This window comes from Homo sapiens, chromosome 4 (genome assembly GCF_000001405.40).
Source record: "Homo sapiens chromosome 4, GRCh38.p14 Primary Assembly".
Lineage (NCBI taxonomy): Eukaryota > Metazoa > Chordata > Mammalia > Primates > Hominidae > Homo > Homo sapiens.
The window spans coordinates 71,952,495-72,240,852 of NC_000004.12; the positions used below are offsets into that span (position 1 = coordinate 71,952,495).

The 288,358-nt window shown below is 36.5% G+C and overlaps 1 protein-coding gene across 5 annotated transcripts, besides 7 other annotated features; it reads left to right on the forward strand.

Moving 5' to 3' along the window:
• Nucleotides 18,158–18,323: a silencer, noted in NCBI's record as "fragment chr4:72836369-72836534 (GRCh37/hg19 assembly coordinates)". NCBI's record gives its function as "represses an EF-1alpha promoter that drives an FKBP-Casp9 reporter gene in an ReSE screen in K562 erythroleukemia cells {active_cell/tissue: K562}" and the evidence as "EXISTENCE:reporter gene assay evidence [ECO:0000049][PMID:32094911]".
• Nucleotides 79,115–79,717: an enhancer, noted in NCBI's record as "OCT4-NANOG-H3K27ac-H3K4me1 hESC enhancer chr4:72897326-72897928 (GRCh37/hg19 assembly coordinates)". NCBI's record gives its function as "activates a minimal SCP1, AML or CMV promoter by ChIP-STARR-seq in naive H9 embryonic stem cells {active_cell/tissue: H9 hESC(naive)}" and the evidence as "EXISTENCE:reporter gene assay evidence [ECO:0000049][PMID:30033119]".
• Nucleotides 79,506–195,811, forward strand: NPFFR2 (neuropeptide FF receptor 2). 5 transcript variants are annotated; one of them, NM_001144756.2, is made up of 5 exons: nt 86,638–86,919; nt 116,419–116,529; nt 176,091–176,425; nt 185,546–185,645; nt 194,484–195,811. In NM_001144756.2, coding segments are annotated over exons 2-5 (1,272 nt in total). In that variant the 5' UTR covers nt 86,638–86,919; nt 116,419–116,527; the 3' UTR covers nt 195,319–195,811. The 5 variants fall into 5 exon arrangements, with proteins under 5 accessions (NP_004876.3, XP_011529856.2, NP_001138228.1 ...); NM_004885.3 differs by lacking the exons at nt 86,638–86,919; nt 116,419–116,529 and adding an exon at nt 79,506–79,706; NM_053036.3 differs by lacking the exon at nt 116,419–116,529.
• Nucleotides 141,980–142,479: an enhancer, noted in NCBI's record as "H3K27ac hESC enhancer chr4:72960191-72960690 (GRCh37/hg19 assembly coordinates)". NCBI's record gives its function as "activates a minimal SCP1, AML or CMV promoter by ChIP-STARR-seq in primed H9 embryonic stem cells {active_cell/tissue: H9 hESC(primed)}" and the evidence as "EXISTENCE:reporter gene assay evidence [ECO:0000049][PMID:30033119]".
• Nucleotides 159,708–160,907: an enhancer, noted in NCBI's record as "P300/CBP strongly-dependent group 1 enhancer chr4:72977919-72979118 (GRCh37/hg19 assembly coordinates)". NCBI's record gives its function as "activates an origin of replication core promoter dependent on BRD2, BRD4, P300/CBP, MED14 and CDK7 cofactors, with strong dependence on P300/CBP, by STARR-seq in HCT116 cells {active_cell/tissue: HCT116}" and the evidence as "EXISTENCE:reporter gene assay evidence [ECO:0000049][PMID:35650434]".
• Nucleotides 160,058–160,352: an enhancer, noted in NCBI's record as "tiled region #3382; HepG2 Activating DNase matched - State 9:DNaseU, and K562 Activating DNase unmatched - State 9:DNaseU". NCBI's record gives its function as "activates a minimal TATA promoter and a strong SV40 promoter by Sharpr-MPRA in HepG2 and K562 cells {active_cell/tissue: HepG2 | K562}" and the evidence as "EXISTENCE:reporter gene assay evidence [ECO:0000049][PMID:27701403]".
• Nucleotides 160,086–160,375: an enhancer, noted in NCBI's record as "active region_21607". NCBI's record gives its function as "activates an Ori minimal core promoter by ATAC-STARR-seq in GM12878 lymphoblastoid cells {active_cell/tissue: GM12878}" and the evidence as "EXISTENCE:reporter gene assay evidence [ECO:0000049][PMID:35858748]".
• Nucleotides 200,845–201,631: an enhancer, noted in NCBI's record as "OCT4-NANOG hESC enhancer chr4:73019056-73019842 (GRCh37/hg19 assembly coordinates)". NCBI's record gives its function as "activates a minimal SCP1, AML or CMV promoter by ChIP-STARR-seq in primed H9 embryonic stem cells {active_cell/tissue: H9 hESC(primed)}" and the evidence as "EXISTENCE:reporter gene assay evidence [ECO:0000049][PMID:30033119]".

Consider the following 288,358-nt stretch of genomic DNA (forward strand, 5'->3'; position numbering starts at 1 on the left):
CCATATGCAGAAAGCTGAAACTGGATCCCTTCCTTACACCTTATACAAAAATTAATTCAAGATGGATTAAAGAGTTAAATGTTAGACCTAAAACCATAAAAACCCTAGAAGAAAACCTAGGCAATACCATTCAGGACATAGGCATGGAAAAAAACTTCATGATAAAACACCAAAAGCAATGGCAACAAAAGCCAAAATTGACAAATGGGATCTAATTAAACTAAAGAGCTTCTGCACAGTAATAGAAACTACCATCAGTGTGAACAGTCAACCTACAGAATGGGAGAAAATTTTTACAATCTACCCATCTGAAAAAGGGCTAATATCTAGAATCTACAAAGAACTTAAACAAATTTACAAGAAAAAAATCAAACAACCCCATTAAAAAGTGGGCAAAGGATATGAACAGACACTTCTCAAAAGAAGACATTTATGCAGCCAACAGACACATGAAAAAATGCTGATCATCACTGGCCATCAGAGAAATGCAAGTCAAAACCACAGTGAGATACCATCTCACACCAGTTAGAATGGCGATCATTAAAAAGTCAGGAAACAACAGGCGCTGGAGAGGATGTGGAGAAATAGGAACACTTTTACACTGTTGGTGGGAGTGTAAACTAGTTCAACCATTGTGGAATACAATGTGGCAATTTCTCAAGGATCTAGAACTAGAAATATCATTTGACCCAGCAATTCCATTACTGGGTGTATACCCAAAGGATTATAAGTCATGCTGCTATAAAGACACATGCAAACGTACATTTATTGTGGCGCTATTCACAATAGCAAAGACTTGGAACCAACCCAAATGTCCATCAATGATAGACTGGATGAAGAAAATGTGGCACATATACACCATGGAATACTATGCAGCCATAAAAAAGGATGAGTTCATGTCCTTTGTAGTGACATGGATGAAGCTGGAAACCATCATTCTCAGCAAACTATCACAAGGACAGAAAACCAAACACCACATGTTCTCACTCATAGGTGGGAACTGAACACTTGGACACAGAGTGGGGAACATCACACACTGGGGCCTGTAATGGGGTTGGGGGAGGTGGAAGGGATAGCATTAGGGCATATACCTAATGTAAATGACAAGTTAATGGGTGCAGCTTACCAACATGGCACATGTATATGTAACAAACCGCACATTGTGCACATGTACCCTAGAACTTAAAGTATTTTAAAAAAAAAGGAATGCTCATTATTATTATAACATCTGCTGTCAGTCCCCATCTTTTACAGTCTGCAGGCCCATTTTTGATCCATCTTCTCATATATTTCTGACAATTATCTGTACATATAATTATTGATACATTGCATGGATAGTAAGACTTGGTTCAAAGAGAAGAAATACCTGACTACTGAAAACCATCAGAGTCAACTTACTCTTCCTACTCAATCCCCACCGCAGTCTGAGATCACCTACACTTTAATAGCTCCCTCATCTCCCACCCTCAGCATATACACATAATTTAAATTCATTCAAGCAAAAACAGATTCTAGTAATTAACCAAAGGTGGAAGGTGATAGGTTTTCAACTCCATAACAACACCTGTCTAGATACCACGTACCTACTTCAGAAGCACTTGGCCTCTGCAGCTACTCATTCTTTGTTAGTGGCTTCTACTTGGGCCTTGCTTCCAGGATCCTCTAGACGGAGTTAGCACAGCAGCCCCATGGAATTTCAGCTCTCCACCCCAGATGGGCTTGATGGTAGATACATGGGAAGGTAAGGTACAGACTGACAAGGTCTTGAATTTTTTTGTTTGTTTGTTTTTTGAGATGCAGTCTCACTCTGTCGCCCAGGCTGGAATGCAGTGGCATGATCCTGGGTTCAAGCGATTCTCTTGCCTCAGCCTTCTGAGTAGCTGGGGTTACAGGTGCCCGCCACCATGCCCAGCTAATTTTTGTATTTTTAGTAGAGATGTGGTTTCACCTTGTTGGACAGACTGGTCTCGAACTCCTGACCTCAGGTGATCCACCCACCTTGGCCTCCCAAAGTGCTGGGATTACAGGCATGAGCCACTGTGCCTGGCCAAGGGTCTTGAAAGTTTTGAAGGCTAGAAACATGTCTCTCTTCTTCCAGCTTTGTAATTAAAAGCCTATCCTAATGGCTTTCAAATAATATCTTTTTAATTTACATGAACAGGACACATTTATTAAGTACCTCTTATTTTTAAAGTATCAGCTGGGAGTTTGAGGGATATTCAGACAAGGTGGATGACATCTCTTCTGTCTTCAAAGATCAGTTTATATATAGTGTGACTAGAGTTAAGAGAAAAGAGTAAAGAACAGTAAAGAATGGGTAGGTACCATAGATGAGCTATCAGGCTCCTAAAGGAGTCCTGTTAAATTATAATAATATTTTAGGAAAATAGTGTGTGATCTAATACTTCAAATACTTTATTGATAGAAAAAATTATTCCAGACTGAAAGAAGTGTTGCTAGTAAAGGCACAGAACTCTAAAAATTTTGGTGTGTTGGGGCAGTAGTGTACCACGAGAGAGATCTTGGAAAATAAGATGTTGAATAAAATAAGATGATGTGGCAAGTTTTGAGTGCCAATCTAATTAGTTTGACCTCTATTATTCAGTTAAGGGAATACAATAGGGTCCTAGCAAAAAAGAAATGACATGCTTAAACTAGGTAATTGAGGAGAATTTAATGGAAGGATTACTGTGCTTATAAACATGATAGCAAGGTTAAGGAAATCCTACAAGAGCCAGTGAAGTCAGAATTATCTTGGTGTACCAATGTGGGAATCTGTTGTCACTTCTAAGTCTGAAGGAGCAAAGGAAGTGAGTAGTTGTTCAAATCCTAAGAGAAGTGTAGCAGTAGCATTAGGTGTAGGGAGGGTCACCCAAAAAACTGTACTTTTACTAGAGGAATGTAGCCACTGAAAACTCACAATCCAGTAGGAGGGAAGCCAGGGAATAAATACCCCAGTCTTAATCCTCTTCTGCCCTCGGGTCCCTTGCCGGTGCCTCTGTGTACTAATCTCAACAGGGTATCCATTGTGTACAGTTCATTCTCAGTTAAAGCTGGACAAGAGATCTTCACAGTCAAAGAGAGAATGTCTAGAACAATGACCAATGGAAGGCTCTTGAGAAGGTTATCAATATGTTCTTACCTGTAATACAAGAAAGTGAATGTCAGGAAACTAAAACCAGAGAACAGGTAGGAAGCTTTGGACAAAGGCAGGTAAGAAAAATTAGGAACTTTTCTGTGGCAACTTCTTGATAGAACTTGGACAACTGCCATCTTATTAGCAAAATAATTGGGCCCAAATTAAAATTTCTGCAATGATCTTATCCAATTTTCTATGCCTCATGCTTCAGATATCACAATTATAAGAGCATTCTCTCATAGCCTCCTTCTGTTACAATAAATTCTTGCTAAAATTTGAACATTAAATGAGTAAATACCTTATGGAATATATATAATAATAAGCCTCTGAATCTCTAGAAATGGATATAGAGATTTTAGATTAGATTTCCTATATGAAGCAGAAAGATTATAGAATTATGCCTCAGAAACCAGTTTACTTAGCAAGGAGGTCAAATCCCCCCAGATATACATTTGGAAGTGAAATGGAGTTATTCCAACAGACAGATCCCATTAGCTGATGATCCAAGTCCAGCAATTACCTGTTTAAATACAAAAATTCACATAATGGAACAGGAGTAGATTGGCTATACTTGCCAACAAGTTTCACATTTTTTATATTTGGTTATTAGTTGACTCAGGAAGCCAAGTGAATTCCTCTGAGATACTCTCATTGAAACTCCTTGTTGTGATGAGACGTCCTAATTAAAGACTCTCATTGGTCTTTTCTAGATTGGGGCTGTGGCTATCCTTGCTCAAGATTCACTTTCCCTACTACCAGGGCTGCTGAAGTTGTGATTGGTCCTATTTACTTACAGACACGCTGTCATCTATAAAGAATAATAGGACTGGAATGAGACCAATAGTTAATTTTGAGGAATGGAAGGGCAACTCTCAGCAGCTACTTACTAGTGTTCTGTTTAAATAGGTTTTTTTGGTCTTTTTCATCCAGTCCATGACAATCCGTTTCTTCCAGTTGGTTGAGCCAATTTGACTCTAGTCTTTTCCTCATATGACAAGTCCAATCTCCTAGTAAATCTTTTAGGCTCAACTGCCAAAATATACAGAATCTGGCCATTCCTCATCACTTCCACTGCTACCACCCTGGTTCAAACCATGATTATATCTCACCTGTGTCACTGCAACAGCCCCTTAGGTGGTGGCTGACCCTTCAGCCTATTTCTGACCCAGCCTCCCGAGTGTAAAATTTGAGTCAGATAATGCCTTGCTTTAAATCCTTTAATGGCTTATAAGGTCCTATAGATTCTGGCCTCCTCCCTGAATTGATCTCCTATTGAGCTCCTTGTTCATTCAACTGATCTCCTTGTTCATTGTATTAAAGCTGCATTGGCCTAGGTGTTCCTTCTCTGAGATATTTATACATGCCTGGAGTATTTTTCCACACCTACCCACCTGGCTGCTCCTGCAACTCTTGTAATTCTTTATTCATATGTAGTCTTCTTAGTCTTCTCAGCAAGGCTTTCTTTGACCTTTCAGAATTGCAACTCCTTCTCCAGTATTCCCTTTCCTTGTGATATGCTTTGGGTGTGTCCACACCCAAATCTCATCTTGAATTCCCATGTATTGTGGGAGGGACCCAGTGGGAGGTAACTGAATCATAGGGGCAGGTCTTTCCTGTGCTGTTCTCATGATAGTGAATAAGTTTCACAAGATCCGATGGTTCTAAAAAGGGAAGTTTCCCTGCACAAGCTCTCTTCTCTTGTCTGCTACCATGTGAGATGTGCCTTTGACATTCTGACATAATTGTGAGGCCTCCCCAGCCATGTGGAACTGTAATTCCATTAAACCTCTTTCTTTTGTAAATTGCCCAGTCTCTGATATGTCTTTATCAGCAGCATGAAAACAGACTAATACACCTTGCTTTTACTTTCTCACAGAAATTATCCTCATCTGATATACTCTCTATATATGTATATTCTAATCTATTGATTTATCGTCTGTTTTCCTAATAAGAGGGTAAACCATGAAAACCAGGATATTTTTCAGTTTACTCTTTAACTCCAGGACTTAAAACAGTGCTTGTAAGAAAGTGGACACTCAAAGCGAATTAAAAAAGACAAAAATGTTATTGAAGATGAGAATGTAAAAATATATACTTATTTTGTGGCATTCTGGGACATTTTAAGTAAATGAAAAAATATTAAAAGCAAACACTTGTATAAGAATGATATGCATTAAATTGATTAATCCCCGCTCCACCCCCCAACCCAACACACATCTCTTTCTCTCTCTCATCTATCTGCCAACATACCTTCATAATACACATGGATCACTGGAAGTGTAGGGGATGAAGATATGCACCAGCTTTTGGGTAATGCATAGTCCCTGTGCTCCTCTGACACTCTAGGTCACCAGGTCACACACAATGATGACAATTCAGCTTGGCAGAGTATTGACTGTTTTTAAAATGTGCCCTGCCCTTAACTCTGACTTTGAAGAGGACACATATTGTCTCTCTTTGGGTTGAGACCTGCTAGACCTCTTATGAAAGTCAATACCACTGAAGATAAATCAAATTCTTAACCTTTGATCTGATGAACTCACTATATATTACAGCCTTTATTTATGTTTTATACTCTATTAAACTTTGTATATATAATCTTTGCCACCGTTTTCCTTGAATATTTAAAGTATACTAACAATATGATTTCCCATAACAGAGACTGCCCACACATAAATTATTTGGAATTCTTCTGCAAGGGATATTTACTTCTTTTCCCCCATTTATTTATTTATGTAATCATTTATGTCAGTATGGACTCATGGATATATATTTTACACCTTGTTTTATAATCCAATCAGTATTCATTTGTTTTGTTCCTTAAATTTTCCAGCTGGCCATTGGAAACTCTTTCACTTGGCTTCTGTGTCCTTTTGACATATTCCCATCATTGTGTGTGCGTGTGTGTGTGTGTGCGCGTGCACTCGCATGTTTTAGTAATTTCCTGCTTTCTCTGCTTTCTGGTACCATTAGATACTCCAGACTCATCTTACATATTTCCTGCCTCAGTATTAGAGTCAGTCATTCCTACAAAAGCCCTGAGTTTTGTTTTGCTTTGTTGTGTTCATTGCCCCTAGGCCCTCTCAGCCAACAGAGCAAGAAAATACATGTATGATAATATACATATTTATTCACCTATATCAATATCAAGCTAATAATGAGTTCAAACTGATGCTTCAACATTAATCCTATATTTCTTTTCACTGGTTTATATTCCGTGACTTGCATAAGGCCTCTGCACAAGGCACAAAACAAGTATAAGTAAATAAGTGAATAAGAATATCCTCTTCATTTTCTTCCTACTTCTGAGCTCCTGTGTTGATTCCTCTTCTTGCGTATTACATTTAGGTGTTCTCTAAAACTACTTTTTGTGTAGACAAAATTGATGTACGGTGCTTACTTGTATGGATATACTTTGTGGTCTAAGGTTATATATATATATATATAACCATATATATATAACCATATACATATATATAACCATATATATATATATATACAGTTACCTCCCATGAAACTCACAGCAACTTCCTGCCACAAACACTTTCGTTTTTATATGTGAGGCCCTTTTAGCCTGGCTTCACTTGTCTACTTTTGTAATTTATTGTCCATCTTTTTCCCCTTCCCTCAGCCTACAGCAATCTATCCTAAACATGAATGTGGTGGTAGCTTGGACTTCACTCCTCAAAACCTCAAATAGTTTGCCTAAATCTCAGTGTCCTCTTTATTCCACCATGAGTATAGGCTTTTGACAAAATTCAGAAAGATTTGAATAGGATTTTCACTCTGATAAGTCCATGCTCAAAAGCAGTAGACCCAGAATAGTCTAATAATAGAATGGCCAAAAAGGCAAAGTGGGGAAATAGTAATGAAAACGCATTGGCCTTCTGTACAATTTGTTTCTATACCATAAATTCCAATATTCTGTATCTCTTTCTGTCCATCCCTGACTTTCATGTCCCACAGACACTTTCCAGTTTGCACACAGAAGGAGAGATCTTTGATAAAATAATCTTTCTTCTTGTCTCTCCCTGCTGCAAATCATCTTTCCTGCTACTGCCAGTTACATCTTTATTCCTATACTCATAAAGTCTTTTGTGCTTTTCCTTGTTTCCAAAAGAGGATCTTGGCATTTGGGGTCATTGCAATATGGTCCAATTGCCTTTACAATATTTCCCCACTGCTTACTTTATGTAAACTATGCAATAATACATGAAATGCTTAATATTCTGAAAGCTAGCCCTAGATGTTCCTTACTCTGCGCATCTGCTTTTACATTTCCTTTGACCTGCTGTTAGTTTAACAGTCATTTCTTTGAACATAAACTCTCTTTTCTTTTTGCTAGTTTTAAATATTTTATAATTGATATACTGCATTTCCCTGTAAGTCAAAAGTATTATTTTTATTTGTTTGGCACTTGATGTAACCTCTAATTTGAGGACTCTCTTAAGGTCTATTAAGGGGTCCCAATAAGTAGTTGATCTCTACCTTTCATGGGTTTTGAAAAAGTTGCTAAAATAACAAAAAGCAAAAATGAAGGCCAAAATGTGATCTTTATTATAGGTATAGGTCAGATTAGAGAACTTAATTTTAGCTCTGCTAGTCTAGTGTGCGAGCTAATTATTGAAATCTGGAACTGGGCATATTTATTCATTTGGACTTAGGGAGGTGGACTTCCCACATGAAGAGTCTGCAATGAAGAGGAGAGTTGCTGACCTGAACATGCTTAATGATTTTTCTCAAATAACACCCAGTAGATAAGTCACTCTGCTTCTTTGAGATAGAGTGTGTAAAGGGACAGAAAGAGGACAGAAATGCTTTTCCAATAAGTTCCTTTCATGTGGAAGAGTGAAGAACATTCTTACTCCTCTTCCTCTTAAAAAAAAATTAGACTGATGTCTTTATTTCTGGAAAAACCTCAATCCACTAGACTAGACTATTTTTAAATTGGAGTCTCTCAATTTAAAAATACTTGTGTCTCAATCTTTATGTTATTCTATATTATCTCTCTGGAATACATTTGGGTGAATTCCTAATAATGTTTTCCCACAAATTTTCTGACTTATTACATTTTGAATAAAAGTTATCCCATTATGGTAGACACTTACAATTAAGTGTGTCTTCTTCCTCCTCAGTAAAAATCCTATTTTTGGTTAAGGAGTAGGAAGCATCTGTCCAACCCAGAAGAAATATTCATTTTCCTGCCTTTCTTTGTAGCCAGTGATGGTAAAAATTCTGAACAAAGTCTAATGGACGCTTTGGGAAACTTTTGAAATTGTTAATAGTGTGATCTTGGACCTAAATTCATGGAGTTACTGCTGTTGACTGAATGTTTTAATGTCCCCCTCTCCCCCCAAATTAATATGCTGAAATCCTAACCCCAATGTGATGATTAGGAGGTGGGGCCTTTGGGAGCCAATTAGATCATTTGGTCCAAGCATTCATGAATGGTACTAGTGCTGTTATAAAAGGGACCCCAGAGAGCTTCCTCATCCCTTCTACTGTGTGAGGCCACAGCAAGAAGACTTCTATCTGTGAACCAGGAAGTGGGCTCTTACCAGATGCTGAATCTGCTGTCACCTTGATCTTAGATTTTCCAGTCTCCAGAACTGTGAGAAATAATACATTTCTGTTGTTTGTAAGCCACCCAGTCCATGGTATTTTCTTATAGCCTCCCATTTAAACTAAGACAGTTATTGATTCAATTTTAAGAAAAACCTGTCTTCAGATGAAAACACATAAACAAATATGGTTTTTCAATTGGCCAATGATCTTTCCTACTTTGTGTATTGTCTCTTAATATCCCTTGCCAAATTTTCTGTTTTAAATTTATTTTCTGTCTTTTTCTTATTGATTAGCGAGTATTTTGTATGTGATCTGGATATCAACCTTTTGTTAGCTTTATGCATTGCCAATAATCTCCCATTCTGCAGCTTTGTATTTCTACTTTCTGTATAAATTTCAAATTTAATGTGGTTTAATATATAAATATTTTAATTTAGGACGTATATATATATTTTTTATGACTTGTCTAAGAACTCTTTGCTGTTGTGATTTACAGACTTGAAGCTATATTCACATTTTCTTCCAAATTTTAAAGTTTTCTTTTTCCCAATAGATCATTAAGCAACATAAAATCAATATTTGTGCTTGGCATGAGCCTATTTCTTGGCTCTCTGTTTTGTTCTAATGATCTTTTTCTCTGTCCTTATGAGAACACAAAATAGCTTAAATATAAACCTTGACTTTCTTCAAAGTAGTCTTGTCTCTATTGGACCTTTTATTTCCATATAAATGTTTAACATTATGAACTTTACATGAATCATTCATTATATGTCCATGTAAAGTCTTACTGGTATTTTAATTGAAATTACATTGATTTCAGAGTTTGATTTGGAGAAAATTCAGTGTTATGTGACATTGAGTCTTTCAGTCCATGAGCATTGCATATCTCTCCATTTATTAAGTTTTTTCTTCCTCAAAAATTTTGGTAATATTTCTGCCGGTTTCACACATCTTTTAAAAACTTTATTCCAATATAATGAATAATTTTTATGTGAATGACAGTGGATAATTTTTATATTAAATAGGTTTTACTTGAATATGAGAATGCTATTTAGTTTTCTATGTTGATCCTGTATTCAGACATCTTAGCAGATTCTCTTACTAATTCTGATATTTGGTCCCTTGAATGTCTTTGTCTTTGATTTTATATGTAGACAATTGTATAAAGCAATTTAGGTTCTACTACATGCTAAGGAAATTATGCTACAGGGTCTAAGAAAACTAAAGGATGAATTTGCAGTAAGGAGTTTGGAGGAAGGAAGTTTCAAGATGGTATAGTGGCTCAGTGGTTTCACTGAGGACCAGACTTCTAATTTCATGCTCACTCATTTTGGCAGTATTAGTTTCATCCTCATTATTACAAGATGGCCACTGTACTGTCAGGCATAAAGTCACCATTTCATTCAGGAAGAAAATGGAAGGCCTCTTGGACCCCTCCCTCACCCCATTCTTCCACCTGGAGGGGTTGCACACTGTATAAGACCTTTCCTTCCCCTGTAGTAACTTTCACTGATGTCACTTCCTTTGCTGTGATGCACTTTCTTGTTCAGTTGCAGGCAACACATTTTCCCAGGCAACACCTAATAATAGCTCTACCCAATTCCAAACTGCCTGCTGTGTAAATGGTCCAATTATCCTTCCAAGGGTACGGATATTCTTATTTTTGTCCTTTGCTCAGTGGAAAAGGAAACAGAGGCAGATAGACTCACAGTACAAATTTAGCAAGTAAAGATGTCAGATACCTGTCTTCTCTTCTTTTACTAAAGCATTTACTACAATTTTTCCCTTTCCCCAATAAAGCTTATTCCTTAATCCAACTGCACATTTGTAACATTGTGCAATTTGTCCCAAGCTCTATTGTACAAGAGGTGATGACCATGTTGGTATAGCTCTTATGTAACACTTTCTAATTCCTGTAGCTGTTATTTACTTTTTGTTTTCCGTCTGGTTGCATTGGCTATCTATTGTATATCCCCAATAGATATACGATACATTTTACAATGTGTATTCTTGATTTTTCTGAACTGAAGCAAAATGAGCCTGTTTTCGAAATATAATATTTACCTAGTGTTTTCATTATATATTTAACAAAGTTTTCTTTTTTCTTAATTTTTAATATTTTCTTTTGCATAGATGTCAAACTTTATGAAAATTCCTTTCTACATTGAGAAAATATTTTTTTCTATTAGACTATTAATGTGGAGAGTTATAATAATAAACATTTTTCCTGATATTCAACCAAGAATTATTTTCAATAATAACACTATCGATCATAATTATTTTTAATATTCTATAGTATCATATAAATAGTATTTATTTAGATTCTATCTATATATGTGTGTGAAATGATCCTTTTTGTGTGTGAATTGTTCTGATGTGAGCTCAATATCAACAGTTTCCTAGCCTTATTAAATGAACTGAATAACTTTTATTTACCTTTTATATCATGTAGTACAACTTATAAAGGATCGGAACTAACTTTTGTTATTATAAATGCAATCTTTTCTGAATTACGTTTCAAAGTACACTTAGATTTTAGAGTAAACAGTTTGGATTATAGTAACTCTCTATTGTAATTAATTTTATACACAATAACATTGCTAAACTCTATTAATTCTAATACTTTCTCCATAGAAGTTATTATTTGATTTTCTTTATAGAATCTACAAATTATATTTTTCTTACGTCATTGTGATTTTTGTTCATCGTAACTTATTTTTGTAATCTTTTTTTTTTTTTTTTTTTTTTTTGAGACGGAGTCTCGCTCTGTCGCCCAGGTCGGACTGCGGACTGCAGTGGCGCAATCTCGGCTCACTGCAAGCTCCGCCTCCCGGGTTCACGCCATTCTCCCGCCTCAGCCTCCCGAGTAGCTGGGACCACAGGCGCCCGCCACCGCGCCCGGCTAACTTTTTTTTGTATTTTTAGTAGAGACGGGGTTTCACCTTGTTAGCCAGGATGGTCTCGATCTCCTGACCTCATGATCCACCCGCCTCGGCCTCCCAAAGTGCTGGGATTACAGGCGTGAGCCACCGCGCCTGGCCTTATTTTTGTAATCTTATTACATTGATTAGAACCTCTGTACAATAGTAGAGATAAAAACTGAATCTCTGTGTTGTGACTGATTTTAAACAATGTATTTTTAACTTTTACTATTGACTATATGTAATATGTGTTTTCATTTTTGGTAGATACCCTTAGACATTATAAGAAAGTTTTCTTCTTGTGTAAATTTGCAAAGTTTTTAAAATAAAAAAGTACTGAATTTTACTGAATACTGTTTGCACTTTTAACTCACCTTTAACATGGCTTTTCTTACTTTTGTATGTTAACCTAAATTTATATTCCTTGTAAAAGTTTTCTAATTTTTTTTAGATGATTGTTTATGATTATACATGGGACTGACTGTGAGTTTGATTTTCTTGTATTGTTTATATTTTGCTTTGATATTATGGTTATATGAGTCTAATTTAAGAAACGTATATTGTTTCTTCTTTTCCTATTCCCTGAAAGAGTGTTACATTTGGAAATAAGATTTCCTTGAATTTTTAGTCAAATTTTCCTGTAAAACAGTATGAGCTAATATTTTCTTAGTTATTAACAGAATTTCCTTAGTAGTCAAGCATCTATACAAGTACTGATATGCTTTTGATTCAATTTTATTTATTTTCATAGGAAGTTTTACTTCATTTTCAAAATTATTTGAATATTATTCTCAAAATCATATGAATACTATTTACTTTATTAAAAAAAAGTTTTGTTAAGTAATACATGTCTAAAAAGTACCTGAGACTTAAATGTACCAAACAATAATTATACCAGTATCACTCATGTTGCCACCACTTATGTCAAGAAATAGGATATTGACTGAGTTCTTTGTAGATTCTGGATATTAGCCCTTTGTCAGATGAGTAGATTGCAAAAATTTTCTCCCATTCTGTAGGCTGTCTGTTCACTCTGATGGTAGTTTCTTTTGCTGTGCAGAAGCTCTTTAGTTTAATTAGATCCCATTTGTCAATTTTGGCTTTTGTTGCCATTGCTTTTGGTGTTTTAGACATGAAGTCCTTGCCCATGCCTATGTCCTAAATGGTATTGCCTAGGTTTTCTTCTAGGGTTTTTATGGTTTTAGGTCTAACATTTAACTCTTTAATCCATCTTGAATTAATTTTTGTATAAGGTGTAAGGAAGGGATCCAGTTTCAGCTTTCTACATATGGCTAGCCAGTTTTCCCAACACCATTTATTAAATAGGGAATCCTTTCCCCATTGCTTGTTTTTCTCAGGTTTGTCAAAGATCAGATAGTTGTAGATATGTGGCGTTATTTCTGAGGGCTCTGTTCTGTTCCATTGATCTGTATCTCTGTTTTGGTACCAGTACCATGCTGTTTTGGTTACTGTAGCCTTTTAGTATAGTTTGAAGTCAGGTAGCATGATGCCTCCAGCTTTGTTCTTTTGGCTTAGGATTGACTTGGCAATGTGGGCTTTTTTTTGGTGCCATATGAACTTTAAAGTAGTTTTTTCCAATTCTGTGAAGAAAGTCATTGGTAGCTTGATGGGGATGGCATTGAATCTATAAATTATCTTGGGCAGTATGGTCATTTTCATGATATTGATTCTTCCTATCCATGAGCATGGAATGTTCTTCCATTTTTTCATGTCCTCTTTTATTTCATTGAGCAGTGGTTTGTAGTTCTCCTTGAAGAGGTCCTTCACATCCCTTGTAAGTTGGATTCCTAGGTATTTTATTCTCTTTGAAGCAATTGTGAATGGGAGTTCACTCATGATTTGGCTCTCTGTCTATTATTGGTGTATAAGAATGTTTGTGGTTTTTGCACATTGATTTTGTATCCTGAGACTTTGCTGAAGTTGCTTATCAGCTTAAGGAGACTTTGGGCTGAGACGATGGAGTTTTCCAAATACACAACCATGTCATGTGCAAACAGGGACAATTTGACTTCCTCTTTTCCTAATTGAATACCCTTTATTTCTTTCTCCTGCCTGATTGCCCTGGCCAGAACTTCCAACACTATGTTGAATAGGAGTGGTGAGAGAGGGCATCCCTGTCTTGTGCCAGTTTTCAAAGGGAATGCTTCCAGTTTTTGCCCATTCAGTATGATATGGCTGTGGGTTTGTCATAAATAGCTCTTATTATTTTGAGATACGTCCTATTAATACATATGTAACAAACCTGCACGTTGTGCACATTTACCCTAGAACTTAAAGTATAATAAAAAAAGAAAAAAAGAAATAGGATATTGAGAGTATCTTAGAAATTCTCCTACACAGTCCTTCCAGATAGCATCCTTCTCCCACTTAAATGCAACCAACATTTTGATTTTTATGGTAATTATATCCCTACAGTTTTTATTTTTACCTCCTATGCGAGCATCACTATGCAATAGAGTTCAGTTTGGCTTATTTTTGAACCTTCAAAATAGAATCATACTATACATATCTTCATACTTGATACTATACATACTTGATATCTTCTTACATATCAAGTCTTTTGCTCAACATTAGGTGTGTAAGACTCGTCCATGTTGACACAGTGCAGGTTCATTTTGGTATATAACGTTTTCTTTAAATTTCAATCAAAAAAATTTTTTATATTTCCATTATGATTATTCTTTGACTAGGGATTATTAGGTATATACTTCCTTAGTCCAAAAATATGGAAATTTTCTAGTTATCTTTGTATTACTGAATTTAGCAAAATTTTATAATGATCAGAGAGCATGCATTGAAAGACTTCAACCTTTTACATTTGTTACTTTGCTTTATCTCTAGTTAATGGTCAATTTCATAGAAGTTTATTTTATGGCCAGCTACGCGGGAGGCTGAGGCAGGAGAATGGCGTGAACCCGGGAGGCGGAGCTTGCAGTGAGCGGAGATCGCCTCACTGCACTCCAGCCTGGGCGACAGAGTGAGACTCCGTCTCAAAAAAAAAAAAGTTTATTTTATGGTTGAAAGTAATATATATTCTGCAATCTTTGTTAATTTATCTATCATATTGTTTAAATTAAACTTATACTTTAAAAAGCCTATTCTATTAATAGGCTAGTTAAAAATATTCCTAATTTACAGATTTATCCGTTTTTCCTTTATTTTTGTCAATTTTGGTTTTTGTCATTTTTGCACCATTTAAAAGAAATTTGATGAGGTGCATATAAATTCAAAATAGTTAATTTTTCCTGGTTCGTAGACCTGTTTATCTTTCTCAATTGACATTTCTTATCTTCAAAGAAGTCTTCTTTATCAATCGGATTCTTTATTTTTAAGTTTTTGCCTTAAAGACTATTTTGTCTGTAATCAATAGAGAAATACTAGGATTCTTCCGGACAGTGCTTGCTTGGTTAATCTTTTTCTTTTCAAAATTTCTGTACTATTCTATTTTACAAGTGTCTATCATTGACATCACATAGTTTAAAAAATGTAATCTGACAATAATTTACTTTTTGTTGGAGCACACACCACTAACATTCAATGCAATTAATGATGATATATTTTAAGATATATATTAACATATATTATTTCAATGTATTTTATAAAATTCCAAATATATCACTATTATTATTTACAGTAAATATAAATAATGTTTATTAGGAATCGTTGGGGTTCTAGAATCCTGTTTTGATGTCTTTCAATTCTGAAAAATCCTCAATTCATATATGCACACACATATATATTCATAGTACTTATTGGCAAAAAGATTTTTCAAAGTAGTCATTTAGTTGTACCAATATTATGCTTTTTGGTACGCAAATTGTCTCATCTTGGCCAATAAAAACCACTCTCTTGAAGCATCTGCATGCACGCACATGACATTTTAAGAACAACATAGTGATGTTATTTTTAAAGCAATATAATATTGAACATAGTTTACAATTATTGAAGACTTCCTTGTCCACAAGGTATATTCCACTCTACAGACACAGTTTTAAACTAATTTGAAATATTTTTCTCTGAGATTATACTATTATCTAGATACATAGCTAGATCCATTTATTGTATTTTATTTTCAAATTTAACCATCACTTTTTACATTTTCATTTAACTTTATTTTAAATTTTATAATATTTTTAAAATTTGTCAACTTTTGACTTTTTTTTTTCTTTTTGAGACGGAGTCTCGCTCTGTCAACCAGCCTGGAGTGCAGTGGCACGATCTCGGCTCACTGCAAGCTCTGCCTCCTGGGTTCACGCCATTCTGCTGCCTCAGCCTCCGGAGTAGCTGGGACTACAGGCGCCAGCCACCACACCCGGCTAATTTTCTATATTTTTAGTAGAGACAGGGTTTCACTGTGTTAGCCAGGATGGTAAACTTTTGACTTTTACAGTGGCCATTTAGAAAACATTTCCTGTGTTTTTTAAGGTACCACAAATATTATCTGATTCTGTGGAGTAGTGTTTTACAAACGTCCATTAGATCAAGCCCATTCATGGTATTATTCAAATTTTCTGTTTTTTCCAAGAGGTAAATGTTACTTTTCCAAGACTGATGTTCTTCAACTTGTCTTCTAGAGAGGGATTATGCCTCCTGTGAAGCTCCTTATAAACCAGCCAAATCCAACCACTTAAGGCAATAATTTCTAGCCAACCACAAAAATTGAATCCCAGTTCCCTGATAGTGCCAAGGAAGCAAGCAGCAGGATTTACCACACCAATGTTTATCTAGCCATGAACGTTGGTGTGGTAATCCTGCTGCTTGCTTCCATACCAAATAGCAGCATCCTCATGGCTGGGATTCCTAGTCACACCAGGGATGGGCTGGTTATCTTCCAACAGCAAACACAAATGTAGAGATGTCAGGAAGACAGGCTGGATCCACATTCTGTTACATTATATTGCTATTATATCATAACCCATGATAACACCAGGGGAATGGTTAGAGCTGTTTAAAAAAGGAGGCTCCTCGAAGCCCTGTTGCCCAAGTATGAAGATCTCTGCTGAAGTTTTACGTCTGGCACTGCTAAATTGCTCTAGGCTGCCAATCTTGTGATAAGCAAGGAAGGATATACAAGTCTGCTACGGATCCTGTTTTCCTGAGTTTTTCTCCAATGAATGCTGATCCAGCAGACCTTGTGCAGGTGCCATCTAATCATTTGCTTTTGTTTGCATGACATTTACTAATTTATTGCCACTTGATCAAACAGTTACCTAAAAATATCAGGTAAATTATCCTTCTATGATATTGATTGGTAGTTTGTTTTTTTTTTTTTTTTTAGTGCAGAACTGGGCCAAATAAGCATGTCTCAGAGTTACTGCCTCTGTGGGGATTTGGGATTTTGACAGATGCAGTCATTGTTACATGAGGTGGTTTTGCTCAGTCCCTAGAAGTAATTAGTGAGACTAACCTGCCTGCCTAGCTCCAGTTAGTAGGAATAGAGATTTTCAGTGATTTTTCAGCTTTCTTTAACACGTTGTAGGGCTTGCCTACCTTCTAGCTTCAAACATTGATCCTGTCTCTGGCCCACCATTTCCTGCAATACCACTTTGGTTTCCTTTAACCTCTAGATGCCAAATTCCTTACTGCCTACTTCTGTGCAAACACACTAGTAAACCCGCAGATTAACTCCTGCCAAGCTATGTTATTGTGGCTTTTCTTTTTTATTTTATTTATCCGACATTTTTCTTTTTTGGTTTGGAATAGAGGAAGTTTTTAAACCCAAACCCCAATAATCCATATTGACCTTTTTGCAAATATGCATAATTGACTTTACGCAAATTCTAGGCATAAAATTTTTTTAAATAACTTTTTATTACCTGAATGTTGTCAGCTTTAAATTTTTGATTTCGTTGCCTTATCAGATTTCTTTATGTGATTTGGAATTTTAGTTTTGTCTTGAGAAGGAGGCTGTCCACTTACCCATTTGTTTTACTTTCTTTATGTTTACCCTTCCCTGTCTGTTAGGTTTGTGACTGTCTTCACCAGTCTTCTGAGGCCCTGCTCCAGACGCAGGTCTTACATTAGTGGCTCAGGGCATTCATGCCTCAGTTATTTTCTAGATCCAGCAACTGAGTGAGTTGGTATTTAGGCCTAGCATTCACTGAAGTTATCTTTTGTCCTCCTAACAGAGTATATAAACTTCAACCCTGAGTAGACATCAAGAATCTTCCACTTATTATTTGGGGGAAAGAATTCTGTCACAGTCTTTGCATGCATGCAGTGACACCAATCTGACCCTCAGAGTGGTCTCTATTATAATATAGGGGACAAACTGACATCTGTTTCTACTTATTTCATTACTAAAACTTTGCCATAATCGTCAATTTATTGCTGTGTACCTGATTCCAAAGAGGTGTTTATCTTGATTTGAATGCTATGATTGTTAAACAAGTGAACACACTTATCATTGCTATACATTTGGAATATCTTGTGTCATAAAGCAAAGGAGTGCTCAAACATGATGAGAACTTATCAATAGACTAGAGGAGACAGCTCAAAGTGATTTACACTGGCCAACATTGGGTCAATTTAATATCGAAATAAATAATAATAAAAATAGATTAAAAATAGTCAGCCGGGCATGGTGGCTCACGCCTGTAATCCCAGCACTTTGGGAGGCCAAGAAGGGTGGATCACTTGAGGTCAGGAGTTCAAGACCAGCCTGGCCAACATGGTGAAAACTCGTCTCTACTAAAAATACAAAATTTAGCCAGGTGTGGTGGCAGGTGCCTGTAATCCTAGCTACTTGGGAGGCTGAGGCAGGAGAATCACTTGAACCTGGGAGGTGGAGGTTGTAGTGAGCCAAGATCACGCCATTGCACTCCAGCTTGGGTAACACAGTGAGACTCCTTCTCAAAAAAAAAAAAAAAATGAATAAAATAAAAATCCATGAGTTTTTAGAGATATCAACAAATAAATTAACAAGGAAATAATAGAATGCCAACTACTAACTGTAAAAGGGATGATGAAATTTTAAAATCACCATTGGAAAGAGAGAAAGATAAAATAAATACAATAAAATGTTAATTGTGGAATTTGGGTAAAGGATATTCAGATGTTATTTGTATTACTCTTGTGACATTTGTGTCAGTTTGAAATTATTTCAATATAATAGTATAGAAAAGAGTAACATATTAAAACTGTCTCAAATTGTGTTGCTTTAAGAAAGCCAAAAGAATTCAAAATTAGGAAATATATGTACATGAATATAAATCAAATAAATATGTTTAAGGAGGAAATATATACAAACATCTGAATTTTAATAAAAATGTTAGGTAAAATTTCTTGTCCATTTCGTTATAAGTACCTTAATTAGGCCGGGCGCAGTGGCTCATTCCTGTAATCCCAGCACTTTGGGAGGCCGAGGCGGGTGGATCACAAGGTCAGGAGTTCAAGACCAGCCTGGCCAACACAGTGAAACACTGTCTCTACTAAAAATACAAAAATTTGCCAGTCCTGGTGGGGCATGCCTGTAGTCCCAGCTAGTGAGGAGGCTAGGGCAGGAGAATCGCTTGAACCCAGGAGGTGGAGGTTGCAGTGAACCAAGATCTTGCCACTGTACTCCAGCTTGGGCAACAGAGTGAGACTTGTCAAACAACAACAACAACAAACCAAAAAAAAACCTTAATTAAGTGGAAATAGAAGCTATATACTGATAAAAGTGTCATCTCAAAGAAAAATTCAGCCTTATGAATATAATAAAAGATGATAGATTTTCATTAAATTTGATTTTAAAAACTTGAGTATCTGCTTTCATCATAGGTTTTATACTATATTTGTAAATATTGTTTCTTCAGTATTATAAGATAAATATTGAATAGATTTTGAAAAACATTATTTTCATAAGATATTATCTAGAGAAGCAAAGATAGGCAATAAGAAAACTATCAGGAGTGTTCAGGTAGTCATTTATTAAACAAAAATTAGTGCCATTCTATATCTACCCAGGTAATTGCTTTGAAAATATATTGAAAAATAAACCCATGGTAAAAATAGGATGTGGCCTTTGAGATATTGAGGAATTTTAAATTTTTGGAAGATGGAGAGCAGATAAAAATTTATTTTACAGACAAAATAGATGAGTTGAGGAAAACACAGATGTGAATACATATAGAAGTGCTGTAGTGAAGTTTGGTTTCAATTGGCCTGAAAGAGCTGTTTGAGCCAGCTCTGAATGAGTAGGGAGGTAGGGAGAAAGATTGCTAAAATTGCAGGTATTAGAAGAAGATTTTACAGTGACCCCTTTCTCTACCCTCCACAACTCCAGCACCTGAAGCTGTGGGCAGTCTGATGTTGATCTCCAGAAAGTCTATGGATGCATCAGAGAGAATTAGAGTCAAAGGTACATTTTTTTAGAAAAATTTTCTGAAAGCCTAAGCTGCTGTGAGACTTTTTTTCCTCCTTCTGTAATATGGAGTGATTCAACTCTATATTTCTGTGGGAAGGTCACCCTCTAAATCCCGTAAAACAACAGCAGAGCTTATATATCATATGACATCTGAAGAAAGCAGGTCTGGTTAAATTTGGGAAGCAGAAAGCTTTGGCTCTTCAATGTAGAGGAGAGGGACATCAGTGCTTCTCTTGGTTTACTTGTTTGTTTTGTTGTTGTTTGAGACTGGGTCTCACTCTGTTGCCATGGCTGGAGTGCAGTGGCATAATCATGGCTCACTGTAGCCTCAATTTTCTGAGCTCAAGGGATCCTCCTGGCTCAGCCTCCAGAATAGCTTGGACCACAGGTGCGTGCCACCATGCCTGTTTAATATTTTTATTTTTATAGAGACAGGGTCCTCCTATGTTGCCCAGTCTGGTCTCAAACTCCTGGGCTCAAGTGATCCTTCCACCTCAACTTCCCAAAATGCTGGGATTGCAGATGTGAGCCACCACACCCAGCCTCATGCTCCTCTTTGGATTCTTAGAAAAGACTATGGCTCACAGGCCATACATGAGAGAATGCATGTTTACGATGACTATTTTACATTAGTATGGTAGATTTGTTATAATTTGTTAACCAATTTTAATACATTATTAACTACAGTTCATAATTTATTTTCTTAATTGTTATCTAATGTCCTTCTTCTCTTCTAGGATCCCATACAAGATACCACAATATAGTCAGTTGTCATGTGTCTTTAGGCTCCTCTTGGCCGTAACAGTTGCTCTGACATTCCTGGTTTTTGGTGACCTTGACAATTTTGAGGAATACTGGTCAGGTACATGGTAGAATATCTCTCTATTGAAATTTGTCTGATGTTTTACTTGCTATTAGATTGAGGTTATTGATTTTTGAAAGGAAGACCATCGAGGTTAAGTGCCACTTTTATAATATTTAATTAAAGGTACATAAAGAAATGGCATGCTCACTCTCTCTACAGCTACAAAATGGAGATATATATATATATCTATATATATATCTCCAAGCTATCCACATATCCAAGCTAACATAAAAAGCACGTTAAGTTATTTTGTGAATATTAAAGCTTATTTAAAATCTATTTTTGACAGATTTTTTTGATCTTTGTAACAAATTGCTTGATATTTGTTTTTCCCAAAACAACAATGGTTTAAAAACCATAATAAGGTTACCTATTGCCTATTTGTTAATGATCAGGTAGAAAAATGGGGTCATAGCGTTGATTAAATGCAGACAGGTTTAATATTAAATCCAAGAAACTTATACACTGACTTTACAAACTTTGTTGCATAAACATATCACATCATCACTAGATCAATACATTGGCCATCTTAGCTAATTTTTAACCTAGAATGGCTCAAGCATAATTTCAATAGACTTTAAGGAAATAGATTGAATAAATGAGCCATAGTGAACTGAGCTTTCTCTTTTGATACTATTGACAGATTTCATTATGGTTAAATGTAAGAATGTTTAAATATTAACTACAATTTAATTCTAAATGAATATTATTTTAGTTTAAGCTGGAAAGTTCTAATGCCAAATAAAAACATATAATAATTATTATTTATGTAAATTCTCAAGGCCCTTTGGTTGCATATGTTTTATTTACATTTCTTTCACCTGTATTTTATAATAGTAAGGTTAACCCTAAGTAATACTGTGATAGAAATGTATCTTTATTCTCATCTTTCACGTTCTTTCCCCAGAATTCAAGTACATTACTTTTGCCATCTTATAAACCTGTCACTTAGTAAATCTCATTCTTTGGAGATAATACTTGGGTATAAGAGAAAAGAGTGAGTTCAATGTTTTATCACTTCTGCTCAAATAGTATTTGCTTTGAAACAGGCATGAGAAACATATCCTAAGATATAACCCCAGTGGGAGCCTGAAACCACAGACAGTACTGAACCCAATTGCTGTTAATCGATACATGTTTCTGTTCATGTCTTCCACCCACAAATATAATGCCTTTTCCTTAAGCACTCATCATGCACTCTGGCCATAACTTCTGCAGTTTGAAGTGTGACAGCAAAACTTGCATACAATTTTTTTTCCTTTTTCACAATTTTGTGGATAGAAGATTTGTTCTGACAGATCTTAGCAACCCCAGCATATTACTTATTAAATTGAGAACTTTCACCTTAACACTTTAAGGAAGGACTTTAAGGGTTCTCTTTGGCGTATCTGAATTGCCAGCATCACTATTTTTTCTGCTTTGTGGCCATTATTAAGTCAAATAAAGGTTACTTGAGCACAAGCACTGCGGTACCTTGAAAGCTGATCTGATAATAGAGCCAGCGAGTAAGTGGCTAAGAGGCAGAGAGCATTGACAGAGTGGAGATGCTGGTCAAAGGGATGATTCACGTCCCTGGAATGGAACAGAATGGTGTGAGATTTCATCACACTACTCAGAATAGCATGTAATTTAAAATTTATCTTCTTTCTTGGATAGAAATAAGCCACAAATAATAAACTAAATAACAAAAAAAGGAAAAAAAAGCCTATGAATTGTTTATTTCTGGAATTTTTCATTTAATATTTTTAGACTAGGGTTGACCATGGCTAACTGAAACCTTGGAGAGAAAAACCATGGATAAGGGGGAAGTATTGTATTAGTTTCAAGAATCTAAAAGAAAGGAAGGGGAAGCAAAAAGTTAATATTTATGATATTACTTGTTCTGGAATGACCAATGAAAAAAGGTAAAATCAACTGGCAGATTGGTTGCTTAGTGGTCCTTCCAGGGTAGAAGATTTCTAGAATGCATTAACATGTGGTACCAAACTTTTGATACTTGTGCACATTACCATGTTTCCACCACTAGGCTCTCCCCCACAACTCTTTGTCTCCAATCTTTCCGGCTTTTCCTTCCAGGTTTCTGACCAGCTGGCCAGGACTCTTGTCACTGTCCAGGAATCCATTTACATTTTCACCTCTGGATACTTTTCTTTCCACACAAAGTGGGTACCAGGTGCACCCCTAACAGATCCTCATCATATGACAAAATGTCCTTGACAGCTATTAAATGAATTCACGCAGGCCTCACTTTAGAATGTAGCAAACATTAAAAAAAATTATTGAATGAAATAATGAATACATGAATGATTGGGCCCATAAGAATAAGAAAATTTCAACTAATTTTGAATTAACTCTTAACAAATATAGCCAGATTTCAGGAGTAAAATGAGCTTTTAGAAGATACAGATTTAATATTTCCTGGATACTATTATTATACTTTTCCATAATAATACTTACTAAATGATGGGAAAATACACAATTTGGAAAATTTAAGTATTCATTAGCTTTATTTCTTTCATCTAGACTTTTACCTGAATTTACAAGATACACATAAATTTCCCAAATTCATTTGTTTTCCATCACAATGTTACTCGGCTCAAGTGTACTTTCATGCTTTGGTTTACTTTCCTAGAATTCTCTCTTTTCTAGTTATATTCATTAAAGATTGAGGATACTCTTCGTTAATATAACCCCTGCCATGAAGCTCTGTCCACTAAAAAACCCAATGAGTTTCACTTCTATTTGTATTCTTAGAGCATTTTACCATTTAACTGTGTGTTATCTTGAAATTTATTTTTTACATAATTTAGAAGGCTTTGTCCATCCCAAGCTGTAAGCTCTTCGAAAGCAGGAATTATGATTTCTTCTCATTATATATACTTCCTGAGTCTGGAAAAGTGCCCGGGAGAGTAAATGCTCAATAAACACTCATCACAAAACAAACACTCATTTTCTGTATGTTTCTCTTTTCTGGAATAATTTTTTTACCTGAATATCTTAGAAATTAAAGATGCTACTTCTGTTGCTGTAATATAAGCCCATTTATCACTGTAGAAGATGAAAATAATTATTTTCCTTTTATAAAGCCATATGAATTGGTAATGTGTGGTAATGTCCTTTCAGAATAACAATTTCAGCAGAGTATTATTAAATTTAATTAATGTAAAAATAATTCTCTGGTCTCAGAAGCATACTTGCAATAATCATCATTCTAAGCTTTAAAAATTCTACTTTATTCTAAGATGACAATGTTAATATGTTTTATTACAATCTAGTGATTCCCTTGGGCCCAGAACATGTTGAATATTTTATAACACTTTAGCTTTCTAACCTGTAAACAAATAAAATATGTTCAATTCCCTAGGGAGACATTTTATTTCTGAAGTTTATGAACCTCTCTCTGTCTTTTCCTCAGGGCTGACAGCATTTAAGTGGCTGGTCTTATATAATTTATAATGTGGAAGAATTTACTGGATAAGGGGATTCAAAGTGATTATTTGTTTGTTCAAGAAATATATATATTTTAAGTTGCAACACTCTGCTGGGTGTTGAAAGTAAATACATGGACCTTGCTTTCTGGGAGCTTACAATTTATAAGGGATGAGATATGTCTAAATAAGATCAAAACTGGTGATTTAAATCACATGTGACTGATGTAAAAAATTTCATAGTCATACAGAAGCAGGAAGATTATTTCTAGTTTTATTGATCACTGAAGATTTCATGGAAGTGGTGGCTGCTCATTGGGAATTGAGTAAAATGTACATAACTGTAGAGAAAAAGAAAACTCCTGCCCAGGGATTGAACTGTGACAACAGATGCATGGCATTGTAAAGGAGATACTTTAATGAGGTTTAACTGGCAACAAATTGAAGACTGTGGCAGGATGCAGTAGCTCACGCCTGTAATCCCAGCATTTTGGGAGGCCGAGGGGGTGGATCACCTGAGGTCAGGAGTTCAAGACCAGCCTGACCAACATGGAGAATCCCGTCTCTACTAAGAATACAAAATTAGCTGGGCGTGGTGGCGCATGCCTGTAATCCCAGCTACTCGGGAGGTGAGGCAGGAGAATCGCTTGAACCCAGGAGGCACAAGTTGTAGTGAGCCGAGATCCGCCATTGCACTCCAGCCTGGGCAATAAGAATAAAACTCCATCTCAAAAAAAAAAAAGACTGTATCAGTAAAGGTGGTTTGTAAATACAACTATTATGTTAAATAAGGAGGAAGCAGCAGGAATAGAAGTGATGGACTGAGCCTCTACACTAGAATTAGAATTCACCATTGAATGGACATAGTTGTTGACAGAGAAGGTGGAGTTAAAGCAGCAAATTCAATCCCAAGTATCTGGGAGTGTGATTATATGATAAACAGAAATAAATAATCAAGAAAGACCTATATGGGTCTTTATGGGAAAGAAGATGAGCCCAAATACACCAAACTTCTACAGGAAGAACATCTTGAAAACAGGAGTAAGGAAGTAAAGATTCTGAGAGTTCTGAGATGAAGAAGAAGAAATGGGATAGCGTTTATAGCAGATGAATTCAGTCTTGTTGGTAAGGCTGTGGCAAGAGCATTTGAGAGTGGGTGGAGACAAAAAGGTTAACCCTGGATCGGTATTACTGATTGTTCCTTTGGCCTCAGGTTCCAGTATAACTGAACATGCCACTTTTAATGATTCTGTCTTTATTTAAATTTTGATATTCTGTCTGCCATGGATTTTTGCATTAATTTTGATGCACTAAAAATCTTTCATTAAAATGTTTATCTTCATTGTTGTGTTTTTGGCACCTCCTTAAATGTCTGACCTGATAAAAAGCAGGATTTCATAATTGGGGAAACAACTGTTGGCATTTCATTTGTAATAGATCAGCATGTTGTGATGAATACAAGTTCTCAGTGAACTGAAGGTATAACTGAGAGGTTTCTTTTTCTTTTTAATTGCTCTAAAATGTATAATGTAAAATGCACCATCTTAACTATTTCTAGTGTACAGTTCAATAATGCGAAGTATATTCACATTGTTGTGCAATGGATTGCCAGAATTTTCTCATCTTGCAAAACTGAAACTCTATATCCATTAAACAACAACTTCCCATTTTCTCCTGCACCCAGCTCTTGGCAAATACCATTCTACTTTCTGTTTCTATGAATTTTACTACTTTAAATAACTCATGTATGTGGAATAAAACAGTATTTGTCTTTTTGTGAGTGACTTATTTCACTTAGCATAATATCCTCAAGGTTTATTTATGCTGTAGCCTGTGACAGGATTTCCTTCCATTGTAAGGTTGAGTAATATTCAATTGTATGTGTATATCAGATTTTGTTTTTCATTCAACTGTTGATGGACATTTGGGTTGCTTCAACCTCTTGGCTACTGCTACTAATGCTGCTATGAACATAGTATACAAATGTCCTTTGAGAGCCTGCTTTTAATTCTTTGGGTATATATCCATATATAGGATTGCTGGATCACATGGTAGTTCTATTTTTAATTTTTTAAGTAACTGCTGTACTGTTTTCCATAGCAGTTGCACCATATTATAATCCCAGCAACAGTGCACAAGGTTCCAATTTCTCCACATCCTCACCAACACATGTTAGTTTTTCTCTCTTTTTGATAGTAGCCATCTGAGTGGGTGTTAGGTCTCATTGCAGTTTTGATTTGCATTTATTCAATGATTAGTGATGTTGAACATTATCTCATATGCTTGTTGGTTATTTATAGATCATCTTTGGAAAAATTTGTATTCAAGTCCTTTGTCCATTTTTAATGGGATAATTTTTTATTGTTGTTGGGTTGTAGGAATTCTTTTTATATTCTGGATATTAATCCCTTAGCAGATAAATGACTTGCAATTATAATCTCCTATTCTGTAAGTTGCTTTTCACTCTGTTGATTGTGTCCTTTAATGCACAGAAGTTTTAATTGTTGAAGTAATCCCATTTGTCTATTTTTGCTTTTGTTGCCCGTGCTTTGGTGTCATATCCAAGAAACCATTGCCAATCAAATATATAGCTTTCCCCCTATGCTATCTTTTATAGATTTTATAGTTTTGGGTCTTATGTTTATGTATGTAATCCATTTTTAGTCATTTTTTGTATACATTAGCCTAATTTCATTCTTTGCCTGTGGCTATCCAGTTTTCCCAGCACTATTTGTTGAAGAGACTTTCCTTTTCACCCTTGTTAAAGACCAATTGACTATATACATAAGGGTTTATTTCTGGGCTCTCTATTCTATTTCATTGATCTACATGTCTGCCTTTATGCCAGCACCACGCTATTTGGTTACTGTAGCTTTGTAATAAGTTTTGAACGTAGAAAGGGTGAGTCTTTCAGCTTTTTAAATTTTTTTATGATTGTTTCAGCTATTTGAGCTTCGTGAAATTCCATATGAATTTTAAGATGGGTTTTTCTAGTTATACAAAAATTGCCATTTGGATTTTGCTAGGGAACGTATTGAATCTGTACAACACGGGTAGTGTCGACATCCTAAATATATTGTCTTCCAATACATCAACATGGATGTCTTTTCATTTATTTGTCTTCAATTTCTTTCAAAAATGTTTTATAGTTTTCAGTGTACAAGTTTTTCACAACCTTGATTATGTTATTCCTAAATATTTTATTATTTTTGGTGCTATTATAAATAGAATTGCTTTCTTAATTTCCTTTTTGGATTGTTCATTGCTAGAATATAGAAGCTCAACTGATTTTTGTATGTTGACTTTGTATCCTGTGACTTTGCTGCATTCACTTATTATTGCAACTGAGGATTATTAAAAGTGCATATTTGATAAGCAGTATTCTGGACATGAAATGATGAGAATCATCTTACTAAACTCTAACTTGGTCAGAGTACATATGGAGGATTACATTTATTTACAATTGCAACTTAAGAGAAATTCTGGAAAAATAAACAATCCTAGAAACTACAGGATTATATTTGCTTTTATTAAAGGCAATCTGTCTTGTGATATAAGAAGCAGATTTAACATTTGCTACCATAGATAACAGGGGACAGATTACTATATGTTTATATACAGAAGTAATTTCTACTTAAAGAATTATTTTGTTATTAGAATTTAATGGTCCAAGAATTTAATGGCTTGACTTGAAAAACTAACAAGACTCATTCCTATAAGCTTCTAAGTACAGTTTATATAATCATATAATGTTGGAATATCATCAAGATATTGAAGTATTTTATCAATAATTTGTCAATAATAATAGATATAAATACATCAGGGAAACTTAAATTAAGTGTATCTATATTTTATGTTAGCATGCATTAGATAAATTTATGTTTTACTTTGGACGTCAAAGTAATGCTCTAAAAGGTTAATTCCTCAAAATTGTGACTACAAATTTATTATGCATATAAAATAGAATATTGATAAAACAGCTATCTGCAAATTCATATTTAAATTTTAAAAAATGAAGTTTCCTAGTTTCTTAATAACCAAAGCTTATGTTTTCTTCAGATTAGCTAGAAAAAATGAGTTTTTTAATTTTACCATTATATAGGGTTTCAAAAACTCCTAAAATTATCAAGTAAAATTTATATATCATTTAGATATGAATCATGTTTTAAGAATGGCAAAACTAAATGTATGAAAGAAAAAGGCAAAGAGAAAATTAGCCAACATCACAACTGTTATAAGATATCACTGTGAACAACTGACTATTGATTCATCATAGTCACAATTTGGGATTATTTAGCTTGCAAACTGCAATGTTCACTTCTGTATTCCAGATGAATGGAGATGTATAATGAAATCCTGAGTCCCTATGATGCCTATTAATCTTCCACTATTTGTGGTTGAAGTAATGTAAGTTATGGCTGGGTGATTTTGTCCTGAATTATTCACAGAAACATTCCCCTGAACTCACTCTTCCTTCCCTGGTACCGTGAAAACAACTATATTGAATTTACAATTGGTGATTTTAAGTATGTGCTCGGGAGAAGAACATGGGAAGAAGTGAGAAAATCTGCCCTGCTCAGCTATGGTGTTTATCAAAGTCCATGCCTATGGACTTAAATTCAATATAGGGAAATCTCTCATCAAAAGTCTAATTTAGTATTTAATAGATTTAGAGAATAAAACCATTGGCACATTATCTTTTCTTTCAAAGTATAGTATCTGCTTTATTGATTTTTAGATATTTCAGTGGTGGCAGCCCCAGGTACCAGATCTTATTTGAGATGCCTTTTTTTCTCTATTTCAATTGAGTTCCATGCTTCTGGCATCCTGTTATGACAGGAGCTCTACTGGTAAGAAAGTCTAATTATTGCTTATAAATAATAAATCATTTTTTAATTGTTTTTTCTTTTTTCTTGTCTTTTATGTATATTTCAAGTCACAAATTCAATGTCTCTATGAGTTAAATGGCTAGTAATATTTCTAATGATTCCTAGATCAGATTTAGTAATATACTTCTTTCAATGGATATGTCCATTTTGTCCTTGCTAAATTCGCTAGCATATAATTGTTTATAATATTGCCCCAAATTTCTTTTAATACCTGTAGGATATTAATATCCTCTCTTTCATTTCTAATGTTTGTAATATTTGTGTTTTCTCTTTTTTTCATGATCGGTCTAGCTAAAGGCTGTTAATTTTATTGAACTTTTCAGAGACAGTTTTGTGGTGGGCAAAATAATGGCACCCAAAGATGCCCATCTCCAAATCCCTTGGAGCTATTAACATTACCTATGTAGCAAAAGGGACTTTGCAGATGTGATTGAGGCTAAAGGTCTTGAGATAGGAGATTATTCTGGATTATTCAAGTGGGCCCAATGTAATCACATAAATCATTAAAAGTGGAGAACCTTTGCAGCCTGGTTCAGAGACAACGTGTGACTACTTAAGAAGAGTCAGAAAGGGGCAACATAAGAACGACTTAACAATCCACTTCTGGCTTTGAAGATGGAGGAAGAGGCCTAACGGAAACGGTGTCTCTTAGGAGTTAGAAGCAGGTCTCATCTGAGAGCTAGTAAGAAAACCAGGCCACTACCCTGTATTTGCAAGAAACTGCATTCTGCCAACAATCTGAGCAGAAAACAGATTTTCACCCAGAACCTCCAGAAAAGGACACAGCCTGCTAACACCTTGATTTTATTCTGGTGAGACCTGTAGTAGACTTCTGATCTTTAGAACTGTAAATTAATAAATTTGTTTTGTCTTAAGCCACTAAATTTGTGTGGTCTGAAGCTGCTAATTTGTGGTAATTTGCTACTGGCAGCAGTAGAAAACTAATACATGATTTAATTGAATTTCTCCATTGCCCATTTTCTATCACATTGATTTTGGGTGTTATATGTTATTTCTTTCCTTCTCCCTCTTTGGGTATATTTGGCTCTTCTTTTTCTACCATTTTATGGTGGAAAGTTAAATAATTGATTTTAAACTTTCTTTTCTAATATAAAGCTTAGAGCTATATTTTTAACTCTAGGCAATACAGTTTACGGCTTTATCCTGCAACTATATTTACGTTCTCATTATTTATTTACAAATATTTTCTAATTCCAGTTGTGATTTTCTTTTTTAACAATGTGTTGTTTAATTTCCAAATATTTGGGAATGTTGTGGATACTGTTCACTTATTAATTCTGAATAAAATTCAGTTCTAGCCAAAGAACATACTCTATATGACTTCTGTTGTTCTCAATGTATTAAGGCTTGTTTTATGGGCCAGCATATTTTCTGTCTCACTGAATTTTCCAGGTGTACCTCCAATTTTTCTATGTACAGCATAAGGTGTGTATTCTGCTATTGTATGGATTTTTTAATGGGAAATAGGTCAAGTTGGTTGATAGTATTGTTTGTGTTGTTTATATTCTCATTGATTTTCTTCTTCTGTAATTACTGATAGAAGAATAGTTCTCCAACTGTAGATTTGTATCTCTCTTTTGTTTTGTCAATTTCTGCTTCATGTCTATTGAAGTTTTGTCATAGGACACCTATACATATAACACTGTTATGTCTTGTTTCAAAATAAGTAAACAATTTACTTTTATAAAATGCTCATCTACCTTTGGTACAGTTTTTGTTCTGAAGTCTATGTTGTCTGACATTGATATAGCTCCTCTAGTTTCTTACGATTAGTTTGTTTTTGGTTTCTCTTCTTCCATCTTTTAATTTCTGCTTTATGTCTTTATATTTGAAGTACATTTATTGTTGTCAGCATTTCGTTGGGTCTTGATAGTATATTCAGCCTAATGTTTTCTTCCTTTTAATAGGAGCATTTAGATCTGTGCCATACAGTGTGGTACTAACTAACCAAATGTGACTACTCAGTACTTGAAAACTGGCTAGTCCAAACTAAGGTGTGCTATAAATGTAAAATGCACATAGGATTTTGAAAACTTGATATGAAAAAAGAATGCAAACTATCTCAATAATTTTTAATGGATTATACATTAAAGTGGTATTTTTGGTTGCGTTAAATAAAATGTATTATCGAAATGAATTTACCTGATTTAATTTTTAAAAATATGGCTATCATAAAATTTTAAATTGCTAATATGCTTCTTCTTTTATTTCAGTTGGAATGTTTATACATTATAATTACACTATAACATAATTTTAGTTATGGTTGGGTTGAAATTTTGCAATTTGTTTGCTTTTTTCTTTTCAATTCTTCTTCTTTTAGATTGAGCATTTTAGGATTTAGTTTTATCATCATTATTAACTTTTTTTTTTTTACTTTAAGTTCTGGGATACATGTGCAGAATGTGCAGGTTTTTTACATAAGTATACATGTGTCATGGTGGTTTGCTGCACCCATCAACCCATCATCTAGTATTTAAGCCCCGCATGCATTAGGTATTTGTCCTAATGCTCTCCCTCCCCTTGCCCCCAACCCCTCAATAGGCCCCAGTGTGTGATGTTCCCCTCCCTGTGTCCATGTGTTCTCATTGTTCAATTCTGACTTATGAGTGAGAAAGTGCAGTGTTTGGTTTTCTGTTCCTGTGTTTGCTGAGGATGATGACTTCCATCTTCACCCATGTCCCTGCAAAGGACATGAACTCATTCTTTTTTATGGCTGCATAGTATTCTGTGGTGTATATGTGCCAAATTTTCTTTACCCAGTCTATCATTGATGGGCATTTGTGTTCTAGGATTTGCAATTGCATCTACAACATATCAAAATCTCCATTCAAATAAAATTTTATCATTTTATACATAAAAACCTTCCATTCCCCCTTCCTGTTCTTTGTCTTACTGTTGTCCTATTTTGACCTATACAAGTTGAGCATCCCTCATCCAAAATGTTTGGAACCAGAAGTGTTTCAGATTTCAGATTTTTTTCAAATATTGGAATATTTGCATATACATAGTGAGATTTCTTTGAGATGACACTAAAGTCTAAACAAGAAATTTATGTATACCTTATACACACAGCCTAAAGGTAATTTTATGTAATATTTTTAATAATTTTGTGCACCCATCACATGAGATTGGAGATTTGGAATTTGCCACTAGCAGAGTCATGTTGGTGCTCAAAAACTTTTGGATTTTGGAACATTTCAAATTTTAGATTTTTGGATTAGGGATGGTCAACCCGCATTATAAACCTCAAAATACATTAATATACATTTACTTTAGACAGTTTTATTTTCATATGAGTTTAAAAATAAGAAAAACTTAAAATTCTGCCATTTTCCAGTGCTCTTAATTTTTCGTGTAGACCCATGTATGTCTTGGATCATTTCCCTTAAGACTGAGAAACTAACTTCCTTTAGCATTTTGTTTAATTCAGGTCTTCTCTTGATAAATTTTCTTATAATTTTAAATTTCTTTAATTAAAATTTTTTTTTATTTAAATCAATTTCTTTAATTTTAGATACATTTTAATTTTTAATTAAATTTTTTTTTTAGATAAATAATTCTAGGTTGATGTTTTTGTCCCCCTAGCATGGTAAAGATGCTGAAACTTTGCATTGTCTTCTCAATTACATTGTTTCTTACAAGAAGTCTATGATCATTCTTACTATTTTCCTTGTATCTACTCAAGATTGTTCTTTTTGTCACCAGCTTCCAGCAATTTGGTAGTAACATCTCAATATAAATGCCATGCTTTGCTTGGAGTAAGTGCATTTCCCTATACTGTGGTACCAAAAGTGCATTTAGGTAGACAGCTAGGGAAATCACAGGACTCGTGTCATTTGTACTTTTTCTCCTCTCAGAGATCATAGACCCATACTGCCTATTGTTCTGTGTCTGAAAACAATTGTTTCATATGCTGAACATAGTTTTTAAGTTGTTTATGTTGGTCACATAATTTTTGAGTCTGTTTTTCCATCATAGCCCAATGCAGAAGTCTATACTGTGTTTTTAACCTATGTCTAAAAAAGAATAAGGCCAACTCATTGAATTTATGCAATGTGATTATGTTGAATTACAAATAATAAAAATAATAATGTAGTTACTTTGTAGTGCCCAATTTTTTTTTTTTTTTTTGAGACAGAGTTTCACTTCTGTCACCAAGGCTGGAGTGCAATGGCGCGATCTCAGCTCACTGCAACCTCTGCCTCCTGTGTTCAAATGATTCTCCTGCCTCAGTCTCCTGAGTAGCTGGGATTACAGGCATGTGCCATCATGCTCAGCTAATTTTTGTAGTTTTAGTAGAGATGGGGTTTCACCATGTTGGCCAGGCTGGTATTGAACTCCTGACCTCAGGTGATCCACCCACCTTGGCCTCCCAAAGTGCTGGCATTACAGGCGTGAGCCACCGCACCCGGCCCATAGTACAATTTTTAATAAGTTATGTATCTCTGATTTAAGTAGGATAGAATAGTATTTCTTCTGCTTCTTACTCTTCTACTCTCTGAGCCTCATAACCTTTAAAGTCAGGATCACATATTATATCTTCCATGGTGAATTCTCTTATGTTTCCTTAAGAATAAGAAATCTTTTTATCCTGTCTTCTCAGAGCATTTATGCATATCTTTGTTAGGTCACTTTCAACCTGAAGGCAGGCATGTTTCTTATTGTTACAGCTTGCCAGCAAATTCCCTAAGCACAAGAAGCAAATCATATTCAACTCTAAAACAGCCATGATAGCCCACACCTTTCCAGTAGTAAATGATAAAGAAATGTTTTTAAATGAATGAAATTTAACTCTTTTGACTGCCTTTGTATTCACTTACCAATATTCCTATGTATTGTACATAAGCAAAAGAGAACTATACTTTCAAAGTCTCAGTAATATATATTTTAAGCAATGTTTTAGAGTTAAATTTTGGAAATAACTGACTCATGCTTTTTTAAGTTTAGAGTGAAATGACCTATAGGTACAATGAAATTCCCAGTAGTTTATTTCTCCCTGCCAAAGAGTAGTACAAATATATGATAGAAACCCAGAGGCACATTCTCTACAGGACTCTTTTTTTTTTTTTGGTACTTCTGTCAATCATAGGCATAATTAAACCAAAAATTGTTCTGCTTTAGTTGTCATATGTATTGAGCAAACTTAAAATGAAATTAAGACTATTGTTCTGTCTTTGAAATAAAATGCAAATAAATTAAAATAACTTTTAAAGAAAAAAGGATATACTATATAGACTTGGAAACATAAAAATTTATTTTTAATGGATGAAGCTGGAAACCATCATTCTCAGCAAACTATCGCAAAGACAAAAAACCAAACATCGCATGTTCTCGCTCATAGGTGGGAATTGAACAATGAGAACACTTGGACACAGGAAGGGGGACACCACACACCAGGGCCTCTTGTGGGGTGGGTGGAGGGGGGAGGGATAGCATTAGGAGATATACCCAACGTAAATGACGAGTTAATGGGTGCAGCAAACCAACATGGCACATGTATACATATGTAACAAACCTGCATGTTGTGCACATGTACCCTAGAACTTAAAGTATAATAATAATAAAAAAGAAAACTTATTGCTGCTTATTTTTTTTGTTAGATTTAAAAATCTACAGATAAATTGAAAGACCAGTACAAGGAATGTCTACACAGTCTTCACCTGGATTTACTCACAGTTGATTAATTTTGCCATATTTTACTACTCTCCCTCAACACACATTTGAACTTTTGTTGCTGACATCATGACACTTCACCTACAGCATTCATCTGCAAAAAGTATGGCAGTCTTCTAAATTAACCTAAGAAAAGTTTCACTAATTCAAAAATATCACAATATATACAACACATATTTAAAAATGTCTCAATTACACAAGATATATATTTTAATAGTTAGTTGTTCATTTACTTGCCTTTTATTCATTTGTCTTAGGTAATAAGATTCATAAGCTGTAGTCAAAGTTCACACACAGCCTTGAGGTGTTATGTATCTTTTATCTCTTTAGATACATAACAGTAGAAGAGCCCTGAACCTTTTTGTTTTGTTTTGCTTTTTATGATATTGAGTGTTTTAAAGGATCCAGTCCAGTTCCCTTATAAAGGGTGCTATTTTCTGGACTGATCTGATAGCTCCTCATGATTACATTGTCTAGACATTTTCAGCAAGAATACCATATTATTGATATTGTGGATTTCTTATTGCAATACATCAGGAGGTTTAAAATGTCAGATCTTCATGCTACTAGTAATGCTAGGATTGCTCATTGTGTTTAAGTGGAAGAAAGTAAAATATACACATTTAAAATTACTTACTTTGTATTGTTTAATCATACCAAATAAAGGCATTTTTTAAATGAATGCTAAATATAGCACTGTTGTTTCCCCATTTCATTGAGTAGCATATAAATTTAGCACTAATACACATTTTTAATCTTAATGTTAGCATTATAGCTTTGCTATATTAAACCAATGATACATTTCTTTTTAATGTGTAAGTTATTGTACTAAAGAGTGTAGAAAGGTGACTTTCAATGAAAAAATATAGGCATATATAATCAAGACAAATTTGATTGGAAAAATAATACAATTTTAATGAAGAAGTAAAATTACAAATTAATTTCAGAAGCATGAGTAGGACAGCATGCTTATCATTTACAGCTATTTGATGAAACTAATTTTTATACAATTTTATGTATCACATTTTTAAATGCGCTTAAGTCACCAACTATCTTAATTATTTGATAAACAGGAAGAAATGTCTATGCTAAATAGCTTTTGGCGGTTTATCATAACTATATTTGGAAGCAATATAATATGCTAGAAGTTTTGATAAGTTGTCATAGAAAATTTTTGTCAGTAATAGACTAGTAAAATAAAATGCTGTTATGACCTTTGTTTGCAAACCTACCTCTTATCTACTTTTATTGAATTTGCCAGAAATATAAGCATTTGTAATTACATAAAACACCCTACTGAAATGCAATTTTATGATCAGAAAATATAGACTTGCAGAATAGTTTGGCATTAGAATTAGCCTAGGGGTAAGGAGAGCTGATTTATAATTATGGACTATTCTCTGAGTCATGGTTTGAAAACAATATTTTTTTCTCAGTTCTTCCTTCTGGGATTGTTAATATAAAAAATATTTGTTGTCTGTCTACCTCTGAAGTAGATACAAGAATGAGTTTCTATATATTTCTCACTTTCATTTACACAGTGAAGAAAATACTTTGAAATTTTTAAAATTATTTTAACCACCAATTTATTCAACCATTACTTACTTATTATTACAATTACTTACTTATAAATAAGATACCAGGTTCTGGGTTATTGTTGGGTAGGCATGAAGAAGGTCACATGTTCTATGGAGCTGACATATTTAGAAAGCCAAATAATAAAAAGATATTTAAATAATAAAATATCAAATAGGAACAATTACCTAAATAGAATAAAGCAGGATAAAGGGAGAATGATTAAAAATGAAAGGTATTTTATACAGGGGAGACTTTTCTGTCTCCATGGCATTTTAACAGAGACCAGTGAAATGAGAGAGTAAACTATGAGCTGATTTGGGGGAAAGTCACTTAAGGCAGATGAAGGAACAAGCACAAGGCCAGGAAAAGGGAAATATCTCTGGTTCCCAGAAAAATAAGGAGGCCAGTGTCCTAAAGCAGACCGAACACTGGAAGAATGATGGGAGATGTGATAGGGTCATATTAAAGCTTGCAGGTTCAAAAAGAACTGGGATTTTATCAGAATGTGAAGGAAAACCTTTAGTAGTTGTTCTCATCTTGGAGTGATTTTGCCCCCAGGGGACATTTAGCAATGTCTAGGGAAATTATGGTTGTCACAAGTTGGAACTTGTCACTGGCATCTAGTGGGTAGAGGCCAGGGATGCCACCAAATATACTACAATGTGGGCACAGCCTCCACCTCCAACAAAGGACTGTCCAGTCTAGAATGTCAACAGTGCTGAAGTAGAGAAACCCTGAGGAGCAAAGCATCTCTTGGACTTCTCTGTGGAAGGCAGAGGCAGAGGTGGATATACAGGAGGCTGATTAGGAGGTTACTGCAGAAAAGTGGCTTGGACTATAGGCACTAAGAGTGGATGTGGTGAAAAGATATCTGATTTGAGATGTATGTTAGAGTTCATGTCTGTGGGCTTTGCAAATCAATTATATGTAAGCATGAGAAGAAGAGAAGAATCAGGGTTGATTCTTGGGTCTTCCCACTGTGCAGCTGTGAGTTGGATGGTACCATTTGCTGACATGAGGAAGAAAGACTGAGAGAGAAGCTGACTGGGGTGCATGAAAAGAAGCATGAGAAGCGGAGATAGTGTGTTTGATCTAGGACATAGATAGTTATGATGGTTAATACTGAGTGTCAACTTGACTGGATTGAAGGATGCAAAGTATTGTTCCTGGGTATGTCTATGAGGATGTTGCCAAAGGAGATTAACATTTGAGTCAGTGGACTGGGAGAGGCAGACCCACCCTCAATGTGGGTGGGCACGATCTAATCAGCTGCCAGCATGGCTAGGATAAAAGCAGGCAGAAGAGAAAGATGGAAAGACTACACTAAGTCTTTCAGCCTCCATCTTTCTCCTGTGCTGGATGCTTCCTGACCTGGAGCATTGGACTCCAAGTTCTTCAGCTTTTGGACTCTTGGACTAATATTAGTGGTTTGCCAGGAGCTCTCGGGCCTTTGGCTACAGACCTAAGGCTGCACTGTCGCCTTCCCTGCTTTTGAGGTTTTGGGACTTGGACTGCCTTCCTGGCTCCTCAGCTTGCAGACGGCCTATTGCAGGACTTCACCTTGTGATAGTGTGAGTCAATACTCCTTAATAAACTCCCCTTCATATATACATCTATCCTATCAGTTCTGTCCCTCTAGAGAACCCTAACTAATACAATAGTTTAGGATTCCTATAAAATGTTCAAGTAGGGCCATCAGGTACATCCTTCTCTGGAGCTCAGAGGAGATGTGGTGAAGATAAATATTTGGGAATCATCAGAACGTAGACAGTATTTTGTACCATAAGGCCAAATGAAGTCAGTAGTGAGGGATTATAGATGAAGAGGAGATGACGAAGGACCAAGCTCTTGGATACTCCAACATTTAGAGGCCAGAGAGAATAGAAGGAAGCTCTGAAAGAGACTGAAAAAGAGCACTCAGTGAGGTAGGATTCCAAATGCCAATGCAAAAAAAAAAAAAAGATTTCAAGGAAAAATACAGGATTAGTTGTGTCAAATGCAAAATATAAATGAAGAATTTACAAAGGAATATATGCAAATAATTAGGTATGTGGACAAATAATCATACTAGCAATCAAATGAACCAAAACTTTAATAATGAGATATTATTTTTCATTGATAATATTGGGAGTTAAGGGTTAATTTGTGCTTTATGAATCCCTGCAAGCTGGCTTTCCAGAAAGTCAGTCTTCACCCACCCTAGCAAAGCTCCCCAAAAAACTGGCATGGCCCAGTACTCAAGGAAGTCAGTCCTGATCAACCCTAGGAACTGTACTTCATGGGAAGGCTTGGTACTCACAGCCAACAGAGGCTGATGTGAATCCTGTCACCAGGTTGCTCTGATAACTATCTGCAATGAAAAACTTTGACCCCAGACACATGAGTATACCAGGAAGAGGCCAGGAGGAGATGGAGCTAAGGTTCTCACACATCATATGGCTACTATAGCCCAGTCCCTGATCCTACTAGGGGAGAGCTAGATGCATCCCTAATCACAGACTTAAAGGCCACACAGTCCATGGGTCAAGGACTCTCTCACTGAGCTGATATTTTTTCCTGCCAGATCACTGCCCAGTGCTTCAGATCGTGATAAGGCAAGGAGGCAAGGGTGGTAGGGGTACTATGACTGCTATTGCTCCTGTCTCAGGGAGTTTTCCCTATGAATCAGTTCCAGGAGATGCTGATGTATCTGCTGAAGAGCTGTTTGGTTTCATTTGCACGTAAATAGTCACAAAAATAAAATAGTGACTAATGTCAAATATTAGTGAGTACATGAAGAAATAAGCATTTGTTTACATGTTTTACTGTATATTTTAGGAACTTCCTTGGGTAAAATCTGACAGTGGTAAGTACCAAAATATAAAAGATGGAAATGCTTGGTTCCAGCAATGTAACATCTAAAAAAAAAACCAGATTAATATGCAAAGCATTATTTTAATAGTGAGAAATTAGCCAAAAGGCCTAATTTAATCTAAACAATAAGGAATTGGGTCAACAATCTATATCAACAAAATAGAATTTCATTGCATGTGCTATATTTATGTGTGAAATGCTTTATAGCTGTATAGATAATGTGATTTCTTTTTATATTTATAGATATAAATATATACATATGTGCTTTATACATTCAATAGAATGTTAATTAATAGTGATTTTTCTCAGATGGAAATAAGGTATTTTTCATATTCTAAATTGTAATGTTTTATAATTACAGTAGTCTGAATTTCTTAAAATAAGAGTATTTTACTTTTACAAAAGATCATACATACTACATTTGAAACATAGGAAATCATATATTTTCATATATTCTATATTTTATTTTACTTTAGTAGACTCTACAAAGAAACAAGAAAGTAAGATAATTTTATCTTCCAGTTGCTACATTATAATAAATTTTTTAAAACTAATTTTCACAAACAATTGCCTCTTTCATTTCAAAACAGTATCTTAAAGTTGGAAACTAAAATGAACATTGATAACAAATATATCTTTGAGTGGCACTGTATTTTAAATAACAAATTTGTATTTTTTTTAAGAAAAGTTCTATTATTGACAATACAACACCATGGGGGTATATACTAAATTCGTCACTATTACCTGAAATTAAGAAATAAAATGAATCTATGCCAAGATTAAGGAGAAAGCACATGCACATGGAGAAATCACTTATTTGTATCAATGCTACAAAGAAAAACTACTTCTAACATCCAGCAACTGGCTTGGCACTCATAGCTAAGTCATAGTATTCTCATGTTGGTCATGTGCTATTTCCCAGAACACTGACATCAAACAAGGCTGTAGCCACGAAGGATCAAGACAAAAACAAAATCACTGTGTAATCATATCTGAACACAGACAAAAGCATGAATATTGTCCAGACCACAAAAATGTTCAGACATCTCCATATCCTGGCTAATATGCATGACTGCTGCTTCTGCACCAGTCAGGCTTTAGCTTCATTTCAGTTTGCTCATCTTCTAGATTAGATTTATCATGATAAACAATCTTAGAATTATCCTCCTTTTTCTGACAGCATCCATGCCAGAGCAAAGTTCAGCTTTTTAAAATCCTCTGTCAAGCCACTTAACACAAAGTCAAAATCCTAAAATAAGTCTTTCTCACACCCTCTTGCTAAGTTACCCCAGCATTTGCCATGGTGTAGATTCTCCTTCATTGCAACAACAATAAAACCAACTCTTCAACTATGGGTGTGTCCCTGGTAGTGTTTGAATGGCAGGCATTGACGATGCATTGGTTCTTTGAATGGACAAATTTGTCTTTATGAATACTTTCAGCTCTAAGCCCTTTTGTTCATTGTGAAAGTTGTCAGAATCAAAATGAAGTAACTTGTGTTAAAAACAAAATAAAATTCTGATAAACAAAGCCAGGAAAGACAATAAAAAGTGGGTTCTCACACTTATATGTCTAATTTAACTACCACAAAAGACTGCAAAAACCACCACTTTGCAACTTTACACAAAAAAAATACTTCTGCAAGGACATCTGCCCAGCAAGTGCCTGTCTAATCTTGGACTGGCACCATCCTTGTTAATGATCCTTGTAGCCAAGGATAGTTATCTCAAAAGAATTATGTAATCTTCCTCATTTTTTTCTTAAAAATTTTTTTGTCTTCTTTTACCTTTTTGAATACACACATAGTTTACTATGACGCGTGTAGTCCCATTGCAGCCCTATTGCCAAATAAATATCTTTTTCTTTTAGAAAGCCTCTCTCTTATTTGTTATTTAAGTTGACATAAATAGTGTCCAGAAGTGAGACCTGGAACAAGATCACTTTAGAAAGGAAATGGCAACTCTTGGAAATGAACTGCAGAATTCATTTGAGCTCTTTCAGCTCTCCACTTCCTCAACTCACCTTTTCTGCCCTGGTGAGTCTTCTCTTAGGCTGAGCCTCCCTCCTTTCTGTTTGGTAGAAGCTCTAGACATTATTTGGAATCTGATTTGGATAAAGGCAGTTAAATAAAGGACCTTACATTCCTCCTGAGATAATAAAAACCTTTTGTGTTTTTGGAAGGTACTTTATGGTCTAAGGACAAGTGTTCTCCTGGTTTGAGTACTCTGATTTCTGTAAAATTTACATTCTGTCTATGAGGCATGTCTTTTCTGCATGCCTAATTTAATACTTTATTTTATCTGCATGCCTGGATTAAAACATTAAGGTCTGCCAAGTTTTCTGGTACTTTAGCCACCTGCATATCGTGGCCTGTTCTCATGCATATATTTTAACTGATGGGCAAATTACATCAAGAAAAATTCAGAGCTCAATGGTCATTATCCAAACTCTCTTTAAAAAACTCTTACAATGACAAACTTAACTTGTAGATCCTCCTAAGTTATCTGTCCATTTTTTTCTGCGTACTTTGAATCTGCTGACTTTTATGTTGGTGTTGACATAAAGCTCACTGCTTTTGGCAGCCAAGATAAAAAAATGTCTTAAAGAGCTTTCAAATTAATGGGCTTACAAATTACAACAGTTCCATGGCAACCATCAACCTAGATACATTTTGAAGATGTAACTTTAGGTTTGCTTGACTAACAATTGCTTAGGGTGATAGAACAGTTAATGAAAGGATTAATAGTACAAAAACAAAAAAAAAAAAAGAAAGAAAGAAAAGGAAATGCCAGAGAAATGTGTATAAAAGTTAAGCTCTCAGATTATACAGGTCAAAATCTTGAAATCAGAGCAAAAATATAATGTGTCTCTGTCCAGAATAAAAATTGCTGTGTCTGCCATGCAAGGGCCAGAAAACATTGAAAAACTGCTGAAATGGTTTCATGCCTGCATTGACTAGTCAAGCAAACCAGACCAGCAAACATAAGATAGACTCGTTACTGAAAATTCAAAGGTACTTGAAGTTTTGATTTTTCTTATGCAATTCACCCAGTCCCAGCTAAAATGCAAGCATTAAAAATTTAACCAGACCTCATTTGAAACTGAAAAAAGAAAAAAAAAAGAGATTAAAAAAAAAAACCTCCTTTATCCAAATTTTGCTCCACAGCCTTTGTTAGATTACCTAACAGGTCAAATAAACTTTAGCCATGTAAACAGGTCCCATTTTGTCAGAAATGTAATTTGGATCAGATTGTCTTTTTTTAAAGTGATGAGTTTGTATCACTATTTCATGACTAAAATTTTATATTTAAAGCATAAAATCTTTACTTGTGTATATGTAGAAGTGTTTAGGTGTGTTCTTGCATGTGTACCTGTATTGTTATATGTTTTATCTACAAAATAAAATCTGGTGTCACTGGACAGAAATCTCTGAAAAAAATTATATTCAGATCAGCTTAACTAAATGAACACATATAAGAGATGTATTAATTAAGCCAAATGTCTTTTAGTTTTTGTGACTTAAGTAAATTTTTAATAAATAAGCTGTTTTTAAAATTATTGGTAAAATAAAAATACAATTGTCTTTAAAATTGTCAGCATACATTTTTGCCTAGATTGACTGGTCAGACAGTTTTATCTTTGTCTTTGTCTCTACCAGATGTTCTAAATTCATAAAACTATACACTTAGCCTAAAAACAGAATGATCGTTGTCTTTGTAACTCTTTGATAAATATGGCTAATTTAATGTCATTGGTTTAATAAAAACAGCTGTATCTTCTGAATTATTGGCAAATTACTCAATATTGAAAGTTCTTAGGTGAACACTTGATAGTTAAAAACTATAAAAATGATCACAGAGAAATGACTTCCAATAATGACTAGCTATGTCTAATATGTCAGTTTCCATAAGTAATCTAGGTAAATTGTTGGAAGTAAATAGATTAGGTAAAGGTAAATGAGATTAACATCAATAAATAAGTTTTTCATGTAATTTGAAATCTTAAAGTTATGTTAAATTATGTCTGGGTCATTTTTAAATAAGATTTTAAAAACTAAAACAAATTGTTGAGCATAAATATAAGTTTGTTCTTGGCTTCTTCTATTCTATACCATTGTAGGATTACTGTAGTTAACAATAACATATAGTTTTAAATAGCTGGAAGGAGATTATTGATTGTTCCCAACAACAAAAAAAATGATAAGTGTTTGAGATGATGGGTATGCTAACTACCCTGAATGGATTACTATACATTACATGTAAAAAAAATCACTGTCTACCCCATAAATATATATAATTATTATTAGTCAATTTAAAAAACAAATAAAAATAAAAAAGAACTAGAGATCTAGTTTGAGAGGCCCCTGGCATGTATACATCCACTGCATCACCCTCAGACCAGTTTCCTCATGCTATAAATCAATAAATAAGGTAAATTCAATAAGCAGTTATAGAAGGACTAACTATATTTGGGTCTATTAATACACATAAAATTATGGGGAAAATGTTTCTAAAAATTATAAACTAATTCTTATCCCTTAGCTTTTCCAGTGGTCTTAGCAAATGGCACACCAGGAGATTATATCCTGCACATGGCTCAGCTGGTCCCATGCCCACAGATCCTTGCTCACTGCTATTCTGAGATCAAACTGTGAGGCAGCAAACCTGGCTGGGGAGGGGCATCCGCCATTGCTGAGGCTTGAGTAGGTAAACAAAGTGGCTGGAAAGCTCAAACTGGGTGGAGCCCACTGCAGCTCAACTAGGCCCGCCTGCTTCTGTAGACTCCAACTCTGTGGGCAGGGCATAGCTGAACAAAAGGCAGCAGAAACTTCTGCAGACTTAAATATCCCTGTCTGACAGCTCTGAAGAGAGCAGCGGTTCTCCCAGCATGGTGTTTGCACTCTGAGAATGGACAGACTGCCTCCTCAAGTGGGTCCCTGACCTGTGTGTAGCCTAACTAGGAGTCACCTCCCAGTAGGGGCCGACTGACACCTCATACAGCCGGGTGCCCCTCTGAGATGAAGCTTGCAGAGGAAGGATCAGGCAGCAATATTTGCTGTTCTGCCACATTTGCTGTACTGCAGCCTCCGCTGGTGATACCCAGGCAAACAGGGTCTGGAGTGGAACTCCAGCAAACTCCCACAGACCTGCAGCTGTGGGACCTGACTGTTAGAAGGAAAACAAACAAACGGAAAGGAATAGCATCAACATCAACAAAAAGGACATCCACACCAAAACCCCATTTGTAGGTCACCATCATCAAAGACCAAAGGTAGATAAAAACCACAAAGATGGGGAGAAACCAGAGCAGAAAAGCTGAAAATTCTAAAAACCAGAGCACTCCTTCTCCTCCAAAGGATTGCAGCTCTCCGCCAGCAATGAAACAAAGCAGGACAGAGAATGACTTTGACAAGTTGACAGAAGTAGGCTTCAGAAAGTCGGTAATAACAAACTTCTCCGAGCTAAAGGAGGATGTTTGAACCCATCTCAAGGAAACTAAAAACCTTGAAAAAAGATTAGACAATGGCTAATTAGAATAAACAGTGTAGAGAACACCTTAAATGACCTGATGGAGCTGAAAACCACGGCATGAGAACTCCATGACACTTGCACAAGCTTCAATAGCTGATTCGATCAAGTTAAAGAAAGGATATCAATGATTAAAGATCAAATTAATGAAAAGCAGTGAGAAGAAAAGCTTAGAGAATAAAGAGTAAAAAGAAAGGAACAAAGCCTCCAAGAAATATGGAACTATGTGAAAAGACAAAATTTATGTTTGATTGGTGTATCTGAAAGTGATGGGGAGAATGGAACCAAGCTGGAAATCACTCTTCAGGATATTATCCAGGAGAACTTCCCCAACCTAGGAAGGAAGACCAATATGCAAATTCAGGAAATACAGAGAACGCCACAAAGATACTCCTCAAGAAGAACAACCAAAAGACACATAATTTTCAGATTCACCAAGGTTGAAATAAAGGAAAAAATGTTAAGAGCAGCCAGAGAGAAAGGTCGGGTTACCCACAAAGGGAAGCCCATCAGACTAACAGCAGATCTCTCGGCAGAAACCCTACAAGCTAGAACAGAGTGGGGGCCAATATTCAACATTCTTAAAGAAAAGAATTTTCAACCCAGAATTTCATATCCAGCCAAACTAAGCTTCATAAGTGAAGGAGAAATAAAATCCTTTACAGACAAGCAAATGCTGAGAGATTTTGTCACCACCAGGCCTGCCTTACAAGAGCTCCTGAAGGAAGCACTAAACATGGAAAGAAGAACCAGCACCAGCCACTGCAAAAACATGCCAAATTGTAAAGACCATCGAAGCTAGGAAGAAACTGCATCAAATAACGGGCAAAATAACCAGCTGATATCATAATGACAGGATCAAACTCACATATAACATTATTAACTTTAAATGTAAATGGGTAAATGCTCCAATTAAAAGACACAGACTGGCAAATTGGATAAAGAGTCAAGAGTCAACAGTGTGCTGTATTCAGGAGACTGATCTCACATGCAGAGACACACATAGGCTCAAAATAAAGGGATGGAGGAAGATCTACCAAGCAAATGGAAAGCAAAAAAAGCATGGGTTGCAATCCTAGTCTCTGATACAACAGACTTTAAACCAACAAAGATCAAAAGAGACAAAGAAGGCCATTACATAATGGTAAAGAGATCAATTCAAAAAGAAGAGCTAACTATCCTAAATTTATATGCACCCAATACAGGAGCACCCAGATTCATAAAGCAAGACCTTAGAGACCTACAAAGAGACTTAGACTCCCACACAATAATAATGGGAGACTTTAACACCCCACGGTCAATATTAGGTAGATCAACAAGACAGAAGGTTAACAACGATATCAAGGAGTTGAACTCAGCTCTGCACCAAGCGGACCTAATAGACATCTACAGAACTCTCCATCCCAAATCAACAGAATATACACTCTTCTCAGCAAGGTATCGCACTGATTACAAAATTGACCACATAGTTGGAAGTAAAGTGCTCCTCAGCAAATGGAAAAGAACAGAAATCACAACAAACTGTCTCTCAGACCACAGTGCAATCAAATTAGAACTCAGGATTAAGAAACTCACCCAAAACCTCTCAACTACATGGAAACTGAACAACCTGCTCCTGAATGACTACTGGGTATATAATGAAATGAAGGCAGAAATAAAGATGTTCTTTGAAACCAGTGAGAACAAAGACACAACATACCAGAATCTCTGGGACACATTTAAAGCAGTGTGTACAGGGAAATTTATGGCACTAAATGCCCACAAGAGAAAGCAGGAAAGATCTAAAATCAACACCCTACCATCACAATTAAAAGAACTAGAGAAGCAGGAGCAAACAAATTCAAAAGCTAGCAGAAGGCAAGAAATAACTAAGATAAGAGCAGAACTGAAGGAGATAGAGACACAAAAAACTCTGCAAAAAATCAATGAATCCAGGAGCAGGTTGTTTGAAAAGATCAATAAAATTGATAGACCGCTAGCAAGACTAATAAAGAAGAGAGAAAAATCAAATAGATGCAATAAAGAATGATAAAGGGGATATCAACACGGATCCCATAGAAATACAAACTACCATCAGAGAATACTATAAACACCTCTATGCAAATAAACTAGAATATCTAGAAGAAATGGATAAATTCCTGGACACATACACCCTCCCAAGACTAAACCAGGAAGAAGTTAAATTGCTGAATAAACCAATAACAGGCTCTGAAATTGAGGCAATAATTAATAGCTTATCAACCAAAAAAAGTCCAGGACCAGATGGATTCACAGCTGAATTCTACCAGTGGTACAAAAAGGAGATGGTACCATTCCTTCTGAAACTATTCCAATCAATAGAAAAAGAGGGAATCCTCCCTAACTCATTTTATGAGGCCAGCATCATTCTGATACCAAAGCCTGGCAGAAACACAACGAAAAAAGAGAATTTTAGACCAATATCCCTGATGAACATCAGTGCAAAAATCCTCAATAAAATACTGGCTAACCGAATCCAGCCACACATCATAAAGCTTATCCACCAAGATCAAGTTGGCTTCATTCCACGGATGCAAAGTTGGTTCGACATATGCAAATCGATAAACGTAATCAATCACATAAACAGAACCAAAGACAAAAACCACATGATTATCTCAATAGATGCAGAAAAGGCCTTCAACAAAATTCAACAGCGCTTCATGCTAAAAACTCTCAATAAACTAGGTATTGATGGGACGTATCTCAAAATAATAAGAGCTATTTATGACAAACCCACAGCCAGTATCATACTGAATGGGCAAAAACTGGGAGCATTCCCTTTGAAAACTGGCACAAATCAGGGATGACCTCTCTCACCACTCCTATTCAACATAGTGTTGGAAGTTCTGGCCAAGTCAATCAGGCAAGATAAAGAAATAAAGGGTATTCAATCAGGAAAAGAGGAAGTCAGATGGTCCCTGTTTGCAGATGACACGACTGCATATTTAGAAAACCCCGTCATCTACTAAAAATACAAAAAATTAGCCTGGCGCGGTGGCGGGCTCTTGTAATCCCAGCGACTCAGGAGGCTGAGGCAGTAGAATGGCATGAACCCAGGAGGTGGAGCTTGCAGTGAGCTGAGACAGCACCACTGCAGTCTGGCCTAGGCAAAAGAATGAGACTCCATCTCAAAAAAAAAAAAAAAAAAAAAAAGAAAACCCCATCGTCTCAACCCAAAATCTCCTTAAGCTGATAAGCAACTTCAGTAAAGTCTCAGGATACAAAATCAGTGTGCAAAAATCACAAGCATTCTTATACACCAATAATAGACAGAGAGCCAAATCATGAGTGAATTCCCATTCACAATTGCTACAAAGAGAATAAAATACCTAGGAATCAACTTACAAGGGATGTGAAGGACCCCTTCAAGTAGAACTACAAACCACTGCTCAACGAAATAAAGAGGACACAAACAAATGGAAGAACATTCCATGCTCATGGATAGGAAGAATCAATATCATGAAAACGGCCATACTGCCCAAGGTAATTTATAGATTCAATGCCATCCCCATCAAGCTACCAATAACTTTTCTCTTGGAATTGGAAAAAACTACTTCAAAGTTCATATGGAACCAAAAAAGAGCCCACATTGCCAAGACAATCCTAAGCCAAAAGAACAAAGCTGGAGGCATCACACTACCTGACTTCAAACTATACTACAAGGCTACAGTAACCAAAACACCATGGTACTGGTACCAAAACAGAGATATAGACCAGTGGAACAGAACAAAACCCTCAAAAATAAAACCACACATCTACAACAATCTGATCTTTGACAAATCTGACAAAAACCAGAAATAGGGAAAGGATTCCCTAGTTAATAAATGGTGCTGGGAAAACTGGCTAGCCATATGTAGAAAGCTGAAACTGGATCCCTTCCTTACACCTTATACAAAAATTAACTGAAGATGGATTAAAGACTTAAATGCTTGACCTAAAACCATAAAAACCCTAGAAGAAAACCTAGGCAATACCATTCAGGACGTAGGCATGGGCAAGGATTTCATGTCTAAAACACCAAATGCAATGGCAACAAAAGCCAAAAAAGACAAATCGATCTAATTAAACTAAAGAGCTTCTGCACAGCAAAAGAAACTACCATCAGAGTGAACAGGCAACCTACAAAATGGGAGAAAATTTTTGCAATCTACTCATCTGACAAAGAGCTAATATCCAGAATCTACAAAAAACTTAAACAAATTTACAAGAAAAAGTCAAGCAATCCCATCAAAAATTGGGCAAAAGATATGAACAGACACTTTCCAAACGAAGACATTTATGTAGCCAACAGACATATGAAAAAATGCTCATCATCACTGGTCATCAGATAAATGCAAATCAAAACCACAATGCGATACCATCTCACACCAGTTAGAATGGCCATCATTAAAAAGTCAGGAAACAACAGGTGCTGGAGAGGATGTGGAGAAATAGGAATGCTTTTACACTGTTGGTGGGACTGTAAACTAGTTCAACCATTGTGGAAGACAGTGTGGCAATTCCTCAAGGATCTAGAACTAGAAATACCATTTGACCCAGAGATCCCGTTACTGGGTATATACCCAAAGGATTATAAATCATGCTATTATAAAGACACATGCACATGTATGTTTATTGTGGCACTATTCACAATAGCAAAGACTTGGAAGCAACCCAAATGTCCATCAATGACATACTGCATTAAGAAAATGTGGCACATATACACCATGGAATACTATGCAGCTATAAAAAAGGATGAGTTCATGTCCTTTGTAGGGACACGGATGAAGCTGGAAACCGTCATTCTCAGCAAACTATTGCAAGGACAGGAAACCAAACACTGCATGTTCTCACTCATAGGTGGGAACTGAACAATGAGAACACATGGACACAGGGCGGGAAACATCACACACACAGGCCTGTCGTGGGATGGGGGGATGGGGGTGGTATAGCATTAGGAAATACCTAATGTAAATGATGAATTGATGGGTGCAGCAAACCAACACAGCACATGTATATATAGGTAACAAACCTGCACATTGTGCACATGTACCCTAGAACTTAAAGTATAATAAAAAGAATAAAATAAAATAAAATAAAATAAAATAAAATAAAATTTAATGCATTAAAAAAGATCTAAATTGTGTTAAAGTTTGTGAAAGATGAATATGACAGAAATTTGTGAGTGATCAAATTGGCTATAATTAGAAGGGAATTATTAATAAGTTTCCTAAAGATTGAGCTTTGATATTAAAGGTACACTATTACAAAATTAAAAATTTGGTTCTTTATGTTAGAACAACAAAATTTTCCTGAATATTGATCTCCTTAATAAAATTGCAGGAGGTTTTGTTGTATAATTCTGAAATGTTTCATTAACGGTCATCTTCTAAACTGCAAACAATTTGTATTCCTGCCATATTTCTTTCTGAGAGCTATTTAATTTCCATAGTTTCAGACTGGAAATGCCATTTTCTTCATTCATAATGGTAATTTCGTTTCTGTGTGTAAAGTTTTTTTCTTAGTTTCTCAAGTTAAAATCTCAGAAGTTTAACTGTTGCTGTTTCTCACTGCTTGTGATTTGCAAGGCATACATCGTTACCTTCTGCTCTTCCTCTTTCTTCCCTTGAGAAAGTTTGAGATAATAAATCTCCCCTTCAGAAGGTCTAGGATGAAACCTGTTATTGGCTCCTGTAACTTTTCTCTCTAACTCTGCTGGTATGGCCTGGTGCTAAAATGTTTATCTTAAAGGCCCAGAAAAAACAATGTTTTCCTCCAGTATAACGTAATTCTATGCTCTTGGCTTTTCTGGCTGTGTTTGAATTGTTCCATGTAACCAGAAAACTTCCCATGCTGTTACTAAGTGCCAGGTATTACTCTGATTAAGGTACTAGTTTCTTATTTACATTGTTCTATAACATGGTGTACACTCATAACCTTAGACACGTTCTTCTTGTGTCCAATTACATTCAAGTATACTTTTCATCAGGTTCAACTTCTAGGTTATCAAAATAGGCTTTCAATAAAGAGAAGGAATCACACTGCAGGAAGTTTTTCTTTACCTTTTTGGTAACTGGCCTAAGAAATAAGGCTTTTATATTTTATCAAGATAACTTCCTGTGTTATTTTTGTTATTTTTTAATTACTTAGGAAAATGAAAACTGAGCATTGAAATGGTTAAAGTTTTTCATTGATGTAACATTCTGTATTGCTTTTGATGTCCTTTGATTATCACTTTGGTTAAATTAATGACTATTATTTCACAGTGATCCTATTTTGGTCAAGTGTTTTTGAAAGTTTTAACATCTTTGGCCAACTTCCCCAGGACCAAAATTTTAAATTAAGACTTTTTAACCTAGGATTAATTCTGAGATTTTTTTTAAGTGGGCCCTGGAGAGCCTCAAAGAATGTGTTTTTCATCTTATAAAAATATTAAATACTTAGGATTATTTGTATGGGAAGTACTATCAAAAGCTAAGTGATGGGAGGTCTTCAGTTCCATTTAAGGGTATGTTATTCATATTAGTGTTCCAAAATTACATAAAAATCTTACAAATTAATTTGTCAGGTATAATTCTGGTTGTTATATTGCATGCTACAAAAATAACCAAATTTCATTGTCAATTTCTGGTTATGGTGAACTTTAATCAGATCTTTAGCCATGGTTATTCTAAGTCTCTGTCATCCACAATTTAATTTTTCTCCAAAGTCTTCTGCAATCAGACTCATAAAAAGACTCTAGCAAGTACTGTTAAATACAGGGCTCTAAGTTAAGATCAACAGACATTTTTTCAGAATTTTAACAAGGAAATTGATTGGCTCATGAAATTTGAACATAATGTTTTTTATGACTTATTTGATATAGTATTAATTATTAACTTAAATGTTTTATTTTCCAGATTTGAGGAATTTTTTTCCTTAAGCTATCTATAGTTTAAAACAATTTGGTAAAGTATGCTTTTGTAAACAAAGGCGAAAGCATTTGATTTTTCTCTATACTTAATCCCTCAAAAATTTGGAAACTAATCATGACTATTCCTGTTTTTTATTGTAATATTATTATTTGCATAAGTTCAATAAAAATTTGGTCTCTATAGCAAGATGTCATTCTAACAATTGATTATATTACCAAGGCTTTGACTGAAATATCATTTTTGAGAATATGCATAAAATGCCTGACATGAAGGGTCTCTAACTTCACAATAAATGAGTAAAAATCATAATTTCCTCACAGGTCTAGGAACCCTAAGACTCTAAATAAAACCTAAAGTCTTCACTGGTTTGTCTCCCTAGCTTCAAGAGGCAAATGTGAAATTGTTATGTGATCATTGTAGAGAGAAATAGACATGTTTCTTTAAAAAAGCTGTAATATGACTGTTGTTAGATAATAGTTCTGTGCATTATTGTTGAGCTCTTGTCTTCTCCTAGGATTAGACTATATCCTGAATTTTCCTAGATCTCTCCAGTCCAATTTTATTCCAGGGAATTACCAAAAATAGAAATTGCTTTTTTCCTAAAGCCTTATATGGTTGAAACTAAATAAACTTTAAGGAAAAATCCCATGTCTGATGTATAGAGCACACAAATACTCACCAAACTGTTTAATGCCATAAACAGAGATATTCCAAGGGCAAACCAGAATAAGAAGTTGTCATTTTCACACTGTAGACTGCATTTCCAAAGACACTGGAACAAGAAGTGATATAAAAATGAGACTTACTCCTCTTAATGCCTATCTTCTTTACTTGGCAAGTAATAACCACTTAATTTATTTTATTGGCTGCATTTAAGCCTAGGTTCATATTATTATATTACTATTAATTTTACTTTGTATTTTCCCTTTAAAATTTTGTATGTTTCTTGTTAAATTTTTGCAGAAATGTAACTTCTAGCAGAATAATGCTGGCCCAGCTCTTAGAGATAATAACAAGACTGTGGAAGAGATAAAATTGAAGTTAATAATGAAATCCTGGTAGATTTAGTCTAAGGGTCACTCCCTTCAAGATTCCTTGTTGCTCAAATGTGGCTAAAAGGGTTTTGACACAGACCTCTAGTTGTCAATCACTTCTGCCAATGTAGGATCAGACCAGCAACCTGGGACAGGGTCATCCAGCATGAAGGAACTATGAAAACTTAACTAATAGATAATTGATCATTGATGCTTTTAGAGAAATATCGTAAGCAATAGGGGGAAATGTGAAAGTTGTACAAATCCAAATGGAGTCACTTGAGTTAAAAAAAATAATAATAACCCTGAAAAACAGAGCTGGAGAAGGTCATAAAAGGAGAGTTCTCAAGCATGTGTGCCTAATAATGAAACTATCATAAAAGACTGCAAAAACAACTACCTTGCACAAAGAGCATCAAAACCTAACACAAAAAATACTTCTTCAAGGTCATCTGCCCAATAACTGCCTGTCTAATCTCAAACTAGTTCCACCCTTGTTAATTGGTCCTTGTAGCAAAGAATAATTTATCTCAAAACATTTATGTAATCCTCCTCATTTTCCTTTAAAAATCTTTGTCTTTCTTTACCTCTCTGAATATGCACATAGTTTACTACAGCACACGTAATCCAGTTGTAATGCCCTATTTCTGAATAAATATAATTTTCTATTTAAAAGCCTCTCTGTATTATTTAGGTTGACATCATCTAGTCATACCAAGTTGTCAAGTTAAACCATTCTTAAATAGCTGGTTGATGGTATTTTCTGGAGATTAAGACCTCCATGTCTTGACATTAAATAATTATGTTATCCTGAACAAATTGTTTAATCTCTTCAGTTTTAATTACTTTAACTGTGAAGGCTAAAAAATAATACCTCTCTGAGAGGATTTGTTAAGGATCAAACAAGATAATATATTGACGGTATTTAGCAGTATTCCCATAATATAGTAATTACTGGATACCTGGTACTTGAATTGACTATTATTGTTGTGGTTATCTTTTTTATTATTGCAATTACATTCAGTTGTTTTGCAAAACATTTTTTGATAAATTCTCTTTCTAGATATATTTACACTATATGTCTAAATTGAATACTTTTGCTGTATCAGTCAATATCTTTTAAAAAATGAACATCTACTTCAATGTGCCATAAGTTAGCATGCATTGTCTATTATTGTTACCCTTTAGCTATATTACTATTTTAAATTATCCTCATTTCTTTAATAACTTTCATAAATATTATATGTATGATTTTCACTTTCTATATTTTCCTTTAATATTTCATAATAAAACAATGAACAGAATATTCTACAAAAGAGTGAAAAATCCAAACCTAAGGAGCGTTACTTTGAGGTTGGCCTCTGTTCTATACAGTTTACTTATACTTTGCTTGTAGTTCACTGTGATTTCTTTTTTCTTCATTCATTCCTTCACTGGCTTAGGCTATAAACCTACCAGTCATCCCTAGTTCTTTTCTTCCTGTAACTACTAATCATTTCCCTCTTCGTTCCCCTGAGCTGAATCATCACTCCAGCCACTTCCAATTTAACAGTACATTCTTTAAAACATACAGTGATCTCATAGTTTGTCTTCATCTCTGTGGAATCACATCTATATCTAACCTGGATTATCACAATAGCCTCCAAACTGACTTTGCTGTTTCCAAGACATTTGCCTCCCTGCTGTATATTTTCTGCCCAGGAGCTGTAATAACATTTTAAAAATATAAATCATATCAGGTCACTTCCCTGCTTAAAACTTTGCAATGGTCTCAGTAAACTTAAAAAATATCCAAAGTTCTTAAAACGGCTTACATTATTTAGATTTTTCTTTTCCAACTCATTTCCCAATCTTTTTCTTTTGACACTATTGCCTTCTCTTTACATCCTTGTAACTATCCATCTAAAAGCATCTCTCCCACTAATCACTTTCAAACTATTCTATTTTTCAATATAATCTACCACTACCAGATACTGCTTTGTTTACTTGTCTATTCCCACTTTTTTTTTTTTTTACTAGAATGTAAGCTACAGGGGGGCAAGAATAGTACCTAGAACAGTGGCTGATGATAGCTGGTGCTCAGTAAGAGCGTTATAAGTGAGCCAGATATTTTTCATATTTAAGGTTTTTGTTCCGATTATACTGTTTTTCTTGTGCAAAATACACTTTACTCAGTTTGTTTCGAACATTTTGTCCATTTTCTGATATTACTTATTTAGAGCCAGTTATATAGCATGTCCAAGCCCCAAAGGAAAATTTTAAATAATCCTAAATTTAATATAAACTCACACAATTTCCTACCTATTCTCAATGCAGTCACACTATTAGAATATATAAATCAATATTTATAGTGGATCCAAATCATATATATATAAATATATTAACAGCATTAATTACTGTACTTTTAAATAAATAAACAGCTCTAAAAGGAAAAAATTTTGATGTCAAGTTAGAAATATAATAAGAGCATAGTAACATAATAACAAGTAAAATATAAAACTTTTATTCCCCAATTTATCAATCTGCTTATTATTAGAGAAAATTATATGAGTATAATGAAATTTCTTAGCATCTAGTTACGTTACATTTAATTTTTATTCTCTTGTAGATAGTTGAAAGAAAAAAAAACAGTTGTAAAACATGTAGAGATGCTCAAAAGTGCTAAGAGCAGGTTTACAATCCCAATCAAACTCCTTCTCTTCTCCAACGCATCAAATGCCACAGAATGATGGAAACAAGGGGAAAATCCTTGTCATGGAGGTAGCTAGGGTTATTAACATTAAACCTAAAAAACAATTCCCAATAATGCAAAAACTTTGGGGCAATTTGATCAGATAGAGCACAATTTATAAGAAACGTAAAGAAAGCAGTGAGAACCAACACCTACTGCCCTTCCCAAGAGGCCAATCTCTGTTGAAGAAAGTGAAGGTGGTTCTAACAAAGGGTCATCAGTATCCTTTCATGTCAAGAGACAACGAGAGGCATGAGGAATGACCAAGGAAGATTGTTTCAACAATGCGGGATGTCTCCCCTCTCTTTGCCATACCCAAATTAACAAAAGTTATTTATTTTGTAAGATGGTGTATAGAACAATTTAGAATTGGTACTTTTTTTTTTTGCCAAATCCCTTTAGTTTCTATCTGATAAATAATGCTTAGATATTATCTGCACTATTTATTTCTGGTGAGATTTCTCTCTTTAATGGCAGCACTATTTCAGTTCTCTCAGAAATTTGAAATCACCTTCAAACTACTCATCCCCAACCCTAGTCACAGGAGAAGCAGAGAAAAAGATGTCACTCTACAGAAAGTCTCCTGGTCTGGCCTGGTCATTGCTTCTTCCTCTGAAGTTATCAGAAGGTGATTGATTATGATGGAATCAAAATTTAGCTTGTCATTTCTCATTTTTAGTATGAGGAGGTTGGCTTCATCTATTCTCAAATAGAGCTCTTATAAAATGACAAGTATGAAAAAGAATGCTCATGATATAAGCTATAAAACTAGGAAACACACTGCTTTTATTCCATTCCCTTGTCAAAACTTATACAAATTAATCTAGAGGGAATGGCAAAATATGACCTTGCTGATTAATGCTGTCCATCTTGCAGTTCACTGGATCCATATGTTCACAAGAAGGAAGGATTATCACATAGAAACAGGCCAAAAAGCTCTTTAAGCCTGCTAAGGAAGGATTGTTCAGTGTTCTCTGGAGAAGTAAGTATTGGAAGAGAAGAAAATTGCTACACGCATCAAGTCCCTTTCCCAGAACAATATGTGGTCTTGAAAAGAAAATGTTAGTTTTCCATTTTTACCAATAAATCTGTTTATAGTTGAATAGAATCACTTCAGTGAAAGGGAATCATCTCAATATTCAGGGAGAAGCCTGGAGACCATCAAAGCCTAAGAAAAAGATGGGGATTGATGTACCTGTGAGCAACTCTGCAGCTATTGACCCACAGTCAAAAGGCGAGTGACTGTGTGTATCACAGATAATTGCTCTAAAATTTATATATACATATATATTTATGTATACATATATATATGTATATTTTATATATATATATATATAACATTTGAAACAGAGTCTCACTCTGTTGCCCAGGCTGGAGTACAGAAGTATGATCCCAGCTCACTGCAACCTCTGCTCCTGGGTTCAAGCAATTCTCCTGCCTTAGCCTCCTGAGAGTGCCTGCCTGGATAATGTTTATATTTTTGGTAGAGACAGGGTTTCACCATGTTGGCCAGGCTGGCCTCGAACTGCTGACCTCAAGTGATCTGCCCGACTCAGCCTCCCAAAGTGCTGGGATTACAGGCGTGAGCCGCTGAGCCTGGTCAAAAAAAATATATTTTTATTCTGTCTCTTTTTTTACATTTAAAAATGGGAAATTTTTAATGCACATATAAGATGTAAAGCTTTTATCTATTTGTACCTTGAAAATAAAACCATGTATACATTTTCTTAAAATTCTTCTTGCAAACAACAGGATTTTAGTAGTGTTCTTGACTATGGTTATTGTGATATGACTTAAACAGTTATCTCTTGACACAGGTGACAGCTCTGGGTTCATGTCATGATACTTCATTGAGCTAGATATTTATGATTCATGGATTTTTCTATGCAGATGTTATCATTTTATGGGCATATTTGTTCTAAAAGAGCTTGTGTAGTTTTTTTTGTATGGATTGTTTGATGTAAATTACTGGGTCTTTTTGGCTTTATTTTTTTGCTCTGATATGAAAATTTGTGTAATTTTGGACAAGCAGCTAGGCACAGCAGGAACCTGGGGAGCCATGGCAATAAACGAAAGCAAGCCCTGCTTCACCTTGTTATTGGGAAACCAGATAATGGCAAATCATTACTGAGCATCAACAATACACACTTATTAGGCTCTGTGTGAACTCTGAAGATCCCAATCTAAATTCAGATCTATCCTTAGAGAAAACTAAAAAGGGATCACCCTCAGGGAAAATCTGCTTCCAAAAGCTAATAAACTAAAATGAATTGACATTTTTCTCTGGATAATAACTTTGTCGAGGAATATAAGAATAATATGCTTTGTTGTTGTTGTCTTTAGAATGATCACAAATAACTAATATCATCTATTAAAAATCACTGGTTATAAAAGCTTATTTTAAAGGAAAAATACATGGAATGAAGTAAATCAAAAGTTTCCACGTACATTCAAAGATTCTCTTGGATTTGATGAAGAGAAATTAATTCAGTGATTCACATAGCCAGTTAAGTTACTTAATAAATAGATTTGAAATTAAAATTAGATTAGTGTAATTCATTTAACTATTACCTATTTTTATTCCAACTGAAGCTGGACCTCATTGCTTAGATGTTTATCATAAATATCAACAGTAAAAATTCTAGGACACTGGGTAATACAGCAATTTTCATCTTTTGGATTTTGTTGTCTATTCCTTAGTTATAAACAGGACTATTTATTATTAAAGTAGGAAATCTGACAGGGTGATCAAATAGAAGACTTTTCTCCAAGTACTGTTTACATTTTATAATCTAAATGTATCTGTTACAACCTCAGTTTTTCAATTACTTCTGTTCTTCTGAATCTGACTCAGTATGAATTCACAAACTTTACAACTCTTACTATTTTATTTTTACTTCTAGGCTGATTTTCTAAATTCTAGCCATAGATTTGTATGCAACAGTAAAAGACAAATTATTCATAAAAAGCAGCTTTAAGTTATTTTAGTAGGCCGTGTAGTATTTTTAACTAAAACATTTTTTAAAATTTTAATATATACCCTTTTCTTCAGGCAGTTTAAATGTTGTTTGAGACAACATAGGTAGAAAAAGTCATAAAGAGGGAAGAGCTTTTTTTTTTTTTTTTTTTGAGATGGAGCGAGACTCCTAGGCTGGAGTGCAGTGGCTCAGTCTCGGCTCACTGCCAGCTCCGCCTCCTGGGTTCACGCCATCCTCCTGCCTCAGCCTCCCAAGTAACTGGGACCACCGGTGCCCGCTACCACACCCGGCTAATTTTTTTTTTTTTTATTTTTAGAAAAGATGGGGTTTCACCGTGTTAGCCAGGATGGCCTTGATCTCCTGACCTCGTGATCCGCCTGCCTTGGCCTCCCAAAGTGCTGGGATTACAGGCGTGAGCCACTGCGCCCGGCCAGGAAGAGCTTTTAGGTTACATATCAATCTTGTAGATGGCTAATGTGGAAGATACAAAGCTGTTATCACCAGCAAGCAGTTTTAAGGCATTTGTTCTGCTTTACCTTTCATGGCTTTGATGCAGATCATATAATTTTGTATGGCATGGGCCCTTCTTACTCTTACCCATGTGAGTTTGGTCATTGCTGTCATGGAAATGATAGTGAAGTATGTTTATTTTCTTTTAATTTTCAGATGCACAATCTTTCTCTTTAAGTCATGTTGTTAAAATTGCCATGGCGTATTTCCAAGTAAGGATGATATCCCTGCTTTATTCTGAAATTAGTTCTGAAAGTGGGGTGTGGTAGTCAGCAGCTTGTTCTCACTGTCATAATTATAGCCTGCTTGGGAAAAAAAATCATACTGTAAAACTTTTAGCATATGGATACTTAACACAACAATCTCTGAATAAAAGAATGTATGCATACCTAATATACATGGCATCATTCAATTCCTTGTTGGATAGAGAAACTTTGCCTATTTTTGTATTTTTAAATCTTTAATTTGGCATAAAAGTTGATTTTAACTGTGGTCCCTTAGAATTAACTTTCTCTTTCATTTTCTTGGGCATAAAAAATTCTATTGTTAAGAGAACTACAACTAAGGGCTTCTAAAAAAATTTGGAAATTCAACAACATCATCAAATACCACAGGAAGTACTGTTTTGGTTTTGATACAGTGGATCACAACTGTCTTAGTCAAGCTGCTCTAACAAAATACCATAGGCTGGGAGGATTAAATAGCAAATTTTTATTTCTTTCAATTCTGGAGGCTGAGGAGTCTAAAATCAAGGTGCTGGCATATTCAGGGTCTGGTAAGGCCCCTGTTCCTCATTTGCAGACTTTCTCCTTGCTGTATTCTTTTATGGTGGAGTGAGAGGGAGCTCTCATGTCTCTTTCTCTTTTTATAAGAGCATTGATTCCATCATGAGGGTTCCAACCTCATTACCTAATCTAAAACTGATGACCTCCCAAAAGCCTCACCTGAAAATACCATCACACTGGGGATTAGGGATTCATCATATGAATTTTTGTAGTGATACAAACGTTCAGTCCATATCAACAACATAATCAGTCTCAGTTGAAAGCTTGGGTTAGCGAATTAACATATGGTAGTGACATTTCCTAAATTTTAATGAAAGTTAAAAACTCAGCAAAACCGAAACATCTGGTGACTTTAACTTACACAATTCTCACAAAAAAAAACCTTCATGAATCTTTTTCCTCCTTAAGTGTCTGCCCATCAACATCACTGAAACACTCTCTCCTTTTTGAAATGCTGCTTAATGCCAGACACTCAATATGTTTGGTCATACTGGAAAACTAATATTTGACTTGTCCTTGGTCACTAAGAGTTTCTCTCATTTTCCTTATTTCAAAGAAATAGCATAAGAGCAAAGTTTTTGACATTTGTCTTCCACAATGAGATGACAAGGCTCTTTTGAGTAAAAACAATTCAAGATAATTTTACAGTTCATTCAAAAAGTTAAAACATATGAAAAACTGCCTATGAAGGTAAATCTTAATCTTGACAATAAAAGAGTGAAAACTATTATTTTTTTTAAATGAGTGTAAGAAATAAGAAGGGAGGGAATAAAAGTGAAAGGAATTACTAAACACCAATTAAAGTACACCAGAAGCAAATAATTATATTCTTCTTCTGTGTCCCATATAAAGCAAAAGAAACAAAGACTATAGCTTCCTTAAATAGGCAGTGTTCCTGTTTGCAGTATAATACATAAAGATTTAATTAAAGAAAAGATTAGAGCATTTGTTATATGCCTTTTTCTTCTCAGATCCATTCTTGCCGTTCTCTTCCTTTAATCTCTATCTCACGTAACTATGTTTTCCAGGCTTCCATGCTGTATTAGTCCATTCTCACACTGCTGTGAAGAAATATCCAAGACTGGGTAATATATAAAGGAAAAAGGTTTAATTGACTCATCAGTTCCACATTGCTGGAGAGGCGTCAGGAAACTTACAATCATGGCAGAAGGCAAAGGCGAGACAGGCACCTTCTTCACAGGGCGGCAGGACAGAGTGAGTGCAAACGGGGAAATGCCAGATGCTTATCAAACCATCAAACCTCGTGAGACTTACCACTATCACGAGAAAAGTATGGGGGGAAACGACTCCACCGTGATCCAATTACCTCCACCTGGCCCTGCCCTTGACACATAGGGGTTTGTGGAGATTACACTTCAAGATGATATTTTGGGTGGGGACACAGCCAAACCATATCACATGCCAACTTGACTTCTAGTTGGTTTAGTCAGTGGAAGGCACAGGAAGACTAGAGGGTAGAAGGACCCAGAATATTTCTTCTCTTTTCTTTCTGCCACTCTAGGCATTTCCTGAACCGTCTGCTTCCCCTTCATTGCTCCAGTTCCTCCATGAGATTGCCCCTACCTCTGTGGTCTCAGCTCTCACTGAACAGGCTTATTATAGTTCTAGTTTTTGTTGGGTGACCAGCTCCTGAACCCTGCTAATATGAACTCCTCTCTTTGATTCTCTAGCCCTAGGGGTGGTAGTGACTTCCAGCTCATCTCTGGTTTCTTAGCTCTTCTATCACTTGTGTAACTGATTCATGATATTAAATTCTTTCTGACTGAAATATCTCAAGTGGTTTGAATCCTGGCTTATACAATGGGTAGTAAATCTCTACTGATTTTGAAAATAAATTTTATTGTTTAGAACAGCTATAGACTTACAGAAATATTGTGAAGATAGTACAGTTACCATACACCCTGAATCCTGTTTCCCCTATTATTAACAATTTTATTTTAGTATGTTACATTTGTAATAACAATCAACCAACATTAATATATTATTATTGACTAAAATAATTTCACTCTATTCAAATTTCCTTAGTTTTTATCCGATATCCTTTGGGAAAGTTGTAACAGTCAATATGGAGTCACTAGTTTTTTTTTTTTTTAACCCTGACAAATAGCACTGGGGAAGGCCATGAAGAGAGGGTTCTCATGCTTGTATACCTGATAACAAAAACTATCACAAAATACTGAAAAATTCACAACCTTGCACAAAGGCCCTTACACAAAAAAATGCAAGGACATCTGCCCAACAACTGCTTGTCCATCCTCTAACTGGCGTCACTCTTATTATTGATTTGTAGCCAAATCATTTGTAGATAATTATTTCAAAACAATTAAGTAATCCTCCTCATTTTTTCCTTCTTTACCTCCCTGAATACACACAGTTTACTAGAGTTTGCACATTCCCATTTCAGTGTCCTATTCCCAAATAAACATCGTTTTCTTTCACAGAGCTTCTCTCTGTTTGTTATTTAAGTTGACACTTTTTTTTTATGTTCCAGGACACTACATTACATTGAGTTGTTTCTTTTGACTCTCAGTGTGGACAGTTTCTTAAACTTTACTTCTTTTGAATAAACTATGTAGTTTTGAGAAGTACTGGTCAGGTCTTTTATAGAATGTCCCCCTAGTGGAATTTATCTGATGATGATTAGACTGAGTTTTGGGGAAGAAGACTGCAAAGGTAAAAATGTCATTTTCATCATATTTCAAGGTCCATACTATCAACCCGACTGAGCATCATTGATGTTGACCTTGGTCACCTGTCTAAGGTAATGTTTGTCAGGTTTTTCTGTCATAAAACTGCCCCCCTCCTCTTTGCATACTGTACTCTTTGGAAAGAAATCACTATGTGCAGCTCACACTTAAGAAGTGCGGGTCTCTGCTAATTTTTTTTTTTCTGAGACAGAGTCTCGCTCTGTTGCCAGGCTGAATTGCAGTGGTGGGATCTCGGCTCACTGCAACCTCCACCTCCCAGGTTCAAACGATTCTCCTGCCTCTGCCTCCCAAGTAGCTGGGACTACAGGCGCCTGCCACCACACCCAGCTAATTTTTTTGTATTTTTAGTAGAGACGAGGTTTCACTATGTTGGCCAGGATGGTCTTGAACTCTTGACCTTGTGATCTGCCCACCTTGGCCTCCCAAAGTGCTGGGATTACAGGTGTGAGTCACTGAGCCCAGCCTCTCTGCTGATTTTTAATCCTGTACCTTGTCCTTAGGATTAAACATAATGCTGCTTAATGACACAGCAGCAGGGAGAGCCTCAGTCTATTCTAGAGAATTGTTTGTGCCCATCTTGGCTGTGAGCTGCTTCCCTTATGTAATGTAATTGAACTACAATATGTCTGTGGCTTATACCACACTAGCTTTGTACTAAAAGGAATTACCACTTTTCCTAATAAAAATTAAATAATTCGATGTCAGTCAAAAGCTCCCTCATCCTTTAAAGTAGAAAGGATGGGATATAAGAGCCTTGTAACGTTTAAAACCTGAAAATTCCCTTTCCCTGGTAAGGACAATTAGATATTCATATGGTAGAATTGCCCCATTATCCTCACATGCCTAGTGATAAAAACCTGAATAGCACAAGAGGTTCCAATGAAACAAATATGTCAGATCCATTGATCATGTAATTAGCAATACAGACCAAGTTCTCAGCTGCTTTCCTGTAAAAATAGTAGAACTATAGTCCAAAAAAAGTTGCATAATTTAGTCTCCTATAATTGGGGACAGTGGTGGGATGGTCTTCAGCTTCTTAGCTTTTAGTAAGACCGTTATAGCAAGCAGATTGCAATTCTGCCTTGGTGAGCATGCTGTCATTAGTTTTGGGAATAAATAGCTTTCGGTGAGCCAAATTACTCATAATCATTTGAATGCAACATTTTTTTTGAGGATTTTTTCCAAATTATTCCTTTCAAAAAGTGCTAACAACCTTAGTTGCCAGGCATAATGAAATGATAACATAAAGTAAAACTACCTCCTGTTAAATTTTACATGTTACTACACTGGGCACTGAGTCAAATTTTCCATCCAACAAATATTTTCTGAACAGGTTTAATGTGCCAGAAGCTGTTCTAAGTGCTAATGGTGTCTAGGGAAGTGCTCCTTAAAGTGCCGGTCCTCAATGGCCATTAAAATACAGACTAGAATTGGCAAAGGCTCTGAAGATGTCTGTGGCTTCAGCTGTGGTTTTTGACCATCTTCATTTTTGATCCCAGCGACGTTTCCCTATTCTTTTGAATGCACAAATATGTATTTCATATAATAGTTATTATATTCTCATCATTAATAATCTTTTTTTAAAGAGACAGAGCGTTGCTCTGTCACCCATGCTACAATGCAGTGGCATGATTATAGCTCACTGCAGCCTCAAACTTCTGGGCTCAGCCTCCCTCCTGGGTAGCCGGGACTACAGGCATGCACTACCATGCCCAACTAAGTTTTTATATATTTTTTTAGAGAAAGGGTCTCACTATGTTGCCCAGGCTGGTCTCCAACTCCTGGGTTCAATCGATCCTCCTGCCTCAGCCTCTCAAGTACCTGGGATTCCAGGCATGAGCCACTGCACTTGGCTCAATAATCTTTTAAAATGAGAGGGTGTTTGGACTATGTAATTCACAAAACTCCATTCTGGGAGTTTTGTGAATGGAAAAAAGCATTCCTACCTATGCTTTTCTATTCTGCTTTTCCTCTTTTACTTCTTAAAGATTATGAAAAAGACATGTCACTGCTTTAAATCATACTCTTTCTAATTGTATAGATGTTGACTCTCACTAATTTTCAAACTCTTGCTTAATAATAAAGAGATGATTTCATAGAATATAATAATACCTAAAAGCATTAGTAAAAGTTCAAAATCATGAGTGCGTCCATTAGGAAACTGGGCCAAATAGGTTATGCCCAGCTTTTTTTTTCCAGCTCTCTTATATTCCATTTTTTCTGAGATCATTATTTTATCAAAATTACCTTTTCATTTTTCCAGAATCAGTACTCAAAACGGATTTTTGCTCTTTACACCAATTATTGTTTTTTGCTCAAATAAATTACACTTCACTTTGTGCCCATTGACACTCTGATTGTTGGATATTAATTATGCATTAAAAAGTCACTAATTTATTTTCATTCTCATTGACAAACTTGAGGCCACAAAATTATTCTGAAGGTATTCTTTTTTTGAGAGGAAATACCTTTACCTGAGCAGTGTCTTTTGATGTAGCTCTCTAAATTTTAAATACTATAGCAAATAAATTAATAAGACAAATGATCATGTGATGACAATTTCATAATCAATACTAATTTGAATATATATAGATTGTTTCATTGATTTAAGTGAAATTGCTATAATAGTTCATACAATCCAATAATAATATGTAGCTTACTGTCTGGCATGGCAAAGTCTTTTGCTGTTCCCCAAAGAAAGTAATTTTATATTTTTCCTAAAAGGTAGGCTTCAAAAGCTGTACAACCACCTTTTTTTGCAATGCTAATGTAATCATCTAATATTGAAAACATCCATCCGAAAAGTCTATCTTTACGATATGCTCAATAGATATCTTATTTAGACAGAAATATTTAAACCAACTTCGTTTCTTCTTCAAATTGAGAATATTTACATTTATCTAATTCTTTAGAACTTTTGATAATTCTTTTGTTATCAAGAATAAACCACCTTAGAGTATAAATAAGTTGACAAACTAATCTTTTAGTTTCCTATTTCATGTAATTAAAATGGAACAATATGTCATTTTTAAATAATTTTAGTACATGTTTCACTTTAAAATGTCTCAAATGCAACCAGTAAGCAACAAAGCCTCCAAAATTATATATAAATAAAAGATTTTTTTATTTATAAAGCATTAATTAATAATTTGGAGTGGGGCTAGTATTTGAATAGAACATCTTGATTTATCACTGGATCAGACAGAAGGATATTACTAAATGATAACTAGTAATTGTTGTCAGAGGGGCCCTCTACAGAATTATATGTAAGTTGGTTATGAATAAATCACTTCTCTAAAAATATGTTAAAATAATCTAATTAAAATTACATTAAAATTTCTTAACTTTCTATTTTTATCACCTAACATTTATTGTTGGAAATGTACAAAAGGGGAAAAATATTAGATAATTGTTTTCTTAAATCACTTAAAATGTTAGATGTCTGCATTTGCGTATTGTTGGGAACTCTTCGTGGGCATAGTAAGTAATTCTAAACAAAAATAAATTCCCCTATCTTCTTTAAGTATAATAAGTCAAATAATAACATAGTACATGTAATGAATATCTTTTTAAAATGATATAAACCTTATTCAAGTCTGCTAGGAAAACTGATCTTCAGTGATTCGTAACAAAATACTTTAAGGAAGCAAGGATTAAGAAGTAGAACACTTCCTTTGTAATAAACCCAGATATGTTACCTATCTTGCTTTGTGATTTTTTTTTTTTTGAAATGGAGTCTCGCTCTGTCGCCTAGGCTGGAGTGCAGTGGTGTGATTTTGGTTTACTGCAACCTCCACCTCCTGGGTTCAAGTGATTTTCCTGTCTAAGCCTCCCGAGTAGCTGGGACTACAGGCATGTGCCACCATGCCCAGTTAATTTTTGTATTTTTCGTAGAGGCGGGTTTTCACCATATTGGTCAGGCTGACCTCAGGTGATCCACCCACCTCAGCCTCCCAAGGTGCTGGGATTACAGGTGAGAGCCACTGCAAATAATTCTTTCTACAATATATTTTAAAAGAAGAAAATAGGTATATAATAATATTTATCCGCCAGCTATCTGGTAGACTATTATGAAGACTAATGGGATACTTTTTACGCTGTAATGACAACCATTTCATCTAAATTAAAGTAGCCTGCATTCTACTTCCTTCAGAGATGAGTGGTGAAGAGCATTATTCATTGTTAAGTATATAAGTGATTTTCCTTCAGATTCTAAGACAGGTAGACATAATCTTAGAAGAGAGAGAGAAAGACAGGGACACTTGTAATTATTACTTACCATATGGCTAAAATCCATCAATAACAAATGATAAAATTTATAGCTAAGGTTTGAGTTCACTAATGTACCAGATGCCGTACACATTATATGCACTAACTTACTTAATGGTCACAAAAACCTTATAAATAGATATTGCTATTATCCCCATTTAACAGATAAGGAGACCAAATCACGAAGAGGTTAAGTAACATGTCCAACATCACAAAGCTAATAATTATGGAACTAGAATTCAAATCCAAGTAGTCCTGCCCCAGAATCTTGGCCTTAACTATGATGCTTAATTGCTTTTATAACAAATATTACTTTTGTCAGAGTAACTATATACTGAAGACTCCACATCTATCTCTCTACTCCTGACTTCCTAAAATATGCTAAGCACCCATTATATGCCAATAATAATTGTAAGTGCTGGGTATTCAAAAGTGACTAAATCAGAACCTGTGGAGCCTGTATTGAATGAAGGAGGAAGGTAAATACAAAATAGTGATGAGATGTGATAAATTCCGTTAGAAGTATGGGTGACATGCTAAAGGGGCACAAGAGAGCTGTACTCTCATTAGGGAAAGTTCAAGACCATAGAGCAGCATATGCAAATAGCCAGTCCTGAGAGTGTGAATCCCTTACAGAAGCGTGAGTATGAGCTCACAATGACTGGAGCATAAAGCTCAAAGATGACTGATGAAAGAAGAGGATGGAAAAGAGGCAGGGGATAAATCAGAAAGTATGCTGTATCTAGTCTTTTTTTTTTTCTCAGAAAATATTTAAAATAGGGAATTTTCTTGTGGCAAACGTGATCCTCCTCTAGCATTTCTCCTTTTGGTTAATAGCACCCTAACCTACCTGCTTGACCAAGACAGAAACATTTGAGGCATCTTCACATCCTCTTATTCTTTCATATTTTATATCTAATGAGTCTCCAAGTTCTGTTGATTCCACATCCTCCATGTCTATACAGTTTTTCATCCATCTATACTACTCTCAGTATAGGCTGCTACTTTCTTATTTTCTTATTGTTTTTAAAGCATCTTTTGAGGCAATTCCCTATGCTTGCTCCTCCTCCAGTACACTGTATGTTTAATAGGAAGCAATCAGTTTAAAATAACAATCCAATCACATCATTACTCTGCCTAAATATTCCATGGCTCCCTGTTGCCCTCAAGAAAAAATCTTGAAATTCTTGGCATAGATGGCTATTTACCATCTGGCCAAATATGTCCTTCCAGCCTTTGCTTCTGTACTACCTAATTCACACACACTGAATCCAGATATGCTGAACTACTTGCAGTTATTCTAATGGAGTTGTAGAATAGTTCAGTGGTTAAGCAGTTTTAACTTTTTTTTTTAGTGTTTAAGCATTTCTCTCATCTCTGTACCTGTAAATATACTGTTCTGTCTTCTTAGAATACTCTTTTTCTACCCAACTGTTTGCCTGATAATTTCTTACTCACACTTCAATATTATTTGATGTGCTAAGCACTCTGATAATAAACAGTAGTCAAAATGTCACCTCTTCTGGGGGGGTCTTTGCTCCTGAAGGAGTAAAAGAATCTTGTTAAATCCTTCCATAGTGCCTTTATTATACTAGCTACTAGGGGGATGCAATTTTTCATTTACTTGCTTCTGAGCCCTGAAGGAGAAAAATTCTTTGTGCTTACTGTGCTCTGGAAATACAGTAAATGCTCAACAAATACTTGTTGAATAAATAATATTGACCAGCTTAAGAAAATGGTTTATTGGCTTAACTATTACCACCTGAACAATTACCGCTAACTTCTGAAGATATTTTAAGACTAGCAAAAATTAGCTATCCTTGCACATTTACTCATTCATTTACCAAATATTTACTGAGATTCTGCTATGGCTTGACACATTGCTAGGTTTCAGAGATAAAGGCAACAACAACAACAACAAAACATTTAGTTCATACTACTGATGTTTAAAATCAGGATTTGATGTGCTAGCAATCCCTGATTTTCAAATAATGATATAATCATTTGTTAAAATAGCAAGACATCCAGTTAAGAACTAATGTATTAATATTTTTTTAAAAATCTATTAATCTGCCACCCCATGTACATATGCTTAAAATACGCATGGTATTACAAAAATAGAGACTGAGTTTATTAAAATAGCACAGCGAAGCCTTTGCATGTTTTTGTATAATAGGAAGGACCAAACTTAGCTAATTCCTGAAGCTAGAAATATTTGACAAGAATAAGCCAACACAGATACACACAAGTGTGCAGACACACAAACACATGTGCTGGATTAAAAACCAGAATGGAGGCCAGGTGCAGTGGCTCACGCCTGCAATCCCAGCACTTTGGGAGGCTGAGGCAGGTGGATCATGAGGTCAAGAGATAGAGACCATCCTGACCAACATGGTGAAACCCTATCTCTACTAAAAATATAAAAATTAGCTGGGTGTGGTGGTGCGTGCCTGTAGTCCCAGCTACTAGGGAGGCTGAGGCAGGAGAATCGCTTGAACCCAGGAGGCAAAGGTTGCAGTGAGTGGAGATTGTGCCACTGCACTCCAGCCTGGGGACAGAGCGAGAGTCCGTCTCAAAAAACAAACAAACAAACAAAAGAGAATGGAGCACAGAAAGAACAGACAGAAGTAAATGATGTCTTGATATCTCTGTACTTATTGTTGGTTTACCTGAGAGCTCAAAAGCAGATATTGGAATAGGAGCCTATCAGGTGTAGTTGTATATATACATACTTGAAGAACACAGGTGAGATTCTTAGGCCTATGCCCTAGGATATTGATTTCCAGTAATTTAATCTTTTCTTTTTTATTCTTCTCACCTGGGAAAAGAGGAAACTGAAATATTTGATCATTTACATTTCTTTATGACTCTCCATAGTCTACATTTGCCTAGCTTTGATCCACACTTGATAACCCTTCAATGGCCTTGTCTCAATGCTCTTTCTCTTTGACTTCTCTAGGCACCTGATGTTAGGATGCCCTTTTTAAAATGCTTTCTTTGATTTCCATGAAATTGAACACATTATTTAAACACCTCTCCAAAGTATCCTCATTTTTTTCCCAGGAGTATCTTCCTTCTCCTACCATCTGGGCATCCATCAAAGCTGTTTACAGAAACTTCTCTTTTCAGTTTTCCCCTTGATTCGTTGACTCAACCCTGTAGCTTCAACTAATACCTCTATGTGAATAACTACCAAAATCTAAATTGGAAATACAATCTCTCTGGCACTCTCCAATTCTATATATCAGCTGCTTACTCAGTATCACTATCTGTCTCTCCTGAATTCACCTTAAATTCAACCTGTCTAAAACTGAATAAGCGTCTTCTCCAGGGTGTATGTCTTCCTCTTCACTTTCTTTTTTATGTTGATGGTATTGGCATCCTCTAGTTACTAAAACTCTAAATCAAGTACAGGAGTCACCTTAACCTCAATTGCCAATTTCTGCAGCATGTACCTCCATCAAATATCCTGTCTCCACCTCCTCATTTCCATTTTCACTTCCTCTTTTTTAAATAAAGTTCTCTCACCAAAACTGTACAAAATCCATTGCCTGTACCCACTACCACATTTAACTGATTTTGGTTACTGCTCTTCTTAACTTTGTTCTCTCTCTAGGATTTGCTGTGTAACATGTTTAGGTAAAGCTCCTTCATAGCTAGTCTCAGCTATAGGGACCCACACAGCTGGTCTCAGCTATGGGAACTTCTCACTTCAGGTCCCAAGCCATAGTCTTCATACTATGGGAGGAAAGAACACACAAATCATCTCAAGTTATGGGTAACCCAATGAGCATAACACACTATAGAGATGCAGGGAATAACGCATAAGTTCTTCAAGGCATAGTTATTTTAGAGAAGTTAAAATTTCTCATTCTATGACTTCAAGAAATGAATCTCAAATAAATCCATTGTAAACAAATCCAATACATACAAATAACAACAATATTTTGATTACTGATTACACTGTTAACTAATTCTTTTTTCACATCCCTATCCCTTAAGTTTCTACATTAGGGTATTTGTCAAAAGTATAGCTTAGTTTATGCAGCTTAAAATGTTAGAAGGAAAAGCATTAGATCTGGAATCAGAAAATATCATCATTTTTCTTTCTGAATCATGGTCAGCTGTGTGAACTTCCTCAACTTTCTGAGCATCTCTGAGGACACACACACACACACAAACACACACACAAATATATAATAATACAGAAATAATGCCTGTCCTGATTATTTCTCAGAGTTGTTGGCAGGATCTAATTGGACAGATGTAAAAAGATATTCAAAGTATCCCAAACCAGACTAATCCGAATAAATCACCTGAGAGACTTCTGAGGCTCCCTGGCCCTCATCCTCATTTTTAAAGGCACTCTAGGTGATCTACCATTTGGAAACCATATTATATAAATTGTAAATGCAGGTGAAAATTATTATTGTATTGCCAGCTACTACAATCTATAACATTTTCCTTTGCAGGTCATCAGTCATCATAGTTTCTGAGTTCAATAGCATTGTAGACCATCTTTGGATTGCTTTTAGTTATAGAGTTTATATAAGCTGCCATCCTAAATAAAATTTTAGAAGCTTTTGATAACAAATTTTAGCCTTTATTCTAAGGGAACCTTTCCTTCTGGAAGAGGGCTAATAGATTTAGTCATATTAGATTATTAGAGCATTCTGTAGTCTAAATTAATAACACAAATCCACTCTTAACTTATTCACAGTGGATTAAGCTAAATTATGTCAGAAAACCCAGAAACATATTTTAGAGTTTATAAAATGTATTGAGTGACAAAATACTTCTCACTCTAATACGTCTTGGTACTTCTGAATATTACCTTTCCAAGAACTGTAAGGTTTTTTTCCCTATGCATTCACTGTAACTGGATAATATATATTTCCAGAGGTAGCTGCTTTAATTTTATCTGTTACATAATCATTATTGCAATTTGGTGAACCATGATGTTTTTAAGACAGTGGCTTAAATATAAGAATGAGCTACTGAAACAAAAACCAAGCATGGAACTAGAACTTACTTCCTTGCATTACATACAACTAGAAAGTTCTACCCTGTAATGTAGAAATTTCTACCAGTAACATATAAATTACTACTTAGAAAGGTAGAACCAATGATTAGGTAAAACATAAAAGAGAGGTTAACCAGAAAAGAAGTCTAAAGATAGCTTTTTAAAAATTTATTAACATCATTTTGTAGTATTCAGCAAAGGATTAATCACTCATGGTGACACATAAAACAAGGTCAAACCATTTTCTTTGGAACAACAATAAAAAGAAACTAGAGTATTTAGAAATGAATTTCTTCCAGGTGCTTAAGCTCCTCATTGCTTTGACAGGGTCCCAAGTCAGCACACCAGGCACTCATGATCAGGCCTTGATTCGCTTCCACACCATTCATCAAAGGCCCTCCCTGTATTCTACGTGAATTAATTTCAATATTCCTTGAGCGGAGTTAGCAAGGCATAATGGATAATCACAAAGGCTTGCAGCTCAGACAGATTTTGGGTCCAATACTGTACCTGTCACTTACTAGCTGTGTGACTTGGGTACATACTAGCTTCAGTAATACTTTGCTGCACAAAGTGTCCTCTGTAGAGCAGCAGCATTGTCACTACCTGGGAGTTTGTTAGAAATGCAGACTCGTAGTATAGTTTGAAGTCAGGTACCATCTCACACCAGTTAGAATGGCAATCATTAAAAAGTCAGGAAACAACAGGTGCTGGAGAGGATGTGGAGAAATAGGAACACTTTTACACTGTTGGTGGGACTGTAAACTAGTTCAACCATTGTGGAAGTCAGTGTGGTGATTCCTCAGGGATCTAGAACTGGAAATACCATTTGACCCAGCCATCCCATTGCTGGGTATATACCCAAAGGACTATAAATCAGGCTGCTATAAAGACACATGCACACGTACGTTTATTGCAGCATTATTCACAATAGCAAAGACTTGGAACCAACCCAAATGTCCAACAATGATAGACTGGATTAAGAAAATGTGTCACATATACACCATGGAATACTATGCAGCCATAAAAAATGATGAGTTCATGTCCTTTGTAGTGACATGGATGAAATTGGAAATCATCATTCTCAGTAAACTATCGCAAGAACAAAAAACCAAACACTGCATATTCTCACTCATAGGTGGGAATTGAACAATGAGATCACATGGACACAGGAAGGGGAATATCACACTCTGGGGACTGTTGTGGGGTGGGGGGACGGGGGAGGGATAGCATCGGGAGATATACCTAATGCTAGATGACGAGTTAGTGGGTGCAGCGCACCAGCATGGCACATGTATACATATGTAACTAACCTGCACAATGTGCACATGTACCCTAAAACTTAAAGTATAATAAAAAAAAAAAAAAAAGAAAGAAATGCAGACTCTCAGACCCACCTCTGGACCACTGAGTTGGAATCTGCATTTAAAAACAAAATCTTCCCTAAAATTGGCATTACAATTTAAGGATCATTGCTGTAAGCCACAGTTTTCTCATCTTTAAAAATAAGGTAAAACAGGGTTTAAAAATCCTTTATAAAGGTGCTTTATGGGATTAAATGGGAGTAACAATTAACAACGGCTTAGCATGATACAGAAATATGAGCCTAGAGTTAATATTATCAATAATTTTCAAAGGCACTTTTTGAAAATTGCCCATTTTAAGGGATATTTTTCCATTTTAAGGAAAATAGTTTAAGGAATTTTAATAACATCATTTGATCATATACCAGTAAATAAAGCCACCAGGACTTAAATCTCCATAGTATGGCCACACATTTATATATTATATTCAGATGTACAGCAAAAATATACTTTCCTCATTTTTCTGTAACTGATGATATTCTTCGTAGTGGGAGGGGGTGGAAAGACAAAACTTTGAAAGTTGTGTACTTATAATATTACAATCTCTTCTTATTTGGATGAAGTAACACCTTTTGTTCAATGCATTGTTCTTTTTTCCCTGCTTCCTGCTAAGGTGGTATTTTGTCCTTTGGAGATTCAAATAAGAAAGAGTCTTTCTGCCAGGAAATGATAGGTGAAAACTGGTCCCTTCATCTAAAACCAGTACCTTCTGGCCTCTCAGAGAAGTGTGCTGTATTCTACTGCTAGGTGCTGATTCTGATTGCCTAATTCCTGTGCACAGTGGCTTTTTATCCTGACTCAGACTCTCTCAGGACATCTATATTTCCTCAGAGGAGAATATGGATTGGTTTGGTTCAGCTGCATTTCATAGCCAGCTTGTGGAGAATGAGGAACAAGACTTCAGACTCACCGATTTGGCCACTTCACTCCACCATTGCAGCTCTGTCCCTCCCATGTTAAGTTGGCTGTGTTGCTGAGCTCCGACCACGGGGCGCTTCTCAGTGTTCATGACAAGCAACTGCAAAAACCCCCTCCCATTGCTTCTGAGAGTAGTTGTGCAGATGGTTACAATTCACCTACAATTCACGATAGTCCCGGTCTCAGAAAGGTATTCAAGTACTTGCTCTGCTTATTTCATACAGCCTATGCTTTTACCAAACCAAGCTAAGAACTGTTTTTGTGCAATCCTCAGGGTTCCCTAGCTTCATAGTTTGCCACAGTGTTTCCTTTGCCTGAAGTATCCACCCTCATCCCCATCTGACGTGTCCAAATGGTACTTATTCTGTGAGACCCAGCTCAAATGTCATATCCTCGATGCCTCTATCTGTGATAATATTTTCTTTTTGACTCCAGAGTTCTTTCTTTGGTCATGTAGTTCCTATCTTACATGTCTTGCGTTTTCATAACAGACATAAATAAAAGTTTTCTAAGTTCAGGAACAGTGTTTCATATGTTTATCTAAGTTCTACCTACTCCGCATCAAAAAACTAGCACGACTTTACTCAATGGTGGAGAGTCAATGAATATTATTGAGTGACCAAAGCCAACTTTCAGAAAGACTAGAAAACAGCTAATGTAGAAAAGGAGAAAGACAGTTTTCTAGATTGAGAGTTAGAATCATAGGCTCTTACAGCTTGAAAAATACTAGTTGAATCTTTTCATAGCATATTATTTGAAAAAACGGACGCCTATGTAAATAAGGATCCCAAATGAAAAGACTGGGCCAGATTCTAGGGCTCCCATTTTCCATTCTGGCATCCTTTTCAATTTAAATAACCTAATATTTTTTAATTATACAAACCCTATTATAGATAAAAATTTTGAAAAAATGTATTTATCCAAGATCATGACTCCAGAATAAATGAATTGCTATTATTCAGATGCTCATTTCAGCATTATCCATAAAAATGTATAGTTTTGCATAGATAATCCTGATTTACCTAAAATATCGTGTTTGCTTTATTTTCACTTAATATTATTCTACATTCCTTTTTCTTTGTTATTATTGTCACTATAATTGAAACTTTTTATGGCCACATGAATTTCATTGAGTTAGCATACCAGGGTGCTCCTGGTTTCCCACTATTTAGTTAAAGCTAATACATAATTTTCTGCTTGTAGCTTTTATGTTTAATTGTTTCCAATTGGTATATTTCCAAAAATGAGTTTTCTAAATCAAAAATCTATAAATATCTTTATTGATTTTTCATCAACACTATTAAACTGTTTTCCAAAGGTGTTGTTTTTAAAGGGATTATGCTACTTTTATAACCATCTGACAAGCATGTGTTATTGTTAATTTAAATGGGAAAAAGGTACTTGAATGTCACTTTAATCTGCATTTTCCTGATTATTAGCAATGTCTACTTCTTTACTCTTTGTAATTCTACTAATTGAGAATGTATGATTTATCTATGTCTTTTGCCTTTTGGCTATTCTTAACATTAAGTCTTTTTTATCTTTGATGCAATTTTTAAAATTAATCTGCTTTTTGCCCGTCAAGAAAAAAATAAAACCAACAGCAACACTGAGTTTAAAACAACAGAAAAACTGGATCAGAAATGACCACAATTAAGGTTATAGTCTTCTCTGCCCTTCTTTTCTATTGCCCTCCCACTAGTCACTTGGTTAATTTCTGTTCCTTTCTTGGGTCCAGGTTTGCTTTCTTCTCCCTGTTGTGCTTTCTTGAACTGTCTTCCCAAAGCTTCCATGTAGTTTGCAATATTCTGCTCTTTTGCAAGGCAACATAACAGTTTATCCTCATATTCCTTAATGTAATATTCCCCAAGGTGGGGTACAAGGTGGCACATACTATTAATGGAATATAAGATAATTTAAAATGCTCTATAGACAAACTTTGTAAAAATTAATAACATTTTATTTAATCTATATTATTATCTACCTCCTGTTTATGTCAAGCTACACTGATTTTCCACTTCTGTGAAGAATTTATATAAAAAGATACTTAATAACATATATCTTTTTTGTCAGATGGACTTTTATTCCTCTCTCATGGAAAAGGAATGCAGAGGTAGGCTAGTCCAAACTGGAGACGAAGCTTTCTAGGGCTGTCAAAAACTCAGATTCCTTTCATCCTGTTTCTCTGCCACCCTCAGCATGTGGTATACACCCCATGGTTCAAGGTGGTAGCCTGAGTGCCACCATATTTAAGCTAGCAGTGAGAAGGATGTATGGCAATGTCATCAACTGAGCTAGTGTATGTTTTGGGAAGAAGACCATGATTCTAGTTTTAGATATGCTGAGTTTGAGGAAATGTTGAGACAGCCATTAACACTGTCAAGTAAGAGTCTGGTACTTATAACAGAAATCTCGACTGGAGATGTAAATGTAGGGATTGCCGTCATATGCATGCTAATTAAGGCCACTGGTGTGGATAAGAATGCATAGAAATCAGTCTAGCATAAGAAGAGAAGTGAATCTAGCACTGAGCCTTAAAGAAATACCTATGTTAGGCCGGGTGACATGGTTCATGCCTATAATCCTAGCACTTTGGGAGTCCAAGGGGGGTGGATTGCCTGAGCTCAGGAGTTTGAGACAAGCCTGGGCAGCGTGGTGAAACCCCAGCTCTACTAAAATACAAAAATTATCCATGTGTGGTGGTGTGTGCCTCTAGTTCTGACTAGTTGGGAGGCTGAGGCAAGAGAATTGCTTGAACCTGGGAGGCAGAGGTTGTAGTGACCCGAGGTCAAGCCACTGCACTCCAGCCTTGGTGATAAGAGACTCTGTCTCACAAAAAAAAAAAAAAAAAAAGCTGGGTATGGTGGCTCATGCCTGTAATCTCAGCACTTTGGGAGGCCAAGGGATCACGAGGTCAGGAGATCAAGACCATCGTGGATAACATGGTGAAACCCTGTCTCTACTAAAAATACAAAAAATTAGCTGGGTGTGGTGGCACATGCCTGTAATCTCAGCTACTAGGGAGGCTGAGGCAGGAGAATCACTTGAACCTGGGAGGCGGAGGTTGCAGTGAGCCAAGATCGTGCCACTGCACTCCAGCCTGAGCAACAGAGCGAGACTCCATCTCAAAACAAACAAACAAACAAAAAACAAACAAAAAACAAAGAAATATCTATGTTAAATGGCAGTGTAGGAAAATAAAAATTTAAAAACAGCCTGTAAAGGATACAAAAAATGAGTAGCCAGAGATGCAGGGTAAAGAAACAAAAAATAGGGGATTATGATGAAATATATGCCAAGAGGAGGAACTGTTGCAGATAGAAATCAAGCTGTTCTAAGGCCAAATAAGATGCAGTCTGAAAAATATCCATTGTATTTCATTGTATTTCTCAACATGGAAGTACTGATGATTTTTGCAAGATTGTCTGGTGAGAAGGTCTAACTGGAGTGGGTTGCTAAGTGGATGGGAAGTGAGGAAGTGCAAATGACAGATTGGGCAGCAGAACAGTGCAGTTGTTCCTGAGAAGGAACGATGTAGGTATTACACTTAGACCTTGCAGGAAAACAGTGGGATTTTTATTTTGTTTTGTTTTAAATGGAAGATCTTGACATATATAAAAGCCAGGAATAATTCATTTCACAAGGAGAGAAGAAATATATAAGAGAGTGTGAGAATCCTGAAAGTACGGGAGAGGGTGGGAAGAAAAGCTCACCATGGTAGACATGGGCTTTAGCTAGGAGAAAGAAAGACAAGCTCCTCTATTAAAACCAGTTATAGCAAAGAATGATGAATGAATGCATGGAAGTTAAAGCAGGGTGTGTAGGTGTTTACAGGAGAAGTACTCAGGGAAAGGTGCATATCAGGTCCTTCCCTAGTTTTATATAATTTTCTCCTGCTTATGGATATAGTCTACTGTTTTTAGTGGTGGTGGAATGGTAGGGGTGGGGAGCAGGAGAATAGTTCTTGCAGTGTGTTGTTTCATGATACAGAAATGGAATCATAGTTTAAATGATTGTTACATAAGTTTCATATTTCTTTTAATTTGTAATAGAATCCTAGCAAGCTGGACATTACCTCACTGTCTCATCAAAAGCGTTGCTATTGCTTTCATTCTTTTTAATGACTTATTTTTCCAGTGGTATGAGGTACTGTGTAGAGCAATGAATCACAATTATTTTTGCACTTTGATTTGAGAATTTCAGGTTGAATACAAAATGCTTTTCTCTTCTTAGTTTTATTTTACCCAACTAACTTATTATTCTATCCTATGACTCCTGTGTTATCTCTTTAACGTCTTTTTCTTTTCTATGACTTTCTGTGCCTTGAGTATCCTGATAAACTTTAGAGAAGTGGGACCAGTATCCTTACCTTGAACTTGGTAAAGTCTTGGGAGAAATACGCCTCAATTTAGTCATTAAACACACACACCACACACACACACTTGTCAAAATCTGCAACTTTAATCCAAGACCAAGGAATCCTACTTTAAAAGGTCTGTCTCACCATAGGCTTTTTTTCTGTATTCCACGTGTACCAGTGATATAGGCAGAGAAATGTAGCAGATAAAGAAATGAATTTGGCTTCTGGAGCTTTTCTTTCATTTAAATACCACCTCTGTAATCTTAGACAAGTCACTAAACCTTGGTGCCTCTGTGTGAATTGGAAATAATTATATATCAACTCTTCACAAACCTAGAGTGCTATCGTGAGGATTAGGTCTAAAAGGCTCCTCACAGGTTTCTCATGCTTAAAGCACCTTTAATTATCCCTTTCTTAGTAATTGTATAAATCTCTAAGTTAATCCATTAAAGTCTAGTCATCATCTCTCTATTAGCAAGACCCAACTGGGCAGATAGTGTTGTTAGGATCATTGTGAGTCTCCCCAGGGTTCTTCCCCTTCCATTTCTGATTATGCTGTGAATATATTTCCAGAATTTCAGAGGGGTTTGCTTGCAAGCTAAAAGATCTTTGCAAAGGCTCAAAAAATACGGTCTGCTTCAGACAGAGAGAGGGTTTGCAATATGCGATGAATCTCTCAGTCCCATTAGAACCTTAAAGATGATGATAGCTCACATTTAATGTAATGATTAATGTGTACCAGGACCATTCCAGGCACTTTTGCATGTAGACAAATAATTCTCAGATTACTTACTGATTAATATCATCATCATCTCTATTTTACAAACGAGGAAACTGAGGCACAGAGAGGCTAAATCACTTGCCCAGGATCTGGAGCCAAGTAATGGTGATACTGATGCTTCCTTTTCTTTGCCGCGCTCGGATTCTGAGTTTCACAAGAATGTACCTGGGTGCCCCTTAGCGGGATATGAATAGCTTCTTCGGAACCCCAGCGGCCAGCTGGTGCCTCCTGGAAAGTGACGTCTCATCTGCACCGGACAAGGAGGCGGGGAGGGAGCGCAGAGCACTCAGCGTCCAGCAGCGCGGCGGGCCAGCCTGGAGCGGAAGCCTGGAGTGGAGCAGGCAGTCCGCGGGGGACAGACGTCGGCTGGGATTGAGCCGGCAGACTGCGAAAAGTAGCTGGAGCCGGAGCAGGGACAGAACCTGTTGCTGCAGACGGGCTTGGTGGATTCTGGTTCCTGCCGCCGACAGGGCTCGCCGGGAGAGGTAACAGCATGGGCCAGTTTGTCTGGGGGCCCCCGCTTGGGGGCGCGACCCCTCTCTAATGCCCAACGCTTGCCTTGATGACACATATTAGCGATTGTGGACCGACACCTTGGATTTTTCAAATCCCTTCCTAATTACACAGGCACCCGCTTGGTCACTGGCCCAACACTGGGGGGCTTCTCTGCCCTGGATGTCTGCACCACAGATGGCTGTGGCCCCAGGCTTGCAGAGCAGGGACCTGGTCAAGGGATGTGGGGCGCTTTCTTCACCTTAAAGTTCCCCCCAAGCCCTCTCCGGGGCTGTATTGTGTTGTAACTTTGTTGAATTTCCTTAGCGGGTCTGAAGCTAGCGAGTTTCTAAACTGTTTTTATCCGTGATGCTTCTAAGCAATGATCTTTGTGTATCTGAGGCTTCATCTTGTGCATTTCCACTTGCTAGAAAAGCTGAAATCAGGTTTCTGAGCTGCGTACAGGACACCAGAGTCCTTATTGAAGGCGTTTGGAGAGGTTTTATCCCCTTCTGGGAGTGAGATAGGGTTTCCAGACAATACCATTTTAGTTCTTCTGTCAAACCATCAGGCATTTTCCAACAGTGCCGCCCTAGGTCAAATTTAGGGTCTGGAGGAGAGGAAAATGATCTTCTTCAAGCTGTCGTTCTAGTTAAAGACAGAACTACTAACTAAAAACCAAAAATACATTTGTTCATCTCCCATTTCCCCTCAGCTATAGTGTAGATATTTGAAATATTTATTTCTTTTTAAAAAATCTTAATGATAACATGAATTATACAAAGATGCTGGTTTCCTTTTTTTAATCCAAATATTCAAAGTTGTTTTAAACATATGTCTAAATTTCTAATTCCATTCACATCCAAATAACTTTCAAGTGGGAACTACTAATGAGAGGAAGGATGGAAAAATCAATGGTTTGTAAACTGTGAAGGACATATTTTTGTTTCCATCTGGATTTCTAATTAAACCATAATAAATTGAGTAAAATTATCATAATAATGATGAATCTAAGTTATGGATGAATTTGCAAAATGGCTATAATGTGCTCAAAAATAGTGCCATTATCATCAACAGAATGGCAATTGTATGCAGAGTTCAATTAGAGTCTTTCATCTGTTAAAAACTTCTATAGATCGATCATTTAATAAAACAGTGATGCAATATAGTGCAGTAACAGTACCTACTGCACTATATTTAAAGGCACATATTAACATTACAGACTGGCTATTGTAATAATAAAAAAATGTGCTTTCTTTATTGCTTGAAAATAACATGTTACTCATATATCATTATCCTATTCTTTTTCTCAATATGTGTTTTTCCAAAATCCATACACCCCAATAAGATCTTTCTACTAGCCATGATTTCTTCATGTCTATAGAAAACTTCAGAGCATTTGAGGCTTAAGCTTATTTTTGCTTCATCTATCTGTTTGTCTGTTTCATCTGGCAGTTTTATTCTTGGTGCATTTTGTGAACACATTACAAAGTATCTAAAATTATATATTAGAAATTCATTGTTTTATTTGTATGATTATTTTATCCCATAGTTCCTATAAATCATACTGCTCACCAATACTCTCTTTTACAGATGTCAAAGACTATAGGTTGAATAAATATGAATTCACTATAAACCAATGAATGATTTCTTCCAGAAATATCAGTTTATTTATTGTAGTTGTTCTTCGGCTCTGTGTGTGTGTGTGTGCATGTGTGTGAGTGAGTGTGATTTTTTATGAGAATTCCATGCAAATGCCTCTGTGATAAATATTTATAAACCTTTTCACTGTATTGCATTAAAATGGATTTCCAGCTGTAACATGGAACACAAAATAAGGACAACTTCATGCCTTGAAGCTTCAGATACTTAAAAATAATAATTTTGTAAAATACTGCCCTCCTTATTATGGAAAAAAGGACATTGGTTTTAGCTAAAGACTTCAAAACTGTCAAGCACATTCAAAGAAAATGGAATAAATATAATCTCACATTCCTAAAACACATCTGGATTAGTCTATTCTCATGCTGCTATAAAGGACTGCCTGAGACTGGGTAATTTATAAAGGAAAAAGATTTAATTGACTCAAAGTTCTGCAGGGCTGAGGAGGCCTCAGGAGACTTACAATCATGGCAGAAGGGGAAGCAAACACGTTCTCTTTCACGTGATGGCACGAAGGAGAAACGCCAAGCCAAAGGGGGAAAAGCCCCCTATAAAACCATCAGATCTCATGAGAACTCACTCACTATCATGAGAATAACATGGTGGTAGCTGTCCTCATGATTCAATTACCTCCCACCAAGTCCCTCCCAAGGACACATGGGGATTACAAGAACTACAATTCAAGATGAGATTTGGATGGGGACACGGCCAAACTATATCAATATTTATATAGTATTTTAATAATCTTAACAAATTGTTCTCTTAAACATATGAATTTTATGCTTACCATTAACCTGATGTTAACAGCTGATTTTCTTTTCCTCTCTGTTTCCCTTTGATTTTAAGTTCCAGCTTTTTGGATAAGTTGGTTCTTAAATGAATTTTCCAATTGCCTTGAAACTGAACATTAAGGGTCCAGGGAGACCTTCACTCCATTAAACTAGAAGGAAATGGAAATATACTGCCCATACAAAAAGATGCAATGGTCCCTATAGCAGACAGCTGTTTAGAATGGGTCTTGTGTCCTTGCTTTGCGGAGTTTTCAAATACAAGACTTCTAAAAGTAAAGAAATTAGGTTTCTTCCCAGTCAGACTTCTAACTGGCTCTGTGCCTCAGGCAAATCATTTAACTTCTCTATGTCTAAGATTCCTCAAACGTAAAAGGATGAATTATAATTTGATTTCTAAAATTATTTTACCCCTCTAGATTTCTCTGTTTCTATGGTAGAAGGCAGAGGATACAGAGTGAGAAAGCTCAGATGTCCTTGCTTTGCCATTTGAGAGCTTCTGCCCTTAGGCAAGGCCCTGAAATTCTGTGACATCAACACCTCATCTATAAAATGGCCTAATAGAAGAAATTAATAGAATGATCTATTATGCTGGATACAGTGTCTAGTACATAGAAGACGCACAAGAATGTTTTTAAGGCACCCATCTCTGAAAAATCTAAAGGGATTTCTGCCTGTGGCAGGGGAGGAAATGACCTAAAAGCAGAGGAGTCTATCCTGCATCTGCAGGTAGGCATTTCGCAGTATAGTTTCTATAGTATTCACCAGAGACCAGGAAAAGAGAGGGCCAGAGCCTCAAGCATAGTATGAATGCCTCCTTGGTATCTTTCCATAGTTTAGCCCCCCCTAAAAAAGTCAAAGTGAGTCAGGACAGCATAAATATTAAACTTAATGCCACACATGACTGACAAGACATGTCCTGTTCTGGTTTCCATGTCAAACTAGGCTTGATTCTGTTACAGCTAAGCATACCAGCTAGGCTGTATAATGACCATCAGAATAATTGCACAATCCAAATCACACCACACCAGTAATTAGAAAAAGGAAAGAAAAAACAAATAAAATAACTCCTGAAATGCCAAAAAATTGGTTCTCTTTCAGCTGTATTTCCATTTAAAATTTAAAGTTTTCAAATGTTATGAAAGTATATTTCTTACTTTTTTTCTTCTTGGGCTATTGTAAGAGTCTCATTTAGGTGTCTGCATGGAGTCTGGGTTCCATGTGGCAGTTGCAGAATAAAGCACCTGCCATTAGAACTGATGTGCCTTTTTCTAGTCCTTCAAACAAGTCTCAGTTGATCCATATTTTCAGAACTCTGGAGGGTTTACCAAACAGAATATTACAGTTCTGGTTGCATTCCCACAAAATTTAGAAAGCATCAATAAATCTTTCCCAAAGCCAAACGAGATCAAAATATCTAAACTTAAGTGAGCTGCAACCATACGCATTATCTCATTTAATCTTCATGATTTTAGAAATTGAGTATGCTTACAATCCCTTTTCGGTGGATAAAGAAACTGAGGCTCAGAAATAATTTGCCAAAGTAAACATGTTTACTAGGTTGAGGAACCAGGATAATGAACTCATGTAGTCTCCCAGTCTACATGCTTAAATTCTACACTGCAGGACTCCCAAGTATGTAGCAACAACAGCTTATAATCAAAGTACCAATTTCTGTATATACTGATCCTTTCCACATGAAAGCTATATACCTAGGAAGAGATAAATATTACAGTCCTCATGAAGATTTTTCTAAGTGGAAGTAAGAAGCATCAGAGTTATTTGTGAAACTTTCAAATGTCTCACCACAGATTAGTGGGCTGGAGTTGGGTTCGGGTGGTGTGTGTGTGTGTGTATATATATAATGTATATATACATTTAAATATATAGTATATATAATGTATATATACATTTAAATATATAGTATATATAATGTATATATACATTTAAATATATAGTATATATATGAGATTCTGAGTCAAAATTATTTTCATGATTTCCCATAATGAAAAAAATTTGTCCCAATCCACAATGCCATTTTGCAGCCATAGACAGACTAATCTTAAGAATCTTAAGTGTTGTCTTGGACAGGAGGTATTTAGAAAAATTATAATGAGAGGATAAACATTTCTTTAATTTAGCCTCACCAGAATGTGAGTTAAATCAAATAGATGTATATATTAGAATTTACCAGCTGCAAACATGCAAGGAAATAAGGACAAATTTCGATTAAGTGCTTGCACATGACCTTATGATTCTCATATCTTGGGAGAGTTTGCGACTTATAAAAACTGCTTTATCTTACCAAGAGTGACATCTCAAACACCCTGTCTCCTTGCTAAATGTAAACATTTAAAGAGGTGATACTTGCAGCGTTCAGGATTTCTCTCAAATTCCCTACTTTTCCTTAAAGTATGGAGTCTCATTTAAAATCTTTAAAGTACCTCATTTAGGCCAGGTGTGGTAACTCATGCCTGTAATTCCAGCACTTTGGGAGGCAGAGGCAGGAGGATCGCTTGAGCTCAGTTTGAGATCAGCCTAGGCAACATAGTGAGATCCTGTGCCTACAAATTAAAAAAAAAAACAAAAAACTAGCTGGTCATAGTGGTACATACCTGTAGTTCTAGCAACTCGGGAAGTTAAGGTTAAGGTGGGAGGATTGCTTGACCCCTGGAGGTTGAGGTTGCAGTGAGCCATGATTATGCCACTGCACTCCAGCTTCGGCAACAGAGCAAGATCTTGTTTGAAAAAAAAAAAAAAAAAAGGACCTCATTTAAAGTCTCTAAATTTTCCTTCTCATTTTACTTTCTGTCCTTGCATTCTTGGCACACTGATAATAAACTGAATGTGGGGTCTTTCTAGGATCACATCTTCCAGTCTTTGTAAGGATGCTGTATCTCATTTATAATAGACAACTCTCTCAGCAGAGTTCGTAGTCTTGTGTTTCCCTTTCTACTTACTCATGATCTCCTCTTCTGTCTGGAATTCCTCATCCTCCACAGGTGTGCAAACTGTTTTGTTTGTTTTTGTCCTTGGGTAGCCGTTTATATCATTTATATCAGTGTTACTTAAGGCTTCAAAGCCTTTGGCTAAAATCTTCCCTGTTTGAGGGAGTTTCCTTTGTTCCTGCTCTTTTTTCAGCTGGAAAAACTACATTAAGTAATTTCTGTGATATATGCTTCTTTCAAAACTAGTGGCCCTATGCTTCCCTTAACACAGAAGTATCAAAGACCAGCATGAGCTTGACCAATATCCTGAGCTTGCTTTTGATATTTTGATTATCTAGGTTTTAGTAACTTTTTCTAATTCATGTTTACCTACAGAATTAGTGCCCGCTTGAAGATTCTACAGTATCCAAAGCCTTACAGTTTCTCACTGTCTCTATCCTCAGCTCTCATCTTTTTTCCTCCTTTGACACCCTCGAGTCTTGAACATGCCAAGCTCATTCTCAATTACAACTTTTGCACGTGATGCTCTCCCTGCCTGGGAATCGTGAGTCTCAGAGCTGCAGGGAAGGGGTTCTTTAAGTCATTTCATCTCGGGTCTGGAATGCTTCTCCACACTACTAGTCCTCACAGTATTGTCTGATTTGTGTCAAAGCCCACTTGCTAGTTGAGACTTTCTCATTTATGTGTTCACTTATTAATGATTTTATTCCCCAAAATGAAATATAAGCTCCATGAGAGATGTACAGTATGCTTTCATATTTATTGCTGGCCTTAGTGCCTAGAACAGAGTCTAGTGCATAGTAGATACTCAGAAAATATTTGTTCTGTGAAAATTTTACTTCCATTTCCCTATTAGATTATCCTGCATCTTTTTACAGGTCCAGACAAGTTGCCGAAACTTCAACCTTATCATTCCTGTTTTTTAATTCCTTTCTGTTGATCCTACCTTAGCTAAAATACCAATCAGTATATTTTTTTTCCTGTAATATGGAAAAAAATTTGAAAAAGCTATCATTGCACCATTTTAATATACATTCAGGTTGCATAGTATCTGTATATGTTGATTTCAAAGAATAATCTGGATCTGAGTACTAGGAAAAACGAAAATAAAAAGTAGCACAACGTTTACTTTTTATTAAAGTTACATTAGCCATTCCACTGTTTTCACTGGCATGATTTTTCATGTTTAAAATATATTTTGAAAATATATACATATATAGAGATATAATTTTGCATAAGTGCCTAAACTAAATTATATCATAATGTTGTTTTTTAATTCTTGATTTTTAAATTTCCTTTCTTTTTTTTTTTTTTTTTTTTTGAGATGGAGTCTCTGTCGCCCAGGCTAGAGTGCAGTGGCGCAATCTCGGCTCACTGCAAGCTCCGCCTCCCGGGTTCGCGCCATTCTCCTGCGTCAGCCTCCCGAGTAGCTGGGACTGGCGCCTGGGTTTTTTGTTTTTTTTTGTTTTTTGAGACGGAGTCTCGCTCTGTCGCCCAGGCTGGAATGCAGTGGCGCGATCTCGGCTCACTGCAAGCTCCACCTCCTGGGTTCACGCTATTCTCCTGCCTCAGCCTCCTGAGTAGCTGGGACTACAGGCGCCCGCCACCACGCCTGGCTAATTTTTTTGTATTTTTAGTAGGGACGGCGTTTCACTGTGTTAGCCAGATGGTCTCCATCTCCCGACCTCGTGATCCACCCACCTCGGCCTCCCAAAGTGCTGGGATTACAGGCGTGAGCCACCGCGCCCGGCCAATTTCCTTTCTTAGTTGCCTCTGCCCACCTCTTCTCTTCTGCTTCCATATTACAGGTAACCAATCTTAATTGGGTTCTATTATGTTAGATTTTTCTCTACTCTTATACCCATTCACATATATACACTCTCAAATCAATCTTTTTGTCATCATTTAAAAAATATATGCATCTTGTTTTCTAACTCATGATGACCTTGTGGAAAGCCCTCCATGTTGATTGTTATGGATAAAATTCAATTCTAAATGGCTGTATATAATATACCGTGATATGGATAATAAGAAACAAATTCAACCATTCCCTTCTTGATAAACATTCACTTTGTTTCCAGAGGTTTCTATCTTGTTGGGTTTTGTCACAAAACAAGGCTACAATAAAAGTAGTTATTTAAAAACTACTTTATCTCCAGGTTTAAAGAGCAAAGCTATTTTTCAATTTTAATGTATGTTGCCTTATTGCTTTCTAAGTACTACAAATAATTACATTTTTACCAGAAGACTATGACACTGTTCTTTACTCATGTCCTTACAGCAATAGGTGTTGTAACTGTTTATGTTATTAGTTGTTAAATTAATTTGAATTTCTTAACTACTTGTGAAATTAAATATATTTTTATCTTCTTCAGATGTTTGGACTTCTTGTGTAAATCATTTATTAATATTCTTGCTCATTTTACTGAGATATTAGTCTTTTTCTCAATTTATACATTCTTTGAATATTGTAATTATTAATGCTTATCATAGTAGGTGTTTTCCATATTGTCGGCTGCCTTTGTTCATAACTTTATCATGCACATTTAAAATATTTGTATAGACAATATATTTATTATTGTATACATTTTGGATTCCAGTGTTGATTAATATGATTTTTTCTTATTGCTGCATTAGACATGTAGTCTTCTAGATTTTACTGAAGGATTTTTATTTTTAAAAATTTTAGCATGGGTTTTTAATTCAAGTGGAGTTTTAAAACACATGCCATAAATAGTGAGCCAACTTTCACTTCTTCCAAACAGCTTACTAAATATTTTATTCTTCCCCTTCGAATTGAAAACACACTTTTGTCATATTTTAAAATCTCATATATAATGGGATCTATATTTGTATCCTTGATTCTGTTTCACTGACCAATTTGTCCATTTCTATGGCAACACCAAATTGCTTTGATTATATTTGCCATAGATTATTTTTCTGATATCCTAAAAAGCATATCTCCTTACTGTTTTTCTTCACAAATGTTCTTAGCTTTTCTTGGGCACATTTTCTTCCCTCTGAACTTTTAAAAATCATATTCCAAAACAAATCCTGTCACTGCTTTGCAAATATTTTTACCAAACGAACTGTTTGTCTATACATATTTTAAATGATATTATATTAAATTGATATGTTAATTTGGGGAGATGACCTATAAAGTATTAAAATTTATCTTCCAAAAATCAGGCATGTTGTTCAATTTTAAAGAAATTTTAAAATCTTTCAGTAGGGTTTTATTTTTTATGTCATCATTTTATATTCCATCTTTTGCCTGTTAAATTTATTTTTATATATGCTACATTTTAGTCACTGCTGTAAAATATATATATATATATTCATTTTAATTTCTAGGTGCTATTGCTAATATTAAGAATGGCTACTTTTAAAAAATTTTTAACTTATTTTATATTCAGGGGGTACATGTGCTGGTTTGTTACAAAGGTATATTGTGTGATGCTGAGGTTTGGGTACAGTTGAACCCATTACCCAGGTAGTGAGCGAACTACCCAATACGTAATTTTTCAACCCTTAATCCCTTCCTCCCTTCCCCTTCTTGTATTCCTTAGTGTCTATTGTGCCCATCTTTATATCTATGCGTTTCCAATGATTAGCTCCCTCTTATAAGTGAGAACATATGGTATTTAGTTTTCTGTTTCTGCATTTATTTGCTTAGGATAATGGCCTCCAGCCGTATCCATGTTGCTGCAAAGTACATGATGCTGTTCTTTTTTATAACTGCATAGTATTACATGGTGTATATGTATCATATTTTTTAAATCCAAACCACTGTTGATGAACGCCTGGGTTGATTTCATGTCTTTATTATTGTGAATAGTGCTGCAATGAATATATGAATGCAAGTGTCTTCTTGGTAGAATGATTTATTTTCCTTTGGATATATACCAAGTAATGGGATTGCTGGTTTGAATGGTAGTTCTATTTTTAGTTCTTTAAGAGATCTGCAAACTGTTTTCCACAGTGGCTGAACTAATTTACTCTCCCACCAACAGTATATAAGCATTCCTTTTTCTCCACAACCTCGTCAGCATCTGTTCTTTTTAGACTTTTTAGTAATAGCCATTCTAATTGGTGTGAGATGATATCTCACTGTGGTTTGATTTGCATTTCTCTGATGTTTAGTGGTGTTGAGCATTTTTCCATGTTTGTTGACTGCTCGTATGTCTTCTCTTGACAAGCATCTACTCATGTCCTATGTTCACTTTTTAATGGAGTTTATTTTTTCTTGATTTAAGCTCCTTATAGATTGTGGATATTAGACCTTTGTTGGATGCATAGTTTGCAAATATTTTCTCCCACTCTGTAGGTTGTCTGTTTACTTCGTTGAGAGTTTCCTTTGCTGTGCAGAAGCTCTTTAGTTTAACTAGAGTCTCACTTGTCAATTTTTGTTTTTGTTGCAATTGCTTTTGAGGTTTATAAATTCTTTGCCATGGCCAATAATATGGCTTGGCTGTGTCCCCCACCCAAATCTCATTTTGAATTATAGTTCTCATAATCCCCATGTGTCCCTGCTGTTCTTGTGATAGTGAGTTCTCATGAGATCTGATGGCTTTATAAGGGGCTTTTCCCCCTTTTGCTTGGCACTTCTTGCTGCCACCATGTGAAGAAGGAAATGTTTGCTTCCCTTTCTGCCATAATTGTAAGTTTTCTGAGGCCTCCCCAGCCCTGCAGAACTGTGAGTCAATTAAACCTGTTTCCTTTATAAATTACCCAGTCTTGGCTATATTCGTATAGCGGCGTGAGAATGGACTAGTAGAGTATATTAATATCCAGAATGGGGTGCTGCTATAAGGATAGCCAAAAATGTGGAAGCAACTTTGGAACTAAGTAATTGGCAGAGGTTGGAACAGTTTGGAGGGCTCAGTAGAAGATAAGAAATGTGGGAAAGTTTGGAACTTCCTAGAGACTTGTTGAATGGCTTTGACCAAAATGCTGATAGTGATATGGACAATAATGTCCAGGCTGAGGTAATCTGAGATTGAGATGAGGAACTTGTTGGGAACTGGAGCAAAGGTAACTCTTGTATGCTTTAGCAAAGAGTCTGGAGGCATTTTGCCCCTTTCCTAGAGATCTGTGGAACACTCAACTTGAGAGAGATGATTTAGGGCATCTGGCAGAAGAAATTTCTATGTGGCAAAGCATTCAAGAGAAAGCAGAGCATAAAAGTTTAAAAAATGTGCAGGCTGATTATGAAGTGGAAAAGAAAAATCCATTTTCTGAAAAGAAATTTAAGCCAGCAGCAGAAATTTTCATAAGTAACGAGGAGCAGAATTTAATCACCAAAACAATGAGAAAAATGTCTCCAGGGCACATCAGAGACCTTCATGGCAGCCCTCCCATCACAGGCCCAGAGGCCTAGGAGGGAAAAATGGTTTCTTAGGCCAAGTCCAGGCCCCCTTGCTGTGTTCAGCCTTGGGACTTGGTGCCCTGTGTCCCAGCCACTCCAACCGTGGGTAAAAGGGGTCAATGTACATTTCGGGCCATTGCAATTCCCAATCCTTGGTAGCTGCCATGTAGTGTTGGTCCTGCAGGTGCACAGAAGACAAGAATTGAGGATTGGGAACCTCCACCTAGATTTCAAAGAATGTATGGAAGTGCCTGGATGTCCAGGCAGAGGTATGCTGCAGGGGCTGATCGCTTGTGGAGAACCTGCTAGGGTAGTGCAGAAGGGAAATGTGGGGTTGGAGCCCTGAGAGAGTCCTCACTGGGGCACTGCCTAGTAGGCCTGTGAGAAGAGGCTACTGTCTTCTAGACCTCAAAATGGTAAATCCACTGACAGCTTGCACCATGCACCTGGAAAAGGTGCAGACACTCAAAGTCATCCCATGAAGGCAGTCAGTAAGGGGGCTGTGCCCTGCGAAGCCACAGGGGTGGAGCTTGCCAAGGCCATGGGAGCCTACATCTTGCATCAGTGTGACCTGGATGTGAGACATGGAACCAAAAGAGATCATTTTGGTAATTTAATGTTTAATAATTGCCCTATTGGATTTTGTGCTTGCATGGGGCCTGTAGCCCCTTTGTTTTCACTAATTTATCCCATGTGAAATGGTGTATCTACCCAATGCCTGTACCCCATTGTATCTAGGAAGTAACCAACTTGCTTTTCATTTTATAGGCTCATAGGTGGAAGGGACTTGCCTTGTCTCAGATGAGACTTTGGACTTGGACTTTTGAGTTAATGCTGGAATGAGTCAAGACTTTAGGGGACTGTTGGAAGGGCATGATTGTGTTATGAATTGTGAGGACATGAGATTTGGGAGGGTCCAGGACCAGAATGACATGGTTTGGCTGTGTCCCCACCCAAATCTCATCTTGAATTGTAGTTCCCAAAATCCCCACGTGTAATGAAGGAGATGTGGTGGGAAGTAATTGAATCACGGGGGCACTTACTTCCATGCTGTTCACATGATAGTGAGTGAGTCCTCACAAGATCTGATGGTTTTATAAGGGGCTTTTCCCTGTTTTGCTTGGCATTTCTTCTTGCTGCCACCATGTGAAAAAGGACATGTTTGCTTCCCCTTCCACCATGATTGTAAGTTTCCTGAGGCCTCCCCACTCATGCAGAATTGTGAATCAATCAAACCTCTTTCCTTTATAAATTACCCAGTCTTGAGTATGTCCTTATAGCAGCATGAGAATGAACTAATACAGCCAATGTCAAGAAATGTATTCCCTGGGTTGTCTTCCAGGATTTTTATAGTTTTAGGTCTTACATTTAAGTCTTTAATCCATCTTGAGTTACTTTTTGTATATTGTGAGCAGTAAGGGTCTAATTTCATTCTTCTGTATGTGGTTTGCCAGTTATCCCAGCACTACTTTAACAATATAGATTCTTTGAATCTATGAACATGGAACGTTTTTCTACTTGATTATGTCATCTGTGATTTCTTTCAACAGTGTTCCCTTTTATCCACATTCTCACCAGTGTCAGTTATTTTTTGTCTTTTTAATAGTAGCCATTCAAACTAGGGTAAGATGATATCTCATTGTGGTTTTGATTTGCATTTTCCTGATAATCAGTGATGTTGAGAATTTTTTTTCATGTAGCCATTGGCCATGTTTATGTCTTCTTTTAAGAAATCTCTATTTGTGTTCTTTGTCCACTTTTTACTGGGATTATTATTTTTTTTTCTGTGGAGTTGTTTCATTCCTTGTATATTCTGGATATTAGTGCCTTTTTGGATGAATAGTTTACAATTATTTTCTCCCATTCAGCAGAGTCTCTATACTGTGTTCATTTTTTTCCTTTGCTGTGCAGAAGCTTTTCAGCTTCTACTAATCCCATTTGTCTATTTTTGTTTTTGTTGCCTGTGTTGAGGTCTTAGCCATAAAATCTCTGCCTAGACAAATATTCTGAATTGTTTCCCTATTTTTTTCTAGTAATTTTATAGTTTTAAATCTTAGATTTAAGTCTTTATTTCATGTTGAGTTGATATTTGTGTATGAAGGATATGGGTCCAGTTTCTTTCTTCCACATATGGATATCCAATTTTCCCAGTACCATTTATTGAAGAGGGTGTTCTTTCCTCAATGTATGTTCTAGTCCCTTTGTCAAAAATCAGTTCACTATAAGTATCTGATATACTGATTTTGTTTCCTTCGGATAAATACACAGTAGTGAGATTGCAGGATTGAATGATATTCTATTTATAGTTGTTTTTGAGAAATCTCCACATTGTTTTCCATCATGGCTGTACTAATTTACATTCCCACACCAGGGAGTATTTCCACGTTCTCTATTCTGTTCCATTGATCTATGTGTCTATTTTTATACCAATACCATTTCCTCTTTTGGTTACTATAGCCTTATAATATATTTTTTAATCAAATAGTGTGATACTTTTGCCTTTGCTCTGTTTGCTCAGGATATCTGAGCAACCAAGTACAGATGCTCCTCAGCTTATGATGTATAATAAACCCATGGTTAAGTTGAAAATATTGCAATTCCCAAATGCATTTAGTACATCTAACCTTCTGAACATCGTAGCTTAGCCTAGCCTACCAGAAACATGCTCAGAAAACTTACATTAGCCTACAGTTGGGCAAAAATCATCTAATACAATACATATTTTGTAATAAAGTTTGAATATCTCATGTACTTTATTGAATGCTGTACTGAAAAGAGAAAAAATAATGGTTGTGTGGGTACTCAAAGTATGGTTTCTGTTAAATGCATATGGCTTTCACATGATCATAAAGTAGAAAAATCCTAAGTTGACCCTTTGAATGTTGGAAACTGTGTGTATTGATGGTGCGGAGTAATGAAGATTTTTACTTGCTTTGATCAATTTAGAAAGCAATCTGATTTCATACAATTAAAAATGTATATGCCCTATATATGCATAAGGAGATATATATAAAGATGTTTATTGCAGTATTATTTATAATAAAATAATGAAAAATTAAACCATTAATTAAAGAATGGGTAAGTAATAGGTAATATAATCATGTGGTAAATACCACAGGTAGGCAAAAAAATAGCTGCCATGACTTGGTTAAATGAAAAGACTGGATAGATTTGAGTCCTGGCCCTGTCATAACTTTGGATAGTTACTTATACTTTTCCTGCTTCAGCACTGTAAAATATAGATAATGCTATGGTTTGGAAGCTCTCTCCAAAACTCATGTTGAAATTTAATTGCCAATATAATATTATTGCAAACTGGGGACTTTAACAGATGATTAGGTCATGGGAGTTTCACCCTCATGAGTGGATTAATGCCATCATTGCAGAAGTGGGCTAGTTATTACAGGAGTGGGCTCCTGATAAAAAGATAAGCCCAGCCGCCTTTTGTTCTCTCTGTCTCACATGCTTGCTTACCCTTCCACAGTGGGATATCCCTCACCAGACGCTGGCACCATCCTCTTGGACTTCCCATTATCCAGACCCATGAGCCAAATAAATTTCTGTTCTTTATAAGTTACTCAGTGTGTGGTACTCTATTATAACAGCAGAAAAAAAGACATACTATTCATACTGAAAAGTGAGGCTGTCATTATAGCAAAGTGCTGAAAAGGTGGAAGCAGCTTTGGAACTAGATAATGGGTAGAGGCTGGAAGAATTTGGAGGAGCAGGCTAGAAAAAGCCTAGATTGCTGTGAATGTAGCATTAAAGGCAACTCTGGTAAGGGGTCCAAACAAGAGGAGAGCTGTAGGGAAACATGAAACTTTTTAGAGATTACATAAGGGGTGGTGACCAAAAGGCTGATTGAAATATTAAAGGTAAAGGCCATTTTGATGAGGTTTCAGAGGGAAATGAAGAACAATGTTTTAGACACTGGGGTAAAGTCCATCCTTGTTTTACAGTTGTAAAGACCTTGAGTGAATTGTACCCAAAGCCTGAGGGCTTTGCAGAATGCAGAGCTTTAAAGTGATGAACTAGGATATCTGGTGGAAGACATACCCAAGCAGCAAAGCATTCAGGCTGCTGCATGGCTGCTTTTAACCATATACAGTGAGACGTGAGGGATGACTTCAATAAAGATTGTATAATAAAATAAGAAACAGAGTGAAAGGATTTGGAAAATTCACAGCCTGGTTATGTAAAGAATTAAAAAAAAAAAAGAAAATTTCAGAAGAGAGCACTAAGGATGTGGCCAAGTGACAATTGCCAAAGAGATTAATATGGATAAAAGCCAGGTGCTATATATCAAGACCATGGAAGAAAGACCCTGAAGGCATTTCACTTATCACTGAGGTTGCCCCTTCCATTATAGGCCCAGAGCTGTAGGAGGGCAGAATGGTTTCTGGTGATGGTCTTGAAGCATCCTCCATGGGCTCACTGCCCAGGGTTAACTTGGGTCTCCACTCATTGTGATTCTAGCAATGTGCCCCTAGTCTGCACTGGGAGCATCTCATATCTAACATTTTGATTTAACCCTTTTCCAAGTGGGCATGCCCAGTCAGGGATCTGGTTTAGCTCTCCCTGATCTACTTTGCCCCACTGCCCAGGTTTCCCAAATCACAGAACTCATAATCCTTGTGATTACTTGCTCAATGCTTTGTCTTTTATATAGGATTGTTAGCTTAATGAAAACTGTTAAGCCCGAATATTGTGTTTAATTCACAGCAGAAGATCCTAAATGAGTAATGAATGAATAAAAATTATAGAAATATATGCGTATATGTTAATAATAGTTGGGTCTTACAGAGTATTTCAAATAGTAGCCTTCTTTCCACTCATCTGAATTTGGAGCTATTTAGAGATAGACACACAAGCATATATGCTTCCATTTAGGATAGATGCAAACATATAGACATCAAAATATCAGCTTTATTTCTGTTGAAACTATTTGAGAATGTGTCTAGGGACTGTGGGCAAGGAGTAAAGTTATTCCTAAATTTGACAGATTTCCCCCACTCAATCTCTCATTACAGGGAGATGGCTAACTTCGTATATATTACAGTTCATATCATATTATGTGTGTATGTATTACACACACGTATATTACACACACACACATATATGTTTATGTATAGGTCATCTCCCTGCCATATATATATACACACGTACGTAAATGCACAGAGAGCATATGCACTTTATTGGCAGCAAGATTCAATGGGGAGCAACGAAAAGGCCAGAGACACTCAAGTTCAGTTTCTTCTTCCCAAGTTCTGGATTCTTGGAGAAGTGAGGGAGGAGTCAGGCAACTTACCCAAGAGAAGATTTCAGGAATAGAGAATAAGTTATCTCTAGAAGGGGGTAATTTGGGTTTTTGGTTTTTGGTTTATATTTTCTATGTTTTCCAATGATCATGCACTATTTTTAATCAGATAAAAATTCCTAAAACATAAATTGCAATCTTAATTTTTCTTGGCCTCTTATTTTCTCACAAGTGTTAATTTGGCCAATTCACAATATACATATATGCCTGTGTAAAATTGTAGATCTCCTGTGTGGGAATGAAAGAAGTATCTGATGGAGAAAATGAACAAATAGCTTAAAAATATATAAAAGAGAAACATCTATATTAACTATTCACAATTACTTGGGGATAGCTTCTTGTGTGAGAAAATTATATTTTAAATGAAGTGGCTGGTGCCAAGTGATATGAGTACTAATTTTTTTTTAATGATACTTTGGTAATGTGGTCAAAATGTGAAATAACTTATCTTTTTTTTTCAATATTTTTCTACTACTTCTCAGTAAGCATGAGTTTTGTTGGAATTATTGTGAAGTTTTAGAGTTAGAATGTAATCTTTTTCGTAATTTCACAGATCATATTAAAATTTACAAATAGTTATATTGCTTATAGAGCCACAGTGAGGGGTCAGGTTTCTTATTCTGCCAGTTAATGTAGTGTCTGCTTTAGAATACTGTCATCTACCCTAGTTCACAATTTTTGAAGATCTTGTGAAAGAAGATATGTAGGGAAGTCAATAACAATGAATCTTCCAATAAAGAAAAGGAAGAAAGTTCTCATTCCCTTATTTTTTGAACCTACCTTTTAACAGATGGTTTTACTGCTCTATTACACAGCATAATTGGATTGTTTTATCTGAAAGTGAATAATAAAGACAAAACTTTAAAAATAGAACTGTTTGAACTGAGAGCTCACTTTTATTAAGAGAACTTGTCCTATGAAAATTATTATTTGGAAACAGAAACCAAAGTACATATATTAAATAGCATCTTTTGCAATCAATGTCAAGGCTGTGTTGTGTCTTTGGTTGTCTTTTGGTAAATCTACAAAGGAGCATCAACTTAGTGTCCTCATAAAAGACATATATGTGTTCCACTACATTCAGTGTGAACAATATTTTAATTTAGCTTGCCAAGATATAGTGAAATAGAATTTTTGCAGGGTGATTGTTCTGTTAAAAATATATAAAAGGGCCTAGAAAATGATCTTTTGGCTAAAGCTGTAGAAAACAGACTGCCATTGATTTGCAGAATATGCTGTTTGATGTTTAGACAGCTGGAAAAAGTTTGGTAGGAGAACTTTAAAAACCTGTTATAATTGTAGCCTTGAGTATGATATGATTTGGCAACTAAGAGATCACCTCACAAAGCTATGATCCACAGGCAATGCAGTCTTAGGTATTATAAATTCATATTTATATCAAAAATTCCAAATATCTATTGAGATATTGTGATAGAATAAGAATACACATTTTGGTCTTCTTTCCCAGCTCCTGGCCAGACCTCCTGAAACTCTTGTAAGTGCTAGTGATAAGAGCTATAGGAGCACCTTTTATTATAATGTAATTGGTTTTTGTTCCTAGCTCTTGAAATGCTTCTAAAAATGTGAAAGAATAACCTTTTGCTAGTCATAACAAGCCCCATTCAACTACACTTGAATTTATGTCAACGAAGTGACTTGTGGAAAGCCCCTAAGGGTGGGGGTCACTGGTTGTGAAGGAAATCAACACCATGATTAGAGGGTTGGAATTTTTAGCACTCCCATCCAAACCTCCAAGGATGGGAGAGGGGCTTGAGGTTGAGTTAATCATTAGTGGCCAATGATTTAACAAATCATGCCTATGTAATGAATATCCTAATCCTTCATGAATGTCCTAATCAAAGGAGTTTGGAGATTTTCCATGTTAGTGAACACATGGAGGGCTGTAAGTCTCAATCTCCAAACTATACAAACCAAGAACAAATAATTTCACACAAATCCTTTGCCATTGACATTAACCAGAAGACAGGGTACTATATAAACCCAAACTAATATTTTAAGCCCCCCTAACCAACTGAATGGAACCCTCTTCTTTGCCAAGGGCATTCAAAAGTTAAACTGAAAAACTAGTTCAGTCTGTGATGGGAAGGGGGGTTGTACGTGCTTCATTATACACTCCTCCCTTTACAATTCGGGCACAACTGAACAGCATTAACATTAAAACTGACACCTTAAGAATGACAAAACAGACTCTTTGCAGCAATAAAATACCAAATTCCAACCCGACTCTATTATAACATGACATGGCAAATAGCAGGCCCTGAAGGAAAGCAACATGTTTTACCTCAAAATACATTTCTTTGATGTATTTTTTTAAATTATACTTTAAGTTTTAGGGTACATGTGCACAATGTGCAGGTTAGTTACACATGTATACATGTGACATGCTGGTGCACTGCACCCACTAACTTGTCATCTAGCATTAGGTATATCTCCCAATGCTATCCCTCCCACCTCCCCCCACCCCACAACAGTCCCCAGAGTGTGATGTTCCCCTTCCTGTGTCCATGTGTTCTCATTGTTCAATTCCCACCTATGAGTGAGAATATGCGGTGTTTGGTTTTTGTTCTTGCGATAGTTTACTGAGAATGATGATTTCCAATTTCATCCATGTCCCTACAAAGGACATGAACTCATCATTTTTTATGGCTGCATAGTATTCCATGGTGTATATGTGCTACATTTTCTTAATCCAGTCTATCATTGTTGTACATTTGGGTTGGTTCCAAGTCTTTGCTATTGTGAATAGTGCCGCAATAAACATACGTGTGCATATGTCTTTATAGCAGCATGATTTATAGTCCTCTGGGTATATACCCAGTAATGGGATGGCTGGGTCAAATGGTATTTCTAGTTCTAGATCCCTGAGGAGTTGCCACACTGACTTCCACAATGGTTGAACTCGTTTACAGTCCCACCAACAGTGTAAATGGAAGTAAAGCTCTCCTCAGCAAATGTAAAAGAACAGAAATTATAACAAACTATCTCTCAGACCACAGTGCAATCAAACTAGAACTCAGGATTAAGAAACTCACTCAAAACAGCTCAACTACATGGAAACTGAACGACCTGCTCCTGAATGACTACTGGGTACATAACGAAATGGAGGCAGAAATAAAGATGTTCTTTGAAACCAATGAGAGCAAAGACACAACATACCAGAATCTCTGGGACACATTCAAAGCAGTGTGTAGAGGGAAATTTATAGCACTAAATGCCCACAAGAGAAAGCAGGGAAGATCCAAAATTGACACCCTAACGTCACAATTGAAAGAACTAGAGAAGCAAGAGCAAACACATTCAAAAGCTAGCAGAAGGCAAGAAATAACTAAAATCAGAGCAGAACTGAAGGAAATAGAGACACAAAAAACCCTTCAAAAAATTGGTGAATCCAGGATCTGGTTCTTTGAAAGGATCAACAAAATTGATAGACTGCTAGCAAGACTAATAAAGAAAAAAAGAGAGAAGAATCAAATAGATGCAATAAAAAATGATAAAGGGGATATCACCACCGATCCCACAGAAGTACAAACTACCATCAAAGAATACTACAAACACCTCTATGCAAATAAACTAGAAAATCTAGAAGAAATGGATAAATTCCTCGACACATACACTCTCCCAAGACTAAACCAGGAAGAAGTTGAATCTCTGAATAGACCAATAACAGGATCTGAAATTGTGGCGATAATCAATAGCTTACCAACCAAAAAAAGTCCAGGACCAGATGGATTCACAGCCGAATTCTACCAGAGGTAAAAGGAGGAACTGGTACCATTCCTTCTGAAACTATTCCAATCAATAGAAAAAGAGAGAATCCTCCCTAACTCATTTTATGAGGCCAGCATCATTCTGATACCAAAGCCGGGCAGAGACACAACCAAAAAAGAGAATTTTAGACCAATATCCTTGATGAACATTGATGCAGAAATCCTCAATAAAATACTGGTAAACTGAATCCAGCAGCACATCAAAAAGCTTGTCCACTATGATCAAGTGGGCTTCATCCCTGGGATGCAAGGCTGGTTCAATATATGCAAATCAATAAATGTAATCCAGCATATAAACAGAACCAAAGACAAAAACCACATGATTATCTCAATAGATGCAGAAAAGGCCTTTGACAAAATTCAACAACCCTTCATGCTAAAAACTCTCAATAAATTAGGTATTGATGGGAAGTATCTCAAAATAATAAGAGCTATCTATGACAAACCCACAGCCAATATCATACTGAATGAGCAAAAACTGGAAGCATTCCCTTTGAAAACTGGCACAAGACAGGGATGCCTTCTCACACCACTCCTATTCTTTGAGATATTTTGAAAAGGCCCTGCAAAACTGTCTCTTGTGGGAAAAATCTACATTCTGTAGAGAATCCCTTTCCCTTTCCAGGTCTTTTCCCTGATTTAGGAGAGATTAACTAAGAGTCTGGCACCTTTTTAAGCCTAATAAGAAACATTTACAATCTATTCTCTTTGAAGCCTGCTACCTGGAGGCTTCATCTTCATGATAAAAATCTTGCTCTTTACAATCGCTTATCTTAAGCAGACACTCCTTTCTATTAATTTCAGGTCTTACATAATAACTTAACTCTTTCAACCAATTGACAATCAGAAAATCTTTGAATCTACCTATGACCTAGAACACCCCTACCCCTTGCTTCAAGTTGTCCTGCCTTTCTGGACCAGCCAGTGTACATCTTACATGTATTGATTGATATCGTGTGCCTCCCTAAAATATATAAAACCAAGCTGTAGCTCGACCACCTTGGGCACATGTTCTCAAGACTTCCTGGGGCTGTGTCGTTGGCAATGGTCCTCAGGTTTGGCTCAGAATAAGTCTCTTCATATATTTTACAGAATTTGACTCATTTTGTCAACAACTTCAAACCAAGTTATCTGTAAATAGAAAACAATAATAATGACAACAACAATACCAATTTCAAGCAGAGATGTTTCTCAAGCTCCCAGATCTCCAGGCTATGTGGAGAACAAAGTGAATCTGGGGGAAAGAAAACAGCATGGAAGAGATAATGAGAGAACAGAGAGCCTATGAGTGAACTAAAATTGTCCCCAGAAAGAGAAAGTTTACCCTAGGAACAAAAATACTATAAATAGTACTGGAAATTCTATAAGAAAGTTATTTTTTTAATATCCACCAGCAATGTTTTGTAGTTTTAAGCATATGCATTTTATACATCTTTTCTTAAATTTATTACCATGTATTTTGTTTTTTTATTTATGATAAATCAAGTACTTTAAAAAAATTTCTTCCAGGTTATCCATTGCCAATATATAGAAATACAATTATTATTTGTAAATTGACTTTATATCTTGAGAACTTACTAAATTATTATTTATGATGACTTTCATATAGATTCAGGATTTTCTATGTACACAATCATGCATTATGCCAATAAAGACAGTTTTAGTTCCTTCTTTCTGATCTGTATGTCTTTTATATTTTTTTCTAATGCACTAGCTATATCTCCAGTACAGTGTTAAAACAGAAAGAACAGACATCTTTGCCTATTCCTTATCTAAGAGCACAGTATTCAATCATTTTACCATTGATGACTATAGTAACTGTATGTTTTGTATAGGTCTCCTTTCTCAAATTCCCTTTTCTCCTAGTTTTAAAAATCATAAACAGTATTGAATAGCATGTTCATATTTTGAGTCTACATTTATGAGAAACTCAATATTATTAAGATTTTGATTCTCAAAATTGATCTATAGATTCAGTTGATCTATAGACACTATTGATCTCCATTCAATCTATAGATTCAATCCAACAAAATCTCAGCATGCTTTTTTTGAAGAAAATAATAAGCTATTAATGTATATGGAAAAGCAAACAACCTAGAAGAAACAACAATTTTTTTTAAATGAACAAGTTTAATTAGACTACTTGGTTTACAGATTTGCTGTAAACTACAGTAATTGAGACAGTGTTGTTGGTGTAAGCACGGCCATGTAGACAAACAGAACACAATCACCAGTACAGAAATAGACCCACACTTATGTGGCCAATTTATTTTAGACAATGGATCCAAGATAATTCAATTAGAAAAGGTTAATCTTTTCAATAAATAGTACTGGAACTACCAAATATTCCTATAAAAAATTAACCTTAACTCTTACATTACACCATACACAAAAATTAAATTGAAATGGAACATAAATGTAAACATATAAGCTAAAACTATAAACCTTCTATAAAAATCATAAGAGAAAATTTTTGCAAACTTTTACAGGAAAGATTTCTTAAATATAACACAAGAATCACAAACCATGAAAGAAATAAACTGACACAATTAACTTTATCAAAACTTAAAGAAACAATTTTTTTGCTCTCTGAAAGACACAGTTGAGAAAACAAAGAGACAAACCACAGAATGGGAGAAAATGTTTTGAAAATATATATTTTACAAAGTACTTTATCCAGAAGATATAAACAATTCTTATAACTCAATGAGAATACAAAGAACCTTCACAAATGGAGATATTAATAGCTAATAAACTCATGAAAAACTGTTCAGAGTTCTGTCTTCATGAAAAAGAAAACTAAAAAACAATGAGACATCTCTACACCATCATCCTCAACAAGGGTGATATCATCCCCAAGGTAGCAAAAATTAGTTCTTAGGTACAGAGGAAAATTTTCTATATTGTATAATATACAGATTTTATATGTACATATAATACATATACACACAGTATAAAACAGATACTATTAAACTACTAATATATGCAAAACATCAATGAATCTTAAAAAGCATTAGACTAAGTAGAAGAAAATCTTAATATCCACATACAGGTATACCTCATTTGATTGCACTTTGCTTTATTGTGCTTCACAGTATTGTGTTTGCAAATTGAAAGTTTGTGGTAACCTTGTATTGAACAAGGCTATCAGTGCCATGTTCCCATGTTCCCCAAGCGCATAGGCTCACTTCGTGTCTTTGTCACATTTCGGTAATTCTTGTGATAATAAAAAAGTTTGAAATATTGCATCTGTGAACATGATCTGTAATGCTATTATTGTAATTGTTTTGGGGTACCACAAACTGTGACTGCATAAAATGGCAAAGGTAATAGATAAGTGTTGTGTGTATTCTGACTGCTCTACCATAGCACATAGTAGAGCAGATATTCTCCCCTCTCCCTCTCCTTGAGGCTTCCTATTATATGAGACAAAACGATATCAAAATTAGGCCAATTAATAACCCTACAATGGCCTCTAAGTGTTTAGGTTAAAGGAAAAGTTGCACATCTTTCACTTTAAATCAAAAGCTAGAAATAATTAAGCTTAGTGAGGAAGGCATGTCCAATGCCAAGACAGGCCAAACCCTAGGCCTCTTGAGCCAAACAGCTAGCCAAGTTGTGAATGCAAAGGAAAAGTTATCAGAGGAAATTTAAAGTGCTGCTCCAGTGAATACATGAATGATAAGAAAGCAAAATAGCTTTATGGCTGATATGGAGAAAGTCTGAGTCATCTGGATAGAAAATCTAACAAGCCACAACATTCCCTTAAGTTGGAGTCTAATCCAGAGCAAGGCCCTAACTCTATTCAATTCTATGAAAGCTAAAAGAGGTGAGGAAGCTGCAGGAGAAAAGTGTGAAGCTAGCAGAGGTTGGTTCATGAGATTCAAGGAAAAAAATTCTCTCCGTGCCATAAAAGTCAAAGGTGAAGCAACAAGTGCTGACACAGAAACTGCCTCAGGTTATCCAGAAGTTCTCACTAAGATGATTGATGAAAGTGGCTACACTAAGTAATAGATTTTCAATGTGCATGAAAACACCTTCTATTGGAAGAAGATGCCATTGAGGACTTTCATAGCTAGAGAGAAGAAGAAAATGCCTGGCTTCAGAACCTCAAAGGACAGCCTGATAAGGCAGCTGGTGACTTTAAGTTGAAGCCAATGCTCATTGATTATTCCAAAACCCCTAAGTTCCTTAAGAATTATGCTAAATATACTCTGTCCATGCTCTATAAATGAAACATCAAAGCTTTGATGACAGCACTTCTGTTTACAGCATGGTGTACTCTATACTTTCAGCCCACTATGGAGACCTACTGCTCAGCAAAGAAGATTCCTTTCAAAACATTACTTCTCATTTACAATGCACCTGGTCACTCAAGAACTCTGATAGAGATATACAAATAGATTAATGTAGTTTTCATGCCTGCTAATACAACATACATTCTTTAGTCCATAGATCAATGAGTAATTTTGACTTTCCAGTCTTATTTAAGAAATACATTTTTTAAGGCTATAAATGGCACAAATAGTGCTTCTTCTGATGGACATGGGCAAAGTAAGCTAAAAACCTTCTGGAAAGGATTCACCATTTTAGATGCCATGAATATTTGTGATTTATGGGAGGTAGTCAAAATGTTAACATTAACAGCAGTTTGGAAGAAGTTGGTTCAGATCTTCAGGGATGATTTTGAGAAGTTGAAGACTTCAGTGGAGGAAGTAACTGTGGATCTGATGGAAATAACAAGAGAACTAGAATTAGAAGTGGAACCTGAAGATGTGTCTCAATTGCTGCAATGTCATAATCAAACTTAAACAGATGAGGAGTTGCTTCTTATGGATAAGCAAAGAGAGTGGTTTTTTGTCTGTTTTTTAGAGGGAATCTACTACAGGTGAAGATGCTGTGGACATTGTTGAAATGGCAACAAAGGATTTGTATATAAATGACATGAGTAAAACCACAATAAAGTGATATATTGAAGCCTATTGAATAATAAAAGAATATATTGGTTCATACTGAAATAAACAAATAGAAGAAAGCTCTTCCTTATATTGGATTGCCAACTAACAAATACAAAAGAAATAATAGAATTTAAAAATTACCACTTGGCAATCATCATCATCATCATCATTGACTCAGGTGGGAAACATCAATTAAGGCTAAAACTGGTGGGTGCAGGTTTGCTGACCATGTGAGTTTCCTAGGGCTGCTATAACGTATCATCATAAATGTGGTGGCTTAAAACAATAGAAATTTATTTTCTCACAGTTCCAGAGGCCAGAAATCTGAAATCAAGGGGTAGGAAGGACCAAGTTGCCTTGAAAGATCTCCGAGAAAATTCTTCCTTGCTTCTTCCAGCTTGTGGTGGCTCCAGGAACACCTTCGCTTAAGGCAGCATAACTCCAACCTTTGCCTTTGTCTTCACATAACCTTCTTTGTTGCTATGTCTGAATTTTCCTCTGCCTTTCTCTTACAAGGATATCTTTCACTGGATTTAGGGCTCACCCTAAATTTCGGGTGATATCATTTTCAGATCCCTAATTATGTTTGCAAAGACCCTTTTTCCAAGTAAGGTCACATACATAGATTCCAGGTGGACAAATCTTTGGAGGAGTCACAAACCAATGCACAACAGTGAAAATAGGATATTTACAGAGTATCTCCCACAATATACTTATTAAGTGCCAAGGGAAAAGTAGATACTCCATAATGGAGAGACCTGGCAAATCAAGGTCAATGTCATCAATAGTAGTACAAATGTATATTGCATCCCTCCATGCGTGATGCACTATGAAGAGTACCGTGTCACTTCTACCACATTTCTGCCAAAAATGCATAATGTGAATCTAATTCTGAGAAAACCTGCACAAATCCAAATGGAGTGGCATTCTGATACTTCCAGAAACCTCAAAGTTATGAAAGACAGGAAGAGAGGATGGAGAGGCTTGGCTAGTTAAAAATTGTACTAGAAAAACATTTCTTCAGCTCTAAAAGACATTGCCAGGAGGTAATAATATTTGAGTAAGGTCTTTGGGTAGAGACAGCGTTTTATCAGTGATAATTTCCTGATTTTGATTATCGTGTTGTGTAGGAGAATGTGTTTATTTTATGGGGAGTACACACTAAAGTATTTATGGGCACAGGGACATTATTTCAATAACTTACTCCTAGAGAGTTTAGAAAATACTATGTATATACAGAAAGAAAATTTAGTAAATATGGCAAAGTGTGAATATTTGGGGATTCTGAAAAGTATGTGGCAGTTCTTTGTATAACTGCTGTAACTTTTCTCTAGTTCTGAAATTATTTCAAAATAAAAAGTAAAAAAAAAAAGACTTTTGAAGAAAATATCTACTTACCCCAGAGGAGTCTGGTTCCCAAAATTCATTGTGGCTGGAACACTGATGTGATATATGTTTTAATGCATATAAGCTGGTCCCTGGCAACTAAGCCAGTGACCTGACTGGTTTTCTGAAGCAGCAGTGAATATTTAGAGGATTGTATGATTGTTCTTCCTTATCAGTCTTTGAATGGGCTTATGGAAAATAAGACAACTTCTGGATTGTTTATAATTTAATGTGAATTATTTGACTGAGTTTTCTACTTAGGGTTTCATCTAACATGGATTTTTTTGTAAAACCCATGGGATTGGCTGTTTTTCCTCATTCTAGGGTCACCAGGACTTTTTCAGTATCATGTCTGTCACAAACCTTTCAAGTACAATTGGATCTTCATGATTTTAAGGCCCAAGAGGCACAGCAGCTCACACCACAGCATGTACCTGCTGCAAAACTATCTCCTGCTCTGGGCCTTACTCAAACTTCATAGCTCTAGCAAATACACCAGTAAATCCGTTACAAAATATTGTTCACATAAGCCAAATAAGCCTATCAAGTGCAGTACTTCTTTGTTGTTGAGGATGTACAAATTAATGGAACTCTCTTTCCCTTTGGAGGGAATAGCTATTCTGGCCGTAGACCATTGTTCTCCTAGAAACTTTATTCAGGTGGCAATTTACTATTTTGGGGTGTGTGAGAATTATCTCCTATCCTCTAGTACTCATGTGTCTTATCAAGGCATCTCATGAATTAGCTAATTTCTGCTTACCAGGTCTGATTAATATGATTTCATTGATTTAGTAGGGCAGTGTAATGACAAGATGGGCAAGGTCTGCAAGATAGATTATGACAGAGTTAAAGAAAAGATATAGTTTCACATAGCGCTGAGAGAAAATGTATACTACTATCTCTGCACACTGAAAACAAAAAACTGGTTTTTTGACTAGTTTGATAATTTGCATAGAGAAAACATATTTGTCAGACTAAGAGCTGCACACCAGATTCTAGGGTCTTCTATACTATGGGATTTAAATTTGCAGTAAGTCCCTGTCATTTTCCAAGACTTATCTGTCTTCTTAAATAGGCAATTTAACAGGGATGTAAGAGGAATCAACAACTCTGTGTCTTTGAAGTCTTTGATGATGGCACTAATCTCTGTAATGCCCCAGTGATATAGTAATTGCTTTTGGTTTACTATCTTTGGGGAGGAGAAAATTACAGGGTCTTTAACTTGGCCCTTCGTATTCTTATAGTATTAACTCTATGGTGCTGTGAACCAAAGTGGGGTTTCTTCTAATTGCTGAGTATGGATATTCCAACTTATATTAATATTTAGTCACTAAAGGAAGAAAAGAGCATAGCATGTTTGCAGACCTACTGGGTCTACTGTGAGACAGACTCAGGCTAATGTTCTATTATTATCTGACCTCCGTAAGTCTCCGCTATAACTTGTGGCCCAGAATTAACTTGGGAACCTGCACATTAACAATGACCACAAATCCTGGAAGACCTGGTTATTTTTCCCCCCAGATAATTATCACTTTAATAATTAGCTGCAGTTTCCTTTATTAAAACATCTATGGAAATATTTGAGGCAGTGATATATGATGCTTTCTCAAGTAGATCCAGCTTCCCATTTATTAAAGAGATTTTATGTCTATGAACTGGTTCAGGTCTAAAAATTGGGTGAGAGACTATAGTTTTCCATTGTAGTGACTTGAGACAGATGTCCAATCTTTATTCCTAAAGTATAACTTTAGTGGAAAGTACACCTACTTCAATTCTTGAGTCAATGGCATTTTGTAATAATCTCTGTGTGTCAGACGTTCTTACTACCTTATTCAACCTACCTCCCATTAGAATAAGCACACCCATCTTTGTCTGGCAGTTAAGTGTCTGTCTGTCCAGGATTCCATAATAGCTATTGTAATCAAGGAACCTCTTTCAATGACACCATCTCCAGCTATTATGTATCTACTGATTTCAGAATATAACCATACCCAAGGATGCTGGCATTTCACTGACCAATGCATTTCCCAGTGCTTTGGTAAAATAGAAAGTTCTCTGGGCCCTCCTAGTGATACAATGAAGAGGTAGATTCCCTCCTCAATATTATAACAAAAGTGTTCAAGAATATAATTTTATTTAATGTAGATTAATGTTGAATTTAATGAACCAAGAAAACAGATTTATTCCAGTTGCGTAAAACAGTATATTAAATTCTGAACCTTTGGGGGAAAACAACATATGTAAGTATAGACGTTGAGCTGAGAATTTAGAACCCCGAGCTTGTCATTCTTATTATTATTTGGGGATTTTTCCGATGAGGTCAGAAGCCAACCCACCTGAGTCCCCTTCATCATCACTTTTCTACTAAAGTCCCCATTTAGTAGCTGCTGAGTTGTTCATTCTAAACCTTGCCTTTAATGGACATTTCATTCTATTAAAAAACCTGTGATAATTTAAGTAACTTTTTTGCCACTGCATGTTAGAGATTACAAATATCACATTTTTCACTGCAAGCCATTTATGTACCTTATACAATATCAGTCAACAGTCTCTTAAAGGAGAGTTTCGACAGCAGAAAGACATTTAAGTCAGAGAATATATGCTCACAAAAGCATTAGAAATATTGGAGGATCAAAGATCAGGGAAAGCTGCTGCTGGCTGTAGGTTTTAGAAATCTCTATCAAGTTTTAGAAAAAAATCAGGAAGGTGTGGAACCAGTGTCTTCACTGCAGCACTGACAGTCATGATTTGCAAAGCACCTGGAGGCTAGTGAAACACTTTCTATCTGCTGAAGCTCATAGAGCTGACTGTCACTGCTGGAGGAGCAAAGTAGAGCTTTCTGCCTGTCTTTCACCTTCCAAATCTCATAACTGCTTTTTGCTGTTGCACCTAACCCAGAACTAAAGAAGTTACTTGTTTCCAGCCCTGCGATACAGGAATATTAGAGAAAAGCTGAGACTGTGCTAATCTATCACTAGACAAACTGACATAGTGGTTAAGAGAATGGGCTTTGAAGCTCCGGAGCCAGATCACCTGGGTTCAGAGCCAGGTTCCTCCACCTACTATTTCTATGACCTTGGCAGGGTGCCCAATTTCTTTGTGCCTCAGTTGTGACAGTTTTGAACTGTAGCTAATCTCCCTACCTCAAAGATTTTTAAGAGTTAGTTCAATATACTATATGATAATGCCTGACATATGTATTTCTTTGCAGGAACATGGGTAAAGCTGGAAACCATCATTATCAGCAAACTAACACAGGAACAGAAAACCAAACACCTCATGTTCTCACTCATAAGTAGGAGTTGAACAATGAGAACACATGGACAGAAGGAAGGAAACATCACACACTGGGGCCTGTTGCGGGGTGGGAGGCAAGGGGAGGGAGAGCATTAGGACAAATAACATAATGCATGCAGAGCTTAACACCTAGATAATGGGTTGATAGGTGCAGCGACCACCATGACACATGTATACCTATGTAACAAACCTACATGTTCTGCACATGTATCCCAGAACTTAAAGTAAAATAATAAATACATAAGGACAGAAAGAAAGAAATTATTACTAAAATATATGAATGTAGAAAATGGTTTTGCAAAAATGCAAATAAAGTGATTAGGCATTGCATAATCTGTTTGGAACTCTTTGGTACTCAATTTTTTTTTTTATTTGAGGTATTTCTTTCCACGGGAACCATAACTATTTAACTATTTTAGGTTTACGTTATGTTTGAGGCTAAATATACTAGCAGCTAGCTTATGTTTAATCAGCATTGCTTTTACATAAAGGACACTCATCTGAAAGCTCAAGGTAGTATACTTAAGTCATTATATTTTACTTTTTCATGAAGGCCAAGGAAAAATGCCACAGGTCTTTTTACTCTTCTTGGTAGGATCATAATTTTGTTAAATGTCCATAAATAATTAAGATGCCTCTAAAGGTTTGCTCCATAACTATAAAGTAATAAAACAAAATCTTCCAATTTGAATTTCTCTGGAAGCATTGATTGCAACTTAATCAATTAAACTTTTCACAAATTGACTTTATAATTTCATAATGTTTTAAATTCATTCAAGACTAGGTATACTGTAATAGATTGTAAAAAAAAAAAAAAAGAAGTCGTGAGTCTTCATTCTTTCCCGTATCTATGTCCTTTCCAATGTGAAATTGTAGCTTCTTGCATAAAGACGTGAAATCTTCCCGATCCCTTTAATATGGGCTGCACATGTGACTTTTTTTTCCCAACAAAATGTAATGGTACTCCAGGTTGAGGCTTTGTGATTCTTTCTTGCTCCTCTGCCTTTATCATGAGAAGATGCTCAAGCTGGCCTGTTAGAGGATGAGACTTGTGGAACCATATGGAGCAGAGCTGATTCAGCCCAGTTGTCTCAGTTAAAGCCCCAGATGTGTGAGAGAGGCCAGTTGAAATTAGCAAAGCCAGCCTATAGCTGACCAATGATACACAGATGAGCCAAACCAAGCCCACTTCATATTAGTTGAATTTCTAGGAGACTTTTGAGAAAACAAAACAAAACAAAAAACACTGTACGTCTTGAAGGTTGTGTAGTTGGTTGTAATTATTGCAGCAACAGGTAACTGTACATACACAGTGACATGATTACAAACTGAGCAGTAAGTATATTTAAATTCAAAAAGTATTTTTGTTTAGCAATGTTATAATAGTAGCAGTTTCATCTTTTTGATGCTTTTTCTAAATATACAATATAATGCTTTCAAAAACATTAATTTAGGGAAAATTTAGAGCATCTGCATTCATAACCAAAAGTATGTTTATATTTGTTATTCTACCAAGGGTCTATAAAACAAGTCTAAAGAATTTATTCATTGGCAAAATGAATTTTGCATGGCAAAATTTTATGGCAAAACATACAAATCAGAAGCAATTATTCATTCCTTGCATTTTGCATTCTACACTAACTTGCTGCCTACGTCGAAGCAAACAAGGTAATTTGAATAAATAAATGGTTTCTCTTTAATAATGTTGTGCAGCAGGGAAGTCAGCTTCTAAAGAAATGGTTTTGAAGTGATTAAGAAGAAAAAGCTTTATAAGTATTTTAAGGCTATTGAGTTACTCTGAGGATAAGTAGGATAAATGTTATGAGTAGAAAGCAGAGCAAGGTTTCAAGCATTCAGCAGGCAAGGTTTCAAAACATAATATTAGTTGGCATAAATAAAAATAAAAGTTCTTTTCAGTATTGCTTGAGAAAGGCAAAAGTGGTTATTTCCAGTCAGCCCACTTTAATTCAGTACCTGGTGAAGTTTTCCAGCTGGGGCATATGGCGCATAGAAATGACTTATCAAAAGAGGGGCTTCAAGATAGTTCAAGAAAAGTTAATCTTTTACCTATAATGTGTTAGCCATTCTGCTAGGTACTGAGAACAGAGCTGGCCAAAGACAATGATTTTAAATCTGTGTGAAATGCAGAATAATAGTATATGCAAGACATGAGAAACAAAATTTGTCTATGTGGCTAGAGAATGATTCACAGAGGAGAAAACCAATGACTGGGTCTCGATTTACGTTTATAGTTTACCATTTAGGAAAAAAGGATGACAGTAATAAAAAGGAACAGTATAAACAAAGGCATAGGGATGTGAATGAGTGAGTCACAATGGAAAATTCCACCCACCAGGAACATGGATAACCCAGGACAGAAGAGGATGGAGGTAAAATATGATAGTACTGATGGTATATTAGTTATTTATTTCTGCAAATGAATTAGTGCAAAACTTACTGGCTTAAAAACAACAATATTAATCTCACAGTTTCTGTGGGTCAGGAGCTCAGCATGGCTCACCTGGGCCCTCTGGCTCAGGATCTCTCAGGCTGCCATCAAGGCTGCTGTCAGCCTCATCTGGAGGGACAGTGCAGGGAGGATCCACTTCCATGCTCACTGGTCATCAGCAGGATCCAGTTTTTGTTGGCTATTGGCCTGAGGCCACCCTCAGTTCCCTGCCACCCTCCGTAGGCAGTTCTCAACTTCTCAGCTTGTAAGCAAGCATGGAGAGCCAGAGAGAGTGTGAGCAAGATGGATGTCAATCTTTTGTTACCTAATCTCAGACGTGACTTCTGTCACTTTTGCCATATTATATCCATTAAAAGCAAGTTACTAGATCCAACCCACTCTTAAGGAAGTGGGAAGGAATATAAAGCAAGGACATAGATAGTAGGAGGGAGGGATCATTGGGAGCCTTTTAGAAGCAGTCCCCAAAAGATGGTAAAAGTAATTCCATCCATCATGAGTGACAGTACTAGGAAAAGAGGTCGGTGATAAGGATACATGAAATTGATGAGACAGACAGTTGGTAAATGATAGGGAACATTTTAGTGTTCTACTGAAATGACTAGAGAGCCTGCATAGGTAGGATACATTGATCCCTGTGAGTAGGGCTAAACAATGCTAACAATGATCACCTGAGACATCTAGGAAAAGAAGAGCTTCGAATGCCCACGTGGTGGAGACTTGTTTCTTACTTCTTCTACACAGGCAAGATGCTGCTGGAGGGATGCTTGCAGCCTAACCTGACTGCCAAATATGAAAAGAGAAAAGAGGAGGTGAAGGACAGAGCACAATATCAATGCATCCAAGTTGTCCAGTGGCCAGAGACAGAAATCTGAAATAAAACAACCAGCACTGGTTGCTCAGAGAAAAAAAAAAAAACAAAGCTTATGACAAAGGCAATTTTCACAAAAATAATATCAAGAATATTTTAAAAGATAATTTAGAGGATTAAAAAACTTCATTAAAAATTATTTTTGAATGAAATAATTCCATAGGCAAGTGGAAAGAAATGACATTAACATTGAGAACTGAATCAGAAACTGAAATATCAAGTTAAAGAATCAGGTCTCTGAAAAAAATCAGAGACCAAAAGGAATGCGATGGAAATAATGAATGCAAATATGTAAATAATCTTAATTCTTAAAGAAGAAAAACATATCAAGAAATGACAGGCAATCACTAAATATATGAGAGAAATAAGCTCTTGGTCTCAAAAAGACTTTCTTCTCCAAAAGATTGAAAGGAAAATGAAATTCCATTATTAATGTTTTAAAAGAAACTCCTGATCATATGTTAGTATAATTACTGAATTCTGAGAATAAAACAATTTATCCTATTGTAAATTATACAAATTGACCCAAGGAGATACACATTTTCTTCTAAGACACTCTCTTTCAGCCAAAGTGGTTTATTTGCTATTCATTAAATGCAGGGCACCATCATTCCTAGTCCCATTTTCTTCTAGTAGGAGCAGCCTTTCCCCAACTACACAGTTGGAATTGGAGAGCCAAAGAGAGTGCTGTAATAATTACATTAAGACTAGCAGCAGGGTACAGGAACTATCCCAGGCAAATCTGGTCCTGTGGTTCTCCCTACCCAGATCTTCAGAAGGCTCATCCTTGCGATGCCCTTAGGACTTTGCTTAAGTGTCAGCTTATCCACTTCCCTGACCATCCCCTAGTGAATTAATGAACTACTACTCATGCAAGCCCCCTTACCCTACTTGATATTTTGCCTCATATATTATGCATTTATTTGTTATATCTCTCCACCTGTCTTAGTTAATTTGTGCTACTACAACAAAATACCAGAGACAATTGTAAAGAACAGAAATTTGTTTTCCCATAGTTCCGGAGCTTTGGAAGTCCAAGATCAAGGAACTGTCAGGTTTGATTGTCTGGAGAGGGCTGCTGTCTGCCTCCAAGATGGCACCTTGTTGCTGCATCCTCTGGAGAGGAGGAGTGCTGTGTCCTTACAAGGTGGAAGGCATAAGGGCAAGAGGGCCAAACACCTAGTGAAGGCTCTTTCATAAGGGTTTTAATTCCACTAATGAAGAAGGATCCCTCATGACCTAATCACCTCTTAAGAGCCCCACCTCTTAATACCATCTCGTTGGTCATTAAGTTTTAACACCTGAATTTTTGAAGCAATACATCCAAATTTATGTCCCTCTTAGATGAAAAATATATTCAGTCCATTCCCATAGCCCCTAAAGTATTAACTATTTCTAGTATCAACTTAAAAGTCTAAAGTCCAAAGTCTCATTTAAATATTTCTCAATCAGATATGGGTTAGATGCAAAGGTGTATATCATCTGTAGGCAAGTGTCCCTTTAGCTGTGAATCTGTGGAATTAAAAAAGTTATGTGCTTCCAAAATAGGTGGTGGGATGGGCACAAGTTAGATGTTTCTGTTCCAAAAGGGAGAAACAGGAAAGAAGAATGAGGTAACTGGTGTTAAGTAAGTCTAAAATCCAACAGGGCAAACAACACTCTATCTTAAGCCTTGAGAATAATCTTTGACTCCATGTCTCACATTCCAGGAACAATGGGGCAAGGGTTAGGTCCCCAAGGCTCCAGGGGACTACAACCCCATGGCTTTACTGAGTGTACCCCAAGCAGCTGCCCTCACAGATTGAAATTGGGTGCCTACAGCTCTCCCAGACTGGCATTCCGCATTGGTGACAGATCTAGGCTCTCTGAGGTGGCTCTGCTCCCATGGCTCCATTAAGAATTGCTCTACTGGGGGCTCTCTGCAGTGGCCCCAACCCCTCGGCTCTGCTGGGCTTTTCCCAGGTTGGGGCCTTATTCAACACATGAGCAACAGTCCTCTCCCTGGGCCCCGATCCTCTCTGAGGGGCGTCCTTTGAAATCTTGGTGGAGGTGAAATCATGCCACCACAGGTCAAGGACTCTGTGAGCCTGTTGAATTAGCATCGTGTGGATGGATTCTCCTGTTTATAGCATTGTGGCTTACAGATCATGCCTTGCAGAGCAGTGGCCCGAGTTCTACCTGGCCCACTTTAGCCACCGCTGAAGTGGCCAGTGAGCACTGTACCAGAATATGGAAAGAAAGGACTTACAGTAACGTTGGGTGGAAAGCCCTGAGGCCCCACAGCCACCCTGGGCTCCTCTCTTCCAGCTTTTCTGTTCTCAAGGCCTAGCACTCTGGGTGTTTGATGGGTACTGCAGCTTCTAAAATGCCTTCAGTGTCGTGCTCCCATTATCTTAATGAATAATACCTGGCTTCCTTCTATTCATAATAATCTTATCAAATGGTCTCTTGGGTATACCGTTGGTTTTCTCTCCTAAACAAGCTTTTAAAATTCTGTACATGGCCAGGCTGAGCATTTTTTCAAATCTTTATATTTTACTTTTGTTTTAACTATAAATTCCTTCTTCAGTTTTTTTTCTCTCTTCTCACATTTTACTATAAACAGGAGAATCCATGTAGCACCCTGAATACTTTGCTTATAGAGATTTCTTCCACCAAATTTCCTAGTTCATTGCTTTTAAGTTCTGCCTCCTACAAAGTCCTAGGACATAGACACTGTTCAGACAAATTATTTTTCACTTTATAATGAGGACAGCCTTTTCTACAGTTTCCAATACCTTGTTTCTTATTTCCATCTGAGACTTCATTAGAATAGTCTTCGCTAACCATGTTTCTACCAGCATTCTGTTCACAACCACTTTAAGTAATCTTTGGGAAGAATGAACCTTTCCCTGTAGCTCTGCTCTTCTTCTGAGCCCTCATCAGAATCACCCTTAACACTCCATTCATGGCAATACAGGCTTTTTTCAACATTTACTTCAAAAGTTTTCCAGTCTGTAGCCATTACCCAATTCCAAATCTACTTCCCTATATTTTGGTATCTGTTATAGCAACACCCACTTCTTTGGTACTGATTTCTCTCTTAGTCCATTTTTATGACTATAACAAAATATCACAGACTGAGTAATTTTTAAAGAACATAAATTTATTTCCTCACACTTCTGAAGGCTGAGAACTCCAAGATCAAGATGTGGGCAGGTTAGTTGTCTGGTGAGGGCTGTTCTCTGGTTCCAAGATGGCACCTTGTTGCTGCATCCTCTGGAAAGGAGTGCTGTGTCCTAAGATGGCAGAAGGCATATGGGCAAGAGGGCCAAACACTGAGTAAAGCTATTTTTATAAAAGGCTTAGTCCCATTTATTAGAAAAGAGCCCTCATGCTCTAATCACTTCTTAAAGGCCCTACAATAGTACTTAATAATATCATGTTGCCCATTAAGTTTCAACACCTGAATTTTGGAGGAGACATGCTCAAGCCATAGCACCACTTCTATGAGAGCAGGGCCCTCTCTGTTTAGTTTACTGCTGTATCTATCCTTGTGCCTAGAACAGACAGTGGCATGTCATAGGCATTCAGTAAATACGGTTGAATGAACCAATTTTTGAATTAATGAATGAATAAATGAACAAAGCAGAAAAATTATATAGATCAATTTCCATAGAAAAAAATTGGAAGGGGATTAGCAGATGGATTCAGGTGAGACCGCATAGAATAACGGTTCTATGCTAGAGAATAGAACTTAATAATGCTTAAGTTCTAGAATATGAATGCCTGAGGTTCTTAGTTTTTTTTTTTTTTTATCTTATCTTTTTTCCTGCATGGCTCTAGACACATATGGTTTGATTTCTTTATTTCCAGGTCTCCTCAGTTGCGAAATTAGGATGTTAATTATAGCTTTTGACATACAAGAAACATCAAAAAGATTGAATGTCTTAATAAGAGTGAAGCATGTAGATCAGTGACTGCTATGTAAGTATTCTAATATTATTTTGATCTTTTGAAAAAGAGATAATACCAACACTACTTAAGCTATTCTGATGAGGAAAAGATAAGAATAGCATAACAGTAATGCTAAGCCTTATAAAGACTGACTAAATCTCACTTTTAACTAGAGAAATATCATTTATGACTACAGATTTTTAAAAGGCAAACTATTAGCAATCTGGAAATTAGCTGTGTGTCAAAAGAACACTGGATTATGACCTATGAAAAAATATGAATGCAAAGGTAGTCAATAGTAAATTATCAAATTATATCATTATGTAAACACAACATAGCATTTTAAAAACTATAATTGTACAATCACGTTCTAAAAAGGCATTTCAAATAATTCAGCAGTCTTTCCTGATTAAAGTGCTAAATAAAATATAAATTTAAAAAACTTTTAAGTATAAAACAGGGTCTTCACCAAAGTCCAACCGGAAAAATTCTAAAAAGTGAACTTTTAAAGCCATTTTTATTAAAATAGGAATCAGACAGGTATGCCTATGATCACTGCAGATGTTGTTATTACTATTAGTCAACATGAAAGTTTTAAAACGTTTGCGATAAGACAAGACAATAAACAACACTGACAAAAGATATAATAAAGTCAAAAGCTTTTCCATAGATTAGAAAAATATTTAATGTACAGAATATTTCTGCAAATTAATAAATGACAATTAGTAACAGAATTATTGGAAATATGAATAGGAAATTCACAGTAAAGTAAATTTAAATGGCAAATAAACATGAAAATATGTTCAACCTAGTAATAAGGAAATGTAAATTGTTTTAAAAGTTACAGAATACCTTTTCTATATCAGATTGGTAAATATAAAAAAATTGATCATACAAACTGTTAATAATAGCCGACATTTATAATCAAGTACTGATTTATGCTAGGGACTTTTTCATGTTCTATGTATATCAAGTCATATATTCTTTGTAACAAGCATATGACTAAAACTAATATTAGTCTAATATATCAATACTGGTATTATTATTCCTATTTTACACCCAATTAAACCAAGGAATATAGCAATTTAGTAATTTACTCAAGGTCTCACAGGTGAAAAGTTGAAGAGCTATAATTGATCCCTAGCAGATTGACCCTAGAGATTGCTCCTTTAACCACTACACTAAATTTTCTCATTGCTATCAGCAACATAAGTAAAGTGTCCTTCTCATATATAGCTCATTGAAATAAGAATTATTATAGTTTTTATAGAGTAACCCACACTATTTATTGAAATTAGAACTATGGCCTTTGGCCCCTCACTTCACTTCTAGGTTTGACAATATTTATTTGTGAATAAGCATTCCAATAGGAATAACCATAAGCAAATTCAGGGAGGTAGAGGAACACACAGTTTTTAAAGGAAAAATGAGGAGGGTCACATACATTTTTTTAAGAAAATTATCCTTGGCTACAAGTATCAATAATACGGGTGGCATCAGTCCAAAGTTGGACAGGCAGTTGCTGGGCAGATATCCTCATGGAAGTATCGTGTGTGTGTGTGTGTGTGGGGGGGGGGGGTGGGGCTCTGGTGGCCTTTGTGCAAGATTGTGTTTTTATGCAGAGTGTTTTGTGATAGTTATTTTATCAGACACAAATGCCTGAGGACCCTCCCCTCATGGCCTTCCGCAGCTCCATTTGTCAGGGAAGTGGCTCCATTTTGATTCTGACAACTTTCACACACTTTATAGGAAAAAAAAGTACATGAATGTAAAGATGTGTACAAGATTGTTTATTGCAGCATGTAGTACTAAGGGGTGGATGCATAGCAATAGGTTTAATGATTGAAAACGTATTGTATACTTGTAATGAACTTTGTGGTTGTTTTTATAATATCCATTCCCATTTTCTTAGGATCAAATTTATTTCGACAATGTTTCAGCCTTCACCCTCTTGCCAATAGTTCATGTTCTTTGAGAGGGAGAGTAACAGTTGACTGCATTTCTAGTTTTAAAAGTGGTACATGTGACTGAGGCTTTATCACTGTTAGCAAATTATCAAAAGCAAATAATGTTGAACATTGACTGAGAAAAAAACATAATTCTGGACATCATCTTCAGAAAGTATGATTCAATAGCTCTAGAGTTACTCCTCCAAGAATCTATGTTTTCCTTTTTTGTTAACCAAGCTCTCCAGGTGTTTCTCATGCACAGACATGTTTAAAAACAAGCATGAATATCGTAAATGTCAATGCTGTATGGTAAATATCACCTAGCTGAGACTATGAATTCATGGAGGAAAGTGTAATTAATTACTAAGGTCAGAGGTACAGGCAAGATTTGACACTTTATTGATTTTTGAGTATTAAGTGAGATTTTGTTTTTGTGAGGAGCGTGTATGACCCCCCAAATAGAAGATAGTACAGAGTGGATTCTTGGAAGATGGTGCAGCATAAAGCATGTGAAATCTTTCTCCCTAACTAGACAATAATTGCACTGGCACAATCTGTCTGATGTAACTATTTTGGAGCTCTACAGTGTATTGAAGGCTTGCAGTTGAAGACTTGGATGATAACTTGCAGTTAATTTCAGTAAATTTCAACTCTTGGCACAAAACCATCCATCCCCTACCTCTCAGCCACATGACAGGTAGATCTGCACATGTACCTGGAATAGCTTGAACATAGCTTGAAGAAGCCTGGGTGCACAAAAAGGACCCTTTCCTTTATATACTGGGGATCTATGCCCTGATTGTTACTTCTGATTGCAGATGCACAAAGAGGCTAAAGCCATTGTTGTTTTACCTCCTCCCATTGCTGCAAGCCCTTCCCCTTCTGACTGAAGTGACTGCCAGGGCCAATGACTTCCCCTTCACCTTCATTTTTCTCTTTTTCCACTTTGTGAGCCAGACATTGAAGACTAGCTCATTGAAAAGAAACCACATACACGAGAAAATTAGAAAGTCACCACTCATGCCCAGGGGAAGGCACTGGCTCAGAAAAGGCCAGAGAATACATTAAGTTTGCCCCTGTGGTTTATTCTTGGCACAGAGATAGATAGCCTACAACAATCAAGAAACAACAACAAAAAAAGCAGCAAATCCTGGTGAAGAGGAAGGATTCAGTTTCCAGCATTGCTGTACCATTAGATTAACATGTCTAGTTTTCACCAGAAATCATAAAGCATATTTACAAACCAGGAAAATATGGCTAATTCAAAGGAAAACCGCACAAACTTCCCCTGACAAAGAACTGATAGTGGAGCTATGAGACACAGACTTTGAACAACTGTCTCAAAGATGCTGACAGAACCAAAGCAAGACATGAAGAATGCCAAGAAGTCAATGTATGAAAAAAATAGAAACATAAATGAAGAGACAGAAAACCTAAAAAGAAAGAAAAAAAGAGAATTTGGAGCTGACAAAAAAAATAACTGAAATGAATAGTCACTAGAGGGATTCAAGAGCAAATTTGATCAAGCAGAAAAATCAGCTAACTTGAAGATAGGACCATAGAAATTATTGTCTGAGAAACAGAAAGAAAAAAGATTGAAATAAAGTGGACAGAGACTATGAGTCCTGTGGGACACCATCAAACAGATCAACATATACATTATGAAAATCTCAGGGGGGAAGAGAAGGAGGAAGAGGAAGAGAGAATATTTGAAGAAATCATGGCTGAAAACTTTTCAAATATAATGAAAGATATGGAAATAAACATCCGAGAAGTTCAATAGATTCTGAGTAGAATAAACTCAAAGATACTCAAAGTGAGATACATTATGATCAAAGTATCATAATCCCAAAACAGATAATGTTGAAAGTAGCTTTAGAGGAGTGACTTACCACATAAAAAGGATCTCAATACTATTATCAGCAAATTTCTCATCAGAAACCTTGGAGCATTTCCCCTATGGATAAGAGGAACTAAGGTGTAGAAAAAAATAGCAAAATGGCAGCAGTAGGTCCCTATTTATCAGTAATTGCTTTTAATGTAAATGAATTAAATTCTCCAACCAAAAGGTAGAGATCAGCAAAATAGAGTTTTTAAAATGATTCAACTATATGCCATCTACAAGAGACTCATTTTAGATCCAGAAGGCAGTGGACTGATATATTCAAACTTCTAAAAGAGCAAACAAAGAAACAACATGTCAACCAAGAACTGTGTAACTGATTTAATTGTATATTTTGAAATAACTAAAAAAGTATAATTAGATGGTTTGTAACACCAAGAATAAGTGCTTTAGGGAATGGATACCCCATTTTTCATGATGTAATTATTACATATTGCATGCCTGTATCAAAATATCTCCTGTACCCCATAAACATATACAACTACAATGTACCAACAAAAATTAAAAATGTTCTATAGCTGGCAAAACTATCTTTCAAAAGCTTACCACTAGAACTGCCCTGCAAGAAATGCTTAAGGGAGCCCTGCAGGTTGAAATTAAAGAACACTAAATAATAAGACATAAAGATCTCAATAAAGGTGAATACATATGCAATTATAAAAGCTAATGGTGTGGTAACTTTGATGTATGATTCTACTTTTTGTTCTCTACTCTATTTAAGAGACTTACACATTTAAAAAAATTATTAGTGTCAAAGTTAGTATTATAACTTTAGTTTGTAAATTAACATTTTTTTCTACATAATGGTAGAGATGAATATATTAAAATTTATTAGTTTATGTTTCTTAAAACACAATGTGTAAAGATATAATTTTATAACATCGACAACTAAAAAAGGTAGTGCTGAAGCTGTTAAAGGTGCAGAATTTTTATGTTATTAAAATGAAATGGTATAAATTCAAATTGGTGTAACAACTTTAGGATGTTACATGTAATCCCCATGGTAACTACAGAAAAATAACTAAAGAGTATACTCTAAAGGAAATGAGAAAGGAATAGAAATATTTCACTACAAAAAAATTAGCTAAACAGAAAAAAAGATGGTAATGCAGAATATGAGGAAGAAAAAAGCTATAAGGCATAGAGTGGTTTCACTTTCCATGGGTTTCACTTTCCAGGGTTTCACTTTCCATGGTTTCAGTTTCCCATAGTGAACTGCAGTTCAAAAATATTAATCAATACTCTTGTGCTTTTGAACCAGAATTAAGTAAAATAAGGGTTACTTGAACCTAAGTACTGCAATACTGTGACAAATAAGCTGCTAACCAAGATGGTTATTAGGTGACTAATGACAATCCAGGTAAAGATTTCATCCTGCTCTTCAGAATGACATGCAATTTAAAACTTATGAATTGTTTATTTTTGGACTTTTCAATTATGTCACGATGCCTACATAATTCACCTCATAAATCTCATCACATAGGGATTTTGTCATCTCACTTCATCACAAGAAGAAGAAGGGTGAGGACAGTGCAATAAATATTTTGAGGAAGAAACACCACATTCACATAATTTTTATTACAGTAGATAGCTATAATTGCTCCATTTTATTACTACTGTATTTTTGTTAATCTCTTTCTGTGCCTAATTTATAAATTAAACTTTATCTTAGGTGGTTATGTGTAGGAAAAACCATAATGTATATAGGGTTTAGTACTATCCATGATTTTAGGCATCCACTTTGGGTCTGGGAGCGTATCCCCTATGGGTAAAGGGGGACTACTATATAGAAAAAAAATCAAAATGACAGAAATAAGACCCTACTACTTATCAGTAATTACTTTTAATGTAAATGAATTAAACCTTCCCATCAAAAGACAGAGATTGGCAAAATAGATGGAAAAAAACATGATCCAACTATATGCTGTCTACAACAGACTCACTTTAGAGACCAAGATACAAATAAGTTGAAAGGTTGAAAATGGATATTCTATGCAAACGGTAATAAAAATTCAGAAGAATGGCTAAACTAATGTCAGACAACATAGACTTTAACTTTAAAAGATTATGAGATGAACAAGGACATTACATATTAATAAAAGATTCAATATGGCAAAGAGACAATATAAATATGTTTATTTTTTGTGATGGTTAATACTGAGTGTCAATTTGATTGGATTGACGAATACGAAGTATTGATCCTGGGTGTGTCTGTGAGGGTGTTGCCAACGAAGATTACCATTTGAGTCAGTGGGCTGAGGAAGGCAGACCCACACTTAATCTAGTGGGTGCAATCTAATTAGCTGCCAGTGAATATAAAGCAGGTAGAAAAACATGAAAAGGTGAGACTGGCCTGGCCTACATCTTTCTACCATGCTGGATGCTTCCTGCCATTGAACAACGGACTCCAAGTTCTTCAGTTTTGGAAGTCAAACTGGCTCTCCTTGCTGTTCAGCCTGGAGACAGCCCATTGTGGGACCTTGTGATTGTGTGAGTTAATACTTAATAAACTCCATTCCATTAGTTCTGTCCCTCTAGAGAAACTTGACTAATACATTTAATAACAGACTACCAAAATACATGAGGTAAGAAATGACTAAAGAACTAAAGGGAGAAATACACAGTTTTACAATAATATTCAGAGACTTCTATGCCCTACTCTCAATAATGGAGAGAACCACCAGACAGAATTATAACTAAGGAAACAGTGGACTTGAACCCATAATAAACCAACTATATCTAACATACATATGTGGAACATTCTACCCAATAACAATAGGATACACATTCTTCTCAGGTACATGTAGGACATAAGCCAATCACAAAATAACAAATACTGTATGATTCCACTTATATGAGGTACATTGAGTAGTCAAAATCATGGGGACTGAAAGCATAATGGAAATTGCCACAGGCTGGGAGGAGAAAGGAATGGGGAGTAATTGTTTAATGAATATAGAATTTCAGCTTTGCAAAACAAAAATAGTTTTAGAGATGAATGGTGGTGATGGTTGCACAACAATATGAATGTACTTAATATCCCCAAACTTTACACCTAAAATAGTTGTTACTCAAAATAATAAAAAGTAAATCAATCTCTCTCTCTCTCTGTCACACACACACACACACATACACACACACACACACACACACACACACACAGAGAGAGAGAGAGGGCAGACAGCACAAGCCAAAGCAGGAAGGAACAAAGCACTTTCTATACTTGGGAAATAACAAAGGACCGGTAAGGCTAGACGGCATAGATAGTGGAGATAAGTCTAGAAAGTTGGGTAAATGTCAAATCTAGAAAAATAATTGATGCTATGTTATGGAGTTTTTTTTTCCATTATAATTTAAAGCAAATACATTTTTGGATTAAAAAAATAAAATGACCTTATTTGCTCTATGTCTTGGGAAAAAATAATATGGAAATATAGATGGGAGAGGAAAGAGAATTGAGTAAGATACTTTGTATTTTTGGTATTTTGAGAAAAACTATTTCATCTATATTATATATAAATTGTTATATTCTAACAAAAGTTGATTTTTATGTACTCATTTATATCTCCTTTTAATAATATTGAGTACAAACCATTTCCCTAATAAGCATGTACCCCCAACCAGAATATTAAGAGAATACAGGGCTTTGGAGTGCCCAAGAAAGACATCATGATTTGATATGAAAATAAGCCATTGTTTTGACCATCAGCAAATGATCTTAGCAAGTACAGATTCAGTGGAAAATAGAGGCAGAAGCCAAACTGCTGTGTGTGGAAGAATAAATGGTGGTTGAAGGGGTAAAGACAGCATCATTTTTCTTCAGGATGATTAAGAGTGACTGCTAGAGCAGGAGGCCAGCTTGAGGGTAACCAGATCATTTTAGCACAAATACAACCTAATGTAGCCAAGTCCTGAGAGAGCAAGCAAATTCATTCAACAGTCATCCAGCAAGAATGTCCCTCATCACTCCTTTGGTGCTGCACTTTCACACAGTATATCTGTAATGTGATCATGAAAAGTAATTAAAGAAACAGTCTGCACTGTCAGTAAAGCATTACATCTAAGTGCTTATTCAATGTTACTGCCTTTAGTCATCAGTATTTTCAAGAAAGAGTAAAATATTGTTCTTTTTTCTAAAAAGTAGTAAATCATCTAAATTAATTTTATCTTATTCTTATTTTCCTCCAAATGAGAACATGTGCTACTCCCCTTATCAGTTAATGATTTGCTGAGGTACATAGGATAAAATAGTCTTTAAAAAATCTTTTGTTTATGTTCATTGGTTTCCATTTTCTACCTCTATCTTCATCCTCATATTCAGCCTATTTTAAAATACTTCTTTCCTGAGTTCCATTCTTCCAGGCTTTCACTAATGTAACCCTGTACATTACACTGGATATATTGGGGATTTTTGTTGGCTGGCATAAACTTACCACAAGAAAATTTTGTTTCTACATAATATTTTATGAAAGTACTAAAAGCTACCACTATCATCTCTTCTAGGGCCTGTCATGGGCCAGGAAAATGACAAATTAGCTGCCAAATCTAATGAAAGGTTGATTAAATATAAAGGGAAGAAAAATTCAACCATCCTCATACACTGACAACTGAGGTTTCTTGCTTTTTTCTTTCCAAATGCCCTTCCAATGAGGGGAAGACAAAATTAATATCTCATCCACGATTTCAGTCTGGCAGAAAATGAACCTCTTTTACAAACAGGTTGATTATTAATTAGCATTCCTAAAAGGTTGTTCATTTTGCTAATCTTAAACACTGAAATTGAAATTGCTGCAGATCTTGACAGGCACCCACTGAAAGTCCTCACTCCTTAAATAAGAGCTTCATCAGAAACTATCAAATCTTTTAGCACAGATTTGTCCCGATTTTTAAGGCATACTTTTCTTGGGGCTTTAATTTTCACTTGATTCTATTTTACTATTTTTTTGTATTAATTCCCTCACACATTTTAGCTATTAGAAAGCCAGCATGAAGCGACGTGTTTTTGTAAAAAATAGATTTGCCTCAACAAATTTTTACTCAGATAAAGAAAGTGAAAATTAGATTTAGTTTGCAATTTTGAAGTAGAGATTTTAAAGGTCATTTATGTTGTGTGCATGTGTGTAGTGGTTGTGTGGTGGTGTCATTTCCTTTTTTTGTTTGCCAGAACCATTCTGAAATAAAAAATGAGTGCAATATATTAGAAATAAAAGGTATCTGCTCTCTCATAATCTATAATTGGTGTGCTATTTCTTAATGTTTGTTCCATAGTAGATGCCATGGGTAATCAGCCATAATTATGGATTAAGATTCATATTTTGCATATAGGTACCCTATTGTTCCAGCAGTATTTGTTGAAAATATTGGATTAGAAGTTTTAATGTAGCAACAAAATTGCTGCTGTGACATGATAAAGTAAATGAACTGAATATATAAGAATGTCTTCTAAAATCAAGCTTTCAAAGATGGTGTCTTTGAAAGAAATCAAGAGAAAGGGTTGAAGAAAGAGAGTGACATATGTACTAAAGCTATCAATGAATGAGTGAGAGCAGATAGCAACAAAAAACGATTAGCATGAAGCTTTGTCTTGTGGCATGAGTTTCAAAAGATCTGGTGCTTTTTGAAAGAGGACAGAAGACTCCCCAAATGGATCTGTAGAATATTGTAATTTCTATCAAAATGCACACAAGGATTTTTGTGGACATAGGCAAGTTCCTCCTAAACTTTATGTAGAAAAGCACAGGACTAGAATAGCTAAAACAACCTTGAAAAATAAGAATAAAGTAGAAGGAATTACTCTACCTGCTATTAATGCTTACTATATGGCTACATTGATAAAAAAGCAATGTGGTATTGGTGAAGAAATTGACACATACATCAGTGAAAGAGAATAGAAAAAGCAGAACTTGACCCCTACAAACATACCCAAATTTTTGACAAAAATGTAAAAGCAATTCAGTGGAATTATGCTGAGTGGAAAAGGCCAATCCCAAATTTTCCATAATATATTATTCCATTTATATAACATTTTAAAATGACAAAATTATAGGATGAAGAATAGATTAGTGGTTGCCAGGTTTATGGAAGTTGGAGGGTGGGAGGTGGCTGTTGCTATAGAAGGGTAGCACAAGGAATACTTATGATAAAACTGTTATTTTGACTGTAGTCATGGTCAAAGAATCTACATGTGTTATAAAATGCATAGAACTAAACACACACACACACACACACACACACACACACACATCTGTTGAAATCTGAATAAGCTCAGTGGATTGTATCAGTGTCAAACTCCTGCTTGTGGTATTGTACTGTAGTTACGCAGGATGTTACCTTTGAGTGAATGGCACATAGGCTCTTCATTGTATGATTTCTTACAACTATGTGTGAGTCTATAGTTATCTCAAAATAAAATGTTAAAAAAAAGCAGGAGACAGACTATAAATGGTTTGATCTTCGTCTTCTATTTTTTTTAGTTCCTATTGAAAAAAACATTGTAAGCTTTCAAATACTACATTTGGATGATAGCCTTATGAAAGATTTTGTGGTTTGATGCATGCAAATTATTGCTTTAAAAACATATGACCAGTTAGTCAACATAATCAACTTATGTTACCAATCAGCACTATAATTAAGAAATAAGAACATGATACCAAAATAAACTCAAAATAGATCAGAGACCTAAATGTAAAACTTTAAGCAATAAAATATCTAGAATAAAATAGGAGGAAATCTTTGTGACCTTGTTTAGGAAAAGATAAAATTCATAGATCAGACCTCATAAAAATTAAGAAATTCAAAAACCAGTACTGAGGGAATGAAAAGACAAACCATAGATAGGGGGACAGTATGTTCAAACTACACATCTGATAAACAACTTGTATTCAGAATGTATCAAAACATCTCAAAACTCAGTGTACAAACAACCCAGAAAAGTACTTACAGCCAGATTAGCTTTGCAGCATATGTCCCCTGGGCCCTGCAACCCTGTAGATTGATGCAGTGAGAGCCAAATGGAGACATCTCTTACATGATTGTCAGATTTTACTTGTTGAATGAGGAAAACAGAAAAAAATACATTTTTGTGCTTTTAAAGGGAAAAGAAACCAACTTCCCCTCTTCCCTTCTGAGAGAGGCTCCTTGGATATGTAATGGAAGAAATGCACACTCTAGCTCTTTGATATATAAATAATTCTCTCTAGGAACCAAATAAGTTCAGTATCTCCAGGTTTCACAACATAGAGATGTCTCTAAAGTTCTGGGACCAATTTCTTTTGAAATATAAATACCTGTTTTTTGTTGTTGTTGTTGTTGTTTTTTTGTTTTGTTTTTCTTTTTTTGAGATGGAGTCTTGCTCTGTCACCCAGGCCGGAGTGCAGTGGTGCAATCTCCGCTCACTGCAACCTCCACCTCCCGGGTTCAAGAAATTCTCCTGCCTCAGTCTCCTGAGTACCTGGGATTAGAGGTGCTCACCACTGCTCCTGGCTAATTTTTGTATTTTTAGTAGAGACAGGGTTTCACCATGTTGGCCATGCTGGTCTCTAACTCCTGACCTCGTGATCTGCCTGCCTCGGCCTCCCAAAGTGCTGGATTACAGGTGTCAGCCACCACGCCTGGCCTAATCTAAATATTTCTAAGAGAAGTGAAACAAACATTATTTATCTTATACTATACATATTTCCATGTTTCATGGACCTGCAGCTTTGAAACATGGGAATAAATCCAGGTTTATTTTCTCACAGTGACATTATGCTAAAATTAGAATATTTGTTCCTCAATTTCAGCTGAGATCCAAAGATAGAACATACCAATTTGTTCTAGTGTCAACTGTATTGAACTAGGAGCTATGTTCTCCATAATCTCCTTAATCTGTATACTTCCAGCTTAGAGTTGGATAAGAGAGGAAATCCCATATTAGGAGGTTAAAGGGAATCAGGGGCCTTTACTCTCAGAAAGATCTAAGTTTGAGAGTCACTGACAACTACAGAGGCGCTCGGCTTTTCCTCACTTTCCTCTACTCCACCAGCTCTTCTTCCCAACTGTTGACCTTGAGGACCAACAGCGGTTCCAAGCCTGCCCCCAGTTGCAGATAACAGAGGCCACACTGAGACATCTTCCCCATAGATCCCTCCACAACCTCCCTTATACAGTCCCTCTAAGGAAGCTCAACTTGCTTGTCTACTCAGATGTCACTGCCAACTCCTAGTGGTCCTCTGCTCCAGTGCTTCAAGATGACTGTTTAATGACTTTATCTGCAATACTCCAAAACTTCCCTCTGAAAATTCACCTCCCCAGCAATTCCTACTCTTGTCTAAGACAGGAACGGGCAAAGTATCTACAGTCCCATTGCTTATTTTTTAAAAGAAAATTTTATTAAAACGATTATTCCCATTTGTTTCTGTATCATCTGTGGCTGCTTTCTGCTATACAACAGAATTGAGTAGTTGTGACAGAAGCCTTCGGGCCTGCAAACCCAAAATATTTACTGCTGGCTCTTTACAGAAAAGGTGTTGATGTCTGCTGTAATGTATAATTCCTATAAAAATTCCATATTCCATTATGTTTCTCCCTTCCTGACTGAACCTTCACTGATGTTCTCACTTAAATAGGACATGTAAAGAAGATGGCTAATAATTGATTTAAGAATTGTTTTTTTTTTTTTTGAGACTGAGGTCTTGCTCTGTCACCCAGGCTGGAATGCAGTGGCATGGTCAAGCTCACTGCAGCCTCAATTGCCCAGGCTCAAGCGATTCTCCCACCTCAGCCTCCTAAGTAGCTAGGACTACAGATGCATGCCACCACACCTGGCTAATTTTTTCTATTTTTTTGTGGAGATGGGGATCTTGCTATGTTGCCTAAGCTTGTCTTGAGCCTCTGGGCTCAAGCAGTCCTCCCGCCTTGGCCTCCAGAAATGCTAGGATTACAGGCATGAGCCACCACACTCAGCCTGATTTAATAACTGTTAGTTCATCTCCAAATAGGCACCCCTAAAAAGTTTTACAGAGGTTTAGAGTCCAGTGAACAATTGGAGAGGGAATTTCCTTGAAAAACATTTTGTTGAACAGCTGTGGCATTCTCCCTTGCCCACAGTTTTTCCATCCCACTACCATATTCTTACACATTTTATAGGCAAGACACAGGGATATTCTAAGATCAAGCCTTGTCAGGGAGTGGGATGAGGGTTGGAGTAGCTTTAAGTAGACCACATAAGTTTGATACTAGAGACTTGTAACTGCAGACTTAACTGGCAAGAGACTGGCTATGGTGCCTATGGCAGCAAAGTACATAATTGTGTTTGGAAAGTAACTGTATTCCCATCACAACTTCAAAAAGGATGCATGTCTCCCAGATAATACATATGGAACCTGATGTAGAGACATCAGCATAAGACTAATTTAGAAAGAACCACTTTCAAGACAACTTCCTTCAAGGAATAGGAGGAGCTCAGCAAAAAGACTGGAATTGTTCCATTCAATGAAGAAGCCAAGGGGCTAGGTATATCCTCTCTGAGTCTCTCTTTAATTCATTCCAATCAGGCTGTCTGCCTACCTGCTCTAGCAAAGATAATCTTTTCTAGTTCATCTGGAATATCTATTTTGCCAAATTCAATGACTACTCTTTGGTCCTCATTTTACTCAACTTGTTTTTCTTAAACTGACATTTTATTTTATTTATACACTATATAATTTGTTATAGATTTTTATTGTTTATATTTATGGTGTACATTGATGGTTTGATATATATGTATTGTGGAATGATTACATCAGGCTGATTAATATATCTATCACCTCATATAAATCTGCATCTTTTTTTGTGATGAGAACATTTAGAATCTACTATCTTAGCATTCTTAAGTATACGCTACATTATTATTAACTGTAATTACCTCGATGTACAATAGATATCCAGGCTTAATCTCCTAACTAACTGAAACCTTGTATCCTTTGATCAACATCTCCCCATTCCACCTGCCCACCCCAGCCCCCACTCCCTGGTAGCCCCTATTTTCCAATCTACCTCTCTAAGTTAGACTTCTTTATATTCCACATATAATTGCTATCATGCAGCACATTTCTTTCTGTACCCAGCTTATTTAACTTAACATAATGTCCTTTAGGTTCATCTGCGTTGTTGCAAATAACAGGATTTTCTTTAAAAAAACAAAACCTGAATAGTATTCCACTGTTTGTATGTGTATACATTCATATGTATATGTGTGTGTGTGTATAAACAACAGATAAATTGATAAAAAGTGACATATGTATCACACTTGAATAATGGCTACTGTGAATAATGCTCCAATGAACACAGAAGTCCAGTTATCTCTTCGAGATACTGATTTAATTTCCTTTGACTCTATACCCATAAGTGGAATTTCTGAATCATATGGTCATTCTATTTTTCATTTTTTGAGAACTCTCCATACTGTTTTCTATAATGGTTGTATTAATTTATATTTCTACCAACAGCATACAAGGGTTCTCTTTTGTCCACATCCTTCCAACACTTGTTATATTTTGTCTTTTTGATAATAGCCCTTCTGATAGATGTGAAGTAGTATTTCATTGTAGTTTTAATTTGAATTTCCCTGATGATTACTGGTGTTTGGCAGTTTTTCAGTACCTTAGCAGCATTTGAGTATTTGCCATCAGTGACAACTGTCTCCTTTTTGAAATAACTTTATTGGCTTTAGGAACACCATGTTCTCCTGGTTTTGTTGTACCTCACTTTCTGTTCTCAATTTCTTTTGCTGGATTCACTTCCTCTGCCTAAACTCTAAATATTGCAGGACTCTGAGCTTGACTCTGGGCCCCTCTCTTCTCATCGACCTTCTTTTCATAGGTGATGTTTTCTGATTCCACAGTTTAAAATACCATCAATATGCTAATAATTCCCAAATTGATCTCATTATCTTCTATCTCTCCTCTAAGCTCTCAGCTCATAAAACCAAGCACTTTAAGTCTCCACTAGGCTCTCTAAAAGGCATCTTATATTTAGTACGGCCAAAACATAACAGGCTTTCCAACATAGGTAAATGTTACTGCATTCCATTCAGTTCTCAAGTCAAAGCTAGAGCGTGTTTGCTTGCTCTCTTCCTTTCTACTCAAGTCAGATCCAATACATTGTCAAAGTCAACACTACCACCACCAAAGATCACCCATCCATCCTTTTCTCTATATTTATAATGCTATCACCTAACCTAAGACAGCAACATCTTCCATGTAAACTACTAGAATCACTTCTTAACGACTTTCCTGCTTCTATTCTTGCTCCTCTCCTCTGCCCAAACCATTCTATATAACAATCAGAAACATCTTTTAAAAATGTAAAGCAGGTAATTTTCTCCCCAGTTTGAAACACTTCATATTAGGAAAAAATTCATTTCCTTTACCATGGCTTGTAAAAATTTACTTAAAACTGATTTGATATTTGCAGTCTCTTATCTCAACTCCACAAAAGAATAGAAAACAGTATGTTGTAGCTGGGAAACTGCAAAACATTAATATGGCTGAGGATAAAGGTAGATATGTGAAACTTTGGAAGGTGATGAGACTGAAAATATAGAAAGGATGAAATTGAAAAAGACTTAGGAACTTAGAAGTTGAGACTTTCCTCAAGGAATTTGAACAATAAAATGACTATATCAAAAATTACACATTTTTAAGACCAACTGGCAATAAACTAACTTTGGTTTATCAATGATAAACAGTGCCTCAGATTAATCATTTTAGCAGATGTTTTAGGTGACCCACTCATTCTTTCAGCCCACGTCTGATTTCAGCAACAGCTGTGGTGAACAATTTCTGCAAACAATGTCAACTTTTCATCTCAAAAGAGGCCCACTCTCAGCGTTTGTGCTTCAGTGCTTTCCTGAAAGCAGCAGGTCTCTCAACCTGGAATGAGGGACACTGAATGCCTTAAGGGTGTCTGGAGTCAGTAGATAAATGCCCTGGCCACAGGTCATGATTTCCACATATTTACTCAGAGAGCTCTTTTCGCCCACAGCACTAGGCAGCTGGAAAACTGGACTTTATTGAGTTTTCTTCTTTCACTTTCTCATTTACCCTGTTCACTCACTCTTGCTTCCTGTAATTGCCTCCCAAATATGGCATCCAAGTCCTTGTTTTAGACTCTGCATTAGGTGGAATCCAAAAATTACAGACAATCATGCTGTTCTTTATTCGAGAACTATTAGTTGAGAATAATGTGCTTAAAAAAAAAGTCATTAAGACATTTCATAAAATAATGGTAAATCTTCTAAGAGTAAAACTAGAAATGTATGGGATGAAAAGACAGATACCAACAAATGTTAATACTAGTTAGTACTATTTTCCACATTCTTCAGCCCATATTAGTTTTTTTGGTAGCTATTTCAACTGACATGAGGTGGCTCTCAGCTGAACATGGAGTTATTGTTTGCTCTCAGTTTCGTATCTTATATAATAGCAGTGTCAAAATCCTGTGAAATCTGAGCAATCTTCAGCTGTGAAGGACAAGGGAAGAAAGTCTTTTGAGACAAAGGGCTCGTAACTTGGATTCTTGTTTTTTATATGTATATTTTGCATTTCAAGCTTCAGCCACAAGCTTTTTTTTCCCCAGCATATATTTTATGTTTTTTCTCTTTCTCTTACATGCCTTAATCTACTTCTTCTTTTGTTCAACTAAATGTATGCCATGTTGAGATCCTCATAGCATAAAACCTTTCATTTCAGAGTTGTTTCTGCATAATTGCCTAGGCAAATGGTATTCTACCATTAAATTGTTTCACTTTTTATTGACATCATTACTGATTAAGGAGGACAACTAAATTATGTTAGGTTCAATTAAGTAGGCTGATGGGACAATCCAGATGTAAAGAAATGCTAGTTATGTAATTTTTAAAAAAGCCTCTGAACCCTCCTACACTGACTACATTTCCATCCCACTCTTCAGCACATGATTTTTTTACAGCAAACTAAAGTTTTTAAATGAAACTAATGGTTAAAAATTAAATTATCTTTTTGGTAAGTCCTAAAAGTACAAGTTTAGTGTATATACATATTGTCACAGCAAGCCAAAATCTAAGAAGAAACAATGGAGGGAAAACATGGATTTCTTTGTCTTATAAACTGGAAGAGAGCAGGTGCTTTGTCTGATTTGCTTGATACATACCAAGAAGATGCTCAATAATGATCACTCGTTATCAATGTGCCATTGGTTATCACATCACAAGGTTATTATGAGCATTCTTTATATTAAATAATGGATAGAAGATTACTAAATACCAAGCACATTGTAAGTGTAAAATAAATGTGTTTTCCTTGGTATGCCCTATTCTCATTTGTTGATTAATGCAGCAATCATTGCTTTATATTGAAGGTTGAAAATAAATTTAAATAAATAGTCTGTGAACTAGCGAAGTCCATAAAAAAAGGTTTAGATCCTTGTTGTTTTGCAGTGTGGTAATGGTTTCAGCTTTCTTAAGCTCTCCTAAGTAGGTAGCAGTCATCTTACGTAGATAGCAGTCTGATGGACCAGAACATGGATATCACTAATAACTCTGTATTTCTGTCTCACTGTAAGCAGGCTACGTTATTTTCAGCTATTTTTGCCACCTATAGTGCTCTATTTAGAACCTCTTAGAATGTAAGCTAGCAAACTGACAATTAAAAATTAGGTCTTAATTAAGTAAGGGTCTTGTGAAAATTTAGTTATTAAATATGTAATTTATATGTTTATTCTGATTTTCTTGATGATTATAAGGAAATAACTATATGTCTATTCACTTCAGTATTTTTAACTAGTTAACAGAGAAAAAAGTTGAAATTAATGATTTACATTAGTTAGTTCTGTTTAGTATCCAGAATACTTTAAAATCTCATTAACCATATTGTATGCTATCCTTCAATAATGGATCCCCTTAAATAAAAAATATTTTGGAACAGTTGATTGCTAATGCAGAATAAATAGTAAAACAATTGTTGGTAGAGATTGAGCTCCATATAAATGTAAGATGACACCATGTTTAATAAAGAGTTATGCATCCCATGGGAACACAAAAATATATTTCCTAGATTACTGAACTGTTGATAAACTATGATATGCACATTTAATAATAATAAAGTTAGTAAGTATTTTGTCAAGTCTGTAATATCTGCATAAACATTCTGACAGAGAAATTGGGAGAGAAAAAGAAAATAAAGCCTTTATTTTCACATTTAGCATTAGAAGAGTGGTAGACTCCACCAGAAATACCAACTTGGGTTGAAAGAGACCATTTTGCGCTAAGCTTATATTGATGATGTACGTATTTTGGTGTGAGGATTTTGCCTTGAAGGTACATGCCAGCTCGTAGGAGTTCGATTTAACATTCACCTCTAAGCACTGAAAAATCTGGGTTATGGTCAACGCAGCAGCTTGCTACAAATAAAATTAAGACTCACCTGAGATTCTATGAATTGCTTTACTAAAAGCCTGGTTGTTTAACATTGTTGCTAAAGTTCTGGGAAGAAAATCCAAACACAACATATAAAAATAAATTTCCATGGCTCCTACTGTTTCCTTTGGAAAGGCAGATAATACAATTCTTATTGCCTTTTATTTACAGATATTGTTACAGGAAAGATAGATTTGACTAAAAATGTCATCTAGGAAAATTTTAACCAAAATTAGAAATTTTGCTAGTGATCTGGGTTGCTAAGAATCTAAGCATTAATACATGATGGTCTTGTGTAGGTAATCTTCTTCAGTTGTGATGGATGAGAGCCCCTGTATAGGATGGGGAAGGAAAGAATTCAGAGAAATAAGCTAATATCTGAGTAATAAATTTAACAGAAATTTGAGAATGTCCCTAGATAAGGCTGAAGATAAAGGAGAACTTTGCTGCTTTTTAGAAAGGAGTGGTCAGGACTGATGGAAGAAGGGAGAAAATGGAAGGGACTGGAGAGTGTGAGAACGGTTCCCACAGGCTGAGATTAAGGAAATTAACTTTTCCCTTGAAGAAAACATTTTTTTCATGGTAGCAATGACAGAAGAACTTTGTGAAAAATGTTATCTAAAGTCCAATTTAAGGCTGTTTCATTTCTGGTTCTGCTGCATTTTTCTGGCATCATCCCCCCAAAAATAGCCATGCAAAAGTGTACCTTGAAAATTAAATGGGAGGTCAAGAAAGCCAAAGAGGGGAGAATTTAGTGAGAGCCAGAACCTGGGACCAGAAGAGAGACCAAATACCTCTTTTCACTACTTAATTTCCTCAAATTCCGAGAGAGAGAGAACTGGATTTATCACAGTCCACTGGGTAGGATAATAGCGACTTAAAATAGACATTAACAAAAAGGCTTATCTCAGAAGTATAGATAAAAGTAAAGTACACATTTTTTTGTATGATTATTAGTTAGGTAATGAATGGGTGAATTTCTTGGGCTGCCTCACTAATTTGTGAACTATGTTGCGTATTTATTTAACTCTATATTTCTACCACATTCTTCTTTTCTTTCCTGAGTGTCTCTAACATATTGATGAAAATGTGTAGGTTTTGACCTTTAAGGGAAGATGAATTTTAAGGAGCAGATTTTAAAAAAATTATTCAAAGTAAGTAATATAGCTTACATTTTAAAGATAGTTTATAGAATATACATATATATATAGACATATGTAGAGAGACTATATGAAGGCATACATACTTCTATGTGTATGTTTGCTTTTGTAGATTTGAAGAATTGTATTTCTTTTATTTTTTAATTTATAAAGAAAGGAGGCTTAACTGACTCACAGCTCCACATAGCTAGGGAGGCTTCAGGAAACTTACCAATAGTGGCAGAAGGCAAAGGGGAAGCAACACGTCTTACATGGCAGCAGGAGAGAGAGAGAGTAAAGGAGGGAGTGCCACTTTTAAAACCATCAGATTTCCCAAGAATACACTCATTATCACAAGAACAGCTTGGGGGAAACTACCCCCATGATCCAATCACCTTCCACCAGGCCCCTCCCTTGACATGTGGGGAAAACAATTCTTTTTTTTTTCAATAGGTTTTGGGGGAACACGTGGTATTTGGTTACATGAATAAGTTCTTCAGTGGTAATTTCTGAGATTTTGGTGCACTCATCACTTGAGCAGCCTACATTGTACCCAGCGTGTAGTCTTTTATCCCTCAACCCTCTCCCACCCTTTCCACTGAGTCCTCAAAATCCATTGTATCATTCTTATGCCGTTATGTCCTCATAGCTTAGCTCCCACTTATGAGTGAGAACATAACGATGTTTGGTTTTCCATTTCTGAGTTACTTCACTTAAAATAATGGTTTTCAATCTTATCCAGGTTGCTGCAAATATCATTATGTTGTTCCTTTTTATGGTGAGTAGTATTCTATGGTATATATGTACCACATTTTCTTTATCCAATTGTTGATTGATGGGCATTTGGCTGGTTCCATATTTTTGCAATTGCGAGTTGTACTGCTATAAACGTCTGTGTGTATCTTTTCCATATAATGGCTTATTTTCCTCTGGGAAGATACCCAGTAGTGGGATTGCTGGATCAAATGGTATATCTACTTTTAGTTCTTAAAGGAATCTTCACACTCTTTTCCATAGTGGTTGTACTAGGTTACATTCCCACCAACAGTGTTAAAGTGTTCCCTTTTCATCACATTCTTGCCCACATCTATTATTTTTTGATATTTTGATTATGGCCATTTTGGCAGGAGTAAGATGGTATCATATTGTGGTTTTGATTTGCATTTCTCTGATAATTAGTGATGTTGAGCATTTTTTCATTTGTTTGTTGGCCATTTGTATATCTTCTTTTGAGAGTTGTCTATTCATGTCCTTAGCCCACTTTATGATGGGATTTTTTTCTTACTGATTTGTTTGAGTTCCTTGTAGATTCTGGATATTAGTCCCTTGTCAGATGCATAGATTACAAATATTTTCTCCCACTCTTTGTGTTACCTGTCTACTCTGCTGATTATTTCTTTGGCTGTGCAGAAGTTTTTTTACTTTAATTAAGTCCTATCTATTTATCTTTGTTTTTGTTGCATTTGCTTTTGGGTTCTTGGCCATGAAGTCTTTGAATAAGCCAAGGTCTAGAAGGGTTTTTTTCTAATGTTATCTTCTAGAATTTTTATGGTTTCAGGTTTCAGATTTAAGTCTTTGATCTATCTTGATTTGATTTTTGTATAAGGTGAGAGATGAGGATCCAGTTTCATTCTTCTACATGTGGCTTGCCAATTATCCCAGCACCATTTGTTGAATAGGGTGTCCTTTCTCCACTCTTATGTTTTTGTTTGCTTTGTCGAAGACCAGTTGGCTTTAAGTATGTGGCTTTATTTCAGAGTCCACTATTCTGTTCCATTGGTCTATTGCCTGTCTTTATACAAGTACCATGCTGTTGTGGTGACTATGGCCTTATAGCATAGTTTGAAGTCAGGTAATGTGATGCCTCCAGATTTATTCTTTTTGCTTCATCTTGCTTTGGCTATGCAGGGTCTTTTTTGGTTCCATATGAGTTTTAGGATGGTGTTTTCTAGTTCTGTGAAGATTGATGATGGTATTTTGATGTGAATTGCATTGAATTTATAGATTGCTTTTGGTAGTATTGTCATTTTTACAGTACTGATTCTACCCATCCATGAGCGTGAGATGTGTTTTTATTAGTTTGTGTCATCTATTATTTCTTTCAGCAGTGTTTTATAGTTTTCCTTGTAGAGATCTCTCACCCCTCTGGTTATGTATATTCCTAAGTATTTTATTTCCTTTCTCTGCAGCAATTGTAAAAGTGATTGAATTCTTGATTTGATTCTCAGCTTGGTCACTGTTGGTGTTTAGCAGTGCTACTGATTTGAGTACATTGATTTTGTATTCTGAAACTTTACTGAATTCATTTATGAGATTTAGAAGCTTTATGGATGAATCTTTACGGTTTTTTAGGTACACGATCATATCATCAGTGAACAGCAGCAGTTTTACTTTCTCTTTACCAATTTGGATGCCTTTTATTTCTTTCTGATTGCTCTGGCTAGGACTTCCAGTACTATGTGAAATAGAAGTGGTGAAAGTGGGCATCCTTGTCTTGTTTCAGTTCTCAGAGGAAATGCTTTCAACTTTTCCCCATTCAGCATAATGTTGGCTGTGGGTTTGTCATAGATAGCTTTTATTACCTTAATTATCTGCCAGTTTTGCTGGGGGTTTTAATCATAAACGTTAATCTATTTTAATCATAACGGGATGCTGGATTTTGTCAAATGTTCTTCTGCATCTATTGAGATGATCATATAATTTTTGTTTTTACTTCTCTTGATGTGGTGTATTACATTTATGGACTTGTGTATGTTCAACCAGCTCTGCATCCCTGGTCTGAAACCCACTTGATCAAGGCGTATTATCTTTTTGATATGCTGTTGAATTTAGTTAGCTAGTATTTCGTTGAGGATTTTTGCATGTGTGTTCATCAGGGACATTAGTGTGTAGTTTTCTTTTTGTATTATTCTTTCCTGGTTTTGGTATTAGGGTGAACTGCTTCATAGAACGATTTAGGGAGGATTCCCTCTTTCTCTATCTCTTGGAATAGTGTCAATAGGATTGGTACTAATTCTTCTTTTAATGTCTGATAGAATTCAGCTGTGAATCCATCTGGTCCTGCACTTTTTATTTGTTGGCAATTTTTAAATCACCAATTTACCACTGCTCACTGCTTGTTATTAGTCTGTTCAGTGTTTCTACTTCTTCTGGTTTAATCTAGGAGGGTTGTACATATCCAAGAATTTATCCATCTCCTCTAGGTTTTCTAGTGTATGTGTGAAAAGGCATTCATCGTAGCCTTGAGTAAACTTTTGTATTTCTGTAGTGTCGGTTGTAATATATCCTGTTTTGTTTTTAATTGAGTTTATTTGGACTTTCTGTCTTCTTTTCTTGGTTAGTCTCACTAATGTTCTATCAATTTTATTTACCTTTTCAAAGAATCAGCTGTTTGTTTCATTTATGTTTTGTATTTTTTGTTGTTGTTTCTATTTCATTTAGTTTTGCTCTGATCATGTTTGTTTCTTTTCTTCTGCTGGGTTTGGTTTTGGTTTGTTTTTGTTTCTCTAGCTCCTTGAGGTGTGACCTTAGATTGTCTATTTGTGCTCTTTCTGACTTTTTGATGGAGGCATTTAATGGTATGAACTTTCCTTTTAACACTGTTTTTGCTATATCCCAGATATTCTGATAGTTTATATCACTATTATCATTCAATTCAAATAATTTTTAAATTTCCCTCTTGATTTTATTGCTGACTCAGTGACCATTCAGGAGCAGGTCATTTAATTTTCATGTATTTGCGTGGTTTTGTGGGTTCCTTTTGGAGTGGATTTCCAATTGTATTCCACTATGGTCTGCGAGAGTACTTGATATAATCTCAATTTTCTTAAAATTGTTGATACTTATTTTGTGGCCTATCATATGGTCTATCATGGAGAAGGTTCCATTTGCTGATGAATAGAATGTATATTCTGTGGTTCTTGGGTAGAAGGTTCTGTAAATATCTATTAAGTCCATTTGTTCTTGGGTACCATTTAAGTCCATTGTTTCTTTGTTGACTTTCTGTCTTGATGACCTGTCTAGTCCTGTCAGTGGCATATTGAAGTCTCCCACTATTACTGTGTTGCTGTCTATCTCATTTCTTAGGTTTAATAGTAATTGTTTTATAAATTTGGGAGCTCCAGTGTTAGATGCATATGTATTTTGGATTGTGATATTTTCCTGTTAGACTAGTCCTCTTATCATCGTATATTGTCCTTCTTTGTCTTTTTAAACTGCCGTTGCTTTAAAGTTTGTTTTGTCTGGTATAGGAATAGTTACTCCTGCTCATTTTGGTGTTCATTTACATGGAATATCTTTTTATACCCCTTTACCTTAAGTTTATATGGGTCCTTATGTGCCAGGTGAGTCTCTTGAAGATAGCAGATACTTGGTTGGTGAATTCTTATTCATTTTGCCATTTTTTGTCTTTCAAGTGGAATATTTAGGCCATTTACATTCAACATTAGTATTGAAATGTGAGACTCTAGTCAATTCATTGTGCCATTTGTTGCTTGAATACCTTCTTTTCATCATATTGTTTTACAGTTCCTGTGAGTTTTATGCTTCAAGGAGGTTCTATTTTGGTATATTTTGAGGATTGTTTCAAGATGGAGAGCTCCTTTTAACATTTTTTATAGTTCTTGTTTGGTAGTGGTAAATTCTCTCAGCATTGTTTATCTGAAAAAGAATGTATCATTTCCTCATTTATGAAGCTCAGTTTAATGGATACAAAATTCTTGGCTGAAAATTGTTTTGTTTAAGGGGGCTAAAAATAGGACCCCAACCCTTTTAGCTTGCAGGGTTTCTGCTGAGAAGTCTGCTGTTAATCAGATAGGTTTTCCTTTATAGTTTACCTTATGCTTTTGCCTCACAGCTCTTAAGATTCTTTATTTCATTCTGACTTTAGATAACCTGATGACTAGGTGGTGAAGCAATGACCTTTTTGCAATGAATTTGGCAGGTGTTCTTTGAGCTTCTTGTATTTGGATGTCTAGATCTCTAGCAAGGCCAGGTAAGTTTTTCTTGATTATTTCCTCAAATATGTTTTCCAAATGTTTAGATTTCTCTTCTTCCTCAGGAACACCAATTATTCTTAGGTTTGGTCATTTAATGTAATCATAAACTTCTTGGAGGCTTTGTTTATTTTTTTAAATTCTTTTTTCTTTGTCTTTGATGGATTGGGTTAATTCAAAAGCCTGGTGTTTGAGCTCTGAATTTCTTTCTTCTATTTGTTTGATTCTATTGCTGAGACTTTCCAGTGCATTTTGCCATTTCTCTAAGTCTGTACTTGATTTCCAGATGTTGTGATTGTTTTTTATTCATGCTATTTTACTGGAGATTTTTCCATTCACATCCTGTATCATTTTTTTTATTTCTTTAAGTTGGACTTCACCTTTCTTTGGTGCCTCTTGGATTGGCTTAATAGTTGACCTTCTGAATTCTTTTTTTTTTTTTTTGTTAATTCAGAGAGTTCATCTTGGTTTGGATCCATTGCTGGTAAGCTAGTATATTTTGGGGGTGATAACCTTGTTTTGTCATATTATGAGAATTGTTTTTCTGGTTCCTTCTCATTTGGGCAGACTATGTTAGAGGGCAGATCAGGGACTCAAGGGCTGCTGTTCAGATTCTTTTGTCCCATTGGGTACTTCCTTGATTTGGTGCTCTCCCCCTTTCCCTAGGGATGGGGCTTTCTGAGAGCCAAACTGCAGTGATTGTTATTTCTTTTCTGGATCTAGCCACTCAGCTGAGCTGCCAGGCTCCACCTGGTGCTTGAGAGTGTTTCCAAAGAGTCTTGTGATGTGATTTGTCTTCAGGTCTCTCAGCTGTGTATACTAACACCTCCTCCGGTGGAGGCGGCAGGGGAGTGAAGTGGACTCCATGAGAGTTCTTGGTTGTATTTTTGCTAAGTACTGCTGATTTTGTGTTCGTTGGCCTCAAGCCAGGAGGTGGTGCTTTCAAGAGCACATCAGCTGCAGTAGTATAGGGAGGATACAAGCTTGGCCTAGGATCAGGCGGTGTGTGGGGCCATGGAGCTCCCAGGAGACTATGTCCTTTGTCTTCAGCTACCAGGGCAGGTAGAGAAAGACAATCAGTGGAGGGCAGGGTTAGGAGCTCAGACTCTCCTTGAGTGGGGCTTGCTGCAGCTGCTGTGGGGGATGAGGGTGTGGTTCCCAGAGGGATTATGGCTGCCTCTGCTGCCTCACACAGGTTGCCAGGGAAGTAGGGGAAAGCCGGCAACCTCAGGCCTCACCCAGCTCCTATGCAGCCTGCAGCCTGAAAGGCTGATCTCACTCCCTCTGTGCCCCTGACAACAGGACTGAGTTTATTTCCAGGGCTGAGAACTTACCCCAGGTTACAAGCCTCCTAGCTGAGAAAGAAAAGGGACTCAGCTCCTCTGCTGCCCCACAGAGCCTGCAGCAACAATCCATCCACTTCAAAAAGTCTGTGGAAGTTCTCAGCTTTCCTGGTATGTTCCTGCCGTGGTTCTTGGAGAAAAGGTTCACAATTTGGGTCTCCACACACTGTCCTGCCCATCCAAGTGGGAGCTGCAAGTTAGTCCTGCCTCCTATCTGCCGTTTTCCAGAACTGTATTTCTTTACCCACTCATTTATTTGCTGTTTCCTATATTTTGTACAAAAATGACTAAAAATTATAACTAATAAAGGTTATTTTCCTACATCTTCCCTCTTCCAAGGCTTTTTCATTGTTTTCGTTAATGAATTTTTTTTGAAAAAAGAAATGAATATTATGTTAACTATAATATTAATTTTCAGAAGGATAGTAAGAAGACGAGTCCCAAATCCCAATCCTCAGAAATAAACACTGTTAACACTTGATGGACATAATTACAGATATGTCTGCTGGTGTGCTGGAACTGGCTTGTACTGGCTTCTGAGAACTAATTGTGTGCATCTTGTCCCAGCTCTGTACCCAGGGACATTACATTAGTAGACTGAAATCAGTCATGATGGGAGTATTAACACCACGGAAATAGACTACACTCAGAGGCTCTTTTTGTGTTGCTGTTTTTTGTTGTTGTTTTGAAAGCCATTTACTAAAGATTTGCAAGCCCATACATCACTGAATATATCACTATGAACAGATATAGAAAGACAGCTAAACATTTTCTATAAGGAGACAGACAAAAATTACCTCATGGTCTACATTATAATATTTAATTAAATGTATTCAATTTAAAAATATTTTTAAATTTTAGAAGAAAGAGAAATTGAAGTGAAATTAAAGGAATTGCTAAATTCTGGCTGGTGGGGAGAGGCACTATTATGGGCCCTATATAAGCCCCAGTACTGCTCACTCTTATCATTTAGGGAGGGAGAGGACAGTTCACTTTCTGTGCAGCTCTCACCTTTCCAGGAGTCTGTCCTGAAGATTTTAGCTGCCTTGGTGTTCCTGGACTTTCAACTGTCTCTTTAACTCAGAAAGTTCACGGGGCTTAGCTCATTCTCTGCTCCGTAGCCTCAAAACTCTCTCAAGGCAGTAAGCTAGGCAGGCAGCCATGGGGCTCTCCTTATTTGTTTTCCAACTCTCAGTCATGAGTGTCATTTCTACCTGATGTCTAGTGTTTTAGAAATAATTGTTTCAATATATTTTGTTCATTATTTGTTTGTTTCAGGTGAGAGAGGGAATCCAGTTTCTGATATCCCATGTGGATAGAAGTTCTAAGGATATGTGTGCAAATATAAAGTCTTTTTTCAAATTATGTTGATACTGTGGATAGTTTAACATTCCTTCCAATAATTCCCTACCTTTACAAAGGTCTGATAAATGCCAGCAAAATATTAGATGGTGAAACCTTGATAAAATGAACGGTACCAGGTAAATATTGGTAATTTTAAAAAAGATGAATAGGCCATGACATCTGTTTTGAACCTAAAGCTGAATATCAGAATGAATCTTCTGCTTTTGTATTAGCATCCATGGACTGTCAAGCCTTTACATTTTATTAGGGTAACAATAATCAACACTGTATTTATAACATGCATTCATGATCAAACATCATATTTAATAAATGCTGTTGAATTAATGTAGTTTTGTTTAGAAATGCAGCCTGAATAAAGTATTACAAGACAAACATAAAATTACATTTTTAATGTGCAGTTTTGATAACTGTATATTGTTAAATATATATATACAATTTTGAGGAGAACACCTATCTCAATTAAAATTCTTTTCGAGCATCTACTTTTAATATTGTATGAAGGAAGCTACATCAGTATCAACCAAGCCTCTTTTCTTTAGAAATGTATGATTTTAATGAAATTTACCAACCTGGGGATTGTGACAACTAATTAACATCTTACTTATATACACTAGATATTTCTGTTCACTCAGTTGTATATTCATGTATTCAACAAATTGTTTTATACAGATGCTCCTTGACTTACAATGGAGTTACGTCACAATGAAATCATCAAAAGTCTAAAATATCATAAGTCAAAAATTTAATACCCTGATAAGCTCATTGTAAAATAAAAAAATTTAAGTAAAACCATCATAAATTGAGGACTGTCTATGTAATACAAATATTCTGCCATAAATAAAATATTGTTAAAAGTTTAAGTTGTTCTATAGACAATTTAGAATGTAAAATAATGCTTATAATAATAATAAATGTTCTATCAGGTATTATAGAATACTAGATGGTCCTACATTTTAGTTTTCTAGATAATTGAAGTTTTCCCTAAATAGAATCAATAATTTCCAAAAGGGTTACCTACTTACCACATATCTTTCTAAAGTACATTCCATGTATTTTGTTCTTTCTACATAGGGCAAACTTTTAAAATTTATAGTTTCACTAATAATTCAGTGTCAACACTTGCATTATCAAATACCGTTTTTGTGGCTATAATATATTATTGTCTTTAGAAAATGTGTGAAATTGATGTTCCCTACATGAAATTTTCCAAGACTTTATGCCTTTTTAAATATGTCAGTGTTTTATAGTTTTCCTCTGTCTTTCTTTATTCAGGCTTTTATATGGCCCTTTTCTAGTTCTGTAGTGATTCTGTCTTCATCAGCTTTTCCTCTCTCAATTCTAATCTATTGTGACCAGCTCATAAGGTAACCAAGCTAATTAGAATAATGAGTTTAATAAAATTGGTCTGTGAGTAATGCCTTAAAATATGGACTTTATAGTAAAAGCTTCACTGTAGTCTTTTAACTACTGGAGACTTTTCCTTGTTTTCTTCCTGCTTCTGGATTCTTGAATTGAAATTGTTCTTTGAAGTTTTACATTTAAACTGCACTTTCACATCTAGAAGAAAAATCACATCTGTAAACTACACCCAAGTCCAGGGTGATAAAGCCTTAATCTGAAAGAGACCACCATACTTCTGAGATGTATCTAATAAATGTTTAGCTTTTCAAGAAGATTGTGCAGAATATACAACCCCCAAAATACACAAGTGGGAAGAGTGTTTTCAAATTACCTCATTTGTTGGTTGTTGATGTAATTTAATGAACTGCAATATACCCTTCAGATTAGGCTCAAATAACTTACCTTCTTGGAAGCAATTTCTGACCTTTCAGATAGAGCTGATAGATTCTTCCTTTATATTCTTCCTACACCACAAATTTTTTCTCTATCTTAATCCCATTATATACATATTTGTTTACATACAAGTCTTGCTTTTTAGATTGAAAGTTTCCAGATGACAAGTAGAGTAACTTAAAGAATCTCTAAGCCAAGCACAGTGCCAACATAAAGTAAGAGCTCAATGAATGTGCATTGAATAGATGGATATTCCCTTTAGCAATTATGGAAACAACATGATATTTTATGAAATCTATGGGATTAAACAAATAGCATATAACGTACTGTGTTATGTGACTAAGGTCACAAAGATGAGTAAGATATAAGCCCTTACTGTCAAAAACTAGACATATGTAAAAAGAGATAAAATGGTACACAAATAACCGTGGAGCTGTATTAGTTGAGATAGGCCAAGATATGCTCTAGTTCAAGTTGGTCCAACCTGTGGCCCATGGACTGCATGTGGCCCAGGATAGCTTTGAATATGACCCAACACAAATTTGTGAACTTTCCCAAAATATTATGAGTTTTTTTTGTCATTTTTTTTCTTTTTCAGCTCATTAGCTATCATTAGTGTTAGTGTAGTTTATGTGTGGCCTAGGACAATTCTTCTTCTTCCAGTGTGGTCTAGGGAAGCCAAAAGATTGGGCACCCCTGCTCTAGTGAGTAATGAGTAAACCCTCAAATCTTTGTGGCTTACAACAATAGAATTTTCTTTCTGCTTCATCCAAGTTGGAGGTGGGCTAGAAACTTTACTCACTCCTCTCCGAACCATGACACAGGGATCTGGGCTTCTTCTGTCATGTATCTGGGCCAACTCTGAGTCTTTGCCTCCAAGAAATGGATGGGAGAGACAGACAGAGGGAAATGGGCAATTACAATATACCGTTCCATGAGGAGCCAGTTTGAAATAGACATGTGTCACTTCTTGTCACATTTGTTTGGCCAGAACTTGCTCTATTACTCTGTATTGGTTCAAGGGGCTCAGAAATATATTCTTCCTGTCTGCCTAGGAGGAGAAAAACAAATGGTCTGATTAGCACTGTGGTATGCAGCATACAGTATTGCCTCTAGCTCAGTTGCCAAGTGCAAGTATGAAGTCAATATGTACAGGCAACTTATAAAGGAACAATTTACTTATATAATACTTCAACTTATTTCTTATCACTATACTCCAAGATGTTTTCCTGACGTGTCATTAAATTACAAGTATAAAAACCTCTCTTTAGACAAGAAAGCATAACAATCACATGCATCTTAGCACTGCTGAGCTTTTATTTCATTCACCTCCTGATAAATTGCTGTTTGTAAATATTGTGTTAATGTCTGTTGAGACCAGAACAATGGATCTGGTAAAAAATTGATTCAATTAAGAGATAAAGAATGAAGTTTACCATTATTTTACCTTTTTGGTGACACCAATAGAACCATGTATTTCGTCATTCTTGCATTGCTATAAAGGAATACTTGACACTGGGTAATTTATAAAGAAAAAAGATTTAATTGGCTCAGGGTTCTGCAGGCTGTACAAGCATTGCACTGGCATCTGCTTGGCTTCCAGGGAGGCCTTGGGGAGTTTTTACTCATGGTGGAAGGCAAAGCTAGAGCAGGCATATCACATGGTGAGACCAGGAGCAAGAGAGAGGGGGAGGAGGTGCCACAAGCTTTTGAACAGCTCGATCTCATGTGAACTCACTATTGTGAGGAAAGCACCAAGCCATGAAGAATCCACCCTGATGACCCCAACACCGCCCATCAGTCTCCACCTCCAACACCGGGAATTACATTTCAACATGATATTTCAAAGGAACATCCAAAGCATATCAAACCATTTCTTAAAAAAAACTTGGCATTTTATTACTTTACTATGGTTTAGTGGTATAATTCTTTATGCTACTATCCCTAGAGAACAGACATATGTGCTGTGTATGTGTCACACACACACAGAAACACACAAGGGGCCCATTTCCACACATATACATAAATATCAGTGGTCTTGGCATTGACCCAATGTCTGAATTTGTACCTTCAGACATATGGGAATATTTTCATCTCTAAAAATCATTTTGTACATTAATGTTTAAATTATAGCTTCATATTTGATATAAAAATTCTGACTTCTAACTTAATATGTGGTTATTATGCTGCTACTCAGTGAATGTATTTTCAACATTTAAACATTTTGTCCTTCAAATTATTAATCATTTTTCATTCTAAAGATGACTATAAGAAGTACAAGAAAAACATTATAGAATAAAAGTACGTATGATTTGGTCTCCATATTTTACAAATGAAGAAATGGCTTACTACTGGCTAAGACAAGAACTCAAGAATTGTAAAAAAAACTGTATAGGTTTTGGATTCAGACACACCTGGATTCAAATTTTGGCTCTGTTGCTTAATTTCTGTGTGAATATGTATAAGCTACTTAATCTTCCTAACTTTCAGTCTTTTTATTTATAAAATAGGTGTTACAGTACCTGAATTTCAGAGTTGCTGTGATTAGATGAAATTAGATAATTAGATGAAAGAAGAAGAAAGAATGTAGCTGTATAAAATTCTTGTTATCAGCAGCAAATTTCTGACTCTCTGATAATAATAATTGGATATTCTTATACTACTACTACTAATACTAGTACTATTATCAGTTTCTTTCTAAAGTCCTTAAGGACTTATCAGAGCAACTTCAAACTAAAATAGAATTTAAAAGTGTACTTTTCTTTTTCATTTGAATACTATTATTAACAGGTTGAGTTTTGGCAAATAGTTTCCCTGTTAATATAATTTCTTGAATTTGACAAGTATAACAAAATATGTTATCTGAACACAGTGGTAATAACATAATAATTGAACACATCACAGAGCAGAGAATTAAAATGATGTAGACTTCAGAAATTTCTTGTATTGTTAGAAAAACGAATAAATGGCAAGAAAAGGATGATTTATTGTATGGCTGTTATCTTTTTAAATCATCTTGGTAGAAGGTATAGGAAGTATCTTTCTATGCATTTTCCATCATCATGGGTTCATATTGAGAGAAATCATTCTATTTTTTTTGTCAATGATAGTGTCTCATTGCTAAAACAACTGCTTGAAAACAGTTTTCAAAAACTAGATTTCACTTTAAAGAAAAAATAAAAATCTACACTATTTCCACTTATTTACATTTTAAATAATAAAATTACGTTAAGAAACAAAACAAAATAAATACGTTTGCCAAAATCTATCTGTCTTTGTTCTTCACATCACTTCATTTTATTTTAACAAATTTACTGAGGTAATTCACATGCCATACAATTCTCCTATTTATGCACATTACTTCTTGAATAAGATATTCCTATGCCTATCCAATCTAAGAATCCCAAGAAAAATCAAAATAAACATATCGATATTGAATATCAACTCTGTAAAAACGATCAGAATAGACTAGAATAGGTGCTGGGGTGAGACAATTATTTATATGTTTTTTCTCTCAAGGTATTAACTTTCAAATTAGAAGAATTGGACATAGGTACATTAATAAAATATTTAAATAAAATATTAAAATATGTTATATATAATAGAAGAGATACTATAACATACTCAATGACTAATAATAAAATAGGGGTCATAAAATAAAAGTGATTTAGGAATTTCAAGGAAGAATATATATTTTACACTATATTAGTTGATAAAAATTTCCTAGATGAGATAAAATTTAAGTTAGGAGTTCAGAGAAGGCCAGAAGAGAAGGGGAGTTTTCCTGGGTAAAGGGGAAAGAAGGGGTCAAAACATCAACAAAAGCAAAGGAGTAGAAAACCATAAGACTCCCTCAAGGAGCAATATGTGAAAAATAATCAGCTGGAACAGAGTGTTGCCTTTGAGGAGAATTATAATGTATTCTCCAGCTGGGACTCATGGGCAAGGTTGTTAGCCAGAAGATATACCTAAGCCCATCCAATCTAAGAATCCAAAGAAAAATCAAAATAAACATACAAATATTGAATATCAACTCTGTAAAAAAGGTTAGAATAGACTAGAATAGGTGCTCCAAAAAGCCACAGGATATGCAGCATAGCTTATCATATGGAAATACCATATTTCCTTGGGACTAATTAATTGAAGATGTGATTTTTGTTTTTGAAAACTCATATAAATTGGAATTTTATGTCATTTTCAAGTGTTTCAGCTGCTCTCCTTAAAAATCATGAGTATGGGTTTATTCTCCTTAATCATTTCAGCTTTTTAGTGGAAAAAGCTGATTATCAAGAATTAAAAAAGACAAGATTACGAGATCAATTGGGTCCTGTTGGTGGAAAAACTTAAATGTCAGATTAAAGAGCTTGGACTTTGTGTTAGAAGTAAGGAGCCTTAGAAGAATGCTAAACTGTGGGAAAGTATACTAAAAAATCTTTCAATAAATTAATATGGCAACTTAATATACAGGATGTATGAATGAGGAAATTATTATTATTATTATACTTTAAGTTTTAGGGTACGTATGCACAACATGCAGGTTTGTTACATATGTATACATGTGCCATGTTGGTGTGCTGCACCCATTAACTCGTCATTTACATTAGGTATATCTCCTAATGCTATCCCTCCCCCCTCCCCCCACCCACAACAGTCCCCGGTGTGTGATGTTCCCCTTCCTGTGTCCATGTGTTCTCATTGTTCAATTCCCACCTATGAGTGAGAATATGCGGTGTTTGTTTTTTTGTCCTTGCGATAGTTTGCTGAGAATGATGGTTTCCAGCTTCATCCATGTCCCTACAAAGGACATGAACTCATTTTTATGGCTGCATAGTATTCCATGGTGTATATGTGCCACATTTTCTTAATCCAGTCTATCATTGTTGGACATTTGGCTTGGTTCCAAGTCTTTGCTATTGTGAATAGTGCCGCAGGAAACATACGTATGCATTTGTCTTTATAGCAGCATGATTTATAATCCTTTGGGTATATACCCAGTAATGGGATTGCTGGGTCAAGTGGTATTTCTAGTTCTAGATCCCTGAGGAATCGCCACACTGAGTTCCACAATGGTTGAACTAGTTTACAGTCCCACCAACAGCGTCAAAGTGTTCCTATTTCTCCACATCCTCTCCAGCACCTGTTGTTTCCTGACTTTTTTATGATTGCCATTCTAACTGGTGTGAGATGATATCTCATTGTGGTTTTGATTTGCATTTTGAATGAGGAAATATTATAGGCTGAAACCAGCTTAGAATGTGCAAACACAAATGATTTATTAAGGCAGTTGCATCATTTTCAGAGCCAATTCTATTATGTGATTTATAAAAATTGTTTAAGGTCTGCTACAGTTTGAATGTCTCCCACAGAATTTATATGTTGGAAACTTAATCCCCAATGTGACAGCATTGGCAGGAGGAGCCAAATGGGAGGTGTTTAGGTCTTGAGGGCAGGATATAAATGGCTGTCAAAAGAGGATTTGCTCTCTTGTGCACTTTGACCTCCTGCCTTGTGATGACACGGGAAGAAGGCCCTTACCAGTTGCCAATGCCTTGATCTTGGACTTTCCAGCCTCCAGAACTCTGAGGGAATAAATTTCTTTTTTTTTATATTTTACTCGGTTTCAGGCATTTTGTTATAGCAGCACAAACGAATTAAGCCAAGGCCCATTGTCCTTGACTAATTCTTGAAGATTAGAGGGCTCACTTCATTGGAGTCCAATATTGCTAATTTAAAATCTAATAATTGTATATCATCAAAAAAAATCTGTGAAGGCAATAAACTTTCCTTTATGGAAATAAAAAAGACACTAAATTAGTTATGCCATATCATTTCAAAGTTGAACTAATAGAAAATGTTACCCATTAATGATTTATGTTGTCTTTATCAGAAACAAAAAATGCCTTCCAAATACATTTTATCAAAAATCATTTAAGAAATACATCTCGTTTTATATAAGAAATTAAAGTGAGTCTAATCCCAAACTATTATAAATAACAAGTGTTGATCTCCTCCTCAGTCCTCCAAGAAACAGAACCGGCAAATTTCTGAAATTGTTCTAAAAAAATCAGTGATTATTTCAAAAGCTGGTAACAGTTTTTGAAGATTAGCATTCTTGGTGGAATATTTAATGAGCAGTTTAGCTGTAGTTCCCTAGCAAAATGAAGAAGTCCAGAAATTGTGAAAAACATATGGAGGCAAATGGCAAGGTTCACCATCCCCTGCCCAGTGGGATCTCAGCTACATCCATGTGATCCCTCAGCCATATTTAGGTCTTTCGATTTCTGCAGATGAAAGAACATTCTTTCACAAGAAATAGAGAAGCTACCATGATAATAAAAGCTCTTTGGGTGCCCCATCAGATGTAAGCTCTCCTTGATGATGATGTCGATTATCATCCTGTTATTTTTGGCATTTATTCATTTTCTCTCAGGCATGGGACTTTGCCTCATAATAAGTAGGAGGGCCTCAATTTCTTGAAGCTGCCAGAGCAACCATATTCCAACTATCATTTTTTTCACAAATGCTTACAAGATAATGTATAGTGAACTTCCTGGTTGAGAACGTGAAATGTTTTTGTACATTTCTGAAGAATGGCAAACTACCTAGCTTAAATACCCCGTGCCTAATTTCCACTAACATTGTTCAAGAGTCAAACCTCATAAACCCCAAAGCATATATAGCTAAGGGTGGAATAAAGGTGGGCTCAGAATGCTTAAAGCCCGTTATGTCCCATGTTATAAAGGACTCAGAACTAACTTCTACCCCTGGTACTTTCCTTATGCTTCTCTTAATGAGGTCTTTCCAAAAGATATAGGTGTCATTAACTCCTGGAAATCAATTCTTCCTTCAATATTGTTGCAGGCATTAAACCAGAAGTGACTATTAATATCAAAGGAATATTTAAGTTACAGGAGAATTAGTATGAAATATACATTCATATACATTAATATGAAGTATACACTCATAGGGTATTGTTAGGTGCCATAGGAAATTGAGAAACCTGTTATCTTTCCACAATCCAAATATTTAAGAATTAACTATAGAAACATATGTACATAAAGAATTGTAAACAACAGTATGACAAATTTTCTATCAAATTTTAAAAATGTAGGAAGTAACGACAATCTAAGTGGTATAATGCATATTTAATATTTTCTAGGGATGTATGTATGCTTGATATATTTACCAACTTTGATTTTTCAATGTAATATATACACTTTGAGAAGTAAATTTAGGTGTTCATAAATTAAGGAGAAAGTAGCCAATAAAAATGAAGTGTCAGTTTCATTTGAATAGGGATTTTTAAATGAATAATTTACAATATGTAGAGAGAGTTATAAAACATGAAAAATATTTCAAATAGTATAAAATATATGTGAATATTTATATGGTGCCAGAAAGAATATCTTAGAAGAAATACAAAGGAAATAACCTATTTTACTACAAAAATATGAACGTTTTAAAACCCAAAACAAATTAATGGCTTATTGCTAGCTGGAAATTTCTATGCACTCTGGAATAACTATGAAGCAAGACCAACATTCTAGGAGAAAATTATCAGTATTTGTTAAGAGCAGAAAAATGATCATTTTAAAAATATATTAATTCTCAATCTAAGAGTATTCTAGAGAGTACTAATAAATGTAAGGAAAGATAAAACATCAAAATATCACCTTAATACAAAAAGGAGTGGAAATTTTATAATTGACTAACACCAGGTTATAGGTTAAATTAATTGTGCTACATCTTATAACAGATCAAGAGTCACCATTGAAAAATCATTCTTGAAAAGAGCATATCTTGCTGTGAACTTTGAAGAGACTATTTATTTATATGAACAAATACAATATAACCTTAAATGACATCAAGGAAAAAAAAACTATTTTTCAGTACAATTCCAATTTCAAAACCTTAAATATAATGAATGTCACATGCTAGACTATTCCTAGATACTCTTGCGTTTGGGGTTTATCCTCCTAATAATTATGTAACAGGATGTTATAACACTATCGAACTACCCTGGTTTTAGTTTCAGCTAAAGCCCCAAGACTATTATTGAGACCACCATACAGAAATTGTAAAGAGGAGTCATTAACCCTTATTAGGAACACTTAGCCTGTGAAGATAAAAAGACCCAGGATTAGAGAGAACAGTTTGTTGATGTGTAATGAGTCCTACACACTTGTAAGATGGAGGGGTCAGTGTGCTTGCCCTTCAAATCATGCTTTAGGAAAGGGGATTAAAGGAGATGTGCAAAGAGTTTAATATACAAGCCGAATACTTTGGAGAACACAGTGGACTTGCGTCTGCCTTACAGACACACCTGAGACATCTAACATGGAAGGATCTGGTTGGCTGGTTTATGACAGCAGAGGGAAGGAGAGTTGGTGTCACTCGCCAACTGACACTCCTAGAGTCTTTCTGGACAAAAGATGCATTAGTGTTAATGGCGAAGCTAGGGATGAGCGACACATGTGAGTGAGAGTTAACTTTGGTACTCTATAGTGAGGTGAATTGTCAGATTTCTCACGGCCAAGGAAAGAGCCAGCAGCAGCCAGAGATGAATTGCCCCGCATGAAGAGAACGCTTGTTAAGAAATTCACAGCAATAAGTTGGTATCTCCAAAGAGCTATAATAACACTCAGAAAAGTAAGGGTCAGCTTAAAACTCTGTCCATTCCCAGGAACACCTCATGACAACCCGAAAAAGAGAAGTAGGACTTTCCCTGCCTCTTTCTGCCACTCTAAACTTGCTCACCCACAATCCTGGTGAGGATGGGAGCTGAGAATGACAAGCTGGAGATGAAGATACTGCAGAGTAAGTCAGGAAAGAGAAAAGAAGCCAACGGGGCATCCTTGTTGGAAATTTTACATTTTATTTATTATTAGGCTGAACAAATTCATTACTATACCATTTTTATTATTAGAAATCAATTAGAAAACTAGTACGATTTATTCCATCCAAATTTCACCCAAAGGAAAGGGAGAAATTTAGCTTCAAATATTAGACTTAAAAGGTTAGCAGCATACAAATATAGTTGCTTTCACATTGAATATCACGTCATGCTTGATCAATGCAGCTGCTATATAAAAATAAAGTTGTCCCCATTTCTTGTATTTTAGAGAATCCAATATCTACCTATCTCCCCCACCACAGTGTGCCCAGGATTTTCCTGGATATAGATGATTTTATTCCTGTTCCTGCCTCATCACTTATAGCTGTTTATTTCTCTCTGCCCAGCACTAATTCAAACATTACAATACAAGTCCTCTACCTTGATATTTAAAAAATATCTCTCACAAAGGGAGTTATATTTAATAGACTCCTGCTCACAACTTGGGGTTATAGGCAGGGTGGGGGAGTACTTTTTTGTGTATTATAAAAGTTAGCATAAAATTAAATATAAGGCACACTAGATTTTAGAAATTCCTTGGCCATATTCACCTCACTGAACTTCATTCTGGTTAGTTTTCAACCCTCAAGTTGCCCAATTCCCGGCTGTGTTGCTGACCTTCACAATCCTGGGAGATCATCCTATATGTTTCCCAACTTTTCCAGTATTAGTTATGGGGCCTGGGTCAGGTTACTTAGCATCTTCCTATCTTTCTTTCCTTTTCCCTTAAATTGGGATACTATGAGTAGCTACCTCACAGGATTACTGGGAAAATTAAATGGACTGACATGTATAAAGCAATTAGCTTAGTGCCTGGTACAGAGTTTATGTTTCATAAGGTACTCAGCTTGCATTTTGTTTCTTCTACTCATCATAAGTATGCCCTAGAGGGTAAGGTAGAATGGGAGTGGTTTCCTTCTTACATGAAAAGAACTCCTCAAAATGTTTTCCTAAGTGAAACAGTTCTCACTCCCAATACAATGAGTTACCTCCTTGAAAATAATATTATTTTCCTCTCCTGGACTTGTATGTCAAAAAATACAGTCAAAAGAATTGTATGAAATAGACTAAAATATTATTTATGTGTATTTCTGGATATAAAGTTGTGAAAGTTATTTTTATGCATATTGTATTTTATATATCAAATCTGAATTTCTTTTCTAAAAACAGAGATCTTACTTATTACCACCATGCCTTACTAACAATTTCATGAATATAGGCGATCAATGAACTTAATCAAAGAAGGTCTGGGACATTGAGAGTGGTGACTTAGGACCCTCCTTCCTACATTAGATGCTCACTTCTGGCCCAGAGCAAGTGATGAGGCCTCCAAGGAGGGTTTTGCAGTGTTATATACCACAGCAGAGTGAGGGTTCAGTCTATAAAATATCTCTATTTTATACAGTTTGTATGACAGTTTCCAGGGAGTCATGCCTCATAAATTCATATGTTCTGTATTTATTTATAAGCAATACTTAGGGATAGCCTATTAAAGAATTAAATAAAGAAGGCTTATCCTAGTAAATATCATTAGTCTACCTTGTGGTTCAATTATTATGTTCACAAGAACATTCATTTCAATCATCAGTCTTCTTTTCATTTCCCCTGGGTGCAATCTCCTGGTATTGGGGGAGAAATAGATTTCTGGCCAGTTGCTTTAACAGCATCTACCAATTCACTGTCTGAACTCAGTTAATATCTTCTTGCCACACATTTCTCTAGTTATTATTATTTGTTTTACTATATTTTAACAAAGAATTAAGGCATCTAATACCTTAAAAAACCCCAAAAGAATTGGAGGAAATAGACTAAAATATTATATATGTGTATTTCTGGATATAAGGTTATGAAAGTTTATTTTTATGCATATTATATTTTATAGATCTTGTTCAAATCAACAAGATTTTAACTACCTAATAGGGACTATGAATAAAATATATCCATAGTGAAAATATTTATTTAAAAGTCTTTTGATACATTTATTCCATTTAATTAGTGTTTATCTTCAATTGCACATTTTATATGATTTGATGGAGACACTTAATTGAACAATGCAATGTTTATAAGGTCAAATTCACTTTCTTCTCTGGACAATCCATTTTAACATGTTTTTAATCAATGGGAGGATTCAATCCAACCTCTCAAAGTGTTTCCTTTTCCTGGGAAGCATCATTTGCATAAGTCTAGTTTTCACTTACTTATATTAATAAATTACAAACCCTCTAATACACCTTGTAGCTATGATAGAGAGATTGATGTAGTGTTTGACACACCATACATTAGTAAAACTTACAGTATCAATCAGGGCAATGTGTCTCTTCTTTTCTTTAGATTACAGATTACTAAGAACCCAATATTCCTTTTTCAGAGAAAAGAAGTCCAAGGATTTTCTTTCAATATTGGCCATTAGTCAGCACCCAGATCTGAGAGAGATGTCCAACAGTGTTATTCTTGAGCTTATTTATTTTGCATAACTGAAACTTTATTCCAATTGAAGAACTCCCATTTTTCCCTCCTTTTAACTTTTGGTAACCACCATTCTATTTTCTGCTTCTAAGAGTTTCTCATACCTCATATGAGTGGAATCATGTAGTATTTGTCCTTCTGTTGCTGGTTTATTTCACTTAACGGTAATGTCTTGCACATTCATCCATGTCGTGAGAAATAGTAGGATTTCCACAGACATTTTTAAATGATTTTCTCTGTTGACTGACTGTGGGGTGCAGTTTCTTATCTCATTAGCCAGTGCATGGCCTGAGAACCCAGTGCCTGCTCACTTCAAGAAGCAGATAATAATTCTGGAAATCTGACTAAAGCATCTGCCTTATTCCAAATCTCTTCTGAGTCAACAACTAGTTATTTCTGGTAGTTATGTACATGACACACTTGAATTCTTCCCTAAATTCCATGAAATTTGTTGTTGTTGTTGTTGTTGTTTTTTAATGAATGCCCATTCCCTTGACAACAACAACAAGGCCATTGGCTATAAGTGAAAAGTCTTTGAACTGCTTTCATCTCTGTCCAATGTGCAGGTGTGCCCTTGTCTTCTTCCATTAAGCTTTCCCCATCTGCAGGGTGTATTGCCGTTGTTTTCCAAACAAGTGACATAATCCAGAAACTCTCATCAGTGAACCAGACAACTTACTTTGCTTCATGGGGAGCAATTCGCAAGACACAGAACATGCAGCAATTAACCTGGAAAAGTCTGCTGAGGGCTTTATTTGATCGGCTCTATAGTCAGTGAGGCAACCTGCTTGATATGGTTTGACTGTGTCCTCACCTAAATCTCATCTTGAGTTGTAGTTTCTATAGTCCCCACAAGTCATGGGAGGTGCCCAGTGGGAGATACTTGAATCATAGGGGTGGTTACCCCCATGCTGCTGCTCTCATGATAGAGAGTACTCATGAGATATGATGGTTTTATAAGGGGCTTTTCCCTTTTTGCTCAGCACTTCTCTTGCTGCTACCATGTGAAGAAAGACATGTTTGCTTCCCCTTTTGCGATGATTGTAAGTTTCCTGAGGCCTTCTCAGCCATTCTGAACTGTCAGTCAATTAAACCTCTTTCCTTTATAAATTACCCAGTCTCAAATATGTCTTTATTAGCAGTGTGAGAACAGACTAATACACTGCTCCTGTATGCAGTGATTCCCTTCTGTGTACTTGCCCACTTCCCAAAGTATGCTTTTTAACATCCCATTTCTAATTTCTGAGTGAACTTTGGCTGTGCTGTTTGATCCCTATATGAATGTTTCTGACATCATCCAAGACAAAGTTGGTTTCCCTAGCTTTGGAGTTATCTGATGCCCTTCTGTTAGGGCACAGTTTTGATGACCACCACTCAGTAAGAAGCAATCAATTGTCTTTTAAATGGTTTATTAGGAATAGCTATTTTGCCTAACATTTGTTCTCAAAAAATAAGAGGTCTTCACTGAACTCTTTCATTTCTGCAGATAGCTCTAGTCTGTGTATGTTCTGGTTTCGGGTGCATCTAATATTATCTGTGCAGTCAAATCATACAATCCTAATAGACCTTCCTGCATCACCACCCTCCAAAAATCCTTTAGCAATTTCTTCTGCTCAGAGCCTCTACTCAAATTCAGTTATCTTTCTGGTGACTTTGTGAACAGAGGTCAATAGCATTCTTAGATTGAAGAAAACAAAAACAAAAAACTGCAAAAGCCTAAGTAAGCTCTATTTATCTCTAGGTCTCTTACTCATTTGCAGATTCTGTAAGCGATAATTTTTTATGGTTTCAAAAAATGTCTCTAGTTGCTCCAGTCAATGTAATTCCAAGGGCTATGGATATTATCTGAGCTCATCAGCCTGGCTCTATTTGTCATGTGAGTCACCACAGTCCTTAACTCCTCTTTAATTCTTATGAGAGGAGAAGCTTTTATAATATAATCAATTTACTAACTTGCTTTGCATATTTGTTAAGTCCAGGTCCCACTTCATGAAATTATCAATTGTGCAGGCAAATTCAAACATACTTCTGGCAATATAGTAAATGTATACTGAGTCCTATTCTGTGAGAATGCATATTGTACCTGGCTGTTCCTGGAAATTGAGATGGAGAAGAAAGCACTAGGCAAGTTTCTAATGACATAGCCATCCTCCTTGGCTTGTTGTGCATCCTATACAGTGTTTACCACATCAGGTACAGTTGAAGCAATTAGGACAACTACTTGTTGAATGCTTGATAATCTACAGTTAACCTTCAGGGACTGGCCAGACAGCTCTGTTAATGGGGAAGCTAATGGGAACCAATAATCATACCTCAAGTATTCCCTTAATCAGGGCAATAATCTCTTGTACGTTCCTGGAATTCTGTATTGTTTACAATTTATTCTAGGACAACATAGGAAATTCCAAAAGTCACCGTTCAGCATGGCCAGTTAAAACTCCAGGAAGGGTGATTAGGCAATATACTTCCCCAACAAAAACGGAAAAAGGGAACATTCTCTATTAGCACATAATATCTATCCCAATTATGCATTCAGCTAAAGGCCATTAACCAGTGAAAAGTCTCCCCAGTCATATTCTTCACTCCTAAACTTATTCTGATGCTAGTCCCCCCAACATGGCATCTCCAAATCCTGCTAGTTTCAGCTTTGGGTCTTTCATAGCACTGCCTTGATTTATCATAAGTGCTACTGAACATTGAAAACCTCTATCTAGTCATTTTAGAGGCTTTGCCTACCAGTTCCTGGCTTTTTTACCAGGATTTGCTGGATTTTTACCAAATATTTGCAAAAGGCCTATGATTGCTTGTTTGGGGTAGGATAAGAATATCTCAGTCTCTCAGCCAACCTTTTTCAGACTCAATGACTTTATCTATGGAAACACATTCAGGCTGCTGTTTAAGTACTTTCCATTTTGAATCTTGATTCTCATCAGTTGATTTGATTTTTCTAGACTATAATAATTTGAGTGAACTTGCAGTGACACTTTAAGAAGTGGGAGGGAGGATCAGAGCAGCTCCCCACCTTCCAAATGTGGATACTGTTGTTCTAACTTCTTAGTAGAAACAGTAAGATTCTTTCTCTCTCTTTTTACACTGCTTTTTATAAACCATCTAAAGAGCTCCACTAAGTTGAGGGGATTCTTATTTCCTTTTTCTCTTCATGGTCCTTTCTTTTGTGTGCATAGATCTTTTTATCATCATGCAGCCCCCTCTGCATTACCTGAGCTGGCAGGTTCATCATCATCTCCTAAATATTCCCTTGGTTTCCCATTACATAAGGAGAACAGGAGACAGAAGCTCTCCAAAGTAGCACGTGTTTCATTATCTGTGCCAGAAACATTAAATTGATTGCGTCTTTCTGATCATCAAATAGACAGGTTGGTGTTGGTCATTCACACCATGCCTGAAGCATGAAAAGACATATGACACTTGTGAGTCATATGTCTCATATGTCTCACAATGAGTCATGTTGTGAGTCATATTGTGACATCTGTGAGTCATGTGTCTCATGTGTCTCACAATGAGTCACATTGTGAGATAGGAAATTACCTATCTCACAGGGGAGGGGATAGGGAATTTACCCCTCTCAGGAGAGGGTTGCTATGCTTCTACTTTTACCGGTTATATAGATTAATTATTATACCACATGAAAATACCTGCTTACAGAAGTTTTCAGACACTGGGGATTAGCCTTCAACTTACATAGCTCTAAAATTAGTGAAATTTCCTAGACAGGTGAAGAAGCCCTGCAAGTAATGATTTACCTGGCTTCTACTGGTATTTTTATGTAAAACATTTGAAAATTTACACAGAATATCCTTGGGATTTAGTAGTCACCTGATCTTAACCTCCAGTTATTTGTGTATTTTTTGAGTAATCAATGGCCTTGTTTATGCTACTTTGTGAAGAAGTGGGACATCATTCCAAGTAGTCATATAAGTACAAGTATGCCTTCCATGACAGGAAAGAAAAGGCTCACAGCAAAGAATAGTAGAATTTGGAAATTTTTTTTCTTAGGATTGGGTAATTATAAGCAATACATAGATTTTATTGTTCTTTGCTTGAAGGGAACTTATAGGTCTTACTTTATCAGCACCACTAGCACTAGCCAGGGGATAGAAATTGTTCTATCTTCCCCTCTTCCAGCCACCCTTCATCAATCCATTTAGCCATTTCCCTCATATCTAAGTGTACTTCCTCCACATTCCATTGCATCAAAGATTTGCTATCATCAATGTCCTATCATCAATGGGTAGGACTCAACTTGTAATTAGATCTTCACTATATTTTTTATATACTTTTTATTGCTAAAAATGACCCAGCCCATTAAGATTTATGAGATTAAAGCATAGTTCTGCTTGCACTGCCAATCTGTGCTAACACAAAGTCTCAGACTGGCAAAGAAACATGGTTCAAAAGCTTTACCAGTTCTGAAATGTACTAATAATTTCAAGAATACAGGCAACCAAGAGGCTCAGACAGCCCTGGGGGGTTGTCTGCGAGTAGACCAGTTCCCTGGCACTTTCCATGTTTGAGATGTAGTCTCAGGTTCGAATAGAAGATGAGGTCTCCTGGTGGAGTTTTGCTTGGTTGACTCACACAGCAGAGGAATATTTAGTCTATAAAATATTGCCACCTTATACCTCAGTTTAAGGGACATTTTCCAGGGAGCCAAGTATTATAAATCCTTAGGGTCTTAATTTATTAATGTTTTCTACAGGCAATCCTTTACCAGGGACATTCTGTTAAGAACTTTTCATAGATAAGGACTTTTCTAGAAATATGAATAGACTATTTGCCCAGAGCTTCAGTTATCATGTTGACAAGGAGATTATATTGGGTCACTTGCCCTCTTATTTTCTCCCAGGGTCAGAAATGAATAGCCAGTCAGCAGCTTTAACTCCTTCCTGTTCAAAAAAGTGTGCATAAATATAAAATTCATTGAATTTTTAAAAACTGAATATATGCTTGTAACCAGCACACAGATCAAGAAATATCCCTATTCCAGCTGCCCAGAAGCCTCCCCTCATGCTTGTTTCCTGTGACTACTTCCATCCAGGGGCAAGTAATCACCATGATATAATTTTATAATTAAAAATGTGTTATTTGAAATTGTTGATTGGTACCCCTATAAGAATTCATATCTAGATAATCACATATACACATGTGTAGATAGTAATCTCTTAAATTATAGAATGGGGTCTAACTTCTGTCTGTTATGTGAAAATATGAAGCTTTCTAAGCATGTGGCTTTCAAAAGTTTTCTTAGGATTTGGCAAATGTAAATAATGCATAGATCCTGTCGTTCTTTGTTTATATTAATTATTTGAGTACAACATGAATATATTTGTGCTGTAAAAAGATTCAAGCAATAAAAAGTAGTAAAATGTAAAAGCTTTTTCATCACCTTATAACACAATCTTCTCCTGACCCCAGAAGTCACCCCTACTAATAGATATTTTTCTATTAGAGTTTTGCTTTTGACATGAACAACATGTTATAGACCATTATGTGTCAGAATAATTAGACTCTTCCTATTGATTGTAATGGCTTTATTTTATTATAGCACAAAGGTTACCATAAAGTCTCTGAAGTCAGACTATCTGACTTTAAATCTTGACCTTGCTACTTCCCTGCTGATGACCTTGTGCCAGTTACTTGCTTTTTCCCCAGTTTCTTCACCTAAAAATGGGAACAGTGATAATCATAGTATTTTCCCAGAGGATTAAGTGAATTAATAGGGATAAAGTTTATAACAGACCCTGGCAGAGGTCAAGCATTGGATATATTTTGCCATTATTAAGATGTTATCATATTGCACATTTGATTATTAATATTGCTATAATTCACTTAAATTTTTGTCTGTTCATGGCCAATATGTTGTTTCTAAACTTTTCCTATAACAAAGTTACAATGAATATAATGCTTTCATGGCTTTTTACTCATGGATGTATTTATTTCAATAAATTATATTTGTAGAAATGAAAAGGTCAAGTGGAACATAATGCACATTTTGATTTGACTGGCATTCCCAAATTCACTTTCAATAAGTCTTATCATTGTATCCCTAACACTGTATGAAAATATTTGCTTCCCTGCATCTGTTGTCAGCCAACATCAGATATCATTAATCTTTTAAATTTTTGCCAGTGGGATGGATGTGAGGTTTGATTATTAGAAATATGTTCGCTGTGACTGGGAGGGCATGGGAATAACTGCGTCTAAACAAGGTCTTAGACCAAGTCTGAGCATGTGTGTCCTTGGTCTTATAGGCAGAGGTGTAGTGGGTACTATTGGGTTCAGCTGATCCAAAATCAGCTTCCAAGTTTACCTCAAATAACTCCCCTGGGTTGTCTCCTATTTCTGTATATTGTAATTCTGATCTTGGAGCCATCTCTAAAGCCTCCATTTTCATGAAAGTTCTTTCTTAGATGAGTTTTAACCTAGAATTTCCTGCAGTCTTGTTTCTCTTTATTCAACCTTAACAGCCTTTTGTGTTCTGGTCCTTTAAGAGCACTCTTCTTTTGTTTTCCAATGTATCTATAGATTGTTTATTAATAGTCTTCACTATTTTCTTTAGAACTTTTAATTTAGACTTCATAAAAGGTATTGTTGCATTAAAGTGGTTCTCACTTTCGAACAAGTCATTAAAATTGATCATTCTAGTTTGGGACAATATTAATATCTCTTGGATTGTATGGGCAATGAAACTGTAGTATTCTAATACACACATTAGAATTAAAATTAAAAATTAGTCATTTTTACACATTGATTTATACATTTATTAAAATAAGAATGAAAGGATGCCAGAGTAGGATATCCCTAGCAATATGTTTTTCCACTGCATATGTTTATTGTTTTGAAACTATTGCATAGATTGCAGCATGCAAATATCAAACTTTAATGTTTGTACTAAAGAAATTTTTTTCTGTAACAAGCTGTGTGAATATGCTTGTGTATATATTTTTATTTGTAGACATGTTTATTTCACTAGATTATATTTGAAATTTACTATACTATTAAGTAGAATTCCACTGTTAAGGTGATTATTTAACTATAATCTGCTTTCTTTCATAATTTTATCATAGTAAGAAAGCTAGTGAACTTAAATTTGACTACACATGGATATAAAGATGGGGACAATGGACACTGGGGACTACTAGATGGGAAGGGAAGGAAGGGGATAAAGGGTGAAAAACTACCTATTGTGTACTATGCTCACTACCTGGGTGATGGGATCATTCGTACCCCGAACCTCACCATCACACAATATACCCATGCAACAAATCTGCACACGTACCCCTGAACCTAAAATAAAAGTTGAAGTTAAAAAAGAAAAAAATAGTACTTTTGAAATAAAAAGCAAGAAGAAAAATACTTCACTGACACTATAAAATTAAGAGGGAAACCTATAAACAGTTCACTTGAGGTGTAAAAGTATAACAGTCATTTAATTAATGGGCTTATTTCTTTTATGGGCATTCGTTTGATTAAATCTTTTGTTCAGGCATATTTATAATTTTATATTATACTGTCACTCTGGTCTTCTACATTGCCTCATTTACTGTACTTCTTTTGTTTGTGTTGTATCTTCTTTTCAGTTTAGTTGTAGTTGTTAGGGTCCACCCAACTGGACAGTTTCCCCCTCCTATAGACCTAAGCCCCAAAGGCCAAAAGTAAAACCCCCTACCCCAAACCTGCCTGTATCTGTCTGACCAGAGGCCAGCTGTTCCAGGATGGGGTCAAGACGTCTACCTTACACAACAGAACTGGCAAGAAAAACATCTCCAGGAAGTGGTCAGACACCTGGCACAAAGGACCCCCCACCCTTTTCTTTTTCCTTCACCCTGACCCAGTTCTATGCCCTATAAAACCTTGCTATAGCCTGTAAGCCAGGCTCCCTCCTCTGCTTTTGTCAGGTTGTAGCCCGGCAGGACTGACAGTAAATCAGCTTGCATGAACTTGGGTCTACTGGCCTCATTCCTTTCTCGGCTGTCCTTCCAATTATCCCTTACAGTAGTCACTTAATTCCTTTTCTTTTTAACCTTCCTAATTATCCTCATTTTTACATTTAATTTCTGCTTTTGATGCTTTGGTTTAATCTGTTGGCATATGAATACATGTTTAATAATCAATTTTTAAAAATAAAGAGGTTTCATCTTTAGAGTTTGCCAGTTCTCATGGTGTAAATATATCAATCACAGTCAACTTCAAGCAGCAACCATAACATTACTGAATGTGCCTTTGGGCAGAGATGTGCACAATTGGCTCTCACTGTAAGCTCACTCCAGAACACCAGTATTTGTATTCCTCATTACCACGAAAGCTGCGACATGGTCTACTTCATTGTTCCCCAGTTCTTAGAACAGTACCTAGCATGTTGTCAACACAGTCAATATTTGTTAAATCAGTCAATGAATGAATGAACAGAAGATGTTCCCTCACTTCCAAGAAAGAGTACAGTGAACTGTTTCCCTGATGGAATGTCCATGTGATTCTGGCCCTTTACCACCTGCTTCAGGAATCCAATAATGAAAGAAAATGTAAACAATTTCGGTACCCAGTCCTTGAGATAACTTTCTGAAGGAATGATGTTAACATTAATGAATAAAAAAGGAACAAATAAAAAGTACACCACACATACTTTGCTTGTGTTCTGGTAGCACTAGCCCTAAACACAATATGAGTAAGGTAACAAAAAAGTAACCTGAGATATATTAAAAATGGTTTTAAAGCCAAAAGGGAGGAAGAAAGGAAAAAAGGAAGGAAGGGGGAAGGGCGAAAGTGAAAAACATATGGAGGAAGGAAAGGAAAATAATATCAAATGTTCACAGAGTGCTTATTCTGAATTATGTACCCTCTTATGTGCTTTATATAAATTATATTGTAAGGTTGAAAATATGTGCTCTGGAGAAGAGCTGCACGGAATAAAATCCCACTTCTGCTTTTTACTGATGGTGTGACATTTAGCGGATTAGTTAATTTGGTCATTGCTTCAGTTTCCTATTTGACTGTCCTACCATAAGACTATAATAAACCAATGCATATAAAAATGCTTAGCACTGAGTCTGACATATGGTAAGCATACAATAAATTTTAACTACAATTATCCAATGAAAACCTAACAACAACACTATGAAGTTTGTATAATTATTATTTTTACTTTTTTGATAAGGAGTCTGAATCACAAAGGGATTAAATAATTTACTCAAAGTCACGCAGGTATTAATCATGAATCTATCTTCCAGTAAATATCAATAGAAAACAAGATGTGGGATTTGAGTGCAGGCAATTAGACTCCAGAGCCTGTTTTTAAACTCTATGTTATTACAAGAAGACATGCACGTACCTTTAAAAGAAGAAAATTTGAGACAGCAAATGCTTAACAACCAAGAAATTACAAAAGAAAAAAACCTACAATCTATGAAACAAAAATTATATGATGAGATTAATTAATACATTTAACAAATACTTATTGAGCACCAATTATTGGTTCAACCATGCTTTTAGGTACTGAGAATTCAACTGTGAACTGGTCTCTACTTTCACAGAATATACTTTATAATACAGTATAAAATGGCATAACAAAATGGAAATGGGGTTGGTAAAGGCAGCAAAAATCTTCAACAGAAAAATAAATATTTTTATAAACCAATAATTTTTGAAAGATAGGATATAGCATATAAGCATATGGAAAATAGGTATCCATGATAGAGAATATAATAGTGGAACAGTTAATGACTTCTGACATGAAGGAAGTACTGAGATGAGAATTGAACAGGATTTGTTTTCCTTCAGAAAAAAAATAATCGGTAGAAAAAATATATGCTGGTATAGCTAAAAAAATTTGAGGATTAAAAAATCTCTTCTATACAATATATAAAAATGCATAGCACCTGTAAGAAAACAAATATATTGGGTTGGATTCAAATTTTTTTGTACCAAAATTTCCAATAGATAATGGAGCAAGTCTGCAAGGATATGGGCAAAAAATAGTGGGATCTAAATATGTTGTACATAGATTGTTATTCCTGTCAAAGGGATGAGGAGTTGGTCTCATATATGTACTAACACAGCAGATACAATAATTCGGAAACTTCTTGAGAAGCTTTGTAGTTATATATACACTGTAATTATTTATAATACTATTAAATGCAATATAACAATTTAATACATAGAGAAGCTGCCTTATTGAAATATTGAAATAAGCATTGAAAAATCTAAATGTAGCTGGCAAGATGGCCTAATAGAAACAGCTCTGGTCTGCAGCTCCCAGCGAGATCAACACAGAAGGCAGGTGATTTCTGGATTTCCAACTGAGGTACCCAGTTCATCTCATTGGGACTGGTTAGACAGTGGGTGCAGCCCACGGAGGGTGAGCTGAAGCAGGGTGGGGCATCACCCCACCAGGGAAGTGCAAGGGGTTTGGGAAATCCCTCTCCTAGCCAAGGGAAGCCCTGAGAGATTGTGCCTTAAGGAATGGTGCATTCTGGCCCAAATACTACACTTTTCCCATGGTCTTTGCAACCTGCAGACCAGGAGATTCCCTCAGGTGCCTATGCCACTAGGGCCCTGGGTTTCAAGCATAAAACTGGGGATCATTTGGGCAGACACCCAGCTAGCTGCAGTTTTTCTTTTTTTCATACCCCAGTGGCACCAGGAGCCCGAGTGAGACAGAACCCTTCAATCCCCTGGAGAGAGGGCTGAAATCAGGGAGCCAAGTGGTCTGGCTCAGTGGTCCCACCCCCACGGAGCCCAGCAAGCTAAGATCCACTGGCTTGAATTTCTCACTGTCAGCACAGCAGTCTGAAGTAGACCTGGGAGGCTCCAGCTTAGTGGGGGGAGGGACGTCCACCATTACTGAGGCTTGAGTAGGCAGTTTTCCTCTCCCAGTGTAAACAAAGCCTCCAGGAAGTTCAAACTGGGTGGCAAAGCCACAGTAGCCAGACTACCTCTCTAGATTCCTCCTCTCTGGGCAGGGCATCTCTGAAAGAAAGGCAGCAGCCCAAACAGGGGCTTATAGATAAAATCTCCCTGGGACAGAGCACCTGGGGGAAGAGCGGCTGTGGGTGCAACTTCAACAAACTTAAACATTCCTGCCTGCTGGCTCTGAAAAGAGCAGCAGATCTCCCAGCACAGTGCTCCAGCTCTGCTAAGGGCCAGACTGCCTCCTCAAGTGGGTCCCTGACCCCTGAGTCCCCTGACTGGGAGACACCTCCCAGCAAGGGTTGACAGACACCTCAAACAGGAGAGCTCTGGCTGGCATCTGGCAGGGGCCCCTCTGGGACAAAGCTTCCAGAGGAAGGAACAGGCAGTAATCTTTGCTGTTCTGCAGCCTCTGCTGGTGATACCCAGGCAAATAGGGTCTGGAGTGAACCTCCAGCAAACTCTAGTAGACCTGCAGCAGAGGGGCCTGACTGTTAGAAGGAAAACTAACAAACAGAAAGGAATAGCATCAACATCAACAAAAAGGAAGTCCACACCAAAACCCCATCCATAGGTCACCAACATCAAAGACCAAAGGTAGATAAATACATGAAAATGAGGAGAAACCAGCACAAAAATTCCAAAAACCAGAATGCCTTTTCTCCTCCAAAGGACCACAACTCCTTGCCAGCAAAGGAACAAAACTGGATGGAGAATGAGTTTGACAAATTGACAGAAGTGGGCTTCAGAAGGTGGGTAATAACAAACTCTTCCAAGCTAAAGGAGCATGTTCTAACCCAATGCAAGGAAGCTAAGAACCTTGAAAAAAGGTTAGAGGAATTGCTAACTAGAATAACCAGTTTAGAGAAGAACATAAATGACCTGACGGAGCTGAAAAACACAGCACGAGAACTTCATGAAACATAAACAACTATCAATAGCCAAATCGATCAAGCGGAAGAAAGGATATCAGAGATTGATGATCAACTTAATGAAATAAAGCGTGAAGACAAGACTAGAGAAAAAAGAATGAAAAGGAACAAACAAAGCCTCCAAGAAATATGGTACAATGTGAAAAGACCAAACCTTTGTTTGACTGGTGTACCTGAAAGTGACAGGGAGAATAGAACCAAGTGGGAAAACACTTTTCAGGATATTATCCAGGAGAACTTCCCCAACCTAGCAAGAAAGGCTGACATTCAAATTCAGGAAATACAGAGAACACCACAAAGATACTCCCTGAGAAGAGAAACACCAAGAAACATAATCATCAGATTCACTGAGGTTGAAATGAAGGAAAAAATCTTAAGGGCAACCAGAGAGAAAGGTTGCATTACCCACAAAGGGAAGCCAGTCAGATTAACAGCCAATCTCTCTGCAGAAACCCTACAAGCAAGAAGAGAGTAGGGGCCAATATTCAACATTCTTAAAGAAAAGAATTTTCAACCCAGAATTTCATATCTAGCCAAACTAAGCTTCATAAGTGAAGGAGAAATAAAATCCTTTACAGAGAAGCAAATGCTGAGAGATTTTGTCACCACCAGGCCTGCCTTACAAGAGCTCCTGAAGGAAGCACTAAACATGGAAAGGAAAAACCGGTACCAGCCACTGCAAAAACATACCAAATTGTAAAGACCATCAACGCTATGAAGAAACTGTATCAACTAACAGGCAAAATTACCAGCTAGCATCATAATGAGAGGATAAAATTCACACATATCAATATTAACCTTAAATGTAAATGGGCTAAATGCCCCAAGTAAAAGACACACACTGGCAAATCGGATAAAGAGTCAAAATCCACTGGTGTGCTGTATTCAGGAGACCCATCTCACTTGCAAAGAAACAAATAGGCTCAAAATAAAGGGATGGAGGAATATTTACCAGGCAAATGAAAAGCAAAAAAAAAAGCAGGGGTTGCAATCCTAGTGTCTGATAAAACAGACTTTAAACTGACAAAGATCAAAAAAGATAAGGAAAAGCATTACATAATGGTAAAGGGATCAATGCAACCAGAAGAGCTAACTAACTTAAATTTATATGCACCCATACAGGAGCACCCAGATTCATAAAACAAGTTCTTAGACACCTACAAAGAGACTTAGACTCCCACGCAATAGTAGTGGGAGACTTTAACACCCCACTGTCAATATTAGACAGACTGATGAGACAGAAGTTAACAAAAATATTCAGGACTTGAACTCAGCTCTGGACCAAGCAGACCTAACAGACATCTACAGAACTCTCCAGCCCAAATAAAGAGACTATACGTTCTTCTCAGCACCACGTCACACTTATTCTAAAATTGACCACATAATTGGAAGTAAAATACTCCTCAGCAAATGCAAAAGAACAGAAATCATAACAAACAGTCTCTCAGACCACAGTGCAGTCAAATTAGAACTCAGGATTAAGAAACTCACTCAAAACTGCACAACTACATAGAAACCGAACATTCTGCTCCCAAATGACTACTGGTTAAAAATTGAAATTAAGGCAGAAATAAGTAAGTTCTTTGAAACCAATGAGAACAAAGACACCATGTACCAGAATCTCTAGGACACAATTAATAGATCTTCCTGCTTTCTCCTGTGTGCATTTAGTGCCCATAAGAGAAAGCAGGAAAGATCTAAAATTGACACCCTAACATCACAATTAAAAGAACTAGAGAAGCAAGAGCAAACAAATTCAAAAGCTAGCAGAAGACAAGAAATAACTAAGATCAGAGCAGAGCTGAAGGAGATAGAGACATGAAAAACGCTTGAAAATATCAATGAATCCAGGAGCTGGTTTTTTTGAAAAGATTAACAAAATATGTAGACCACTAGGCACATTAATAAAGAAGAAAAGAGAGAAGAATCAAATAGACACAATAAAAAATTATAAAGGGGATATCATCACTGATTATCATCACTGATCCCACAGAAATATAAACTACCATCAGAATACTATAAACACCTCTGTGCAAATAAACTAGAAAATCTAGAAGAAATGGATACATTCCTGGACACATACACCCTCCCAAGACTAAACCAGGAAGAAGTTGAATCCCTGAACAGACCAATAACAAGTTCTGAAACTGAGGCAGTAATTAATAGCCTAACAACCAAAAAAAGCCCAGAACCAGATGGATTCACAGCCGAATTCTACCAGAGGTACAAAGAGGAGCTGGTACCGTTACTTCTGAAACTCTTCCAAACAATAGAAAAAGAGGGACTCCTCCCTAACTCATGGAATGAGGCCAGCATCATCAGGATACCAAAACCTGGCAGAGACACAACAAAAAAGAAAATTTCAGGCCAATATCTCTGATGAACATTGATGCAAAAATCCTCGATAAAATACTGGCAAACCAAATGAGGCAGCACATCAAAAAGTTTACCACCATGATCAAGTTGACTTCATCCTTGGGATGCAAGGCTGGTTCAAAATATGTAAATCAATCAACGTAATCCATCACATAAACAGAACCAATCACAAAAACCACATGATTATCTCAATAGATGCAGAAAAGGCCTTTGACAAAATTCAACAGCCCTTCATGCTAAAAACTCTCAATAAACTAGATATTGATGGAATGTATCTTAAAATAATAAGAGCTATTTATGACAAATCCACAGCAAATATCATACTGAATAGGCAAAAACTGGAAGCATTGCCTTTGAAAACTGGCACAAGTCAGGGATGACCTCTCTCACCACTCCTATTCAACATAGTGTTGGAAGTTCTGGCCAAGGCAATCAGGCAACAGAAAGCAATAAGGTGTATTCAATTAGGAAAGGAGGAAGTCAAATTGTTCCTGTTTGCAGATGATATGATTGTATATTTAGAAAACCCCATCGTCTCAGCCCAAAATCTCCTTAAGCTGATAAGCAACTTCAGCAAAGTCTCAGGATACCAAATCAATGTGCAAAAATCACAAACATTCCTATATACCAGTAATAGAAAAATAGAGCCAAATCATGAGTGAACTCCCATTCACAATTGCTACAAAAAGAATAAAATACCTAGGAATACAACTTACAAGGTATGTGAAGGACCTCTTCAAGGAGAACTACAAACCACTGCTCAAGGAACTAAGAGAGGACACAAGCAATGCCCATGGATAGGAAGAATCAATATCATGAAAAATGGCCTTCCTGACAAAAGTATTTTATAGAGTCAATGCTATCCCCATCAAGCTACGACTGACTTTCTTCACAGAATTAGAAAAACTACTGTAAATTTCATATGGAACCAAAAAAGAGCCCATATAGCCAAGACAATTCTAAGCAAAAAGAACAAAGCTGGAGGCATCAGGCTACCTGACTTCAAACTGTACTACAAGGCTACTGTAACTGTACAGTTACAGTACGGTTTGGTACCAGTAAACAGCATGGTACCAGTACCAAAACAGATATATAGACCGTGGAACAGAATAGAGGCCTCAGAAATAATGCCACATATCTACAACCATCTGATCTTTGACAAACCTGACAAAAACAAGAAATGGGGAAAGGATTCCCTACTTAATAAATGGTGCTGGGAAAACTGGCTAGCCATATGTAGAAGGCTGAAACTGGACCCCTTCCTTACACCTTACACAAAAATTAACCAAGACGGATTAAAGACTAAATGTAAGACCTAAAACCATAAAAACCCTAGAAGAAAACCTAGGCAATACCATTCAGGACATAGGCATGGGCAAGGACTTCATGACTAAAACACCAAAAACAATGGCAATAAAAGCCAAAATTGACAAATGAGATCCAATGAAACTAAAGAGCTTCTGTGCAGCAAAAGAAACTATCATCAGAGTGAACAGGCAACCTACAAAATGGGAGAAAATTTTTGCAATCTATCCATCTATCCATCTGACAAAGGGCTAATATCCAGAATCTACAAGGAATTTAAACAAATTTACCAGAAAAAACAACCCCATCAAAAAGTGGGTGAAGGATACGAACAGACACTTCTCAAAAGAGGACATTTATGAGGCTAACAAACATATGGAAAAAAAGCTCATCATCACTGGTCATTAGAGAAATGCAAATCAAAACTACAATGAGATACCATCTCACGCCAGTTAGAATTGCAATCATTAAAAAGTCAGGAAACAACAGATGCTGGAGAACATGTGGAGAAAAGGGAATGCTTTTACACTGTTGTGGAAGTTTAAATTAGTTCAACCATTGTGGAAAAGAAAACCTCCAACCTCTCAACTATGTATATAGAAAGTCCAAGGAAAAGATCTCAGGTAATACTACAAAAATTGGGAAGTATAGGTGGTCTATTGATTTCCTATTAGTGCGGTACCAAGTTGTCACACTTAGTGTCTAAAATAGCACACATTTGTTATCTTGTAGTTCTGAAGGCCAGAAGTCTGGAATGGTTTCCACTAGGCTAAAATCAAGATATTGGCAAGGCTGCGTTTTTTTTCTTAAGGCTCTACAGAAGAATCTGACTTCTTGCTTTTCTTTTCCAGCTACTACACGTTGTCTGCATTCCTTGGCTCATGGTCCTTTTAATCTTTAAAGCCAGCAAAGGCCCATCAAGTTGGTCTCACCTGGAAGAGCTCTAATACTGATGCTTCTTTGTCTCTTCCACTTTTAAGGACTCTCACGATTACATTAAGCCCACCTATATAACCAGGATATCCTATTTTAATATAAGCTAACTAGCAACCTTAATTCCCCTCTGTCATGTAACCTAACCTATTCAGAAGTTCTGGAGATTTGGACAGAGACACTTGGGAAGCCATTATGCTGCTGACCATAGGTGGTAGGAAGTTTAAATTTTATAGCTAAGGACAATAAGCATTCATTCATTTCTGAGGTAGATTAATATTGAAATATTTTACATTTATGGAATTTTTCTAATTTAGAAATTTTCTAATATTTCCTCAGGATAAGATTATGCATTTTTGACAAAAATATTGCTAAACTGATGTTGAATTCTCATGCATTACATCAAGGAGCATATGATATACTTGCATCTCATTATCCAAAACGTTATCTTGGATCATTTAACTACGGTAGAATCTGCCCAGTTTTTTCACTGAAAAGTTACAATTTTAACTTTGAAATTAATAAAGTATCTTGTGGGTAGATAATTTCAGACTATGTAACTATCCTGTTTCAAATTTTTGTCCACTGCTTTAAGCAGTCATTTATAATTCTTTGCTGGAACACACCAACAGTGTGGGGAGGTCAATTTTATAAGCCCACTGTCAAATTCATTTTCATTTATGGGCAGATATAACCTTCTGTTCAATTAATTAACAAGGTGTGCAGAAAAGAGATAACAAGCAGGCCTGAGGCTGCTACCCTTAGAAAAGCCTGCTTGCTAAGTTGGCTCTTGGTTGGAGTCTGGGAACTTAAATAATAAACACTTCCTATACTGATACACAGGTTTACTTAAATGATGAGTGGCTCACTATGCCTAGACTGTTTGTACAAACAACATGGTTTATGCTGAATATCTACTTTCTATCTGGGAGTCTGGAATTTTGATATATGCTAGGAAGAAGATCCCCACTTGATCATCCTCCAAGAAAAACCCTGGGTGTTGAGTCTCTAGTGAGCTTCTCTGGTTGACAATACTTTACATGTGTTTTCACAATTTGTTACTGGAGGAATTAGGCATGTTCTATGTGAGTCCACTGAGATTAAGTGCATGGGGCCTATGCCTAATTTCCTGCAGTCTTCACCCCATGTACATTTTCCATTCCTGATTTTGTTTTGCATCCTTCACTTTAATAAATATTAGTGTGAATGCATTATATGCTGGGTCCTGCAAGTCTTTCTAGTGAATCACCATACCTAGGAGTAGTTGTGGGGAAGCTGTCTACATTAAGACATATAGGCCGGGTGCGGTGGCTCACGCCTGTAATCCCAGCACTTTGGGAGGCTGAGGCAGGCAGATCACGAGGTCAGGAGATCCAGACCATCCTGGTTAACACAGTGAAACCCCGTCTCTACTAAAAATACAAAAAAAATTCGCTGGGCGTGGTGGCGGGTGCCTGTAGTCCCAGCTACTCGGGAGGGTGAGGCGGGAGAATGGCGTGAACCCGGGAGGTGGAGCTTGCAGTGAGCCGAGATCGCGCCACTGCACTCCAGCCTGGGTGACAGAGCTAGACTCCATCTCAAAAAAAAAAAAAAAAAAAAAAAAAAAAGTCATACAGATTCTAAATAATTTCTTTTCTTTTTTTTTTTTTTTTTTTTTGAGACGGAGTCTCGCTCTGTCGCCCAGGCTGGAGTGCAGTGGCGCGATCTCGGCTCACTGCAAGCTCCGCCTCCCGGGTTCACGCCATTCTCCTGCCTCAGCCTCCCGAGTAGCTGGGACCACAGGCGCCCGCCACCACGCCCGGCTAATTTTTTGTATTTTTAGTAGAGACGGGGTTTCACCGTGTTAGCCAGGATGGTCTCGATCTCCTGACCTCGTGATCCGCCCGCCTCGGCCTCCCAAAGTGCTGGGATTACAGGCGTGAGCCACCGCGCCCGGCCCAATAATTTCTTGATACATTGTGTAAGAACAGAATTATGCTAAGTGAAACCAAGACAAGTAACCTAGCCCTATATTAAGAGACTCACAATATGGTGGCTGTGTCTGCATACAGAAATATAAAAAAATAATATTCAGGCCACGCACGGTGGCTCATGCCTGTAATCCTAGCATTTTGGGAGGCTAAGGTGGGTGGATCACTCGAACTCAGGAGTTCAAGACCAGACTGGGCAACGTGGCAAAACTCCATCTCTACTAGAAATACAAAAATTAGCTGGTCATGATGGCGTGCACCTGTGGTCTCAGCTACTTGGGGGGTGAGGCAGGAGGATCACTTGAACCTGAGAGATCAAGGCTATAGTGAGCTGAGATGGTGCCACTGCACTCCCATCCAGGTGACAGAGTGAAACCCCTGCAAAACAAATTAATAATATTAAATTAATTGAGTCAGAGCAGAATATGGCAAATACAAGAAGTTATTTCTTTAGGAGTTTCAAAAATGTAGACCTCGTATCTTCTTCAGATTATCAGGAAAGCTAGAGGCATGTGAGTTAGCTTTAAATTAATAAGTGAGTCTTGACAGAATATGATACCTGGAGGTAGAGGGAAGGAGAGTTTTGGAAGGCAAGGGAAATGGATAGAGTGCATGCCAAAAGAAGTGAAATATAGAGTGTATTAGAAATAAAATATAATAATAACCATTACTTATGGCACAAATTGGAATTTTCAAATGCTCTTGGTTAAAATCCTAATAATTTCAGTGCCTTATTTATAATTCAGTTTTATGTAAAACTTATAGATTATTATAGAAAGACCACAAAAATTCCATGGCATTTTACAAGTGTTCCTCTTAAACTCAGGCACAGAATTTATGCTTTACTGGTTCCTAATTATGTTTTTCTTTTCTGTCTCTTCTTTATTAAGGTTCATCATGAATGAGAAATGGGACACAAACTCTTCAGAAAACTGGCATCCCATCTGGAATGTCAATGACACAAAGCATCATCTGTACTCAGATATTAATATTACCTATGTGAACTACTATCTTCACCAGCCTCAAGTGGCAGCAATCTTCATTATTTCCTACTTTCTGATCTTCTTTTTGTGCATGATGGGAAATACTGTGGTTTGCTTTATTGTAATGAGGAACAAACATATGCACACAGTCACTAATCTCTTCATCTTAAACCTGGCCATAAGTGATTTACTAGTTGGCATATTCTGCATGCCTATAACACTGCTGGACAATATTATAGCAGGTATGTTGGCTTTTGTGCAGTTTGAAGATAATATGAAATATTTGTCCCATATTTCAGCAGCCATTGGCAGGGCTGTTCATTCATTCATTTATTTACATATATTTATGGAATTCCAGGAACTGATCCAGGCACCTGCCCTCATTGGATCTGCATTCTGAAGGACTAGATGGACAATAAATAATTATATTAGAGAATGAGAAGGATTCTGAAGGAAAGTAAAAGTGATATAATAGAAACAGAAAGTGGAGGCTGCTATTTTTATAGAGTATTCACTGGAGGTCATGAGAAAATAAGATTTATTATGTGTAGGGGTGGGTTGCCCCTACACACCTGTGGGTGTTTCTCGTAAGGTGGGACGAGAGATTTGGAAAAGAAAAAGACACAGAGACAAAGTATAGAGAAAGAAATAAGGGGACCCGGGGAACCAGCGTTCAGCATATGGAGGATCCCGCCAGCCTCTGAGTTCCCTTAGTATTTATTGATCATCTGTGGGTGTTTCTCAAAGAGGGGGATGTGTCAGGGTCACAAGACAATTGTGGGGAGAGGGTCAGCAGACAAACACGTGAACAAAGGTCTTGGCATCATAGACAATGTAAAGGATTAAGTGCTGTGCTTTTAGATATGCATACACATAAACATCTCAGTGCTTTACAAAGCAGTATTGCTGCCCGCAGGTCCCACCTCCAGCCCTAAGGCGGTTTTTCCCTATCTCAGTAGATGGAGCATACAATCGGGTTTTATACCGAGACATTCCATTGCCCAGGGACAGGCAGGAGACAGATGCCTTCCTCTTGTCTCAACTGCAAGAGGCATTCCTTCCTCTTTTACTAATCCTCCTCAGCACAGACCCTTTACGGGTGTCGGGCTGGGGGACGGTCAGGTCTTTCCCTTCCCACGAGGCCATATTTCAGACTATCACATGGGGAGAAACCTTGGACAATACCTGGCTTTCCTAGGCAGAGGTCCCTGCGGCCTTCCGCAGTTTTTGTGTCCCTGGGTACTTGAGATTAGGGAGTGGTGATGACTCTTAAGGAGCATGCTGCCCTCAAGCATCTGTTTAACAAAGCACATCCTGCACCGCCCTTAATCCATTCAACTCTGAGTTGACACAGCACATGTTTCAGAGAGCACGGGGTTGGGGGTAAGGTCATAGATTAACAGAATCTCAAGGCAGAAGAATTTTTCTTAGTACCTAACAAAATGGAGTCTCCTATGTCTACTTCTTTCTACACAGACACAGTAACAATCTGATCTCTCTTGCTTTTCCCCACAATTATGTCTTACCTGAAACCTTTGTATTTTCTTAATAAAGTTCAGGGCACATGTAAGATGATAGAAATATCACTATGAACTGTAAGGTCCAAAGAACTGACACATCTGATATGATTATGTCTTCAGTCTGACATAAGTAGAAATTTAGGCCCTCATGTGGTTAGCTAGAGAGATTTCCAACAGTTTTTGAGAGAAGATGCAACAATATTAATGATTTTTCAAAAAGTGGTAGTTTATGTGTGCAACATAAGTTTACATTGTAAAGCTTAGGGTAGCACCCTAAAGTACTTCTGGGCCCACAGAAGTACTTTACCTTACTGCATAGATCTGAGTTTTTGTGATGTTTATCATTAAAAAAAAATTTTATTGAGGTTGTGATGAAAGGACCCTTCCCTTGACCCCTGCTTGGGACTGGTGAAGGGGCGGCTCCCTTACTCCACCTGCAACTCTCAAGCCCCTTGTGGGAGGGGGAGCATGCAGGTGAGAGGGTGCAGGAGCTAGGGCAAGTGCTTTTGGGTGCCAGCAGTAACTAATCCTGTACCAGCCCCAGGGCTGTGTCTAGAGGTTGCCTGTGACCCCTGGAGCCCCAGAAAGCAGACAGCTAAGTGTTAACCAGCTCAGTGGAGGGTCAGGGTGACAGCATTTTGCACCTGTCCTCTTGGTACCTGAGTTCCTGTCTGGCATTCAGGAAGAATCAGGTCGCATGAACGAATTGAAGTGTGGTGAATGTGGAGGATTTTATTGAGCGGTGGAAGTGGCTCTCAGCAGGATAGAGAGCTGGAACGGGGATGGAGTGGGAAGATGATTGATGGTCCCTGGTTGAACTCCTCTCCAACCATAGTCTCCAATGCCCAGCTGTTTTTTTTCTCGATGTTCAGATGCTTCTTGTCTTCTCTCCTTCTCTGCCGCACCACTCTGCTGCTGTGCCATTGGAACCTGGGGTTTTTATAGGTATAGGATGCGGGGCGTGGCAGGGCAGGATGGTTTTGAAAAAGGCAAATTTCAGGTGGGAAAACAGGATTGCATGTTCTCACTTAGAGCCCAAGGTCCAAGCTTGAAGGTGGAGTCCTTGCCAGGGACTGCGCCCTTTTCTAACTAGTATTTCCTTGCCTCCTGTCCATATCAGTTACATTATCAAGATACTGTGCTAAACAAAAAGAGGGTGTACACCGCATATTCTCACTCATAGGTGGGAATTGAACAATGAGATCACATGGACACAGGAAGGGGAATATCACACTCTGGGGACTGTTGTGGGGTGGGGGGAGGGGGGAGGGATAGCACTAGGAGATATACCTAATGCTAGATGACGAGTTAGTGGGTGCAGCGCACCAGCATGGCACATGTATACATATGTAACTAACCTGCACAATGTGCACATGTACCCTAAAACTTAAAGTGTAATAAAAAAAAATTGCTAGGAGTTATAACATTTAACATTATAACATTATATAACATTATAACATGTAATTCAGACTACTGGAAATAGATTTACATGGGTGATTTGTAAGAACAGTAAAATGTGATTTTACTAAAAGATTATAAAAAAGCATGGAAATGTAAATTTTTGCCTAGGGTTGAAGGATTGTTTTGAATTAGATAAGATAAAGCTGAAGGTTTAAACAAATGATGGAAGGATTCTAAAAACTAATCTTGCAAAAACTGTATGTGTGAACATATTTACTAAATTCAAAGGGGTATTATAGGATTTTTCTGTAAATTGAGCATTGAAATAAAAGTACAATAAATGTTAAAAAAAAAAGAGGGTGTACAAATTGATAATTATTGTTATCACTCCCAGACAAGTTTTTTTTTAATTTAACTTCTATTTTTAATTCAGGGGTACATGTACAAGTTTATTACACAGGTAAACTTGTGTCATGGGGGTTTGTTGTACAGATTATTTTGTCACCCAGGTATTAAGCCTAGTACCCATTGGTTTTTTTTTTTTCCTGAGTCTCTTCGTCCTTACTCCCTCTACCCTCTGATAGGCCCCAGTACGTGTCGTTCCCCTCTATCTCATCATTAGCTCCCACATATAAATAGTAACATGTAGTATTGGGTTTCCTGTTCCTGCATTAGTTTGCTGCAGATAATGGCCTCCAGCTCCATCCATGTTCCGTCAAAGGACATGAGCTCATTCTTTCTTATGGCTACATAGTATTCCATGGTGTATATCTACCACATTTTCTTTATTCATCTACCATTGATGGGTATTTAGATTGATTCCATGTCTTTGCTATCGTGAATAGTGCTGCAGTGAACATACACATACATGTGTCTTTATAATAGAACAATTTATATTCCTCTGGGTATATACCTAGTATTGGGATTGCTGGGTTGAATGGTAGTTCTGTCTTTAGGTCTTTGAGGCATTGCCACATTGTCCTCCAGAATGGTTGAACTCATTTACATTTGCACCAACAGTGTGAAAGTGTTTATTTTTCTCCACAATTTTGCCAACATCTGTTACTTTTTGACTTTTTAATAGTAGCCACTCTGACTGGTGTGGGATGATATCCCATTGTGGTTTTTATTTACATTTCTCTAATATTCAGTGATGTTGAGCTTTTTTTCATATGTTTGTTGGCCACATGTATGTCTTCTTTTGAAAAATATCTGTTCATGTCCTTTGCCCACTTTTTAATGGGGTTGTTTATTTTTTGTAAATTTGTTTAAGTTCCTTTTAGATGCTGGATATTAGACCTTAGTCAAATGCAAAGTTTGCAAAAATTTTCTCTCAGTATGTAGGTTGTCTCTTTACTCTGTTGATATTTTCTTTTGTCATGTGGAAGCTCTTTAGTTTAATTATTAATAGATTCCATTTGTAAATTTTTGCCTTTGTTGTGATTGCTTTTGGTGTCTTCCTAGTGAAATTTTTGCCTGTTCCTATGTCCAGAATGGTATTGCCTAGTTGTCTTCCAGAGTTTTCATAGTTTTGGGTTTTACCTTTAAGTCCTTAATCCATCTTGAGTTAAATTTTGTACATGGTATAAGGAAGGGGTGTGGTTTCAATCTTCTGCACATGGCTAGCCAGTTATCCCAGCATGATTTATTAAATAGGGAGTCCTTTCCCCATTACTTGCCCATTGTTTTTGTTAGCTTTGTTGAAGGTTAGATATTTGTAGGTGCATGGATTTGTTTCTGGGTTCTCTATTCTGTTCCATTGGTCTATGTGTCTATTTTTGTACTAGTACCATGCTATTTTCATTACCATAGCCTTGTGGTATAGTTTGAAGTTGGGTAGCATAATGCCTCCAGCTTTGTTCTTTTTACTTAGGATTGCTTTAGCTATTCAGGCTCTTTTTTGCTTCCATATGAATTTTAAAATAATTTTTCTAGTTCTGTAAAGAATGTCATTGGTGATTTAATAGGGATAGCATGGAATCTATAAATTGCTTTGGGCAGTATGGCCATTTTCATGATATTGATTCTTCCTATCCGTGGGCATGGAGTGTTTTTCTATTTGTTTGTGTCATCATGGATTTCTTTGAACAGTGTTTTGTAGTTCTCCTTGTAGAAATCTTTCACCTCCGTAGTTAGCTGTATTCCTAGATATTTTATTCTGTTTGTGGAAATTTTGAATGAGATTGAGTTCCTGATTTGGCTCTCGGCTTGACTGTTGTGGATGTATAGGAATGCCAGTGATTTTTGTACATTGATTTTTTTTTACCCTGAGACTTTTAGGAAAGTTATTTTGCCAATAAAAAGTGCTCTCAATATTTTGTCCCATACATATTTTAAATTACATTAATTAGTTTAAAGTTCTTGCATACAAATTACCCATCCTTGGCCAGGCAGAGTGGCTCACACCTGTAATCCCAGCATTTTGGGAGGCCAAGGCAGACAGATCACTTGAGGCCAGGAATTCAAGACCAGCCTGGCCAACATGGTGAAACCCCATCTCTATGAAAAATACAAAAATTAGCCTGGTATGGTGGCGTGCACCTGTAATTCCAGCCACTCAGGAAGCTGAAGCATGATAATCACTTGAACCCTGGAGGTGAGGTTGCAGTGAGCCGAGATCGTGCCACTGCACTCCAGCCTGGGTGACAGAGAGAGAGACTGTCTCCAAAAATAAAAAATAAAAATTACCCATCTTTAGCTCTTTGTTTGCCTTCTCAGGAGGCAGCCACCTTCAGCAATTTTTGCTTTTTTTTTGTAATTACTACTATATTTCTAAATAACATGTTTTCAATATTTTTCCTTCAAACTCTCATAGATGTAAATTGAGTTGTCATCAACTTTCACCACATCAGCACAAACATACATTCATACACTTCACCTTCTCACATTCTCCTGGTATAATTATATCACAATTTTTGTTTGAATCAACATACAGAATATACATTCTTATTTTACATATATCTTATCCGTGCTGAGCCTTGGAAAGTGCTGTATCAATTTCTCTCTTATAAAATGTTTTTCATTTTCCTAGATTTATTAAGGGTATATTTTGATTTGCTTAGTTTGGGTGTGTACTCATTAGTAATGTATCCTCAAATTCTCTTCCAGAGGTGTTACTCTCTTGTCAATACCTTTAAACATATCAGGTATCTATAAATATACGTGCAGGTACGTTTCCCGGTGTTTTCTGTTCTCTTTATAGGAACACGTTACTCCCAGGGCAGAGCAGCTCCTGCTCTGGGATACCCCTTCACTGATACCCTAACAACTCTCTTCACCTCTCTTTGTGTACAACCCCATTTTCTGGATGCCATGTCCCCTTCTTTTTTTGGTTTATTCCTTTCTGAGAAATGGTTTATTGAGATGAAACGTTTGAGCTCTTATTTGTCTGCAAGTATCTTTATTCTGCCCTCACACTTAATTAGTTAGCTGTATGAAGAAGTCTAGGTTGGAAATTTCTTCTGTCAGAATTTCAAAGGAATTACTCTATTGCTACTGCTATAAAATATGGTATTACTGCTGAAAAAACATGATATTTAATTCTTTCTTCTTTTGCCCATGATTTGTATTTTGTTTTTCTTATGGAAATCTTTTAGAACTTCCCTTTATCCCTAATGTTCTCAATTCCATGAAACTATGCTTTGAAGTAAGCCTTTTTATTTTGTATTTATTGTGCTGGATATAAATTCGGGCTTTGCAATCTGAAAATGAGTGGCCTTTAATCTTAGGGAATTTTCTTGTGGAGTTCTTTTCTGTTTTTCTTTCTTCTACTCATATTAATCAGATATTAGAGATTCTGGATTGCTCTTTTAATTTTTTTCATCTTTTTACTTTAATTTTTTGCCCCTCATTCTTCTATTTTCAAGGATTGTCTCAACTTTCTCTTTTAAACTTTATGTTGAACTCCTCAATACTGTTACCGTTATCTTAAATATTTTGAGTTATTTTTATTTTCTGCATATTTCTGTAGTTCCCACCATGATACAACAGTATCATGATACAAGCAGTATCATGTACATGTTTCACGGACAAAGTGCATTATATCTCTGGTGTTATTAGTAATAGTTTTTTCTGTTTTCTATTTTTCATATGTCTGACTCAATTTGGTTTTCCTATAAGTATTTTTCTTCCTATGTGTGTTAGTCTTTTTCTTTTATGTTTGAGGTTTCCCTAGTGTTAACTGCTTATTTTTCATTGCATTTAAAAATTGTTTTAATTTGTTTTTTTTTTAGTTAATATGGGTACATATGTGTATATTTATGGGGTACATATGATGTTTTGATATAGGCATATAATGTGTAATAATCATATTAGGGTAATAATCATATTAGGGCATTTGGGATATCCATCACCTCAAGCATTTATCATTTCTTTATGTTAAGAACATTTCAATTCTACTCTTAGTTATTGCTAAATATACAATAAATTATTCTTGACTGTAGTCACTCTGTTGTGCTATCATATACTAGCTCTAAGGCTAGGTGCAGTGGCTCATGCCTGTAATTTCAACACTTGGGGAGGCCAAGATGAGAGGATTACTTGAGCCTAGGAGTTCAAAACCAGCCTAGGCAACATAATGAGACCCCATCTCTACTAAAAATTTTTTTTAAAATAACTGGTGTGGTGGACTGCACCTGTATTCCCAGCTACTCAGGAGCTTGAGGTAGGAGGATGGCTTGAGCCTGGGGACACAGTGGTGGTAGGAGCAGAGGGGTTAAGGCTACAGTGAACCATGATCACGCCACTGCACTCCACCCTGTCTCAAAACAAAGAAACAAACAAACCAAAACAAAACAAAACACCACCAGAAAAAAAAAGACTAGATCTAGTTAACTGCTTCTTAGCTTCTGTGTTTCAGAGTGAGGCATAGCGTGGCTGCCTGGAAGTTCTGCATGCCTGGAGGATAAGGTTAGGACTACTGTCCACTTCATTAGTCTGGACTATTCATTGGGAAATTCCCAACTGTAAAAATCTGCATATCAGTGTTATTGAACAGGTCACTTTTTCCAGAAGGAGATTTTCTAACATACTGCCGTAGGAATGTAGGGCTGGCTGTTACATTCCACATTGCCATGCAGTGCAGCGGTATACTTTCGCTTAATCCTTCTGCATCACAGTGGCACTCATTACCCCCGCACCTGGTGACTCGGGGTTTAGAGTACTTATGGTTCTGCCTCCTCAGAGAGTAAACCTCCATTCTTCTATCAACATGAGGAAAAAGCCAGTGGCATCTAATTGGATTTATATATAATTTCCACCAATCATGTTGTTTTCTCAATCTCACATTTAGTAGTATCTGGCACTTTAATTTCTAAGGATTTATGCTCTTTTATCCTACACCTATCATTTCAGTGGAATTGTGTGAGGGAGATAAGGTAAAATATATGCTTAATATTCCATTTTCAACCAACGGCTAGACACAGTTTTTTGCATTTTTGTTGACAAATAATACTATCATAAGCTAACACATTTTAGAACTGAAAAAGACATTCTCTTTTAGTTTCCACTCACTAGAGTCACTCAAGCATTTATTATAATATGATCTGGATAGGTGACTTTTAAAAGATATACTTGAATTATTTAGGTTATTTAAAAATACTTTATGTGTAAGAATATTTTGTTTCAGAAAATAAATTGCAGAAAAATTAAAAAAATAAATTTCAAAACTCTGAGAAATGCATAATATTCATCTTTTGAGAAATGAGAATATTTGCTAGGAGAAGAATATTGTTCCTTTTCTGTAATAGCAGATGGGTGTTTAGAATAGCAAACTACTACAATAATTTTATTATTTTCTTTTATAAACTTTACAGTAGCTAAGGTTTAGTAGGAAAGTAATACTTTTGTTCATGCAAAGTGCTCTTTATTCTGGATGTGTCTCTGGGGTTAATTGTCTCATTTCAGTCTATATTAATAAAAACATTTTATTCTGTATGTAACTCCTGATTCCTCATAATTTTGGGGTGCCTTTCCAAACTAGAAAACCGACGTTCTGACTGTTTATTCATTTAAAGGGCATTATTGCATCAGAGTCAATGGTTTAGACTCTGGAGTCTTACTTCCCAGGTTCAAATTCTTAAAATGCTCCTAACTAGCCGTGGCAAAGTATGTAATATTTGTTTATTTGTTACCTCGTCTATATTGTGAGGAAAATAACAAAGCCTTCAAAAGCCTGTTGTGAGGATTAGATATGTTAATAGACAGAGACCACTTATAGTGCCTGGAATGTGATAACTACTATGTAAGTTTTGACATTATTGTTAGTGTACTGAAAAGCAGAGCTCTGGAGATATTAGGGGAAATACTGAGAAACATTGATTTTTCTCTGCCTATCATGTAGAAAACAGTTACATTAGTCTCGTTTCCACAACTTTCTATTTTCATTTTCAGTGAGATTTTGAAAATATGATCTTTTGAAAGACTGTTTCATTTTCCTTTCAGGATGGCCATTTGGAAACACGATGTGCAAGATCAGTGGATTGGTCCAGGGAATATCTGTCGCAGCTTCAGTCTTTACGTTAGTTGCAATTGCTGTAGATAGGTAAGTCTGCACCAAACTCTGAATCCAGAAAAATTGGCATGTCTGCAACTAGTATACCAGAAAAATATATAACCTACTAAATTTGGACATATCTTTTCAAATTGTATTCACAATATCTACCTCTTTTTTTAAATTATTATACTTTAAGTTCTAGGGTACATGTGCACAACGTGCAGGTTTCTTCCATATGTATACATGTGCCATGTTGGTGTGCTGCACCCATCAACTCGTCATTTACATTAGGTATTTCTCCTAATGTTATCCCTGCCCCTGCCCCCCCACCCAATGCAGGCCCCAGTGTGTGATGTTCCCTGCCGTGTGTCCAAGTGTTCTCATTGTTCTATTCCCACCTATGAGTGAGAACATGTGGTGTTTGGTTTTCTGTCCTTGTGATAGTTAGCTGAGAATGATGGTTTCCAGCTGCATCCATGTCCCTGTAAAGGACATGAACTCATCCTTTTTATGGCTGCATAGTATTCCATGGTGTATATGTGCCACAATTTTCTTAATCCAGTATATCATTGAAGGATATTTTGGTTGGTTCCAAGTCTTTGCTATTGTGAATAGTGCCACAATAAACATACGTGTGCATGTGTCTTTATAGTAGCATGCTTTATAATCCTTTGGGTATATACCTAGTAATGGGATTGCTGGGTCAAATGGTATTTCTAATTCTAGGTCCTTGAGGAATCGTCACACTGTCTTCCCCAGTGACTGAACTAGTTTACACTCCTACCAACAGTGTAAAAGTGTTCCAATTTCTGCACACCCTCTCCAGCATCTGTTGTTTCCTGACTTTTTAATGATGACCTTTCTAACTGGTGTGAGATGGTATCTCATTGTGGTTGTGATTTGCATTTCTCTGATGACCAGTGATGATGAGCATTTTTTCATATATCTGTTGGCTGCACAAATGTCTTCTTTTGAGAGGTGTCTGTTCATATACTTTGCCCACTTTTTGATGGGGTTGTTTTTTTCTTGTAAATTTGTTTAAGTTCTTTGTAGATTCTGGATATTAGCCCTTTGTCAGAAGGGTAGATTGCAAAAATTTTCTCCCATTCTGTAGGTTGTCTGTTCACTCTGATGGTAGTTTCTTTTGCTGTGCAGAAATTCTTTAGCTTAATTAGATCCCATTTGTCTATTTTGGCTTTTGTTGCCATTGCTTTTGTTGTTTTAGTCATGAAGTCCTTGCCCATTCCTATGTCCTGAATGGTATTGCTTAGGTTTTCTTCTAGGTTTTTTATGGTTTCAGGTCTAACATTTAAGTCTTTAATCCATCTTGAATTAATTTTTGTGTGAGGTATAAGGAAAGGATCCAGTTTCAGCTTTCCACATATGGCTAGACAGTTTTCCCAGCACCGTTTATTAAATGGGGAATCCTTTCCCATTGCTTGTTTTCGTCAGGTTTGTCAAAAATCAGATGGATGTAGATGTGTGGTGTTATTTCTGAGGCCTCTGTTCTGTTCCATTGGTCTATCTCTCTGTTTTGATACCACTACCATGCTGTTTTGGTTACTGTAGCCTTGTAGTATAGTTTGAAGTTGGGTAGCATGATGCCTACAGCTTGGTTCTTTTGGCTTAGGATTATCTTGGCAATGCGGGCTCTTTTTTAGTTCCATATGAACTTTAAAGTAGATTTTTCCAATTCTGTGAAGAAAGTCAATGGTAGCTTGATGGAGATGGCATTGAATCTATAAATTACCTTGGGCAGTATGGTCATTTTCACGATATTGATTCTTTCTATCCATGAGCATGAATGTTCTTCCGTTTGTTTGTGTCCTCTTTTATTTCGTTGAGCAGTGGTTTGTAGTTCTCCTTGAAGAGGTCCTTCACATCCCTTGTAAGTTGGATTCCTAGGTATTTTATTCTCTTTGTAGCAATTGTGAATGGGAGTTCACTCATGATTTGGCTCTCTGTTTGTCTGTTATTGGTGTATAGGAATGCTTGTGATTTTTGCACATTGATTTTGTATCCTGAGACTTTGCTGAAGTTGCTTATCAGCTTAAGGAGATTTTGGGCTGAGATTATGGGGTTTTCTAAATATACAATGACGTCATCTGCAAAGAGGAACAATTTGACTTCCTCCTTTCCTAATTGAATACACTTTATTGCTTTCTGTTGCCTGATTGCCTTGGCCAGAACTTCCAACACTATGTTGAATAGGAGTGGTGAGAGAGGTCGACCCTGACTTGTGCCAGTTTTCAAAGGGAATGCTTTCAGTTTTTGCCCATTCAGTATAATGTTGGCTGTGGGTTTGTCAAAAAATAGCTCTTATTATTTTGAGATACATTCCATCAATACCTAGATTATTGAGAGTTTTTAGCATGAAGGGCTGTTGAATTTTGTCAAAGGCCTTTTCTGCATTTATTGAGATAATCATGTGGTGTTTGTCATTGGTTCTGTTCATGTGATGGCTTACATTTATTGATTTGCATATGTTGAACCAGCCTTGCATCACAGGGATGAAGCAGACTTGATCATGGTGGATAAGTTTTTTGATGTGCTGCTGGATTCTATTTGCCAGTATTTCATTGAGGATTTCCGGATCGATGTTCATCAGGGATATTGGTCTAAAATTCTCTTTTTTTTGGGGGGTGTCTCTACCAGGCTTTGGTATCAGGATGATGCTGGCCTCATAAAATGAGTTAAAGAGGATTCCCTCTTTTTCTATTGATTGGAATAGTTTCAGAAGGTATAGTACCAGCTCCTCTTTGTACCTCTGGTAGAATTCAGCTGTGAATTCGTCTCGTCCTGGACTTTTTTTGGTTGGTAAGCTATTAATTATTGCCTCAATTTCAGAGCCTGTTATTGGTCTGTTCAGAGATTCAACTTCTTGGTTTAGTCTTGGAAGGGTGTACGTGTCCAGGAATTTATCCATTTCTTTTAGATTTTCTAGTTTATTTGCATAGAGGTGTTTATAGTATTCTCTGATAGTAGTTTGTATTTCTGTGGGATCAGTGGTGATATCCCCTTTATCATTTTTATTGCGTCTATTTGATTCTTCTCTCTTTTCTCCTTTATTAGTGTTGCTAGTAGTCTATCAATTTTGTTGATCTTTAAAAAAAAACCAGCTCCTGGATTCATTAATTTTTTTAAGGGTTTTTTGTGTCTCTATCTCCTTCAGTTCTGCTCTGATCTTAGTTAGTTCTTGCCTTCTGTTAGCTTTTGAATTTGTTTGCTCTTGCTCCTCTAGTTCTTTTAATTGTGATGTTAGGGTGTGGATTTTAGATCTTTCCTGCTTTCTCTTGTAGGCATTTAGTGCTATAAATTTCCCTCTACACACTGCTTTAAATGTGTCCCAGAGATTCTGGTATGTTGTGTCTTTGTCCTCATTGATTTCAAAGAACATCTTTATTTCTGCCTTCATTTCATTATTTACCCAGTAGTCATTCAGGAGCAGGTTGTTCAGCTTCCATATAGTTGTGCTGTTTTGAGTGGGTTTCTTAATCCTGAGTTCTAATTTGATTGCACTGTGGTCTGAGTGACAGTTTGTTGTGATTTCTGTTCTTTTACATTTGCTGAGGAGTGCTTTACTTCCAACTATGTGGTCAGTTTTGGAGTAAGTGTGATGTGGTGCTGAGAAGAATGTATATGCTGTTGATTTGGGGTGGAGAGTTCGGTAGGCATCTATTAGGTCCACTTGTTGCGAGCTGAGTTCAAGTCCTGGATATCATTGTTAACATTCTGTCTCATTGATCTGTCTAATATTGACAGTGGGGTGTTAAAGTCTCCCATTATTATTGTGTGGGAGTCTAAGTCTATTTGTAGGTCTCTAAGGACTTGCTTTATGAATCTGGGTGCTCCTGTATTGGGTGCATATATATTTAGGATCGTTATTTCTTATTGTTGAATTGATCCCTTTACCATTATGCAATGGCCTTCTTTGTCTCTTTTGATCTTTGTCAGTTTAACGTCTGTTTTATCAGAGACTAGGGTTGCAACCCCTGCCTTTTTTTGCTTTCCATTTACTTGGTAGATCTTCCTCCATCCCTTTCTTTTGATTCTATATGTGTCTCTGCATGTGAGATGGGTCTCCTGAATACGGCACAGTGATGGGTCTTGACTCTATCCAATTTGCCAGTCTGTGTCTTTTAATTGGGGCATTTATCGCATTTACATTTAAGGTTAATAGCGTTATATTTGAATTTGATCCTGTCATTGGCGAGAGTGTCCCGATTTTCCAGGTACAGTCTGTCATGGCTTCCCTTGGCTAGGAAAGGGAAATTCCCCAACCCCTTTTGCTTCCCAGCTAAGGTGATGCCCCGTCCTGCTTTGGCTCACCCTCCGTGGGCTGCACCCACTGTCCAACCAGTCCCAGTGAGATGAACCAGGTACCTCAGGTGGAAATGCAGAAATAACCCATCTTCTGCATCTATCATGCTGGGAGCTGCAGACCACAGCTGTTCCTATCCGGCCATTTTGGAACGGAACCTGAGAATATCTACCTCTTTAAAAGCAACATACCTACTAAAGTTTCAGTAATAAGAAAATGAAACTATTGAATTTTCCATACTTTAAAAATAAATAATTGGAGATGGTAAAATTTCCCTATTTTTCACACTACAATATAGACGTTTCTAACAGCAGAAATGCAAATGAGCTAAAATCTGAAATTTTATCTAGATTTTAAGATTGAAAATCATTCATCCATTCATTCATTCACACATGTTGTTGAGCATTTATGATGTGCCAGATACTGGGCTGGGTTGGTAACATCTAAAACAAATTAGAAGTGCTGCCTCAGGAAGGCTACAATCTGGCGGAGCAGGCAAAGTCATTAACAAATATTTACAAATAATGCTTTCTAATAGGTGACCAGTGTTTGACAGCTATGCAAAAGAGATAATAATCAATTCTACCTATTAGGACAGGGAGTAGTGGATTCACAAAAGAAGTGAGACCTTCTGATTCCTGGAGAAGTCAGAAATTTACCCTTAGAAGAAACTGGGAAAAGGGCATCCCTTAAGACAAGTATATACTTATGGCATTGAAATAGGAGGCACTTGTTCAGAGAAATGTAGAGAGGTAGTTCAGCTGGAACAAGGCAGGTGAAGTGGTACATTTGTCCACAAAGAGAGAGATTTATTACGAGAAATTGACTCATAATTATGAAAACTGAGAAATCTCAGAATATGCTGCCTGTAAATTGGAGACCTCAGAAAGCCAGTGATATTATTCAGTCCAAGTCCCAAAGCCTGAGAACTAGGGATAGCCAATTGTGCAATTGGCCATTTGTGTAAATTGCATCCTGTGGGCAGGAGAATATGATATGAGATGTCCTAGCTCAAGCAATGAGTCAGGGAAAAAAGGGGGCAAATTCCTCCTTCCTCTACTTCTTGTTCTATTCAGGCCCTCAGATGACTGGATGATGCCTACCCACACTGGGAGGGCAATCCACTTTACCGAATCCACTGACTAAGATGCTAATCTTATCCAGAAACACTTTTATAGGCGCATCCAGAAATAAGATTCAATCTCAGCACCCCTTGGCCCAGTCAAGTCGATAGATTAAATTAGCCATCACACTTTTGTAGCAGAGACTGTCAGTGCTCTGCCAGATCTCTTAAACTTTCAGTGGGTTCTGTCTTACATCCAACTGCCAGTATCTTCATCTCTGTATCTCAAATCCAAATTGTGCAAAGTCTTAGTTCCTAAGCAGAACAGACAAGAAATGTCAGATAATTAATACCCCTAGAAGTAGCCCTCAACTAAAATCTCATGAGAGTTGATGTACTCACCATTCTCTCCCCTTGGGTTGAATAATTCTGCAACAAATGGTTTGATTCACATCCCTCGTTACCTACCTTCCCATTAATGAATGACTTCTCTATACTTTCAGTTATCTATTGATATATAATGAACCACCCCCAAATCAAACCACTTAGTGAGTTAAAATGACAGCAATATTTATTATGTCATGAATCTGTGATATGTACAGATTTAGAAAGTACAGCTTGTCTCTGTTCTACTTGATGTCAGGTGGAGCAGCTTCAAGGTTAGGGCTGAACCTTCTTTCACTCTCCTGTTGGTACCTAGTCCAGGGAGAACTTGAATATGTGGGGGCCTAAGAGAGCTTTGTCTCTATTGGTCTCTCCAAATGGGCTCTCCAGCAAGGCTACTTGAAGGTACCTGGACTTCTTATATGTCAGTTCAGGGCTCTGACGGTTTGTGTCCCAGAAGAGAGTACCAGCAAAAATCATGATGTGGTATCATTTTTGTTGCATTCTATTCATGAGACTGAGTCATCAATCCTTAGCCAAGGAAAAAGGAATAGAATTTGGAAGCAATGTCAAAGAACTTGGAAATGTTTTAAAACTGCCACATCTTTATTTCTTGCACTTGCACTCAAATGCTTTTTTTTTCAGGGCTAGCTTTTGCAGGAAGCCAAACTAAAAAAATTCCCAAGCTGATTTCTCCTGACTGAATCCTTTGCCTGAATTTTACAGTTACGTTCCAAAGCACCTACTGTACAACTTCAACTGCACATTCAACAAAAGGCACCTTAAATTAAACATGCCCAGAGCTGAACTCATTATTCCAAGCCCCACACCATACACAAACAAAATAAAAGGCAGCTGTTTTTTTCATGCTCCCCAAATCAGTGAAAGGCAGGACCACTCACTCAATTCAAACAAAAAACCTGAGCTTTATCCTTGAATCTTCTTTCTGTCAACTTTGCTGGCACTCTCCAAATTCTATTATTTCTGAGTGCTAACTAGTTCTGAACCAGGCCACTGCCCTTTGCCACTTGGAATACTGAGATTGTTTTCTAACTGGCCTTCGGGCTCAGGAAGCCAACCTCCAATTTATTTTCTTCTCATAGCAGCCCAAATAAGCTTCTTAAATTGTAAAAATGATCCTGCCTTTTACAATGTAAATCCTTCAATGAATCCCCATTGCTCTTTAAATGAAGTCCAAACTTTTTAGCAGAATTTTAGTAATTATTATACAGTTTTTAATATTTTTATATTTCCATTGACTTTCTCAGCAGGGACTATTCTCTATCTTATTCATCTTTGCCTTCCTGAATATATACACACAAACACATATATATGTATGTTTACAAATATATAAGTATATATACTCATATATGTACATTTATTAAACAAATATGTAAGTACATATATTGTTATAAATATAAATATATAAATACATATATTTGTTATAAATACAAATATATAAATACATATATGTACAGATAAGCATATGTACTTTTATATTTGTTCATTATTACTTTTATTGTTAATAGTGTCTGCTATACTCCATTTATTCAAATTTTGAGTTAAAATTTATCTCCTATATAAATATATGTACTTATATATTTGTTTAATAAGTAAATTGAACAATAATATCCAAAACCCTATTAGTAGGTATTCAAAAAGAGCAAAATACATACGTTTGTGTCTATGAAATTACCCATAATTTCACGGCAGGTGAATGGGAGAATTCTTGGATTAGAAGACTGGAAGAACGCTTGAAGTTGAAGAGAGAAGATCTTACACATGAAGGAGTTATAAAGAATGACAACAGAGCAGTCAAAGCCCAGGCTAACTAGTCATTCTATGAAGATAAGTTAGATAAGTTAATTTGGAGTTGCTGCTCAGCCACTTAAAGCTCTACATTTTCTTATCTACAGATCTGGAATGTAACAATTTTCATAACATTTCAGTTTTATGGAGTCATAAAAATCAAAGAAGATTAAATAGGTAATAGTTACTTTGAAAAAATATAAAATGTTACACAGTTGCATAATAGTGTGATTATCTTTTGATTAACATAATGAAATTCAATAATAATAACAAGATCCACAATATCAAAATCATAGTAAAATGAATCAGGCTTACTCTACATACTGATGCTGAATTTTTGTACTCACCAGAGGACATAGAATGTTAGGAAGGCTCATAATCAGAACTCATAATGAATACTCTCAGATTTTTACAGCTGTAAAGCAAATCAGCAAAACATTTAGTGGCTTCAAACAATATTGGTTTATTACATCTCATGATTTTGTGGGTTAATTGGGCACCTCTTTGTTCATCCTCCTGCTCCATGTGTTATAACTGGAATCACTCATGTTGCAGCATTAATCTGGGAGCTAAACTGGGGCTGGAACATCCAAAATGGCTAAGCTCTTATCTCCCGGAATCTTTCTCTACATGCCTTTCATCTAATTCAAGCTTCTTGGAAATTGAAGTCTGGATTTTAAGAGGAAGCATTCCAGAAGGACCTGCCCCACATGCAAGTGTATAAAAAGCTTCTGCTTGCATCATGTTTGCTAATATCCTATTGGTCAAAGCAAGTTACACAGATAATGCGTAGGGGACCACACAAGAGCCTGAGGGATAAAAGGTTGATTGATTGCTACAGATCAGCAGTCTACCACAGCCTAAGAGCTACCCATCTAAAGAGGACGATGTAGAGGTTGAGTTTGAGCTCTGAAGCCAAACTACTTGTGTTAAAATCCTGTGTAATTATTGGTAAGATTTTTACATTTCCAAGTCTGTTTTGCTATCTTTTAAGCAAGGAGGCTTAAAGAGACGGTCCATGCAAATTAATGGAACAGAGTCTGAAACGGTTTTAGGCATTCATGTTCATTATTACTTTTTATTATTAATAGTGTCTGCTATACTCCATTTGTTCAAATTTTGAATTAAAATTTATCTCATATCAATTACAGAAAATGACAATGCATGCCTTTCTACTACAAATGGTAACTTTCTATATTTTTGAGGAGACTGTAGGGTGAGAGGCCTGTAACTACATAAATAAATTTGGTGTATGACTTGGTCAGAAGTGATGAAGCAGTGCCTCATTTATATTTGTGTTTAATTGCAGGTTCCAGTGTGTGGTCTACCCTTTTAAACCAAAGCTCACTATCAAGACAGCGTTTGTCATTATTATGATCATCTGGGTCCTAGCCATCACCATTATGTCTCCATCTGCAGTAATGTTACATGTGCAAGAAGAAAAATATTACCGAGTGAGACTCAACTCCCAGAATAAAACCAGTCCAGTCTACTGGTGCCGGGAAGACTGGCCAAATCAGGAAATGAGGAAGATCTACACCACTGTGCTGTTTGCCAACATCTACCTGGCTCCCCTCTCCCTCATTGTCATCATGTATGGAAGGATTGGAATTTCACTCTTCAGGGCTGCAGTTCCTCACACAGGCAGGAAGAACCAGGAGCAGTGGCACGTGGTGTCCAGGAAGAAGCAGAAGATCATTAAGATGCTCCTGATTGTGGCCCTGCTTTTTATTCTCTCATGGCTGCCCCTGTGGACTCTAATGATGCTCTCAGACTACGCTGACCTTTCTCCAAATGAACTGCAGATCATCAACATCTACATCTACCCTTTTGCACACTGGCTGGCATTCGGCAACAGCAGTGTCAATCCCATCATTTATGGTTTCTTCAACGAGAATTTCCGCCGTGGTTTCCAAGAAGCTTTCCAGCTCCAGCTCTGCCAAAAAAGAGCAAAGCCTATGGAAGCTTATGCCCTAAAAGCTAAAAGCCATGTGCTCATAAACACATCTAATCAGCTTGTCCAGGAATCTACATTTCAAAACCCTCATGGGGAAACCTTGCTTTATAGGAAAAGTGCTGAAAAACCCCAACAGGAATTAGTGATGGAAGAATTAAAAGAAACTACTAACAGCAGTGAGATTTAAAAAGAGCTAGTGTGATAATCCTAACTCTACTACGCATTATATATTTAAATCCATTGCTTTTTGTGGCTTTGCACTTCAAATTTTTCAAAGAATGTTCTAAATAAAACATTTACTGAAAGCCCTCTCTGGCAAAAAAATTAAAAATAAACAAAAATGGTCATAAGATCATAAACAATCTTATGTTGTATAAAAATACGTAGAGTGACTTAGACATGTTTGCATGAATAAATATATTTCTAGAGAACAGTTTACAAAGCCTCATCTTTCCAAACTTAACCATTTGTGTATGCGTCAAATCAAGCCTGCACGCGTGCGTGCATGTGTGTGTGTATTTTCCCCAAATGGTGATGATGAGCAGTGCTTTGCATGAAACTAGATTTTATCAATTTCTCCTTTGATTTTGGATTTAAAATTTTAGATTACAAGACTATTACTCTGCTTATGTTTATAAACTGTACTTGGTTTTCTAAGAAATACATTCGATCACATGAAATTCTCTGCTGTTGTTTTTCTCATTTCCATTACTTCATTTCGGTTAATCTACAAAGGCAAGATATTATAGGTCCATGGGTAATTACATCACAGAGGCCCTCACTTCCTGTGTGTTAGAACTGTAGTAGCAAATAAAGGGACACATATTTCTTTATATTTAAAAGTTGCTTTTTTGAAAAGAGTACAAAGGAGTTTTTGTTGGCTTTTTCATATTTTCATAAGTGAAGTTTATGCCCTAGTTGAACACACATTTGTTACAGAGCTGATTGAGGACCCCAACTTAACCCCTTTTTCTAACAGAATCTCTGATGTAAAGAAGCAAACCCTTTAATAATGCAGCAGTTAGCAGAAAAACGGCACCTTTCTTTGAAGTGTTTAATCATAGATGTTTAACAATTATCATGACTCTCACATAGAGAGCAAGAACAATTATTTCAAATCTTCTACTGAGCACATTCAAATCCAGCACCCTGGGTTTAGTAAACTAGTATTATTGTTTAAAAATGAATTAACAACCCCTGGTTTCAGCTATGTTAGAATTATCTAATGATAATGGTTGTCAATGTTACCTTTTATTCTAGGATGAGGTAAATCTCTAGAAAATTGGAAATTATAACAAAATAAACAGTTTGGCAAATAAAAATAAATTTCTAGAAGTGAAGCTATTTTACTTTTTTCAGTCATTTTTGTGGTTCAAACTAAAAGCATTTGCTATGGTTTGGATGTGGTTTGTCTCCATCAAAACTCATGGTAAAATTTGATTCCCAGTGTGGCAGTGTGGGAAGCTGGAACCTAGAGGGAGGTGATCAGATCATGGGGGCACCACCCTCATTAATAGGTTAATGTCATTTCACAGGAATGAGTTCTCACTGTTCTGAAACTGGATTCATTATGGCAAAAGTGGGTTGTTGTAAAGCAAGATTCTTCTCATGTTTTGTCTCTTTGGACATGCCTGCTCACTTTTCTGCTTCTCTGCCACGTTGTAACGTAGGACATGGCCCTCACCAGAAGCCAAGCAGATGCCAGTGCCATGCTCTTAAACTTTCCAGTCACCACAATTGTGAGCCAAATAAACCTCTTTTCTTTGTAAATTACAAAACCTCAGAATTCCGTTATAGCAACACTAAATGGAATAAAACTTTTCCACATTCTAGTCTTTTGAGAAATAATTGTAGAGTTTTTTGCTTATTTGTTTGTTTTTGTTTTTTTGGGTTTTTTTTTTTACGAAGTCTCTCTCTGTTGCCTAGGCTGGAGTGCAGTGGTGTGATCTCGGCTGAATGCAACCTCCACCTCCCAGGTTTAAGGAATTCTGCCTCAGCCTCCCCAGTAGCTGGGATTACAGGTGCGCACCACTGCACCTGGCTAATTTTAGCTTTTTTTTTTTTTTTTTTTGAGACGGAGTCTCACTCTGTCGCCCAGGCTGGAGTGCAGTGGCATGATCTCGGCTCACTGCAATCTCCACCTCCCAGGTTCACGCCATTCTCCTGCCTCAGCCTCCCAAGTAGCTGGGACTACAGGCGCCCGCCACCACGCCTGGCTAATTTTTTTGTATTTTTAGTAGAGACAGGGTTTCACCATGTTAGCCAGGATGGTCTCGATCTCCTGACTGCGTGATCAGCCCGCCTGGGCCTCCCAAAGTGCTGGGATTACAGGCATGAGTCACTGCACCTGGCCTAATTTTTGCATATTTTTAGTAGAGACGGGGTTTCGCCACGTTGGCCAGGCTGGTCTTGAACTCTTGATTTCGGGTGATCTACTCACCTCGGCCTCCCAAAGTGCTGGGACCATAGGTGTGAGCCACCACACCCAGCCAATTGTTGAGTTTTTAGTTGAATTGAGCCATGTGTTATTTGAATATACAAGTGTTATTTCCTACAATTATGAAGGGCAACTCTTAAAAGTTGTAGGTATAGAATTTGACCATATATTATTTTATCTTGATTTACTAAAATACTATTTACAGTCAGTGTACTCAGGCATAGAAGATTATTTTGATATAGACTATCACTTTCTTATGGGCCTCCTCACACAGATCACATTCTGTCAGCACTTGAAACTCATTATCACTAAATTGCAGGTCCTCCCATTCATCTGCCTGCTTTTATCACCTTCTATTCCCTGTTTCATCTTCCCTAATGGTCACAAAACTCTCCTTACTGCATCTTATCCTGATGTTCAGTCTTGCATCTTTTAATTATTTCTAAAGTTGGCAAAGGCATGTTCCTGAACTGGAGGACTACTTTGCTTTCTTTCATTAATAAATAGTTTGACAAATATAAGTAAGTCTCTGGGAGTCTATCTATTATATTTCTTATAATAGCTCTCTCTCTTTTTGTAATAGGCTCTCTGCCTCTTAAAAGATGTGCATTTTAAAAGCCCACCATGGACTGGCCCTCATCTCCTGATTATATATTTGACACAAATTGTTTTCAAAACTCAAGTCAGAAATGGTCAGCCTAGATTGTTGTGTTTTTCCTCATTTGTTAATTATTCACTGCTTTACTCCCTTATTTGACTGTCTATATTTTGTCCAAGATCTGTTAAAAAGCCACCTCTCTCACAAGTCTGCATTCTTACAGCAGAAATTGTTACTCTTTTCTAAGTACTATGTACCTCTTATATATGACAACCTAACTTGTAATTGCTTTGTCTTGTGCTTGCAACTAGAATATAAATTTCTTAAGGGCATGATGAATTAGGCCTTTCTCATCTTTAGATCCCCTACAGTGTGGATCACAGTAATAGGCAGTAAATATATATATGCTAGATAATTGCCACAGGCAAAAACCATCTGTCATGTTGCTTAAGAGGAATGTCTAATTCTGAACAAGTAGAATTTTGCATACAGATTCTAGTATACCTGTTACAGACAAAGGAGAGCTTTTCTATGAATTGAAACAACAAAATAACAGATAAAGAAAGCTAAAATGTCTTGAACATGCACAGTCACTAAGATTTAGGTTATATAGTCATATATGATTTGCTACCTAATAGCTTAGTGCTTTGTACAAACAAATTTCCTATGCCTGAATTTTCTTATCTGTAATATGGGAATAACAATAGCTCCTTCCTCCTGGTCTGCTGTGAGTATTAAATGATGGGGGGAAGTTTGTATAATAAAAAGCAGAGAAACTATAACTTAGCAAAGGCTAAATGATTGTTGCTGTCTCGATGATAGTGAGAAGTATTAATAGGAGTAGTAGTTATAATAGTATCAAGCCCATGCTAGGTTATATTTTACATGTTTGATAACCCTCACTAGAGCACTCCAAGGTATGTATTATTCCCATTTTACAGATGAGAGTACCAAGTCTAAGAGAAGCTGGTTTACCCAAAGTCATGAAGCTTGAAAGTAGTACAAACAAGTTTGTAACTCAGAAACATATAATTCCAAAACGTTATTTTTTTCCTTCTATATCATATCATCTGTGTGTTATGATGAACTTATTTTGGACTACCTCTTAACCACTTCTTCAATCACCATTTTTCTGATTGTAAAATAATACCTGGGCTACTTGTAGAATTTGTGAGAAACACAGAATAGTACAAAGAAGAGAATAAAATTACACATAATCCCTCTAGCAAGAAGAAAAAAAACACACTGAAAACACATATTTTAACTAACGCTTACTTCAGCACCCTGTATATAAAATTTGCCAATAGTGATTATTTCCTAAAGTAGATTCCTAGCAGGAAAATTACTAGAAAGAGCATTTTTGTAATACTTTTGATATGTACCTTGTTATTTTTAAAACTATTAATATAAAATTCCAATTTTGTGGCTGATCATCTCACAGTATCCTTAACATGTTAAGTTTTTCTTCAACTTTGCTACTTTTATATGTGAAAAATCAGTTAAATTTGTTGTTTTGATTACTAGTGTAGTTGAACATTGCTCTATTTCTTACTAATTTATATTTCTTCCTCTTCCTATTCTTTGGCCATTTTCCCTGTGTATTTTTTGTTTCCTTTTGTATTTCTATTCATTGCTACACATTTTTGTATTTAAGGCATAGCATCTTCAATAAAAGGCAGAACAATCTTTTTAAAAAACAAGTTAGATGTCACTTTCTCATTTCAAAGCCATCAATAGTTTCCTTTCGAATTAGGAAAGAAACAAACTCCTAGGCTTACATACATTTACTTTTTCTGCCCTTGCCTACCTCTTAACCTCATCTTGAACTCAATACTCATCATTCACACAGACTGTCTGTCTCTTCCTCTGACATCGGCCAAGCCCTTTGCTGCTTCTGTGTTGTGCACCTGTGTTCTTCCTGCCAGGAACGTCCTCCCCCTTTACCTTCACATATCGGCTCCCCCTTAGCCTTCAGTGTTCAACTGAAACCCCACCTGAGCCTTGCCTATTTCCTGCATAGCTCTTCTAATTATCTGCAATAATCTTCAAAATTTATTGAATTACTTGTTTAATATCTATTCCCTACCAAGAAGCAAAATCCATAAAGGCAAGGATTTTTGTCTTGTTTATCATTGTATCATTCAGTGTCTAAGAGAGTGTGTGGCTCATAATGGGCACATGATAAATATTTGAGCAAATTAACTGGTTGCAAATATTACCAGTTTTTAATTTTCATTAAATTTATTTATGAATATGTTATTTTATTTTTAAATATTGAAATAATTCAGAACATAATAGAAACATTAAGTAATATACAAAAGCAGATGAAATAAAATAAAATAAAATAAAGTAAAATAAAATAAAATAAAATAAAATCATTCTTTATTCTGCTGTCACTGATAATCATTCTTGCTGTCATTTGGGGGCAAGGGTACATGCTTTCTTTCACTATTATTCTGAGGCATATACTTTATTACCTTTTTATGTAACTTAGTGTATCAAGGACATGTTTTATGTTGTTTAGTAGTCATCAAAATATTTTATTTTCATTCCACTTCCATTATTTATTGAGTTTCTTCCCTGTACCTGGAAATATAAATTATTTCTTACATTTTATAAAATGATACAGTTATTTACACCTTGTAAAATACTGGGCATATTTATAATCGTCTTTATCTGGGAACCTGCCCCGATATTCATGTAGGTTCTTTTCTATTTTCCTTAAGCGTCGGCCAGCTTGAGAAATAAAGGGACAGAGTACAAAATAGAGAAATTTTAAAGCTGGGCATCCGTAGGTTCCATGATGCCCCACAAGCTGCAAAAACCAGCAAGTTTTTATTAGGGAGTTTCAAAAGGGGAGGGAGTGTGCGAATAGGTGTGGGTCACAGACATCAAGTACTTTACAAGGTAATAGAATATCACAAGGCAAGTGGAGGCAGGGTGAGATCACAGGACCACAGGATGGGGTGAAATTAAAATTGCTAATGAAGTTTTGGGCACCATTGTCATTGATAACATCTTATCAGGAGACAGGGTTTTGAGATCAACCGGTCTGACCAAAATTTATTAGGCAGGAATTTCCTCTTCCTAATAAGCCTGGGAGCGCTATGGGAGACTGGAGTCTATTTCACCTCTGCAGTCTCGACCTTCAGAGACAGGCGCACCTGGGGGGGCTGTTTATACGCCTATACCTCCAGACACGTATTCTCTTTCTCAGGGATGTTCCATGCTGAGAAAAAGAATTCAGCGATATTTCTCCCATTTGCTTTTGAAAGAAGAGAAATATGGCTCTGTTCTGCCTGGCTCACCGGTGGTCAGAGTTTAAGGTTATCTCTCTTATTCCCTGAACTATTGCTGTTATCCTGTTCTTTTTCCAAGCTGCTCACATTTCATATTGCTCAAACACACATGCTGTACAATTTGTGCAGTTAATGCAATTATTACAGGGTCCTGAGGCAATATACATCCTCCTCAGCTGACAAGATTAAGAGATTAAAGTAAAGACAGGCATAGGAAATCACAAGGGTATTGATTGGGGAAGTGATAAGTGTCCATGAAATCTTTACAATTTATGTTTAGAGATTGCAGTAAAGACAGGCATAAGAAATTACAAAAGTATTAATTTGGGGAACTAATAAATGTCCATGAAATCTTCACAATCCACATTCTTCTGCCATGGCTTCAGCCAGTCACTCCGTTTGGGGTCCCTGTCTTCCCACGACACATCTTAGAACAGACTTCCAAGAAATTCAATTACTTGGCCAAAAATGCATGTACATTTCTTACTGTTTTAATGCAGATTGTCAAATATTTCTTGGAAAGATTTTTAACATTTAATACCTCACTTAGTGATGTAAAACTTTGTTCACTCACTCTCAAATACTACGCATTCCATAAAACTAGTTGTTTTGCCAATTTGATAAGAAAGAACTTGTATCCCCATGTGTATTGCTACACAATTGAACATTAAAAAATAATCTACATTTAATTTGATTCATTTGTATTCATTTGTCTTCACTTGTATTCATTTGCATTTCCACCTTAGTCAATTCCCTCTTCATGGTTTTTGCCCTCATCTCCATTTATTTTTCTTAGCAACTTGTAAACACACTCTCTAATTCAAGATATTAACCTTTGACTAGCAGGCAGATAGCTACATTTTCCCTTATTCAACATGCACCTGTGTGCACATGTATGCATACAGATATGAGGGTAAAGACCTCAGCCTTGAAAGAGTTTTTTTTTTTTTTTAAGTGACTTAAAGAAGATAGATAATTATATCTCTCTCATAAAATTATACCTGATGGGAGTGGTCTAGTTTAGCATAGCCTTTATTTAGAAACGCAGATTACTTCCTTCTGACTGCTAAAGAGCAGGAATCAGCAAACTACCCTCAAATCTGGCCCTCCACTGCATTTTGGCAAGTACAATCTTATTAGAACACAGCTCTGCCCATTTTATTTATAGATTGTCTATAGCTGCTTTTGTGCTAGAATAGAAGATCTGAGTAATTGACACAGAGACCATCCAGTTGACAAAGCCTAAAATATTTACTATCTGAATAATTATGGAAAACTAGTTAATTTCTCCACAGAGTTTTGTTCTTGTCTCCATGGTCACAACTAACCAATAGGCACATCCATGTATACGAACATGGGGAGGGAAAGGAAGAGCTCTAGGGCAGGTAGTGGGTCTTTAAATTGTGGAAAACCTGGAAAGTATACAAATCACTGTTGTTCATATACAGTTAGTGAAATTTACTCACATAGCCATGCCAATCTTCAAGCACAGCTGGGAAATGTAGTCTTCAGGTAAGCAGCCATGTGCCCAGTCTAAATTCTACTACTATAGAAAAAAGAGAGAACAGATTGTTTACATTTTTACATTATCAAATATACTATTTTTTATTTTTGAAATCTTTTTTAATTTTGATTTTAGAAAGTACTTTCAAGTCTTTACACAAGACATTTGCTTTCTGTGGTAGGTAAAATAATAGTTTCCTCCCTTCCAAGATATCTATGTCTAAATCCCTGGCATTTCTAAGTATGTTACTGTATTTGACAAAAGAAACTTTGCAGATGTACTTAAGCTAAGAATCTAGAAATGAAAAAATCATTCTGGATTATTTAGGTAGACCCAACATAATCATAAGGGTACTTCTAAGCAGAAGAAAGATACAGAAGGGAGAGGCAAAAGAAACTCTGACTATAACAGAGATCAGAGTGGCACAATTTGAGAAAAATTGAAACCTGTCTTTGAATGTGTGGGAAAGGGACATGACTCAAGGAATGTGAGTGGCCTCTAGAGATGGAAAAGGCAAGGAAATGCGTTTTTCCTCTAGAGCTTCCAGAAAGAAATACAGCCCTGATGATGACTTGATTTTAGCCCAGTAAGGCCTATGTTGGACTTATAACCTATGGGATTGTAAGAATATATATTTGTGTTGTTTTGACACACTAAGTTTGTGGTAATTTGTTGTGGCCATAATAGAAAATGAATACAGACCCTGGTGCCTGGAAGTGAGAAGCCACAGTGACAATAAGTAGGTGTAAGTGGCTTGAAATATGGCAATGAAGAGGGGTTGGAAGAATTCTGAGGATCCTGATAGACTAAGCCTAGATCTTTTTGAACGGGCTGTTGGTAAAAATATGGATATTAGCAATTCTGTTAGTGAAAACTGAGAAGGAAATAAGAGCCAGGAGAGAGAGAAATATTTATCACTTTAGAGAATACCTACATTGTCATGAAAAGACTCTTAGTAGAAAAGTGGATGTTTAAGGCACTGCTTGTACAGACTCAGAAGGAAATGAGGGACATGTTAGGGAAATTTGAGGAAAGGAGAGCCTTGTTATGTAGTGGCAGAGGTTTCATAGAATTAGGTCTTGTCATTTTGTGGAAATTAGAACTTGGATATTTAGCTGAGAAAATTTTTGAGCAAAATATTGTAGGCATGGCTTGGTTGCTTCTTGTTGATTACAGTAAAATTCAAGAGGAAATAAATTAAGGGAAGAATGGTCTTTAATAAAAGAAAACATGTTTTGATAGTTTGAGAACTTCTAAGACTATTTGGATTGCAAAAAATGAAATTAAGAGAGTCATTGTCAGAAAAGTATGCTATATGAAAAAAATCCAGGGTATGTTTGGATAATCTTTTGCTAAATTTCAGAAAAACAAAAGATCAGAGTATTCAGAGAGTAAGCATGTGACTCATAGATACCCTTAGCCATCTCAGCAGAAGCCAAAAATGGAAATGGGATTATCTTTGAAAAATCTGTTGAGGATCCTCTTGTCTAATAGAATTTAATCTGTGGCCTACATAGGAGACCCACCAAGTTTTTGAGAATGTTATATCAGCAGAAAACATTACCTGATTCAACTAAAAATGACTGAGAGGGGATGACATGAAAGAAGGCTCTAAAATCCCCAAAATTCTATAGGCAAAAAACAAGCTGATAAAACTCTTCAACTGTAAAAGGTGATATGTTTCATGAATAAGGGAAGATGACAATAAGGACAGAGTTGAAAACTCAAAAGGCAAAGCCATGAGCCCACATAAAAGAGCTAAGAGCTTAGAGGGCGGAGCCAAGAGCTCAGAGGGAGTCAAAACCACAAGCCACAGAAAATTATTCCTAGGGCTTAGAACCTAATGGAATCTGCATCACTGGATTTAAAAAAATATTTGGGATTGGTGACTCCTATTTTTCCTTCCATTTTCTCTCCTTTTGAGCAGGAATGCCTGTAAATGTTATCCTATGCCGGCCCTACTATTGTATTTTAGAAGCAGGTAACCTGCTTGTTTGGTTTATAGGTCCACAGATGGAGAGGAATTGTGCCAACTAAGTGCCACTGTTTGTGATCTTTTTTTTTTATGGGAGAAATATAAAAAGAATACACTTCATCTTCTTTTTTAAAAACTCAGTTATTTGATTTGTTTGAAGTGTACATTTTTGTAAGGAAAAATATTTTCTATACTTTTTAATAGGTTCTTTCATTCAATGATATCTCTGCCTGGCTTGCGTTATAACTAGTTAAGGAATTCTAGTTTGAATCTGCCTTCTCTCTTAGGTAACATTTACCAAGCATCCAGCGACAGCCGCTGCACCTGGTGGTCGCTTGTACTTCTCTCATGCTTAGGGATTGTGCTGTAGTGCATTTCTTTTCTCTGGATAGTGAATGATGGTGGTTAGTGGAGCATGGATTATACCACATACACATTAAACATATGTTCAATTCAGCAAACAAGACATTAAAAATACATACATTAAAAAATCCAAAAATTCAGCTTGAATGAATTTACATAGAAAGTTACAATTTGAAGACTATAAGAAGCTGCATGAATTTCAGAATAGTAATGTTTTATGTTTTATAGTTGCTGATTATAATATAGAAAGAGGATAATCGTGGTCTTTCCAGTGGCTAATGCCTCACATGGCCCACAGGTATGGTAGTGTGGCAGTTAAAACAAAAGATACCAGAGCAGGAAGAGAGGTTCCAATCAAGGATTCATTGCTTGTTATCAGTTGCATGATTATGGGCAAGGTAATTAAACCTTCTGTGCATCAGTGTCCTCATTTGTAAAATGGGGTGATAATAGTACCTATTTGCAAAATTGTTCTTAAATGAGTCACATAAAGCATTTGAAACTGCTTGCTCTTCATATAATTATGTCTGCAATTGCACATACCACATATTCAGGTAGGAAAAGCCAAATTTAAAAATATTGAATAAAAAAAAAAGTCAAGAAAGTTTCTTTACCTGATAAATTAGCCCTGAGTAGTGACTTTGTGTAAGCTTTCACCAGTTACAGAGTCATTGTTACAGAAGATGACATATATGTAGCATAAAAATACTAATTAAGGTTAAAATGGAAAAAATTAATAATGGTGAAAATCTCAATCCTGCAGGAATGAGAGTGGACTAATAATGGACTATGTATCATTGCTTAATATATATAAAATGCTTTTTTTCATTTATTGCTTTCCTTTTTTATACTGTGGGCTTTTGAAGAAAAATAATCTGCTTTTAAATCTTTGTATCTTTAGCACTTAGCATATTGCCTCAGAGATGTAAGTGAATAATCATTGATTTTGAGTAAATTGAATGTCAGAACAAGTGTTGTAACTTATGAACTTGTTACTCTAATATCTGCATTGCCTCTTGGATAAAACATTATGATCTGTGATTGTGGACTGGAATAAAATAAATAAAACACTTGTTCAATCAGAATTCTTGGTTTTCTATTAAATATTTCTTGTAAGCAAATATATTTTTCTTACTGAAGAACTCACAATGATACTTTACTTATTGCCAAAGCATAATGATAGTGAGTGAATTTCAGATAAAGAACTTTGCCAGGGACTATATTACCAGCATTTTTTTCTATTAGTTTCTTAATACTGATTTCAATTTTCTAAAAGCATATCTCTAAAAATTTGGAATCTCTATTTGAAAAACTATTTTTTAAGTATCACAACAGAAGAGTACTTATTTTAAAATTATAGTCATTAGACATTTATTCCATATACAAATTTTCAGACAAAGCCAAATAGTTTTATTATTTAAGCTAGCTGGATTAAGGAAATCAAGCCAAAAATCCTTAGTGGCACCACTCTTAACAAGAGCTATGAACCGTCGATGTTCCTTAAGTCTTCACAGCATCACCATGTATTAGCCATTAGTATGCCCATTTTGATGAAGAACTGACCTTATACATGTTAAGAAGATTGTCCAAAGTCACAAAACAAGTGAGCAGTAGAGCCAAACTATAACCATGTCAACATTTAATGAGTTTTTATAATGAGCCAGGCACTGTCCTATGGTCTTTATAGGCATTGCATCATAATCCTTACATGGTATGAGGTAGGCATTATCACTAAGCACCTTTTCAGGTAGACACAGAAGCTGAAGCATAGAAATACTAATATTAAAATAGGGCAGTAATTTAAAATGTTTGTTAAGTGCTGAGATGGTCTTCTTTGCATCCCAGCTCAGTTTCTAAACGTAAAATAGATATAATAGGATCGTTTTGAAATTTAATGAAATACCATATGTAAATAGATTAGAAATGTACCTTATTTACCAACAGGAAACATGGTTCATACCTGTCTAGTATCTGTTACTTATTTTTAAGAGGCTCAGTACTATGTAGATAAAAGTCAGTACTGCTTAGATTAGGGATCCCCCACCCCTGGGCCACGGAGGTCCGTGGCCTGTTAGGAACTGGGCTACACAGCAGAAGGTGAGTGACAGGCTAGCAAGTGAAGCTTCATCTGTGTTTACAGCCATTCCCCATTGCTCACTTTACCACCTGAGCCCCACCTCCTCTCAAATCACCCACAATATTAGATTCTCATACATAGCATGAACTCTATTGTGAACTGAGCATGTAAGGGATCTAGGTTGCATGCTCCTTATGAGAATCTAATGCCTGATGATTTGCCACTGTCTTCCATCACCCCCAGATGGAACTGTCTACTTGCAGGAAAACAAGCTCAGGGCTCCCACTGATTCTATAATTATTTAATTATATATTACAATGTAACAATAATAGAAATAAAGTGCACAATAAATGTAATACACTTGAAACATCCTGAAACCATCCCCCACCCCTGGTCAATGGAAAAATTGTCTTCCATGAAACTGGTCCCTGGTGCCAAAAAGGTTGGGTACTGCTGATTTAGATGACTGTTTTAAATTGACCACGTAAACCATAGCAAACAAACAACAACAAAACCTCAGTCTCTTATTGAGCCTTATGTACCAAATTTTATATAATTTTTGTTTGACTTCAAACTCTCACATATGTGTTGTTTATCCTCATTTTATTGGTGTTAAAAGTAGAACTCAAGAGATGCCAAGTGACTTATCTAAGATTGTATGCCCAAACTCTGATGAAGCTCTGCATTGGTCACATGTCCATACAGTTCCAAAGTCTGTGCTCATTCAGTCATACTTCTAAATGGAGGTTCTGTTTTTAACATTTTTATTTTATTTTAAGTTCAGGGGCACATGTGCTGGTTTGTTACATGGGTATATTGTATGATGCTGAGGTTTGGGCTTCTATTACTGGAAGTCATCTAAGTAGTGAACACAGTACTTGATATGTAATTTTTCAACCCTCACCCCCTCCCTCCCTCCCTTCTTTGAGAATCTCCAGTGTTTGTTGCTGCCATCTTTATATACGTGAGTACCCAAAGTTTTGTTACCACTTGTAAGCAAGAATATGTGGTATTTGGTTTTCCGTTTCTGTGTTAATTTGCTTAGGGTAATGGCCTCCTGCTGCATCTGCATTGCTGCAAGAGACATGATTTATTTCTCTTTTATGGCTGCATAGTATTCTGTGTTGCATTTGTAGCACCATTTTCTTTATTCAGTCTACCACTGTTGGGAACCTGGGATGATTCTATGTCTTTGCTGTTGTAAATAGTCCTGCAATAGACATATGAGTGCAGGTGTCTTTTTGGTAGAAAGATTTATTTCTGTTTGGGTATCCCAGTAATGGGATTGTTAGGTCCAATGGTAGCTCTGTTTTTAATTCTTTGAGCACTTTCCGAACTGTTTTCCACAGAGTTGAACTAATTTGCATTCCTAACAACAGTGTATAAGTGTTCCCTTTTCTCCACAATCTCAACAACATCTGTTATGCTCTGACTTTTTAATAATAGTCGTTCTATTCTGTAAACTGGTGTGAGATGGTATTTCATCATCTTTTTGATTTGCATCTCTCTGATGATTTATAATGGTTAGCATTTTTTCATACGTTTCTTTGCTATTTGTGTGTCTTCTTTTGAGAAGCATCTTTCATGCTTCTTTTAAGAAGCATGTTCATGCCTTTGCCCACTTTTTAATGGGGTTATTTGTTTTTATTCTTGTTGATATGTTTACATTTCTTGTAGATTCTGGATATTAGTCCTTCATTAGATGCATAGTTTGCACAAATATTTTCTCCCATTCTGTAGGTTGTCTGTTTACTCTGTTGATACTTTCTTTTGTTATGCAGAAGGTCATCAGTTTAACTGGGTCCCAATTGTTAATTTTTCTTTTGGTTGCATTTGCTCTGGAGGACTTAGACATACAATTTTTTGCCTAGGACAAGGTCCACAAGACTATTTTCTAGCTTTTCCTCTAGGATTTTTATGATTTGAGTTATTACATTTAAGTCTTTAATCCACCATGAGTTAATTTTTGTGAATGATACGAGGTAAGGGTCCTGTTTTATTCTTCTGCATATGGTTAGCCAGTTTTCCCAGCACCATTTATTGAATAGAGTATCCTTTCTCCACTGTTTATCTTTGTTACCTTTATCAAGGATCAGTTGTTTTAGGTGTGAAGCTTTATTTCAGGGGTCTTGTATTAGGTTTCTCTAGAGGGACAGGAGTAATATATATTTTATATATATTTCATATATATCTCATATATATATTTCATATATATATACATATATAATATATGTTATATATAACATATATATGTTATATATATAACATATATATGTTATATATATATGAAATATATATGTTATATATATATGAAATATATATGTTATATATATATATAAATATATATATATGAAAGGGAGTTTGTTAAGGAGTATCGACTCACACCATCACAAGGCAAAGTCCCATGATAGGCCGTCTGCAAGCTGAGGAGCAAGAGTCAGTCTGAGTCCTATAACTTCAAATTTAGGGACGCCGACATCGCAGCCTTCAGTCTGTGGCCAAAGGCCCGAGAGCCTCTGGCAAACCACTGGTGTAAGTCCAAGAATCCAAAAGCTGAAGAACTTGGAGTCCAATGTTGGAGAGGAGGAAGCATCCAGCACAGGAGAAAGATGAAGGCCAGAAGACTCAGCCAGTCTAGTCTTCCAGTTTCTCTTGCCTGCTTTATTCTAGCTGTGCTTCAGCTGATTAGATGGTGCCCACTCAGATTGAGGGTGGGTCTGTATCTCCCAGGTCACTGACACAAATGTTAATTTCCTTTGATGACAGCCCCACAGACACACCCAGGAACAATACTTTCCATTCTTCAACCAATCAGTTGACACTCATTATTAACCATCATAGGTCTCTATTCTGTTCCATTGGTCTATGTGTCTATTTTTGTATCAGTACTGTTTTGTTTACTGTATCCTTGTAGTATAGCTTGAAGTAGGGGAATGTGATACCTCAGGCTTTGTTATTTTTTGCTTAAAATTTCTTTGGCTATTTGGGCTCTTTTATGGTTCTATGTGAATTTAAAAGTAGTTTTTCCTAATTTAGTGAAAAACGACAATGGTAATTTGATAGCAATAGCATTACATCTACAGATTGCTTTGGGCAGTATGTCCATTTTAACCATATTGAATCTTCTAATCCATCATTATGGAACATTTTTCCATTTGTTTGTGTTATCTGTGATTTCTTTTGCAGTGTTTTGTAGCTCTCCTTGTAGAGATCTTTCACCTTCTTGGTCAGGTATAGTCCTAGGTATTGTGTGTGTGTGTGTGTGTGTGTGTGTGTGTGTGTGTGTATCTATTGTATATGTGGCCATGTTCTTGATTTGGCTCCAAGCTTAAACATTATTGGTGGATAGAAATGTTTACTAATTTTTGAATATTGATTTTGTATCCTGAAACTTTGCTGAAGTTGTTTATTAGGTCTAAAAGTCTTTCAGTGTAATGCTTAGGGTTTTCTAAGTATAGGATCATACCATCAGTGAAAAGAGATAATTTGACTTCTTTTCCTATTTGGATGCCTTTTATTTCTTTCTTTTGCCTGATTGCTATATCTGAGACTTCCAGTAGTATGTTGAGTAGGAGTGGTGAGAGTGGACACCCTTGTCTTGTTCCACTCTTTACAGAAAATGCTACCAGCTTTTGCCATTCAGTATGATGTGGTCTGTGGGTTTGTCATAGATGGCTCTTATTATTTTGTGTCCTATTCTTTCAATGCCTAGTTGGTTGAGGGTTTTTGTCATGAAGGGATGTTGGATTTTATCAAATTCTTTTTCTGTGTCTATTGAGGTGATCATATAGTTTTTGTTTTTAACTATATTTATGTGGTGAATTACATTTATTAATTGCATATTTCTGGGCCTTGAAGCCCAGAAATAAAGTCCACTTGATTGGGATCAATTAACTTTTTTTTTTATATTATTATACTTTAAGTTTTAGGGTACATGTACACAATGTGCAGGTTAGTTACATATGTATACATGTGCCATGGTGGTGTGCTGCACCCATTAACTCGTCATTTAGCATTAGGTATATCTCCTAATGCTATCCCTCTCCCATCCCCCACCCCACAACAGTCCCCAGAATGTGATGTTCCCCTTCCTGAGTCCATGTGTTCTCATTGTTCAATTCCCACCTATGAGTGAGAACATGCAGTGTTTGGTTTTTTGTTCTTGCAAGAGTTTACTGAGAATGATGATTTCCAATTTCATCCATGACCCTACAAAGGACATGAACTCATCATTTTTTATGACTGCATAGTATTCCATGGAGTATATGTGCCACATTTTCTTAATCCAGTCTATCATTGTTGGACATTTGGGTTGGTTCCAAGTCTTTGCTATTGTGAATAGTGCTGCAATAAACATATGTGTGCATGTGTCTTTATAGCAGCATGATTTATAGTCCTTTTGGTATATACCCAGTAATGGGATGGCTGGGTCAAATGGTATTTCTAGTTCTAGATCCCTGAGGAATTGCCACATTGACTTCCAAAATGGTTGAACTAGTTTACAGTCCCACCAACAGTGTAAAAGTGTTCCTATTTCTCCACATTCTCTCCAGCACCAGTTGTTTCCTGACTTTTTAATGATCGCCATTCTATCTGGTATGAGATGGTATCTCATTGTGGTTTTGATTTGCATTTCTCTGATGGCAGTGATGGTGAGCATTTTTTCATGTGTTTTTTGGCTGCATAAATGTTTTGTTTTGAGAAGTGTCTGTTCATGTCCTTTGCCCACTTTTTGATGGGGTTGTTTGTTTTTTTCTTGTAAATTTATTTGAGTTCATTGTAGATTCTGGATATTAGCCCTTTGTCAGATGAGTAGGTTGCGAAAATTTTCTCCCATTTTGTAGGTTCCCTGTTCGCTCCCATGGTAGTTTCTTTTGCTGTGCGGAAGCTCTTTAGTTTAATGAGATCCCATTTGTCAATTTTGGCTTTTTTGCCATTGCTTTCGGTGTTTTAGACATGAAGTCCATGCCCGTGCCTATGTCCTGAATGGTAATGCCTAGGTTTTCTTCTAGGGTTTTTATGGTTTTAGGTCTAACGTTTAGGTTTTTAATAGATCTTGAATTAATTATTGTATAAGGTGTAAGGAAGGGATCCAGTTTCAGCTTTCTCCATATGGCTAGCCAGTTTTCCCAGCACCATTTATTAAATAGGGAATCCTTTCCCCATTGCTTTTCTCAGGTTTGTCAAAGATCAGATAGTTGTAGATATGTGGCGTTATTTCTGAGGGCTCTGTTCTGTTCCATTGATCTATATCTCTGTTTTGGTACCAGTACCATGCTGTTTTGGTTACTGTAGCCTTGTAGTATAGTTTGAAGTCAGGGAGCGTGATGCCAAAAGCTTTCTTCTTTTGGCTTAGGATTGACTTGGTGATGCAGGCTCTTTTTTGGTTCCATAAGAACTTTCAAGTAGTTTTTTCCAATTCTGTGAAGAAAGTCATTGGTAGCTTGATGGGGATGGCATTGAATCTATAAATTACCTTGGGCAGTATGGCCTTTTTCATGATATTGATTCTTCCTACCCATGAGCATGGAATGTTCTTCCATTTCTTTGAATCCTCTTTTATTTCATTGAGCAGTGGTTTGTAGTTCTCTTTGAAGAGGTCCTTCACCTCTCTTGTAAGTTGGATTCTTAAGTATTTTATTCTCTTTGAAGCAATTGTGAATGGGAGTTCACTCATGATTTGGCTCTCTGTTTGTCTGTTATCGGTGTATAAGAATGCTTGTGTTTTTTGTACATTGATTTTGTATGCTGAGACTTTGCTGAAGTTGCTTATCAGCTTAAGGAGATTTTGGGCTGAGACGATGGGGTTTTCTAGATATACAATCATGTCATCTGCAAACAGGGACAATTTGACTTCCTCTTTTCCTAATTGAATACCCTTTATTTCCTTCTCCTGCCTAATTGCCCTGGCCAGAACTTCCAACACTATGTGGAATAGGAGTGGTGAGAGAGGGCATCCCTGTCTTCTGCCCGTTTTCAAAGGGAATGCTTCCAGTGTTTGCCCATTCAGTATGATATTGGCTGTGGGTTTGTCATAGATAGCTCTTATTATTTTGAGATACGTCCCTTCAATACCTAATTCATTGAGAGTTTTTAGCATGAAGTGTTGTTGAATTTTGTCAAAGGCCTTTTCTGCATCTATTGAGATAATCATGTTTTTTTTTTTGTCTTTGGTTCTGTTTATACGCTGGATTACGTTTATTGATTTGCATATATTGAACCAGCCTTGCATCCCAGGGATGAAGCCCACTTGATCATGGTGGAGAAGCTTTTTGATGTGCTGTTGGATTCGGTTTGCCCGTATTTTATTGAGGATTTTTGCATCAATGTTCATCAAGTATATTGGTCTAAAATTCTCTTTTTTGGTTGTGTCTCTGCCCGGCTTTGGTATCAGGATGCTGCTGGCCTCATAAAATGAGTTAGGGAGGATTCCCTCTTTTTCTATTGATTGGAATAGTTTCATAACGAATGGTACCAGTTCCTCCTTGTACCTCTGGTAGAATTCGGCTGTGAATCCATCTGGTCCTGGTCTCTTTTTAGTTGGTAAGCTATTGATTATTGCCACAAATTCAGAGCCTGTTATTGGTCTATTCAGAGATTCAACTTCTTCCTGGTTTAGTCTGGGGAGGGTGTATGTTTCGAGGCATTTATCCATTTCTTCTAGATTTTCTAGTTTATTTGCGTAGAGGTATTTGTAGTATTCTCTGATCGTAGTTTGTATTTCTGTGGGATCGGTGGTAGTATCCCCTTTATCATTTTTTATTGCGTCTATTTGATTCTTCTCTCTTTTCTTCTTTATTAGTCTTGCTAGTGGTCTATTAATTTTGCTGATCCTTTCAAAAAACCAGCTCCTGGATTCATTAATTTTTGAAGGGTTTTTTGTGTCTCTATTTCCTTCAGTTCTGCTCTGATCTTAGTTATTTCTTGCCTTCTGCTAGCTTTTGAATGTGTTTGCTCTTGCTTTTCTAGTTCTTTTAATTGTGATGTTAGGGTGTCAATTTTGGATCTTTCCTGCTTTCTCTTGTGGGCATTTAGTGCTATAAATTTCCCTCTACACATTGCTTTGAATGTGTCCCAGAGATTCTGGTATGCTGTGTCTTTGTTCTCGCTGGTTTCAAAGAACATCTTTATTTCTGCCTTCATTTCGTTATTTACCCAGTAGTCATTCAGGAGCAGGTTGTTCAGTTTCCATGTAGTTGAGCGGTTTTGAGTGAGTTTCTTAATCCTGAGTTCTAGTTTGATTGCACTGTGGTCTGAGAGACAGTTTGTTATAATTTCTGTTCTTTTACATTTGCTGAGGAGAGCTTTACTTCCAACTATGTGGTCAATTTTGGAATAGGTGTGGTGTGGTGCTGAAAAAGACGTATATTCTGTTGATTTGGGGTGGAGAGTTCTGTATATGTCTATTAGGTCCACTTGGTGCAGAGCTGAGTTCAATTCCTGGGTATCCTTGTTAACTTTCTGTCTCGTTGATCTGTCTAATGTTGACAGTGGGGTGTTAAAGTCTCCCATTATTATTGTGTGGGAATCTAAGTCTCTTTGTAGGTCACTCAGGACTTGCTTTATGAATCTAGGTGCTCCTGTATTGGGTGCATATATATTTAGGATAGTTAGCTCTTCTTGTTGAATTGATCTCTTTACCATTATGTAATGGCCTTATTTGTCTCTTTTGATCTTTGTTGGTTTAAAGTCTGTTGTATCAGAGACTAGGATTGCAACCCATGCTTTTTTTGCTTTCCATTTGCTTGGTAGATCTTCCTCCATCCCTTTATTTTGAGCCTATGTGTGTCTCTGCATGTGAGATCAGTCTCCTGAATACAGCACACTGTTGACTCTTGACTCTTTATCCAATTTGCCACTCTGTGTCTTTTAATTGGGGCATTTAGTCCATTTACATTTAAAGTTAATATTGTTATGTGTGAATTTGATCCTGTCACTATGATGTTAGCTGGTTATTTTGCTCGTTAGTTGATGCAGTTTCTTCCTAGTCTCGATGGTCTTTACATTTTGGCATGATTTTGCAGCGGCTGGTACCAGTTGTTCCTTTCCATGTTTAGTGCTTCCTTCAGGAGCTCTTGTAAGGCAAGCCTGGTGGTGACAAAATCTCTCAGCATTTGCTTGTCTATAAAGGATTTTATTTCTCCTTCACTTATGAAGCTTAGTTTGGCTGGATATGAAATTCTGGGTTGAAAATTCTTTTCTTTAAGAATGTTGAATATTGGCCCCCACTCTCTTCTGGCTTGTAGAGTTTCTGCCGAAAGATCCGCTGTTAGTCTGATGGGCTTCCCTTTGTGGGTAACCCGACCTTTCTCTCTGGCTGCCCTTAACATTTTTTCCTTCATTTCAACTTTGGTGAATCAGACAATTATGTGTCTTGGAGTTGCTCTTCTTGAGGAGTATCTTTGTGGCATTCTCTGTATTTCCTGAATCTGAATGTTGGCCTGCCTTGCTAGATTAGGGAAATTCTCCTGGATAATATCCTGCAGAGTGTTTTCCAACTTGGTTCCATTCTCCCCGTCAGTTTCAGGTACACCAATCAGATGTAGATTTGGTCTTTTCACATAGTCCCATATTTCTTGGAGGCTTTGTTCATTTCTTTTTATTCTTTTTTCTCTGAACTTCCCTTCTCGCTTCATTTCATTCATTTTATCTTCCGTCACTGATACCCTTTCTTCCAGTTGATCACATCCGCTCCTGAGGCTTCTGCATTCTTCATGTAGTTCTTTGGCTTTCAGCTCCATCAGCTCCTTTAAGCACTTCTCTGTATTGGTTATTCTAGTTATACATTCATCTAAATTTTTTTCAAAGTTTTTAACTTCTTTGCCTTTGGTTTTAATTTCCTCCTGTAGCTCGAAGTAGTTTGATCATCTGAAGCCTTCTTCTCTCAACTCGTCAAAGTCATTCTCTATCCAGCTTTGTTTCATTGCTGGTGAGGAACTGTGTTCCTTTGGAGGAGGAGAGGTGCTCTGCTTTTTAGAGTTTGCAGTTTTTCTGCTCTGTTTTTTTCCCCATCTTTGTGGTTTTATCTACTTTTGGTCTTTGATGATGGTGATGTACAGATGGGTTTTTGGAGTGGTTGTCCTTTCTGTTTGTTAGTTTTCCTTCTAACAGACAGGACCCTCAGCAGCAGGTCTGTTGGAGTTTGCTAGAGGTCCACTCCAGACCCTGTTTGCCTGGGTACCAGCAGCAGTGGCTGCAGAACAGTGGATTTTCGTGAACCAGGAATGCTGCTGTCTCATCTTTCCTCTGGAAGTTTTGTCTCAGAGGAGTACCCAGCCGTGTGAGGTGTCAGTCTGCCCCTACTGGGGGGTGCCTCCCAGTTAGGCTGCTTGTGGGTCAGTGGTCAGGGACCCACTTAAGGAGGCAGTCTGCCCGTTCTCAGATCTCCAGCTGCATGCTGGGAGAACCACTGCTCTCTTCAAAGCTGTCAGACAGGGACATTTAAGTCTGCAGAGGTTACTGCTGTCTTTTTGTTTGTCTGTGCCCTGCCCCCAGAGGTGGAGCCTACAGAGGCAGGCAGGCCTCCCTGAGCTGTGGTGGGCTCCACCCAGTTGGAGCTTCCCGGCTGCTTTGTTTACCTAAGCAAGCCTGGAGAACGGCGAGCACCCCTCCCCCAGCCTCGCTGCCGCCTTGCAGTTTGATCTCAGACTGCTGTGCTAGCAATCAGTGAGACTCTGTGGGCATAGGACCCTCCGAGCCATGTGCGGGATATAATCTCCTGGTGCGCCGTTTTTTAAGCCCGTTAGAAAAGCGCAGAATTAGGGCGGGAGTGACCCGATTTTCCAGGTGCCGTCTGTCACCCCTTTCTTTGACTAGGAAAGGGAACTCCCTGACCCCTTGTGCTTCCTGAGCAAGGCAATGCCTCGCCCTGCTTTGGCTCGTGCACGGTGTGCTGCACCCACTGTCCTGTGCCCACTGTCTGGCACTCCCTAGTGAGATGAACCCGGTACCTCAGATGGAAATGCAGAAATCACCCGTCTTCTGCTTCACTCACGCTGGGAGCTGTAGACCAGAGCTGTTCCTATTCGGCCATCTTGGCTCTGACCTCCTCATGAATTAACTTTTGAAGTGCTGCTGAATCTGGTTTGCTAAAATCTTGTTGAGGATTTTTGTGTATTGTATTCATGAGGGATATTGGCCTGCAGTTTTCTTTGTTGTTGTTGTTTCTGTGTCTTTGCCAGATTTTGGAGTCAGGATGAACCGGTTTCATAGAATGAGTTAGGGAGTTGTCCTTCCTGCTGTATTTTTTGAAATATTTTCAATAGGATTGGTACCAGCTCTTTTTTGTATGTCTAGTAGAATTTGGCTGTGAATCCTTCTGGTCCAGGGCTATTTTTGATTAGCAGAATTTTTATTAATGATTCAATTTCATTACTCACCATTTATCTGTTTAGGATTTCTGTTTCTTCCTGGTTCAATCTTGGGGCATTGCATGTTTCCAGAAATGTATCCATTTCCTCTAAATGTTCTAGTTTGTGTGCATAGAGATGTTCATAGTAGTCTCTGAGGATCTTTTATATTTCTGTAGGATAAATTGTGATATCACCTTTGTCGTTTCTGATTGTGCTTATTTGGATCTTCTCTACGTTTTTCTTTGTTAATCTAGCTAGTGGTCTATCAATCTTGTTTATTCTTCCAAATAACTGGACCACCCTTAAATTTCCAAATATCAAAACTAATTATTAATTTTCAGTTTCTCTTACGAACAGCCACTAGCAGCAGAGTTACCAAGAAAATGAATCAAATGATGTGTTCTCTCATCAAAATTGCAGGAGAGAGAGCACAATGATGAACAATGCATAACTATTGTCAGACTATGCTCACATATCCTTTAAAAGCATAGTTTAGACCAATTTTTTTCCATATAGACATTTTACCTCTGACAAAAACTAAGAAAATTATAAAAGAAAATGAATTTAAAAGTACTTTTACATGAGAGGCAGTTGACATCTAAATAGGCACATTTTCAATTTTGGAGTTATTTATGGACAACTAAACGTTGATATAATTTTACAAACAGAATTTGATTTCAATGATATAATACATGATATTTAAAATAACTCACTTGAGCTTATAATTCTCACAGGCGAAATGGTTTTATTGTTTTATAATGATATCATATACTCTTAATTTCCTCTCCACTGGAATCAAATCTACCTGATTAATTTGGAAGCATTCATTTGGGCTTGCTGAGCTATATTCCACTGAGTGGCAACTAGTGGGTCATTTAGTTTTCACACATTGAAATCCACAAGTGGAACATTCCTGATATCAACATAAAAGCAAAATTTTGTAAGCCACCAAAGAAGCATCTGTATGTATGCCTTGATGGCTACAGGATTGTACGTTCCTCAGCTTTACCAACACCTGTTCAAACTCACTTCCTGAAATAACTTCGTTCTATTCCAAAGACATCTACCAAGCACATTAGGAACTGTTAAAGTAATATTCTTGGGACGTATTTTTCTAGTTTAAATACATGTCTCTTTCTTGCATTCATAGAAATTTACCTAAAATATGTAATAATTTTATAAATTATTATACTCCATATTCCTAAATTTCTAAGTCAAATGTATTCAAGGAGATCTTTTCCCAATTTTCTGTCTTGGTAAAACTCTTCAGTATTATCAGCGTCATTAATATGTACACTAGCAAGATAATCCACTTTAAGGATAACAAAAAAATGCTTTGAGACAGTGTTATGTTAATATGTTCAAACAAGTTACACTATTCAAGTGACAGTGAAAAAGCTTGTATTCTTATTTTTATTTTGGTCTATGGTAGAAACATATTTTCTTGCATGTGAACATATCCTGTCAAAATAGGTCATCAGCCTCCCAAATGTTAACTTCATGCAATCCTGTGCTGTCTTGTCACTAGGACTTATGTTTTCTATGTCTTTCCAGAGTATCATTTGCAAACCAAACTGCCCTCCTTTAGGCACACAGCATTATTCTCATTATTATTTTTTTGCAATAAATTAACTCTTTAATGTTATCTAACAGAGATAAGGAGCACAGTATTTTCACACTCTAGAGGTAGGGATTGATTCATGCTCCTATCCTTACTCTCTTCACAGCAGTTGTTGTTTATTTGTGCATGTGTGGAGTGGGGAGTAGATATTGAAATGCTGATTTCCTGACCCAGTGACTTGTAAATTTTCCCAGGAGGAAAACTGTTTTTTTTGTTTTTCGTTTTCAAACTTATTGTTTCATGGTTACAAGGTGGCTACCATGAAAGAAAGAGTAAGTTGATAGGTCAGCAACATCTGTTCAACTCACTCAAATAGCAAAGACTTCCCAGAGATTGTCCAGCTGATATTTTATTGACCTAATTAAGAATTAAGAAGAATTGGTTTAATTTAAATAAAAATAGAATATTGTTGCCATCCCAGCTATTAGTTTAACAGCTACAAATCATTCTTATAAAGCCTTTTTATCTGCTTATGTATGCATAACAGTAACAAAGTCTACCAACTATTGAGGCTTATGATATGCTAATTTCCATGTTATTTCCTTACATTGTCTTAATATTCACAACAACCTTAAGAGTTAGTCATTATTATATCTATTTATAGATTAAGACTGGAAAATTATGAAAATGGGTACCTTGCCCTTTATCATGAGCACTAAGCTTGATATTTTATTTTGCCCAAATTCCTACCTAAGGGTTCTAGGGAGTCATGCCCTATAAACCATAAATTCTCATCATATGGGTTTTATTTGACCATGTATATCATATATATATCACTAGATTAGAAAAATTAGGCTACCAAATCAAAGAAAATGAATGAGAATCATAGTTTAGCTGGCATCTAGAATCATCAAAAAGAGAGAACGATAAACTCGCCTCCCTCCAGGAAGTTAGTAAAAAAAAAAATTGAAATTGTCTCAGAGTTAAAGAAATCAGTAGAACCACTTCTGAAATCAGGAAGGCTCCAGAAACTGTCTCCTCTGCTGCTTCTCCTGACCCTCTGCTCTCTGAACTTCCTTGTCTGGACAATTTCATTTTTTCCTCCTCCTTCCCCTACTCCCTTTCCTCAAGCCACAGGGGGATCAGAAATAGCTGGAGAAAATAAAATAGTAGTTGGTCCTTTTTAGAGTAAAAACCAAAGGCACAGAGGATCCTAACATAATATATACCCCCTATACCAAGTCAGAGTTGAAGACCCTGGTATCTAGATTCCTCAATCCGACTTAAGATCCCTTTGGGTTTGCTAAGGAATTCCAATTAACATTTCAGACTTATGATCCAGAGTTCTCTCACCTATATCAGCTGATTGAGTTACTGATCCCCAAAAACAAAGCTGAAAAATGGTTTAGAGTAGCAGCCTTTAATATTCTAAAGGCTGGAAACAGATTCGTGTCAGGCCTCTGAGCCCAAGCCTGCACGTATACGTACAGATGGCCTGAAGCAACTGAAGAATCACAAAAGAAGCAAAAATGGCTGGTTCCTGTCTTAACTGATGACATTACCTTGTGAAATTCCTTCTCCTGGCTCAGAAGCTCCCCCACTGAGCACCTTGTGTCCTCTGCCCCTGCCCGCAAGAGAACAACCCCCTTTGACTGTAATTTTCCACTAACTACTCAAATCCTATAAAGCTGCCCCACCCCTGTCTCCCTTTGCTGACTCCTTTTTTGGACTCAGCCCACCTGCACCCAGGTGATCAGAAAGCTTTATTGCTCACACAAAGCCTGTTTGGTGGTCTCTTCACACCGACATGCGTGACAATTAGATCTTTAGAAGATTTTGACAAAATAGATGCAACTGAAAGAGAAAAATGCAGAGAGCTTTGCAATCACCTCTGTGAAACTACCACAGATATTACCCAAGGTTATAGATTGGGCAAAGGTACAACAACGCAAAATATGCTCAAACGAAATCCTACCTGACTCTTATATCAGGTGTTAAAAGACATTCAGTTTTCAGGAATACCTCCTGAAAACGTTAAGCACAGTGGAAGTGACACTTTACTAAATTCTGGGTTTATTCAAGGTTTATATAAGGAGTTAGCAAGCCTAATAAGGAGGAATAATGTGGCTTGGGCTTCCTTGCCCACTAACCACCTAGTCACTCTAGCTGACCAGTTGTCACAAATAGTCATTAAGAAAGAAAACAGTCTCTAAAATTATGAGTTTACAACTAAAACAGCTTAGTAACCAAGTTGGGAGTTTGCAAGGGTCCCATGGTCCCTAGAGATCTAAGTGACCCCAAGAAGAAGCAATTTGCCACCATTGCAAAAAGAAAGGACATTTTAAAAAAGAATGCAAAAAACTTAAATGGGTGCTTACATAAATGAGGCAAAGGGCCCCGGATGAAGACACCAGAACAACTCAAAAATTAGAAACGGGATGTTCCGAGGGAATAGAGAGGGCTTTCCCCCTGCTTCTAACTAATGCTTTGGGAGTAGAAATATCCATAAATTGGGAAAACACCAAAGCCCTTATCGACACTGGCACTACACTGTCAGTCCTCTCAACTCCAACTTGATTAAAAACCCTCTCCCTCGGAGTAAAGAAAAAGTCCAAATGGTAGGGGTTTAAAAATCTGCTGTTACAGCCTTTAAATCAAATCCTCTTCAATTTCAATTAGGGTAACTAGTGGGGCATCACTTTTTTCTTATAGTAGATAGTGCCCCCATACACCTGCTGGGACAGGATTTCCTAGAGACCCTTAATGCTTACATCTCATTTTCACAAAAGGGAGAAATGATTCTCAACTTGGAAGACACAGAAGACTTACAAAAGTCCACATGTAATATGCTTGTGAAAGTTAATCAAGATTCTGGACAGGAAGAATTAGAGCCTTTTTTATCTAAGGTACCAGACCTCCTCCACAGAGGAGGACTTCCACTCCTCTGTGGAAGGGCAAGCTCTTCCACAGATATTGGAAGAATTCAATCAGCAGTCCCTATAAAGAAGCCTTATGGAATACCAAGACAAGGGTATACTTAGGTGTAACCTCCACTCACCTAACAATCAGCAGTTCTGGATTGACTCCATTTATCCAAATTGTACAAATGCCATCAGTATACAATGACAACAGCATTTCTGGTGGATGCCTCAAAATTGGCCATCCAAAAAACTAAAGCGTGACCTCACTGGAGGAGTTGGAGCTGGGCTAGGCATACTGGGGCAAGCTGAATTTATGACTAATGAAGAAAGATGTTCTTTAGAAAAAAATTCCCTATCAAAAATAAGCCACTTAGAAGTAATACTATTCCAGGAAGAGGGAAAAGGATGGGAAGCTGCTTTAAAAAGATAATGCAGCACTCATCAAATGGACAGAAGAAACCAGACGAACCATAAAAACATACTCCCAAAACCAAAGATGGGAACAAGCATGTACTCTTACTCAACAGGGGCTCATTTTATTACAAATGGCATCTGAGGTGGCTATGGAGCAATGGCCTACAATCCTAAGTGCTGAGGCACAATCCAAACACCTGTGGAAACTATATGTCCCCCCAAACTTATGGAGATTTTTGGATGGTAAATGTGACCTTAAAAATTGTATTCTTAGAGCACAGGTACTGAAGTTAAATGAGGCTTAAAGGTACTCTGCCATCCAACTGGCAGGCATTGGGACTATTGTAAACAATACAAGACTATTCCCCCTGGGAAACACGTGTGCTATTTTAGCTGGTAATAACACATGGCATACCATCTCCCTTTCAGATTGTGAAAACAGAAAAAGAGAATGGCTATGCCTTCAAACCATTTGGAATCCTGATTTTTCCCAAACTTGGCCTCTAATATCCACCCTCATGGAATATAGTATCTGGTATATAGGGAAGGGCTACTTCTGTTGGGAGGGACAACAAAATGACACTGTAGAATTCTATGACTTCCCCTGTGAAAAAAAAACCTCCTTTTCTCTCCCAAGTATCAGCATATGCTGCAATACAAAAGTGGTGGGAAAAATAGATTTGTCCACTGTTAACAATTTTCATAACAATTTAGACATGGAGGAACAGGCATTCCTCACATTTGATTTATACCCTCCTCAGGGTGTTATACCTATGGAGATAAACTGGCCAGAAGAGAGATTAAAGTTATTGGATTCTGATTAACTGCCAGCCCTGCAATCCTCAAATAAGATTTATGGTAAAGTTCAAATGACCCTTGATAAGAAGGATAAACACATTATGAGTGTGATCAAAGAGTATGATGATGCATGCAGTGGGTTTTTTGGCTATTTAGGTTGTTTACTGCCCTCTGACTCTACCTCTTACCTTCTTGGGTGCCTAATCTTTGCTATCTTCATAGTATTTGTCACTGTATTCGCATTATATATCTCTTGTAAATGCTATGACAGATACAGCAAAAGGAAGAAGGCACATTTCAAGACCTGGATCATGATAGCTCGCAAAATAGATACGATCTGGGATTTTTTTTAGACTAAACCCTAGGCCTGACTTCATCTTACCCCTTAAACTATTGGCTAGTACATCAGGTCAGACCGTGTCCTCTCCCCATGATCCAAATCGCAAATATTTAAAACTATTACCACCAACCATACTATTCTAGGAATGGGCCTTCCTAGCACCGTGGGACCTGTTGCTGTTTGTTGGCCTGCATGGGCATTCTGTGGAATGATTTTTGCCCAAGAAGGGGGACTGAGGACTAACCTCTGTTTTTTTATCTTGCCCAAATTCCTGCCTAAGGGGTCTAGGGAGTCATGCCCTACAAACCATGCATTCTCATCAGATGAGTTTTATTTGACCCTACATATCCTGACTTACTTTTCAATCTGACTCTGGCGTAACATTATGAGGCAAGGAAAAAATATTTAGCCCCAAAATGTATTTCCTTGTCATACCTTGAAATTGCCCTGAAAAGTCTCTTGTAGCAAAAATCCACATCCTATAGAGAATCCCCTTTCCCCTTTCTTTCCTTTCCTTTCTTTCTAGATCCAGGAGATAATCAACTAAGAACCAGGCACCCTTTTAGGTCTGATAAGAAACATTTTACACCATGCTCTCTCTCTGAAGTCTGCTATCTGAGAGATTCCTCTGCACAATAAAATGTGGTCTCCACAATCCTTTATCTGAAGTTGAACATTTCTTTCCATTGATCCCAGGTCTTCAGATAAACTCAACCAATTGTCAACCAGAAAATATTTAAAGGTACTTATAGCCTGGAAGCCCTCTCTTTGAGTTGTCCCGACTTTCTGAACCTAACCAATGTATTTCTTTCTTCTTTTCTTTTTTTTTGAGATGGACTTTCGCCCTTGTTGCCCATGCTGGAGTGCAATGGTGCCATCTTGGCTCACTGCAACCTCTACCTCCTGGGTTCAAGCGATTCTCCTGCCTTAGCCCCCGAGTAGCTGGGATTACAGGCATGCGCCACCATGCCCAGCTAATTTTGTATTTTTAGTAGAGATGAGGTTTCTCCATGTTGGTCAGGCTGGCTTGGACTCCCGACCTCAGGTGATCCGCCTGCCTTGGCCTCCCAAAGTGCTGGGATTACAGGTGTGAGCCGCCATGCCCAGCCACCAGTGTATTTCTTAAATGTATTTGATAGATGTCTCATGCCTCCCTAAATTATATAAAACCAAACTGTACCCCAACCACATTGGGCACATGTTCTTAGGACATCTTGAGGGCTGTGTCACAGGCCATGGTCACTCATAGTTGGCTCAGAATAAATCTCTTCAAATATTTTATAGATTTTAACTGTTATTATTGACAATAATAACTGAGCTAGAAAGAGATAAATTCTAAGAACTAAGACTCTGACTTCAAACACCATGCTCTTGACCATCATAATAATCAGTCAGGACTACATATGTGTATGTTGTAGAATTCAAGAGCATTCTTTTGCCCAGAAGTTGCCTCTTGTAGGAACATATGCATTTGGGCATTATTACACAATTCACCCTTTGAACTTTATTTCTTGACTTCTCTGTCTATGGGTCTATAGTGGGCTGAATGGTGCTGCCCCTGCCTCCAAAATAAAGATGTTTATGTCCTAATTCCTGGGAACCGTGAATGTTATTTTATATGACAAAAGAGTAACATTACATTATATGGCAAAAAAAAGTAATTTAGATAAGGATCTTGAAAGAAGGAGCATATCCTAAATTATCTGAGCGGGCTCTAAAGCCATCACAAGTGTCTGTGTGAGAGTTGGATGGAGACTAGACACACACAGAGGACAGAAACACAGGAGAAAGCAGATAAGATATTTTGAAAATGGAGGCAAAGACTGCAGTAATGCAACTTCAAGCTAAGAAATGCTGGCAACCACCAGAAACTTAAAGAAGCAAGGATCAGAATCTCCTCTGGAACCTTTGGAAGAGACGGCAGTTTTTCCAACAAGTTGAATTTCTGGTCTCCATAATTGTGAGAGAATACATTTGTCATTTTAAGCCACAGAGTTTATGGTAATTTGTTATGGAAGCAACAGAAAATTTATACAGCCTCCATAACCTTCCCTATATTCGATCTTTATTTGGACATTGAAAAATATCTTATATTGATTTTGTGAGTTTATTAAATGTTTGGGGAGGCAAGCAGGAAGGTAATCATTAAAACAGCATACATCCCCATCTATTCTGGTATCTTTCAGCCTCTCACATTTGCAGATGCACCACTTTGCCACTGTTGGTTCAGCATACATGCTAAGCTATCTTTCCTGTAGAGATGAGGGAATAAAGTGATTCTCAGTTAGGGTTTACCTTCTAGATCATGACTGCCACATTTGCTGCAGCTATTCAAGAGTCTCATCGAAGGTTTCTCTATATTTTCACTATTATACCCTTAATGTATTTGGCTTCTTGCCTCACAATTATAAAATGGCTGTCACAAAACAAAACAAAACAAAAAAAAGAACTGTCAACCAGGCCTGTTTGAGATAGTAATGTTTAGGGTACTTGTGGTTAACGGGTATTTTCTCATTTAAAAAATTGGTTATAACCAATACAAAATGACTAACTTCAGCATTATTATCAATAAAATGAGGTAATTTCTCTTGAGAATAATGGATGTAGAATATTTTATGACAAAGTTCAAATAATATTTGTTTCTATTTGATGTCCTGGATACCATATGCATACTCAAAACAGGTTGATTAGTTTATAGCTTAATCTATAGTGTGGCTTGCCTTGGATACCTTAAAATGGCTTCTCTGAAAGAAAAATGTAAAAATAAACATAATCACTTTCTTCTTTATTGCTTTCTTTTATGATATTTCTGGTTACTTTTACTTCTCAAATATTATTTTTCAAATAAATATTTATTTATTTACAAAAGAATTTAGCCTTATTCTTCCACAGGCTTTCCTTGGTAAATATAGATTACCTGTCAGATTTATAGCCCTTTGTTCTGAGGAGCTCAAGTTGTTGAACAAGGAGTTCTCAAGTGTTCACATGCAGAAACAGTGGGAAAATAATGAGAGTGATGTCATGGAATGAAAACAAAATGGTGAATGAGCACAATTTAAAAGTAAAAGTGAAGTAAAAATTAGGATAATTTTTAAAGTAATTATACATGAAATGACATTATATATTTCAGTTGTTTTTATCCTAAAATTCATAACCTTTCCCCAATTATTCCACCAAGTATCATACCATCAAGAAGAGTCCCACTATGGAGTCATATTTTTTATCAGAATTTAAATTTCTGGATGTACCCATATTAACTGAACTTCCCTTGGAAGATGACGTAATCTCTGTAAGCCTCATTTGTCTCATGTAAGGATCAATTTTGAGAATGAAATTTGCTTTACAGGTGTTGGGATGAATAAACAAAGCAATGTATGGAAAAAGTCTCCAGAAACATCTAACACTGCAAAAATATTCACTAATGACAGCTTCCTCTATTCATAATTAAATGAGACTTTTGCTCAAGATCCAAAGGTTATGGGATTAATCAAGAATATCTGTGTTATATTTTCTGTCTAGATGATTGTAATCCAGCTATAACTAAGACCCTGGAGATGACCCTTGTCTTAGGCTAATCTTGGGGCAAGATTCTGTACCTTTCTTCCTTATCCTCAAATAAATTTACTCCACAAGTATTAGTGTAAAAGAAAAAAAATTACATATACTCAGACAGTCAAGAAAGGAAAAAAAAGCATACATCACAGACCATAAAGTAAAACATAACAAAATCAACATTAGATATCAGTGTTCTACCATATCACCCCCAGAGTTTCATCTTCAGCTATATTTTCTGCCACATGCAGCCTTTCTAAGTAACCTTTCCCTTCTCCCAGAGCACCCTTTTGGTTAATCTCTTTTTTTCTTCTTATGGGCATTTTAGCCCTTAGTCTGAGTATTAGGAGTCTTTCTAAGTGACAGAAATGTGGATCAAATGGTCTTAATCCAAAATAAAAGAGTGGCTCACATAACTATAGTACAAGGATGGATATGATTTCATGTGTTACATGGTGCTGATGTTCTAATTATGTAAAAGATCCGTCTTTCTCTGTGTAGTTACTCTGCATTCTTCTCATTTTGTTTTCTTTTCAGTGAGGCTCTTTATGGTAGTGAGATGGCTACCAAGAGCCCCAAGCTCACATCTTCATGGGTAAACATGGTAAAAGCCAAACAACAGTCTTAGAATTGAGTTACATGCCTAATCACTAAACTCACCACTCATGCTAAGGAAATGATCATATGGCCACATATGAAAGAGGGAGAAGTTCTGTCCCACACATACCACAAGAGCAGATAAAGGATTGATTCCTCAAAAGAAAACTGAGGCATTCAGATATTTTTATTTAAAGGAGATAAATGTATATTGGGTAGGCTAAATTCAATACATTTTAGTTTATCCATGGCTTTTCAATATTCAAACTTAACCTTCTTCCTAAACACTTGATTACAAAAATTCCTCCACATAATAAAACAAAATCCTAATACAAACAAGTATAGATTATTTTATCTAGGGAGATAAACCCAAACTGCAGCTTCATTTTCTCCTTTAGGCAGTGAGACTATTCCCACACAAACCATATAGCCTTAAAATGAAAGCAGGGAGACCCTTTAAGACACATCGGAAAAATGAGGGCATTACTACTAGGAAACTGGAAATTAATGCTTATGCTGAGCAGGCACAAGCAATATATGTCCTGGACACATAGCTTCTTCAGGGAACTTCATCCCAACTCTCCATAAGATAATGAAGATAATCCTTTATTACCAAAGATAATTATCCAAGATAATCCTTGGATGGTAATGAAGATAGTAACTAATAATTTACCATGTGAAAATAGTACTTTTTGCTCTTATGTGAGCATTTTCCCACATATCATCCGATATTATTCCACCCAGTCACTAAACCAATGAGAATAAACTCAAAAGTTGGATACCTTTTAGTAAAAATATGAAGCCTGGTTTTCACATTTCCAATTATTAGTGATGGTTTTGATGCATCTGCTCACCTTCCATAACAAGAGCAGACCAGTTTACACATTCCTACCCTTCTCTTTCACATATTTTGAGGAAAGAAACATTAGGGATTTTGGAAGAATTTTGACAATAATAAAAGTGACAAAAACCAAAATGATAGCCAAGGTTGCTGTGATGTGCAAAGCAGCCCGGAGATGCTTTTGACTTCCAGGAGGAAACAAAATCTTTAAAAGAAACCATGCAGGATCCTAATGTCATTTCAAAGATTCTCATTGAAACCATTTAGACAGTCTGAATTCCTGTAGGCAGTATATTCTAAGTAATTAATAAAGTATATTATTTTAGTTGAATTTCAGTCTAGAATGGTACTAAAGAAGTTTCTATTCATTGAAGGTTATTGATTTTGAAAGAGTATATTTGAAAATAATCAATAAAATGTAATAGAAGAAGTTCCAAAAGTATGCCATGTTGTCAACAGAAGATTTGAAAGGCCAACCTGAGACAATAATAATTACCTTGTATTAGAATTTTACTATGTGCCCAATAATGTGATGCTTTACAAATGCTCATGCATTTAATCCCCACAATAGCTGCAAAGTCTATATTTATTACCCACATTTCAGATATGAGAAGAATAAAGCCCACAGAGGCCAAATAAGGTCATCCAAAACATAAGTTTTCAATCAGTATTGAAATTCAGGGGTGTCTAATGCTGAAACCCATGGAAATAATTTATTTAAAAGTTCTTTTAAAAATTGTTATTTGGAGGTCAACAAATCTTCTAAAGTAAAAATAACATTACTCATCCAAGGCAGTTCAATGTAGATAAAGAGCACAAACTGATGTTTGAAGCATTAAATTTTAACTGCAACTTGCTAGCTGTACAACTACAGGATATTTACTTAGCAATTCTATGGCACATTTTTCTTGATGAAAGATGAATAATACATATATCACATTCTTTAGAGAGACTAACACAGTGTCTGATACATATAGAAAATTATGGCTGTTGATAAGTATTAAATAATTTCAAAATATTTGAGTTGATATGTGCATAAGCCAGTAACAATTTTCTATTTAAGCCCAAACATAAGAGAAATTAGTGTAAAGATAGTCCAAGTCCATCAATATTTAAAATAGGCTCACTGGAACATAAGTAAATGTTTTTCAGTCATGCACTTAAAATCAATTATGGTTTTCTTTGAGTACATTTGTAATTATTCAGAGAAAGTTTAATCTTTCTATTTATGAAATTTCAGTTCTTTAAAGGAAATGGTGCTTTATATGTTCAGATAAATTTTTTTAAACTAAATATATTGCATTTCACTCTAATTATGTGACTCACATTCAAAAGTAATAAAATGTATATTTTATTAGACAAATATTGTAAAGCACTCTTTATGAAGACAATTTTGAGGAAGGCTGGACAATTACAAGTCATCTCCATTAAGTATTATAACTCTACCAAACACTATCATGGATAGCATTTGATATAAATTTTAAGTTATTAAAGTAAAATTAACTGAAATTATCAGAAATAAAACTATACATAAGCTAGTCTAATCTTGAGATCTAAAATACCAAAATAAATACCTAGTCTCTTCAAGGAAAAAATATCATGCCTTTAAAATTAGAAAATATGAAATCATTCAACACTAAGTAAAACAAGGTAAAATCAACTTTAGGAAATGGACTTTTAACTCAAAGATTGAACATGTCATCATATGATTAATAGTAATTAAATTTGTTAAAATTCATTATCTATAACTTTGATCAAGTATTATGTTATTTCAAATAAATGCCATTGTTTTGGGCATAAATTATGGTTTTAAATGTGAGATTCATGTATGTAAACACTGACTTCAATGTAAAAAAAGAATTGTGTCATTGTTCACCATGATCCAGAGCAAATCGAAAAAAAAGGGTAAAATGGTTCAAATAACAGAAATTTGAATGAAAATATCTCAGTGATATGAGGTCAAGTGTAGAGCAAAATATATTATGGTGAAACTATTATTTCAAAGTCCAGTTTTGTCACTGGTAAATTATGCGACTTTGGACAAATTATTCAGTCTCAGATGTTTACCAGTGTTGTACATAATCAGTGTCACTTTTTGTTGAAATGTAGTAACAGAGTCATAGAATATTAAAATTTAAAGGAAGTTTAGAGAGCACCAAGTATAGACTCTCTGTTCTATTTTAAGAAAATAACTGATTGGGACTGTAAACTAGTTCAACCATTGTGGAAGTCAGTGTGGCAACTCCTCAGGGATCTAGAACTAGAAATACCATTTGACCCAGCCATCCCATTACTGGGTATATACCCAAAGGATTATAAATCATGCTGCTATAAAGACACATGCACACGTATGTTTATTGCGGCAGTATTCACAATAGCAAAGACTTGGGACCAAGCCAAATGTCCAACAATGTTAGACTGGATTAAGAAAATGTGGCACATATACACCATGGAATACTATGCAGCCATAAAAAATGATGAGTTCATGTCCTTTGTAGGGACATGGATGAAGCTGGAAACTATCATTCTCAGCAAACTATCACAAGGACAAAAACCAAACACTGCATGTTCTCAGTCATAGGAGGGAATTGAACGATGAGAACACTTGGACACAGGAGGGGGAACATCACACACCAGGGCCTGTTGTGGGGTGGGGGGAAGGGGGAGGGGAGAGGGATAGCATTAGGAGATATACCCAATGTAAATGACGAGCTAAAGGGTTCAGCACACCAACATGGCACCTGTATACGTATGTAACAAACCTGCATGTTGTGCACATGTACCCTAAAACTTAAAGTATAATAATAAAAAAAAAAAGAAAATAACTGTTTTCAGTTAGTTCAGAAAGACGATGTTACTAAGCATAATTTACTTTCCTACAGCATTTTTTTGTATTAAGAGCATTTTTACCTACATTATTTGCAAAATATCATGAAGAAGGCAGGCTTTTAGTTTATAAATCAAGGCTTAGAGACATTGGAATAGTTGGTTGTGACCCACTGATAGGGTTAATAATCTGTCCATACTTTAAACTCTAGGTAGACTTTTAAGATAGAAAAAGAAAAAAAAAGATACATTAAAATTGTAACATAAATAATTTAAATTAAATGAAATTCTCCAAATACTGAGGTTTGTTCAATTAGAATAGAAAACAAGATATTTTCATCAACAGAATAATTTTCACTGGTCTAGGATTATATTGATATATTTCCAAATTACTGGACCTTTCCCTGTGTTTTAAAGTAATTTGTGAGCATATTATAACTTTCAAAATCTGATAAAATGATACAATAAAAACAAACTATAGAAAACCTTCACAGTCTCTTCAAACTGCATAATTAAGTGGGGGAATTATAAGCTGTAGAGGAAAGTGTAATTAAGAGTGACATTGAGTACAGCCTGGTGATCTGTGCAAGCATGGACTCCCTTAAGACTCAACTCAACAAAGACATCCAAGCTGGTATAGTTTACCAACACAAATCTCTGAGTTAAAGCACCTGTATCCTCAGGAAAAAATAGTTTTAATTTTACAGTAGAGTGAAGCAGTGATAAAGATAAATTCTGCAGATTAAGTAAGAGAAGAATGAGAAGAGGAAATAATAGCATTCCTCTAAAGGGAATTTTTCAAGTATTAAGGGTTTTCTTGATTATAAAGTTAGACTTTGCCTAGGAAGTTCCTGCTCCCTTGGTTGAAGAGTAACTTGCAGTGCAGTTAGTCTTCAGTTATGCACTTGGAAGTCATTTTATCAGCACTGTTACTTCCGCATCTTTTGTTGTAGTTACCCTCTTAATGGGGATAGACCCTAACTCAATTGTGAGTTGTCTTTTATGCCTTTACTAAGCCACTGCTCCACTTCTAGGTTGGGCTGCCTAGAGGAAGTCTTCAGTGCTGGGAGGAGAAAGGTTTGATGCCATTGTCTCTATTGTGGAGAGTCCTTGAAAAAAATTAATAAATAAATGAGGGTTGATACTTTACAACGGCCTATACTACAAGTATGATTTCTTCTTTATCCTGTCATTAGTGAGCTACCTAGTGAGCATCGTTAACTAACTAAGCACCTCTGATCACCTAATACGTGTGAGGAACCATGCCAGATTCTGAAGGTAAATAAATAAGACACAGAACTATATTCAAAGAACTCTGGGCTTTAGAGGAAAAGACAAGCATGTCAAAAATTAGCTGTAGTGCAATAGGGGAAATGCATCTATAATGAACTAGACAGAGAATAATAACTCAGAGAGGAGGCTGAGTATGGAACATTCAAATCAGCATGAAGCAGAGAAGGATTTTCACTGACGAGGAGACATTGAGCCCAGGTGTTGAAGGCAGCGGTTGTAGAGGCATATATGCAAGTTGAAGGAACAGCCATTCCAAGCTAAATAATGACTTGGACTCAGGACTGCAAGCAAGAGGGAGGAATTTTTTTTATGGCAGGAAGAGGGAGAAATTTGTATAAGAAAAGAAGTTGGTATCACATTTGAATGGTTTTCTGTAATCAGCTAAGAAATATAGGAACAGTCATTAATTAGGTCCATTGAGGGTCTATGCCAGCATCCCTCAAAGATTCTAGTTATTTAGCAACTTTAGCTGGTTTGGAAAGTTGTAATAAAACATAGAATTCAGTTTGGATATCTCTTAGGAAAGAGCTGCTGTAAGTGGAGAATTTCCCTAAAAGGTGAGGGTGTGAGAGATTGGTACAATTTCTTATTATTCCATTCTGTCTTCTCATTCTGTTATTCTCATATATAGCAGCTTTGCTTCCCCCCAGCCTCCTTGCTTTCTCTTGCGCTTGAGGTATGTTCAGGAAAAAAAGCATGGTCACATTTAATCACAGTATTTTGTGTCCTTTGGTGCTTTTCGAAGATAGTTTGATTAAGTAAAATTACACATGCTGTCTTTGCACAGCCATCATCAGTAAATCTTTTCTCAGTTGGAATTTGCAATGCATCTTGATATACAGGTAATTACCATGGCCTGTACCAAGTAGTGACAATTAAAGAAAAATGAAATAAGTTTAATCCGTGAGCTGGCTCAGTAAGGTGAAAACAAAACGTTTTGTTTTCCCAGTGTGCTCCAGACTCAGCGTGTGTACTCATTCTTCTCTTTTCCCTGAGAGTGTCTCTAGGAGGTCCCACAGTCTCTCTGGCCATTTGCAGTTAATAAATAACCTATATTTCTGGGCATTACAATTTTAATTTAGTCAAGTATAATTTTAAACCCCTTTTAAATTAAACCACTCCCCTCTCACCCCAAGTGCACTCAAGGCAGAGAAACCTACAGTCAGGAAAGGAAGCATGATCAGCCTCTTAATTTTTCCTTTCATCTCCTTAACCTGCTGGTTGTTTTGGTGACTACTCCAGGATCAGGCGCAGGGAAACAGGCACATTGAGGATGGAGAAGACACGAGGAAGCCAAAAATGTTTCTTTTGATGATACTGTCACCTGGTTTTGTGTGCCTTCTTTGTGACAAGATGTACAGTCACTGACTAATCATTCTCACATAGAATACAGATGGCTGTTCCCTGGCTAAAATGAGGCCTCATCCTTCTGGCCTCACTTTATACAACCTTAGCTACTACATTTGATCCTACACACTCAGCCTTTTTTATACTGAGGTTCTTACTGCTGGTAGGAAGTACTCTTAGGCATGATGCTGCTCAGCAGACATTTGTTGAGTCAAATTGAAACAGATAGCTTTCATACAAAGCTTGCTGTTACAAACCTATGTTTAAAGACTAAGTGGACATATTGAAAGAATAAATGTCCATGTTCCTGCCTTTGGGCATTTACACATACCGTTCTCTTTCTATGTCTCCCTCTTGGAACTTTGTGGATTTCACCTCCACCTTTTAAGTAAATTCCCCACTTACAGCAGCTCTTTCCTAAGAGATATCCAAACTGAATTCTGTGTTTTATTACAACTTTCCTAACCAGCTAAAATTGCTAAATAACTAGAATCTTTGAGGGACCCTGGCATGACAGACCCTTACTGGACCTAACTGATTACTCTTTCTATACAGAAGATACAATACAGTGGACTCATTCTCTCCTATACAGAGTGTTAGTTTTTAATCCTTTGTTAACATAATTATCATGGCAGTTCTGCAGTAATGCCACAAAAAATAAGCATTCAAAATATATTTGTTGGATAAGTAAATGAACAATATAAGCCAAATTTTTCTTCTGTACACTAATTTTAAATGTTTTCATGACAGGTTTGGGAAAGAAAGTAATGATTTTACTTTTAAAGTGTGAAACGTGTTTACAAATTTTGACAGATTTTGTGATGATGTATATATTTTCTCATTGATAATGTTGTTATATAGAAAATCAAAATTATTCAATGTTAAAGCTTTCAAAATAATAGTACAAGAAATCCAATCTAATATTCTATGTAATTTGTTGAAATGAAAAGGTACAAATTTACACTAACATACTAAAGGAGAATTTTATTTTAAAATGTGTTTAGCAGAAAACCTGTAACAGGACAAATCAAGTTTTAATAAAAAATTACATTGAACCCAGTTGATTCAAAATTATAGAGTCCCCTCTCTCTCTCATATGTGTGTATATATGTGTATATTCACATATATTTGTTTTTATCTAAAATTCCCAAATATTTACTGGTAGCTTTTCTAGAAGAAAATATTTTTAACAATATAGATTGATCAGACCTTCCCAAAGTAAAAAAATATCTGTTGGTTTTATGACATAAAAAGCCTTTAATGTGAGGTTACCAAAGGCATATTAAGTCTGTTTTTCCATCTGATTTTCTTCCAAATGTCTTCTACAAATCCCTTTTAAACACATATATTCAATCAGACTATTTTCCTGCTTTTCCTGCTTTTCCTGCTTTTCCTGCTTAATAGCTAATGATAATTCCCCAGCATCTGCATGATGAAGTCCAACGTCTGCATGCATTCACTGTGGAAGATGACTCTCAGTCTATCAATGACTTACTTCCCAAAGCTTCATCTCTTGTTTCTTGCCACGTGCCAAATTAGTCTAGCCCCAAAGGCTACAAGTTTTCTCTGAACAGTTTAGAGCTTTTTCACATGTCTTTTTTTTCATGATATGGTTTCTGCCAATAAATGGATAGTTATAGATTAACAGATAGATGGATGGATAGATAAATAGATGATTAGGAAAAACAATTAATTTTTTAATATGTTAGAACATATGAAGACTTCATACACTTCAGAAATAGGATTCAAACCCAGATGTATTTGACTTCAAAGTTCATGCTCTTTCCATTATACAAACATGTCTCTTTAAATCTATTTAATATAAAAATATTATTTTATGATTTTCTTTCCAATCAGTTGTCAATTTATCTTCTAATCATTTGGCTTTCTATTTTGTAATCACAAACAAAAAATATTCTTAACCAGACCAGTCATCTGTACCTGTAGGGAGTATGAATGATCACAATTAATTTAAGTCTTTAAGGACTGAATTTTTTATACATTCGTTCATCCATGTCTCAAAATTTAATTGGGTATTCTCTTAGGTCAGGTTTCCTAGAAGTAGACTCTGAGATGAAGACTCATATGCATATGACTTCTCAAAGGAAGTCCTCTCAGAAGAAATCAGCAATGGAGATAGGGTTTTTTTTCCCTATCTCTGCTGGGAAACTAAGTAATGTAGGGATTAGATTTCAGATGAAGTCTCAGCTTCAACCTGATCCTGCGGGGAGGTGGAGAATGTAAATTATACTTCAGAACCTCAGTAAAGACTTTTACTCTCCACTTGTGAGTTATTGGTTACGAACCACAGGATGAGGGAAGGTGAATTGCTAGATAACTCCAGCTCCTTGGATAAAGCAGGTTAGAACACCCAAAGGGAGTTTCCCAAAACTGAGTTGCAGGTGCAGGTCATTAGAGAAAACTCACATTGAAACTGGGGGGAAAGACACACAGAAAAGGTAAGAAGCATCCAAAAAGATCCAATATTCACTACGATTTCTTACAATGAATCTGGTACTGTGGTAAAGAGTTAGAGATTTAGAAATAAATACATTTCCTGTATAAATCTGTAAAAAAAAAAACTGACTCTATTGCAATATGATAAATACTGCATTAAAAATGTACAAAGGGTAAAGAGCTCACAGATAAAAGGATGATTAATTATTGGAGCTTTTTCAAATATTTTATTATTGAGATAACAAGGATCTCATTGCCAAATAGACTCATATGAATACTAGATCTTAGTATCAAACTTTTTTAATATCTCAAAGATGCAAGTGAACACAAGGCATAAGCAAAAAAGGGGGAAAAAAATCTAGGAAATCCAAAACCTTCCCAGGACATTCCAGCTGGATCAAGACTCACTCTGACACAGACTAATGTGTGAGATCTCCTCTAAGTAATGCATGTAGCAAATTAGTGACACAAAAGGGGCAATTTTGGTCATGCAACACTCCCGTCTTTATATTCTTATAGTAATGTAGCTTACGAGACATTTTCCAGGGAGCCATGCCCCATAACTACATAATTTCTAGTCTTATTTATCATAAGTAATCCTAAACAGATTCTATTCACTCTGTTGAAATTCTATAGATAAAAACTCTCTTATTAGCAAATACCATTAGTATCATTGCTAGGACTTCTGTCATTAGTGTTTATCTGGAGGTTTGACTGGGTCACCCTGCTGCTTCTTTCCTTGTGTGTCCCACAGTAAAAGGGGAGAAAGAGAAAATATCCTGCTGTAATTTTTCTCCTCATTTACATTCTAGTTGCAGTTTCCATCTTAATTGTATCTCAAAATAAATAGTTGTTTCAATAGATAGCTAGGTAGAGAGCTGATCACAGGTGGTTAGATGATGGGTAATATATATCATAAAATTACCATGCTCCCCAAAGTAATACATAAATTGCCAAAATTTCAATGAGAATCACAATGGGGATTGTCAGTGGAAGGTGGGGAAAACTTCATTTTTTAAAAAATGTGTTGACACTGGGAAAAAATACAATAAAGTTCCTGCATCAGGAGTAGCAAAAAATATTATGTAAAAGAAAAATAATTAAAGGATTAGTCTTTCAAAATTTAATAACATACCATAAAACCACTGAGCTAAAAAACATCATGATATTGGAATAAAAAGACAAAATAAATCAATGGAACCCCATAGGGCATCTAGAAATAAATTTGGGGATTTAACACATGACAAAGGTGGCACTTTAACACCCAGTGGGCAAAGATAAGTTATTTAATAAAATGTGCTAGTATAATAATCTATGAATTAGGGAAAAAATAAACTTGGACACTATCTCATACTATGTAAGAAATAAATTATAGATGGCTAAAGTTAATATACACGTTCTTTTTAATAATGATAATAATCCAAAAGATATTAGAGAAATATAGCATAATTGGCATATACTTTTTAAAAGTTTGATGTAACAAAAGGTATCATGAATAAAAGTGTGAGTTAAACAATAGGTTAGTAGCTATACTTAAAATTTATGCAACAAAAAATAGCACATATTGTTAAAAGAGCACCATCAAACTAATTGGTCACCTCTTGAGAAAAACAAGTCATTATCTTGAAAAACTGGTAAATAACTTAACAGACTCAAACATTTATCTTACTTTCCTATGTGAATTGAACTACTGAGGCGAGTATCTCGTTATTTTAGCTAACAAAGCATAATGACAGAAGTAGACTATCACTTGTTTACAATCTCCAGTGAATCTAGGCATTGAGAATCAATGGTTGCTAACATTAAAAAGGAGATAAAAGAGACAGTATATGCCTCCTGATGAAAGAATGAGACCCCACTTATAATCTTGCCAAAAGGAACAAGTAGCTGAAGTCAGATTTCTGTATTCAGTTGCCAATTTGTAGAATATGCAGAAAAGAAAATAACAATTTGAACTACATCTTAAGTAAGTAGTCAGCATAGATGGAACAGATTTTCTGGAAAGTGAGAAGATCGGATGGCCTGGGTTCTTCAATAGAAAAATATGAATGGTCTGTTATTTCCACCAAATATTTAAAAAAGAAATAGCAGTAATCATACACAAACTATCTCATAAAATGGGTCAGATAAATATTTTTTCAAATTATTTTATGAGGCCAAAAAAATTCTTACCAAAACCTGACTGGGACATTAAGAGAAAAATTATCATGAGCTCTCTCATGAACGCAGATGCAAAAAATTTTAGACAAAATATTAGGAAACAAAATCTAGCAGTATGTAAAAAAATACAGTCATGAGACACATAATGGTGTTTTGGTCAGCTCTGTTTCCAAGTTAGATAATGAAGAAACAGGGCTGCCTTTTTGTTGTCCCACATTGTTTCCAGGGACAATAGGTTTCCACTCACTATCCCTCCTTCATTAACCTATTTTATGAGTTCTGTTAGATTTCTCATTCAGCCCCTAACCCAGGGTCCCTTTGCTTTCCTTTAAGCTCTCAGCCAACCAATGACTGTCCACATATATTAGTCAAAAAAATAACAATTTCTTTGAGTTTAAATTGGGTGTACAGTGAGTACATGTTTTATGGATTCATGCAGATCCTTTCTTTTTCAAAGCAGCCTTTCCCTTTCTCTCCACCTAATCACATCTGATATGTTTTGGCTGTGTCCCCACCCAAACCTCATCTTGAATTGTAGTTCCCATAATTCCTCGTGTTATGGGAGGGACCCAGTGGGAGATACAACTGACTCCTGAGGGCGGTTTTCCCCCATACTGTTCTCGTGGTAGGAAATAAGTCTCATGAAATCGGACAGTTTTATAAGGGAAATCCCTTTTGCTTGGCTCTCGTTCTCCTCTCTTGTCTGCCACCATGTGAGACTTGCCTTTCACCTTCCACCATGATTGTGAGGCCTTCCCAGTCATGTGGAACTGTGAGTCCATTAAACCTCTTTCTTTTGTAAATAGCCCAGTCTCAGGTATGTCTTTATCAGAACCATGAAAATGAACTAATAAATCACCCCTCCACTCAAAACCCAGTTATATATGAAGGCTTTCCAGGGAATCCCAGAAAAAATAAATTTTTCATTTTGTGAACTCTTACAGCTTGTATTGTATGTGTTAGACATGGTAGAATTTAATTTTTTTCTATTATACTTTCCTTTTTTAAACCATTTTATGCATTTTTCTTGTTTGTTTATTGAAAATTGTAAGCTTACTAATTCAATTTTTATGGTTTATACCACTTGGACAGCTCCCCCTCCCCATCTTACTCAGCCCCATGCTGGGCATTATTAAGGAGTCAGTGTGTGCTGATTAAATTATGTACACCAGCTAATATTAGAACAGAACTTAGCCAAATAATAGAACAGAACATAGCTTCTCTGTATATACCCTCTTTGGGCTATTTTCTTCAAAGTTTCTTAACACCTATTGTTGTAAAAGAGGGAATGTGACAATTAGGTTCCTTGTGGAATGAAATCTCAAATTTTTCTAGGGTTAAATGAATGTCTTATATCACAAGAGGTTACAAAATCTCTTATTTCACATAAAAATATTTAATGGCTATAAAGAGTTCAAATGGAATTATGAACTCAAGGTGGCAAACTTAAAGATTGCTCAGGCTGGTTGGCTAAGATATCAAGGTGGCCAATATAGCTCAATGCAAAGTGTAAGTAAGTGAAATGGGTGGGGTGGGGTGGGGTGGAGAGGGAAGAAGGAGAATTTTATTCAGGGCTTTCTGATCAAACACACTGCTTTATAACCTCTTGGTCAATGAAAGTGTTGGACAAAATGAGTGGTTTTATTACTTTTTTCCAATTGAAATTCCTTTTCAAATAAAATAATCACATCTAAAAATACAATAAACAAAAAAGAAATATTCTCATTAGATTAGAGTTGAGGCTTTACAGCATTATCTGCCCCTACCTACTTTTCCTCTGTACCTCCTGAGTGTGCCTCTCAGGCCCCATGGCTCTGGAAAGCACCACTTGAAACTACCCAAACAGATCATCCCTAAGATTTTTTTTTTTACTCTACCATTCAGATATGTAAAGATGGGAAGCCCAACACTGCTCTCAAAAACAATTGTTACTATTTAAAGGGAGAGAGAGAAATAATGTCCTAAAATTTGCACTTGATGAATATTAAGAAAGGCAACATATTAGAAGGACATATGTATTAGTCCATTCCTACTTTGCTATGAAGACATATCTGAAACTGGGTAATTTATAAAGAAATGAGGTTCAATTGGCTCATGGTTTTGTGGGTTGTACGGGTGTCTGCTTCTGGCGAGGCCTCAGGAAACTTGCAATCATGGCAGAAGGCAAAGGGGAAGAAAACACGTCTTACATGGCCAGCAGGAGCGAGAGTGAGGGGGGAGGTGCCACATACCTTCCAACAACCAGGTCTCATGAGAACTCCATCACAAGACAGCACCAGGGAGATGGTGCTAAACGATTAAAAACTACCCCCATGATCCAATCACCTCTCTCCACATCCCCACTCCAACACTGGGGGTCACGATTCAATATGAGATTTGGGTGGAGACACAGAGCCAAACCATATTAACATGTTTCAGTGTCTCCCCCACTGAGAGGAAACCAAGGTCTTCCTTGCTACTCAAAATGTGGTTCACACAACAGCATAACCCACCAGAAAGACAATATCTCAGGCCCCACATAGACTAAGTTGGAATGTGCATTTTAATATGATTTCTAAATGATTCATTTTATTTTAGTGTTTGAAAAGCACTATGCATAAGCAATGGTTCTCAACTCTGGCTGTCCATTAGAATCTCTGGGAGAATTTTACAAAACACTGGTAGTGGGTCCCTGATGTGGTTTGAATGCTTGTTCCCCCAAAATTTCATCTTAAAATATGATTCCCAATGTTGGAGCCTGGTGGGAGATGATTGAATCGTGGGGGCAGATCCCTCATGAATGATTTAGCACCATCCGCTTGGTAATAAATGAGTTCTCGCTCAGTTCACACAAGATCTGGTTGTATAAAAGATTCTGGCACCTCCTCCTTCTCTCTGTTGCTCCTGCTTTCACCGTGGGTGGAAGCTTCCTGAGACCTCACCAGCCAGGCAGAGGCTGATGACATGCATCCCGTACAGCCTGCAGAACGACGAGCTAATTAAACCTCTTTTCTTTGTAATTACCCAGCCTCAGGTATTTCTTTACAGCAATGCAATAATGGACTAACACACACCCCATCCCCAGATATTCTATTTTAATTGATGTGTAGCGGGACCTTGATGGATTTATTTACAGTTTCCAGGTGTTGTAAAAATGCAGCCGGTGGTAAAAACCATCATTTTAAATAAAAAAGCAAAAAAAAAACCTACTCAAGAAAACTAAGTCTCCTAGGCATAAACAAACAGAAGGGATGTTTCAGTCTACCCACAGGGGAAGAGATATGCATTGTGATTAATGAGTGTGACACTCTAGTAAGAAGTGTACATGTCACTTTAGAGAGATATGATAAGCCTCAATGGGATCTGTACTGGCATCATGAAGCAAGTGCCTGAAGTTGACAAAATTCATCTGACAAATTGATGGCTCACAGAAATAACACATTAACTATGAAAAATGAAGACATTGAATTAAATGAAGACAAAATAGTTACAAAGGATTTTGATTACCAGAACATGGATCATGAACACAAATGCATGCACTCTAGCCATGGGTAAAGTGCATCTCATGAAGGATAAACTTTTTTTAAAAAAAAAAACAGATAAGGATTAATTTGTCTATGACAGATTCCCTTCAGGTTTCACACTCAAAAGAGATGTTGGCCCACAAAAGAGTTTCATGGAAACCAACCAGAGTGAAATCCTTAAGACAATTAATTCAGGAAAGGTATTGTGATGGTAGATCAGGCCACTGGTCCACTATGCTGTATACATAAAATTGCAAGACTTGAACGCTAGACTTCTGATTACACGGGAAGAGGGGCTGGTGATTTTTTCAGCCGATGAGTATGAGGTGGCAAAGTTAGACTGGGCTCAGCCGGTAGAACAGAAACTCTTGTTTCACTGATCATGTAGCTAAATTTTCACATCACAAGAGAGAGGGCTCCTCTCACTTGGAGTCTGATATCTTGTGTGACTAGATCACTGTATGCTATTCCAGAATTCTATCCTCCCTTTCAACATAACTGGAGGCTTATGTGAATAAGGTAGGTATGCAGGAGGTAGGATCCCCCAATAATCAAAGCTGTTTGTGTCCCTTGTCCTGATCAAACTTTTAGATGTTATTAAGGAGGTCTGCATGACCTAAAGATTGCTGTTCTTAAAAAAAAAAAAAGCTAATTAATCTTGTGAGCACCTGCAGGGGTTAGGATAGGAAGTTAATAAATTACTTGACTACCCTTTACTGAAATAACGGTATGCAAGCAAGCATGCATAGAGGAAAAAAAGGAAAAAGAAAAATAAGTAAAATGTATTATGGTTCCTGTAATAAAGGCTCAATTGCATGTATAGCCCACATTTATTTCAATGTTTAACATTAGAAGTGTTTAGGGACTTTATTTAGAAGTTGGTGATATTTTCTGACCAGAAATACGCCATAGGAACTTAACTCTTGTTTGTATCAATGAACATATGGCAAAATTGTCTTTTTGCTTAAAGTTGCAGTTTCCAAGAACATACCAACAACCTTAAGTATGGACTTACTGTATGTGTAACAAAAGGTTCTGTTAGGTCCTAGTACTACTACTTAAGTACTAGTCATTGTTTACCTTGAGAACATGTTTGTATTGAGTTCTGTATGGGTAGCTATATAAAACGATGAGATTTCTTCCAGTCTTTGCAGTCTCTTTAATGAATTACCTGTGATGTACATCACATTTCAGTTTAATGCTTGTTTAATAATAAAGCTTTTTTTCTTTTTTTTTAATTATACTTTAAGTGTTAGGGTACATGTGCACAACGTGCAAGTTAGTTACATATGTATACATGTGCCATGTTGGTATGCTGCACCCATTAATTCTTCACTTAACATTAGGTATTATCTCCTAATGCTATCCCTCCCCCCTCTCCCTACCCCACAACAGGCCCCGGTGTGTGATGTTCCCCTTCCTGTGTCCATGTGTTCTCATTGTTCAATTCCCACCTATGAGTGAGAACATGCGGTGTTTGGTTTTTTGTCCTTGCGATAGTTTGCTGAGAATGATGGTTTCCAGCTTCATCCATGTCCCTACAAAGGACATGAACTCATTTTTTATGGCTGCATAGTATTCCATGGCGTATATATGCCACATTTTCTTAATCCAGTCTATCATTGTAGGACATTTGGATTGGTTCCAAGTCTTTGCTATTGTGAATAGTGCTGCAATAAACATACATGTGCATGTGTCTTTATAGCAGCATGATTTATAATCCTTTGGGTATATACCCAGTAATGGGATGGCTGGGTCAAATGGTATTTCTAGTTCTAGATCCCTGAGGAATCGCCATACTGACTTCCACAATGGTTGTACTAGTTTACAGTCCCACCAACAGTGTAAAAGTGTTCCTATTTCTCCACATCCTCTCTAGTACCTGTTGTTTCCTGACTTTTTAATGATTGCCATTCTAACTGGTGTGAGATGATATCTCATTGTGGTTTTGATTTACATTTCCCTGATGGCCAGTGATGATGAGCATTTTTTCATTTGTCTTTTGGCTGAATAAATGTCTTCTTTTGAGAAGTGTCTGTTCATATCCTTTGCCCACTTTTTGAAGGGGTTGTTTGTTTTTTTCTTGAAAATTTGTTTGAGTTCATTGTAGATTCTGGATATTAGCCCTTTGTCAGATGAGCAGATTGCCAAAATTTTCTCCCATTCTGTAAATTGCCTGTTGACTCTGATGGTAGTTTCTTTTGCTGTGCAGAAGTTCTTTAGTTTAATTAGATCCCATTTGTCAATTTTGGCTTTTGTTGCTGTTTTTTTTTTTCTCTTCTACCATTTTGGAGAGGTTTTCGATGCTGGCAGGAGATTTTGTCTTTAATTATATTTCCTCAACATCCAAGGACTACTTCAGAAGATGTATTCAATTTTTGGATTGGGGAGGAGAGGTGGAGCAAGATGACAGAATGGAAAGCTCCATGGATTATCCCTCTGGCAAGGACACCAATTTAACAACTATCTACAAAGAAAAAAAACACCTTCATAACAACTGAAAATCAGGTGAGCACTCATATACCTGGTTTTAACTTTATGTCACTGAAAGAGGCACTGGAAAGATAGAAAAAAACAGTCGTGAATTGCTGACACCACCCTTCCCTACTCCGGCAGCAGTGGGTTGGTGTGTAGAGCATCTCTGGGTTCTGGGGGAGGGAGAACACAGCAATTGTGAGGCATTGAACTCAGTGTTGTCCTGTTAGAGCAGAAAGGAAAATCAGACCAAACTCAGCTGACACCTGCCCAAAAAGGGAGCATTTAAACCACCCTAGCCAGAGGGGAATCTCCAATCCCAGTAGTCCAAATTTTAGTGCCAGAAAACCTCACCACCGAGGGACAAAGTACTCTGGGTCTCTAAGTAAACTTAAAAGTCAGTCTAGGCCATAAGGACTGCAACACTTAGGTGAGTCCTAGGACTGATTTAGGCCCAGAGACAGTGGACTGAGAGGGCATGTGACCTACTGTGATGCCATGAGTCAAGAAAGTGATGGTGCCACCCCTCCTGTAACTCCAGACTTCACAGCTTGTGGCTCCAAAAGAGACCCCTTCCTTCTGCCTAAAAAAGGATAGGGAAGAGCAGGGAAGACTTTGTCTTGCATCTTGGATACCAGCTCAGCCACAGCAAGATAGGGCACCTAGGTCAGAGTCATGAGGACCCCATTCCAGGTCCTGGTTCCCAGATGACATTTCTAGACATGCCCTGAGCCAGAGGGGAACCCTCCGCCTTGAAGGAAAGGACCCAGTCCTGCCATCATTCATCACCTACTAACTGAAAAGCCCTTGGGCCATGAATAACCAGCAACGATACACAGGTACAATATTGAGGGCCTTGGGTGAGCTTCTGAGGCTTGCTGGCTTCCACTGTCACACCCCTGTGTGCATCTGGGAATAGAGCACCAGACAGGCTCTTGGGGCCCCCAACTCTAGGATGTGACTCTTGGATGGCATTTTGGGATCTGCCCTGGGCCAGATGGGAGCTCACTGCCCTGAAGTGTGAGTCCCAGGCCAGACAGGATACACCAAAAACTGACTTAAGATACCTAGGGCCTTAAGGAAAAATCAGTGTGGTCTGGCAGTACTCCTCATGGCCAAGTGTGGTGGTGGCTATGGGGCAAGTCTCCTCTGCCTTTGGAAAGAGAAGGGAAGAATGGGGTATCCATCCCCTCAAGCTCAGAAGAGATGTTGGCCCACAACAGAGTTTCATGGAAACCAACTAGAGTGAAATCTTATGGTTTGAGTGCCAGCTCAGCTGCAGTACAATAGGACACCATGTAGACCTCTAAGGATTTTTATTCTAGTCCCTGACTCCCTGAGGGTACTTCTGGATCCACCCAGGGCCTGGGGATCTTGCCACTCTGAAGGAAAAGACACAGACCTGGATGGCTTTGCCACCTGCTGGTTGTAGAGCTGTGGGACCTTGAGTGAGCATAGGCAGTAGCCAGGGAATGGTTGCAGCAGGCCTTGGGTGAGATCCAGTGGTCTACAGGTTTCAGGTCTGACCCAGTGTAGTTACAGTGGTGGTGGCCACAGAGGTGCTTGTGTCACTCCACCCCCAGCTCCAGGTGCCTCAGAACAGAGAGATGCAGAGACTCTGCATGTTTGGGAGAAAGTAAGAGAAGAGTACAAGAACCTCTGCCTGTTAATCCAGAGACTTCTCCCCGATCTTGTCCAGGACCATCAAGGTAGTACTTCTACAAGCCTGCATCAACCACAGTGTTACTGGGCTTGGGATGCCCCCTAACACAGAAACAGCTCAGATCACAACACACGAGTCTTTTCAAATATCTGGAAAGCCTTTTCAAGAAAGACAGCTACAAACAAGCTAAGACTGTGAAGACTACAATAAATACCTAACCCTTCAATGCCTACATACCAAGAACATCTGCTAGCACCATCCAGGAAAATATGACCTTACCAAATGAAGTAAATAGAGTACCAAGGAACAATCCTGGAGAAACAGAGATATATAACCTTTCAGACAAATAATTCAAAATAGCTGTGTTAGGGAAACTCAAAATTCAAGAAAACACAGAGAAGGAATTCAGAATTCTATCAGATAAATTTAACAAAGAGATTAAAATAATTAAAAAGAATTAAGCAGAAATGAAATTCTGGAGCTAAAAAAAAATGCAGTTGACATGCTGAAGAATGTATCAGAGTCCTTTAGTAGCAGAATTTGATCAAGCAAAAGAAAAAGTTAGTAAGTCTGAAGACAGGCCATTTGAAAATACACAATCAGAAGAGACAAAAGAAGAAAAATAAAAAACCATAAAATATGCCTATAGGACCTAAAAAACAGACTCAAAAGGGGAAATCTGAGAGTTATTGGCCTTAAAGAGGAGGCTGAGAAAGAGATAGGTGTAGAAAGTTTATTCAAAGGGATAAATATTAACAGAGAACTTCCCAAACCTAGAGAAAGACATCAATATCCAAGTACAAGAAGTTTATAGAACACTAAGTAGATTTAACCCAACTACCTCAAGGCATTTAATAATCAAATTCCCAAAGGCCACATATAAAGAGAGGATCCTAAAAGCAGCAAGAGAAAAGAAATAAATAACATACAAATGGCACTCCAACACGTCTGGAAGCAGACTTTTCAGTGGAAACCTTACAGGCCAGGAGAGAGTGACATGACATATTTAAAGTGCTGAATGAAGAAAAAAAACAAAAAACCTTTTACCATAGAATACTGTATCTGGCAAAAATATCCTTCAAACATAACGGAGAAATAAAAACTTTCCTAGAAAAACAAAACCTGGGTATTTCGTCAACACCAGACCTGTCTTATAAGAAATGCTAAGGTGAGTATTTCAATCAGAAAGAAAAGGCCATTAATGAGCAATAAATATTCACCTGATGGTAATAAAACTTACGGTAAGAATAAGTTCACAGACAAAAAAGAATATTATAACACTGCAATTGTGTTGCGTAAGCTAGTCTTTTCCTAAGTAAAAAGACTAAATGATGAACCAATCAAAAATAATAACTGCAAATTTTCAAGACATAGTACAATAAGATATAAATAGAAACAGCAAAATATTAGAAAGCTGGAGGATGAAGCTAAGGTGAGTTTTTATTAGTTTTCTTTTTGCTTGTTCTTGTATTTGTTTATGCAGATAGTGTTAAGTTGTTATCAGGTTAAAAAATGGGTTATGAGATAGTATTTATAAGCCACATGGTAACCTCAAACCAAAAAACATACAATGAATACACAAAAAAATAAAAACCAAGAATGTTAAGTGAAATAAGCCAGGCACAAAAGACAAACATCACATGTTCTCACTTATTTGTGGGATCAAAAAAATCAAAACAATTGAACTCATGGATATAGAGTGTAGAGGGAATATTACCAGAGCCTGGGAGGGATAGTTGGGAAAGGGGTGTGGAGGAGGTGGGGATGATTAATGGGTATAAAAAATAGAAAGAATAAGACCTACCATTTGGTAGCAGAACTGGATAACTATAATCAATAATGACTTAACCATACATTTTAAAATAATGAGTGCAATTGGGTTGTTTGCAACTCAATGGAGAAATTGCTTGAGGGGATGGATACCCCATTCTTCATGATGTGCTTATTTCACATAGCATGCCTGTATCGAAACATCACATGTACCCTGTAAATATATACATCTACTATGTACCCATAAAAATAAAAATAAATAAATAAATAAATAAAACAAAAAAAATTTGTGGATTGGGGAGGATGTGGTTAGTTACCTTTTTCAAGGTAGGTTAACCAGTCTTCTACCTTCGTCAAATGTAGGAGGTCAGCTGTCATGCTACCTGCTCACAAAAGTTCTCAGCTACTTGGAAATCCATCATCAAACATAATTCCTTCTGTAATGTAGTATCAAGCATTACAATGTGCCAATAATAATTTTCCAGGTTTCTTGTGGTATTTTCCTATAAAGTTTCCTATTTTTTAACAGAATATCCTTGTACTTTGATAGTTGTCTGGCCTTGGCTTCCTCCTACCTTTTCAGATTTTGATAAATCAATTGAGTTATTTTGTGGGAATATAATATTTTTCTTGGTAATCATAAGGGCATTACAAGGCTGTCCAATAACAGGAAGAAAACAGTATTACTGATTTTTTTTCCATCTGGCACATCTTTTAGAAAGTTAGATTTAATTAACCAGGGCTATTAGCAAAATTTTTGATTTTTTCTTTCTTTCTCTCTTTCTTTCCCTTTATCCCTACTTAGATATTTCTCTCAGATCTAAGGTTATTTTCTCCAAATCCTCCTTATGAGACTTCTTCCCATAATCTACCTTAAAGCTTTTCCTCCCTAATTCCAAAGATAAGTTGCCAGCCATCCTTGAATCAGGCCCTCATCATGTTTTTAGATCCCATCCTTTTTTTTTCTAAAAAGTATGTTAGGTATTATGATTTGTGGGTCTGAAAGACAATTCTGCCCACTAAAAAATCTGATCTACCTCAAAAGATTGGGTTTCCCCAAATCATAAATCTTGCCCATAATCAATAATTACTCATTATTTCTAGAATATTATAATTAAAAACACAAGTGAAGCAGGGAGAAATCCAGAATCTCTAATGCATTTCCCCTGTCCTTTCATTCCACAATGCTCCAACTCAGATTAGAGTATTAAGTCTTAAAGTGATGTTTGTAGTCAAATCATTTACACAGAGGATACTTTATGCAGCATCTCCATTTATATTCAAACAGTTATCAGCTTAGGGAACATTATCCAGGAAGTCATACTCCATAAATCTGTATGCTCTAAGCTTACTTAAATAATCCTACACAATTAGGTGCATTATGCTAAAAGAAAACCATAGAAAGATTCACTTGCTGAAAAATATCTTCAAACTGTCTGTCTGGAGGTCTACCATTAGTGCATTTCCTGGGAGATTTTTTTCCAGCTTTTATTTTATATTTGGGGGTAAATCTGCAGGGCTTTGACATGGGTGAATTGTGTGATGCTGAGGATTGAGATATGATTGATCTTGTCACCCAGGTAGTAAGCATAGTACACAATAGGTACTTTTTCAATCCTTGTCCTCCTCTCCACTCTACTTGTCCCCATTGTCTATTGTTCTCATCCTTATGTCCATGTATAAACAATGTTTAGCTTCCACTTATATATAAGAATATGTGGTATTTGGTTTTCTGCATTCATTTGCTTAGGATAATGGCCTCCAGATGCATCCATGTTGCTGCAAAGAACATGATTTCATTCTTTTTTAATGCCTGTGTAGTGTTCCATTGTGTATATGTACCACATTTTCTTTATCCAATCCACCATTGATGGGTACCTAGGTTGATTCCACATTTTTGCTACTGTGAATAGCGCTGCAATGAACATGCAAGTGCATGTGTATTTTTGGTAGAATGATTTATTTTCCTTTGTGTATACCCAGTAATGGAATTGCTGGGTTGGATGGTAGTTCCATTTTTAGTTCTTTGAGAAATCTCCAAACTGAATTCCACAGTGCCTGAACTAATTTACATTCCCACCAAAATTTTATGTGTTTCCTTTTCCCTACAGCCTCACCAACCTCTGATTGCTTTTGTTTTGTTTTGATTTTTAATAATAGTCATTCTGACTGTACCAATCCTACAAAACTCTTTAAGGAGGAAGGACCCCTCCCTAATTCATCCTACAAAGGCAGCATCATCCCAGTAACAAAATCTAACAAAGACACAATGAAAAAAGAAAACTACAGGCCAGTATATCTGTTGAACGTAAACACAAAAGTCCTCAACAAAATGCTGCCAACCAAATCCAATAGCACATCAAAAAGTTAATTCACCCTGATCAAGCAGGCTTTATCCCCGGAATGCAAAGTTGATTCAACATACACAAAATCAATAAATGTGATTCACTGCATAAACAGAAGTATAAACAAAAACTGTATCATCATCTCAGTAGACACAGAGAAAGTGTTTGATAAAATCCAATATTCTTTCATAATAAAAAGTCTTAATAAAGTAGACATCAAAGGAACATACCTCAAAATAACAAAAGCCATCTATGACAAACCCACAGCTGACATCACACAACAGGCAAAAGCTGGGAGCATTCCCCTTAAGAATTGAAACAAGACAAGAACACCCACTTTTACTACTCTGATTCAACATATTACTGGAGTCCTAGCAGGAGCAATAAGTCAGGAGAAAGAAATGAAATTCATCCAAACAGGAAATGAAAAAGTCAAATTATCCCTCTTTACCAACAAAATGATTCTATAGTTAGAAAACCCTAAATACTTCACCAAAAGGCTCCTAGAACTGATAAACAACTTCAGTAAAGTTTCAGGATACAAAATTAATGTACAAAAATTAGTAGCATTTCTATACACTAATAATATTTAAGCTGAGAGTCCAATCAAGAACAAAATCCTGTTTACCATAGCCATACACAAAATAAAATACCTAGGAATACATCTAACCAAGGTGGTGAAGAATCTCTACAAGGAGAACTGCTAAACACTGCTGAAAAAATGGAAAATCATTCTATGCTAATGGATCAAAAGAAATAATATTGTTAAAATTGTCACACTGACAAAAGTAATTTAAAGATTCAACATTGTTCCTATCAAACTACTAATGACACTTTTCAGAGAATTAGAAAAAAACTATGCTAACATTTATATGGAACCAAAAAATAACAAAAATAGCCAAAGCAATTCTAAGAAAAAAAAAAAAAAACAAAGCCAGCGACATCACATTACCCAACTTGACTACCATAAGGCTACAGTAACCAAAACAGCATAGTACTTGTACAAAAACAGATACATAGATGAAGGGAACAGAATAGAGAGCCCCAAAATAAGGCCACAAATCTACAACCATCTGATCTTCGGCAAAGTTGACAAAAGCAGTAGGGAAAGGACTCCTTATTTAATAAATGGTGCTGGGATAGCTGACTATCCACATGTAGGAGAAGAAAACTGGACCCCTACCTATTACCATATACAAAAATTAATTCAGGATGGATTAAAGACTTAAACATAACATGTCAAATTATAAAATTTCTAGAAGAAAACCTACAAAGTACCCTTCTGGAAAATGACCCTTGGCAAATAATTTATGACTAAGTCCTCAAAAGCAAATGCAACAAAAATAAAAATTGATAATTGGTACCTAATTAAACTAAAGGGATTCTGCACAGGAAAAGAAACTATCAACAGAGTAAACAGACAACCTACAGAATGGGATAAAATATTTATAACTATGCATCTGACAAAGGACTAACATTCAGAATCTATAAGGAACTTAAGCAACTCAGGCTAAAAAAAAAAACCTCATTAAAAAGTGGGCAAATGATATAAACGACACTTCTCAAAAGAAGACATATAGGGAGATTTGATCAATCTATCTTCTTTCTTTCCCTGGGGTGTCCCACCAGGAAAGAGAGTGAATGAACTGCAGAGCTGTGGTGTACACATTTTCCAATCTTCTTCAAGTGTGTATGATTTAAAAGCATGCATTGGAATGAACCTGCAAATAAATCTAAATCAATCACTTGAAGTCATCCAATAATGCTTGAAAATATGGCAATTTTATTTAGATCATAAAATATATGTCTTATAAGTTATTGTGAACATGAATGAAGTTTGTGATACTGTAGATGAATATTTAGTTAAACAAACAATGCATGAAGGCAGTAATTAACACAAAAGTCCAGGAAATGTGGTGGATAGGATTATGGACTACATGAGGAGTCCTGAGCTCTAGTTCTGCTCATTTCATGCCAGCCTAGGGTGACTAACAAGACTTCTTTTCAGTACATCTTCCTCTTTTGTTAAAAAAAAAAACATGAATTAATGATCACTAGATTGTTTTTCTATGAGTCTTCAGAAATTTTATTATTGATATCTAGATGTAATGACAAATACCATATTTAACTAGGAAACTTTATATTAAAATACATGCATCTCATGCCCCACTTCAGATCTACTTAGTCAGAACCTTCAATGTGAAGTCCTAGAATCCATGTATTTTTAAGTATGTCTGGATAAATCAGATGATTAATTACACTTTAAAACTACCTACATAAGTCAATATTGAAGACATGTTTATTAAATATATATGTGAAAAAGCAAAGAGGGCAGAATATATAATTCATGGAGTATAGAATTAGTGTGCTATGAGTTATTCAAATGGACAAAGAGGAACTGAGAAACTTGACAGAATAAAAGAATGGTTTATGTTGAAAACAAAGTACATCAATACAGACTAGTTGGAACAAGTTTTCTTCAGCCATAAAATTAATATGTACTATGTATATATATTTATATGGGTAAATAATAATTTTAGGCTGCATAGTGTCCAAACCAAGGAAAATAATACTCACTTATACTTTTCACATGGACTATAAGTTGAAGGGAAAATGAATATATTTTAGAACATCAAAAAATGCAAGGAGAATAGTAAAACCATGTTACTTGGAGAGCAATTGGGGCATTGAAGTTGGTTAATATGGGAAAGAGAAAACCAACATGAAATGCTAACATACTCTTTAATGTTTCTTCCAAAGGGCCAAAATATGAACAAGGTATTTCCTTCAGTTCCTCTGCTCCACTGTGCTCAGAATAAGGACATGATGGTCTATCCATATTAATCACATTCTTATCTTCTCTCCTCACTAATGTGTCTTGAGTCAAGTGCCCAGCCCTGGCCCATTCGATCACCTCCAGGAATGTGGAATTTCATGGCACAGACTTGGACGTTGGTGAGTATGCCTGCGGTAAGAGTTTAAATAACTATGGGTGTGATCTACATGGATGAATGAATTAGTTGAGCTAATGGGGGAAGGTTTTACCTCAGAAACAAGGAAAATTTCTCAAATAACTAAAGGTCTCCAGAGAGAAATAGGGGGAAGTTTCTGACTTGCAAAGGAGATTGGAAAAGATGGAATCTAGAGTCCTTTTATGAGAGTCTGTATTTCAATTTCATTATTAAATAGGAAAAATATTAAACATGTAAACACAATAAAAGTCCATTTCCACGGGCTAAGAAATCTATTTTGTTTAGCCAAAATATCCATTTGAAATTGTACATAGCTTTTAGAATAAATATAGATATTTATACATTTCATTATTAATAGCACCAAAGGTCAGAACACGGTGGTGAATAACATTTAACTGTAAAAATTAAATGTCAGAAAAAAATTACATTTTAAAATAATGTATGAGTAACTATTCAGTACAAATAATAAAACATTTTCTCTTTCTGAAAAATACTATTATTGATTTTAAAATGTATGCCTTCCGTAGCACTGATGCATAACTCTAAGAAAAATGTAGTAATTTGTGGACAAAACTACCTATTTAATTTATTTTGACAGTATGTTGTTTATAGAGAAATATTCTAATTCACCACAGTGAATTTTGCTACTTTGACTTTCATAAGCAAACATTTATAGGCATTCTTAAAATGCAAATAAATGGCTATTTTAGTCACTATTCCTGCACTCTTTCGCTTATTCTAGAGAAAAGTGGGCTAAACTATTTTAACCATGACTGAGAATAGCTGCTTGCAGACGCTCACTCAGAATTCTAACATTCCTTCCTCTATGTAGTCATTATTTACTACACTGAGTCTCTTTCACGAGCCCAAAATTCCAAATCTATGTACTCCTAAAATTGCAACTTACTGATTTAGGTCCAGAAGACATGTATGGATAGTATACAACTATGCATTTGCTGCATAGTGATGGGTCATAATGAAATACTAGCAATTTAGCATATTGTTTGTAATTATTACTGGATTGTGTAAGTTCTGTTTGAGCCTCATAATTTTATTGGCCTTACGCATTTTAATAATTTTACTTCAATTTTCTTCAATTCCATTTTGTGAATAGGACTTTCTAAAGGCTTTTATATAAGGATACTGTGGTGTCTTCATGGAAAATTTAGAGGATGTTATGAAACATCCATCCAGTTCACATCCATATTTCTTTAAACTCTCACTGAAGGTGCAGCTACCAATACTCACATTTTTACCATAGGATTCTGCATTCCTGGACATGATTGAGTGGACCAGGGTTGGACACTTGGCTCAAGATGGATTAATGAAGAGAGAAGATAAGAATGTGATAAATGTGGAGAATCATGATCTCATCATCTTGGGGGAAGTGGATCAGGAAAATAAAAGGAAGTAAAAGAGAAAGAAAAAGAAAGCTGATCTGCAAACAAACATGAATGTACCAGATGCCTGGTGAATAGCAAAAAGATAAAACAGAAGCAGATTCTGGCTGTGGATTCTTATGTTTTGCAAACTTTTCTTAGGTCCCTCGGCATTTCTGAATTAAGGTTTCCATGAGACACCTCAGTGTCCTTATAAAAAGGCACTTTTTTTTCTTGACCTAATTTAAATTATTTCCCATTATTTACATTCACAACATCCTGTAACAATGCTTATTTATGTATCCTTAGGACTGTAGTATGAACTTTATTTATATCAGTTGACTTAATCCCCAATCAGAATAGTAAACTGGGTATTAACCTCATTCTCCAGAGGAAGATGAAACATATGACTATGAAGCATTTAGAGCAGTGCCCAACATATGCTAAGCCCTATGTCAGTACGGGCTGTTATCACTACCCTGCTTAACTGAGAGTCTCTTCAGGTCAGGTCATAGTCTGATTTATTCTGTACTTCATTTCCACTTCTGATGCAAATCATTTTCCTTTGATACACTTTGAATCAGTAGTAGTTATAAAATATATGATCAGACCCCCAAAATTGAGAATTCCTGAGTAATAATATAAATATGTGAACTTACAGGCAGTATTTTGTGTATATGTGGTAGTGGTGTGTGTGTGTGTGTGTGTGTGTGAGAGAGAGAGAGAGGCTGTATGTTCTTTTGTGTCTCTTTCCTCTATCTCACAAGATTTTTATAATGGGGTTTCAATTTAGACACTATATCTCCAATAATATAAAATTTTTATAATATCTAGATAGTATGTGTGCTATTATAAACATCTTATAACTGAACTTATAAATATATTTGCATAATTAATGTCTTTTTTACATATTACACTATAAGGAATAATTCTTATTAAATATGCATAAAATAAAGTTCTAGGTTAATTCTGCTATTAGTCAACCTAGGGGGTGAATCCATATCTTTGGATTTAAAAATTCATGTTATTTCCAATTATTTTGGAACATTTGTTTTTTTAAAGAAAACTTCTTAAATTAGTAAAATATTAGTATCTTAAATAAAGATATTAAGCAAGGAATACATATTTCAGATTAAGGAAGCCAAACAGGGATACTTATTGCATAGTTACCACATACCAGGCATTGTGCCAAGGGATCCTACATGTGAGTTTTCATTCGATCTTCAAATCAAACTATGTGAACCATGCCATCTATCACAGAGCAGTGCTAGGAGCAAGCAGATAATGGTTGGTTCCATAAGTGATTCTGAGTCTCAGAAAGATCATTATGGATTATTTTCAATCATGATTCAGTTAGTGTTGCCTGTTTACTGTTAGTACAAAATGTCTCATGGCCAAGCAATGTATAAATAAAGCAGCCTTAGGCTATTGAGTTGGGAGAATTACCTAGGTTTCTGAGTTTGGGTTTGGGCCAAGAATATGTGAAATCTCTCAAAACTAATCCCACCTTCTACAGGCTCCTATCTTGACGGGTCCATCCTGCATGGAAACATGCATGCTTTTCATCTCTCCTGACTGTAATTTAAGAGTAAACAACCACGACTACACCATCTGCAGTAGCAGTCCAATGTCATTCTCATGGAGACAACAGATATTGTAATAGCACTGCTTAAGAACCAGAAAACACCAATGATGCACTTCTCTCTTTGAGGTAAGAAAAGTTTTTTTTTCATGAAAGAATATCTTAGAAAGTAAAGCATGCATAGAATTTTCATTTAACTTTTTACTGCCCAAACTAACATCCCAATTTATATATATACAGGGGTGGTAATTTTGGCAGTGTGGGACCAACACCTCCTTTAATAGAGCATTATGCATATTTCAGATTCTAAGGACATAGAACATGCAAGAATCCTGCCTGGTGTTTTTCTCCTACTAAAGATTTTTTCTTTATCCTCTCACACTATTAAAAAAATACAAAGCTTACATTTTAACAAATTGCTCCAGACTTGACTTTGCTATCTTATCTAAAATTTTCAAAAAGGGAGAAGAAAATTAGCCATAGAAAGAGTAACTTAATTTAGAGCACATGGCATAAAACATTTAATCTCGATCCTGCTATTGAGTTTTAACTTCCCTGTAATATGTAAACTATGCTGTTCAAAAGTAGAAACATAAATTCTCAGGCCCCATCTTAGATTATAAAATTAGAACCTCTGAGTTCTAACCCAAGTTTCTGTGGTTGAATAGGTGATTTTTATGAATGCTTATCATTGAGAAGCTTGAAACCAGAATCATAAAAATGTGTAGGTATTAATGTAGGGGTGACTCATAGGTGAAATTTCCAGACCAAAGAACATGGAAGAATTCTCAGGTGAATACTATGTCATTAACCTTTAGGCCTTCAAACAGGATTGCCAACAATTTAAGGAACCTCCCATGCCTCTGCCTGTGTCAACCACATTCAGTCTCTCTGAGCTCATACTTCTTCACCTGTGATCTGGTTTTACTCTGTCCTGAGGAGGTGATCTCATCAGGTATGCAAAGAATACTCAGAGAGAGGTCCAAGTGCTTTATCTCTGCTGTTCTGTTCAGCTTGGATCAAGTGTATAATTTTATTCCCCAAATTCTTCCACAGTATTGCATTCAATACATAGGACTTAATGATAATTTTGTTCACTGATATGGATAATGCTAAAGTTGAAAGAAATCTTAGATTTATCTAATCCATGTACATTTTGACAAAGTATAAACTAACACCCCGAAAAGTGGTGCCAAGCTCAGAACTATGGAGCCAGAAACAATGTGAGAAACCAATTCCACATACTCTGACTCCTGAGCTGTTTTCTTGTTACTGTATGGTACTATCTCTCTCTGCAATCTGTTGAGAAACCAATTCCATATACCCTGACTCCTGAGCTGTTTTCTCATTACTGTATGGTACTATCTCTCTCTGCAATCAGTTGAATTCAGTATGTGGTATGAAAACAAACTAAAGTGAAGTGACAAGTTGTATTCTATGTGGAATGGAGATATCAGAGATCTAAAGTAAATGTCCATCAAACCTTAAGAGTAAATAAGATGTAATTACAGATATTAAATAGTCTTCATTAACTTTGCATTTTTCCATACTACACATTTATCCTTAATTCCTCAAGGATCTAGAACCAGAAATACAATTTGACTCAACAATCCCATTACTGGGTATACACCTAAAGGATTATAAATCATTCTACTATAAAGACACATGCATAGGTATGTTTATTGCAGCACTATTTACAATAGCAAAGACTTGGAACCAACCCAAATGCCTATCAATAGTATACTGGATAAAGAAAATGTGGCACATATACAAATACTATGCAGCTATAAAAAAGAATGAGTTCATGTCCTTTGCAGGGACATGGATAAAGCTGGAAGACATCATTCTCAGCAAACTAACACAGGAACAGAAAACCAAACACTGCATGTTCTCACTCATAAATGGGAGTTGAACAATGAGAACACATGGACACAGGCAGAGGAACTCCACACACCAAGACCTGTTGTGGCATGAGGGGCAAAGGGAGGCAGAGCATTAGGACAAATACCTAATGCATGCAGGGCTTCAAACAGATATGACAGGTTGATAGGTGCAGCAAACCACCATGTATACCTATGTAACAAACTTGCATGTTCTGCACATGTATCCACAAACTTAAAATAAATTTTAAAAATGTATCCTTAGAAAGTCTAATTATTTATATAAATTATATATATATATATAAGTTAAGAAAAACATACATTTAGGAAAACCATATTTTATAATTCCAAATGAAACTTTTAGGTGAGTGGGGGACCGTGGAAAAAAGATGTGAATATCTGAGATCGAAAAGAATCACTGAAATCATGTACACACTCTGTTTTCTTGCCTAGTGGTTGCTTTCTCCATCAGAGACAGAAAGAATCAAATGCAGACATATAAGAACCCTGCATGGACTGTGTTCACCTGAACTTACCAACTCAAGGCGAAATATACTCTAATATTAAAATTACATTTCAAAGTATATTTAATTTTGCTATCCCATTATTATCTCTTTGTAGCTCAAATGAGAATGACACTGTTATGAGATCTCTGGCGTGTCGATTATTCTAGCCAGAAACTTCTGTCACTGCAGCGCCTTTGCTCGAGTTCTTGTCCTGCATCCAGGAAGAATGAGGTATGCAGACAAGTGAAGGGGAAGAAGAAGAGTTTTATTTAGCATTAAAACAATTCAGAGGAGTGGGCAGCTCCTCTCTTTAGGCAGGCCATCCAGTCGAGTGGTCAGCTCTCTGCAGAGAGGAGGCCCTGGAGAGGACAGCTCCTCTCTGCAGGCAGGTTATCAGGACATTTCTGTAGGTCTCTGAAGCTCTCAGTGGAGAGGGTAGCTTCTCTCTGCTCACTGGTTGTTTCTGCAGCTCTCAGCAGAGAAGTTACTCCTCTCTGCAGCTGGTCTTCAAATCCCATTGTCTCTCTACCTTCTTTGTCCCCTGGCCATCCTCTGCCCTGCTCTGGCTGAGCCCAGGTGTATTGGTCCATTTTCACACTGCTGACAAAGACACACCTGGAACTGGAAACAAAAAGAGGTTTAATTGGACTTACAGTTTCACATGGCTGGGGAGGCCACAGAATCATGGAGGTGAAAGGCACTTCTTACATGGCAGCAGTAAGAGAAAAATGAGGAAGAAGCAAAAGTGGTAACCCCTGATAAACCCATCAGATCTCATGAGACTTATTCACTATCACAAGAATAGCACGGGAAAGACCAGCCCCCATGATTCAATTACCTCCCCCTGGGTCCCTCTCACAGTATGTAGGAATTCTAGGAGATTAAATTCAAGTTGAGATTTGGGTGGGGACGCAGCCAAACCATATCATCCATCCCTGACCCCTCCAAATCTCATGCCCTCACATTTCAAAACCAATTATGCCTTTCCAACAGTCCCCCAAAGTCTTAACTCATTTCTGCGTTAACCCAAAAGTCTACAGTCCAAATAGTCTCATCTGAGACAAGGCAAATCCCTTCTGCCTATGAGCCTGTAAAATCAAAAGCAAGCTATTTACTTCCTAGATACAATGGGGGTACAGGTATTGGGTAAATAGAGCAGTTTCACATGGGAGAAATTGGCCAAAACAGAGGGGTTACAAAGCCCATGCAAGTCCGAAATCCAGCAGGGCGGTCAAATTTCAAAGCTCCAAAATGATCTCCTTTGACTCCAGGTCTCACATCCAGGTCATGCTGATGCAAGAGGTGGGTTCCCGTGGTCTTGGGCAGCTCTGCTTCTGTGGCTTTGCAGGGTACAGCATCCCTCTCAGCTGCTTTTATGGGCTGGCATTGAGTGTGTGCAGCTTTTCCAGGCACATGGTGCAAGCTGTCAGTGGATCTACCATTATGGGGTCTGGGGGATGGTGGCCCTCTTCTCACAGCTCCCCTAGGCAGTGCCCCACTAGGGACTCTATGTGGGGCCTCTGACCCCACATTTCCCTTCTGCACTGCCCTAGAAGAGGTTCTCCATGAGGGCCCCACTCCTGCAGCAAAATTCTGCCTGAGCACCCAGGCATTTCCATACATCTTCTGAAATCTAGGCAAAGGCTCCCAAACCTCAATTCTTGACTTCTGTGCAGTTGCAGGCTCAACACCACAAGGAAGCCACCAAGGCTTGGGGTTTTTACGCTCTAAAGCCATGACCCAAGCTCTAGATTGGCCCCTTTCAGCCATAGCTAGAGCAGCTGGGATACAGGACACCAAGTACTTAGGCTGTACACAGCACAGGGACCCTGGGCCCAGTCCATGAAACCACTTTTCCCTCCTGGGTCTCCAGGTCTGTGATGGAAGGGGCTGCTATGAAGGTCTGTGGCATGGCCTGGAGACATTTTCCTCATGGTCTTGGGCATTAACTTTCTCCTTGCTACTTATGCAAATTTCTGCAGCCGGCTTGAATTTCTCCTCAAAAAATATTTTTTCTTTTTCCTACTGCATTGTCAGGCTGCAAATTTTCAGAACTTTTATGCTGTTTCCATTTTAAAAAGGAATGGTTTTAACAGCACCCAAGTCACCTTTTGAATGCTTTCCTGCTTAGAAATTTCTTCCACCAGATACCCTAAATCAAGTTCATCTCCAACTGAGAACACCTCGGCCTGGACCTTATTGTTCATATCACTAGCAGCATTTTTGTCAAGGCCATTCAACAAGTCTCTAGGAGGTTCCAAACTTTCCACCATTTTCCTATCTTCTTCTGAGCCCTCCAAACTGTTCCAACTTCTGCCTGTTACCCAGTTCCAAAGTCATTTCCATATTTTCAGGTATCTTTTCAGCAATACCCTACTCTAACGGTACCAACTTACTGTATTAGTCCATTTTCATGCTGCTGATAAAGACATACCTGAAACTGGGAATAAAAAGAGGTTTAATTAGACTTACAGTTCCGCATAGCTGGGGAGGCCTCAGAATCATGGCAGGAGGCAAAAGGCACTTCTTACATGGCAGCCACAAGAGAAAAATGAGGAAGTAGCAAAAGCAGAAACCTCTGATAAACCCATCAGATCTCATGAGACTTATTCACTATCACGAGAATAACCCAGGAAAGACCTACCCCCATGATTCAAGTGCTCTCTCTGAGTCCCTCCCACAATGCGTGGGAATTCTGGGAGGTATCATTCAAGTTGAGATTTGGGTGGGGACGCAGCCAAACCATATTACCAGGAGCTAAATGATGAGAACACATGGACACATAGAGGTGAACACCATACAATGGGGCCTATTGGAGGGTGGAGGGTGGGTGAAGAAAGAGGATCAGGAAAATTGACTAATGGGTGCTAGACTTACTACCTGGATGATGAAATAATCTGTACAACAAATCCCCATGATACATGTTTACCTCTGTAACAAAACTGTACATGTACCCCTGGACTTAAAAGTTAAAAAAAAATTTCTCCTTGGCCTAGACTGTTATGTATCAGATAGAGTGAACCAGCTTGGGTTGTCTCCTAATAAGAGCAAGGAAATAAATTTTTGTCAAGCATTTTGGTCTACTGTCTTTCTCCTCGCTTGGCTAGCATGCCCACTTGCACTATCTATTTTAACACATTTTCTTCTCTGCAGCAAGTTTTTATCTTTTAAATATTTTCGATGCTGCTAGACAAGAAATACATAGCATTTTAAATTCTATTCTGTATTATTGGTGAGACTGAACACTTATATTGTGTTTATTAGCCATTATTACTTATTAGCTCAATAATTATTTATACATTTTAGACATATCATTTAGGATACTATTTCTTTGCTAAGTCAACTTATAAGAGATTTGTATGTTAAAAATAATATTTACTAGTTTCATATAATCATTAATTTTTACATAAAGAATTTCTGATTCTTGACTTTTTAATTTTACTTTACTCATCTCTTAACTGAATGATACCTTGTTTACAGTGTTACAGATGTTTACATAAATGGTTATTTCAGAAAACTTTGGAAAATTCTACTTGCAAGTTGATGGGGCTTCTGGGCATTTGCTATAATACATTCTTGCTTTATCTAATTGGAAAATTAGATAAAGATGGAATTCATAACTTTGCAATATTGACTCAGAAGTAAGGGCACTACAAGGCCCTGACCAAACCCTTCCAGAAGAAAATGTATAAATGTTGCAAGACAGTATTTGAAAGAGAAATGGCAGACAATGAGAGTAATTATTTCCAACATTCATATTTTTTCTTCCTGGGTCCAGGAAAATTGTGCATCATGCTACTGTTATGGGATCCTTGGGGTGTCACTTCACCAGCTGGCAACCTCTGTGGCCAGTGGCAGCTTTGCCTGAGTTTTGCTCTGGCTGCTGGGCTCGTTCTGCCCATTTGGCCTGGCAGGCTGCAGTCAGCTCCCACTACTGGCCTGGATCCCACACCTGCCAAGGGCAAGCCAGACACAGAGCAGTGAGGGGTGTGTGAGCAAGCATGGCATCCAGCCACTGCTTACAGCTGGGCACACCTGCTATGGCGGGGCCAGCAGCTCCAGGCACCAGCATTGGCACTGGCTCCCTGTGAGGCTGAAGCTGGACCAGGTATACCATAAGTGATTTCCACAACTGACACCAGACAACATGGTGTGGCTCTCAGAAGCTTGGAAATACCAGGAACTGCAGAGCCCTAAAGAGGTTGTCACAGCCCTGGCTCAGGGAGCTCCTAGGTCGGTGCCCCCCGAAGGGTCACAGCTCTTCTCTCCTTCTTGTCACCTGCAACATGGCAGGCAAAAGACATGTTTTATCTGTTTGTATTAGAGGTCTTTTAGCCCTGCCATCAGCAGGTCCTGAGTTATTGTCCTGTGTCCAGGAAAAATGAGGTACACGGACAAGTGGAGGGTGAGCAAGATGAAGAGGAACTTTATTGAGCAATAGAACAGCTCATAGGAGACCCACAATGGGCAGCTCCTCTTCATAGCCAGGGAGTCCTGACAAGTGTTCAGCTTTTAGCGGAGACAGTAGCTCCTCTTTATAGCTGGTTGTCCCATTGTTTCTTCAACTCTTAGCAGTGAGGGTAATTTCTCTCTGTGGCTGATTGTCCCATCATTTCCTCAGCTCTCAGCAGAGCGAGTAGCTCCTCTCTTAGTCAGGTTGTCCCAATGAGTGTCCAGCTTTCTGCAGAGAGGATAGCTCCTCCCTGCAGCTGGTCATCTTGTTGTCTCTTTGAGTCTGACTGAGTCTGGGGCTTTTATGGGCCTCAGAAGGGAGGAAGTATACACCGATTGGTCCATGGGCAGCCATGGGAGGGCCTGGAAAAAGCACCACAAGTTTCTACTCTGGTCCACAAAACCAGCAGCTTTGCCTCTAGGCTTCAGACCCTCCCCAGCTTGAAGGTGGGGCTTCACTGGGGACATCTGCCCTTCCACCCAGGAGCCTGTCTGCCTCCTGCTGCCATTCATAAGCTGCCCTCAGCCCTGCCTCAGCCTCTCTTCCATGATGTTGGCACCCAAAGTCTGGAGGGGGCTGAGGTGGCAGGAGGCTGGCATGTCAGTGCTGCCCTGAGCATGTGCACTCCCGCCGGGATGCAAGAGTGGCTGGGCTCAGTCTCAATTTTGCTCCATGATAAGAGTGGGTGCTGATAGCAAGGAGAGGCCAGGCAGCAGCAGCAGACATCTCTGAGCCTGTGGGGGCAAAAGGGGATCTTCCTGGGCTACTGGGAGTGCAGAGGTCCCTGGGTCTGTAGCCACAACTTGGGTGGCTGCAGCTGTGCCCAGGAGAGCAGGGCTCCTGCTTGCTCCTGGCTCCCACCAGCTCCATGGAGCATGGCATTGCCCCAGGCCCAGATCTGCCCCAGGGTCCCTCTCTGTCTGCCCCTCCATGCCTGATCGCACTGCTCCCCCACTGATGGGTGACTTGACCCGACCCCATTGCACCAGTTCTCAGGGCAGCTGGCAAGGTTCAGGTGGTATGGTAGCCCTGACCAACCCCACACAAATGAACCCAAGGCTCCCAGGGCCAGCCCTGCAAGTCCTGGCTGTGCCTTTGGCTGGGTGCTCACAGGCCCCTGGTATGCAATGGGGAGCAAGGGTGAAGCCGCAGTGGAGGCTCCGGTCCTAGAAGTGGGTTCTGCCTGGCTGTGCAAGGGTGGGGTGGTGCAGTCACCTCCCTTGGGGGCATGGGGCACAGGGGACCCACTGCCGCCACTGCTGCTCCTGCAGCCACTCCTGTCACCACCACTTGTGCCTCCCTGCTACAGCCGGCATTTTGGCAGCAGCTGCTCCAACGACCTGTCACTCCCCTCACTACTTTGTGACATTTCTACTAGAGAATAGAGAGGGCCTGGCTCTCAGTGCCCCTATTAAGAAAAAAATATATAATTAGAAATAATCATTGCCAGTCATTTGAGTTATAAGTGGGTGCTTCCCCATTGGAAGCAATTGGCAGGCAGTGTTCAGTAGGTTTGTCTTTGGACAGCAGCAACTCCCTGTTCCCAAGAAGGAGGTGTCCCAACCGCATAGGCATTCAAACTAAACAGGCTATGGGACTAGCTGAGCAGTCAGGGCACACAAGGCCTTGTTATCACCTAGTATTATTTATATTATCTAAAGTCTTTCTCCTTTGGTAATCTCTTTCTTTTGGCATTTTGAATGTGTTCTCAATCCCTTTAAAAAGAATCAAATGATTAGTGAGTACCTGCAAAAGAAATAGTTACCCCTGATTGACGCAAATTTCCAAAACAGGTATATTTTATATATCTTTCTATTCCCTTCACACATGAATGAACACTTGACTGAAAATAAAATTGTATATCATCATCATAAATTTTCTCTCAGCTTTATATTTTCTTATATTTAGCACTACAGGGGGTTATTCAAAGTGAGAATGACTTCTGCAACATAGCTACCTATTTTTTTAAATCATTTTTGTTTTTTAAGTGGTATCCTGGGTGAGATTTTTTTTAATTTCAAGGATGGTGCTTTCATCAATTTTAATAAGAATTTGAATAATTTTTCAATCTTCAGGCTCAAGGTTGTTGTTTATATGTTTGTTTTAGTCAAAAAGTCTTTCTCATGTCATATGTCATTATTTTGGCTTCAGCTTTTTTCTCACATCTTCTTTGGCAGTACTTCCTTCCGAGAGTTCATCTTTGTTTTATGTTATAATTTTGTTCAATCAATTCTATAATTTTCTCCCTCTTTGCATTTATTATTAATCATTTTCTTTTGTGACTATTTTAACATAAGGCAAATTAGGTGTTAAGGCAAATAGAATTACTAGCAATAAAATGAGTAATCACATGATGATAAAAGTTATATTTCACAGGGAAAGTTGTTAAATTCAATTCTGATTTTATATCCGTGTGTGTGTGTGTTTGTGTGTGTGTGTATGTGTGTGTGTGAGAGAGAGAGATAGAGAGAGAGAGATCTTATATATGTTGGCAAAAATATAGCCCCAAAACATACAAAGCCTAAGTTAACAGGTATTCAGATGACTGCACAAGAATCTTCGGAGCCCCTGAATATGTTACATTTATGGAAACAGAAACTTTGTAGATGTGATTAATATCAGGGACCTCAAGATGGCAAAATTATCCTGGATTAATATAGGTAGGGCCAATGTAATCATGATTCCTTAAAAGTAGAGGATTTTTTAGCTGTTGTCAGAGAACAATGACAACATGAAAAACATTTGATACCCCATGCTGGCTGTGAAATAGAGGGGGCTACATGAAAGAACTAAGGAGAGGCCTCCAAAAGTTGGAAAAGACAAGAAAATGGATTCTCCCTTTGAGCCTCCAAAAGGGAATGCAGCCCTGCTAGCACATTGATTCTAGCCCTGTCATACCCATGTTGGACTTCTGACCTACAGAACACTAATATAATAAATGTGGGTTGTTTTAAGTCATATATTTATACTCATATCTCCCATTCTAACACAAAACCATCGAGTTCATTCTAGCATTCTCCCTTTGCTCATTATAACTTTTTTCTCTGACAGCGAGAAATATGGTTCTCATCTTCATTATATTTACTTATTTGTTCAAACATTGTACATATATAAAGTAATTTCAGAATTGGTAATCTATACCACTGTGAGAAACAAATTTACTAACTGTTTTTAAACAGTCTTTTCTGGCTTTAGCCCTATAGTTTGTAGTACAAATATTGCTTTACAAAATTACTTAAGTCAGCTGCTTTCCCAAGACAGGGAGGTTCTCATCTTCATAGCAGCCACTTCCAGTCTAGCATGTCTGCCTCTTGGCTTGAATTACTAATGAATCACCAAATTCTGTAAGGGAAAAAGCAGCTCAGACTATTGGTCTCACTTTCTGCATTTCTTGGGTATTTACACCTCTTTTTGTTGGTTGTTGTTGTTGCCTTGTCAGCTTTGAACTTGTTTTTTTGCTCACAGGCCAATGAGATTGCTGAAAGCTCTCAAAATTCAGTTTCTTCAGCTTTTAATAATTACTTTCTTCTCATCTGGTGAGCATCTGTATCCATGAAATTTGTGAATAAACAACTACTTGAAAAGAAAAATGCTTCCGTATAGAAAGTCAAAATAATCTCAGGAGTTTTATTTTTCTCTGGAATCTTGGTTCTTTAAGTCTTGGCTGTCTTAGTTACCCTTCAAAGCTTTCAAACAGGCGGGTTGTTTGATTGTGTGATTTTTTCACTTTTTCACTTGTTCTTAGTGGGAGGATTAGCCAGTGACAAGCTATTTCTTAGCAGGTGGAAGGGAAAATCCTCAAAGCCTGTAACTATTTCCCTAAATATAGTTTTAGTGTTTAGTTTTAGTTCGTGTTTCTGAGTTAATCCAAAATTAGAAGCCTGCCACTATAACTTCTCCAGTCTCCATTATTTATAATGGATTGGCTTTGATTTTAAATGGCATCGTATTTATCATTTAATACATTTACTAGGAACCTTGAAAAGAACATATGAATCCTTACAAGCAGGTTACCATATTGGCCTGGAAGTGTCTGCAGAGTTGGAGTCAAGTTTTCTTTTTTCTTACTCAAAGAATAGAACACATTTTGTTTCAGTCAAAGTACTTTTATAATAAATTAATTAAGCTAAAATAAGTGACATTTATTTTGAATAATTCCAGAATTGTTTTCATGAAGTCATTTACCCTAGGGCATATCTTCAATTAGGGATATATTAACAAAAATTATTTTACAGACTTTAGGGGAAAAATAGAGTGAATGAACATGTGAAAATTGTTCACAAATGAAATAAAATCATAAATCGATTAGCTTTTATCTTTTCGAATGCACCATTACATAAAGCACGTATTTACTTTATTCAATTATGTTTCAAAATAATGTTGATATTATTTCCTATAAAGACAAATATAACGAGTATTTTGAAAATGATAGGGTATGACTCACATAAATGTGTCTTCCTCTGTGCAACCCCCAATTTCCCAGAGCATCCAAGTGGATTAGCTATGACCCAGGAAGGCAGCAGCAGCATGTTTAAAAGTGACCATTGGTTATTTAGTTAATGTAAAATTATATTGGAAGTGCTCTTCTCTCACTGACTCCATTACCTTGGCAAAATATATAACTGATGCTTTCTATCAATGCTCATGTACTTGTCCTGCCGATTAATTCCATTCATATTCAAAGTAGTTTCAGCCATGCTCCATTTCAATCGATTTTATCTGCATGGCACACTGGTCACAGAGTGGTCACATTGTACAGCAAGTGAAGCTGGCTACGAGATGTCCCACAGTCTTTCAGTCACTGCACTGCTGGAAGCATGGAAGCTGGAAGCATGTGCTTATTTACTTATTCATCAAATATCCATGCAGTGTTGGGAGAGCATTAAGGAAATAAAAGTGAATGAGGTATATTTATGTTTTCAAGAAATATTATTTTGGGTACAGATATCTTTATATGTAGATTTTTAAAGTATAAAAATAATTACCATTTGTGTGTGCTTCATAGATTATACCACATTCTCACATGGTATGGCTCAGTTAAGTCCATGATATAGATATAATATTTGAAACACTCATCTTCAATGTATGAAATGGCTACATGTAAACTTGGGTGATGGTGGTTACTCCTAGGCAGCAAATCAAAGAAAAGAGAATTCACTTTGTACGAGGTGAAATGTCCAATAGAACTATCAACAGACATTAATAATAGATACCAAAGAATACAATAGAAAACAATGTGGTTTATATTTTTTCCTTTCATTTGCCATTCCCTGTCTCTTTTGTTTTCTATGCATTCATACTTTGATAAAGTCTTTTCTTCCTCTTAGAATCCTTAGGCAGAATCTCATGTTCTCTTACATCAAACTCATAAATTGACACACCACTGTACTCTATTTGGAAAAAGACAAAACCTATATTAAAGTCTTTAGATTTCTTATTTTAACCTCCATTCTACCTATATTCCAGAATGTACTGCTTGATTTTTTTTTAACATAGTTAGATGCCTGCCTATCAGTGGCTGAAGTAGAGTAGATGCTTAATAAGTGTTCATCAAATGGAAGAATTATCAATCACTAAGTTAATAATATTAGACACCCATTTAGTAAGTGCTTGCTACGTGTCAGGCATAGTACTAATGCTTCTCGTGGATGGCCTCAGTTAATCCTCAGACCAACCCTAAGACATGGATATTTTACTCTCATCATCCCCATTTTACAAATAGGAAAACTGAGGCGCAGAACCACAACAACTTAACAATGAGTACATAGCTTGTTATGGAAATAATATCAGACCTATGTCTTTACTATGTTATGAGCTGCCTTTAACATCTGACCAATTATATGCATCTTTTTATTCATTAAAAAGGTCTGAATTTGATTAATTATTGAGGTCCATGATTTTTTCCAAATATATTGCATTTCTCAATTGTATTCCCAAACAATAAAGCTAAATCTTCATGTTTCAAAACAATATCTAAAAGGGTTGATCAACTTTAGTGTTGAATGTGAAAATCACATCAAGGATTTTTATACAACTGATTACAGATCCTGACAAATCTAGCTCCAGACACAGACATTGCTATCATCAAAATAAGAGCTAGCTTGAGAATATAAATGACTAACATTTTGAGTTTTTTCTTTCAATATTAAAATATAGAAAACTCATAGTGAAAAAAAATTTTCCATTTAAATGTTATCCTTTTGATTACTTACTAAATAAAAATTTTAAGATAATATAAAGTAATCTTTTAAAATAGAGTTTATATCAGGAATGTCTACCAATATTAAACAATTCAACAGAAAAAAATACCTTGGGACATTTCACCTCTTGGAATATTATTCTTTGAAGACTGCTGGCATCAATTTTTTTTGGTTGTTATATAAAACATAAAATAATCTGCAATTTCAAAAGACTTATCAAAAGTGTTATAATAGAAATATAATATATATAAATTAAGTTCTAATGTTCACTATTGTATGTGACCTATGATGTGTATGTGTGTTTATACATGTATATACACACATACATATGTTAAATGTTTATACATATATATATGTATAAACACACCTATGTGACAAATGTTTATACAAAGAGTAGTTTTCCTTGATTTTTGTGAAGCCAATGAAAAGCATGGACTAAATTATTTGTTTTAAATTTTTATGTAAAGTTGTAACATTTTGGTTAAATATAAACATATAAATCATTTCATGTTTTCATTTTGTTTCTAAGGGAATATTCATTTTAAATAAAATGTATTCTGCATTTTTAAATTATTTTCTAGAAAGTGTTTTTGGTAATAAAAGCTCATTTTGTTTCAGAGAATGGAGACTGATTCAAGTTTCCTGGAGAAATGGAGCTTATTGTAAGGCTGCACACACCCATCATAAGGGAGATGGGCATCAGAGGAAAAGAAGTAATATTGGTTATTCACTATCCAATTGCTTTTCTTTCCCCCAGCAGCAAGAAGAGTTCAGGGAACTGTAGTATTTCTTCATTAACATGATGCTGGAGACCAAGAGGATATTGATCTCCAATTGAAGTCATTAGGAGTATCTTTAGTTTTAAATCTAAGAAAATTATCATCCTTTGAAATATTATTAATATATTTTAACCAGACTTTCAAATACAGATTAGGCAATATTGCTCCAGAGACAGAAACTACTGTGAATGGCTTTAATTGAAGATAGGTGGGGATAATTTCAATGTATGACTTTCTGGGTAATTAAGGCAGAGTAGTACTGGGTGAGGGGAAAGAGGGTGTTTAGGGAAAGATGCTTCATACTATCAGTCGGCTTCTACAGCTGTCTTTCTTACACATATGTGCATAAGATTAAGTAGTTTACCATGCTCATGGTAATCCCATGCCAGAGCTTAGGAAAATTTTGCAGGATGCTTTGACTTGCCTTAGACAACACTTCTCACCCATATTGAAACACTCTCCTTGCTAATGGAGAAGAATACAATCCCAAGGCCATAGACCGTTTTGTTTGACATAGTCTTATCTCTCTAATGAAAATAAATAAAGAAAAACTATTTTGCCACTGATTTTAGCAATTTTTTTAACTGCATGTTATCTAAAAATGTATCAACACAATAGAAATAAGAACATGAGGTTTGATATTGACTTACCTTTCAGATTCCTTACACACCTCAGTTGCTAAGAAGAGCCAGTCTCAGGTGCACCTGCATAAACAAGAGGGGAGGCAACATGGAGCCACGTCTATACCTTCGTGGATGCTTAATCTTGTGCCTATTTTTTCACTACCTGTGTATTAATTTATTTTGGCTGTGGTAACAAATTACCACAAACTTGGTGCCACTGAAAAATAGAAATTTATTCCCTTACAGTTCTAGAGTCTAGATGCCCCAAATCAAGGTGTGGTAGGGCTGTGCTCCCTGCAGAGGCTGCAGTAGAGAATCTATTCATTGCCTCTTCCAGTTTCTCCTAGCCAATAATATTCTGTGACTTGTAGGCACACCATTTCAGTCTCCAAGGACAGCATCTTCAAATTTCTCTCCGCTCTGTTTTCATACTGTCTTCTCTTCTGTACATGTAGCCAAATCTTGCTCTGCATCCATTTATTAAGTCACATGTGGTTGCATTGGAGCTCACCCAGATAATTCAAGATAACCTCCCCGTCTCAAAATTCTTAATTTAGCCTACGGCCATACCACCCTGAACAAGCCTGATCTCGTCAAAATTATTAATATAATCACATCTACAAATATCTTTTTTCTTGCCATATAAGATAGTATTCACAGGTTCCAGGGTTTAAGACATGGAAATATTTTGAGAAGCCATTTTCCAGTCAACCAAAACTTGTTTGTTGGTTAACAAGTAAAACCAAGTATATATAACCTCAGCTGAGTCTAAATTCCTTCTCTCAAACTTTCTTAAGCCCAGACCCATCTTTATTACCTAGTCCAGCTCAGAAACACACAAAGTATCTCGAGAAGACCCCAAGAGTCAAGTACTGCTGAGTAGACACAGGGCAAATGACTCACACACTCTGCCTTGTGAGAGAAATATAATCTTCACTTAACCTATTTAACATTTTTTTCATCAATCTGTAATAAAACTTTGACAGTACTATTCATCTTCATTTCCATTTTAATGTTTTTGAAATCAGAATACGACTTTTAATCGACGTGTACATTTTCTGTGGTAGTTTTACAACCCACACTGCCCAAGCAAAAGTTGTAATTAAATTGATTATGCATAACATTTGCTAAACTCATAAAAAGGAAGAATATTAACATATATGTAAATTCTCATAAAAAGGAGGAATGTTAATATATATTTTCCAAGATAATTTTGATGACTTGTAAGTCAATGACTACATGCCTAAATAAATATTGAAATGCTATATCCAGTAGAGAGCAGTGTTTCAGTCACAGGGACAGCACTCTCTGTTGTGTGTCAAGAATAGTTGCATAGTTATCCTATGGCTTAATAAAGCATCCCTCAAGATGGTTTAACTATTTTGTTTTGAATCCAGGTGCCCCAAACAACTTTCTGATTATCAATGATGTTTCTCAATACAGCATTTACCATTTAGATTCAGGATGTACATTGTGTAGTTACATTAAAAATATTGGGGACTGCTTAAAACTGTTTCTATACCACACTAATAACTGTAAACAAATCTCATGACTTTGAACATGGAATAGTGAGGGTTTTGGAAATAGACATATATTTGTGTGTGTGTGTGTGTGTGTGTGTGTGTGTTTAACATCTAACAGGCAATAACTCTGTGCACTAATAGCTATAATCAATTAAACAATGTCTTGGAAGAAACTCAGGCCACCCATTACACTCCTAAGTGCTGAGTATGAATTAGCGCTGCTAATTCACACTGCTGCATACCATCGACTAAGGCATTTCCATGACTACTGAAATATACAAAATTGACAACTCTCCATTGATACAGGGTGTTGTCTTCCTGCAATCACTGAATTTAGACCTGAAATACTTAATATATAAAATCTATCCACATTTCCCAAGCTATACTCATGATGAATGAACGGTTAAAGTTAGGTTTTTGGTTAATTAGGTTTCTGTACCGGGATAGCTGAGAGGTTAACCCTTGACCCCAGTGACATCTCCAAGATACAGTTACCATCATTGAGAGCTCATCTCAAAAGCCATCTGATCCTTTCTCTTTATAACATATCTTTCCAACTATAATAATTTCATGAAGTAATTGAATATTTACCAGGAAAGGGCATAATACTGGTTTTTGTTTTGTTTTTGTTTTACAAATCGGCTTATAGAAAAGTAAGTTACATTCAAAATTTAATAAAGACAAGGAACCTATTCGTTCTGTTCACTACTATATTCTTCAGAGCCTAGCACAGTTCTTGTCAGGTATTTAATAAATACTGGGTTAATGAATCAATCAAATAATCAATACACTATATCTTACAACTGAAAAGAATAGACACAGATAACGTTTAGGCTGGTATAATTTGTATCTTATTCTTATAATTTAATATTGACCTTTATGTAATTTATCTGCTGAAAAGGAAACAGAAATTTTGGAAATTGTGAATAATTATTTTTAAGACGCATGCTTAAACAATCTAAAGACTGTTATTTGTTGCAAATATTTTGGTCTAAAACATTCTTCAAATAATTCTGAATAATTGATTGATATAATAGCAGTATGGAGATGAATGTATACAAAAGATGTTATAAGAGAATTGCTGTAACTGCTAATATATTGATTCATCAAAGATAAAGCCTTTCTTCTAATGAATATATAGTATGTAAATGATGATTTACAGTAATTTTTTAAAAGTAGCTACAAAGATAGGATTTCACTTCCTTATAATAATTTAACTAAAATGGTAAAAAGTCTAACTGCAGCCAGGATATAACACTTTTCACGTGTTCTCCACTCTTCCATCACCTTGAATCCCACCCATGCACTGAGAAGAACCACATAGAAGTCTGTCTTGCATTTGGAGACTGGAAATTGGAATCTGCTTCAGTGAAAGGGTATATATAAAAAGAAATTAGGTGCATAAAAGTTAAAAGTTAAATATAATCCTGATCTTTCATGAAGATTAAGAAATCAAAACCTGGAAAGACACATTCAGTTACTGTCCAAAAATTGAACAGGTCATTGTTAAATGACCCAGTACCACACCTTCCTTTCTCACTAATGCAAATCTAGAAGTTGGACTATCGCAGATTAAAGAGGGCTATTGATTCACATAAAATCATCAGTATTTGTTGGTTTTTCTTGATAGCCCAATATTAAAGAACTTCCTTTTTTTCTTTTTCTTTTTTTTTTTTTGCGAAGGAGTCTCGCTCTGTCACCCAGGCCGGAGTTCAGTGGCACTATCTCAGCTCATTGCCACCTCCGCCTCCAAGTTTCAAGCAATTCTCCTGTCTCAGCCTCCTGAGTAGCTGGACTATAGGCACACACCACCACACCTAGCTAATTTTTGTATTTTTAGTACAGACAGGGTTTCACCATATTGGTCAGGCTGGTCTTGAACTCCTGACCTCTGGTGATCCACCCACCTCCGCCTCCCAAAATGCTGGGATTACAGGCGTGAGCCACCGTGCCCAGCCCAAAAGAACTTTGTAATTCACCACATGGTCTGTATTCAGAAGATGAGAGGATGTCAGCAAAAGAGTAGAGAGTTTAAGGCCATAAAGAAGAACAAAGCCGAGAAATGTATGTCCTATGTCTTGAGTAAGTAGGAGGTTCTGAGCAGTTGCTCTCAACTAACGCTACCATTTTGTATGGGGATGAGTTGATTGAAATAAAGGCAGCAGACCAAACTGAACATTTGTCAATCATTGCAAATTAATTTGATCTGTCAAAATAGCCTCCAAATGGAATCATAAAATGTTACAGTAAAAAAAAAAAAAAAAAAAAGAGAGAGAGACTTACAATCAGTAGAAGGGAGTTCATGATTTGATACAGGTAGCTATTATTTAAGTGGCTGAAAACACTCTCTTTGAGCCTTGGCTTAATAATAACAATAATTTTGGAAAGAGAAAGAGGAAGAAACACAGCAAGAACTATTGTGTATTGCTGATGTGTAGTGCTTATGTATGAAGCATAGTGCCAAGTACTCTACATATTTCATGTATTCCTTATTACTCTTTCATATAGAACTGTTACCCCTAATGAAAAATAAGGAACGTGAAACTTGTCAGGATTAAGTTAGTATTTGTCTAAAGTTGCAATGGCATAATCAAGATTTGAACGTGTCTGCTTAGAGGTGATACTCTTAATTGTAACCTAAAAATGGGCAGCAGGGGGATGGTGTTATGGAGTAGGGAGGCAGGTACTCCAAAGACAACAACCTCACTTGCACACTTGATGAAATAATGTACATAAAATATAGGTATAAGCTACTTAACATTGAACTAGTAATTCCTCATTCTTAACCATTTTTGGTTTTATCTGTCAAGAAACAGCTCAAATGGCATTTTCTTTCTGAAATGTCACTTGTTTCATCCCTTCTATTTCTTGTACTTCTGCCTAGAATTTATTTACTTCTGCCTTGTGTTTTTAAGCCCTGAATCCCCAATGCAAGAGTAGTGCCTGGTACATAGTTAGCACTCAGTAAGTCAATGTTGAACTACATTCCTGTTATATTACTGTGATTATTATTCCTGAGGATATAAATCATATTTTAAATTTGTTACCATCAATACTAAAATATCTTGTTTTTATTAAGATTTTGTATCTTCTCTACTGAAGTATACTTTTGCAAACAAGAAGGTCTATTTATTTTGATTATTGCAAATAGTATTAGTGGACTCTTATCTATGTAAATGGTAGATTCAAGGAAATATAGCATAATGTGAAGAAGGCAATTTGATGCTGTGATAACTCAGCTAAAACAACAGTCTCAATAACAGGTGAAACATGGATTAAAGGAAGATTTCTTATAAAATCTTACTTCATAATGTTTTTTATTTTTCTCATTACCCTAAATATTTTATTAGCTCAGAAAACAGATTGATTTAGGTTACTTAATACGTGCTCTGCCAATTTAATTTAATCCTAAAACAACTTTACCTTTCCCCTAATTTTGCTGAAATTCTATGTAATACTCTGTCTTTCATTTGCTAAGAGTATGCTGCTGATTTATTTCCAGTGAAAATTTCACTTTCACTTTTTTTTTTTAACCACTAATGGGCTCTTTTAATCCAATTATATACCTAACAAGTAAATAATGTTAATGAAACATTATTGGTACTTGTAGTGATAATCAATCAGGCTTAACCTGTCTGTAAAGAGTTGTGAAGATAAATTTCAAATACTTTTTTCATTTGGAAACAATCAATATATCTCATTCTTTTTTTGCTGCCACAGTTGCTGTTGAAATGGAAATATTTGTATGTAATTTACAAAGTGATCAGATCAAGGGCATTGTAAACTGACAGAATTCGTGGAAAAGTTCAAACTATATTAAATTTGTCACCTCTTACTCTAATTATGTTTAGGTATTTTATGGAGTCATTATAAAAATAAAGATTCTGTGGTCTGTGTAGACATAGCTAAAGTATGCCTGTTGCTTACAATACAATAAATGCTAAAATAGTTGATTTTTTATTAGTAAACCCCAAGTATAGGCAAAAATTATTATTTCATTTCATCTCTTTAAAGCACAAAAATTATTTGTCACTTTTTTGTAATTAATTTTGAGAATTGAATTTACTCTTTACCCTTAAGTACATAAAACTTAATTTAATACTATTGACATTATTAGTATTTAACACATATAATGTTTTTTTCACATTTTTCGAAATTTTAGGTATTTATTTCTAAGCATACTATTGTATGTAACAATAATTTACGAGGACTTTCTTCCGAAAATTGAGAAATAGAAGTAATGCGCGAATAACTTCAATTTCCTCCCAACGTCATATCTTCCAATTTACCAAAAATTTTACCCATAATCTGCCCTCACTCTCTATATATTTTGTCATATTTAAAGTCAACTCCTCCACCTGTATGCTCTCACGCTCTCGTCTAATATATGCTTCCTACAATGTTTCCCTTTTTTTCTCGTAAAATCATTTCCCCCTGCTCTATTGGATCATTCCCACTGGCATGCTGTTACATCTTTCATAGGTACGAAGTTTGCCTCTGGCCACACATTCTCCAATGCAACTGACAAATTCTCAGTTTTCCTTAAACGCTTTTGGAAAGAGCAATCTATACTTGCTCTCTCCACTTCCTCTCTCATTCTCTCTAGAGCCACCCCAATCAGTGCTTTTTCCAATCATTCCACTGGAAACATTCTCACTCTGCTCATGCAGGAACCTCAGGTTACCAAACCCAATGGTCAGTTTTCAGTCCTTCTCTTCCTTGACCTATTAACTGTATGTATTTGGGTTATCACACCCTTCTTCTTGAATTCCTTTCTCACTTGGCTTCTTTGAAACCTGTCTCTTGGTTCTACTCCAATCTCACTGGCCACTCCTTTTCAGTCTTTTTTGTTACTTCTTCATAATATTGTCAGTCTCTAAGATTTAGTGTGCTCTGGGGCCCATGCTTAGATCGCTTCTCAAACTTTCAGTTTTTAAGAAATCTTTCTGTCTTGTACTTTAAATAGTATCTATATGCTAGGCACAGTGTCACACACCTCTAGTCCCAGCTACTTAAAAAGCTAATATAGAAGGATTGCTCGAGCCCAGGAGTTCAGGGCTATGATCATGCCTATGAATAGACACTACACTTCAGACTGAGAAACATAAAGGGATCTAGTCACTTAAAAAAAGAAAGAAAGAAAGAAGAAACAGCTAAAGAAAGAAAAAAGAAAAAATACTATCTACATAATAAAAAGGACTGCAATTTAAGTGCCTAGGCTATACCAATACCCTGAATTCTAGTTTCAAATGTGCAACTGCCTATTCAACAAAAGCATTTGGATGTCAAATAGACAATTCAAACTTAAAATGCCCCAAACAAGACAAAATAACATTCCTTTCAACATGCTGCTCCATCACTTTTTCCCTTCTCAATGTGTGACCCCTCTTTCCTTCCAGTTGCTTGGGTTAAAGCTGGAAGTCTCCCTGATTCATCTCTTTCTCACATCCCACGTCCAATACATCAGAAAACCTAACCAGTTTTAACTTAAAAATATATTATAATTGGACTACTCACTACCTTCAGAATTACCTACCCATTTTGGTATACTCTTGTTTTTCACCTCAACTATTTTAATAACCTTCTAACCAGCCTACGTATTTCAACCTTTGCCCTGCTATACATTTGCCCAGAAGCTTCAGTGATCCTTTTAAAGCAAGATGCCGGATCATCTTACTCCTCTGATTAAAATCCTCTTGAGGTTGTTCCATCTCCTTCAGAGTAAAACCATATCCTTACCGTGGAATATAAGGACTTATGTGATCCACCCCTCCCTCATCCCTCTCTCTGTCTTTCTCTTTTCCCTACCAATTTATCCTCCTACCCATTTCCACAGCCATACTAACATACGTGCTATTTTCCATACACACGAAAGCATTTTTTTTTTATTATTATACTTTAAGTTTTAGGGTACATGTGCACAATGTGCAGGTTTCTTACATATGTATACATGTGCCATGTTGGTGTGCTGAACCCATTAACTCATCATTTACATTAGGGATATCTCCTAATGCTATCCCTCCCCCCTCCCCCCAACCCAAAACAGTCCCCAGTGTGTGATGTTCCCCTTCCTGTGTCCATGTGTTCTCATTGTTCAGTTCCCACCTATGAGTGAGAACATGCGGTGTTTGGTTTTTTGTCCTTGCGATAGTTTGCTGAGAATGATGGTTTCCAGCTTCATCCATGTCCCTACAAAGGACATGAACTCATCATTTTTATGGCTGCATAGTATTCCATGGTGTATATGTGCCACATTTTCTTAATCCAGTCTATCACTGTTGGACATTTGTTTTGGTTCCAAGTCTTCGCTATTGTGAATAGTGCCGCAATAAACATACGTGTGCATGTGCCTTTATAGCAGCATGATTTACAATCCTTTGGGTATATACCCAGTAATGGGATGGCTGGGTCAAATGGTATTTCTAGTTCTAGATCCCTGAGGAATCAACACACTGACTTCCACAATGGTTGAACTAGTTTACAGTCCCACCAACAGTGTAAAAGTGTTCCTATTTCTCCACATCCTCTCCAGCACCTGTTGTTTCCTGAATTTTTAATGATGGCCATTCTAAGTGGTGTGAGATGGTATCTCATTGTGTTTGTGATTTGCATTTCTCTGATGGCCAGTGATGATGAGCATTTTTTCATGTGTCTTTTGGCTGCATAAATGTCTTCTTTTGAGAAGTGTCTGTTCATATCCTTTGCCCACTTTTTTGATGGGGTTGTTTGTTTGTTTCTTGTAAATTTGTTTGAGTTCATTGTAGATTCTGGATATTAGCCCTTTGTCAGATGAGTAGGTTGCAAAAATTTTCTCCCATTCTGTAGGTTGCCTGTTCACTCCCATGGTAGTTTCTTTTGCTGTGCAGAAGCTCTTTAGTTTAATTAGATCCCATTTTTCAATTTTGGCTTTTTTGCCATTGCTTTTGGTGTTTTAGACATGAAGTCCTTGCCCATGCCTATGTCCTGAATGGTATTGCCTAGGTTCTCTTCTAGGGTTTTTATGGTTTTAAGTCTAAAATATAAGTCTTAAATCCATCTTGAATTAATTTTTGTATAAGGTGTAAGGAAAGGATCCAGTTTCAACTTCCTGCATATGGCTAGCCAGTTTTCCCAGCACCATTTATTAAATAGGAAATCCTTTCCCCATTGCTTGTTTTTCTCAGGTTTGTCAAAGATCAGATACTTGCAGATATGTGGCATTATTTCCGAGGGCTCTGTTCTTTTCCGTTGGTCTATATCTCTGTTTTGGTACCAGTACCATGCTGTTGTGGTTACTGTAGCCTTGTAGTATAGTTTGAAGTCAGGCAGCATGATTCCTCCAGCTTTGTTCTTTTGGCTTAGGATTGACTTGGCAATGTGGGCTCTTTTTTGGTTCCATATGAACTTTAAAGTAGTTTTTTCCAATTCTGTGAAGAAAGTCATTGGTAACTTGATGGGGATGGCATTGAATCTATAAATGACCTCGGGCAGTATGGCCATTTTCATGATATTGATTCTTCCTACCCATTAGCATGGAAAATTCTTCCATTTGTTTGTGTCCTCTTTTATTTCATTGAGCAGTGGTTTGTAGTTCTCCTTGATGAGGTCCTTCACATCCCTTGTAAGTTGGATTCTTAGATATTTTATTCTCTTTGAAGCAATTGTGAATGGGAGTTCACTCATGATATGGCTCTCTGTTTGTCTGTTAATGGTGTATAAGAAGGCTTGTGATTTTTGCCCATTGATTTTGTATCCTGAGACTTTGCTGAAGTTGCTTATCAGCTTAAGGAGATTTTGGGCTGAGACAATGGGGTTTTCTAGATATACAATCATGTCATCTGCAAATAGGGACAATTTGACTTCCTCTTTTCCTAATTGAATGCCCTTTATTTCCTTCTCCTGCCTGATTGCCCTGGCCAGAACTTCCAACACTATGTTGAATAGGAGTGGTGAGAGAGGGCATCCCCGTCTTGTGCCAGTTTTCAAAGGTAATGCTTCCAGTTTTCGTTCATTCAGTATGATATTGGCTGTGGGTTTGTCATAGATAGTTCTTATTATTTTGAGATACATCCCATCAATAACTAATTTATTGAGAGTTTTTAGCATGAAGTGTTGTTGAATTTTGTCAAAGGCCTTTTCTGCATCTATTGAGATAATCATGTGGTTTTTGTCTTTGGTTCTGTTTATACGCTGGATTACGTTTATTGATTTTCATATGTTGAACAAGCCTTGAATCCCAGGGATGAAGCCCACTTGATCATGGTGGATAAGCTTTTGGATGTGTTGCTGGATTCGGTTTGCCAGTATTTTATTGAGGATTTTTGCATCGATGTTCATCAAGAATATTGGTCTAAAATTCTCTTTTTTTGTTGTGTCTCTGCCAGGCTTTGGTGTCAGGATGATGCTGGCCTCATAAAATGAGTTAGGGAGGATTCCCTCTTTTTCTATTGATTGGAATAGTTTCAGAAGGAATGGTACCAGCTCCTCCTTGTACCTCTGGTAGAATTCGGCTGTGAATCCATCTGGTCCTGGACTTTTTTCGGTTGGTAAGCTATTAATTAGTGCCTCCATTTCAGAGCCTGTTATTGGTCTATTCAGAGATTCAACTTCTTCCTGGTTTAGTCTTGGGAGGGTGTATGGGTTGAGGAATTTATCCATTTCTTCTAGATTTTCTAGTTTATTTGCGTAGAGGTGTTTATAGTATTCTCTGATGGTAGTTTGTATTTTTGTGGGATCGGTGGTGATATCCCCTTTGTCATTTTTTATTGTGTCTATTTGATTCTTCTCTATTTTCTTCTTTATTAGTCTTGCTAGCAGTCTATCAATTTTGTTGATCTTTTCAAAAAACCAGCTCCTGGATTCATTGATTTTTTGAAGGGTTTTTTGTGTCTCTATGTCCTTCAGTTCTGCTCTGATCTTAGTTATTTCTTGCCTTCTGCTAGCTTTTGAATGTGTTTGCTCTTGCTTCTGTAGTTCTTTTAATTGTGATGTTAGGGTGTCAATTTTAGATCTTTCCTGCTTTCTCTTGTGGGCATTTATTGCTATAAATTTCCCTCTACACACTGCTTTGAATGTGTCCCAGAGATTCTGGTATGTTGTGTCTTTGTTCTCGTTGGTTTCAAAGAACATCTTTATTTCTGCCTTCATTTCATTATGTACCCAGTAGTCATTCAGGAGCAGGTTGTTCAGTTTCCATGTAGTTGAGTGGTTTTGAGTGAGTTTCTTAATCCTGAGTTCTAGTTTGATCGCACTGTGGTCTGAGAGACAGTTTGTTATAATTTCTGTTCTTTTACATTTGCTGAGGATTGCTTTACTTCCAACTATGTGGTCAATTTTGGAATAGGTGTGGTATGGTGCTGAAAAGAATGTATATTCTGTTGATTTGGGGTGGAGAGTTCTGTAGATGTCTATTAGGTCCACTTGGTGCAGAGCTGAGTTCAATTCCTGGATATCCTTGTTAACTTTCTGTCTCGTTCATCTGTCTAATGTTGACAGTGGGGTGATAAAGTCTCCCATTATTATTATGTGGGAGTCTAAGTCTCTTTGTAGGTCACTCAAGACTTGCTTTATGAATCTGTGTGCTCTTGTATTGGGTGCATGTATATTTAGGATAGTTAGTTCTTCTTGTTGAATTTATCCCTTTACCATTATGTAATGGCCTTCTTTGTCTCTTTTGATCTTTGTTGGTTTAAAGTCTGTTTTATCCAAGACTAGGGTTGCAACCCCTGCCTTTTTTTGTTTTCCATTTGCTTGGTAGATCTTCCTCCATCCCTTTATTTTGAGCCTATGTGTGTCTCTGCGCCTGAGATGGGTTTCCTGAATACAGCACACTGATGGGTCTTGACTCTTTATCCAATTTGCCAGTCTGTGCCTTTTAATTGGAGCATTTAGCCCATTTACATTTAAGGTTATCATTGCTATGTGTGAATTTGATCCTGTCATTATGATGTTAGCTGGTTATTTTGCTCATTAGTTGATACAGTTTCTTCCTAGCCTTGATGGTCTTTACAATTTGGCATGTTTTTGCAGTGGCTGGTACCAGTTGTTCCTTTCCATGTTTAGTGCTTCCTTCAGGAGCTCTTTTAGAGCAGGCCTGGTGGTGACAAAATCTCTCAGCATTTGCTTGTCTGTAAAGGATTTTACTTCTCCTTCACTTATGAAGCTTAGTTTGGCTGGATATGAAATTCTGGGTTGAAAATTCTTTTCTTTAAGAATGTTGAATATTGGCCCCCACTCTCTTCTGGCTTGTAGAATTTCTGCCAAGAGATCAGCTGTTAGTCTGGTGGGCTTCCCTTTGTGGGTAACCCGACCTTTCTCTCTGGCTGCCCTTAACATTTTTTCCTTCATTTCAACTTTGGTGAATCTGACAATTATGTGTCTTGGAGTTGCTCTTCTCGAGGAGTATCTTTGTGGCATTCTCTGTATTTCCTGAATTTGAATGTTGGCCTGCCTTGCTAGATTGGGGAAGTTCTCCTGGATAACATCCTGCACAGTGTTTTCCAACTTGGTTCCATTCTCCCCGTCACTTTCAGGTATACCAATTAGACATAGATTTGGTCTTTTCACATAGTCCCAAATTTCTTGGAGGCTTTGTTCGTTTCTTTTTATTCTTTTTTCTGTAAACTTCTCTTCACACTTTATTTCATTCATTTCTTCTTCCATTGCTGATACCCTTTCTTCCAGTTGATTGTATTGGTTACTGAGGCTTGTGCATTCGTCACGTAGTTCTTGTGCTGTGGTTTTCAGCTCCATCAGGTCCTTTAAGGACTTCTCTGCATTGGTTATTCCAGTTAGCCATTCATCTAATTTTTTTTCAAAGTTTTTAACTCTTTGCCATTGGTTTGAAATTCCTCCTTTAGCTCAGAGCAGTTTGATCTTCTGAAGCCTTCCTCTCTCAACTTGTCAAAGTCATTCTCCATCCAGCTTTGTTCTATTGCTGGTGAGGAGCTGCATTCCTTTGGAGGAGGAGAGGCACTCTGATTTTTAGAGTTTCCGGTTTTTCTGCTCTGTTTTTTCCCCATCTTTGTGGTTTTATCTACCTTTGGTCTTTGATGATGGTGACATACAGATGGGTTTTTGGTGTGGATGTCATTTCTGTTTGTTAGTTTTCCTTCCAACAGTCAGGACCCTCAGCTGCATGTCTGTTGGAGTTTACTGGAGGTCCACTCCAGACCCTGTTTGCCTGGGTATCTGCAGCAGTGGCTGCAGAACAGTGGATATTGGTGATCCACAAATACTGCTGCCTGATCGTTCCTCTGGAAGTTTTGTCTCAGAGGAGTACCCAGCTGTGTGAGGTGTCAGTCCGCCCCTACTGGGGGGTGCCTCCCAGTTAGGCTACTCTGGGTTCAGGGACCCACTTGAGGAGGCAATCTGCCTGTTCTCAAATCTCAAGCTGCGTGCTTGGAGAACCACTACTTTCTTCAAAGCTGTCAGACAGGGACATTTAAGACTGCAGAGGTTATTGCTATCTTTTGTTTGTCTGTGCCCTGCCCCCAGAGGTGGAGCCTACAGAGGCAGGCAGGCCTCCTTGAGCTGTGGTGGGCTCCACCCAGTTCAAGTTTCCCAACTGCTTTGTTTACCTACTCAGGCCTGAGCAATGGTGGGCGCCCCTCCCCCAGCCTTGCTGCCACCTTGCAGTTTGATCTCAGACTGCTGTGCTAGCAATGAGTGAAGCTCCGTGGGCATAGGACCCTCTGATCCAGGTGCAGGATATAATCTCCTGGTGTGTCATTTGTTAAGCCCATTGGAAAAGCGCAGTATTAGGGTGAGAGTGACCTGATTTTCCAGGTGCTGTCTGTCACCCCTTTCTTTGACTAGGAACGGGAATTCCATGACCCCTTTCCCTTCCCAGGTGAGGCGATGCCTCGTCTTGCTTTGGCTCACACACGGTGCATGGCACCCACTGTCCTGCACCCACTGACCAGCACTCCCCAGTGAAATGAACCCGGTACCTCAGTTAGAAATGCAGAAATCACCCGTCTTCTGCGTCGCTCACGCTGGGAGCTGTAGACCAGAGCTGTTCCTATTTGGCCATCTAAAGCATTTTTTGCCTCAAGGCATACATTTGCTCTGTCTGTTTCCTCTTCCTAGAAAAATTCAATTAGACTTCTGTTCAAATGTCACCTCATTGGCGAGGCCTTTCTCGACTATCTTATGTCAAATAATAGCAGCCCTTTATCACTTTCTAGCCTCAGTGCCCTGCTTCATTGTCTTCTACTCAAGACTACCACTATGTTTATTGACTATCTCTTCCCACTTTAATGTAAGCTCTTGAAAGTAGGAACATTATCTCTACTACTCCTGGAATATAGTAGGTGCTCAAATGCTTTCATTTAATGAATGAATATTGTATATTGAAATTTGGATGATAAAATAATTTTCTAAATAGAAACTTGAACCACAGTTTATATTCTTTTTTAGAAATCATATTCAAGGAAGGTAAAGATTAGAGGGAGAGGGGTTTAATTTTTTTTTATTCAGTCATAATAAATGGAACAAACTATTTTTGAGGCTAATATTTCAGGCTACATGATATATTTTCTTGTGTTTTTTGCTTTGATGTTAAAAATAGTCATGGGAAGAGAAAAGTTTTAAAAAGTCAAAATGATTCTTATATTCTTACATATTATGATTGAAGGCCAGTCAAAAGAGCAGTGTGAGGAAAGTAAAAGTATCTCAAAGCTCTACAAAAGCTTTCAAACTCAACTGGTCACATGAACAAGAGAGAGAGAGAACATAAGTGAGTGAAATAGTCCAATTAAAAAAACACCAGGATCTAGTGGGAATATGTCAAACTGGAGGCTTCACACTCAGTCTAAAGATAGTATTCCATTTTTAAAAATAGTCTGTAAGTAAAAATAAATATCTGCTTATACATATGTCTCAAAAGCCTGTCAGTTTGTATCCCTATTGCAGGAAGAAAAATATCAGAAGAAACTTCAGATGTCACAGAGCTACAATATTTCTTACTCAGTGTATGAGAACTCTTCATTTGAAAATCAAGAGTGAATCTTTAAAAGGTTGAATGCAGATTGTTCGCTCCAGAAATCCACCTGCAGATGAGAATAGAATACTACTCTATGGCTAAATGAAAAGAACAACTTAAAATAATATTTATGCTTACCATTTGGGGAAATAAAGAGAAATGAGACCATAATTATTTCTACAAAAATTCTGAAAATATCATTATTACTAATTTCTATTCTTTGACTTATTCTGTGTCCATTTGGGAAAAAAGCATTTTAATAATTTTTCTTAAACTAGTTTATATGCATAGATAACCAGCAGCATCTGGCTTTTCCAGATTTAAAGACCGCTGCTCTGACCTTGATCTTTCCTCTTCTCTTGTAAATCACAGAGATGTGGGCAGAGGAAAATGTGATTTTGGAATACCCAAAGACACACAAGGTGTTCCAGCACAGAGTAGGCAAGAATTCACTGAGATCTCTTACATGTATTTATCTAAAGCTTTCTAACTCTGTTGATACACAGAGGCTCTAATCATAACTGCATCCATGTGTGCAGTGCATTTTCAGTGCCAATACACTAATAAGCTACAACACAATAAGCTAATATTTAATGTTCAACTTCACTTTAAGATGCCAACAGAGCATTGCACATGCTATAAATAACTGGAAATCCTTAGATCTGATTTGCAACACTCAGCCTATTCCATTATAAACTGGTGTCTCAGGGAGATAACATCATAAAGGTAAATCTTCCCATAAGAAATGAAATATAAATACAAAACTACTCTAAACCAAAATTTATTTCAATTGAAGTTAGAATTTATTGTTTCCTTTCAAAATATCAGCATAACATATCCATCTTAAATGGAGACTTCCTTTGTTGTGTTTACATACTAAATAAATGTTGTTCTTGTGCCAGATAATCCTGTAGCATGAAGGGCTTGCATAACTTTCTGGAGAGTTTGCCATAGCCTATTGTTCTCTAGAAGCTTCTCCAAATGAAGCATTTCTCAGTTCACACATCTAAAGCAGTGAAGTACATAATGTAAATTATGCACAAGAGCATGCCATTGGCAACCTCTGTTGCACATGTGCACCCACACTTACACACATACATTCACTCATACAATAAATGGATAGCAAAGAAAAGTTTCAAATTAATTGATGTCCAGTAAAAACAGTCAATGTCAGGAGGAATATGATACCCTTGACTTATCTTTCAACTCTTAAGATTTATATCTAGTAGGAAGTATAAGTGATTCTCATTCACCTACTGGCCAGATATTTTTGTGGATCGACCTAGTGTACTAGATAATTACATTCATTTTACCTTACTGTTCTATGTTCGTACTTTCCAAAGATTAGAGTGCTGGCTTTCAAAAAGAGAATTAATGTATTCTTTTTTATTTTGCTTTTTTATCTCTAAAAAGACACAGGAATAAAATTATGTTTATGGTCAAAGCCCAAGAAATAAAGTGTGGCAATATTCTATACCAATGATGAAGAGCTACAAAATGAAAGAGTGGGTTGGTGAGGGAGAGACACAACAATGTTTAGTATTGTTTAATACATAAACCATGGAGAGACAGCCATCCTGTATTCATAAGCCTGCAGAAGACCAAAAGCTTTGCTTAGTTTAGCAGTACCTCAAGGGCAGTTAGAGGGTACATTATTTCAAACTAATGTAATAAGAGGCCTCATGTGATCTCCTGGAAGCATCATCCCAGGCACCACATGCCAATGCTGCTGCTGATGACTGGTCCCCAGGCCCTCTAACTCTGGACTTACTTCACTCTCAGTGATAAGTTAGCCATGAGAGTGCAGTTGACATGGACTTGCTGATGAATTATTTCAGTGTTCTTTCAGCTTTATTTATTAGTTGGTATTTGTGAACATTTTTTACATTTTAATTTTCTTTGAAGACATATTTTATTTTCCTGACAGCATACATTCTGAATTGGGTGCTAAACTCACTAATATCTTTCTCTCTCTTGCTCTTTCTCTAGGGTTTGGGGAAAAATCTAATATTTGTGCTTGGCTAGAGACTGTCATTTTAGAAACAAAGACACATTTATTTTCCAACAGGAAGGTAGAGGTAGCAGCTACACAAATAGAAAATAAGATTAAACAAAAGGAAGGAGGAGAAAAACTACTCATCACAGAGGCTAGTACAGATGCTATGAATGAGCATCAAATGTATTTCAAATGATCCCCACAGTTGGCAAGAGAGGAATCAAAATAACAACATGGCTTTTGTTTCTAACAAAAGGAATACCATCCTTCAGGGACACAAGATGTTGCCTCACCTTTAGAGGGTGTATCTCTCTGGGCAGACAGGGAAGAACTGAATGCAGACCATGACTCAGGTGGAAATCCCAGGTCCTGAGAAAAGGAATAAGGAATGGATGTAGCATGATCTTAATACAATAAAAAGGAAAAGCAGTTCAAACCTGTAAATACACTATGTGCCTTTTATTCATGCTTTCCCAGGAAAGAATCTTTCAAACTGTTTGCAGAGTTGGATAATTACAACAGTGTGAGCTGGACAGACTGTACTGGAACCCAGGCTGAACCTATCAACCACCTTATTTTCTTCACTCCAATCTCCCAAACACTACGGAGTCTAGAAACTGAAAGTCAGTGCTTAGATCATTCCAGATGTTGAGATTATGTGAAAGTTTTAAAATATCTCAAAATTTAAAGACTGAAAATGATCTCATAAAATAAATAATGGTAGAATTTAAAGACCAACATTATATCATGAAAGGAGTATATGCAACTCTTTTCTGCTAGAAAAAAACTAATAGAATATTTGCGAGTAGTAATCCACACCAAGAAAAAGAGAATAAATTATTTTGAAGTATAAATGTTGCAAACATTGGGAGATGATAGAGAAGGGGACGAATCTCTTCATA

Excerpts from the sequence above, each read along its gene's own strand:
- NPFFR2 (NM_001144756.2), top strand. Across the intron at positions 176,426-185,545 it reads GCTGGACAATATTATAGCAG|GATGGCCATTTGGAAACACG; the intron begins GTATGTTGGCTT and ends TTTTCCTTTCAG. Across the intron at positions 185,646-194,483 it reads GTTGCAATTGCTGTAGATAG|GTTCCAGTGTGTGGTCTACC; the intron begins GTAAGTCTGCAC and ends GTTTAATTGCAG.